General features: G+C 37.9%; 6 protein-coding genes and 1 long non-coding RNA gene across 22 annotated transcripts; 4 read left to right on the top strand and 3 right to left on the bottom strand.

Moving 5' to 3' along the window:
• The first annotated feature begins 270 nt into the window (after positions 1–270).
• Positions 271–9,511, top strand: LOC106055987 (thialysine N-epsilon-acetyltransferase-like). The gene is made up of 5 exons (XM_013212519.2): positions 271–515; positions 5,145–5,196; positions 6,057–6,119; positions 7,334–7,479; positions 8,606–9,511. The coding sequence occupies exons 1-5, from the start codon at positions 438–440 to the stop codon at positions 8,771–8,773; spliced, it is 507 nt and encodes a 168-aa protein (XP_013067973.1). The 5' UTR covers positions 271–437; the 3' UTR covers positions 8,774–9,511.
• Positions 9,512–14,760: 5,249 nt separating this feature from the next.
• Positions 14,761–28,205, top strand: LOC106076957 (homeobox protein DLX-1-like). Of its 3 annotated transcripts, none has more exons than XM_056011900.1 (6): positions 14,761–15,287; positions 17,783–18,521; positions 21,744–21,867; positions 23,974–24,064; positions 24,178–24,258; positions 26,953–28,205. In XM_056011900.1, coding segments are annotated over exons 1-6 (1,044 nt in total). In that variant the 5' UTR covers positions 14,761–15,280; the 3' UTR covers positions 26,955–28,205. The 3 variants fall into 3 exon arrangements, with proteins under 3 accessions (XP_055867875.1, XP_055867873.1, XP_055867874.1); XM_056011898.1 differs by lacking the exon at positions 26,953–28,205 and adding an exon at positions 24,442–24,655; XM_056011899.1 differs by lacking the exon at positions 26,953–28,205 and adding an exon at positions 24,442–24,655 and having other exon boundaries at positions 14,765–14,950.
• Positions 28,206–28,704: 499 nt separating this feature from the next.
• LOC106050656 (uncharacterized transporter slc-17.2-like) lies at positions 28,705–69,904 on the bottom strand. 10 transcript variants are annotated; one of them, XM_056011896.1, is made up of 11 exons: positions 69,886–69,904; positions 61,439–62,085; positions 58,593–58,832; positions 55,449–55,536; positions 54,559–54,654; positions 50,327–50,463; positions 44,132–44,281; positions 42,552–42,684; positions 39,732–39,882; positions 38,238–38,328; positions 28,705–30,500 (listed from the first exon to the last, which is right to left on the bottom strand). In XM_056011896.1, the coding sequence occupies exons 2-11, from the start codon at positions 62,012–62,014 to the stop codon at positions 30,039–30,041; spliced, it is 2,124 nt and encodes a 707-aa protein (XP_055867871.1). In that variant the 5' UTR covers positions 62,015–62,085; positions 69,886–69,904; the 3' UTR covers positions 28,705–30,038. The 10 variants fall into 10 exon arrangements, with proteins under 10 accessions (XP_055867871.1, XP_055867870.1, XP_055867869.1 ...); XM_056011895.1 differs by lacking the exon at positions 69,886–69,904 and adding an exon at positions 69,676–69,696; XM_056011894.1 differs by lacking the exon at positions 69,886–69,904 and adding an exon at positions 67,352–67,425.
• A 1,794-nt stretch (positions 69,905–71,698) lies between these two features.
• On the bottom strand, positions 71,699–93,979 carry LOC106050661 (uncharacterized). The gene is made up of 8 exons (XM_056011897.1): positions 93,755–93,979; positions 88,708–89,346; positions 86,792–86,886; positions 84,721–84,938; positions 81,966–82,061; positions 81,176–81,234; positions 77,802–78,031; positions 71,699–74,186 (listed from the first exon to the last, which is right to left on the bottom strand). Exons 2-8 carry the CDS (start codon positions 89,325–89,327, stop codon positions 74,047–74,049), a joined length of 1,458 nt encoding a protein of 485 aa, XP_055867872.1. The 5' UTR covers positions 89,328–89,346; positions 93,755–93,979; the 3' UTR covers positions 71,699–74,046.
• Positions 93,980–95,613: 1,634 nt separating this feature from the next.
• Positions 95,614–118,396, top strand: LOC106050655 (uncharacterized). Of its 4 annotated transcripts, none has more exons than XM_056011882.1 (10): positions 95,614–95,749; positions 96,654–96,711; positions 97,092–97,227; positions 100,016–101,639; positions 102,273–102,435; positions 103,901–104,067; positions 105,124–105,235; positions 112,122–112,230; positions 114,867–114,981; positions 118,122–118,396. In XM_056011882.1, exons 3-10 carry the CDS (start codon positions 97,114–97,116, stop codon positions 118,241–118,243), a joined length of 2,526 nt encoding a protein of 841 aa, XP_055867857.1. In that variant the 5' UTR covers positions 95,614–95,749; positions 96,654–96,711; positions 97,092–97,113; the 3' UTR covers positions 118,244–118,396. The 4 variants fall into 4 exon arrangements, with proteins under 4 accessions (XP_055867857.1, XP_055867856.1, XP_055867859.1 ...); XM_056011881.1 differs by having other exon boundaries at positions 95,622–95,804; XM_056011884.1 differs by having other exon boundaries at positions 95,624–95,804; positions 99,997–101,639.
• Positions 118,397–136,258: 17,862 nt separating this feature from the next.
• Positions 136,259–179,543, top strand: LOC106079322 (uncharacterized). Of its 2 annotated transcripts, none has more exons than XR_008775107.1 (8): positions 136,259–136,324; positions 136,736–136,817; positions 136,949–137,078; positions 137,187–137,291; positions 137,532–137,722; positions 138,428–138,535; positions 139,014–139,185; positions 178,355–179,543. It is a non-coding gene; the product is annotated as an uncharacterized LOC106079322 (long non-coding RNA). The 2 variants fall into 2 exon arrangements; XR_008775108.1 differs by having other exon boundaries at positions 177,722–179,543.
• A 63,339-nt stretch (positions 179,544–242,882) lies between these two features.
• Positions 242,883–243,296, bottom strand: LOC129923156 (uncharacterized). The gene has a single exon (XM_056013008.1). It carries the CDS (start codon positions 243,294–243,296, stop codon positions 242,883–242,885), a length of 414 nt encoding a protein of 137 aa, XP_055868983.1.
• Positions 243,297–243,793: the final 497 nt, after the last annotated feature.

The raw sequence follows: 243,793 nt of genomic DNA, 5'->3' as shown, positions 1-243,793 counted from the left end.
ACACTCTGAAGGGCTAATAATTAATAAGGCTTATCTTCGAATCCGAAAATTACTGAGGAGTGCAGTATTTCACTTTCTTGAGAACTAAGAACTAGCGACATCAATTTAGATTTTTTATTTTTTTTGGCGGTCCCCCTGGATAACACTAAAAATGTAACAGCTTCTCCCTGCTAGGATATCCTGCACTGACCTATGAATAAGACGTATTCACTAATAGACTCCCTTTACAAAAGAAAATTAGTTTTGTTCCAATTTCAAGGGAGGTCAATCTATTTTTCTTTTTTTTTTAATAACATAGTGATAGTGACATAGCTATCCTTCAAAAATCAAAACTATTACCATATTTTCAAACTGACCATAGGGTCTAGATCTACACCTAGACTAGGTCTGAACAGATCTAGATCAAGTAATCTTAGTTTGATTGCTTGAATTACACCATGGATAATTCTTTATCGGATATAACTATTAGAGCTGCAAAACCAGAAGATTGTCATGAAATCGTGAGACTAATTAAGGTTGTTGTTAAACTTTGAGTGTTATTAACATTAATCCCAATTAATAGTAATAATAGCAGTGAATAGCACTACTCTACTGTACTAACTTTAACTTAACTTTTACTACTAGTAACACTAGACTAGTCTACTAGATCTAGTATCTAGAGTAGTTTATATCATTTATGCTATTCAAACACATGACATGTGAATGTGAATATAGAAGTGAAGCTAGGTGCTGAAACAAATGATGATACATACTCTACATAATGATACATATTTAACATAAATGAACAGCAGCACCAGGGAGCAAGTTTTTAAATGAGAGAAAGTAGTGAATTAAATGCGTTTGACTTTGAAAGCACATTATTCGATAATGGTTTGACATAGAAAAGAAAATGAAGTATTACATCAAATCTTCTTTAGTTTTAGGAGAATAAGGATGACTACTTATATTTGTACCCCTAACCCAGTGTTTCTCAAACTGTGTGCCGCGGCACACTAGTGTGCCACCGAAGATTTGCAGGTGTGCCGCTGGAGTTTTCAGAACGCCACACGTGTAGCGTTACACAACGACCAGTAATAGAAGTGGAGCGCTCCATATTGACGGAAAGGGGTGTTAGCTCTTCAGGTTATGGAATTGTCAACTATACATATATTATTATTATAATGACTCAAATGTAGGCTGCCTTAGCAGACGCACAGCAGTTCTTGAATTGGTAACGATAATAATAAGCGATGTGTTTCGTGTAAATTGTGTAGGTGTATACTAATAGTAACAAATTATCAATAAGCATCATTCATTGTTATCCATGGAGAAATACGTGAGCAAGAATGAAACTGAGAAAGCTTTAAATGAAAAGCAAGGAACCAAACGAAGGTACAAAGAAGATTACATCGAATATGGTTTCATATCTTCTGGACCTGAAGATGCTCCATTGCCATTCTGTCTGATCTGCAATGCAACTCTGTCAAATGAGGCGCTTGTTCCAATCAAATTGAAGAGACACTTGGAAACAAAATATCCAGCTGTAAAAGCGCAACCGAAAGAATACTTCGAAAACATCAGGGCTCAACAAAATAAACAAGCTAAGAAACTTACGAACTACCTAAAGCTGCCAGAAAAGGGATTGATTGTAAGTTATAAGGTTGTTCAGTTATTAGCAAAATGCAAGAAAGCACACTATGAGGCTGAATCAGTCATTGCACCTGCTTTAGCAATAGTTGTTGAAACTATCCTTGGACCCGATGCCGCCGAAAAAGTTAAAAAAGTTCCTTTGTCAAATGGTACTATTTTGCGCAGAATTGAAGACTTATCATCAGATTTACAAGATCAAATCTGCGAACACTTCGACGCGAGTGACGATGAAGTGTCTCTGCTGCGGTCTCTTCAAGTTGATGAATCCACTAACGTTAGTGGCAAAGCCCAGCTGCTAGCTTTTATTCGGTTCATAAAGAATGAAAAATGTGTCAACGAATTCTTATTTTGCAAAGAAGACTTACCAACTACGACCAAAGGCGAAGATATTTTTAAGTGGTGAACGAAAACATTTTGCTATTCAAACTACAGTGGAAAAACTGTGTCAGCGTTTGCACCGATGGCTGTCCTTCCATGCAGGGAAATAGAAAGGGATTCGTCACTCTTTTGCGTCAAGAAAATCCAAATGTATTAGTTGTTCACTGCACGATCCACAGAGAAGCTCTTGCCTTCAAATCTTTGCCAAATTATTTGATGTCTGTTCTGGATCAAGTGATTGAAGTTGTAAACTTCCTCAAATCTCGACCGCTTGATTCCAACTTTTCTCACAACTTTGTGAAGCAATGGATTCAGACTACAAATGTCTCCTGTATTACACCAGCATTCGTTGGCTGTCCAGGGGAAAAGTGTTAAAGCGTGTCATCCAACTCAAGGCTGAGTTGATTTCATTTTTGGGGGCTGAAACAAAAGACTTTGGATTTTCCATTCATGACGAGATTTGGTGGGTTAAGGTGACATTTCTTTCTGATTTATTTGACAAATTAAATTCATTGAATTGAAGTCTTCAAGGACCATCGGAAACCATCATCATTGCATCCTCAAAACTGAAGTCATTTGGTGAAAAATTTATTGTCTTTGTGGCAAAGTAAGATCTCGAAAGGACTGCTTTCCTACTTACAATGAATGTGCTTCAAATAAAGAAATCACCCCCAAAATTCTGGACACTTTGACACACCTGCAGTCAGCATTGCAGCATTACTTTCCAACAGTTGGAAGTCATGAATAGGGATGGGTCAGCTCTCCATTTGGAAACAATGAAGCTACAAATCTTACAACTGAAGAAAAAGAGCAGCTCATTGATTTAAAAAAATGATGCAAATCTTAAGTCAAGTTTTGCCGAGAAAAGCCTGGATGTCTTTTGGATTTCTATCAACAATTATATCCTGCAATCAGTTTAAAAGCAATCAAAATAATTCTTCCATTTGCATCTTCATGGTTTTGTGAGTTTGGATTTTCAGCACTGACTGAAATCAAATCTAAGAAAAGAGACTTTTTACAATAGACGATGAAATGCGAGTTTGATTGTCAACTTTGGAGCCTCGATTAGATCGCATTTGCTCTCAAAAACAGGCAAACCCTTCACATTAAATATAATACTTAAAAACAGGTCAAATCATTGTTTTTTTTAAATTATAAAACAACTGTTGCTTTTCGTGGTGTGCCGCGAAATTTTTTTAGTTTGTTTACTGTGCCGGCAGACAAAAAAGTTGAGAAACACTGCCCTAACCTATATTTGTTATTATATTTAAGGTCAAAATTGTCATGTCATGTGTTTTCATTTAATTCAAACAAATTTTGTTACACCTTATTTGATTCCAAACACCAAAATTTATTTAAAACAATCTCTATATTTTGGCCTCAATAAACTCAGATATTAATTCTATATTATTATATCAATTAAATTTCAAGAATTAGCTCTTCACATGAAATCATTAAGATGTTTTCAAATTATGCATAAAATATACAAACACAAAAAATAAAAATATGAACACACTTATTCTACCAAAATTAGGTCACTGGGATGGTGACTTCTACACCGACTTTAAGACTTATTTTATGTTTGCATGATTAGATGTGTGTTGAATGTGTTTTTTTTTTGTTTATTCATTTAATAAATTTCTAATACAGATGATCTTTTGTAGTATAGTACAGGCTAGGATGGCCATTCTTGCCTAAATAGCTGAATCCTCTATATTCTCTCTCTATAAATCTAGATCTATCTAGTAGGTCTAGATCTAGGCATTTAACTTCATTCAATGTATCAAGCTCTGCATTCAGATGGCTGCCTGGTCGTTCGGTTTGCTTGCTGGATTGTCATTTGGATTTATCGATGGTCCCCGGTTTAAACCCTGCCTGCTCCCATCCACCATCATCCTGCGGGAGGTTTGGACTAGGAAGTTAACTATCTTCAACTCTGAAGGAACATCTGAAACATAAAAAACATTTTACAAAACAAGTTCACTCCAAACATTTGCCCATTTATTCTCTCTAAAAAAAAAACAACAACAAACAAATATAATATAAGACCATTAACATTGATGTCCAAAACTGGCTGTTTGAAATAAATTTTGGTAAGAAAATCGTAATTTTATACAAACACCCTATTAAATATTTTTTTTTGAAGGAATCAAACAACTTGGCTTATGAATTAAATAAATCAGCTCCAAAAACAGAATAAATATTGCTGGGCTCATTAGCATAGACTTAGCCAATCAAAAAAAAAATAGTCTTAACCCTAGAAAGAGGTAAAGTCATCCTGGTAACATAGGAAAAAACAACAACCTGACTTACAAATTTGAAATTCTTTTTTCTTACATAAAAAGACAGCTAAATGGAAGGAAATTGGGTCAGAATCATTGGAAAATGGACACTCACATTATACAGCATGCTAGTTTCATGTTAAATATCAAAATAAAGATGCAATGACCACAAAAACAGCGAGTTGTACAGATTCATGTAATGTTCGGAATAAATAAACTACTCTAGTAGTACAGTAGAAGTATTAGATCTAGATCTAGATATCTAAATTAGACAAGTTCTGGTTCTAGATTTAAATTTAAAACGCAAGATATGGACATGGAAACTAGACTACTTTCCAGATCTTAGATCTAGATTCTAGATCTAGAATTCTAATATAGATTCTAAAGACAGTTACACAGTAGTTAGTGTAGATCTAGTCTAGATAAGATGTGATTAAATGATAATCTAGTTAATGGAGGCCAGGTGGCTGACTGGTAAAGCACTTGGCTTTCAAACCAGGGATCCCAGGTTTGAATTCTGGTGAAGACTGGGATTTTTAATGTTGGGATCCTTGGGCGCCTCTGAGTCCACCCAGCTCTAAGTTGGGGAAAAGTAAAGGCGGTTGGTCATTGTGCTGGCCACATGACATCCTCATTAACTGTAGGCCACAAAAACAGATGACCTTAAGGTCTGAAAGGGCAACGGTGAAACTTATGAATGAGCGGTTCATAAAAAGCTGATCTTTCTTTCATGAGTCTGTGTTGAAATCATTTCCTTTGGTCAAGGGTCACAAGTTCCTTTTGCCTGACTCCTTCTGGAGAAGGTGTAAAATCTGTATCCTGGTTAAGTTTTTTTATATATTTTTTTTTCTGTAGGAGTTGGCAGTTTTTGAGAAGCTGGAAGATCAAGTCAAAATGACAGCAGAAGGTAAAGTACCTCATTTTTTATGTTCTCTAAAATTGACAGTTCCATACGTCACTTAACTCATTTTTATTCACACCAACCAACACCAAAAAAAAGAAAATTTTGATTTATATAATATAGATGAAGATATTTATGTTTAGCCCAAAGCCCCTGCAGGATGGCAAAATTTTCTCTGATGTAAATGTAGTTCGAAGCTGTTAGTGCTGAACCAAATTATAAATAAACAGATGTTACATATATTAATGCAGCACTAAGGTACCAAGGTTATTTAGAGAAGAAGGTGGAGAAAATAACCCAGTTCCATTGCCAACTAACATTCACTTTCGCCATCTAGCTCTCTAATTTAAAAAAATCTAAACGAGCATAGCTATTAGGTCCAGCATCACTACATAGGGTCTCATGATTACATGCCCCCACCCAGAGCCTGCCTACAATCCTATCCTTAATAATCCTTCAAATTAATTCTATAGTTAGGGTCAATACACATTGTAGCCTGGGGCTTCTTCCAAAAACATACAAACACCCTAATTTAAATTGCCTTTAGATATCTTTCTTTCTAACAATGCAACAAGATGACATTGATGCATAACATATAGATATACACTCGTTTGAATGCTCCTTTTATTAGTGAGCAGGATGAATGTTAGTTTGGTATTTGGTCACTGCTAGGTGATGGCATCTTAACATCATCTGTCATCTGTCCCATAGATAATAAGGTCTGAAATGGAGTTGTCTACCTTACTTTTTTTACAGCTTCTCTCCCCAAAAATGCTTGTTACTTGCTAGCATTTCTTATTCACTAATTGATACTTTTTGTTTTTTTGAGAATTGATTTCAATAATGTTATAAATTTTTTATTTCAGTTTTACAAAAAGATTGTTTTGGTGACAGACCTTTATGCTACTGCATAGTAGCTGAGCAGCAAGGTAAAATAAGATGGAGCTACATTCCTGGAAGTTTTCTAAGAAATTCAAAGTCCTGATTTTTTTTCAATTTATGTTCTAAGGTTGTCATATAAAATTTCATTTCATCATTTTGTAAATAAAAAATTTGTCAGGAACATAAAAACTAATTATTGTAATAATAATTTACACCCAGGGATGTTTCCATGATCATAATATAAATAAGAGTTCTTTATATAGGATAGAACAAAAAATAAAATTAGTATGATAAAGAGTAATGATATTCGTTTAGAAAGGTTAATCACCAACAATTAACAGTATTCCGAAAATATATACTTGACTACCTAAGCTACAGCAGAGGACTTTAGGCTTTACTCAGGTGTTACAACCAAAGACTTGTTTGTTTGTCATCATGCAGCCACACAACTGTCAGCTCATCAGCTACCTCTCATACGGGTACTTCACCTCTTGGGTCATACAAGGTTGCTTCATCTTCTCACAAAACACAGTTAACACAATCACTGGCTCTATAACAATAATATTGTAACGAATCGATATAGTCTAATTGTAACCAATTAAACAAAATCCTCTACAACATTCAGCATAAACCAAGATCTAACAAAAAAATACAAGTTCTGTTTCAAGACTTATCTAATATATATATTTATAGCTTTTATATAGCACTACTTTCATGCTTATAGCATGCTCAGAGCGCTTTGGTCCAATCTCATTTGTGACTGAATGACTACACAACACACATTTCGTGAACACATTCTTACGGACGAGTTACAAGCACATGTAAACATAAGAACGATAACCGATACAAAATATAATTTTCATAACAACTATATAACCACCAATCACTAAATAACTGCTATTCCTCATAGGATATTCTCCTAGCATTTAGCAGTAGAACATAAGTAATAGTCATATCTTCCCAAACTTCCTCTATTAAGGCAGGGGATAGGGCAGGGTTTGAACACAGGACCATCGGACAACAGTCTAGAGAGCACACAACACGACCAGGCGGCTATCCATGACTAAAAAGTCCTTACCTTATCCAGGTGATGTCTCACAGCACTCTTTTATTCAACGTATAACCACTTGTGTTGAGTCATTAATATTCATACCAAAATACAGGTCTACTGTCTGACTCATTTGGAGCTGTTGGCATATTAGACTTTTCTAAACTGATTAGAATGATGAAGTTAAAACTGTTTTTTATTCTCAACTTGCAGACTCACCAGAGCTCGTGGGCTATGCCTTGTACTTCTCGATTTACTCAACTTTTGAGGGCGCATCTTTGCATTTGGAAGACCTTTATGTTAATCCAGCTTACAGGGGGCGAGGGATCGGTACACAGTTGTGGAAGAGGGTTACTAAGGTAAGCCAAATGTAAACATCAAAACTTTTAAACACTGACTAACGTCCATGTGTACACTTGTAACTCAGAAGTCAAGTTCCAGACATTCCTTTAGAAAGGAAATTTATTAAGCCCTAGCCTAAACCTTATTTAGGATTGCAGGTGATGTCAGGTTTTGAACCTGGGGCCATTATAACAACAGTCTGGAGTGCATAACACATGATAATGCAGCCACCCAACTTTTTTATACAATTATATTTGTTTCAAAGATTAGGAAAGGTAAAGGTTCCTCTTTCAGACCTTGCATTCAATGGGGGTCGATGATTTAAAGTTCATCTGTTTCTGTGAAACTTAACGAGAGTGTCATGTGGCCAGCATAATGACCATCTTCCCTTACTTCCTCAACATCCATAGGTACCTATTAGAATTGGGTGGACTCTGGAGGGTCCCAACAATTTAATGTTAAAAATCCCAGTCTTCATTTGTATTCAAACACGGGAACCCTCGGTTCAAAAGCAGAGCACTTTACCACACAGCCGCCATTCCCCTTGTTTCAAAGATTTTACTGTGAAATTTTAAAACTTGCATAAGAATATAATAAAAACATAACTATGTGTTTGCAAAATATCTTAGTATATTCACCTATGTATTGTTTATGGTTTCAATTTTAATTTTTTTTTAATTTAGTGTGCTCTATGACCAAGTCTAAGACAACTTAGGTGTCTCTGGTGACTCACTTTATGAAATAACTTCCTCTCCACATGACAGTCTTTAAGTTTATATACTACTTTTGTTGAATAGGAGGCACAGTGGAAGAGCAATAAAGCGTTTGGCTTCCCAACTGGGTTTGAATCCTGGTGGAGACTGAGTCAACCCAGCTCTAATAGGTAACTGACATTAGTTGGGGAAAAGTTAAGGTAGCTGGTTGTTGTGCGTGCTGGCCACATGACACCCACTTTAACCGTGGGCCACAAAAACAGATGACCTTTACATCATCTGCCCTATAGATCACAAGGTCTAAAAGAGGAACTTTACTTCTGTTGAATGCATTGATCTTGTCTTTATAATTGAAATAATGTCTTTTTTGTGTAAAATTGTAAAGCATCGACTTTAATAGATTTCAACCTTTTTCCTGTATCACACACAGCACGGGTTGGACCTGGGTTGTAACAGGCTTCAGCTGACTGTGCTTGGCTGGAACACCAAGGCTAAAGATCTTTACACGCACTATGGCTTCAAGGACCTAACAGAGTCCGAAGGTTGGCATCTGATGCGGATGTCCAGGGCAACCATGGAAGACTTTGTAAAAGGCTGACACCACCAAGTATTGTTAGAATAACATAATTATATTTGAAAAATGTAAACCAATATTTTAACATGATTAATTTATTGATCATTCCATTCCAAAGTTGTTACACTTTCTTGATATCACCAATTGAGCTAGAAATTTTGTAAAGGTTTGCATGTGATTGAAGTGATATTGTATCAAAAGTGGAAACATGATTGTTGATTTTGTAAATGTAATTTAAGTTACAAATTAAAGTTATAAAGAAATATTAGGATGAAAATGTTGGTAAGCAATTTTTGTCTTACAAATGTCATTTTAAATGAGGAGATGATTACATCATACACATATCCATATCTCAATCTAGTCATGTATGTCATTAGTGACTTAAATTGGCTTTCTCTTATTCAGGCAACTTATTCCATGCTTAAAGGGCTTTAGAGTTAAATTAGTCAAATGTAGTCTCTGTGACATAAATGGTTAATTCGTGAAACTGTCTAATGTAGTTCATATGACTAAGTCCATTAACTGGGAGGTTCATTTATTCAATACCTGATCTGTAATCTCTGTTTTTATACTTCTGACCAAACTTGCACTCTTTACAGACTCTACACCTGTAATAGCTCTTTAGTTGCCTCCAGATAAATACATCTTATTTGTGCTTATAATGAGGAACTAGTGTTCTCTTGTTAAAGGAAAAAATCTGTCTGTGTTATCATGAAAAATGAAGCTGAAAAATGAAAAAATAAAAACTAAGTTATTTGAATACCCAAACTTGTTCATCTCTTTTGTTGACTTTTATATTTGCTGTAATGATTTATGGGAGTGCTGTGTGACTGGGATATAATACATGTGTTGTTGTAGTCTCACAGTGATGTGATGATGTGCTGGTACCACAGTGATGTAATGATGTGCTGGTACCACAGTGATTTAATGATGTGCTGGTACCACAGTGATGTAATGATGTTCTAGCACCACAGTGATGTAATGATGTGCTAGCACTACAGTGATGTAATGATGTGCTGGTACCACAGTGATGTAATGATGTGCTAGCACCACAGTGATGTGATGATGTACTAGTACCACAGTGATGTAATGATGTGCTGGTACCACAGTGATGTGATGATGTAGTACCACAGTGATGTAATGATGTGTTAGTACCACAGTGATGTAATGATGTGTTAGTACCACAGTGATGTGATGATGTAGTACCACAGTGATGTGATGATGTAGTACCACAGTGATGTAATGATGTGTTAGTACCACAGTGATGTAATGATGTGCTGGTACCACAGTGATGTAATGATGTGCTAGCACCACAGTGATGTGATGATGTACTAGTACCACAGTGATGTAATGATGTGCTGGTACCACAGTGATGTGATGATGTAGTACCACAGTGATGTAATGATGTGTTAGTACCACAGTGATGTAATGATGTGTTAGCACCACAGTGATGTGATGATGTAGTACCACAGTGTTGTAATAATGTGTTAGTACCACAGTGATGTAATGATGTGCTAGTACCACAGTGTTATAATGATCTACTAAACAATATACCCTCGTAAGACAAAAATAGAATATTCATGAGTCTAAAAAAACGTATTACATACATTTCATTCTCAAACTTTAAAAGCTAGTTTGTAACGTAATTTATCAAAACCTTTTCTAAAGTGGTGTTATGAGAGGTTTGATTCAAAGCCAGTTTGTAATGTAATTTATCAAAACCTTTTCTAAAGTGGTGTTATGAGAGGTTTGATTCAAAGCCAGTTTGTAATGTAATTTATCAAAATCTTTACACTAGTGGTGTTACGAGAGGTTTGAACCGAAGTAAGTGAGACTCATCAATGGGGGACAACCAAAGTCAAAGTTTATACACGTATGTATGCGTGTCTCTGTGTGATTTTTTTTTTTTTGACGAAAGCAGACATTTAAAAAAATGGAATGTAAAAAATTTAACGCTCCAGCGTTCCTTCAGATTCTCAAGATAATTACATCCTGGCCCAAACGTCATACAGGAGGACAGGGCTCAAACCCAGGACATTCGAGCACACCAACGAAAGTCCAGAGTGCTTACCATACGACCAAACAGCCAATAACATTAGCTAGATACTCAAATGAGCTTCTGTATGTTGAAGAATTAAGATGGCTTTTATTTTTTTTTAAATATATACATTTGGGGAAAGCGTTTGATGGTTAGGTACCAGCATTAGCCTAACACTCTTGCCTCTGGATTTCATCATGGGATTGGGAATAGAACTTACAAAAACTTATTATTATAATCCCACTTGGCTATGGAGTCGCTTAACTTTAACAATGCCATACTCTGCACGCGGTTCACTTTTAATGTAAGTAATAGGCAAGATCCTGCGCATGCGCGGTAAGCTCAGTGGTATTGTCATCGGGAGTAATAATAGTAGTATTTTTTCTATTAATAAAGGGAGATAATAAAATGAAATCGGAGTAGATATTAAGTAAAAGTCAACGCTGCACATCTAATTGAACGTAATAATTAGAAAATGTTGGTTTCTAGTAATCATGAGGGAGAATGTATTCTCAAATTATATTCAGAAAATAGGAAAGAACAAAACGTTTTTAGATATTTATGGAAGAGTATCTCGTTTCATCTTGTAACAGTTATTTCCATTGAAAGCCATGTTCAACGAAAGTGTAATAGCAAGGTCTAGATTCGAAAATGATATTACAATCACAAATAGATCTGACAGTGAGAGTGCACAAGAGTCTATTTGTGTGTAGCGCACAAGAGTCTATTTGTGTGTAGCGCACAAGAGTCTATTTGTGTGTTAGCGCACAAGAGTCTATTTGTGTGTTAGCGCACAAGAGTCTATTTGTGTGTAGCGCACAAGAGTCTATTTGTGTGTTAGCGCACAAGAGTCTATTTGTGTGTTGGCTATTATTAGTTCTGTTGGAAACTTACTGTTGTTTCTGGAAATGTAAACACATTGTTTATGGTGTATACAAAACAACATTGACACGCACTCTTGTTTGACCAGAAGTATTCCCAAAGCCTGGTTCCTAATGTGTTGCTAGAATGTTCTGCGCTGATTTGTGGCATAGACTCGATAACTTCTTTGGGATTCAAGCATACATCGTGGCAGCGCTTAGTAGCCCACTCTACTGTAGGACTCACTGTAACAGATCTTTTAAGATGGCGGAGGCCATTGATCAAACTCCAAACATATGCCAAAATATTGGAGGACAAAGGCTTAGTTTTCAAAAAAAAACATGCAAAATTAAAAAAATAAACGGCTTATCTAAGTGGAAGAACTCCCCATTTATCGATACTGTATGATTTATTTCCCTTTTTAGATATCAAACAAAACTAATTGATTGTCACTATTTAATTAACATTTTTTTTTATTGATTCTTGTTTTGCTGTGTGATGGCTGCCTGGTCTTGCGGTATGCGCGCTGGACGGTCGTTCGGACTTCTCGACCGTTCCGGGTTCATACCCTTCCTGCTACCATCCCCCGTAGTCCTGCGAGAGTTTGGACTAGAAAGTAAACTATCTTTAATTCTGAAGGAACATTCGAAACATGTAAAAGATTTTACAAAAAAGTTTTTTAGGAACAATGAATAATTGTGCAAAGTTTCAACTTGATCAGAGAATAGAAATTGCGAGAAATAACGTCTTCAAAATGTGTACAAGACAGACAGAGTGAGTTGATATAAAATGTGTACAAGACAGACAGCGTGAGTTGATATAAGATGTGTACAAGACAGACAGCGTGAGTTGATATAAGATGTGTACCAGACAGACAGCGTGAGTTGATATAAGATGTGTACAAGACAGACAGCGTGAGTTGATATAAGATGTGTACAAGACAGACAGCGTGAGTTGATATAAGATGTGTACAAGACAGACAGCGTGAGTTGATATAAGATGTGTACAAGACAGACAGCGTGAGTTGATATAAGATGTGTACAAGACAGACAGCATGAGTTGATATAAGATGTGTACAAGACAGACAGCGTGAGTTGATATAAGATGTGTACAAGACAGACAGCGTGAGTTGATATAAGATGTGTACAAGACAAACAGAGTGAGTTGATATAAAATGTGTACAAGACAGACAGCGTGAGTTGATATAAAATGTGTACAAGACAGACAGCGTGAGTTGATATAAGATGTGTACCAGACAGACAGCGTGAGTTGATATAAGATGTGTACAAGACAGACAGCGTGAGTTGATATAAGATGTGTACAAGACAGACAGCGTGAGTTGATATAAGATGTGTACAAGACAGACAGCGTGAGTTGATATAAGATGTGTACAAGACAGACAGCGTGAGTTGATATAAGATGTGTACAAGACAGACAGCATGAGTTGATATAAGATGTGTACAAGACAGACAGCGTGAGTTGATATAAGATGTGTACAAGACAGACAGCGTGAGTTGATGTAAGATGTGTACAAGACAGACAGCGTGAGTTGATATAAGATGTGTACAAAACAGACAGCGTGAGTTGATATAAGATGTGTACAAGACAGACAGCGTGAGTTGATATAAGATGTGTACAAAACAGACAGCGTGAGTTGGTATAAGATGTGTACAAGACAGACAGCGTGAGTTGATATAAGATGTGTACAAGACAGACAGCGTGAGTTGGTATAAAATGTGTACCAGACAGACAGCGTGAGTTGATATAAAATGTGTACCAGACAGACAGCGTGAGTTGGTATAAAATGTGTACCAGACAGACAGCGTGAGTTGATATAAAATGTGTACAAGACAGACAGTGTGAGTTGATATAAGATGTGTACAAGACAGACAGCGTGAGTTGATATAAGATGTGTACCAGACAGACAGCGTGAGTTGATATTAAATGTGTACCAGACAGACAGCGTGAGTTGATATAAAATGTGTACAAGACAGCGTGAGTTGATATAAAATATGTACCAGACAGACAGCGTGAGTTGATATAAAATATGTACCAGACAGACAGCGTGAGTTGATATAAAATGTGTACATGACAGCGAGAGTTGGTATAAAATATGTACAAGACAGCATGAGTTGATATAAAATATGTACAAGACAGACAGCGTGAGTTGATATAAAATGTGTACAAGACAGCGTGAGTTGATATAAGCTTTGTAAATAGGGACCTACGTTTATATTTGTTCATTTAACTCGCTCTCTACCATTGATAACACATTCCGCCAATGAAAATGATACTTACAATTAAAAAAAGGGAGGGAACGATTTCTATTTTGTTCGAATTATAGCTGCTAGATTCTATTTAAAGTAACGTACTTTTTTTTTTCATCCGACAAGGGCAGATAATGACTATAATTGCTACCACAATGAGTGTCTCGCTAACTACCCTTGGGTAACATTTAAATTTCAGAGGCTAATGTCTGACTGATGGGCGGCGCAGGGAGGGATAACTCATTACAATTAGCGCGACTGACACCACTGACTGTTCCTTTACCATGACGCACTGACCTACGTACAAATGTGGATCACTGCTTCCCAACTCCTGATGTCATGACCTCCTAAGCAAGATAACGCGTTTGTCACCACCGGTGAAAGGGGGAGAGAACTTAATCGCCTGGGAGCCACTGGTTTAAATGATAACGGTACATCCTATATCATCCGTTAATTGAACTTTATTACCTCCCATTAGTCAGTTAAAGGGAGATAATAATATTACTTGATGATAATTACCAATACACGCACTCTTTATTTAGTACAGTGTAATTGGGTGGGAGGGGGGGAGGACCAGGCACCAAATTATAGGCCTACAGGGTGGGGGGGGGGGGAGCGTACTGTCTCTGGCGAGAGATGGTAACGCAGGCAGATGAGTGCAAGCCTCTGGTAAATTAACAGCTAAAATCTAGATGGCGCTGAATGTTGTGACTGTTCTAAAAGGGAGGGGCTGGAGTGCAATGTTTTGGGAACGGGAGGGGGGTAGTGGAGCATTCGTTGGATTTAGTTTTACAGATAAAGAATTGAGTACTGTCTCTGTAAGCAATCGTTTGGCGGGAAGGGACACGATGTCCCAGAGTTTCACGGGCAAAATTAGGAGTCCTGAAAGTCACGCAATATGTTTGGGCGCCGATCCCTCCCCCCCCTCTTGGGGCGGTACCAGCGCTGGATGGAGGGTAAAGTGGTTGTCATTTTGTAAACTACAGTCGGTGGGACATGTGTCATGAAGATGTGGTGTCAGTTCACTGTTTGCAAGTGAGTACAATGAGTCGTTGTTGGTGCTTCAGAGAGTTTACTTTGATGAGCTGTATCTTGAGGAAATGGTGTTGTGATGTATAGTCTCGTGACTCCGAAGTTCATTTCTAGAGGCGTTATCGTGATGATTTTTAGTTTTAGAGGCGTTGATGTTCAGTTCTGAGGCGTTGATGTTCAGTTCTGAGGCGTTGGTGTTCAGTTATGAGGCGTTGATGTTCAGTTCTGAGGCGTTGATGTTCAGTTCTGAGGCGTTGGTGTTCAGTTCTGAGGCGTTGATGTTTAGTTCTGAGGCGTTGGTGTGACGGTGCTCTTGTCTAATGTTTTCATCGGATGCTTAGTAAGTTAATTTCTAGTTTGAATTTCGTTTTTTTTAAATATCTAAATATTATTAACTAATGCTAGTGTTTGTGAATGTCTGAATGTTTTGCTTACATACGTAGACTAAACAATGCTCTCGAGTCTGCAGATTAAAGATAAGTGCATTATGACATTATATTATTATTATTATTATTATAGCTTTTATATAGCGCTACTTTCATGCTTATAGCATGGTCAGAGCGCTTTTTGGTCCAATCTCATTTGTGGACCAGTGGGAGGAGGGGGTATCTAGGAGTTGATTTTTCGTGCTGCCTTTAGGCGCTCAGTAAACACAACTCTGCCCGAGTCGGGTGTCGAACTTTTCTAAGTAGCCAAGCCAAGCTCAGCTCAAGCGCACTTGGCCTCTCGACCACTCTTATAGTGAAGTTTTAATGTATAATATTTGCGACCTATTAGATTTTGTTTAAATTATCATTTCATTTGTGTAACTCCTATATAGGCTATCATTTCAGGTTGAATCTATGTATCTATTTATTTACGAATTAAGTAAACGGTATATTCAAGTTTTTTTTTATATAAAGAGGTATGTACACGTTTATTTCAAGTTCTAAACCAAGAATTTAATACCTACATCGGTTTACTTTCAATAACTATTTGGGGCTACAAACCAATGCTCGATCTACAGGAGCGGGTTTGCCAAGAGGACTATTGCTACTATATCGCGTATTTTGAGGACAAATCTAAGTGAACCGTGAATTTAGAATACCTAACATTTTTTATTAAATCTATTAAAATTTTCAAAAAAAAATTCTTCGAACTCGAAGTCAAGCTTTATTATTATTATTACTATTATTATTAGTAACATAAAAAAATCGTTTTTCTTTGGCTATTATTAGTTTGTTATCTTATATATTACAGACTTTACTTTAAAAAAAAGTACGCATTTCAAGAGTCAAGCATATAGCATTCAATCTGTATCATATAAGATAAGATAAGAAGCATGTTAAATTGTAACTTAAACTCTGCCAAGTCGTTGGTTTTCCTGGCTGATTCAGGCAACCCATTCCAATCTCTAAGTGCACCAGGGAAGAAGGAGCACTTGTACGAATTTGTCCTAGCATATGGAATAAGAAATGTGCCTTTATCTTTGTGTCTTTCTTAATAAAGAAGAGTGCACGATTCTTAATGATTCCCTTGCGGCATGAACTCCCTCTGTTTTATCTATTATTCTTTCTTATTAATTTGAATAATGTAGTAGAATAGGTGAATCAACTTGTTAGCAGACGACTTGCATTATATTGACTAGTTGTAACTTCTTTCTTACATACTAACATTGTGCGTTGTAAGATGGCCTGTGATTGGTGTAATAGATCACATCTATTTGTCATGTCGAGTGAAATTTATTTACCGGTACTCTACATTACAACATTGGTATTACTCTATTTAAAAATCTGGCATCATATCACATGTAAATTTAGTTGAAAAGCGTTCAATGCAAAAGTTAGGTTAAGAACAGCCGGGTACGCTATTCTGCCTCAACGTGGCACTCGGGTGGAAACGATTATTTGAGGAAGTGATTAGGCTAAGTGAATAGAAAAACAAACCTCCTGTGGGAGTGTCCAAGGAAATGAGAGAGCTTTCCCATTGCACGGTGCGGAGTTGAAAGAGAGCTTCCGCGTCCCTGTCGATAATCCATGCGCCGTTCCTCAAGGGACCGTTACAATGAGTTCCCCCCATTGTTAGCTTGGTACAACATAGGAAAATGGCGGAGGCTCCCGGTAAACTCGGTCCTTTGGCCATGTCTAGCCCATGCATCCAGAGGCCAATTATGTCGGAAATAGCAATGCTTTATATAGGCATTGACTTGGGTCTCTTCCAGACAGAACAGTGGTTCAGACAGGTTTTTTTTTTTACTGTTTGACGCTCAAACATGTTTTTATTCAAACTTAGAGCTCGAAGAGCCTTCGGCTCAGCTCTTAGACGATCTAACGGTTACGAACTGTACAGATAAAGTTTTAGAGGTCCAAATACTAGTTATACACAATAAATTTGTTCCTCTACTTCGCGGAAATTTCTTCGCGGATAGTCTTGGAACGACTTCGCCGCTCATCCTTAATCTTCGCAATTGAAGACAATGTTAATGTAAGTGATTCTAAAGGAGATAAATTAGATTGCATACAATGTCAAGGATACAATTTGGTGTCTACTTAATGTACATGCCCCTCTGTAACGAGGTATTTTTTTCTTTATTGCTCTCATAGCTGTGTTATTACACACAACAAAAATCTAACAAAGACACAAGCGTAAACATACAGACACCACAACACACACACACAGGCAACACAACACACTCTCACACACAGACAACACAACACACTCTCAAACACAGACAACGCACCACACTCCTACAGTCGGGCAACCCAGCAGGCGTAAGACAAAATTGAAATTTCTAAGAAATATAATTGTTTCGTTTTATTACCATTTAATGCTAAAACTTTTTTGTTTTCTTTTAAGATAAACTCTTCCTAGAGTCTGTGATGTCTGGGGCACGCCTTTCCTTTGCCTGGACTTCTGGACAATTGACATTGGCCCAACCAAAGAATTCTTTGAGCTATTCCTCGGATATCGTCTTCCCAGACTTGGATTACGAATCAACTTTTGTTAGGCATCGAGCCTCTAGCTATTATACTTTAAACAGTGTGTTACAGAGAGAAGTCCCAAGTATGTCCCACAAGTCAAGTCTACGCCATTTACACGCAACTAATGACACTCGAATGGTCGTTCCAAGCCCGAGACTGAATAGACACTTCGAAGAGCATCACCGGCAGTTATTTTTTCACAATTTCAAAGATTATTTTCCAGACTTCAGTGGATTGACGCCATCAGATCTCAATCTCGCGTTCCTCAGTGGTCTCTTGCAAAGGGTTTTCCCAAACCTGTCACCGCACCACGCCCTGATGATTATGCCGCATGCAAACCAACATGTTTTACCCGACTACGCGGGACACATTAGCTCGGGGTTCGAACTAAAACAATACAAAGAGAGACCTGGTTTCGAGGCCTCGACGGAGTGTGCCATACGCTCCGAATCCGAATTAAAAGATTCATGTAGATGTAGTGAAGATGAGCGTAGCATGTGTAAAGAAAGTGAGAGAGATCCGAAGCCATTTGAAATGACCACGTATCTGAGCCAAATCAAGGAAGACAATCTAAACTTTTACATCACACAGAGTGCAAAGAAACCTAGAAATAGGTAAACAAATCTGAATGTACATTTGTATGTGTAAGTGTGTATGTCTGCGTGTGATTATATGTTTTTTAAACAAGTTGATTTATGTGTCTATGTGAAGGTTGTTTATGTGTCTATGTGAGGGTTGTTTATGTGTATGTATTGTATATCTGTTAAAACTTTTTTTGGGATTAGTTTGTCATTTCAACTCTCGTGTTTTAAACATTATAATGTTATCACAGAGGCTTGATATGAGGCGCGGTGGCTAAAAGGTAAAGTGCTTGGCTTCCGAACCGGGGACCGGGGTTCGAATCCTGGTGAAGACTGGGATTTTTAATTTTGGGACCTTCGGGCGCCTCAAACGGAGTCCACCCAGCTCTAATGGGTACCTGACATAATGACCCTCGTAAACCGTAGGCCACAGAAACTGATGACCTATAGACCACAATGTCTGAAACGGGAACTTTACTTGCAAAGGCTTGATCCTAAATTTGTTTGTTAACAGCGCTCTATAAATTAAATTATTATTATGTTTATATGTATATATCTAATGGCATAAGGATAATACTTTCTGTAACTAGTTTTTAAAACTGTGCGATTTGTAGGGCAAATGGTGTAAAGGTTATCTGTTTCTGTGGTCCACTGTTAACAATGGTATCACGTGGCCAGCACAACGACCAACAGCCTTTACTTTTCCCCCAACTAATGTCAGGTACTCATTAGAGATGTGTGGACGCAGAGACGCCCTTTAAGATTACGAAATAAAAATAAATCCTAGTCTATTTCAACATATCTATTTAGTGTCTAGTCTGTATCACTTTCCTACGTAAACTGAACTTCCTTTTTGTCTGGCTATTGTTACTCCCCCCCCCCTTTTTCACCATTGCTTGTTTTTTTTTTTTTAGTAGTTTCAACTTAATGAATGCTTCAACCTTACACTTCTAAACGTTGAGCATATAATCTTATCTTAATACTGACGTTACTTCAAAAAGAAGATGATTACGTCCTAGGCGTCATGCATTCAGTCATGCATATTAACCAATGACCTAAACTCTGCCAAGTCACTGGTTTTCCTGGCTGGCTCAGGCAACCCATTCCATGCTCTAATAGCACTAGGGAAGAAGGAGTGTTTGAAATAAATTTGAAATAAAAATGTGAACATATGACAGACCCGAACCTTTCACGTTTGAGGGCATAGATATTTGAAGCAGAAATTCTACTTTCTTTTTTGATTTGATGGAGGTTATGGTGTATGTTAAACTAATGTAATTTTTGCTTGCTAATGAATTAACTTTGTAACATATTGTTGGCATGTAAGTCAAACAACAGGTGCCCACACAGTTAACCTTTGAGACAATTACTAGAAGCTGTTTTGAATGACAGACCCAAACCTTTCACATTTTAGGGCATAGATATTTGAAGCAAAAATTCTACTTTCTTTTTTGAATTGACGAAAGCTATAGTGTGCTGTACATTAAACTAATGCAATTTATGCTTGCTAATGAATTAACTTTGTAAGATATTGTTGGTGTGTACCGTCAAACAACAGGTGCCCACACAGTTAACCTTTTAGATAATTGCTAGAGGCTGTTTTGAATTTCCCTGTCATCACAACTGTTTTGAAGCCTTCAGATTCAGGTCACTTTTTACCATAACCAGGTTTAAAAATCGTTGTACAAGGCACACGCTTTAGGACTATGTGGCGTTAGGGTCCTGTAACTTTAGGACCATATAGCTTTAGGACTTTATAGCTGCCTGGTCGTGCGGTTTGTGCGCTGGACTGTCGTTCGGATTTATCGACGGTTGAGGGTTCAAACCCTGCCCGCTCCCATCCCCCGTCGTCCTGCGGGAGGTTTGGACTAGGAAGTAAACTATCTTCAACTCTGAAGGAACACTCCCGAAACATGTAAAACATTTTACAAACAAACAAACAAACTTTTTATGCCCATAATGTAGCTATAGGACTGCAATAGCTATGGTCCTATAGCTATGGTCCTAAAGGTGCATGCAGCTTTATGACCCTGGGGTTATATGACCATGTAGCATAGGACAATACAGCGTCAGCAAGTTGGGAAAGCTTAGAAATTGTTATGTTACTTTTTTTTTTTTGCAGAATCTAAACAGAAAAGAAAAAAAAAAAGAAGAAATATTGCATGTTTGTCAAAGGCCCTCAATTTTAATGAAAAAAATTCTATCTTATAAGCCTCAACATAAATTTACTATACAAATAAATTTATAAATTAAATAAAATTAAAATAGAAACCTTAATGACCATACCACAATGTAAAAGCAGTTGCGTAGCAAGGCTCCCTTCGCTTGGGCCCTGGTTCCATAATAATTACGGTGATCTACCCCTTCCTCTGCGAAAAAATGCAAATGCAAGGTTGAGTGTGACTAAATACAAATCAAAGATGGCTGCCTGGTCGTCTGCTGTGCTTTCTGGACTGTCCTGTTGGATGTTTGGGCTCGCCATCACCATTTGTCCCTTGAGTTTCGTCTTAGTGCTGCTAACAAAATCCCTCCATTTTGCCCTGACAGCAGCTGTTCTTAGCAGGATATCAAGAGAGAGGCTGGTCCATTCTTTGATGTTACCCAGCTTTTCTTTGGACGGCACTTTCTCGTGCTCCCTTCAATGTATCTTGAAGAATGACTTTTGATAGTGAGTCATGTCTTACAATATGACCAAACCAACTCAGCTTTCGTCTCTTCACAGCATTGAAGAGTTCTTCCGTTTTGTCAGACAGAGTTTTGACTTGTAAGAGTACAAATTCATTTGTCTTCTTTTCCTGTTTTGTTTGGCCTAGTATACAAAAGTCTTCAATTGTGAAGGAAGAAACAAGCTAGTTATCCTATAAGCATCAACAAGACATTCAATGACCAGTACTGTAATTTAGATTTTAATAGGCCTTAATCTATTTGAGATATGGGGCCCTTTAGAGGCCCAGATATATAACAGAGCTCAATATTTCTAGAAGGTCCTAACCTATAGTTTGTGTTATCAATAGGCAAATCGGCCTTGTCGATGACCTCCCCTACTAATCATGAACCCAATCGCAATGAGGACCTTCGTTGCTTCAGGACTGTGTAAAGTAGCATATCCCTTTGTTTGCAATAATTTATCTGAAGAAAGTAATTATTTAATTTGTTCATCTTCTCGAGTGAAGTAATCAGCTAGCTATGTTTATGTTTTTAATTATACATTTTAAAAATGAATCACACACTTTCATTTTTTTTTTATTAAATTAGAACAACATTTACCAGTGAACAACTTGAGGCCATGGAACGAGCATTTCGTAGAGTCCCGTATCCGGATGTGGTAACTAGGGAGGAACTAGCACAGAAACTGTCGCTCCACGAGTCCCGCGTTCAGGTAATTTAAAACATACAGGCTAACCAACAAAATAAATCTAAATAACATTGGCTACTTGAAAATATCACATACATGCCAGCTAGGTATGGATATTTTGAAAATTATTTGTTATTTATTTGTTCAGAATGTATTGTGACTTCCATCTTCCTTTGTTGAGTTTTAATTGTGTATTTTCAATTTTGGTTTACGCTGGCCTGTTTGACTAAATGAAAGAGCTTGTCAGATTGAGAAAGAAAGGGAGTGATATGAAAGTCAATATGGAAAATGTATCAAGACTTGATAATCAGCTTGTTATGGAAGTCAATATGGAAGATGTATTCAGACTTCAAAGTCTCTTATGGGAGTCAATATGGAAAATGTATCCAGACTTGATAATCTGCTTGTTATGGAAGTCAATATGGAAGATGTATTGAGACTTCAAGGTCTCTTATGGGAGTCAATATGGAAGATGCATCTTATAAAAAAATCTAATAACATACTCAGAAAGACACAAAGATAAAGGTACATTCCTTATTCCATATGCTAGGACACACTTGTACAAATGCTCCTTTTTCCTTAGTGCTATTAGAGCATGGACTGGATAGTCTGTTATGGGAGTCAGCATGGAAGATGTATTCAGACTTGATAGTCTGTTATGGGAGTCAACATGGAAGATGTATTCAGACTTGATAGTCTGTTATGGGAGTCAACATGGAAGATGTATTCAGACTTGATAGTCTGTTATGGGAGTCAACATGGAAGATGTATTCAGACTTGATAGTCTGTTATGGGAGTCAACAAGGAAGATGTATTCAGACTTTATAGTCTGTTATGGGAGTCAACATGGAAGATGTATTCAGACAAGATAGTCTGTTATGTGAGTCAACATGGAAGATGTATTCAGACAAGATAGTCTGTTATGGGAGTCAACATGGAAGATGTATTCAGACAAGATAGTCTGTTATGTGAGTCAACATGGAAGATGTATTCAGACAAGATAGTCTGTTATGGGAGTCAACATGGAAGATGTATTCAGACAAGATAGTCTGTTATGGGAGTCAACATGGAAGATGTATTCAGACAAGATAGTCTGTTATGTGAGTCAACATGGAAGATGTATTCAGACAAGATAGTCTGTTATGGGAGTCAACATGGAAGATGTATTCAGACAAGATAGTCTGTTATGGGAGTCAACATGGAAGATGTATTCAGACAAGATAGTCTGTTATGGGAGTCAACATGGAAGATGTATTCAGACAAGATAGTCTGTTATGTGAGTCAACATGGAAGATGTATTCAGACAAGATAGTCTGTTATGTGAGTCAACATGGAAGATGTATTCAGACAAGATAGTCTGTTATGGGAGTCAACATGGAAGATGTATTCAGACAAGATAGTCTGTTATGGGAGTCAACATGGAAGATGTATTCAGACAAGATAGTCTGTTATGGGAGTCAACATGGAAGATGTATTCAGACAAGATAGTCTGTTATGGGAGTCAACATGGAAGATGTATTCAGACAAGATAGTCTGTTATGGGAGTCAACATGGAAGATGTATTCAGACAAGATAGTCTGTTATGGGAGTCAACATGGAAGATGTATTCAGACAAGATAGTCTGTTATGTGAGTCAACATGGAAGATGTATTCAGACAAGATAGTCTGTTATGGGAGTCAACATGGAAGATGTATTCAGACAAGATAGTCTGTTATGGGAGTCAACATGGAAGATGTATTCAGACAAGATAGTCTGTTATGGGAGTCAACATGGAAGATGTATTCAGACAAGATAGTCTGTTATGGGAGTCAACATGAAAGATGTATTCAGACAAGATAGTCTGTTATGGGAGTCAACATGAAAGATGTATTCAGACAAGATAGCTATTTATAAGGGAGTCAGTAAACGTTTTAAAATTGTGAGCTTCGGAATCAAATCTCTGCCTAATTGTGCGGTAAGGTTGTCATGCGCCTAGTGCCGATTTGCGAATTTATATTTTTCATTTCTAATTAAACGTTCCAAACTTATTTTAAAAAAGGTAGCGGAACGAAGCATAATATTTTAATTCTTCTTGAATGCAAAAAACCAAAGTGGCCTAGTCGACTAATACTCCAATATTACTATGCCAGGTTTGGTTTCAAAACCGCCGAGCTAAATGGAGGAGAAATGCCAACAGTCAAAACTTGAGTGAAGTAACCAACAACAGTAAAATACCGCCAGGTAAGTTAACTCAAAAGATGATCTAGTTTTATCTATTTTTAGCTCTAAAGGGAGGTAATTTTAAAACAATAGAATGGTAGAATCTAATACAGTCTGTATCTATGTCTACACAGACATTTCTCCAACAGAGAAGCTGAGCAGTAAATCCTCTCTTCCTAGTCCAGTGCCTCACACGAAGGAGATAAAGTCTAAATGTAAGTTGTTGTTTTTTTAATTGAATTGTTCACTTGTGTATCAACCTGTTATCACATTAAGCACGTGCTTTGGGCATCTATGTGAAAATTGGTATCAAGCATTTATTGCATAATTTTCTGTTTTTCTTTTTAGTACGTAGCAAATTTCTTTTTGTCAAAATAAAAACTTCTATCGTTCGGCAGGCCAAGAAATCTTGCAAGACTTGAAATATATTCAGTCTTCTGCTCACAGACCCTGGGTTACTCCTCTTTTAAAACCATACAGTTGGCCTAAATTTGAGGGGTCAAGGTTCAACCCACAGACTACGTCATCAGTCGTCTGCTTGAGGAATCCTCCAACCAATGACGGTTGACTGAAACTTCTCAATACAAATGTTGTAAAACAACAAGAAAAGCAGCGCGCTCTTATGTCTACACAATTCTTTTATTTTTCATTATTTGAGTTATGTACAGTAGATTCTTCTATACAAAATGAGTACAAATGTAAAGTAATAACTCTAAATAACAAGTTTTTGATGAATAAACAACTTTTAAATAAAACTCTAAATGACGAGCTAAATTAAGGACAAAATGTAGCCTATAGATAGAACATTAAAAGACCTAATCTAATAGCAATAATGATAATCTTCATTGTCCGTAAGAAAATTTGTCCTATAATTTTTACATTACACCAAACAAAACATTATAACTATTTAAAAAAATGTACATTCACACCAGACTCACTCATAATTTACATGTGAAAAGATTGTTTCTATTTAATGATTTGATTGCCAGGGGAACAAAAGAGTTTTGGGCCACACTTACACCCTAAATCAGGGGTACTCAACCTGTGGGTCGCGACCCCCTTGGGGGTCGATTGACGATTTGCCTAAGACCATAAAAAATATGAATTATTTTTGTCTATTCTTCTATTGCAGTGTGTGTGGGTGGGTCGCGGCAGAGTGGGGGATTCTAAAAAGGGGTCACCGAGCTTAAAAGGTTGAGAACCGCTGGGGCCTAAATGAATGTTAACTTAAACAATATAACAAGCTTTATTAACTAAACCAATGTCAAAACTATTGATGAACTCAAAACGGCCATGGAAACAACGTGGACTGGTTGGGGCCTTTGGTGCTTCATTACAGAATTTGTTTATATTGCTAGAAGTACAGGATGTCTGATAAATGGCTGAGAGGTAGCAACATATCAAATGGGTTCGACTCGAGCAGAGTTGTGTTTACTAAGCGCCTAAAGGCAGCGAGAAAAACATTCTTCCAAAAGCTTCCTCCTCTCACTGGTCCATAAAAGATTTTGGACCAAAGGCACTGAGCATGCTACAAGCATGGAAGATGTAGTGTTAACTCTTTCTCTCCTGATTGACGATACCATCGTTGATTTGACCTCATTAAATTAAGTTAATTTTGGGGTTTACAAACTTTAATTTGTGCTTTGTAAAAAAGGGCATGCATCTATCTATACCAATTGTAACATTAAAGAAAAACGTTATTGACATTAAACCCTAACAGGCCAGTGAAATACAAATGAGAAAAATATAAAAAAAAAATCCTTCTGAACGCTGAAAATAATTACGGAGAGATAGAGTTAAAATATATATTGGATTTCATTGTTAAATATTTATGACCTAGAAATGATTATAAAGTGAGAAAGACCGTGTGATACAACGTTGGACATCGCATTTGTCAATGAGTGGACCCTTCGATGGCCCATGGAGCTGAATAAAGTTTGTTAATAAATTGTGAGATGATATGAGTTTTAATAATTAACAGTAATACAGAAAACACAACTAAATCTAGACACACTTTTAGCTTATTTCATTTTCGACTAATTATTAAAAAAAATAAACATATTGATTGACGATTTCTTCCACAACATTGACAGTACTTGAAACAATGGGAACATTGTGTGACGAGTTTGTTGTGACATATCCGCCAGCGTTCTCCATCACCAGTTCACTCTACACTGGTGTCAGAAGTTAGAGCACATTCTGTAGACAATGAGATCATCGTTTAGTATGTACTTAAACGATCATCGTTTAGTATGTACTTAAACGCATTCACACATGTAGTCATGCACACAAAAAAACAAACAAATAGTTAATCTAATTCTCATCAAGATACATAATTATGTTGCCAGTTGGGTCATTATACTGAATTGATTAAACCACGCACTTTACATAACGAAGCCACACACAGAACAATATCTGCGTTTAGAAGCAAACATTCTTATCTATCTCTTTAATATGGAATATCAGAAAGTAGTTAGGCCTACATATATCGACTTCGTCCTTACCGTAAGTATGCAAGATACTCCATAATAGGAAAGTAGTAATGATATAAAATGGATAATCAGTTGGATAAAACCATCAATGTTTTTGTCCTTCAAAAACTCTCTTAATATGAACTGTAATATCACACATATAATGACACAGACAAAATTATGTCCAGCGGGATGCATATTCATTTTTAAGGATTTCTCTTTTACAAGACTCGATCTTGTTTAGTTAATAGAATCGATCGAGCTTCTTGGATTTAATAACATAAGTTTACTTTTACTTTCGTTTTTTGAATTTCTAGGAATAAGCCCCCCCCCCTTTTTTTTTTCTCTCCCAACTGTTATTAAATTCATTGTTGTATGTGTCTCGAATCCAGGGTTTCTCAATTGTTTGCGCATTAACCCTTATCTTTTACATTACAGAAGGGAAGATAGATACACTCTACGGGAATCCATGCATTAATCTATTCGTGCATGTTAGCTAGAGACTCTGTTTAAGCCCTGGCTAATCCGCACACTAACTGCCAGTAAGCAGGACGAAGCACTTATAGATGTATATCTATGTTCAAGCGATTGGTCTCGGTTCAAGCAAATGGGATCGGATTTGTGACTTTTATCTTTCTGAGTATTTTATTAGTTTTTGTGTGTGTCTATTTTCGAAATACAGTTCAGTGTTTTATGTATTATTGTTATTTTACTTTTTAGTCTTCTGTCCTGAAGTGTCTCCAAATTTAGGGATTTTACTAAAAAAAATGTGTACTATATTCCACTATGAATATATTTTTTTTTATAAACCCCACTCTAAATAATGACTCCACTTATAAAAGAATACCCGAGCGTGTAAATGCTTACTATTAACTAATTACATATCTCATTAATTGTAGGTCTTATGATAGACGAAGGTGAAAAATTTATGCAAATATTCCTTACCATAGGAAAACTTAATAATAGGAAAGTAAAAATGGAAGGAACTAAAAATTATTTTTGTTGAACAGCCATTTTCCTTACCAATTCCATTAATATTTCCTGAATTCCCATCCAAGATCATGTCGTCTTTGGTTCAAAACACTTCTACATCAACGCAGATGGTAGGGTTCGGGCAAGTTTTATTATCCCTAATTAGTATTGATCTTATCGGCTACTTGTGACCTAACAGAGTTTATTCAGCTCTCCACCGTGGAAAAAAGGATTGTATTATTTGGTAAGATCTAAGGGAACAGTACCAGGGAAAAGAAGAAGAGGCAGACAGAGGGAGCGAAGGGAAGGATAACATAAAAAAAATGGACAGGACTGTGTCTCTGAATGCAATTTCATCCATCCAAGGCAAAAGAGGAATGGAGAAACACGATCAGCGGCACATGTGTGGTACCCCAACGGTTCAACAGACTAAGGGATAGGTGAAGTTGAAGTTTATCTTCCATATCACCAAAACCAATCGTAAAACATAATGATATTCTATGTGAAATTTCTACAAATCAAATAAGAACATTAAACTAGACTATTATTAAACCTTGGTTAGGCCAATAATAGAATATGCATCCTCTGTTTGGGACCCCTCTACTCAAGATAACATTAAGAAACTGGAACAGACACAAAATAGAGCAGTGAGATTCATAACAAACGAATATTCACATTTGACTAGAGTAACACCTTTAGTAAAATCACTAAATTTAGAAAGCCTTCAGGATAGAAAGAAAATTAAAAGTAAAGTAGCAATTATACATAAAACACTGAACCATAATCTTCAAATACGAAAACAAAATTTAATAAAATACTCAGAAAGACACAAAGATACAGAGATGATTTGACATGTCATGGATTTAGTCATGCATATTAACCAATGACTTAAATTCTGCCAAGTCACTGGTTTTCCTGGCTAGCTCAGGCAACCCATTCCATGCTCTAATAGCACTAGGGAAGAAGGAGTATTTGTACACATTTGTCCTAGCATATGGGATGGGGAATGTGCCTTTATCTTTGTGTCTTTCAGAGTATTTTATTAAATTTTGTTTTTGTATTTGAAGATTATGGTTCAGTGTTTTATGTATAATTGCTACTTTACTTTTAAGTCTTCTTTCTATCCTGAAGGCTTTCTAAATTTAGTGATTTTACTAAATGTGTTACTCTGGTCAAATGTGAGTATTCTGGTACAGAAATCAAGAGTCCAAAAATAAATGATGAAAAGCCACATTTATTAGTTTTTTGCTAGGCTCTTAAGACTTCTCTGGTTCATAGTGTATTTGATATTAATGATAGGAGAAGACAAAAAAAAACCCAGATCACGCCAATCATGCTGTAACATTGCAAGTTTTTAAACCTAAATAAAAAGTAACAAATTAAATGCTGCTGATCAACCTTAAGAAATTAAAAGAAACGCAGATTCCCCTGTTTCGGTATCAACTAAGATTGGCATCAATACAAAATTAATATTACATAGGTCAGTGACAATAGAATACAAATAAGAAACGTCACTCTTGGAGAGTATAACAAAAATAAATAAATAAAACGTATGGCTAAAACAAAGTTGATTTTTAGAGAAAATAATGGTCTCCACCATTCTACATAAAGTCTACATTTTATTGTAAAGTCTACATTCTACTGTAAAGTCTACATTCTACTGTAAATTCTACATTTTATTGTAAAGTCTACATTCTACTGTAAAGTCTACATTCTATTGTAACGTCTACATGCTATTGTAAAGTCTACATTCTATTGTAAAGTCTACATTCTACTGTAAAGTCTACATTCTATTGTAAAGTCTACATTCTATTGTAAAGTCTACATTTTATTGTAAAGTCTACATTCTACTGTAAAGTCTACATTCTACTGTAAAGTCTACATTAAACTGTAAAGTCTACATTCTACTGTAAAGTCTACATTCTACTGTAAAGTCTACATTAAACTGTAAAGTCTACATTCTATTGTAAAGTCTACATTCTACTGTAAAGTCTACATTCTACTGTAAAGTCTACATTTCTATTGTAAAGTCTACATTTCTATTGTAAAGTCTACATTTTATTGTAAAGTCTACATTCTACTGTAAAGTCTACATTCTACTGTAAAGTCTACATTTTATTGTAAAGTCTACATTCTACTGTAAAGTCTACATTTTTTTGTAAAGTCTACATTCTACTGTAAAGTCTACATTCTATTGTAAAGTCTACATTCTACTGTAAAGTCTACATTCTACTGTAAAGTCTACATTTTATTGTAAAGTCTACATTCTACTGTAAAGTATACATTCTACAGTAAAGTCACTGTAAAGTCTACATTCTACTGTAAAGTCTACATTTTACTGTTAAGTCTACATTTCTATTGTAAAGTCCACATTTTATTGAAAAGTCTACAATGTTTAGTAAAATGGAACGAATTAGTTATATCATATAATTTTGATTTCTTATGTCATATGCATTCTAGTCTAAAAAAAAACTCTAAAACCTCACTGATAAAATATTGGATTTGACAATCTGTTCTTCTTTCTCTGGTTTTCATCAAACTATGTTTCTGTGTTAGCGGTGATTGATTCCAGCTACACATTTCTTGTCATTTACCACGTGAGTGTCAGAAATATTATCTTGCAGAAATCCCAGATTGTCTGCTCCCAGGTCAAGGTCGTGTACGCTGGAATTACATGTCACGTCACTTTTCGGAGCGTGTTTAAAAGTTGACCCATTGAACACGTGTGTACTAGTCGTGTCCTGTTGAAGCTGATCCTTCATTTGCACGACAGAGGAGCTGATATGTAGGTCAGGCTTCGTGCTTGATTTCTCCTGGCCCAAACTCGGTGTCTCGTGACTGTTGCGGCGACTGTCTATGTGTTCACGAGGCTGTGACGGGTCTGGAAGAGCTTCAGCGTTGCTCTCTGCCCACGGCTGAACAGCGCCCTGGCCGAACACCGCAAACACAATAGCGGCAAAGACAGAGACGAGACCGATCAAAATCCAGACATTTCTCCATTCTTCCACTGTGCTCTACATGAGATGAAAACAAGAAAGCTTTTTTTGGTATCAAGTTCATTTCACGCATAGAAAGATAGGACAGTCAAGTATAGAAAGATAGGACATTCAAGCATAGTGAGATAGGACAGTCAACTATAGAAAGGTAGGGCAGTCAAGCATAAACAGGTCAATCAACAATAGAAAGATAGGACAGTCAAGCATTGAAAGATAGGACAGCCAAGCATAGTAAGATAGGACAGTCAAGTATAGAAAGATAGGACAGCAAGCATAGAAAGATAGGACAGTCAAGTATAGAAAGATAGGACAGTCAAGCATAGAAAGATAGGACAGTCAAGTATAGACAGATAGGACAGCCAAGCATAGAAAGATAGGACAGCCAAGCATAGAAAGATAGGACAGTCAAGCATAGAAAGATAGGACAGACAAGCATAGAAAGATAGGACAGTCAAGTAAAGAAAGACAGGACAGTCAACAATAGAAAGATAGGACAGTCAAGCATTGAAAGATAGGACAGTCAAGCATTGAAAGACAGGACAGTCAAACTTTGTTATCAGTGGCGTAACTAAGGGGGGGGGGAGGGGGGGGAGAAATTTAAAATCCCCCCGGGCCCCCACCTAGGGGGGGCCCCCAAATGGGTGTCCGAAATTTATTTGTAAATACATAAATTAATATTGTTATAAACCTGGTGGTGGCACAGATGGGGGTAGTATGTGTGTGTGTAGTCAGCCAACGCAAATCGCCCCATGCCAGCGCTAGACGAGCGGTCAACCGTGACGAGGTACGACTGTCAGGCGAGTCGTGTCAACAGGACGGTTCGAGAAGGATCGCAGCGTCACGAGAGTTGTAGTCAACTGACCACCTAGAAACGTCTAGCGGCGTTCTGTCCGGTTCGAGAAGGCCAGTAGGGACCCTATATAAGAGCGGAGGCGACGCAGTCAAGACGGTTGAGAAAAGGGGCTCAATACAGCAAGGTTCACGACGGAAGGTTCAGAAAGCGGGTTTACGACAGGAGTTCAGAACACGGTCGACTACAGCACAGTTCAACGGTGTGGTCCTGTACGGAGCATTACGACGGTTCAGTGCGGAGTACTATCAAGTACAGTTGAGACGGCTGGCGTCTTGATCTTGGTCTGTGATCGAGTCCGACACAACGAGCCTAGTGTGTGAAGTCAGTCCTGAACTGTTGAACCCAGTGCAAGCCCGGAACAAGACGGAGAGACCAGTGCAAGACTTGATACGGCGGAACGGTGTTATCGGAGAGATATTTGTTATCGCAGAGCTATTTGTACTGTTCTACGTGCTGCCAATTGTACAGTATTGGCTGTTATTTATGGACATTAAACCTTTACGTTATTTTGGAGCCCTGACTTGTCAAGTTCTTTAAGTTGGTGGTGTATGGTGCAGTTTGCAGAGAGCCTGGATAGTGAGATTCGTAACAACTGGTGTCAGAAGTGGGATCTGCAATGGCTACTACGAAAACGCTAGACCAACTCCTTGTGAAGGAACTGAGGCAAGAGCTCCGTAATCGAGATCTGAAGACGAGCGGAAACAAAGAAACCTTACAAGAACGCCTTCGGGAAGAACTGGTGAAGGAAAAAGAAGATCCGGACACATACCTTTTCGAAGTCGAACCGGACTTGCTGGGACAGATCGCCAGTAGCAAACAGGAGCAGATGGCAGCTGTTCGTGAGGAGATCGGTTCTATGCGAGAACAGATGAACTCGGGGCTAGAAAACACCAATTCCAAGATAGACACGATGGACTCGGGAATCAAAACGGAGTTATTGGCAATGAACCAACGCATACATGCTGTGGAGGAGAGAATCACCACCATAGAAGAACAGATGAACCAGAGGGTCTACGCTGTTGAGAAAAAGATCGAAGAAATAAAGACGCAAGTTTACAGGGATTTTACCACGATGCAGAAAGCAAATGTGATGTCGATCGTACCCGAAGCTTTCATGAAGGTAAAGCCTCCTGTGTTTGATGGATCCGTGTCCTGGTCCGTCTACAAGCTACAATTTGACGCCGCGGCCAAAGTCAACCAATGGAACAGCGATGAGGAGAAAGCAACAGCCCTTATATTGTCCCTAAGAGGAAAGGCCTCCAAACTGCTGCAGTCCATTCCAAACCCACAAGACTACGCTGCTCTCGTCAAGACGATGGAGCTCCGTTACGGTGACGAGTATCTGCCAGAATTGTATCGAGTCAAATTGAAGACCCGCCGACAGCAATCAAATGAAACCCTACGGGAGTTGGAGGCAGACATTGCACGCCTCGCCCATTTGGCTTACCCAACAGCCACGCAAGACCTCCTGGAAATAATCATTACTGATGCGTTTGCCGATGCACTTCGAGACCCCGAACTGAAGAAGGCCATCAGAGTTAGTGGCAAGCGCAAAGCCAGTGAAGCCCTTGTGTACGCTCTCTTATACCAAGCTGATAAAGACGAGTTCGAGAACATTTCCCAGGACCAGAGGCTGGAGGTTAAAGATAAAGGTCGCAGGGAACTGAGAAAAACGAACGAGGCCCTAGAGAAATGTAGAACTACCCAGATACCACAAGGTCAACGTGGAGTGAGAAAACGATGCTGGAACTGTGGAGGGTTTGGTCACCTACAACGAAACTGTGCAAAAAGGGCTTTTCGACAAGAAGTGAACCAACACAGATCTGAGAAAGTATACAGACCCTGCAGGAAGGCTGAAGAAACGGGGGTGATCATCGATTGTCGTCGTCTTGAGGTGCAAGCTCCCGAGCCGCGGTCAGACGAGAAAAGCCAAGATGCTCAGCGAAAAGATGAAAACGTAGCCCCCATTTTCCGAATGAAGGAAGCTCATAATTTAGCCCTCAAAAACATCAACAGCAGCAGTGACCAAATGAAGACAAGGAACGACGATAGGGTCAATGCCTCGAGGTTCCGTAAGAACGACTTGGTCTGGCTATACAACCCCCGGAGAAGAAACGGAAGGTCCTATAAGCATCAAAGTGATTGGGAAGGCCCTTACCATGTAGTTAAAAGGATCACAGATGACGTTTGCCGGATACAAGGAAGCCACAGCTCCCAGCGGAAGGTCGTCCACATCAATCGACTCCACCCGTACTATGGTGAAGCTGGATCTGCCCGGGACGGACAGATCTAAGGAGGGGGCAGTGTTATAAACCTGGTGGTGGCACAGATGGGGGTAGTATGTGTGTGTGTAGTCAGCCAACGCAAATCGCCCCATGCCAGCGCTAGACGAGCGGTCAACCGTGACGAGGTACGACTGTCAGGCGAGTCGTGTCAACAGGACGGTTCGAGAAGGATCGCAGCGTCACGAGAGTTGTAGTCAACTGACCACCTAGAAACGTCTAGCGGCGTTCTGTCCGGTTCGAGAAGGCCAGTAGGGACCCTATATAAGAGCGGAGGCGACGCAGTCAAGACGGTTGAGAAAAGGGGCTCAATACAGCAAGGTTCACGACGGAAGGTTCAGAAAGCGGGTTTACGACAGGAGTTCAGAACACGGTCGACTACAGCACAGTTCAACGGTGTGGTCCTGTACGGAGCATTACGACGGTTCAGTGCGGAGTACTATCAAGTACAGTTGAGACGGCTGGCGTCTTGATCTTGGTCTGTGATCGAGTCCGACACAACGAGCCTAGTGTGTGAAGTCAGTCCTGAACTGTTGAACCCAGTGCAAGCCCGGAACAAGACGGAGAGACCAGTGCAAGACTTGATACGGCGGAACGGTGTTATCGGAGAGATATTTGTTATCGCAGAGCTATTTGTACTGTTCTACGTGCTGCCAATTGTACAGTATTGGCTGTTATTTATGGACATTAAACCTTTACGTTATTTTGGAGCCCTGACTTGTCAAGTTCTTTAAGTTGGTGGTGTATGGTGCAGTTTGCAGAGAGCCTGGATAGTGAGATTCGTAACAATATATTTGATTGACAAATAGTGTTAACGGGTGTCTTTTTTTTCAATATTTATGGATTAAAAATTTATCACAAAGACTAAACCTAGATCTAGGTCTATCAGTACGTTGACTTTGTTGACATTTTAAAAATATTTTTTCCCACTTTTTTTTAAAGTTAGTTTTACATTTTAAACTTTGTTGCCACGAATAAAACTGCATGATATACAGCGAATTCCAGGTATCTTGTTACCTTTACTAATAATAGATCTAAATGGCGAGTATTTTATGGCTACACTAATTGACCTTGAAGCAAAATTTACAGAATCGAGTATAACAGATCCAAAAGTTATTCTTAATAATGCAAGAATAGTCCATTATTCGGGTTTGGCGTCTATAATTTCAGAATTAAACTTCACACTCGAGTTATTACCCCTCTATTCATCTTTCATCAATCCAATGGAAACTCTATTTTTATTTCCATCTAATCCTTTTGCTTTCGCACAAAACACAAACAACAAACAATAACGTAATATCATATAATATTAGCACATCCTTCCTTTTGAAGTTATTATCACACCCTTCCTTTTAAAGTTCTTAAGAGTGATATCTACCATTTGGGGGCCCTATGCAAAACTGATCGCGCGGGGCCTAGTCTGGGTAGGGATGAGCATAATGTCAATATTATTTTTTTTGAATTAGAAAATAGGCCTACTTTCGTCTTTGCAATACATTTTTATCAAATGAAAGCTCGAAATGCCACTTTTTATTTATTGGCACCCCAAAATGTCAATTTCGTCTATTCTTCAGGAGATTTGAATAAATTTTAAAAAAGTTCAGGACTTTATCGTATATTTTGCATTTTCATGAGATTTCCTGGAGGCCCTGGAAAATCAGGAGGTCACGAAAACCCTGTTATCTTATATACTTTATAATGGTTTAATTTAATAATGTACACTTAGAATTAGCGCGTGTCCCATGAAAGCGCGGGGCCCACTGCGACCGCATAGGCTGCAGTGGCCTAAGGCCGGCCCTGTCTACTAGGAACTTTAACAATTCGTCCACTTCTGGTTGTCTTGACTGGCACAACAAGTTCTCTAGACGTTGGTCTATAACTGTCTGTTTCGTTTGTTCCAACAGTTTGCAGTTCATTGTCTCCATCGGTATCATAGTACCCAGAGATGTCTTCATCGAAACTCTTATTCAAAAAGCGTTGATTTCTTCTGTATGTTATTCCGTTTGTCTTTATGATGTAAGATCTGGGTGCTGAATGTTTTTTATGACAACTGCTTTCTGCCATGTTTGACCTAGACGAACTCTCCGACAGAATAATCTTTAGGTAGTCTTGCTTTTGCATTGTATTTCACTTTGCTTTTCATCTGTCGTTCGTTGAGTTATGTCTCTGCATTTTCAGCTACCGATGGTTTCAAAAGTTTGGGATCAGTTCGAATGATTCCTTGAGTCTTCTACTCGTCACCAGTTGTGATGGTGAATACGGCAGTCCACTTATCGGAGTATTTCTATACTCGAGCATAACGAGATATGGATCTTTCCCACTTTTGTATGCTCTGAATCCTTTTGCTTGCGCACAAAACATAAACAACCAACAATGACGTAGTACCATATAATATTAGGACAGAATCTTCTTCATGCAGTGGGAAATTAAGAATTTTTTGCTTATCTTGAATTCTGGTCAAAGCTCTTGCTCCCAATTAATATAGTTCGGAAGAAACTACAAAAGTCTGGACTGCATATATGGAAAGCTGCTAAAGAAATTAGTACCCTTTCATGCTTTCTGCAAAATGATGAGAAACTGACAAAAACCCAATCCATCAAAAAAGCAAAAGAAGGTAGTGAATACTATGGATTCCCTGTAATCCCTGTGGGAAGCGTGGTCGAGAGGCTAAGTGCGCTTGAACTTGGCTTGTCTTGGCTACCTAGAAGGGGACTCGAGGTTCGACACCCGACTCGGGCAGAGTTGCGTTTACTGAGCGCCTAAAGGCAGAACGGAAAACCAACTTCTAGATTGGACCAAAGCGCTCTGAGCATGCTATAAGCATGAAAGTAACGCTATATAAAAGCTATAGAAGAAAGAAAAGACTTGATGGGAAGTTGAGTTCTAATGTAGGACTGTCAATAGAACTGCAATTCAAACGTGTTGCGGCAGAAGTGCTGGACAGATTTCATATGGAGATGAAGGGCAGATTCCAAAGGCTGGAAAGAAAATGGATACCTTTGGGTTTCTTCTTGAACCAAGACACCTGTTAGATGAAGACCCGCTTATGACAAACTGTGCTACTTTTCCTGTTTGTATGATGTCATTGATGCACGAGCACTTTTCATCAACAAACCAGTAATACAATCACCAATAGACATATTGAGGAAACAGGCTTCATATGGTAATTACGTGTGCTCAAACTTTGCAACCTCCTCCGAATACTGCTAACTCAGGCCACTTCCATTACGTCATGTGAGAGATCATTCTCAAAGCTCAAGTTCATCAAAAGCTATCTCAGGAGCACAATTACACAAGAAAGGCTTATCATGGCTTTAATGTCAGTGAAGTCACAAATACTAGAAAGTATCGATGTAGTTGATGTTATAGATGTCTTTGATGCACAGAATGCACGACGTGAAGCGATATCAATTGAGATTTGTCACTTGTGCATTATTTAACTAATAAACAAAGCTTTTATTCATTAAAAGAGTCTTGATTACTTTTTGTTAAGTTTACTGATATACTGAACCAATTTGATTTGGGGCTTATATATTTTTGCGTACATTATTCCATGTCATATGTCGAATGTCAAAATGCAAGGGGCCCCCAAAGAGGTCAATCCCCCCGGGCCCCCAAATCCCTAGTTACGCCCCTGTTTGTTATTAATCTTTATGCATTAAGGTTTGTAATTGTATAGATATCTGAGTTGTATTAACTAAACGCTTTGTGCTTATGAAGTTAATCATGAGACTTCTATGCGTTGTTTGATGCTGTACTGAAATAACTTGATATTGAATAAATGAAACCAAATATTAATTCCTTTAGAACATGCAGTCTTGTTTGCTAGTAAAAGTATATTCAGTTTTAATTCTCAAGTCAATCCAATGAATTATTTGGCTATGTAGGATGCCACGTGACGTGACGTCACATAGTTTATTGGATATTTAATTTACATTTATATAAACAAAACATCCATTTGATGTTTACTTTCGCAACATTAATATTTATACTATAAAACAGCACATACTCTTTATTTCTTTTCCATTACGTAATATTTACAAAGGGGATGAAATTTTATAGAATTATCTGAGTTATTTACCTTTGTTTTTCAACCGCAAGTCTAATATTAGTAGGCTTTAAAAAAGAATTCTGAGTGAAGAGCACAGTTGTTTCCAGAAAGTGTTGTTCGTCATAGAATTACTTTTTTAAAAAACTAAGGTGTCTTGAGACAAAGACCTTCCTTCAAGGAACAGTACCAGAAAAAAAGAAGAAGAGGCAAGGAAAGTGAAGACACAACATCTATCTACTGAGATATTACGTCACAAAGGTCTACTCGGATATTATGTCAAAAAGGTCTACTCAGATATAATGTCACAAAGGTCTACTCGGATATTATGTCACAAAGGTCTACTCAGATATTATGTCACAAAGGTCTACTCAGATATTATGCCACAAAGGTCTACTCGGATATTATGTCACAAAGGTCTACTCGGATATTATGTCACAAAGGTCTACTCGGATATTATGTCACAAAGGTCTACTCGGATATTATGTCACAAAGGTCGACTCGGATATTACGTCACAAAGGTCGACTCGGATATTACTTCACAAAGGTCTACTCGGATATTACGCACTTACGTTAGGAGCCATTCTGGACACAACCAGCGGTCCAGATATTGAAACTAACATCAACAAAGAAAAGTTAAAACTTGTAAGCTGTCCGGCGAATCTGAGAACGAAACAAAGCAACAAAAGATATTTGAAACAAAATATTTACAAAACAATTATGTCTACGAAAAACACAAACACAACATTAGTGAAGCATTAGTGAAACATTAGTGAAGCATTAGTGAAACCGTAGACATGGAAATATATCGACTGGCCAGCGATACAATTTTTATTCGTTCAGTTTAATAGGTTAAACAAAATCGACGCTGCAAAACACTATGGCCTTTGAGTATCTGTCAATGCTCGTTGCACACAAGGGAAATCTTTTCACGATCAGTTTAAAATATCTTGATACACTACAACACCCATATGTGTGGCTGAGAGGCCAAAACCGCTTGACTACAGCACAGCTACAGGCTACCTAACAAGGGGCTCGAAATCGAATCCCAACTCTAAGCAGACTCGAAATCGAATCCCAACTCTAAGCAGACTCGAAATCGAATCCCAACTCTAAGCAGACTCGAAATCGAATCCCAACTCTAAGCAGACTCGAAATCGAATCCCAACTCTAAGCAGACTCGAAATCGAATCCCAACTCTAAGCAGACTCGAAATCGAATCCCAACTCTAAGCAGACTCGAAATCGAATCCCAACTCTAAGCAGACTCGAAATCGAACCCCAACTCTAAGCACACTCGAAATCAAATCCCAACTCAAGAGTTGTTTACTGAAAAAAACCTAAAGGCAGCACAGAAAACCTTCTCCAAGTGGTCCGCAGAAAAAGATTGCACCATAGCGCCCTGAGCCTGCTGTATGCATGAAAGATACGATGTATAAAAACACTTTAAATACATAAATAAATACAATTCCAGGGCATCAATAAAAAGCTTATCAATTAATTTCCATGGAAATGGTTTATAAATATGGCTGATGTTCGACATTGCTTTTAATTGTTAGATCTTGCTGTTGGTCGAAATCTTATAGGAAAACGATATTCTCCCACGTTCGCGTGGCATGAATCAGACACTACAAAGAGACATTTTTTTGTAAGTCATTTTGAAACAAGATAATTACGTCCTACGCGAATCCATGTGTCAATCTTGTCATGCATGTTAATTTGGGACTTGAACTAGGTTGTTGGTTTTCCTGGCTGATTTAGGCAACCCGTATCCATGCTCTAATGGCATTTTGTGAAAAAGGAGGACTTGTAAGAATTCGTCCTAGCATATGGGATAATAGATTTGCATTTGTCTGAAAACTAACTTGCCATCGGCTTGGTGTACACGTTTTAAATGTTCTATTAGAATTGAACATTATTGCATCCTAGCCCAAACCTACCACAGGACGGCGTAGGTTCAAATCCTAAAGAGCGCATACGACAAGACCAAGCATCATGTTGCTTCAATGTAGTAATTTTATTTTTTGACAATAGGGTAAAACAATCAACACAGGTGAAAACGTCTACCTGGGCGCCATGTCAAGGGGGAGCATTGATATGGAACTGAAGCCCACAGCTAAAAATATCACCGACACCACGAGGACAGCAATGGCCAGGTACTTGTACTCAGCAGCGATGAATGCCAGGGATAAGTTCGTCACGCATGCGCAAGTCAAACCTGTAAGGACAATGTTAAACGTAAGTACCTGTCCATCTCTAGCCATACAGGCATAATTGTCTGATATATATATATATATATATATATATATATATATATATATATATATATATATATATATATATATATATATATATATATATATATATATATATATATATATCTTTATCTAGACTAAATAGTGGACTTTATTTTAACCATACATTAGTTCAATAATGTTGCGACTCTCGATCAGGTTCTCTGCAAACACTGTATAACACGACACAGCTCAGGAACATGACAACATTGGCTCCAAAATGACATGGCCCTTTAATAACTAATAAATCTTCAAGACTCTATAACAATTTTTTTTTCTTGTGTGTAAAAAAAAGTGACCTAATGACCTGGTCAGTTCTCGTGGGCATAGTTAGCAGCAATGTGTGCGATCATGCATGACATCTATACAACTTGGTGTTTCACTATAGCCAGAAATCCGTGTCTGTGTGTGTGTTGTTTGTTTGACATGTTTCGGATGTTCCTTCAGAGTTGAAGATAGTTTACTTCCTAGTCCAAACCTCCCGCAGGACGACGGGGGGTGGGAGCGGGCAGGGTTTGAGCCACCGACCGTCGATAAATCCGAACGACAGTCCAGCGCGCAAACCGCACGACCAGGCAGCCATCCTGTGTGTGTGTGCGATAATAATGAAAAAGATTCAAATCTTAATTTATGCTCAAATGATTCATGTTTTATTTAAAAGTAAAGTACCCAATTTAAGACCTTGCGATCTGTGGGGAAAATGATGTAAATGCCATCTGCTTCTTTGGCCAACGGTTAACGAGCAGGGTGTCATGTGGCCAGCACAACCACCGACCGCCTTTCCCCAACTAAAGTCGGGTACTCATTAGACTTGTGTGTGGTATCCTTAAATTCCCACCGAGATTCAAACTCGGGTCGTCTAGGTTCAGAAGCCAAGTGCTCTACCCTTCAGCCACCTCGCCTCCCCCACCATGTTTTATTTTTTTTTTTTTTTTTAAAGAGCATTTCGCGTTAATATCTCAACGCTCTTAGCTTATATAATTCAGGCGTTACTTCAAAAAAGAAGATGATTACGTCCTACGCGTCATACATCTAGTCATGCATGATAATTCTCTAACAAGTAAGCTAATAAGCCGCACAACAATGGTGCGCAATTTCAACTCGAAAAAAAAATTAATTAATTAATTTTTTACTTTTCGTTTTAATTTTCCGACTTGTGGTTTTGTCTCTAAAAGTGTGATCTAATAGTAGGATCGAAATAAAGACCATATTCTCAGATATACATATAGCCTACATATATCCTCATAAATATATACATATACCCACTACTAGTAGACAACTAATCAGGTGTAGGTGTATGCTATCATCATCGCTCCTTTGAGTTCCTCATGGAACTTGACAAAAACACGCCACTCTCCACGGTCTCTTGCTAGCTTTTTGATGGTGTCCCAGCTCTTCCCGGTCTTCTCTGCTTCTTCAAGTACACTGCGTCGCCATGTTCTTTTTGGTCTTCCTCTGCGTCTTGTTCCCTGGGGGTTCCACTCTAAGGCCTGTATAGCTCTGTTGTTGGTATCTTTTCTAAGGGTGTGACCAATCCATCTCCACTTCCTCTCTAAGATCTGCGCTTCTATATTTTTCTGTCCACTCATAATAACTTGCAATAAACGTCTTATATGAACGAAACTAATATAACTTCAATATAGAAAAGTCTCGCTTGAGATGGAATAAACCTAGATCTAGTAGTAATATAAATTGGTATTTTAAACAAAATCTAACTCACTACAAAAACACACGTCTTTACTGTCACTAGATCAGCGGTTCTCAACCTATTTTTCTCGGCGACCCCTTTTTTACAATCTTCCAATCTGCCGCGACCCCCCACCCTCCCCGCATACACACAAAGCATTAGAAGAGTAGACAAAAATAATCCATTTTTTTCAATGGTCTTTGGCGACCCCTGGCAAATCGTCAATCGACCTCCAAGGAGGTCGCGACCCACAGGTTGAGAACCCATGCTCTAGATCGTCTCTTCTCCCTACGTCTGTATTACGACTAATCGGCTCAAATTTCAACATTCACACTGCATAGCTACAAAACCAATCGCTAACGTTTTCTCACCGTCACCATGGAAACACACACACACACACTCCATAACATCCACATATAATACATATGCACATACACACATATCCACCTATATTTGAACACACGGAGGCATACACACAATTATCGACTCACATTTATCCACACATAAGTAAAGAAAGTAAAGTTCCCCTTTCAGACCTAGTGGTCTCTTGGGCAGATGATGTAAAGGTCATCTGTTTCTGTGGCCTACGGTTAACGAGGGTGTCGTGTGGCCAGCACAACGACCAACCGCCTTTACTTTTCCCTAACTAATGTCAGGTACCCATTAGAGCTGGGTGGACTCAGAGGCTCCCGAAGATCCCGAAATTAAAAATCCCAGTCTTCACCAGGATTCGAACCCCCGGTCCCCGGTTCGGAAGTCAAGCGCTTTACCGCTCAGCCACCGCGCCTCCTACATCCACACATACGAATTGAGAAATAATAGACACATATACGCACATACAGACAGGAAGCATCCACCAAGACATCCTCCTCTAGTCTATTTATCAATGAAATGTCCACACTTTACCGAGGACAATACATATTTTCCTGACTTTTGAGGTGGTCATCGAAGGCCTGGTCATCATCCAACTACTTGCGCCTGTCCACATAAACGTACCAACAAACTGGGCCACCAAAATGGCGGAGATCAATACACCAGACTGAAAGAGAAGGCAAACACACCAAATTCTACAGAGGAATTCAAAGTCACAAATTTTACAGAGAAATTTTAATGTCACCAATTTTACAGAGACATTTTAATGTCACACATTTTACAGAGAAAATCTAATTTCACAAAATTTACAGAGAAATTTTAATGTCACCAATTTTACAGAGAAATTTTAATGTCACCAATTTTACAGAGAAATTTTAATATCACAAATTTTACAGAGAAATTTTAATGTCACAAATTTTAACAGAGAAATTTTAATGTCACACATTTTACAGAGAAATTTTAATGTCACACATTTTACAGAGAAATTCTAATGTCACACATTTTACAGAGAAATTTTAATGTCACACATTTTACAGAGAAATTCTAATGTCACAAAATTTACACAGAAATTTTAATGTCACAAATTTTACAGAGAAATTTTAATGTCACACATTTTACAGAGAAATGTTAATGTCATTAAATTTACAGAGAAATTTTAATGTCAGCAATTTCACAGAAAAATTTTAATGTCACCAATTTTACAGAGAGATTTTAATGTCACCAATCTTACAGAGAAATGTTAATGTCACACATTTTACAGAGGATTTCAAATGTCACAAAATCTACACAGAAATTTTAATGCCACAAATTTTACAGAGAACTTAAATATCACAAATTTTACAGAGACATTATTTTAATGTCATCAATTTTACAGAGGAATTCTAATGTCACAATTTTTACAGATGAATTCTAATTTTTTTTTGTGACGTCAAGAATATTTCCCTTCTTCGAATTTGTTGCGACAAAAATAAGAAATTACTGCCTCGACTATTTCGGGTTGGACTAAACGGAGGTAAACTGACGATACCTTGCGTTGAATCTTTGGTGTACACTTAGTCACTGCAATTGAGAGTCTTCATAAACCAGCATAAGATAAATGTTTTTTGGTGTCAGCAGTGGTGCTGTTTTTTTTTGCTTGTTTTACATGTTTCTGAAGTTCCTTCAGAATTGAAGATGATTACATCCTAGTCCAAGCCTCCCGATGGGAGGGCTGGGGGGGGGAAGCAGCGGGCAGGGTTTGAAACCAGGACCAACAAGACGACAGTCCAGAGCACATACTACACGACCAGGCATTCCTTTTTGTGTGACATTGGTTCAATACTTGTACTTAAGAACCACTGCCTTACAGATATGTTTATATAACGGAGTATGTAACTGTCTACGTCAGGATCCTACAAATAGATAATATGGTTTGACTGCGCAGCATTTGGATTTTAATATCTTCCTTTGACTAATGTAGTAAAAATTAAGTAACAAGTTTTGGGGTCTTCTGTGCTTATGTTCCGTTATCCTTTTGTGCTTTTTTTTATGTATTTAAAACATTATGTTTTAAAATAAGTTCTATTGTTTAACCATTTGAGTGTATTTTAAAATACATGAAAAGCTAGCCCTACCTTGTCCGCGGTGAACTGTAGCCCCCGGGTCAGATAGAGAGGTAGAAAAGTGAACATGACTATACTGACCCAGGCGTGGCAAGAAGAGGTCAGCAAGTAACTTAACACAGGCAATGACGTCAGCATCTTTCTGTAAGGCGTTTTCACTTTCTGTGGAAAAAGACATAGAAATCAGGACGTTTTAACCGACATTGAACAAAACAATCTTTTTGGAACATTTTTAACAAATCTAAATATAGTCTTTAAATAAATAACGAGGGAAAAAAGAACAAAACATAACATTTTCATGTAAGATAAGAATTAGATAAGAACTTGATAGGAACTTTGTAAGAACTAGATAAGAACTTGATAAGAACTTGATAAGAACTTGATAAAAACTTGATAAGAACTTACTTGATAAGAACTTAATAAGAACTTGAAAAGAACTAGATAAGAACTTGATAAGAACTTGATAAGAACTTGATAAGAACTAGATAAGAACTTGATAAGAACTAGATAAGAACTTGATAAGAACTAGATAAGAACTTGATAAGAACTTGATAAGAAGTAGATAAGAACTTGATAAGAACTAGATAAGAAGTAGATAAGAACTTGATAAGAACTTGATAAGAACTAGATAAGAACTTGATAAGAACTAGATAAGAACTTGATAAGAACTTGATAAGAACTTGATAAGAACTAGATAAGAACTAGATAAGAACTTGATAAGAACTTGATAAGAACTTTGTAAGAACTAGATAAGAACTTGATAATAACTTGATAAGAACTAGATAAGAACTTGATAAGAAGTAGATAAGAACTTGATAAAAGAACTTGATAAGAACTAGATAAGAAGTAGATAAGAACTAGATAAGAACTTGATAAGAAGTAGATAAGAACTTGATAAGAACTAGATAAGAAGTAGATAAGAACTAGATAAGAACTTGATAAGAAGTAGATAAGAACTTGTTAAGAACTAGATAAGAACTTTGTAAGAACTAGATAAGAACTTGATAAGAAGTAGATAAGAACTTGATAAGAACTTGATAAGAACTTTGTAAGAACTAGATAAGAACTTGATAAGAAGTAGATAAGAACTTGATAAGAACTTGATAAGAACTAGATAAGAACTTGATAAGAACTAGATAAGAACTTGATAAGAACTTGATAAGAATTTGATAAGAACTAGATAAGAACTAGATAAGAACTTGATAAGAACTAGATAAGAACTTGATAAGAACTTGATAAGAACTAGATAAGAACTTGATAAGAACTAGATAAGAACTTGATAAGAACTAGATAAGAACTTGATAAGAACTTGATAAGAAGTAGATAAGAACTTGATAAGAACTTGATAAGAACTAGATAAGAAGTAGATAAGAACTTGATAAGAACTTGATAAGAACTAGATAAAAACTTGATAAGAACTAGATAAGAACTTGATAAGAACTTGATAAGAACTTGATAAGAACTAGATAAGAACTAGATAAGAACTTGATAAGAACTTGATAAGAACTTTGTAAGAACTAGATAAGAACTTGATAATAACTTGATAAGAACTAGATAAGAACTTGATAAGAAGTAGATAAGAACTTGATAAAAGAACTTGATAAGAACTAGATAAGAAGTAGATAAGAACTAGATAAGAACTTGATAAGAAGTAGATAAGAACTTGATAAGAACTAGATAAGAAGTAGTTAAGAACTAGATAAGAACTTGATAAGAAGTAGATAAGAACTTGTTAAGAACTAGATAAGAACTTTGTAAGAACTAGATAAGAACTTGATAAGAAGTAGATAAGAACTTGATAAGAACTTGATAAGAACTTTGTAAGAACTAGATAAGAACTTGATAAGAAGTAGATAAGAACTTGATAAGAACTTGATAAGAACTTGATAAGAACTTTGTAAGAACTAGATAAGAACTAGATAAGAACTTGATAAGAACTTGATAAGAACTTGATAAGAACTAGTTAAGAACTTTGTAAGAACTAGATAAGAACTTGATAAAAACTAGTTAAGAACTTCGTAAGAACTAGATAAGAACTTTGTAAGAACTAGATAAGAACTTTGTAAGAACAAGATAAGAAGTAGATTGACAACTAGACGTCTAAACGTTCTTCACCTCAATTATTGACGTCTAATTTTCTTGCGCTGTTCAAAGAAATTATTTGATTAAAAAACTTACACTCGCGTGTCAACATAATGGTTCTTTATTCAGCCATCTTGTCTCCATCCGTACACAGTATGTAAGGAGCATAACCCTTCATAAGATAACAAATCTAAAAGGGGGATAAAACACCACATTGATGCTCAACCAAATACGACCTGCGGGCCATTTTTATTTCCGACAATCGTGTCGCGGGCCATATTAATCGATAAGTCACAAAAAACTAAATGAAACTAACCTGAAACTATTTGATTAGGAACTTTTGAATCTAGTACTTACATTGTTTAATGGGATGTTTGAGGTTTATTTTTTTAACTCATCTAAAAATGGCTTTATTTCTATACTCAACATACGATTATCATTGTAGCTGGCATCACCATGAACTTATTTTCTTTTGTCTTTTTGGTAAATATTCCCATCGATCCTCCAATCTCTTGCCGTAGTTTAACAATTTTTTTTATTCTTATCTTATCTTATATAATACAGACGTTACTTCAAAAAAGAAGATGATTACGTCCTACGCGTCATGCATTTAGTCATGCATATTAACCAATGACTTAAATTCTGCCAAGTCACTGGTTTTCCTGGCTAGCTCAGGCAACCCATTCCATGCTCTAATAGCACTAGGGAAGAAGGAGTATTTGTACAAATTTGTCCTAGCATATGGAACGAGGAATGTGCCTTTATCTTTGTGTCTTTCTGAGTATTTTATTAAATTTTGTTTTTGTATTTGAAGATTATGGTTCAGTGTTTTATGTATGATTGCTACTTTACTTTTGAGCCTTCTGTCCTGAAGGCTTTCTAAATTTAGTGATTTTACTAAAGGTGTTACTCTAGTCAAATGTGAATATTCGTTTGTTATGAATCGCACTGCTCTATTTTGTGTCTGTTCTAGTTTCTTAATGTTTTCTTGAGTTGAGGGGTCCCAAACAGAGGATGCATATTCTATTATTGGCCTAACCAAGGTTAAATAACATTTTAGTTTTATGTTCTTATTTGATTTATAGAAATTTCTTTTAATAAATCCTAATGCTTTGTTTGATTTTTTTGTAGTTTCATCAATATGTGGATTCCATGACAGTTTTTCATTTATTATAACACCTAGGTATTTTGCGTTTTTAGTCTGTGTTACTGGTTTGCCATGAATAAGATAAGTGGAATTAATTTGTTTTAGTTTTTTTGTTACTCTTAACAACTGACATTTTTCTGGGTGGAAAGACATGCTCCAATTTGATTCCCATTTCTGTAATTCATCTAATTCTCTTTGTAAAATATCTGTGTCTTGTGTTGTTTTTATTGTTCTATATATTATGCAATCGTCTGCAAATAATCTGACTTTTGTTCCTGAAGTAATGCAATTTGGTAAATCATTTATGTAAATTAAAAATAGTAGTGGACCCAAGACCTTGAGGTACACCTGAGTTTACTGTTATCGGTGTTGATTTAGAGCCATTTATTATTACAGTTTGTTCTCTCCCTATCAGAAAGTCTTTAATCCACTGATGCAGTGGACCATTAATGCCGAAATATTTTAATTTTTTAAGCAAACTATGGTGGTGAACTTTGTCAAAAGCCTTAGAAAAATCTAGTAAGATAGCATCTATTTGTTCACTATTATCTAAACCTTTTGAGAAATCATCAATTAGTCCTATTAGTTGTGTTTCACATGATCTATATTTCCTAAAGCCATGTTGGTATGGTGTGAGGACATTATGTTTGTCTAAGTGGTTTATGATGTTGCTACATATTATGTGTTCTAGGATTTTACATGTGATGCTGGTAAGTGATACTGGTCTGTAGTTTCCTGGGTTAGATTTTTCTCCTTTTTTAAATAGGGGGGTGACATTAGCTTCTTTCCAGTCCTTTGGTACTCTGCCCTGGTTAAGAGAAGCCTGAAAGAGTATTTTGAACACTGGGGCTAGCTCATTACTTAGTTCTTTGAGTAATCTAGCTGGAATACCATTAGGTCCAGAAGCTTTATTTGGTTTGGTGTTGGCTAATAGTTTTTGAATTCCATTTTCTTGTACTACTATATCTTCTATGTTGTCTACTTGGTTCAAATTCAGTAATATGTCTTTGTCTCCTGGGGCTGAGAATGCTGATGCAAAGTATTTGTTTAGGATGTTTGCTTTAGTTTCATTATCATTATGTATTATGTTATGTTCATCTTTTAATGGCGCTACGCCTGTTGTTTCCATTTTCTTAGACTTAATGTATGACCATAGGTTTTTGTTGTTATCTTTAGATATTACATTGTTTATGTATTCACTCTGCAGCTGTCTGCTTACTTTTTGGGTTAAGTGTTTAATTTTTATATACTTTTTGTAAACTCTTTCTGCATTAGTTTCTTTAAATTTTCTATATAGGTTTTCCTTCTGCTTACAAAGCTTCTTTAGTCTATTATTAAACCAGCATTTATTTATTTTGCTTGATGTGTATTTAGTTGGTATATGATTTTCTATAATGCTTTTAAGATGGTTTTTAATGAAATTCCAGAGGTCATCGACTGGTTGGTTAATGTCTTTTTCTAATAAGAATGTTTGTTGAAAGTTTAATGCAGCTTGGTGTAGTTGTGTTAGGTTACATTTATTCCAGAGTAATATTTTTCTTTTGGGTTTTGTATTGGCAACTGCTTTTATCTGACTGTGTATTTTTATGATCTCATGGTCTGATAGACCAGGGATAATATCATAATCAACTACTAATCCAGGTCTGTTGGTTAAGAAGAGATCTAATGTGTTGTTTAATCTAGTTGGCTTTTTAATGATTTGATCTAAACTTAGGTTGTGTAAAGTTTCTATGAAAAGCTCATTTATGTCCTTAAGGTTTTGGTGTTTATCTATGGTTAGTGTTTTCCAATTTATATCAGGTAGGTTGAAATCACCCATAATCCAAAAAACTGCATTTTTATTTGTCTCTTTAAGTGTAGTAATCTGATTACATAGTTCCTGCATGTATTCTAAACTAGAATTTGGTGGTCTGTAAATGCTGCCTATTATTAGGGATGTTGAGGTGGTATTAATTTTACAAAATGTTGATTCTATATTTTTTGGGTTAGGTAAGGTAATTTCTTCTGCTATAAGAGTGTTTTTTATTGCTAAAAGAACTCCTCCATGATTATCAGCCCTATCTTTTCTAAAAATTTCATAATTACTATTGAAAATTTCTGCATTATAAATTTCAGGATGTAGCCAAGTTTCTGTGCCTGCAATTATGTCTGGTTTCTCACATTCTAATAAAATTTCTAAGTCTGCTGTTTTGTTCCTAATGCTTTGAAAATTTATTACTAAGGTTTTAAGGTATTTTGGTATTACTTCTTTCGTAGGTTTGTTTAGTGAGGCTGTTGTATTAATTTTAGTAGATTTAGGTTTAACAGGAGTGGATCTGGCTAGTGGTTGGTGAGTTTGGTTTGGGATGGTGTTTAGGATGTTGTATGGGTTAGAAGTGTCCGCATCAAAGGAATCAAACAGTCCTGATGTAAACTGAGGTAACCCACACGGTACACAGTGCCATGATGCATCTTTGTTGCCTAAGGCATAATACACAGGTGTATTCATATGGAGACATGATGCATGGTACCATTCATCGCAGGCTCAAACCAAGAAAGCCTTCATATTTGTTATATAATGCTGTTTATATGTTGTTATTTTTAAAGCAGCCAAATTTCTATCATAACAAAACAAACACGTTGGCTTGTTATCATGTTTCACAAAGTATAGATCCAATCACTTTTCCAGGTAGACTCTACCTCCAGAGTTACATTTCATAAACGCACAAATAATTGCCATGGCAACGATCCATCAGAGATAAAAATGCAAAAAAAAAAAAAAAACAAAAGTAGGTAAATATACATTTTCAACCTTTTTTTGGGGGTAGGGGTATTTTCTATACATTGTGCCGACGTTTCGGCGGGCAGGATTGAACCACGTCGCGGGCCGAATCTGGCCGCGAGCCGTATTTTGGGCATCACTGCAATATAGTATTACAAGCAGAATGAACTAACGTAGCATTCAATCAACCACTTTGTAATTGTTTTGTATGGCTTACCGTAGTCGATGATGTGGCCAGGTCAGCTCTGTGAGCGTAGATGTAGTTTTTTTCTTTGGTAGAGACATACGGATGTTGTTCTGGTTTCACAGAGAACAGGAAGTGCCAAACTGGCAACCAGATCAAGTTGACTGCAGCTACGTACAAAAAAAAAAGGTTATGTTTAATACGCTTCTTTAATATGCTTCATGCATGACATTCAAAACTGTGTTATGGTGTGGCTAGTCCAAGTCCAGTGGCGTGTCCCGTCGAAGTTCAGCGGTGTGTCATGTCACAATTCTCTAGTGTGTCCAAAAGTTCAGCGCTGCGTCCAGTCATAGTCCAGTGTTGCGTAGAGTCGTAGTCCACTGTCAATTCAGTGTTGGGCTCAGCCTTGGTCATTGGGGTGTCCGGAAACTGTCTAGTGGTGGGTAACGCTTTTTTATTATAGAAGTGGGGGAACAATAATGTTCATCAAATGGGAGAGCCAATAACTAGTTATAAATGAAATAGATGAAACAGACCACTGTATAGAAACACAGGAGGAAAAATGACTCTCCAGTATTAAGGGCAATGTCTTCGGTTTCGAAGATACAGGACGAGTGCAGTGTTTCACGTGACCCGTACATATTTTCCCGCATTCCGTGCAGACAAAATCGTTGTTTACCTGCAGTCTATATACGTTTTCTTTTCGTCTTCTGCACCTTAAGATTCCCTGACTGTTTGGTTATCAACGTTCTCAGTTAAGTCCCTGACTGTTTGATTCTTACATTCTCAGTTAAGTCCCTGACTGTTTGGTTATCTAAGTTCTCAGTTAAGTCTCTGACTGTTTAGATATCTAAGTTCTCAGTTAAGTCTCTGACTGTTTAGTTATCTAAGTTCTCAGTTAAGTCTCTGACTGTTTGGTTATCTAAGTTCTCAGTTAAGTCCCTGACTATTTGGTTATCTAAGTTCTCAGTTAAGTCCCTGACTATTTGGTTATCTAAGTTCTCAGTTAAGTCTCTGACTGTTTGGTTATCTAAGTTCTCAGTTAAGTCCCTGACTATTTGGTTATCTAAGTTCTCAGTTAAGTCCCTGACTATTTGGTTATCTAAGTTCTCAGTTAAGTCCCTGACTATTTGGTTATCTAAGTTCTCAGTTAAGTCTCTGACTGTTTAGTTATCTAAGTTCTCAGTTAAGTCTCTGACTGTTTGGTTATCTAAGTTCTCAGTTAAGTCTCTGACTGTTTGGTTATCTAAGTTCTCAGTTAAGTCTCTGACTGTTTGGTTATCTAAGTTCTCAGTTATGTCTCTGACTGTTTGGTTATCTAAGTTCTCAGTTAAGTCCCTGACTGTTTGGTTATCTAAGTTCTCAGTTAAGTCTCTGACTGTTTAGTTATCTAAGTTCTCAGTTAAGTCTCTGACTGTTTGGTTATCTAAGTTCTCAGTTAAGTCCCTAACTGTTTGGTTATCTAAGTTCTCAGTTAAGTCTCTGACTGTTTAGTTATCTAAGTTCTCAGTTAAGTCTCTGACTGTTTGGTTATCTAAGTTCTCAGTTAAGTCTCTGACTGTTTGGTTATCTAAGTTCTCAGTTAAGTCTCTGACTGTTTGGTTATCTAAGTTCTCAGTTAAGTCCCTGACTATTTGGTTATCTAAGTTCTCAGTTAAGTCCCTGACTATTTGGTTATCTAAGTTCTCAGTTAAGTCCCTGACTATTTGGTTATCTAAGTTCTCAGTTAAGTCTCTGACTGTTTAGTTATCTAAGTTCTCAGTTAAGTCTCTGACTGTTTGGTTATCTAAGTTCTCAGTTAAGTCTCTGACTGTTTGGTTATCTAAGTTCTCAGTTAAGTCTCTGACTGTTTGGTTATCTAAGTTCTCAGTTATGTCTCTGACTGTTTGGTTATCTAAGTTCTCAGTTAAGTCCCTGACTGTTTGGTTATCTAAGTTCTCAGTTAAGTCTCTGACTGTTTAGTTATCTAAGTTCTCAGTTAAGTCTCTGACTGTTTGGTTATCTAAGTTCTCAGTTAAGTCCCTAACTGTTTGGTTATCTAAGTTCTCAGTTAAGTCTCTGACTGTTTAGTTATCTAAGTTCTCAGTTAAGTCTCTGACTGTTTGGTTATCTAAGTTCTCAGTTAAGTCTCTGACTGTTTGGTTATCTAAGTTCTCAGTTAAGTCTCTGACTGTTTGGTTATCTAAGTTCTCAGTTAAGTCTCTGACTGTTTGGTTATCTAAGTTCTCAGTTATGTCTCTGACTGTTTGGTTATCTAAGTTCTCAGTTAAGTCCCTGACTGTTTGGTTATCTAAGTTCTCAGTTAAGTCTCTGACTGTTTAGTTATCTAAGTTCTCAGTTAAGTCTCTGACTGTTTGGTTATCTAAGTTCTCAGTTAAGTCCCTAACTGTTTGGTTATCTAAGTTCTCAGTTAAGTCTCTGACTGTTTAGTTATCTAAGTTCTCAGTTAAGTCTCTGACTGTTTGGTTATCTAAGTTCTCAGTTAAGTCTCTGACTGTTTGGTTATCTAAGTTCTCAGTTAAGTCCCTGACTATTTGATTATCTACATTCTCAGTTAAGGTCCCTGACTGTTTGATTCTCTAAAATCACTCTACATTCTCAGTTATTAAGTGGTCTCTGACTGTTTGATTCTCTACAATCACTCTACATTCTCAGTTATTAAGTGGTCCCTGACTGTTTGATTCTCTACAATCACTCTACATTCTCAGTTATTAAGTGGTCTCTGACTGTTTGATTCTCTACAATCACTCTACATTCTCAGTTATTAAGTGGTCCCTGACTGTTTGATTCTCTACAATCACTCTACATTCTCAGTTATTAAGTGGTCCCTGACTGTTTGATTCTCTACATTCTCAGTTATTAAGTGGTCCCTGACTGTTTGATTCTCTACATTCTCAGTTATTAAGTGGTCCCTGACTGTTTGATTCTCTACATTCTCAGTTATTAAGTGGTCCCTGACTGTTTGATTCTCTACATTCTCAGTTATTAAGTGGTCCCTGACTGTTTGATTCTCTACATTCTCAGTTATTAAGTGGTCCCTGACTGTTTGATTCTCTACATTCTCAGTTATTAAGTGGTCCCTGACTGTTTGATTCTCTACATTCTCAGTTATTAAGTGGTCTCTGACTGTTTGATTCTCTACATTCTCAGTTATTAAGTGGTCTCTGACTGTTTGATTCTCTACAATCACTCTACATTCTCAGTTATTAAGTGGTCCCTGACTGTTTGATTCTCTACAATCACTCTACATTCTCAGTTATTAAGTGGTCCCTGACTGTTTGATTCTCTACATTCTCAGTTATTAAGTGGTCCCTGACTGTTTGATTCTCTACATTCTCAGTTATTAAGTGGTCCCTGACTGTTTGATTCTCTACATTCTCAGTTATTAAGTGGTCCCTGACTGTTTGATTCTCTACATTCTCAGTTATTAAGTGGTCCCTGACTGTTTGATTCTTTACATTCTCAGTTATTAAGTGGTCCCTGACTGTTTGATTCTCTACAATCACTCTACATTCTCAGTTATTAAGTGGTCCCTGACTGTTTGATTCTCTACAATCACTCTACATTCTCAGTTATTAAGTGGTCCCTGACTGTTTGATTCTCTACAATCACTCTACATTCTCAGTTATTAAGTGGTCCCTGACTGTTTGATTCTCTACATTCTCAGTTATTAAGTGGTCCCTGACTGTTTGATTCTCTACATTCTCAGTTATTAAGTGGTCCCTGACTGTTTGATTCTCTACATTCTCAGTTATTAAGTGGTCCCTGACTGTTTGATTCTCTACATTCTCAGTTATTAAGTGGTCCCTGACTGTTTGATTCTCTACATTCTCAGTTATTAAGTGGTCCCTGACTGTTTGATTCTCTACATTCTCAGTTAAGGTCCCTGACTGTTTGATTCTCTACATTCTCAGTTAAGTCCCTGACTGTTTGATTCTCTACATTCTCAGTTAAGTCCCTGACTGTTTGATTCTCTACATTCTCAGTTAAGGTCCCTGACTTTCCGACCATCTTCGTTCTCATTTGAGGTTCTCTGACTATCTACAAACACAGGATCTTTGATCACCCTGCAATCTTCGTCCTTGGTTTCATTTGAACATAATTGTGTCACATGATCATATTTGTGTGTAATAATGTACGCAATAACTGCTGACGTCATATAAATATAAGCTTTCTATTTTGTTTATGTTGAATAACGCGACACTAGGTAGAATGTGATCGTGACATCGGAGATAAACTGTTACCAGTGTATGACTAGAACTGACCAGTGAAATAGAAAATAAATGGCCACCCGTTGTCCAGTGAGACTGTACAGAGAGCACCAAACACCGACGAGCCAACAATACCGCCTACGTTAAAACCTGGAGGAAACAAAAAACAACAACACAGATCACAAAACATAAGTAAAGTCTGTATTATATAATAAGATAAGAAGACATGTATCGAGTAATGCAGTAGAAATGTACACGAACTGTGTTTAAAAAGCATCACTACACAACACTGTCACTTCTTAGAGTAATACAATTGATGGAATCGACTCAATTATTTGTTTACAGTCAAGTTTATATATCTAGCCTAAGCTTTGCATAATTAAATAAAACAAAAAGTTAAAATATCTTCCTTCAAATGTATGTAATATAGGGGGAGAGAGATGGAGACAGAGAGAGAGAGAAAGACAGACAGAGAGAGAGAAAGAGAGACAGAGAGAGAGAGAAAGAGAGACAGAGAGAGACAGAGAGAGAGACAGAGAGAGAAAAAGAGAGAGAGAGACAGAGAGACACAGAGAAAGAGAGAGAGATAGAGGGAAAGAAAGAGAGAAAGAGAGAGACACAGAGAAAGAGAGAGAAAAAGGGAGAGAGACACAGAGAAAGAGAGAGAGACAGAGAGAAAGAGAGAGAGACAGAGAGAAAGAGAGAGAGACAGAGAGAAAGAGAGAGTTACATTAATAACAAGATAAAGAAAGAAGAAAACGCAGAGTGACAAGCAGAGAGATTAACAGAAAGAAACAGAAAGATTGAAAGGGAAAGAGGGTGACCGAGACAGACAGAGGCGGCTTACTAGGAGGGTTACATATATGACATAATCTATTTTTAAAGAAGTTTTAAGAAAGCGTTACAGTTCAAAACCCTTCCCCACCCAAGAAAGCTACTCATACCTGTGTAAGTGAAAGCCACCCAGGTCAGTTTCTCTGTTTCCGGTGACCACCAGTTCAAGGCTTCAGCCATAACAGTTGGAGTTACTCCCTTGTTGAACATAGAAGTTAGGGAATATAGTTATAAATACAACTTTTTTTTTTATCATACTAATGGTGTGGTACCAAGTTATACGAGGGCGTCCCTGTTTTCCTAGTATAGGCCTCCATGTCATTGCTACTCTAGGGACGATTTCTGTTGGAGGATATGCCCCTCAAACCACACGTGAGACTAGCCCCAACTTCATTAAGTAGCTGAGTGCCCATTTCCCCAAAGGACTTTGTGACCTGGTCTCTGTGACTTCTAAAGTCCGTCTTAGCCACCTCTGATCATGTGACTCGACCGGGTACAAGCACAGGCTCTACGGTTCATTTGTGGCACCTTTAGGACAAGCCCAACAAACGCTGCTGAAATCTTTACTAACGTGGCACCCTTACATCTTAGGAGGGAGAGGGCAGTACTTACGGCCTACGAGCGCTACAAAAGGGGCGACTCTAGGCTACCCACCTCAATCTTAGTGCGACAGTGGAGAGAGAGGAACCGCATTAAAATGCGATCGTTCCTACATATAGCGGCCAATTTGTCAAACTCAGCTGGACTCTCCACTGATAGAATCCCTATTAGGAGAATCAGTACGTGCCCTCCGTGGAGGAGATTGCCGGCCCCACAAATAAACCTGTCCCTGTTAGGGCAAGAGGGAGCCACCAAGAGGCGATTAACACCTGCCATTCTCCAAAATTTGGCATCCATAACCATAAAATCCTACCCATCAGATGCCATATTCTGTTATACCGATGGGTCGTAATGAGGGACCCCGACAGATCGGGGTATGGGGCCCTTATTGTCTACCCCGACCGGACTGAACCAGATAGGCTCTCTGGTCCATGCGGCTACGCTGCATGCTCCATGGATGCCGAACTTACAGGGATAGCTAGGGCGTTCGAGGCCATTAGGGTCCGAATGCTCCAACGCGAGACTAGCGCCACTACGGTGGTGTTGGTCACTGACTCTCGCTCCAGTCTCCTAGTTATGGGTGGCGGCGGGGGAGGGTCGCCCGTAATAGAAGAGGCAATCAGCGCCGCAGATAACATCCGCCGAGCTATTGGAGCTGTCGTTTTTATGCAGTGGGCGCCTTCACATTGCGGCGTGAGGGGCAATGAAACGGCAGACGCCCTCGCAAGGGAGGGTGCAATGGCAGCCACACCTCGAAGCACCAAGCACGTATTTACAAGCAACGGCACAAATCCGAGCACTCATTCATGAGAAGTGGTTAAAGTCCTGGGAGGAATCCGACAGAGCACGTGGTGTCTGGCAGCGCATGCGTCACCCAGATCGCGACGATCCAAGGTGGCGACTGAGGAGGTCAGAGCAGTCAATAGTTGCGCAGTGCAGGACGGAACACTGTCCTATTGGGGCATACTTTGCCCGGTTCCGCACTAACTTTGACTCCCGATGCCGTCACTGTGGAGAGAGCGTCGAAACAGTGTCGCATGTCTTGTAGGAGTGTCCCCAGCTCCGCGAGCTAAGGGGGGACTTGCCTGTGCAGTCACTCGACTTGTATGGTAGCTATGAGGCACTTCACCGGACGGCTAAGTTTCTTGCCAGAGCACTACGGGAGGACTAGTCCTTCCTGCTCTGATTTTTCAATAGGAGTTCATCTCAGATCATGTGACCTACTGCAGTCATATCTGTAATCTTCGGAATCGAAGGCCACGTCTTGGTAGTGCTTAATTAATTTTCACCGAAAAGAATGTCTTTTTAACTAGCTTATAGTAATATATATATATACATTATTCTACGGCAGTATATTATAAAATGACGAACATTGAATATGTAAGTAGGTCAGTACCCTAAACAAAGTCTATAATAATTTTGATAAATTAAGCAAGTGAGGTAGACACTGTTACAACTAAACACGCAAAACTCGTTTTCCGATTTGTGAGGGTGTAAAGGAAGCATTTCACCTTTTTTCCGAAGCTTATAGCAGCTCATTCCGTCTGTTTGATTCGAACTTGTACACGTTATTTTTCCCACTTCCAATTCTCGGATCAAGCTGAAACTTTTGCCTAATTATTCATTGTTGCTTACAAAACATAATTCATTGAAATAATTAACCAAACAATTAATTAAACAGTGGTAATTAGTTAATTTTGTTTGATATTGGAAAGGGGAAATAAATCTTACAATATTCTGATATGTGTTTGTGGATGTGCAGCTACTTCCCTTATGTAAGATTTTACAAAGCTTATATCAACTCGCTCTGTCTGTCTGTATGGTAAAAAGCTTGTATACGCTTATTTCGGAAATTTTGCACAATTATTTTTTTTTTTACCTGACAACACAAAAATCAATTTAAAAAAACAATTACTTAATTAACAATTGGTAATTTATCATTTTGTTTGGCATCTTGAAAAGGGGGAAAGAACTCGTACTTCACAGATGTGGGGGGTATTAGTTGAATTAGTTCCCTTGAGGACTCTTGAGCCCTGAAATAACTTTTTTTTTTGTTATGCATTTTTAAAAAAAACAACGATAATGTAAACATTCATAAAGAAACTCCTTCTCCCCCCCCCCCTCGGGTCCAGACAAGTGATAGGCATTGAGAAAGTTAAATGTTATATATCAATATAATGGTAAAGATGCTCCTATTGTACAGATGCATACATGAAGTCGATCTAATTGCATGAGTGCTCCAAACTGATGGATGGCTGCCTGGTCGTGCGGTTTGCGCGCTGGACTGTCGTTCGAATTTATCGACGGTCGAGGGTTCAAACCCTGCCCGCTCCCATCCCCCGTCGTCCTGCGGGAGGTTTGGACTAGGAAGTAAACTATCTTCAACTCTGAAGGAACATCCGAAACATGTAAAACATTTTACAAACATTTTTTACAAACTTATTGATACATTTACACTTTATATAAGCTTTGTTTTTTTTTAAAGTATTTTTTATGTTTTTCTTGATAGAGCATCTATTATATCCTACTTGTTTAAAATATTTTTTAAAGATTCCCCCCCCCCCTCCCCCCGATATTAAAGAAACAGTAATGGCATATTGTTACTCTTAATATTGCTCCCCTTTTATTTTTGAAGTGCTAAGTATATTGCTTACAAAAGTCAGTCCGGTCAGAATCCTAACGGCCAGGAAGAGGTAAGGGTCGGTGCGGGCGGCTATCGGGGACAGCGAACTCAAGACAACAACAGCCGACGTGGTCACGGTCAAGCTCCACTTTCCACCAATCAGATGCACGATGACATTGGACATGAGCGGCCCAAGAAACAAGACGAATTGAGTTCCGGTGAGGAGAAGACCTTGAACTTGAGGGCTCCAGTCAAACTCATGCAGGGGGGTCTAAAGAAGAAACATATAATTAATAGTGTGGAAAAGTCTGGAAGAGATCAATACTGCATGCGAGTATAATGGATTCATTCAATAGGGTTAGTAGAAAATGATACTGTTCAGAGGTCGTGTGGTATGCGTGCTGGACTGTCGTTCTTATCTTATCTTATATGATACAGACGTTACTTCAAAAAAGAAGATGATGACGTCCTACACGTCATGTATTCAGTCATGCATGTTAACCAATGACTTAAATTCTGTCAAGTCACTGGTTTTCCTGGCTAGCTCAGGCAACCCATTCCATGCTCTAATAGCGCTAGGTCACGGGTTCATCCCTTGCCCGCAGCCATCCCCCGTCGTCCTGCGGGAGGTTTGGGCTAGGGTGAAGATAATCTTTTAACTCTGAAGGAACATCCGGAACATATAAAAACATTTACTAAGAGTTTGAGAGTAAAACCCGCCTGCCTTTGACCCATAATACACTGCGGGAGGTTTAGACAGTAGTGCGCTAAGACTTTCTTTCTAAGAGCAGATTCTGAAGATGATAGTTTAAGAAGTTAACTTTTTTTTTATGGAACAATCTTTCAATTCATCTCTCCCTTTTATTTGCCTTTGTGTTTCTCTATCAAAGTCTTTGGCTACTTCTGATCTCATTTCTCACTGTCTGTCTTTCACTTTATCAGTCGCTTCTTTATTTCTCATCTCTCTTTTTTCACATTCTATCTTTCACTTTATCAGTCGCTTCTTTATTTCTAATCTCTCTTTTCTCACCTCTTCTGTCTTTCACTTTATCAGTCGCCTCTTTTTTTCTAATCTCTCTTTTCTCGCCTCTTCTACCATTCACTTTATCAGTCGCTTCTTTATTTCTAATCTCTCTTTTCTCGCCTCTTCTACCATTCACTTTATCAGTCGCTTCTTTATTTCTAATCTCTCTTTTCTCGCCTCTTCTACCATTCACTTTATCAGTCGCTTCTTTATTTCTAATCTCTCTTTTCTCGCCTCTTCTACCATTCACTTTATCAGTCGCTTCTTTATTTCTAATCTCTCTTTTCTCGCCTCTTCTACCATTCACTTTATCAGTCGCCTCTTTATTTCTAATCTCTCTTTTCTCGCCTCTTCTACCAGTCACTTTATCAGTCGCTTCTTTATTTCTAATCTCTCTTTTCTCACTTTCTACCAGTCACTTTATCAGTCTCTTCTTTATTTCTAATCTCTCTTTTCTCACTTTCTACCATTCACTTTATCAGTCGCTTCTTTATTTCTAATCTCTCTTTTCTCACTTTCTACCAGTCACTTTATCAGTCGCTTCTTTATTTCTAATCTCTCTTTTCTCACTTTCTACCAGTCACTTTATCAGTCGCTTCTTTATTTCTAATCTCTCTTTTCTCACTTTCTGTCTTTCACTTTATCAGTCGCTTCTTTTTTTCTAATCTCTCTTTTCTCATCTCTTCTGTCTTTCACTTTATCAGTCGCCTCTTTTTTTCTAATCTCTCTTTTCTCGCCTCTTCTGTCATTCACTTTATCAGTCGCTTCTTTATTTCTAATCTCTCTTTTCTCGCCTCTTCTGTCATTCACTTTATCAGTCGCTTCTTTATTTCTAATCTCTCTTTTTTCACCTCTTCTGTCTTTCACTTTATCAGTCGCTTCTTTATTTCTAATCTCTCTTTTCTCACTTTCTACCATTCACTTTATCAGTCGCTTCTTTATTTCTAATCTCTCTTTTCTCACTTTCTGTCTGTCACTTTATCAGTCGCTTCTTTATTTCTAATCTCTCTTTTCTCGTCTCTTCTTTCTCTCTCTTCTGTCTCATAAATCTAAATATTCGTCTTTCAATTCTCCATCATCTTTCTTTGCTCTCTCCTCTTATCACTCTCTTCTCTCTCTCTCTGTCAATCAAAATAAGAACAGAGCGATACAAAAACTCCTTCGTACCTCACTCGGTCAGACTATATCCACGCCACTCGTTGATCAGGGAACATGAAATGCACCAAGATACCTGTGTGTAGTCGCTGAATGAACTCTTTATGTTGTGTCTGTTGTATTTATGTGTATGTTTCTGTTGTGTAGTCTTTATATGAGAAAAGAGTCCTTGTTATCACAACAAATTTCCATAAGGATCAATAAAGCAGTCTTAGTCTTATGTTGCCAGAGGTTCATTCAGACATATCTCATAGTTTCCATCCATCAGTTTTTCTGGAGTTTTCATCCGACAAAATCTTGAGCTAAAACTGCCTCCCCCCCCCCTTCCTTTTTTCTTTCCACAACTCTTTATCATTTTAAGTCGTAACTATAATATTTACGACATGAGACTACAAGAAAACCCAATGTCGAGGCCACACGTAGACGCGACAATGGTTATGCCTTCGCTATATGTCGCAAGATATGTAGGTCACAGCTGGGGCTGCGTAGCCACTGGAATTGCTGCATTCCTCATTAATCTTCGGACTCGGAAGACAAACTTTATTGTTATAATATTTTTACTAATATCTTTATTACCTTAAACCTTAAAAGTCAAAGATATAAATTATACTTAGATCTATGTTTTTTATACAGTGGTTAAGTTCTCAATTACATAAGTATTTTGAAAAATCTATCTTTAATAATGTACAAAAACTTACTAGAACCGGACTGCTATAATTGGTGTGGTCCACCTCCAACAGCATCGATCCGTTAGTGGAAATGTTGATGGTTTGAGTGTTGGTCATGCAGACGACGGCCATGAATAAATTGTTCTTGGCCATCACGTTGACCACGATAGACGTATGCAACAACAAGGCGATGCAGCCGCGCCAAGAGAGTAATTTCTGACAGAATTGGACCAACCGGTTCCTGGAGTCTAAGGACTTGGGGAGCTCCCCAGCAATGTCGTCTTGACCACTGTCCATCTGTTTCCTTGTCTGGGGAGTGGTTGTGTCATTCTCTTGTGCATTGAGCGCTTTAAGAGTAGATACACCATTTATATTGACATCTTGTTTTAAGACAGTAACGTCATTCATCTGTACATCCTGTTTTGATGCAGGAACGTCATTCATCTGTACATCCTTTTTTGATGCAGGAACGTCATTCATCTGTACATCCTTTTTTGATGCAGGAACGTCATTCATCTGTACATCCTGTTTTGATGCAGGAACGTCATTCATCTGTACATCCTGTTTTGAGACAGTAACGTCATTCAACTTGACATCTTGTATCATTTTGACCAATAATAGAGAAATATTACTTCAATTGGTGTCTTACAGTGCAGCATTGTAGAGTTTATGTATTTCTGTTTGTAAATAATAAGAAACATTAAGTACGTTAAAAAAACAAAAGATAATTAGCTATCTAACTATTACTTAAGTCCAACATGAATGAATGTTTCTGAAGATTTTTTTATTTCTTACTAAGTTGGGTTTGCATTATTACTTTAAATTGCAGTGATTCTCACATTTTTACCAAATGTCGCTTCACATACGAAAAAAAGGACAACTCGTTTGTGTCCCCTTTTAGCCATCTTTTGGGTCTGGGGGATCGCTGAGAGCTCCCCAGAGGTTCAGAGTTGCTTTGTGTTTTTTAAATATGAAGGGAAAAAAAAAGAATAGAAACATTAAGACATAATTAATGCAGAATATTCCCGGTTTGTCCGTTAACATGAAGGACTAGATTTCACTAGATTGACCAACGCGTCTATAAAGTCTATAAAGTCTGTAGTTTGTAATAGTGGTCGAGAGGCTTGGCTTGGCTACCTAGAAGGGGGCTCGAGGTTTGACACCCGACTCGGGCAGAGTTGTGTTTACTGAGCGTCTAAAGGCAGCACGGAAAACCAACTCCTAGATACCCCCTCCCCCCACTGGTCCACAAATGAGATTGGACCAAAAGCGCTCTGAGCATGCTATAAGCATGAAAGTAGCGCTATATAAAAGCTATAATAATAATATAAAAGATAGTATTAAAAAAAAACAAACAACAGCAACACAGGACAAATTAAGTCAAATTTGTGTCAGCACTGGGCCACCAAGACGAGGAACATTTGAAGTGCAGATACAATAGCACGCGTGCGTCTAAGATTATAGCAAGATCCTCTTCGTGTATCTTATCTTATCTTACATAATACAGACGTTACTTCAAACAAGAAGATGATTACGTCCTACGCGTACTAAGTAAGACGTCCGGTCTCGGGGCCTCTCTTTTTTTGTCCCTCGAAAAATACATTGAACGCCTTCGACACCTCCATGTCAGAAGGTAATGTGGCACACCCCACAGTTTGAGAAACGCTGGCATACCCAAAAAAAAAAAGCGTAACACAAAATCAGGGCTGATGTTTTTCTAGGTCATGGTTATATTCTCGACTACCTGTCAATCATTAACGACCTTGACATGGCACTAGTGCAATGAAAATTTCAGGTCATTGCTAGCAGATGCTATGAAAATGTATATCGGTCCAGTCAAGGCCTTGAAACCTGCTACATGTGAGGCCTAGAAAGTACATGCAAGGCCTATAAGTTACATGCGAGGCTTTGAAAGTACACGCGAGGCCTAGAAAATACACACGAGGCCTAAAAAGTACACGCGAGGCCTAGGAAATATACATAAGGCCTACAAGTACACACGAGGCCTAGAAAATATACATAAGGCCTACAAGTACATACGAGGCCTAGAAAATATACATAAGGCGTACAAGTACACGCGAGACCTAGAAAATATACATAAGGCCTAAAAGTACACGCGAGGCCTAGAAAATATACATAAGGCCTAAAAAGTACACACGAGACCTAGAAAATATACATAAGGCCTACAAGTACACACGAGGCCTAGAAAATATACATAAGGCCTACAAGTACATACGAGGCCTAGAAAATATACATAAGGCGTACAAGTACACGCGAGACCTAGAAAATATACATAAGGCCTAAAAGTACACGCGAGGCCTAGAAAATATACATAAGGCCTAAAAAGTACACACGAGACCTAGAAAATATACATAAGACCTAAAAAGTACACACGAGACCTAGAAAATATACATAAGGCCTAAAAAGTACACACGAGACCTAGAAAATATACATAAGGCCTAAAAAGTACACACGAGACCTAGAAAATATACATAAGGCCTAAAAAGTACACATGAGACCTAGAAAATATACATAAGGCCTAAAAAGTACACACGAGACCTAGAAAATATACATAAGGCCTACAAGTACACACGAGGCCTAGAAAATATACATAAGGCCTACAAGTACATACGAGGCCTAGAAAATATACATAAGGCCTAAAAGTACACGCGAGGCCTAGAAAATATACATAAGGCCTAAAAAGTACACACGAGACCTAGAAAATATACATAAGGCCTACAAGTACACACGCGAGGCCTAGAAAATATACATAGGACTAAAAAGTACACACTAGGCCTAGAAAATATACATAAGGCCTAAAAAGTACACACTAGGCCTAGAAAATATACATAAGGCCTAAAAAGTACACACGAGACCTAGAAAATATACGTAAGGCCTAAAAGTACACACGCGGCCTAGAAAATATACATAAAGCCTAAAAAGTACACACGAGACCTAGAAAATATACATAAGGCCTACAAGTACACACGCGGCCTAGAAAATACACACGAGACCTAGAAAATATACATAAGGCCTAAAAAGTACACACGAGACCTAGAAAATATACATAAGGCCTACACACGAGGTCTAAAAAATACACACGAGACCTTAAAAGTACACACGAGGCCTAAAAAATATACATAAGGCCTAAAAGTACACACGCGGCCTAGAAAATACAGACGAGGCCTAAAAAGTACACGCGAGACCTAGAAAACACACACGGGGGCCTAAAAAGAAAAATCTAAAAATTTTTAGATGCATAATCTAGATCCATAAAGTCTAGGTAATTTAAATGTACAGTCTAAACTCATAAGATGAAACGTCTATTAAAAGTGCATCTATTTGCTCACTATTATATAGTACTTTTCTAATTGATTGTATAGAGCAGCGGTTCTCAACCTTTTATGCTCGGCGACCCCTTTTACTATCCCCTCACTCTGACGCGACCCCCCCCCCCCCCACACACACACACATAGAACAATAGAAAAATAGACTAAAACAATCCATATTTTCTTAAGCGACCCCTAGCAAATCGTCAATCGACCCCCAAATTGGTCGCGATCCACAGGTTGAGAACCCCTGGTATAAAGTGAGGACATTGTGTCCATCTGTTCTTTGTTGTTTCTTTGTGTTTTAGTATTTGATTTGTAATTCAAATGAGTGATTCTGGTCTGTAGTTTCCTTGGTCAGATTTTTCTCCTTTATTAAATAGGGGAAAGACATTAGCTTCTTTCCAGTCCCTAGGTACCCGGCCCTGATTTACTGATGCCTGAAAAAAGTATTTTGACCACTGGTGATATCTCGTGGCTTAGTTCTTTGAAAACCATAGATGGAACACCATCAGGTCCAGAAGCTTTATTTTGGTTTTGTGCTAGCTAATTGTTTTTGGAATCCTTTTTCTTGATCATTTATATCTCAAATGTTCTCTACTTGGTTTAAATTTATATGTCTCCTGGGGCTGAGAATGCTGATGCAAAATATTTTTAAAAATTTTTTTGGGTCTAATTACATTATCATTACGCGTTAAGTTATCTTCGCTTTTTAATGGTGATACTCCTGTTGTACTAATTTTCATAGATTTAATATATGACCATAATTTTGTGTTGTTGTTTTCTGATATTAATGTATTTATGGATTTACTCTGAAGCTGTCTGCTGACTTCTTTGTTTAGGACTTAAGGTGTTAGATTTTAAGATTCTTTATTGGATACATGCTGCCTATGTTTCTTTACATTTTTTACATAGGTTATATTTCTGTTTGAAAAAAATACTTTAATTTATTATAAAACCAGCATTTATTTATTTTCTTTGAGAAGCATCCATTTTGGTATTTGATTTTCTGTTATGTTTTTATGATGGTTTTTAGTGAAATTCTCGAGGTCATCAACTGGTTGGTTAATGTCTTTTTCTGATAAGAATGTTTGTTGGAAGTTTCATGCAGCTTGGTGTAGTTGTGTTAGCTTGCATTTGTTCCAGAGTAAGATTTTTGTTATGGCTTTTATATTGCCTACTGCTTTTGATAGTATTTTAACGATATCATGGTCAGATAGTCCAGGAACTAGAAACTATAAATATCTTTTTTTTTTTCTGCCCATGCGTACTGAATATCAGTTACGATGTAATTGTCTTTCTAATCTTAAAGAACATTCGAAACATGTAAATTATTTTACAAATATTTGTTTTACCAGAAATGAAAAAAGTAACTAGAATACATTGATAGTGATTTAAAGCTTTGTAGGTCATCAAGCTGAACCACGATTGGACCTTTGATTTTTAGATATAGAATTATCTTATCTTATCTTATATAATACAGACGTTACTTTAAAAAAAAGAAGATGATTACGTCCCACGCGTCATGCATTCAGTCATGCATATTAACCAATGACTTAAATTCTGCCAAGTCACTGTTTTTTCCTGGCTGGCTCAGGCAACCCATTCCATGCTATAATAGCACTAGGGAAGAAGGAGTATTTGTACAAATTTGTCCTAGCATATAGGACGAGGAATCTACGTTCTATGATCTAAAATGTCTTGAAAAATAAGAAATTCAGAGAGAGAGAGAGAGAGAGCAAGAAAGAAAGAGAGAGAGAGAGTCAACAGAAAACCTGAAGAAAAATATTCCTATTAGTATTCGAATTGTATTCGTATTGGAAAACCAAAAGTTTTTTTTAATCTTTTTCTTTCTTTCTTTCAACCCATCTCGACCATCTAGTGCTCTCTCTCTCTCTCTCTCTCTCTCACTCACTAAAAAAATACACCACGCTTATGTGTGTTTGTGCGTTTAAAAATCTTACCCTGAAAAATATCCTCGTTTTTATATTCGTCCGCCATTAGACAGAAAAAAAAACAACTTAAAAGTGAAACAATTGTAGAAAAAAAAACACAACAAAATAAAAAATGATACCATTACATTTCAACTAAATATTTCTCAATTCCCCTGATCTCAACTCTTGAAATGTCTTTTAGTTACGCTTATTACCTGGCCCGCCCAAATCTAGGTCATAAGTTCAAAAGTTCAAGTAACTGGGCCATAACAAATAGACCTGTTTATAATGCATTTGCATCAATGGGTATCTAGAGGCATATATTAAAATAATGTTAATCGTCGACTATTTTAAAGTTGTCAGTAAGACAATAGGCAACAAACACATTCTCTCATTTCGATAAAGAAGTCTTCCTAATGACAAACAAGACATGCTAATCAATAATATTAAAGACATCTTAATGGATTACAAACAAGACATCCTAATTGATACCAATAAAGACATCTTAATGGATTACAAACAAGACATCCTAATTGATAACCAATAGGAAATCCAAATGTGGTAGCCAACAGAATCCACTCCAACGAATATTTAAAGAAAATTTGAATAAAGCGTCCAAGATTTGAAAACAAAAGCAACATTCTTTTAACTGAATCATTTTAGGCAGCAGACGATATTACATTCTGGCCAAACGTGTGACGTCGCTGATGACTAACTGTATCAGGTAATAGCCTGACAATCAGAGGAGAAGGGGAGGGGGAATCAAGTCGTTCTGACCAGAGCTAATGCCAGGCTGTCATCTCATTGAAAAGCTCCCAAAGAAACAGACTATAATGTACAGAAAGCATAGCAAATCATATGGATCGTGGTGTTAAACTAGTCATTTCCCCGTCTCTTCCGGGATAGACTTAGTCACCAATGTACAATTTAGAATAATAGTTGACCTCGTCAATGTATTCGAAACTACTAATTAGCTTTAACATGTAAGTTAATTTTAAAAACAATTTCATACAGATTTTTTTTTTTTTTTGAAAACACCTTTCACGCTAGTCACAGATTTGCACATCGCAGATTTATCTGGAAATTCGTTTGCTATAATCGTACAGCACACTTTAGCACCAGTTGAACCTTCTCTAGTTTCTTGCGAAGTTCCAAACAGAGAATCTCTTATTCTAATACTAGTCAAGGGAAGCTACTCCCGTTGATTTTTTTTTTCATAGCCACTTAATGGCCCAATACCCCCCCCCCACACACACACACACACTTTTTCTTTTTCATTTACAAGAAAACTGTCGGAACTTTTTACAAAGCATAAATCAACTCTGTCTGATAAAGTGTTTGCACACGTTATTTCTCCTACACCCAATCTCGATAGCTTCCAATTAGTAGTAATTAAACTAACGATACATACATGAAGCTATTAGTGCTGATACAGATTACCCATAAGCATGACTTGTATCATGTAAAAAGTTAAGTTTCCCCTTTCAGGTCTTTCGATCTATTAGGACAGATGACGTTAAGGTCATCTGTCTTTGGACAACGGTTAACGAGCAGGGTGTCATGTGGCCAGCACAACGACCAATTGCCTTTACCTTCCCCAACTTAAGTCAGGTACCCATTATAGTTGGGTGGACGCAGGAGCGCCCTAAAATTCCCGAATTCAAAATCCTAGTATTCAGCGAAATTCGAAACTAGGACCCCTTGTTCAGTAGCCAACCTCATAACAGGTCAGCCCCCCACAAGCCCCCACACATGCAACATATAACAGCTACAATAGATGTTCGGGTCCTCAGCTGGACTTGACGATATTTCGTTATATTTACTTCACCTTCTTCTCTCCCTTAGTGCTGCTATTGTGTTACATGGCATGTTTATTCGCTCTTTTAAACTCAGCTGGAGCTATTTTGAATGTTGTTACAACACAAAGAACTTTGTTCTCATCTTCTTATCGGGGCCGGACTTAGGCATAGACAAACTAGGCAGCCGCCTAAGGCCTTTCGTCGGCGTGTACTGTATACAGATTGAGAGTAAAAGAAATGGCAAAACTTGGACCCAATATTAGTGTTTTAAATGCAGTAGACAAGGTTTTAAATAAATTTTGTTGTAATTTTATTTTTTCGCTGTTTAATTTTAATTTTTCTATTTCATTCGGGGGCTCCAAATTCACTTCGACTAGGGCCTCCAATTATCTTAGGCCGGCCCTGTCCATGTCACCTCCACCGCCATAATAGTAATAGTAATAGTCATGTTCGTATTCTTTGTCTAGCTAGCCCAATAATACAGTGCCCATTGTACTTAGCATGCCATTACGGGTATATGAATCAATGTCGGTAGTAGTGCCATTAGATCATGGAATGGGTTGCCTGAATTTTCTAGGAAAACCAACGACTTCGCAGAGTTTAAGTCACTGATTAATTTGCATGACTAGCTTGACACATGGATGGGCGTAGGACGTAATTATCTTCTCTTTTAAAGTAACGTCTGTAATTTATAAGATTAGCACAGAGCAGTGTTTCCCAAGCCCTAGTGTTCCGCGATGCCTGAGTAGATGTTCCACGAACCTGCTAGAATAATGAGGTAGTTCCGGATCTCTTCTCAGTCACGTGGGTGTGTTGTTTACATTAATGACCTCATTGATTTCATTGTAATTTAAACATGAAAATAGTCTAGATCTAGACATCTTTAAGTAATAAAAAGTATGTTACAATAACTCACTAATTTTTAATGATTATTTAGTAGCTCTACTAGATCTAGGCCAGCACTAAATCTAGATCTACATCTTATCATAGGAAGATATTGCCATTATTGCCATGTATAAGACCACAGTCACGTGACTTTTTATAAAGTAGGTCAGAGATTCGGAACTACCTCATTAACTAGAAGGCCACCACGTGACTTAATCTCTCTAAAACATAAGCAAAGTGTTCCACTAAATACTCAGAATGTGCGAAGTAGTTTGGGAATCACTGTAATATAGAGTATAGACTAATACGATACCTACTACCTTTTAGCATTGGCACACTCGTTACTGATTTAGAAGCACAGCGATCCTTTAAAGGTTTCAACAGAGTCTGTTCACACTTTTGAAATACATACTTGAAGAAAGAAAATGGCTAAGCGATTTCTATAAGACTATTTAAAAGTTTACTGAATATTGTTTGCTTTATCGATTTATTTATAAACCTCTTAGTGTGTATAAGGGAATAAAACTCACCAGAATCACAATATACGGATATAGGCTGATCCATTACGGGGAACATGCTAGCCTCGTAGGCCTATTACACTGTCAAGTCTGTTAAAGGTCGTTTACAAAAGAAAAGGCTTTGCGCCAATCAGAATGCACCGTGGGTCTACCATAAGAGCATATTATAATATCGATTATGAAAATTAATGTAATTCAAATTTTCCCATTCGACGGTGGCCCCACGTGGCCATTTGGCGCTGGCCCACATATGCATTTACCTAAATGCCCTTAGAGCCAGTTCGCCTTTGGTGATCACTGAATGAGTGGTATTTTGCGTATATAGTATTAACTCTTTCTCTCCTAACTGACGATACCAACGTTGATTACACTAGAATGTGATAAATAATTACGAAGAGAAAGAGTTAATAGTATAGATAAATAGAAATTCCAGATCTAGTTCTTATAAAATGCAGTGTGTTACGTGGTTTGATGCCGTGCCTTGTTTGGTTTTACTTGTTTTGGACATTTCAAGTTATTTGAAGTTAATTACATCCTAGCACAAAACTGCCGCAAGATGACATGAAATTGCAGCGGGCAGGGCTCGAACCCGGGACTTTCGAGACCTACGATCGACAGTCCAGAGCGCATACCAAATGACCACACGTGACATTACACCCCATACTTCAGTTATATTGCCCACACTCGCGCCTACGCCTTCCGTGGTCTAGAAAAAGGAAAGTATCCAATTTGCTTATTTGAAATGTTTTTGTATATTTTGATTTTGAATTGCAGTGGGCAGGGCTCGAACCCGGGACTTTCGAGACCTCCAAACGACAGTCCAGAGCGCATACCAAATGACCACACGTGACTTTACACCCCATACTTGAGTTATATTGCCCACACTCGCGCCTACGCCTTCCGTGGTCTAGAAAAAGGAAAGTATCCAATTTGCTTATTTGAAATGTTTTTGTATATTTTTGATCGTAACGGAAGAGCCTAAGTCATTGATTAACACGCATGACTGGATCGACCTAGGGACAAGCGTAGGACGTCATCATCTTCTTGTTGGGAAGTAACGTCTCTAGTTTATAAGATTAACACAGTGTGAAGTAATTAGAAAAAATAAAAAAATAAATAAAAAATATAATATTGTTTTGGAAAAAATACCCTATCAGGTTCAGAGGTGCCTCTAACAGGTTCAAGGGTGCCTCTACCAGATTCAAAGGTGCATCTGTCAGGTTCAGAGGTGCCTCTATCATGTTCAGATGTGCCTCATACATGTTCAGAGGTGCCTCATACATGTTCAGATGTGCCTCATACATGTTCAGAGGTGCCTCATACATGTTCAGAGGTGCCTCATACATGTTCAGATGTGCCTCATACATGTTCAGATGTGCCTCATACATGTTCAGATGTGCCTCATACATGTTCAGATGTGCCTCATACATGTTCAAAGGTGCCTCATACATGTTCAGATGTGCCTCATACATGTTCAGATGTGCCTCATACATGTTCAGATGTGCCTCATACATGTTCAGATGTGCCTCATACATGTTCAGATGTGCCTCATACATGTTCAGATGTGCCTCATACATGTTCAGATGTGCCTCATACATGTTCAGATGTGCCTCATACATGTTCAGAGGTGCCTCATACATGTTCAGATGTGCCTCATACATGTTCAGATGTGCCTCATATCATGTTCAGATGTGCCTCATACATGTTCAGATGTGCCTCATACATGTTCAGAGGTGCCTCATACATGTTTAGATGTGCCTCTATAATAACACATTGAAGAAACACAATGTTGATTACAATTTTGTTAAGAGTTTATTATCTTGAAACTCAATCCAACGAAACATAATATACGTACTCTAATTATGAATAAATTACAACAAACATATACACTTGTTTAATATCATTAAAGTAGTACTATAGCTTGACTGACAATAAATATTATCATTTAGCAAAACACAGTAAACAATGAGTAACTACTGATCAAAACAGAATGAGACAATACATGTTCCGGAAGCTAACAACAGGGACTGTTTGTAAAAATGTTTTACATGTTTAGGATGTTCCGTCAGAGTTGAAGATAGTTTACTTCCTAGTCCAAACCTCCCGCAGGCCGACGGGGGATGGGAGCGGGCAGGATTTGAACCTTCGACCATCGATAAATCCGTACGACAGTCCAGCACGCAAACCGCACGACCAGGCAGCCATCCTGGACTAGTGAGATTGACCCTTGTGGAACATCACCAGAGAAGTCCAAGCGAGTCCTTTTAAGCTTCATGGCTCAATTTTCTGAATTTGACAGAGTAACATCCCTTGTTTGTCATAATAATTAAAGATATCAAAAATGAAAGACATTTTTTTGTTGCTTGTTTGAATGTAATCAAGTTTCATATAAAAAGACACCGGAGCGCGTCAGTAAAAAATTAAAAACTTGAACTTTTATACACAATGAACGAAACGAACTAGAAGAAAAGTTTCTCTGACTACAATAACGACTCTATGTGGTAGAACAGCGGTTCTCAACCTTTTAAGCTCGGCGACCCCTTTTTACAATCCCCCACTCTGCCGCGACCCCCCCCGCACACACACACACACACAGCAATACAGGAATAGACAAAAACAATAAACTTTTTCGATGGTCTTTGGCGACCATTGGCAAATCGTCAATCGACCCCCAAGGGGGTCGCGACCCACAGGCTGAGAACCCCTGTGGTAGAATATATATTTATTGAAACACTTGAATATGATTTAATGAAACACAATTCACATGACCACCTCGACTGATGCCTTGAGTGCTTTCAACAGACATAGCAACGACCTTGACATCTCGGTTTATTCTTTCATAATCTCGATACCAGTATTTAGTTTTAGTTTTAAAAATGAATTCTGGGTATGGCACTTCCTCTTTGCCCGATGTAGCTCCGCCTTTTTGCTTTTTTTTTTTAAGTCTAAGACGTCATTGGTTGCTAAGACAACCACCACCACCCCCGCCGTTATTCTTCACTATAGTTTAAATATTTTGTAACAACATGAAGTAAGCAATACAGTTGATCTATTATGTACGTAACTAGGGGCGGGCAGCTTTAGTTGATCCAGGTGGAAGATACCACAACGCGTTTCTTTTCGTCTTTCTGATATTAGAACGAACAGAATTTTTCATCAAAACGTTTATCGCTAAAGCCTCTTTTAAGCGACTATAACAAGCCTGCTTCAAGAGGGTACTAACTATAACAAGCCTGCTTCAAGAAGGTAGTAACTATAACAAGCCTGCTTCAAGAGGGTACTAACTATAACAAGCCTGCTTCAAGAAGGTACTAACTATAACAAGCCTGCTTCAAGAAGGTATTAACTATAACAAGCCTGCTTCAAGAAGGTACTAACTATAACAAGCCTGCTTCAAGAAGGTACTTACTATAACAAGCCTGCTTCAAGAAGGTACTAACTATAACAAGCCTGCTTCAAGAAGGTACTAACTATAACAAGCCTGCTTCAAGAAGGTACTAACTATAACAAGCCTGCTTCAAGAAGGTACTAACTATAACAAGCCTGCTTCAAGAAGGTACTAACTATAACAAGCCTGCTTCAAGAAGGTACTAACTATAACAAGCCTGCTTCAAGAAGGTAGTAACACAAAGACTTAGCAAACCCAGCTATTTAACGCATCGGTCTTAAATATCTACAACGCTACAGTAACAGACTGTGACTACAGTTTATGTCAGTTCTTCCCGACCATTTTTTTAAACTCAACCTACGCCTTATTGAGTCTGATGCAGTGAACACTGTAGATACAGAGAAGTAGATTTCTACAGCTCAGAATGGAGGAATTTGATTGTCGCTGGAGCTCCCAGACGGACCTTGCCAGGAAAGCGCTATTCAAGAACTTATTCATTTCGGGAAGGGAGGGGGGAATGAAAAAGAGAAGTTGGAAAAAAGCTGCTCTTTTCTCGTTCCTCCCACTCCACAATATAAACACATACACACGTTTCTCGTGTTCCTCCACTACTCCACCCACTCTGTTAAATACATTCGATTGGCTAATGATTTATTATAAGCAAATGACGCCATCAATTTTTGTATCAACAATTTTCCAGAGTGACTCAAAAGACGTCACTTATTGTTAAAGCTTATAAAAACAATTCTGTGACCGAGAGGTGACTGAGGGATGGCGTGTCCAGATCAATCCCATTCGTATTCGGAACTGGACACGTCAGAGTAGCCTTTCTGCTCCCTCCTGGCCTGCTTGGCATCCTTGATGGTGAAAACATTGTAGAGGACGATAGCTGAGAGCAGGAGGACAAGACTGGCGATGTTGAATGCTGGAATATAGAAGATTTAGATCAGTGGTGTGCCTATATAAAAACATCGAATCCTACATCATGTCGGAAAAACAAGAGACTCAAGTTCATTTTAATACTCTCGTTTAATAACTAGCACACTATAACTATTGTTAAGCGCCTATCAAGACTTATAACTCACATGCGGGACTGAACAGCTGTTCGGCTGTTCCGAGGCTCTTTAGAGAACTGAATAACGCTTTAGTAAACCTTTAGAGCGTTTATTTACATGGGAAAATAATAATAAGTCTTCAACTCTAAGCGTCTCTAGTATCACTTCTTCTAGTGTCTCTGATCATGTCATGGTTCCTGTCTAATTCCATATCTACTCTTTTGGTTCCGAGATTAAAACCCAAAATACTATAAATATGTATCACAACGCTATTAATAGAATGGACCTCATTCACCAATCGTAAACAGAGTATAATTAGCCACGCGATTCTTAATCTCTTCCATACAAATTACGTAATCCATAAAGGCTGTCACGTGATACGTTTTTTAAAATTGTTTTATCAATATTATCACGTGGCTAAATGTTGTTTATTTACGATTTGGGGAATCAGGTCCATTTAAAGCGTAGTTTTTGTAGGTTGATTCGGAAAATACAAAAGCAATATTCATGAAATTTCAGTACTGTTAGTTTTTTAATCTGTTTTCATAGAACGCTAGCCATTGTCCAACCTTCCTAGGTTACACAGTAAAGTGAACGAGCTATTAATGCTACATTCCCCACCCAGCACCCCCCACCTTTTTTTTTTAAAATGCTTTTTAAAAGCGATTACGGTAGAATTCACCCAGATACACTCATTCTGCCTCTACAGCGTTCATTACACCAGAGTCAATAAGGCGTTGGTTAAATGAAAAAAAATGGACGGGAAAAACTGACACAAAATCTAGTCACAGTCTGTTACTGTAGCGTTGTAGATATTTAAGTATAGCACGTAGGCCGATGCGTAAAATGGCTTTGCTTGTTAAATCTTTCTATCCTCCCCCCCCCCCCTTTTCATTTTCCCGACTGGTACAGATAAGTGATAGGATTATAGCGTATTGAGAAAGCTAAAAGCATGAAATACTCAGAAAGACACAAAGATAAAGGCACATTCCTCGTCCCATATGCTAGGATAAATTTGTACAAATGCTCCTTCTTCCCTAGTGCTATTAGAGCATGGAATGGGTTGCCTGAGCCAGCCAGGAAAACCAGTGACTTGGCAGAATTTAAGTCATTGGTTAATATGCATGACTAGACGCATGACGCGTAGGACGTAATCATCTTCTTTTTTTTAAGTAACGTCTGTATTATATAAGATAAGATAAGATAATAGTGCTAAACAAAAATCACGTTCTAAAAATATTACTAATCGCACAGATTATTAATTTTGTAGATCTATTACAAATTTAATGACATCACTGATCCAAATTAACTGATCTCATTACACTTTGTATAAGCTTTTTTTTTTAAAGTATTTTACTTGTTCTATGACTTATTCCTCGTCCCATATGCTAGGACAAATTTGTACAAATACTCCTTCTTCCCTAGTGCTATTAGAGCATGGAATGGGTTGTCTGAGCTAGCCAGGAAAACCAGTGACTTAGCAGAATTTAAGTCATTGATTAACATGCATGATTAGATGCATGACGCGTAGGACGTAATCATCTTCTTTTTTTTTTTGAAGTAACGTCTGTATTGTATAAGATAGTTTCGTCAGAACTAAACATAATTACGTCATATTCCTGCTTGAAAACTTCCGGCTGGGGTGGGCCGCGTGTTGGGTTCAAACACGGGACAATTGAAACGCCTTGAGCTCATTACGGAGATAAACGGAGGAGTGAAGTATTTCGCGTGGCCACGCAGAAGCCAGGCCCGCATCTATATACAGAGACACATTTGGTCCCATGTCGATAAAAGCTGAGGCGACGAAAGCTTGTTTAACTGCTTTCAGGTACAATCGTCTTCGAATATAGCAAATTAGCAATGGCCACTGTGGCTAATTAACGTCAGGTGTCATTAACACTGAGCTTACCCGAACGGCGTAACGAATCCTGGCGCGTGACAATGCAAATCAATCTCTGGGCATTGTAACATGGAGAGTTTAGACTTTAGAGTCTATACATTTCTGGTATCAAACTAAACTAATAAATTAACTCTTTTTTTTTAATGACTATTAAAAAAAGAAAGAAATGAAAGCAATAGGATTTATTAGAATTTTTTTTTTACAAATTCAAAAACTAAAATGCTGTTGGACCTTGACCTTTACCTCCGCCTATCTCTTAGTCTGTTGAGGCACCATACAAGATCTTTTGACTGTCTTTTTCCATTCCTCTCTGTCATTTTGGAAGATTCTCTTTCAATGGCAGGCCCATCTTTTCTTTTATGTTGTCTTCCCATCGCTTTGTCTGTCTGTCTCTTCTTCTTTTTCCTGGTACTGTTCCCTGAAGGAAGGTTTTTGCGAGTCATGAAGACCTTGTAACATGGACATAGAGTTTCTTTTTCTTTTACAGTAGTTAGCACTGGGGTTCTCAACCTGTGGATCGCGACCACTTTGGGGGACGATTGACGATTTGCCAGGGGTCGCCTAAGACCTTCGGAAATATGGATTGTTTTTGTCTATTCTTCTATTGCTGTGTGTGTGAGGGTTGGGGGGGGGGGGAGGTTCGCGGCATAGTGATGGATTGTAAAAAGGGCTCGCCGAGCTTAAAAGGTTGAGAACCGCTGAGTTAGCTGTCATCGTGGGGTCCAATTGCTGTACTAATCCTGTCTCTAATCTCTTCGTTTGTGATGCGGTCTTTGTATGTGAGACCTAAGATCCTACTGTAGCATTTCAATTCCATTGCCAGTATCCTCCTTTCTAGTTCTGCAGTCAGCGTCAAAGTTTCACAAACATATAAGAATGTAACCTTTAGTGTCGAGGGCTACGCCTTTGTCTGTCCAGATTGTTTTGAGTTTTGCAAAGTGCTGCTGTGGACTGTGCCAATTTGGCCAGCGGTTCAGGTTTGGTTCCGTCATCTGAAACGATGGCTCCTAAGTATTTATTACTGCAGACCCTTGTCGGTTTTTCACCTCCAACACTGATGTCCCATTTAAATACCTGTTTTGGTTATTGGTCATAATTTGGGGGGGGGGGTAATGGATGGTCGAGTGGTTTGCTCGCCTGGCTCTGTGTTCCTGGCAGAGTTAATAAATCGAAGGGTACACGGTTCGTACCCTGGTCAGGCTGATAAATTCAATGCCCCACTTTTCTCTTTCTCCCTAATGCTGCCTTAACTCTTTCTCTCCTAACTGACGCTACCAACGTTGATTCCACCAGAATGTGGTAAATAATTACGGAGAGAAAGAGTTAATATATATGTAATGTATATTGCATCATTCCTTGTTTCATCATGTTCCTTTACGTTTATAGTTTGAAAGAAAAAAAAAGGAATGCTAATTTTATATTACTAATTTTTTTTTCCTATTGCCTGTTCTGTTGTTTGTTGTTTATCTTTGGTAGAGGTTAAAGGTTTTGTTTACTTGAATCTCTTAGGAAAGAAGAGCTCTTCTAGAATGCTATGCAGTTTGCAAAAAGATTTTTGTTTTATAGGCACTAGAAATTTACCAACCTGTGGAGTGCGTCCACTTGGGGCGCCAGCTGATGTCATCTGTCTCGTTATCAAAGTGGAACACTGACCAGAAGACCGCCACCAGGGGCGATGCTGTTGCGCTGACCAGGCTGGTCAACACGGTGCCCTCAGAGGCGGATATAAGAATCACTGTGAAAGCGTTGAGGCATATGAAGGAGACGGCGAGCACAATCAATTTGAAAGGGCAGTTGTTGCACCCAGGGGCGTAGCTGTGAAAAGAAAAACAACAACACATTATTGTAACACAAAGGCGCGTATCTGTTGGAACTAAATGCTCGGCCGTTGTTACAAGGCCGGATTTAGACTTGATAAGGCACAAAGCGTTTTGAGATTTGGGGCCACTTGTATGGTAATTTTTCGTATGATCCTTCTTCAAAATGATTGAAACTATCTCTGTAGCTATTTGTTGCCCGGAGTCTCTAACTTATGTCGCCTATACGTAAAGGTAAACCTAGCACTGCATGATGGTTAACACAACTCTCATTACGGGTTCAGAAGGACTACTGGGAAAACTAGACTTTTGTTACAATTCATAATGGACCAGTCCCCCGAAAGTTGATACATCCTCCCTCTCTCCATTTCTCTCATTGTCCTCTTCCTCATTGTCCTCATCCTCATTGTCCTCCCTTCTCTCATTGTTCTCGTTGTCCCTGTTCACTGCCTCACCATATCAAAATAACTCTGGTCAGCAAGCGCAATGAGGGTCCATTAAGGGTCAAGCTTGCGCCCTATTATGACGTTTGACAACCAAATGGAAGAATTTTACCCAGAGGCCAGGTAGCAGAGATGGCTCTTCACTGATCCCTGTGTTAACTCGAGGCAGTGATCTATCCAAGTTAGCAGCTTGTATGCCTCACGTCCTAAACGAGAAGGACAAGGGTCACAATAAATAATTTTAAAAACCTGCTTGGCTCTCTAAAAAATTTCCCCTTTCATACCTTGTGGTCTATAGGGAAGATGATGTTTCTGTGGCCTACGGTTAACAAGGGTGTCATGTGGTCAGCACAACGACCAACCGCCTTTACTTTTCCCTAACTAATCTCAGGTGCCAATTAGAGCTGGGTGGACTCAGAGGCGCCCGAAGATCCCGAAATTAAAAATCCCAGTCTTCACCAGGATTCGAACCCCGGTCCCCGATTCGGAAGCCAAGCGATTTACCGCTGAGCCACCGCGTCTCTTGGCTCTGTACTTTTACAAAAAAAAGGCACCCAAGTGTATATAGCACCTATGACTAGTAACACACTCATTTTTGTAACGACTTCTTATAATAAGTAACAGTGTCATTTTACTTCACAGTACTAACTTAAAAAAAAAAACTGAGGGCTCCTATTAGTCATGGGCCTGGCGCTATGAACTTCTTCAAGCCTTGGTTGCTAAGCCACTGCCAATAATCGTAAAAACAAACAAAAACTCTAAAACCGTATCTTATCATATCTACCCTCAACATCTTCATCATCAATCATCCTCTTATCATCATCTTAACCCTTGACTTTCGTCGTGACAGATCGCGAAACTAAATCCCTTCACTTTTCCCATACAGCAACTGTTCTTAGTATCTACCCGAGAGGCCGGTCCATTCTTTTACATTGTCCAAAGAGCTTTTTATTTTTTTTGAATGACCCTTTCTTCGTGCTCCCTGCATTGTACCTTAAAGGATGACCTTAGACAATGCGTCATGTGTTACACTATGACCAACCCAGCTCAGGTTTCGTCTCTCCACAGTATCGAGGAGTGCCTCCTTTTTTGACAGCCACAGTGTTGACTTGTCAAAGTACAAACTCATTTCTTTTCTTTCTTGGTACCCAGCATTTTGTTTTCTGTAGCATTTCAAAGGCATGAATTGTTTCAGTGTCAAACATTCACTTGCATATTGGAGTAAAGAGACGTCTTACCTTCTTACATAATGAAATTAACCCTTAGCTCCTTATTCTATTAATAAACAAGAACAGTAACAACAACAAGAATAACAACAACAAGAATAGTAATAAGCACAGTAACAACAGTAACAACAACTGCAGTAATAACAACAACAGTAACAACAACATTAAAAACAACAAAAACAACAGTAACAACAACAGTAACAACAACATTAAAAACAACAAAAACAACAGTAAAAATAACAGTAACTAAAACAACAACAGTAAAAACAGCAGTAACAACAACATTTAAAACAACAACAACAAAAATAACCGTAGCTACAACAATAACAGTAAAAACAACAACGACAACAGTACCAACAACAGCAATAACAACAATGGCAATAACAACAGTAACAAAAACAGTACCAACAACAATGGCAACAACAACAATGGCAACAACAATAGTAACAATAACAACAATGGCAATAACAACAGTAACAAAAACAGTACCAACAACAATGGCAACAACAACAATGGCAACAACAATAGTAACAACAACAACAACAGTAACAACAACAATGGCAACAACAACAATAACAACAACAATAGCAACAACAACAGTAACAACAACAACAACAACAACAACAACAACAACAGAAACAACAACAACAGTAACAACAACAATGGCAACAACAACAGTAACAACAACAATGGCAACAACAACAGAAACAACAACAATGGCAACAACAACAGTAACAACAACAATGGCAACAACAACAGAAACAACAACAACAACAGTAACAACAACAATGGCAACAACAACAGAAACAACAACAACAACAGTAACAACAACAAGGGCAACAACAACAGTAACAACAACAGTAACAACAACAGTAACAACAACAATGGCAACAACAACAGTAACAACAACAACAGAAACAACAACAACAACAACAACAATGGCAACAACAACAGTAACAACAACAACAATGGCAACAACAACAGTAACAACAACAGTAACAACAACAATGGCAACAACAACAGTAACAGCAACAGCAACAACAACAATGGCAACAACAACAGTAACAACAACAGTAACAACAACAATGGCAACAACAACAGTAACAACAACAGTAAAAACAACAACAGTAACAACAAAATGGCAACAACAGCAGTAACAACAACAACAGTAACAACAACAATGGCAACAACAACAAGGGCAACAACAAAAGTAACAACAACAATAGCAACAACTACAGTAACAACAACAATGGCAACAACAACAGTAACAACAACAGTAACAACAACAATGGCAACAACAACAGTAACAACAACAATTTCAACAACAACAGTAACAACAACAATGGCAACAACAGCAGTAACAACAACAACAACAGTGACAACAACAACATTAGCAATAACAACAGTAGCAACAACAACAGTAACTATGAAAACAACCACCACAACAACTGATCGTCTGTTAATTCCTCTCACTTAAAATTACACTTGTAACCAGATTTAAAGTTGTCCCACATTTCTGGCCAGTCGTTCACCTGAAACAAACAGAACATAAAATGAAACAATAAACTTGCTTAAGATCGAGTCCAAATCAGGAAAGTGTAATAATGCAAGAGAAATAACTCCATGAATTTGTTATACTATCACTAATTACATCCCTTGATCTTAGCACACCATGTTAGATATCAAAGTAATTTATCAGATTAGGATTGAGTTGTTCCCCTTGTACTAGAAGAAAAACGATGATGTATCTAATTTAAAATGAATCGAGCTCCCATTATCTTTCTAATTATCTTTCTAATTATCTTTCTAATTATCTTTCTAGATCTACATAGATCTAGTCTTTTCTACAAGCTCCTTCAGTCACAAAGTGACTATGGATGATCTCATAAAAATAAGATGAAAGCCTGGACATCAGTTGTGATCGGAACGATGTCGCCCATACACCGCAGCTGATGTGGAAAGGCAGGTGATACAGTTTGGGATCAGCGGTGTCGCAAGTTCTGCCAGGTTGCAGCAATGAGAGCTGCAATCAAACTGCTTAAGGATCACCGGCTCCTTAAGCCTTTCCCGTGTTTGACAATAGCCCGCAAGACTTAGGAGGTTTACATTCAATGTTTTCCTTCTCTTAGTTGTGTGTAAGCCTAAAGTAACATAAAATTTGTATATTATTTTTTTTTAATTCTTTTTTAGTGTCCACTAGCGTTTAACTAATTCCCATTTTTTTCTAGGTGTAGAAGTAGGTGATTGGTACAAGTGTACTTACGTAGCCATACCAGGGCAGGAAATTTGTCCCCGACAATAACACAGTAAACACACAGCTAGACAATAGCCCCGAGGTGGACAGAGAAAACGGATGGACCTGAGATGGACATTTCAAACTTTGTAAATATTTGACTTTCATTGTTGAACGAATGCAGTCTGAGTATTTGAACAATGAACACGCCATTTAATGTCTTAAGAATGACATTGTACAGTAAAACATTGAGAATGCTAAGTGTAAGCTGCTGTGGAAATTATACTTCACTCCGTCTGTCTGTCTGTCTGGGTTAAATCTATAAGATGTGCTATTAGAGCATGGAATGGGGTGCCTGAGCTAGCCAGGAAAACCAGCGACTTGGCAGAATTTACGTCATTGGTTAATATGCATGACTAAATGCATGACGCGTAGGACGTAATCATCTTCTCGTTTTTTGAAGTAACGTCTGTATTATATAAGATAAGAAGATAAGATGTTTTTTTTTCTCCCGCTTCCCATTCTCAGATCAAGTTGAAATTTCGCACAATTTTTCATTGTTGATGACAACCCGAGAGGAACTCCGAGACCAGCTTGCACCCTCAAATTTTCCGCGATGTGCATAAAGTATTTCCGTTTGATCCGATTTTTTTTTCTCTCCGCTGTGTCACCAGTGTGTGGGTCGGGAGCCCTGGTTCGCCTCTTTTTATAGCGTTCCAGGGTTATTAGCACGGCGCGCTCTCTCCTCAGGCTGAGAGGAGCCACGTTGGACATGATTTCTGCAGCGGAAGTTGGCCTCGTTCTATAGGTGCCGGTTGATGACAACAGATGAATCCATCAAACCAATTAGTTCATCAATTTGTCGTTATTGATTCATTTTATTTTATATGAAACATGTATTAAGCTAACGGGAGATAATTGATATATGGTTCCTTCTGTCTCCTTGAGTCACTGATTTTACTTACTTCCAGAGTCGGGGAGAATTTGGTGTCGGTGTGACTAAACAAACCGATTGGTACAAGTGCTCATTCTTCCCTAGTGCCATTAAAGAATGGAATGGGTTGCCTGATTCAGCCTGGAAAACCAGCAACGTAGCAGAGTTTACGTCATGGATTAACATGCATGACTAGATTGACACATGAAGTGCGTAGGACGTAATTATCTTCTTGTTTGAAGTAACGTCTGTAATCTATAACATTCATGCATGTAAATGCACCTGCATTAAGGCTATTTGTTAAGGAAGCTTTCTTTGTCTTTCTCTTGACCAATACCGCATCATTCCTTCTGCTCTCAGCGTGGTGCTTACCAGCACGCACAGTCTGTCTCCTTGCTGTCCGATCTTATGCTATCTCCACCCCCCCCCCCACATACTTTCGTTGATCCCTGTGGCTCTCTTGTCTGGGAAACATCTCTGTGGGTTAGTCTTGTGCGAGCCTTGGGTCTTACTCCCTCCGCAAGCTCAGCATTGAGCATAAAATTAGGTATTATTCCATCTGGCATCGGGTGACATGCCCGAGCCAAAAGAGTATAGATACTGTGCATATTTGCCTTGTAGATACTGTGCATATTGGGTTTGTAGATGCTGTGCATATTGGCCTTGTAGATACTGTGCATATTGGCCTTGTAGATACTGTGCATATTGGCCTTGTAGATACTGTGCATATTGGCCTTGTAGATACTGTGCATATTGGCCTTGTAGATACTGTGCATATTGGCCTTGTAGATACTGTGCATATTGGCATTGTAGATACTGTGCATATTGGCCTTGTAGATACTGTGCATATTGGCCTTGTAGATACTGTGCATATTGGGTTTGTAGATACTGTGCATATTGGGTTTGTAGATGCTGTGCATATTGGGTTTGTAGATGTTGTGCATATTGGGTTTGTAGATGTTGTGCATATTGGCCTCTTTCAAAACGTTCTGTTTGGAGACACAATCCCTCCAGGAGGTTCACACTCATTTATCTATGTTCTTGATACATGTATGTCGACCAGCTCTCACTGCCGTAAAGAATGCTCACTATAAAGGCATTGTAGACTAGCACTTTGGTAACCGTGGCCAATGTGAAATTTTCTGAGACACGCGTGGAGAGTATTGCCATTGCTGCAGAAGCCTTCCCAATTCTTTTTGTCAACTCAAAGTCTAAATTTAGGTTACGGGGCTGCGTGAACCCTAACTGGTGTGAACTATGGTGTGATTTCCGATACTTATCTTGGGTATTTCTGTAATGTCTCGTGCCAGAAGTTCAGTCTTGGTGAGGCTTACTATAAGACAGGACTCTGGACATCTCCTCCCCCCCCCCCCACTCAAAGCGGGAACGGTACTCTTGTCATCATATAAGACAGCAGACGCGTAAAAGTCGCAAGACCAGGAGAATAACTTACTGTTTCCCAATGGTGTAAAGTTAAGATTGATTCAAAATAATTGATGCAATGTCTCTTTATATTAGATATAGAGGATAAGTTCGCTTAGTGCGTTATCGCTAGGCGGTGTTGCCGTTTCCAGGGTCACTGGTTCGAGCCTCGGTCGGCGCAGTCCCTTATTTTCGTAGCATTTAATTCACTCCAATCCAGGATTGGCCTCTTTAGTCACACAAGAAGTTTGCAAAGGGAAAAGATCGTCTCTAGAGACGTAAAATGCCAGACATTTAATTCACTACTTTCTGTCTTAAAAACTTGGTCCCTGGTGGCTGCTATTCATGTATGTTTAATATATGTATATATCACTCTTTATATTAGCCGTGTTTTTGTTTCTTTTTAAAAATTATTCTTATTTTATTTACCACATTTTTCTTCAACTCCGACTCGGCTGCCGCACAATAGATTGCCATCGGCAGATAACTGGAGCTGTAGATGGCCGGCCACAGAATCCTCTCTACCAGGTACTGGGAGGCAAACAATTGGTCACTATTTCCTCCCAGTGACCACAGTTTCGGCTCGATTCCGATTAGCACGGCAACGATGGCCACGACACAGCAGACGATCCTTCTCGCGCTGCATTCTGGGAAAGCAAAAAGTAGAATAATTTATGTCACATTGTCTTATCTTATCTTATATAATACAGACGTTACTTCAAAAAAGAAGATGATTACGTCCTACGCGTCATGCATTTAGTCATGCATATTAACCAATGACTTAAATTCTGCCAAGTCACTGGTTTTCCTGGCTAGATCAGGCAACCCATTCCATTGCTCTAATAGCACTAGGGAAGAAGGAGTATTTGTACAAATTTGTCCTAGCATATGGGATGAGGAATGTGCCTTTATCTTTGTGTCTTTCAGAGTATTTTATTAAATTTTGTTTTTGTATTTGAAGATTATGGTTCAGTGTTTTATGTAGAATTGCTACTTTACTTTTGAGTCTTTTGTCCTGAAGGCTTTCTAAATTTAGTGATTTTACTAAAGATGTTACTCTAGTCAAATGTGAATATTCGTTTGTTATGAATCTCACTGCTCTATTTTGTGTCTGTTCCAGTTTCTTAATGTTTTCTTGAGTTGAGGGGTTATGTAATTAGGTCAAGCGGTTGTTTGTGTTTGCGTTTGTTGTTGGCTTCCTCCAGTCTTACAACGGGCTATGGTTTACCCGAGACCAATCGTCCGTTGCCACGACGTACAGGCACGTCACGGGTCAGTGCTCAGGACTGCTATGACGTTTGGTCTCCGTTCATTTCGTCTTGAGAGAGGGCATGGAAACAAAAAATGGAGGGGGGGGGTGGGAGGCGGAACAGAGGAGCGAAAATTGTATACAGGCAAAAGCCAAAAGGCAGGCCACCCAAAGGCAGACCCAGAATGCGATGGATTGATGATGTGGAGGCAGATCTACAACAGCTTGGGGTTAGGGCGTGGAGACGAAAGGCCCAGGAGAGATCTGAATGGAGGAATGCGATGAAGCAGTCCAGAGCTCTCCATGAGCTGTATCGCCACTGGGATAGATTAGGATAGATTGGGGGGTGGGGGGGGGGACAAAACGTATAGGTCAAGCTATAGACTATTATAGCCCGATGGAACGTATTTACCTGTCGGTCACAACAAGTTGATTGATCTGTCTCTCTAAAAAATGACCACTTGACCACTAAAGGAATAAAATGTCTAGTAGGTCCTCAAGAGAAGTGCCATTCATAAAAGAATATCAATCAGACTAAACTAATTTTGGCTGCCTGGTCGTGCGGTTTGCGCGCTGGACTATCGTTCGGATTTATCGATGGTCGAGGGTTCAAATCCTGTCCGCTCCCATCCCCCGTCGTCCTGCGGGAAGTTTGGACTAGGAAGTAAACTATCTTCAACTCTGAAGGAACATCCGAAACATGTAAAACATTTTACAAAACATCTATCCTTCTAAAGACCCTTCGGTTATGAAACTTAGGTGTTTTCACTATGCACTGGTAGTAAATCACATTAAACACTGCCGAGTTTCACGAAAATATGTAAATTTATGTCCATTCAAAATGCATTCAATTTTAACACTTAATTACACTTAATAACACTTAATTTTAACTATTTTCAGAACTCTGGAAGATCGAGAACAAATCGGACCTCAAAATTGTTGTCAGCCATTTCTGTTTTCACCAAAGTTTTTTTTTTTTTTATGGGTGGTTGCCAGGTCGCGTGGTAAGCACTTCGGTCTATCATTTCGATCGTCCCAAGTTCGAACCCTACTCGCTATGATCCCTTGACGTCCAGTAGGGCGTCTGGTCTAGGACGTTACAATCTGAAAGAACGTCCGAAACTAATAAGAACTAAAAAAAAAAATCTTTTCAATTTAAGAACTTGTTTTCCCCACCCACAGTGCTCTGCAGTTTAAGATGTCGCGTGATTCACACATATACGTTCAAGTTAAATCACTCAGTTATCTCACCTTTCTTCAGAATCAGAATTGCGGCCCCTAGAGAGAACAGAATAAAAGAACTGGACAAGGCCGGCTGTAACGTTGTGGGGGTCCTGGCTGGATGGCTGTGGGAAGAATTTTTTAAAAATATTTAATAAACGTACAAATTGCTACCATTTCTGTATCAAATTCTAGCTATATAAATCTACCAACATTATTTTTTTTTTCGTTGCCACTATTGCTGCTTGATAAATATCTCTGTTGAATAACTAGATTGATTGAAAGAACTAGTTCTTAATAGATTAAAAACAATTTGTGATATCAGTATAAACATGAATCTGGCTCGCATACTAGGAATTTTTTCAATGGTCAAGTCATCATTGGAATAGAATTGTACTGACTGTTGTATTATTGATGCATTAAAATGATTTTTTATAAGATTAAACTATAAGGTTTGACTTCGAAAAAAAAAAAAAAAAAAAAAAAAAAATTAGTTGTTTTTATTATGCAATGTATCTTTTGGAAAGTGAATTTAAAAAAATAAAGAAATGAGGCCTAAGGCCCAAGGATTCCTATGATGACAAAGCTTAAATTGATTAGTGCAAATTCTGAGGTTTCGTTAAAAAAATAAATGTCAAGGTTATAAATACGTTTAGAAAAAAACACTCCTCGATTGTCTGAATAGCTTTAGATCTATAGCATCTGAAAAGCTGAGTCAGAACATACGAAATTAATTTCTGTAATGCGGTAAATCCCAGAAAATAACATGAATTGAAAGCTCCGTTATCAAATAAACTGATGCCTTTGATTCAGAGATCTATTATATGACTCCTGCCTTGACTGCTGCAAAACTGTGCTGGTCATTACAAGCTTACATGACGCCAAAAGTTGACAAGTTGCAGTGAGTTCAGAACAGCGATGCACGTATAGATCTAGTTCTAGGCAAAACAAGACGTGCACGCGGTTCTGCTCTCATGCGTAGAAACGATAGACTCCATGTAAGTGCACACATTTAATGTCGTAATTGTATCGAAAACTGACGAGTCTTGGTACCTTAGTCTAATGATCCCTCCATTTTATCACTTAGAGCAGCGGTTCTCAACCTTTTAAGCTCGGCGACCCCTTTTTAGAATCCCCTTCGTGGCCGCGACCCCCCCCCCTCTCCCCACACACACAGCAAAAGAAGAATAGACAAAAACAATCCATATTTTCGATGGTCTTAGGCGACCCCTGGCAAATCGTCAATCGACCCCCAAGGGGGTCGCGACTCACAGGTTGAGAACCCCTGACTTAGAGAGTGGATGCTTCAATTTGTACTGTATTGTCAAAACTTTGCGAGCTTTTTAAGTTCACTGATCAAAGAGTTGGATATCGATCCCCATTGAGTCCAGACAAGACGATAGAAAAAATAAAGTTTCCCCCTTTCAGACCTGTGATCCATGGGGCAGATGATGTAGGCCTACAGATCATCTGTTTCTGTGGCAGACTGTTAACAAAGGTGTAGTGTGGCAAGATCAACGACCAAACCGCCTTTACGTTTCCCCCAACTAATTTTAGGTACCCATTAGAGCTAAGTAGACTCAGGGGCGCCTTAAGGATCCCGAAATTCAAATTCCCAGTCTTCACCAAGATTTGAACCCTTCGCCCCTGGTTCGAAAGCAAAACGCTTTACCACTCAGCCACCGCGCCTCCAACATAAATCCATTCTTAACTACATTCAAGAAGAGCATTATGACCTACTGGTTCAAAATTTATTTAAGATTTGTCTGCCATTTTAACTCTTGTGTACTATCTGTTTTAACAGCGCTATGTATGTTCTTTATTAATATTAGCGGAGAATACTGAGTTAACAGCTTAGTATTAACTTTCTAATTCCGTTGTTTTAAATGTGGTTTGGGTAATCTGAATAAGTTATTATATTAAAAATATTAAATTATAAAGACTACCTGGCATAAAGAGTTATGTTGATCTTGATTGCCAGGGAGGCACCTAAGGCTGAATACAACGGAAGTGACGCATTTGGTCTCAAGGTGATGTTTTTGTTCCAGATATGCTTCAGGAAGAGGGAGACAGCCACTAGAGGAAGTGGTACCACAGTGACCAATGAAAGTGCGGCCACCATAGCGTCCCCGCCCGCTTTTCTCATTGATAACAGGTACATTGGACAGAGGATTAGAAAGGCCATGTTGGAGATGATTGTCAACATACATAATACTACAACGGTAATATTAGAAGGTTTCTCCCGGCTCCTGAAATTATAGCATATCGTCCGTTCCAGTGCCCGCTCCAAGATGTTGGGCTGGTAGCGTTTGCTGTCCTCAATGTCCGTCTCCGACGCCGTATTGAGGTCCACCTCGCTGGTCACGTCCGGCAAGACGGCGCCAAAGGTGTTGACGGAAATGGGTTTATTTTCAATGTCGTAGGCCACGCCCACGGAGATGCTGGGAATTCTGGGCCGGTCCGAGTAGCTGTAATTCAGTCTGACAATCTTTTTGAATCTGCGGGATTTTCCGATTCCTTCAGGGGACCTTCGTTCCTTGCTGTCAAACGAGCCATATCCAGTCATCGCTCTAGAGCCTGGACAACTGAAATATATGGAAATTCATTGAAATACGGATTTAAAAAAAAACAAAAAGTGATTCCAGGGGAGGGGGGGGAGTTTTAAAGTTTGGAGTTAACACTTAAAACGCGTATGGTAGTTTAGCCTCTAAACATCAGAATTGTAATTCCATTTTGTTTGCACTCACTGAAAAACAGCTCAGCACTTTAAGGGTTAAAAAAGACAAAGCAACCATTTCTTAATGTTGAAGTTTTCATATATATATGTTATGAATAAGAGAGGTACATATGATTATCTAAAATAAGCTAAAACTACGGCCCTCGGGCTATATCTGGCGTGTGACACGGTGCCTTCCGGACCATCGAAACCTTTGTTTAACGAATTCAACGATCATGCGAAATTTACTTGGATCCATGGTCGAAAAAGTTGGACATCAACTTAGTTGGTCGAAAGTTGGACATCAACTTTGTTGGTCGAAAGTTGGACATCAACTTAGTTGGTCGAAAGTTGGACATCAACTTAGTTGGTCGAAAGTTGGACATCAACTTAGTTGGTCGAAAGTTGGACATCAACTTTGTTGGTCGAAAGTTGGACATCAACTTAGTTGGTCGAAAGTTGGACATCAACTTAGTTGGTCGAAAGTTGGACATCAACTTAGTTGGTCGAAAGTTGGACATCAACTTTGTTGGTCGAAAGTTGGACATCAACTTAGTTGGTCGAAAGTTGGACATCAACTTAGTTGGTCGAAAGTTGGACATCAACTTAGTTGGTCGAAAGTTGGACATCAACTTAGTTGGTCGAAAGTTGGACATCAACTTAGTTGGTCGAAAGTTGGACATCAACTTAGTTGGTCGAAAGTTGGACATCAACTTAGTTGGTCGAAAGTTGAACATCAACTTAGTTGGTCGAAAAAGTTGGACATCAACTTTGTTGGTCGAAAGTTGGACATCAACTTTGTTAGTCGAAAGTTGGACATCAACTTTGTTGGTCGAAAGTTGGACATCAACTTTGTTGGTCGAAAGTTGGACATCAACTTAGTTGGTCGAAAGTTGGACATCAACTTAGTTGGTCGAAAGTTGGACATCAACTTAGTTGGTCGAAAGTTGGACATCAACTTAGTTGGTCGAAAGTTGGACATCAACTTAGTTGGTCGAAAGTTGGACATCAACTTAGTTGGTCAAAAGTTGGACATCAACTTAGTTGGTCGAAAGTTGGACATCAACTTAGTTGGTCGAAAGTTGGACATCAACTTAGTTGGTCGAAAGTTGGACATCAACTTTGTTGGTCGAAAGTTGGACATCAACTTAGTTGGTCGAAAGTTGGACATCAACTTTGTTGGTCGAAAGTTGGACATCAACTTTGTTGGTCGAAAGTTGGACATCAACTTTGTTGGTCGAAAGTTGGACATCAACTTTGTTGGTCGAAAGTTGGACATCAACTTTGTTGGTCGAAAGTTGGACATCAACTTTGTTGGTCGAAAGTTGGACATCAACTTTGTTGGTCGAAAGTTGGACCAAGTTAGGGCGTTAGTCACATTCGTTTGCTCTTTTCCATACTAGATCGAGATCTGTCATTATCTTATCTTATCTTATCTTATCTTACCTTATATAATACAGACGGTACTTCAAAAAAAAAGATGATTACGTCCTACGCGTCATGCATTCAGTCATGCATATTAACCAATGACTTAAATTCTGCCAAGTCACTGGTTTTCCTGGCTAGCTCAGGCAACCCATTCCATGCTCTAATAGCGCTAGGGAAGAAGGAGTATTTGTACAAATTTGTCCTAGCATATGGGACGAGAAATGTGCCTTTATCTTTGTGTCTTTCAGAGTATTTTATTAAATTTTGTTTTTGTATTTGAAGATTATAGTTCAGTGTTTTATGTATAATTGCTACTTTACTTTGAAGTCTTCTATCCTGAAGGCTTTCTAAATTTAAGGATTTTACTAAAGGTGTTACTCTAGTCCAGGGGTTCTCAACCTGTGGGTCGCGACCCACTTGGGGGTCGATTGACGATTTGTCAGGGGTCGCCTAAGACCATCGAAAATGTGAATTGTTACTGTCTAATCTTCTATTGCTGTATGTGTGTGGGGGGGAAGGAGGGTCGCGGCAGAGTTGGGGGGGGGGTGTTAAAAGGGGTCGGTAAGCATAAAAGGTTGAGAACCACTGCTCTAGTCAAATGTGAATATTCGTTTGTTATGAATCTCACTGCTCTAGTTTGTGTCTGTTCCAGTTTCGTAATATTTTCTTGAGTTGGGGGGGTCCCAAACGGAGGGTGCATATTCTATTATTGGCCTAACCAAAGTTAAATAACATTCTAGTTTTATGTTCTTATTTGATTTATAGAAATTTCTGTCATTAGAAGCTTGTAACTAGTTAAGTAAAAAAAACAACTCTTTAAGGGGGGATAACCGATTCAACAGTTTTGCAAGACATCGGATAGCATAAGTTCACATGTTTTCAGCACACATTCACGTGAAATAGCAAAGCACAAGCACACACACACACATAGGCATAAGCACATAAACATTCAAGCAAACACACACACACACATGTAAAAAACACCTGTGTCCCATGACTACACATCAGGCGACATCTGGCCTGGACAGTGTCTTTAATCGTCTCCTGGATCGTATTTTTCGTTTAGCCCTTGGTCGCCAAAACATTAAACGCAGTAAAGCGAAATGAGCTTAGCTTGCAAGAGGTAATGCCGTCACCAGAGCTGAAGAGGGAGGTGGGTGGGGAAAGGGGGCCGACACATAGGAGTTACCAAGGGGAGTTAACCGATGCCAAGTGACAGGGAAGTAACCAAACTAATGGACCTCATTCACCAATCGTAAACAAACAACATTTAGCCACGTGATTCTATGTATCTTCTATACAAATTATGTCATCCACAGTGGCTGTCACGTGATACGTATTTTTCATTGTTTTATCAATATTATGACGTGGCTAAATGTGTTTACTTACGATTGGTGATTGAGGTCCAATCGGCGAAGGAGAAAGATATTTAGTGGAATATCATAGTCACTAGCTGAATATGCATATAGACCTAAACCAAATAATATACTTTAAATATAAATCAAAATCATGTACTTATATAACCGTCTATTTTGGGCAACACAGTCTCAGGTGCTTCTTTTTTCCCTTTGCAACTTCTTGTGTGACTAAAGAGGCCGATCTTTGATACACAGCTGCGGTCACAGGTCGGGCATCAGTAATCACCAGGCGGCGTTGCATTTTCACCCTTCTTTCTGCTACAGTTGTGTAAGGCATCTGCAATCCAGGATTCTTACTTTAAGTCACTTTTTCCCAGTTGCTAGTGTCGATATTGACATAGAATGCAAAAAGGTCGACTTCCACAAGACATTCTGTATGGCGATCTAACAGAAGGCAAGAGAGCCGCTGGTCGCCCACTTTCAGGATATACTGATGTATGCAAAACGCGGACATAAAGCTCTTCAAAATCGACATTAGTATTTAATTCTAGATCTGAACCCATTTTTCTATTTTGCTTTCACCAGAACTGAAGATTACAACGTCCTTGACCTCGCCTACAGTTGGAGGGAAGGGAATCGTTCTGGGCATGGATTTGAACTCAGAAGCATCGTGATGACAGCAGCGCATACCACTATTTTACTCTTGCTTGCCATAAAGCAATGGTGTTAATGACTACACACCGCAGAGTTTATATTAACTCACTCTGTCTGGTAAAAAGTTGACACACATATTTTTTCTCCCTCGAACAATCTCGGATCAAGTTGAAATTTTGCTTAATTATTTATTTTACCTGACAACACAAGAATAATAATTAAAAAAAAACAATAATTAGCTCATTAACTATTGGTAATTAGATATTTTGCTAGGTATCTCGATCAAGGGAAAGAAATTGTACTTAATTGAAGTGGTGGTATAAGCTGAATTAGTCCCCTTTATGAGTCGTCGTCTGAGGCCTAGTCAACACAAACGTTAAACAAGACAATAGATAACTATACATTCTTCCATGCTCATAAGCTCGTCACGAGCAGAGTGGCTACCGTGTTGGCTGGAGATGCCTGACATGGCTTTAGCCTACGATTCGAATTGAGGTTTCTCACTTTAAAAAAAAAATACATTTAAAAATCGATCATCCAGATACCCCGTTCTTCTTTACCCTCCCCGCCCCCACTTCTAACTGGTCCAGACAAGTGATAGGATCACAGAGTAGGCCTACTGAGAAAGCTAAAAGCATGAAATCGCGCTAAACAAAAACAATTGGTAAAAAATATTTCTTATCATACAGATTTGTTATTGTTAGTCTAGATCTATTAAAAATTTAATTACATGACCGAACCAAACTAATTAATGCAACTACACTTAATATAAGCTTTGTTTTTTAAAAAAGCTTTTTTTGTATTTTTTAAATACAAAAACAAACAAACAAACTATACCGGTGTAATTGATTCCAGAACTCAGTTTTTGAAAACGAGGATAGGCCCCCTTGAAAACGTCAATTATATGTAAATCTCGAATTTCACTTTATTAACTCCATCAGACGACAAAAGTCAAGAACCACAACTCATTGAATCACTCAAGTGGGGTAAGAGTTGCGTCCGCTTGTTTCTTGGTCTCCACCGTGTTGTTGAATACACGTGACGATAGACAACCCGATCTAGACACACCAGCACTCAGATGTTGGGAGGACCTACCCTCACACACACACTGATCCCCACACAACATACTGCCCCCCCCCTTTCCCCACACGACATGATATGTGAGTGAAGGGCAGTAGTGCTCATCCCAAAATACCAGATGGCACACAGGCGAGTGGGGAGAGGCGGGGGGAGTTGACGTCAACGTTGAAAAGGGGGAAGGTAGGGTGGTGGGGACTTGTTTTTAATCAACTATTCAACACTTGGCGTAAATGTTGATACACAGTTGCTGACTTGTAGCTCCGAACCGCTTGATAGTCAAAGAGCTGAGCCGAAGGCTCTTCGAGATCTAGGTTTGAAAAAAAAAAACCTGTTTGAACAGAACCGTTCTGCCTGGAAGAGATCCGAGTCAATGTAAAGCATTGCTATTTCCGATATATCTGGCACTCCGGGCGCATGGGCTGGAATGCATGGCCGAAGGCCGAGTACACCGGGGACCTCCGCCATTTTCCTATGTTGTACCAAGCTAACCGTGCAAGACTCGCCATTAGTGTAACGGTCCCTTGAAACAAAACAATTAATAATTAACTAATTATTAGTAATTCAATTGACTAATTAATTATTTTTCAAATTGATTCATGTCTTGACTATGTCATTGAATAACTGTGCAAAGTTTCAACTTGAATAGAGAATGGGTGTGGGAGAAATAACGTGTACAAACTTTTTACCAGACAGACAGATAGACAGACAGACCAACAGATCAACAGACTGTCAGTTTTGTAAAACTACACGTCTTTCTGTCTCTTGTCTCCTCCTTGACAATTGACCACCTCAGCGTAACTACTGTAACAATAACAATATAGATGCAAATGCGAACAACATTCACACACGAAACACATACACTCTCACGAACCAGCGCTTTATGAATTAAACTTCTATAAACTTATCGATGATGGCAGATGATCTTGTAACACTCTGACCGACAGTGGGATAAAGGAGTTTTTAAATATTTCTGTTTTAGTTCTGATGGAAAGGAGACGACCACTTCGTTCAGATCTTATGTAACAGTGGTTTAATGGGTGCAGGTTGTCTTTAAGAATCGTGAGTGTTTTGGAAAGGCATCTTTCATGGAAAAGCTCCTCAAGAGATGGTAGCTGTGTTCGAGTGATATACGATGCTTTTTTCAATTAGTCTATTTAGTCTGAGTCTTTGTGCAAGTGAAGTATTACCATATACCAGCAGGTGATGGTAAAGTTAATTAGACTGCGTATGGTTGCTGTATAAAAAAGTTTAATTATTGTTTTGTCGATGTTAAATTTTCCTAGCTTTCTAAGATAGAAGAGTCGTTGGAGAATTTTGGTGTAAAGGTTTTGACAGTGTTCACCCCATTACAGTTTGTTGTTGATGGTTGTACCTGGTATTTATATTCTTGCACTTGTTCTACGGTTTGGTTGTTTATCTGAGTTTCTGTAAGATGGCCTTTATGTTTCCTAAAATCTATTATCAACCTTTCTTTGAATAAACCAACGTCTAATTTTGTATTATTATCAATTAATATTATTTCATTAGTAACTTATCCTAATTTCAACTAATCGGGAATTTCACTTTGTTATTGTACCAAACGGACATTCAGATTTCCTTTCATTGAACGCCTTGACGTCACCAGACAAAATAAAACAAAACAAAAACACTTTCTATATGTGCCATCAAAAGTAGATATAGGGGCCTACAAACATATAAAGAAATTTAATTTCAGGAAACCTCAATGTAAAAACAAAATCAATGCTCTGAGATGTAATATTAAAACAGATACAGATCTTAATCTAGCTGGTTTTATTTCGATATGTTGGTAATGAAAGATAATTTAGATAGGTGCTGAGTCTATATCTAGGTCTAGAATCTAAATCTACACGTCTGGACTAGATCTAAAAATAGATCTAGATATATAGAGATTTTTATCTTATCTTATATAATACAGACATTACTTCAAAAAGAAGATGATTACGTCCTACGCGTCATGCATGTTAACCAATTACTTACAATCTGCCAAGTCACTGGTTTTCCTGGCTGGCTTAGGCGACCCATTCCATGATCTAATTAATACTATAGCACTTGGGAAGAAGGAGCATTTGTACAATCTATTTGTCTATCTAAATTCTAGATATACTCTAATAATATAATCTAGATATAAAGTGTTGAGTATAATATAGCCTGATTATAGTGATTATAGATTAGATCAGTGTTTCTCAAACTTTTTCATGAACGAAACATTTCACACAATCGGTGTATTTCGCGAAACACTTTGCTTAAATTTTTCAGAGCTTTAGTCACGTGATGGCCTACTAGTTTTATTATTGTGTGTATTTGCGTGTGGTGTGCGCTTCTTACTTTGATCACGATGGTCCAGGGTTTGAGCACTGCCCGCTTATCTCCCCTACCAACCGGCAAAAGGTTTAACACTGATCACAATCTGACCTTGTTTGGATTGAATACAAGAAGACATGGGGTACATGCTATGCTCGACAAATGTCTCGAAAGTCCAGGGTTCGATCCTTTGCCGGCCGCCATCCCCCCCCCCCCCCCAACGTTCTGTGTGAGATTTAGATGTAATCATCTCCGATTCTGAAGGAACAATTGAATAATGTTAAAGCACTTGTCTTTCCAAAAATCTTTGTCGATGTCATTTTGTGTTTCACAGTTTCAAGAGTATTCTCATGGCTTCAAAAGATTTGATAAATAGCATCACGGCCAGGCTGGTAAGTACTTAATGTTGGTCATGTTAAAATGAATAAAATAATAAACATTTCCCTAAAGATATTATTCCGAACAAGATTTATTCATTTACTCATTAAATCTGACACAATAATACACACCATAACATGATTACAATATTAAGCCCATTGAAAAGGGGAATAATCCTAACATGGTCTATCTATCTTATATACCGTGTCAGTAAATCTAATTAATGACAACGTTGCCACATATACACGATTTTAGCATTGCCAGGTAAACGAACACATTTTACAGAACATTGCCAGTTAAGAAAACACCTTTTTACTAAAAGGTGTTTAGTCTATAAACATATTTTACTGAACGTTGCAGGTAGATTAACACATTTTTTACTGCTCATTGCCAGGTAAATACCCAATGACTACAGAATGTCAAAACATTTTTTCCCGTTTCGACTCCAGAGTCTGTTTAGAAGCAGACGACAACCGTGTACTGTCTTGGAGATGAATTTTGATGAGTTGCCGCAGCATCATATGTTGGAGGTGACCTTTGTCCACTGTCTTTGTCCACTGTATGTGTCTTTACTACAGCTAACAATAATAATAATAATAAACGGTAGAATTTAATTATCCTAATCGTCTGCTCATCGATAAAATAGAAAATGGCGCTACCAATATTGACATCGCCGTACCACTGTCTCATAATTTAAGAAAATCTGAGTTGGAAAAACAAAGAAAATATGGGAACCTAGGCTTGGAGATTAAACGTTTATGGAAGTTATCTAAAACAACAATATACCCCATTGTTATATCAACCGAGGGGATAATAACAACTGACCTCATTGATACCTTCAAGGCCCTTAACATTCCTAGAAATATTCTCGTTGCCTGTGTTGTGGGCTAATATCATCTGACTTCACTTCTTACTAATTATTACTGTACATTAGCACCAGAACATTACAAAATAGAAATATACTTAATAACTAGTTTCACTTGTATACAGTGGCACTTCATTTATCACTGGGAAATCCGTCAAATCTTCCTAAGACGTCGCTATCTCTTACTATTCAAAACACAGCCTACTTCTAGATGAACGCCATGTTGGTCTCTTGTTCGCCTAAGTCTACTACGTCATTAGTCTGTCTTACTACGTCACTACTTTTACCGTCGCTAAGAAGAGTACACAATATATTTGTCTAACAAAACTAACTTACTCTCTAAACTAGTGCATAACACCTGTCAGAGGGTGGGCACTGCTGCAGACCTGCCACATCACTAGAAAATTCCTCCGTGGAAGCTGTTAAAGGGACTACGATGAATTTTGTTTCTCTTTAAAGAAACTCGACCCTGGCAGCGCCATAGAATGACTACTCGTTCGTTTCTGACATAATCATGATAACAATAATAATATCAACCGATGGGATAGTGACAACGGACCTCGCAAACACATTAAAAGTCCCTTAGATTCTAGTTACCTTTCAGAGGGCAGCACTGCTGCAGACCTGCCACATCACCAGAAAATTCCTCAGTGGACTCTGTTAAGGGGACTACAATGTATTTTGTTTCCCCAGGCAGCGCCAGAGAATGAGAATTAGCTCATTTCTACCTCAACTCAAATCTCCGTTTCCATTCACCCCCCCCCTCCCCTTTCTTGTTGCGTACACAAGAAAAAAAAAATAGGGAGGGGCTTAGGTTGTCCCCTCCAACTTTTAGACCTACCCTGACTGCCACATTCTTTCAACACAGTCGGAAATTTACGGTCTCGTAAGCTGTCAACACATTGTTGTTGCCGGCTGTTGACTTTTGACACTATACTGCTGGTAGACAACTAAACCGTTGTAAGCGTAATATATATTAACTAATAAAACTTTAAATAACTTGATTAAATTCCTTGTGAACAAAACTAAATTTAACTTTATTTATAATATAGACAAAATAAGTTAATATAAGATCAAATAAATGTAGTAGACCTTTAAGAAAAATATTTTTAACAAAAGCTAACTCACTACAATAACACAACCTTTCAGTCTCACGTTCTGGAGTCGTCTCCCCTAAGACCAAGTGACGACAATGCCACTTTTGTTGCATCAATCACAACCAATCGCTAACCTCTTACCACCGTCACAATAGAAACACACACACACTCCATAACACACACATCATCTATTTTTTACAAAGCTTATATCAACTCACTCTGTCTGTCTGTCTGTCTGGTAAAAAGTTTGAACATGTTTTTTTTCTCCCATTTCAAATTTCGGGTTAAGTTAAAACTTTGCGCAATTATTCTTCAAATCTGACAACGAATGACACTGTTAATAACAAAAATAACCAATTAATTAAATAATTATTATTGGCGACTAATTACTTTGTTCGATATTGAAATTAGGGAAATAAATGCTACTTAATGATGGCTGCCTGGTCGTGCGGTTTGCGCGCTGGACTGTCGTTTTGATTTTCGAATGGTCCCGGGTTCAAACCCTGCCCTCTCCCATCCCCCGTCGTCCTGCGGGAGGTTTGGACTAGGAAGTAAACTATCTTCAACTCTGAAGGAACATCCGAAACTTTTAAAACATTTTACAAACATTTTACAAACAGTCCCTGTTGTTAGCTTCCGGAACATGTATTGTCTCACTGCGCGCTGGACTGTCGCTTTGATTTATCGATGGTCCCAGGTTCAAACCCTGCCCGCTCCCATCCCCCGTCGTTCTGCGGGAGGTTTGGACTAGCAATAAACTATCTTCAACTCTGAAGGAACATCCGAAACATGTCAAACATTTTACAAACATTTTACAAACATTTTACAAACATTTTACAAACATTTTACAAACATTTTACAAACATTTTACAAACATTTTAATGAGATATCCGGATGTAACCTTCAAGAACGAGCTGTAGATTCTTTTATATATTTTTAAAATATGTTTGGGTATAGCCGCAAGGCAGCAGTGCTTTGAATTCAGAGTATTCCTTTCCTATGTGGACAGCCAGCCAAGGCTAACGAGCCCTTCCTGGCCAAAGCTTACTGGGTCAATCGTTTGCATTAGCCCCATCTCCTGTCAGTGGTAACAATGCTGCCAGGCCCAATGTTGGAGAAACAAAAGCCATAAATTGTACTCGTTGTCAGAAACTATTTTAGACGCTTTTCCGTTGGAAGCATTTTTATAGGTAGTAGAGTTCTTATACCCATTACCTCTTGTGGAATAAATAGTTATTTCCACACAATCATAACAAAATTAAATATTGGTTTTATTTACAAATTTTTTAAAGACTATATGGAGGAGGGTAAATGGTTTTCTTCATTGTCTGAAACAGGCCTTGTTCCCTCTAATAGGTCCAAAGAGCCCAGGAGAATTATGAGACTTTAGCTACGTTTGATGACCAATTGACCAGAGTGACGTCTACTTCCAGGGTCAAGGTGGATTCTGATGACCGCTGGATGTCCTCTCCACCCGCTCTGTCTCCCCTGGAGAGATTCTACCACACGTACATCTCCCACTATGACAAACGGGAGGAGGCGCCCCTGAGCAAAAGGGTGAAAGGGCGCGCCAAGAAGAAGGCCAGGAGAAAGCTGAGCACCGACAACACCATCTCCTCGCTTGACAGCTTAATCTGCGATGACACCCAGCTGCGAAAGGCTGATTCCAATCAAAGTGACGCACTGCCCAAGGAAGAATCGAAAGAAGCCACAGTGGACAAGACGGACACCACCTTGCGAGAGCTGACCATGGAGAACAAGTCCCTCCTGGGGAAAGATTGGGAGAGCTCGGAACAGACCAGCAGGTCAGAGCCTGTGCACTCGTACGTTCGTCACGAGGAGATGAATGCTGAACGCGTAGACTTGTTTGATCCGGTGGACCCGGCCAGCTCTGGTCAAAACAAAACGGACAAGCAGAGCATTGCGTTTCTGGACAACGCTACGAATCTCGACTTTACTTTACTCGAGAACTGTATGAGAGATCATTCAGAACTGCAATTCAAGGATTCTCAATTCACTGTACACGTGGGGCCAGAGTGCATCCGCATCAGCGATCAGAACGAACATTTGAATGTCAACGGGAAACCGTCGCAAGTAATTATCCTTGGAGACTTCAAGGTTCCCTCCCATGGAACAGCTTTTGTTGAAGACCTCAAGGTTCCCTCCTTTGGAACATCCTTTGGCGGTAAGCGCAGGGCGAGTGAGCCTTTGCCTTCCTGCAGCTCTCAGGTACCAGGCGCCGAGTCTGAGTTCAAACGTAGCCCGATGCGCATCAAGGGAGATCATGTCTACATAAACATCGGGGGAGAGAACACTCAGATAAAACGCTACAACGACTACGGCACTGTGAAGATCTCAGGGCGCAAGTCCAAGAAGATAGCCGAGGCCGCGGAGAAGGCGAAGAAGAAGAAGAAGAAGAAAGCATTGAAGACAAGCGCCGCCGCTGAAAAAAGAGAGAAGCGGAAGAAGAAAAAGCGCATGAAGTTCACTGACCACGAAAAGGAGATCAGTAACAGTAATCTCGGGGAGGCCGAACTCTCGCCGGCATCAAGCGGCCAGGATCTTGACCAGGAGAATGAGTTTACGGCCCGCAATCCGGGACAGGCTTATGATCACTCTTCACCATCTATCGAGATGTCCGAATCGCTGGACACGCTGACCACCGCACAGATCTACTCTGCACTCAAGGACCATGCTGACCAGGACAGTCTCGCTCTGCCCGAGCAGCAGAACGAGGCTTGCTGTTACGTCATAGACTCAGAGCCACCTAGCGGCGTATTCTTGCCAGACAACCTTGAGATTCTCAACGGTTCTGGCAGACGTCTGGAGAACATCCTGACTAACAACGACTCGGGCATTCAAGCCGAGCATTTGGATCAAGATGGCCGACCACGTATCGCGGAAGTGACGACATCACGGTCAAGTGAAGCAGAAGTCAATAGTCCTACTGGGTTAACTCCCATGAGACCTAAGCGCACAGGTAGATCTTAACAGTTCTAACAATTAGTACGCTCAAATAAGGCCTTTAAATGTAAAAATTAAAAAAAAAATTAGATTTAGATTAATGCAAAATACCATAACTTTTTTTACATACAAAATATTGTATTTTTAAAAATATAATTAGATATTACATAATTTATAGAGGTAACGTAGACAGTCGTAAAAAGGATGGAATGAAATTTGTACTGACGTGATTGATATACCCTTCCCGGGTCATAGGGTCATAAAAGTGACCAATCTTGACCATTATGGACAATTCAGTGAGCACTGTCGTCTAGGTCGGCCTATTTCGAAACCTGCCCACCGCCACCCCCCTACCGCCCTCGGGAGGCTTGGGCTATATAAGGGATAATCTTCGATTTTAAGGGACCATTGCAAACATGTCATTCAGAGCATGATGGGGCCATCAGTACAAACGTTCTCGAGTCAGAGCTTCAACAGACCTGCATATAACGACTTTGTAGGTCTAGGATACTTTTTGAATAGACTTTTTAGTAGAAAGGGGGAAAAAACAACAGTGCAATTAAATTGTCATACGTATTTGCAGACCGTAGTGTCCCTCGTGTAAATCCACAATCCTCATTGGCACCTCTGTCCATTTCTATGATTTAAGAAACGGCATCAGACGTATGCTTCCCCGTGGCTGCAGACACCTCAGCTGGGCTGTCGAAAGAGGATGAGATCATTGACGAAACAGGTCTGGTGAACATCTACGCTTTGAAGAATGACCTCAACAGAAAGAATCATCATTTAAAAAAGAGCATCACGCGATTCAGGTAGGTCTCGAGAGTTTAGACTCAAATTGAGTTTGTGAAATGTTTGACATGTTTCGGATGTTCCTTCAGAGTTGAAGATAGTTTACTTCCTAGTCGAAACCTCCCGCAGGACGAAGGGGAATGGGAGCGGGCAGGGTTTGAAACCCTAGACCATCGATAAATCCGAACGAAGGACAGTCCAGTTCGCAAACCGCACGACCAGGCAGCTGGAGGTGAGGGAGGAGCTTAAGTCCAACACCAGTGGTCAGGCAATAGAACAGTAAGATGTGCAGTTGAAAAAACGAATCCGTTTATTTCTACTTGGATTTGGACTATGTAGTTTAGTATTGACTAAGTGGACCCTAATCTATTTTTAGGCTCTGGGGTCACATACGATTCTGACACATTAGTCACTGCAGAATTAGAGAAGAGAATCCTAGACATTTGTCACTGCCAAACTAGAGAGGAGGATCCTAGACATTTGTCACTGCCAAACTAGAGAGGAGGATCCTAGACATTTGTCACTGCCAAACTAGAGAGGAGGATCCTAGACATTCGTCACTGCCAAACTAGAGCGGAGGATCCTAGACATTTGTCACTGCCAAACTAGAGAGGAGGATCCTAGACATTTGTCACTGCCAAACTAGAGAGGAGGATCCTAGACATTTGTCACTGCCAAACTAGAGAGGAGGATCCTAGTCATTTGTCACTGCCAAACTAGAGAGGAGGATCCTAGTTATGGAATTGATATGCTGTAGATGTATCCTAAGAATCACCTACAAAGGCCGCATCACAAAACAAAAAAAAAAAAAGATTACAAACAGGATCAGAAAGGCAATATAATAATAATAGAATATGCATCCTCCGTTTGGGACCACTCAACTCAAGAAAACATTAAGAAACTGGAACAGACACAAAATAGAGCAGTGAGATTCATCACAAATAAATATTCACATTTGACTAGAGTAACACCTTTAGTAAAATCACTAAATTTAGAAAGCCTTCAGGACAGAAGACTCAAAAGTAAAGTAGCAATCATACATAAAACACTGAACCATAATCTTCAAATACAAAAACAAAATCTAATAAAACACTCAGAAAGACACAAAGATAAAGGCACATTCCTCGTCCCATATGCTAGGACAAATTTGTACAAATACTCCTTCTTCCCTAGTGCTATTAGAGCATGGAATGGGTTGCCTGAGCTAGCCAGGAAAACCAGTGACTTGGCAGAATTTAAGTCATTGGTTAATATGCATGACTAAATGCATGACGCGTAGGACGTAATCATCTTCTTTTTGAAGTAACGTCTGTATTATATAAGATAAGATAAGATAATAGGGCCCCCCACGATTTCGTGCTAACCACTGTTAAAAAACGCAAACTGAAACTTTGAGGCCATATCGCAAGTCCATATCACAAGGCCATATCACAAGGCCATATTTTTTTATTTTTTTCCCCCAAACATATTTGTATTGTTTCTCAGAGAGAAGACTGAAAAGCTGGCACGTCTGCACAGCTACATGGAACAGCTGAAGCTGGAGACTGCTGAAATGAGGCGTCTTCTGTGTGGCGTGGACAGGCAGACTGAGGCTTTGCGATGTGAGGCTGCTGAGATGAGATGCACTGTAACAGCCATTTGCGATCTCTCAGGTACTGCCATGGTCATTTTTAATGTATCGAATACTGGAACAGCCATATTTAATCTCTCAGGTACTGCCATGGTCATTTTTAATGTATCGGATACTGGAACAGCCATATTTAATCTCTTAGGTACTGCCATGGTCATTTTAAATGTATCGGATACTGACACAGCCATATTTAACATCTACGGTACTGACACAGACATTGTTAATGTATTGGGTAGGCCTATTGTGAAAAGACCTTGCTTTTAATGATTTAACTGTATGGAATTTAGCTCTGGTGATATGAAGGGAGAGTAACCCTTGAAGGATTACGGGCACGACATGGCCTAAATTGTGCCGATGTGCCAAAACTCAAAACTCATCCCTGTACCTACTATTTTAAATTTTCGTTATTTTATTATTTCTTTTTGGCTTCTAGATTACAGCCTTTATTTCCGTATTTATTCATTTATGATCTTTTGTTTTTGTTAATAAATAAACTACTTATTATTATTTATTTAACTGCGACTTTGTTTAAGTCACTTGTGTATGTCTCAGTAAGTAGTAGGCCTATATCTAGAGTTATAGTCAGAAGCCTAGGCAATATAAATTGGAACCACTAAATACCACTCGACGAACATGTCAGTATAGCGGAAGTCACTGGTCTTATGACCAAATCATAGTACTAGGTTATACTGGCTTAGGAGCCAGATGCCCACGATTCGGTACAAGAGTTTTAAATTGTCAGGTGTGTTAGGCTGAAGGTTATCTGCGATTTAATGACTGATCTTTTAATTAAAATTCACGTTTTTCTATAGGTCCAAGTTGTGCTTCTGCTAACCTTAGGGTTACATTGTATAAATTTATCTTTTATCGGGTCCATCATAAGGAAAGCGGGTTTTAACGGTTAGGAGAGAGAAATACAAAAATACAAGTCAAGAGTTTTAGCGTGAACGTTTATTAAAATGTATTATAAGCATTTGAACATAAGTGTAAGGGCAACAACTTTGGCCTTACTACCATAAAAATTTAGTCCTAGTTATCTACCTTTGTTGATTCTACGTATCGCCTTTTCTTTTTCCAGTTGCTACTATCGGCAAAGAGACTGAAGCGAGAAGACTTGAACCAGCCTGCTACAGACGTTATTTGAACATTAGAACTGCTGCAGACGCCTCGTCAGCTTTAACTGCTGTCAGGTCAGTTCACAGGGGCGTCGTTTCATGTATGAGGCGCCCACCACCTCCCTCGCATTCTTTGAAAAATAACATTCTGTCGTCATCGATAAGTACATAGAAGTCTATTTATAAAGCGCTGGTTATGTGTGTGTATGTGTTTTTCGTGTGGGAATGTCGTTCGTATGTGCATCTATATTGTGCATCTATATTGTGCATCTATATTGTTATTGTATAGTAGTTGTGCTGAGGTTGTCAATTGTAGTCAAACCGAATTTCCTTTTGATTGGATCAATAAAGGTTATCTTATCTTATCTTATCTTAATAGCCCTTTCCCTAAACTGCACCCTCCATCTCCGGCAAATTTTATGCTGGATTCGTCTTTAGGCAGCATAAACTATACCTTAGGACCCCACCCCAACTTGCCTGGGGCCCCCAAAAATGGTTGCAAGTCTATTTGAATTATTCTGAACAGAGCGCTCAGGAAAAATAGCGTTATGGTTTACTAGTGGCCCCATATCTCAAATAGTTTAGGGCCTTATCTAAATCTAAATCCTGTCCTGGGCAAATCATCAACTTTACTAGGATTGTTGGATGTAAAATTCATAACTCTATGTCACCACCTCAAAGTTGGTGCCATAGAGTAGAAACCCTAATTCTGTATTGTGTATGTTAATTCCATATTGTGAATCTTATTCACAACCCATGTTGCACTAAGGTGAACACTTTTGACCTTAGGTGAACCAGAGAGTTAAAGGCAGTCAGTCCACATAGAGATCTTGGAGCAAGCACTTGTATTGAGTCACTTAAGATATAAGCAGTAGAGTTAGATGTTTAAAGTAGTTGGTTATAGAATAAGTACTAAGTTGTGATATTCGTATATTACTGTTGGATTAATATTGACCATTCCTAGGTCGAATTGTATGGTGTATTCACTATGTGGTGTTATATTGAACTTATTGTGTCTGCTACACCCAGCGTCATTTTATTATTCTGTGATTTGTAACAAGAACCCAATGTCACCACCACGCCTACATTGATAACCACAGCCACATTCATAACATATAAAATAACGCAGTGACATTTATGGTGTCAGAAGCGGCCGAAAACGACATTTATGACAGCATTGTTCAAAGTCACTTTAACATGATATGCTGAGACAACCTGCGTGGACGAAACTAGACAACCCTGATCTTACAACCTGTGTGGATGAAACTAGACAACCTGATCTTACAGCCTGTGTGGGTGAAACTAGACAACCGTGATACTACAACCGGTGTGGGTGAAAATCTAGTACTACAAGTCATTCAAGTCATCGTTTGAAGACAGCTGATATATGGTCAGTCGAAGTAGCTGACATATTCAAGAATCATCTACATCGAGTGCTCGTCATAATTCTAATGACACACTCCTATTGTCGCTGTCTAACAGCACATTTAATAAGAGAGCGCTCTTACTCTTAGACCTCTCTTGTCGTCACTACCTAAGGTCATTTTTAGTTATGTATATTTGTTTCAGCAACTGTACTATTCTACTGTGGATTTAACAAGTGGATTACTTATGAACTGTGGATTTAACAAGTGGATTACTTATGAACTGTAACATTGTACTGTGGATTTAACAAGTGGATTACTTATGAACTGTACCATTGTACTGTGGATTTAACAAGTGGATTACTTATGAACTGTACCATTGTGCTGTGGATTTAACAAGTGGATTACTTATGAACTGTACTGTGGACATAATTTATGTGGAGCATCACCGGAACTTTATGTACAAGTCAAGCATCAAGTGAATATTACCCTTTAGTATTATCAGTATTGATTAGTTCTCTTGAAATACACCACAATTTTTTTTCATTGTTTACATTTGTATTTATATATACATTTGACTTTAGGGACTAAATTTAATTATCTATTGAGTCTGAGCATTTATATTTTTTTTCAAGTAAGCATCCAGGTATTGGTAGGGACTCTTTAGATAAAGTAAATACTTGATCGTATAGCTGTATTAGTTAAGTTTGTATTTCGTCAAGTATCTATCATATTGTTAAACTCTTGTATTGATATTGTCTTGTTTACATTTGTTGAATTTCTTTTGCGTCATTGTTATTACTCATTGTAATTCTTTTGTCTACTATTTCTACTATCTTGTAATGTCTCTTTAAAGCAGACTGTTTAGTATCTATAGTGTATTTATGTTTGTCTAATTACTTATTAATATATATATTTATTTACTTCTTATTTCAACCTATTTTTTATTATTATCAACACTACACTACACACTTGATACACTATGGGATATATTTTGATTTGAGATTGTGACAAGATTGATTGTAAATAATATATACTTTGAGCACATTCAACTATTTGATACTATTGATACATTGATCACTATTTATCAGACTAATAAGGCTCACACAATTGTGAATTATTTGTTGCAATAAACTTTTACATTGCAAGGGGAGATACTAGAAATACATAATCATATAATTGATCAGTAAAGTATTACATTACGCACTAGACAAAGTACCAAGAATAACTTAAGATACCTCATAACCTCAATTGTTTCGCACAAAATATATATCTACTATTACCTGTAATTGCTATTTGAGCAGTAATAATTATTTATTGTACAATATTTCATTTACAAATATCTAGTACACATATCTATTAATTAACTATATTACTAATTTGAATCTTTGAAAATGGCTGAGTATGAAAAACTAATAGAGATAGTGGATAAACTAAAGTTAAAAGAAGATGATAGAGCTGCATTCATTAAAATTGAAATAGATAGAATTAGAGTAGAAAAAGACAAGCAACGGGAAGAGAGGCTACATGAAAGAAGACTGAGAGAGAAAGAACAAGAAAACTTAGAGAAAGAAAAAGAACGCCAGCATGAAATAAAATTAAAAGAACATGAAGAAAAAATGGCAAAACTAGCAAAAGAAAATAAAGACAATTCAGCAAGTCAAACTTCATCTCATCATCAGTATCATAGCAAATTTAGGAACTTTGACCCAAAAGAAGACACATTGGAAAATTTCATTATTCAATTTGAATACATCTGTCAAACAGCAAATATGAATAGTGCACAAATGGCTCAACAACTTCTAGCTAACCTAAGAGGTGAACCACTAAACATCATCGACACACTAACTATGGAGCAAAGAAAAGACTACAACACAGTGAAACAAAGACTAATTGAACATTTTGGCAAAACGGAGGAGCACTATCGAAAACTTTTTAGGGAAATAAAACTAGCCAAGAATGCAGATTTAAAAAGAACAATACATGACATGCGCCAGAACATGACAAAGTGGCTACAACTCGCAAACTGTAACTTAGATGACCCCAAACAGATCTTAGATTTCTTTCTCATTGAGAATGTGTTAATTAATGTTACAGATGCAGCATTCTCATTCCTGAAGGAGAGAAAAATAAAAAATGAAGCTGAATTGATATCAAACTTAACAACATACAAAGACTCACACCCAAACATCACCATTGACAAAAGGGAATTGTACAATGTAGCTGCAATAGTGACAGAAAACCATCCAAGAACTACAAATAAATTTAAATATGCCAAGAGCATACAATGTTTTTTCTGTGGCATATTGGGTCACACCAAAGCAGAGTGCAGAAAGAGAATGTCATCAGAAAAACAGCAATATGTAAATAGAAACCATAAATATGGAAGAGATAACAGAACTTTCCAGAGCTTCAGTCCTAACTACAATAGATCCTATCAACAACAATATAACAGAAGAACATGGCAAAGCTACAGTCCAACTAACAGTAGATCACATCAAACAAACAGAAGATGGCAAAACAACAGAATGTCTAGAAGAGATCAATTTCAAGATAGACAACATACTTACCACAATAACAATCATACCAGACAAAACATAGCAGCTGTAGCAACTGAAAGACCAATAGAATATGAAACGGTACCATAGAAAAAGAATGTTTAGCCATAGTGTGGTGTACACTGCGACTAAAAAGACATCTGTTAGGCAGATTTTTCCTAATATTTACAGATCATAAACCATTAACCACTCTAAATGTTAAAGCAAATACTAATAGTAGAATTACAAGATGGACCATGATCCTAGCTGATTTCCATTTTGAAATAAAACAAATAAAAGGGAAAGATAATGTTATTGCTGATTTTATGTCCAGATATATTCAAGATAATCAGAATGACTTAGATAATGATCTATGTCATGTTAGTCAAAACTTGTATTGCTAAATGTCAAAGATTTAAGATTCACACCTTAAAATAAAAAATTATTTTTACAACCATGAGCATTATTTTGTAAACACTGAGCATTATTTTGAAAACATTGTACTCTATATTTGTAAACATTGAACTAGAACTAAGACTTCATTTTTAAAAAAAAAACTCTATTTGTAAACAAACTTTGGAATTTGATTACTTCATTGTAACCTACATTTTTTTCACATTCTTTTGTCAACAAGAATAACATTTTTGTACTCAACAATGTAAACAAACATTGAATTTTTTCCAAACTTATTCAGTACCTAGCTTAATTTTTTTCCATACAATGTAAACATTATTTTTTCTCATTGTATTGAGAACAACTTGGACAAATTTTTTTTCTACAGCTATTGTAAACAAGATTGCAATTTTTTTACTATGTCATTTATCACAATTATATAACTTAGTCACATTTTTCAATACTATTGATAAAAAGGAGATTGATTCATAATGTAACTTATTTATTCAATGTCAATTAGTGTAATGAAATATTGACATACACTTGTATTTTTTTTAAAACATTTTTGTCAAACTATTCTTATGGACTATATTTTTTGTAACAATCATTGATGTAAACAAGAAGATTGTTGTACAAACTTTTTGATATTTCAAGTACTGAAAGAGACACTTGATATTATTCTTTTAAATTGGACTTACACATTTTTTCACAACAGATTAAAATGAATACAACTAAACTAGTAGGATGTTATGCTTGTATATATATGCTTGAACAAATTAATGTAAACTCAAAGATTGTATCACAACTGACACATTTTCTCAGTTGAATCTTTTTTGACCAAAGAGTTTTTTTGAACTTTGTACACAATAATTATTTGATAAACAATGTAACATTAAACTTTTGCCATTACTAGCTACAAATTATTTGAACTGTCATATGGAGAAATACTTAATTGAAACATAAGGTGCATGCAACAAGCACTATGAAAGATATTTATTTTGATTTGATGTTCATACTTTTGATCCAATATTTTGATACTTGAATTATACATATTTACTTGTGTAATATTAATGCACAACAATTTGTTATGGAGATATCAAACCTCATATTGAAGTAAACAGATACATTGAATTGGTAACAATGATCATTAAACAATTTGATGTTGAATTTTGACACATATTTTGAATTTTTCTATACTTATCACTTACATATTGAGACTTACTTGTAACATTTTCTACATGATTTGTACATATTGTACTATTGGTGTTAAAAAAAAAAAAAAACCAGACTTCTAACATTTCTATAGTGTCAAAGATTTTTTATAAATAGATATTGTGAATAAAAACTTGTATTAATTTTTCACATTGTGACATAGGAGATTGTCATTGAAATTTTCGTCACACTTTGCACATATTATTATGAAAAAGACTTGTAAATATTGAACACATTTGAATATTAATGTATATATTAGAACTACATGTAAAGAATTATTTGGGATGTTAAGTATTTGACTCAGAGAATTATTTGAATTGCCTTACAAGAATATGATGAATTAGAGAATTTTGCCCTTGTATGAATTTTTTTTTTGATTCAGCAAATATTTTGTGTAACACTGTCATATTATATATTTTATTTGAAGTTTGTAGTTCTAATTGAACTCTGCAATTGTACTTTTCATAGACCCCAAGAATTCCAATTGATCCTACTTATGATAATTATGTTGTCAAGCTGAAAAAAATTTCTTCAAAATTTTTTTCAAAAGGGGGGTGATAGGTAATGTCACCACCTCAAAGTTGGTGCCATAGAGTAGAAACCCTAATTCTGTATTGTGTATGTTAATTCCATATTGTGAATCTTATTCACAACCCATGTTGCACTAAGGTGAACACTTTTGACCTTAGGTGAACCAGAGAGTTAAAGGCAGTCAGTCCACATAGAGATCTTGGAGCAAGCACTTGTATTGAGTCACTTAAGATATAAGCAGTAGAGTTAGATGTTTAAAGTAGTTGGTTATAGAATAAGTACTAAGTTGTGATATTCGTATATTACTGTTGGATTAATATTGACCATTCCTAGGTCGAATTGTATGGTGTATTCACTATGTGGTGTTATATTGAACTTATTGTGTCTGCTACACCCAGCGTCATTTTATTATTCTGTGATTTGTAACAAGAACCCAATGTCACCACCACGCCTACATTGATAACCACAGCCACATTCATAACATATAAAATAACACGGTGACACTCTATAAATTAATTCTATTAATATCCTAGGTCTATAAATTCTATATAAATGTTATAATCCTATAAATATCTTTAGGTCCATTGCTGTAATGATTTTTATAAATCTCATTACTCTATAAATGGCATGACCTATAGTTATTGCATAATTGATTTCGTTCGTTACTCAAACTTTACTTGTCTAGTATTCAGTCTACGACTACCTGGTCGTGTGATACGCGCACTGAACTGTGGTTCGGTGGTCTCGGTGGTCCTGGGCTCATACCCTGCCCACTGCCGACCCCCGTCGTCCTGTGGGATTTTTAGACTAGGAAGTAGATTATTCTTAACTCCGAAGGAACATTCGAAACGTGTAAAACATTTTACAAACGTTTTGAGTTGACGAATCTATACTGGTTGACCATGTCTCGCTGACCATCCACAGAAGCAGGATCAAAGCTTTGAATGACCTTGAAGTGCTCATCTACAGGAAGCAGCTTGTCCTTCATCACGTGCTGCCCACGCTCACGCAGGAAAAGACTGCACCCCCAAAGGTCAGGCAATAGCATAATTTGAGTAGTAGAAATCATTGAGTGGTTCAGAGAATCATACTTACAATTTCTATTAAATATAAATATAGCAATCGTTACCAAAACAATAACAACAACAACAATAACAACAATCATCTTTCATTAGCTCAACACTTGCCAACTTATAGTCTTAATTGTCCCACAAGGCACGATAAAACATTGGACATGTGTTATAGCAACATACAAATGGCCTACACATCTCGATCGTCATTTCCCCTCGGAGAGTCGGACCACACAATGATCCATCTTACACCCACGTACAAACCGGTTGTAAAAACAACAAAACCCGAAGTACAGTCCATCTAGTCACGGTCTGATGACGCTGTTTTACAGCCACAAAGTTGTCTGAAGCAAACAGATTGGGACATGTTTGTAAACAACTGCCTAGACAGATGAACTTAACATAACTGTTAATTCGTACATCCAGTTCTGTGAAAACATAATTGTACCAAAAAAGAAAATTAAAACATTCAGTAATTATAGACCCTGGTTGACCAACATTAAAAATTAACATTCTGTCATCATCGAGAAGTACATAGAAGTCTATTTATAAAGCGCTGGTTAGGAGTGTGTATGTGTTTCCTTCGTGTGTGAATGTTGTTCGTATGTGCATCTATATCGTGCATCTATATTGTTATTGTACAGTAGTTACGCTGAGGTTGTCAATTGTAGTCAAACTGAATTTCCATTTGATTGGATCAATAAAGTTATCTTATCTTATCTTATAACAAAAACGTAATGAACTAAACAGGTCTACAATGGCTGCCTGGTCGTGTGATATGGGCTCAGGACTGTAATCCTTATGGTTTTGTGTTCGAACCCTTCAATCTTTAGCCACAGCCACAAAACAGCAAAAAGAAACTACATCCTAAAAATAGACTCACAGCCAATAAATAAACAAGAAAATCCAACATATTTTGGTGTAAAATTAGACTCATTATGACAAATTGAAAAGAAAAAGCGTCAATTATAAACACCTAGCAGGAACATCCTGAGGAGCTGAAAAGAAAACCTTAAGACAGTTATACACTTATATATCAGATCTATAATGGATAACTGTCTCTCCATTCAAGTAGCTGCCAACAAAACTAAACAATCATCATTAGACACAATCCAAAACCAAGCCTTGCGTCTAATTAGTGGAGGTATGAGAACTACTCCCACAGCAGCCTGTGAAATAGACTCCAATATTGAACCTCTAAAGTTAAGGCGCAACAGACTCCTAATCTACTCTGCAAGCACTTAACAGCAGCACCTCAAACAGCCCAAGAGAGTTGACAACACTCATTGTGATAATCCATCAGATGATATCAAAATTAAATATCAACATCACACTACGGTGGATCCCTGGACACATTGGCATCATGGGAAATGAAAATGCAGATAAACTATCAAAGGCAGGATCATCTATGGAACAACCAGATAGACCTGTTAACTACCTCACCCTAAGGTCAATGTTAGTCAACAACCACAAAGAGACGTCGCTCAACCAATGGGCATCAGGAAACACAGGCAGAGCCATGTACAAAGAAACGACTAAGCTTAACAAACCGGACAGTATTAACTTCCTCCCCCGCAAAGAGCAATCTACAATCTTCCAACTAAGAACAGGACACACACCTCTGTTAAATTACCATCTAAATTCTAAACAAAATAAATTCCACACAACTCCCTCTTTGTAGACACTGCGCCCACCCCTTTGAAACCGTAAACCATATCCTTTTTGAATGCCCCTCCCTAATCCACCCTAGGCAGACCCTACTTCCACTACAGCCCAACATAACCAACACCCTGTACAGCAGTGCTGAACAACTGAAGAAAACAGCACACTTTTTTTTCCCTTGGCACAGTCTGCAAAAGAGCTGACAGCTCAGCAGCAAAAATCTGGCTAGAAGAAGAAGACGTGTTCGAACCCTGCCCGCTGTTGTCCCCTGTTTTCCTTTGGGGGAGGGGGGGGTTGGACTAGGGTGTGATAATATTCAAATCTGAGAGAACATCCAGGGCATGTAAAAGAAACAAAACAAGAATGAATTATTAAGGGGAAAAAATATTTATTTAATAAAATAATGAAAATATGAACATCATTACAGTAAAAAAACAATAGACTATTAATAAAATCTATCCATTTCTCCATAGCTTTGTTAAGTTCTGACCTGTACCGAGACCAACACGGACTTGTGTCGTGGCAATCTGTTTGTCAGTGGGGACCAATAGGTTGTTGCCAGGTCACAGGTCTGATACACTGATGGTGGAGAGAGGAGATTTTAATCGTTGCCATATCTATCAATATCCCCCCTTTTCTGTATAAAATAAATTTTATTAAATGCCACAAGCTGATACATTAATTTTTTTATTGATTCGCTTCTTTTCGTAGACAATGAATTATTGTTCCAAATTTCAACTTAATCCGAGAATGGTAAAAGGGGGGGGGGAGACAACCCAAGCACAGACAGAGTTAAATCTTTCTCTCCTAACTGACGATACCAGCGTTGATTCCACCAGAATGTGGTAAATAATTACGGAGAGAAAGAGTTAATGAGTTAATATAAAGCTTTGTGACGACATATTTGATGTACTTGTGGTTGTTTTGGTTGTTGCAGAGAGTTAACAGACCCGCTCATAAAGGGACGAAGTCGAAGAGGAATGACGAGGTGTGTGAGACTCCAGGTGCTGGACATATTGTCATCGAGGTGGTCTCCCCTGTGCAGGAGCTACGTAAGTGGACAACTCACTTTGGCATAACCATGCAGTCACTGGACCACTCATGTCATTATTGAAAAACAAGACAGTGGTCCATTCATTAGGGTATTATGAGTCCGTCAGTGGTCCTCGCATCTAAGTATTACAAATAGAGGCCCGCGCCTTTGGGTATGCAAGCCAGCCAGTGGTCCGCTCCTTTGGGTATGCAAGCCAGCAAGTGGTCCGCTCCTTTGGGTATGCAAGCCAGCCAGTGGTCCGCTCCTTTGGGTACGCCAGCCTTCCAGTGATCCGCTCCTTTGGGTATACAAGCCAGCCAGTGGTCTGCTCCTTTGGGTATGCAAGCCAGTGGTCCGGTTAATTGGGTTTACACGTCAGCTAATGGTCCCCTCCTCTGGGTATACAAGTCAACCAGTGGTCCATTCATTTACATAGGCTCCTAGTAAACTCAAATTCAATGTTCAAATTCACTAAAAATTTTTATAATTCCTCCTGTTAAAAACCTTTCATGGGCTCAACGTATATTTTCAGAATGTATCTAACAATAGTCTTAGAAAATGTCAAGCTAGGCTATGTTTATCTTTGGGGAAAAAAACACAGAATTGACCGCACAGTAAATTCCCGAACTTGACTCAAATGTTTCTATGTATTTAGTAAGGATATGAATAAAAGTAAATGAATATTTCGCGCACAGTTTTAAGTCTCAGTTTACATGCCCATGTCAAAATCATTACCTGAAGAACTTGATTGTCATAAGTCCGCATGAAAGACTCCTTGCACTAGAGAAGCGTTAGAAGAAATAAGTAGAGCAAGAAATTATCAACCATCGTCATCATCATCATCATCATCATCGTTATCATCATCATCATCATCATCATCATAATCATCACCATCATAATCATCACCATCATCATCATCACCATCATCATCACCATCATCATCATCATCATCATCACTATCATCATCACCACCACCACCATCACCACCACCACCACTACCACCACCACCACCATCACCATCATCATCATCATCATCATCATCTAACACTTTTATGCTGTTTCTTTTGTTTCACTTCTTACCTTTCAATTTAGAAACTTAAAAAAATAATGTGAAGATCTCGTTCACACCTTGGGGATGGTCATCTATCTCTGTGGTGTTATGTGGTCATCAGTAACCAACCGCCTTTATTGTCGCCAAGTATTGTCAGGTCCCGGTTAGACCTGGGTGGCCTCAGGATCCCAAAAATTAAAAAAAAAAAAAATCATACGGATTCGAACCCGGGACCCCTTGGTTTGGAAGCCAATCACTTTACACTCAGCCACCGCGCCTCCATTTATTTAAACTTAACCTTGAGAATACACATTTTTTACTGCTACAACTTCGATTAATCGTAATCTTGAAACTTTGGATTTAGTGGATTGTTACTTAATGTTACAATGGAACTGGATGGCGAATAAGCCTTGGCGTTAACAAATGTTTCTTTCGATGATCCAATGCCCAAAGTATGCCGGGAAAATTCCCCTTTCTCTTTACGATATAACATTATTTAAGTTATTAAGTAGAAATTATGAACAGATTGAGCACACACTAATAATAATAATAAGGCTCGTCTTCTAGTTCGAAGATTAATGAGGAATGCAATATTATCCGTGGCTACGCAGCCCCAGCTGTGACCTACATATTTTGCCACATCCACGGCAAGCATAACCATTGTCCGCCAGTTGACGATTAAGATTTTCTTTTCGTCGTCTGCGTCTGTCCTCGGCAGCGGACACACTATTTACATGCAATGTAACTTAATGTTTAAACATTTCTAGTATACATTCACAAGAGCAGTCAACATGAAGCTTGAATCTTATTGAATTGTCCCACTTATTGACTTCCTTTTTGAAAGTAGATTGTTATACATGGCGAATAAACAAGAAATTGTCTGCTGGCGTGGATTCTGTGTGTTGTCTGTTACATACTATTTCAAGTATTCTAAACGCGAGTCCGAACATATCCAAGGGACACAACAATGAAATATACTTCATAAAACTAGGGAAGACTTCAACTGATGTTTATTTACAGATGGGGATGATTGTCTTGTCTCTCTATCCATCGTTTTAATTAGAAGCCTGTTCTGTTGTGAGTGTGTATGTATTTCGTATGTGAATGTTGTTCGTATTTGCATCTATGTTGTTATTGTTACTATAGTTATGCTGAGGTGGTCCATTGTAGTCAAACTGAATTCCCATTTGATTGGACCAATAAAAATTATCTTATCTTATCTTATCTTATTCACTATACATCTTGCTACTAGCCCTAGCCATATTCGTCTCCTATCATGTACCCGTATTCTGCAACGTCATTCATCTTGTCTGTCTACGTCACTGCTTTAGACCGTCGCTAAAAACAATGCGCAATATATTTATTTGCAAAACTAACATAATCTCTAAACTAAACTAGGTCATTACAATATGCTCCCTACGTCTGATAATTAATGGTTAATATTACTATTTTATTTGTATTTATTCATCTTTAATTATAATAATACATGTATTGTGTTTTAAGAACATTTGTGCTGAAGAGAGAGGAGCCCCCCCACTTTGTGAGTACTGTGACTCTCGTCTCACCGTGGAACTTATCCTCATTGATTGCCCCAGATACCAGGATGTCAGGGAGAGCACACACCTTAAAAACACTATTCGACAATGTCGACCCTGGGAAGGTACTGGGCTTTGTCCGGGAGGTGGGGTTGTCTACGAAAATCTGATTTTTGAATTGTGAACATATAATATTTACATAAGATTTTTACCAAATTATTAAATTTTTACTACCTTTACTATTTTAACTGTGAATAGACCTTGTTTTTAATGATTTAACTGTCTAGAATTTAGCCCTTGTTATGTAAATGGAGAGTAATCCTTAAAGGATTACGGGCACGACATGGCCTAAATTGTGCCGATGTGCCTAAACTCAAACTCACAGGCGTAGATGAAAAAAAAAACGTTTATTCCACCCACCCCCGCAGACAACGGCTTTGTTTGCATTGTATGTGGCAAAATATGTAGGTCGTAACTGGGTTTCCATGGTCAAGTAAAATACTGCTTTCCCTCTTGAGCCTCGGAATCGAAGACATTGACTTAATGTGTGTGTGTGTGTGTGTCTCTTTTCAGACACTCCTAGTCTGTCAGAAGATGTCAGCCACACAGAGTCTCCACTGACATCTTCTACACCGATGTCTGGTTCTAACGACGGCACTGTGTCCACTCCCATGTTGCCGGACACGGAGGTCTAATCATTTGGTCATCTAAACTGGACACAGAATGAAACATAGAAGAGTTCACACACCAAAAAAATGAGGAACTTATTTGAGTGCTACATCATTCGCTGTACTTTTGAAATGAATCATTTTTAATATTAAAGAAAACTGAAACAGTTTTAATGACATCAAAAATCTAGTTCTAGTTTCATTTCAAAGCTTGTAAAAGTTACATAATAAAATTCTTGACTTCAGAGTTTAAAAAATTTGAGTAATTAAAATACCAAAAATGAGAGAAATTTTCCAGCATTTAGAAAAAAAAAAAGCTTAAATGAAATTATATCTACAAATTAATAAAATAAAGGAACTTTTCTTATCTCTGAAGCTAGGACAAAGTCGTACAAGGGACCCTCCTCCCTAGTGTATTAGTGACTGGGATGTCCGAATCAGCCAGGAATACCATTGACTACAATTAACACATGGATACGTGTAGATCGTATTCATCCTCTGTTTTGAAGGGACGTCTGTAATTTAAAAGAAGAATAGAAACATTTTAAAACAATGTGTAGGATTAATGTCACACATTTCAAAGATGGGACTTCTACAAAAACACATCGCGAAATTAATGGAATAAAAACCCAAACCCAAATTCATTTAAATACAAATCAAGTAAAAACATAGACAACCACCACCCTCACTTCCCTCCAAATTTGAAATGTGAACACTCTCTGACAAATATAAAACATTGAAACACTAAATAAAGTATATTGTGTAACAGGGGCGGACTGGGTGTCAAAATCGGCCCGGGCATTTCTATAAAATTCGGCCCACAAATTCTCAATCATGTGATGGGCATCCATTTCAAGGTGTATCGGTCCTTTAAAAATCATTGTTGAGTTTGATAATGTATCGATATGCATGCATATCTCTATATCTTAATAAGCAATATAGCGTCTTTTAAAATCAGCAATTATGTAGGCCCTAAAAAGATGAAGCCTACTAGTAGCACTGTCTACATTCTATATTTTATTTTCGGAAAATGTGTTCGATTAAAAGAGTATTACACTGTAATGTCTGTGAAAGATTTTTTTAACACGCCGCTCAGAGGGCCTTTTATAAAAATAATAATAATAATATAATAAGAATATTATAAAACCTTTAACAACTTGATATGTGCCATAGTGACTTCGATCAGGCCATTTCGGTGGCCCTACCGGCCCATTTGGGTACCGGCCCACCGGGCATTTGCCCAAATGCCCATATAGCCAGTCCGCCCCTGTTGTGTAATTATAAATGGACCTTTACCCCTCTCCTCCCATATCCCAGCCTTCACACCCTTACAAGTCTCTCTCTCTCTCTCTCTTTCATCTCACCACTTCACATAACGAGAGAAACAGAGAGTCGAGAAATCGACAGAGAGAGAGAGAGAGAGAGAGAGAGAAAGATAGGCAGAAAGAGGAAGAGAGTACGAGCCTGTGCTAAACAGACACTCCGACATACACTGTATGTTAATGTACCTTTTTTTTTTTTATTGTTGATGGAACCAATTCAAGACTTAACAAAAATGATCAGTGTCTGCTTCCAGTCCAGGATTACCAGACACCCTTTCAAATGAGGACAGAAAGGACCGAAAGGAGGACCAGGCCTTACAATGGAGGACAAGAAAAAAACCCACATAAACTTTAAAAAAAACTAGGATTACAATGTAATTGATCAAACAGCCCAGTAAATAACAAATAACAATGGCAATGTTTTCGATTCCCTAGATTAAGAATGAGTGCAGTGATTTGCATGTCTACGCAATCCCAGTTTCGACCCACATATTTTAACAACTTCTGATGCAGAGAAAGCCGTTGTCCGCCGTGGGTCTAAGTTCTCTCTAAGTAAATTATTGACAGTAAAACTAGAATACTAAGTATCTTATTTCCCAGTCGATTGATTGTACTTTGTGAGAGGAATATTTTACTGTCAGCTGTGTGCCGGAACTATATCTGACCAGAGAAAGTCTCTTTTCAATAGAAAATTTCACAGATATGAACTTTTTAGAGTAACATGTTTGGTGAAAATTGAATATTCGAATATCGCTTCTTCTTCGTTCTCATTGTTATGTTGGAGTGTTCAGATGACTAGACCAATACATGAGATGAACTGCGCAGTGGTTTCCAAATCAGGGAGCTCTCCATATAGTTTTCTTTCTATTGGGGTGATTTGGGGCCAATGTCTTATACGGGCCTCTTGGTAGAGAGAGCAGTTTTGGAGGACGTGGTCGGCATTCTCTGGTGATACTCCACATGGGCAGATTTCACTGGTTCCAATTTTGAGCTTCCGGTACATGTATTAAGGAAGTTATCAAAATTAAACACAATTCGGCGTTCAGTCCTGCAAATTATTTCTTTCTATAATATATATTATGACATTGTTGACAAGTGTGTTTATCAAACCATCTGAAATTGTCTAGTAGTGGTTGTGCGTCGCACTTGGAACACTAAGGCCAGCAAAAGCGAACAAAAACTCCCTTTCACTAGTGATGGGCAAAAGTTAACTAAAAAGTTAGAAACTTTTAGTTTAAATAAAAAATACTAGAAAAAAAAAAAGTTAAGTTAAAATCGTAGTTTAATTAATTTTTTTTTTATTTACTAACTAAAAAGTTTAATTGAAATTTGTAAAACTTTTCAACATGTGGTCAGGGTTAAAACGCACTCCCTGTTTTCTGGTCATGTGATATCAATAACTTTGATTATCTAAAAAAAAAGGATGCAGTTAACAACTATTTAGACAGTCTGTATTTGAAGAGGGTAAAGTAAGATCCTTCTAGAAGTCATGGGAGTAATGCACTTGAAAGTAACAGTATTATAAAATGTTATTTGCCAAAAGCTTCTATGCAGAATTATGGTTGTTCCGAATTTTTCTGTGAGTTAGGTCAATATTTAGTGTCATTCATTTGCGGCAAACAATATTTTTTTAACTGCAGGAACATCAAGTACACCCTTTTATAGTCTTAAGACTTATTATTGAGATTTTTAAAGTCTAAATCAAGAGCTAGGCCTATTATATAGATCTAAAAGCATTAGGGTAACCAAGTCTAGAAAAAAAAATCTTAATCCACATCCTCTCTGGCCATAAAGTAAATAGACTGTGTCCAACTGATTTTAACAACCTGGTCAGCTAGACATACACATGACCACATGTAGGCCTAGTGTACTGTACGTGTGTAGTCAACAATACTGCAAGACTACCCTGCATTAAGCGTTATACAATAATGTTTGCTTAATGTGGAGAGGTCAGACAAGGAAATAACACAATGGCGTGGCTAGTCAAGCCTGTTAATCGTAGATATATCTTTACACTAATATAGTTATACACCCTCCCTGCCCAGAAAGTAAATAGACGGTGTGTCCGACTGATTTTAACAACCTGGCCAGATAGACGCACACGTGTAGGTCTATATAGTGTACTGAGTGTGCAGTCTATAATGACAAGATCACCCAGTTTTTTTCCCCTTGCGCGTTTAACGGTTATGCAATAGTGTTAGTTGTATTTTTAGTGGTCAGACAAGAAAATAGCACATCGGCATGGTTAGTCAAGCATGTATAGAGATTGCACTATGTCTGTAGAGACATACTCAGGGAATGCCATACTCCGCCCGTGTACAGGTAGAGGTGAGCTTAACATCTTTAATTCATTAATTAATTATTATAGCTTTTATATAATCTTCAAATACAAAAACAAAATTTAATAAAATACTCTGAAAGACACAAAGATAAAGGCACATTCCTCGTCCCGAATTTAGGAAATTTAGGCACCGGATATTTAGGCACCGCGTATTTACGGATATTTAGGCACCGGATATTTAGGCACCCGGAAATTTAGGCACCCGGATATTTAGGCACCCGGAAATTTAGGCACCCGGATAATTAGGCACCCGGAAATTTAGGCACCGGATAATTAGGCACTTTTTGACAAGGCGGAAAATTAGGCACCGGATAATTAGGCACTCTTTAATTAGCGACCTTAATTTTGAAAGTAGTTTTAAATTGTTAACGTATTTGTTATCCTTAGGCTATGGGCTATCGGTGACGTTATAAAAAAATAGCAACTATAACGATTCTAGCTAAAGAAAAGTAGAAACAAAATGGGAAAAAATGACAATCATGAGAATGTGTGGAAACAAAAGACTCCTGAGTATATAATATAGACATCACAGGATTCAGGGGAGGGTTGGTAGAGATGATACTCCGCTCATTGCTTCCGTCCATCACCAACCACTAAGGTTGACTGGTGAGTCTTTTTAAATTGATGATTATGCAAATTGTGTAAATATTTAGTTACTAATGTAAATACTTAGGATTAAAAAGTATTATAAAATATTTTTATTATGTCGGGGAGTTTTGGTGATAAATATAATCGCAATCGCCCTCTGCTTGTGGAAAAGGGAGGGGTCGTACTCTTAAAATGGGATGGGCGGGGCGAGGGGGGGGGGGCACACACTCTCACTTAAATGAGTGGATTTCTCGCAGGTAGATGTAAACTTAGTCGTAAAAGTTACGTAGTGAATCTGAAGGCTACACACTGGACTAAAGGGTATGGAAACACAAAGGTGTTCAAATGGAAGTCTGGGGATTATATTTTAGAGGCCTTCCAAAAACTTTGGTAGACACATTTCTGTTAAAACCATCATAATAATAAGAACAGTAATAAAAATAATAATATATATAAGGGAAATGAAGATAGTTAAATTTCATTGGCAGTTTTGAAAGTTAGGGAAACGAGTGTTTTTTTTTTAATATGTGTGTGTGTGTGTGTTTAATAATGAGTGTATGAAACCTTTTTTGTCGTTGTTTTTTTTTTTCATTCTGAAGAAAAAAATAATTGTATAAGGTAGGCCTACTGAACACAAAAGGAATGGAGGAATCATACCTTCTTGACAATTGTAGTAAATATATTTGGTTTATGATAGAGAAGGCGGGGTTAAATTGGAACATCAACAATCTTCTATAAGCAGAATAAGTATTAATAAGAGACCAATATTCAAAAAAAAAAAAAAGATATTTAAATTTTTAACTCATCTGTCTTCTCCATAAACTTTTTTTTATAAATTTTCAAAACAGTTTATTTTATCGTAATTTCTAGCCGTTTTACGATTTCCATTGCTATTTATATAAACATTATATTACATAAATCTACATATTAATTCAATAAAAGTTAATGACCACATTTGAAGGACGTAACACACCTATACACTCACACAATAGATCTTCCTAAAGGGGTTACCCATTAACAATATAAAAGAAGGAGTGTTGATAATAGATATTAATGGTATTATAAAATATGTATACTACTTTAGTTTATCAACATATTTAATTCCTATAAGTAACGCGCGCAAATCCACCCTGCTCATCTCAATTCCCACTATAAGAAGACAATTTTCTCCAGACTTCCATTTTAGCAGTTATGTTCAATGCTGTACCCTGCCCTGTACTCCAGTTTGTAGCCTTGAGACTCATTGCGTCATTTTCACGACCTAGTTCAACATCTACCCGCCACAAATCCTCTCCTTTAGTGGGAGTGCGTAAAGGGGGAAGGGCTAAGGTCAGGAAGCAATGAGAAGAGAATCAACTCTACCTCCCCTTCCCTGAATACTGTGAGGTGTATATTTTATAATGACTATTAATCCGGAGTCATTTTTTCCACACATTCTCACGATTGTCATTTTTTTCCTCGTTTTGTCAGTTTTTCTTTTATATCATGAAAATTCAGTTAGAATCGTTATAAATGCTATTTTTTTGATAACGTCACCAATAGCCCATAGCCTAAGGATAACATATACGTTAACATTTTAAAACTACTTTCAAAATTAAGGTCGCTAATTAAAGAGTGCCTAATTATCCGGTGCCTAATTTTCCGCCTTGTCAAAAAGTGCCTAATTATCCGGTGCCTAAATTTCCGGGTGCCTAATTATCCGGGTGCCTAAATTTCCGGGTGCCTAAATATCCGGGTGCCTAAATTTCCGGGTGCCTAAATATCCGGTGCCTAAATATCCGGTGCCTAATTATCCGGTGCCTAAATTTCCAGATACCCCTCGTCCCATATGCTAGGACAAATTTGTACAAATACTCCTTCTTCCCTAGTGCTATTAGAGCATGGAATGGGTTGCCTGAGCTAGCCAGGAAAACCAGTGACTTGGCAGAATTTAAGTCATTGGTTAATATGCATGACTAAATGCATGACGCGTAGGACGTAATCATCTTCTTTTTTGAAGTAACGTCTGTATTATATAAGATAAGATAAGATATAGCGCTACTTTCAGGCTTATTGCATTCTCAGAGCGCTTTTGGTCCAATCTCATTTGTGGACCAGTGTGGTGGGGGGGGGGTGAGGGGGGTATCTAGGAGTTGGTTTTCCGTGCTGCCTTTAGGCGCTCAGTAAACACAACTCTGCCCGAGTCGGGTGTCGAACCTCGAGCCCCCTTCTAGGTAGCCTCTCGATCACGCTATAAATTAGTTATACACATCAAATGTTTTAAAAACTCCAACGATTTCGTTTCTATATCTTTGGTTACTAGATCTAAATTTGAAATTCTAAATTTATGTTATTTAATGAGATTTTAAACTTTTCCTTTATATAATAAGTTAATATAATTTTTTTTTAAAAGTACCATTATTTTCTAAAGGTTTAACATTCAAAGCAAAAATACAAGCACACATATTTATTTAGACATTTTATTTTATTGTGCATTAACTTTTAGGTAAGAAACATAATCCTTAATACTGATTTTATTATCAGATGGTTTTAATATGTGCCTACCAAAGTTTTTGGAAGACCTATAAAATATAATCCCCAGACTTCCATTTTGACAATCTTTGTACTATGCTGATCTGGTTTCCATACCCTTGACCCCAGTGTGTAGCCTTAAGATTCGCTACGTAACTTTTACGACCAAGTTTACATCTACCTGCGTGTGCCCCCCCCCCCCCCATCCCCTTTTAAAAGTACGACCCCCCCCCCCCTTTCCCTATTCCACAAACAGAGGGCGATTGCGATTATATTTATCGCCGACACTCCCCGACATAATAAAAAATATTTCATAATATTATTTAATCTTATCTTATGTGATTCAGACGTTACTTCAAAAAAGAGAACCTCCCCTCCCCTGAATTCTATGATTCTATATTATATAATGACTCTTAATCAGGAGTCATTTTTTCCACACATTTTCATGATTGTCATTTTGTGTTGTTGTTGTTTTTTTGTCCCATTTTTTGTCAGCTTTTATTTAGCTAGAATCGAATTATTTTATTATTATTTTCAAAATTAAGGTCACTAATTAAAGAGTGCCTAATTATCCAATGCCTAAATTTCCGGGTGCCTAAATTTAGATGTGTTAGGCCTATTTGTTCGCTAGACAACTCAAGTCATTTACGCACAAGGAAAAACACATGGCAGTCTTTTCGTATTTTATAGCAACTAGTCGACATATCGACTACACACTAGAGTAACACCTTTAGTAAAATCACTAAATTTAGAAAGCCATCAGGACAGACAACTCAAAAGTAAAGTAGCAATTATACATAAAACACTGAACCATAATCTTCAAATACAAAAACAAAATTTAATAAAATACTCAGAAAGACACAAAGATAAAGGCACATTCCTCGTCCCATATGCTAGGACAAATTTGTACAAATACTCCTTCTTCCCTAGTGCTATTAGAGCATGGAACAGGTTGCCTGAGCTAGCCAGGAAAACCAGTGACTTGGCAGAATTTAAGTCATTGGTTAAGACTAAGACTGTTTTATTGATCCTTACGGAAATTTGTTGTGATTAATATGCATGACTAAATGCATGACGCGTAGGACGTAATCATCTTCTTTTTTGAAGTAACGTCTGTATTATATAAGATAAAAACATAAGACACACTAGACTAGCCCTAGCAAAAGCTATCTGATCTTCAATACACACTGGTCTGCTGTCCAACTTTTAGTGTTCTACTCAAGTTCAAGCTTTTTAACTTTTGGGCAGATAGGGAGGGGTGGATGAAAGTGTTATTTTTTTTTTCTAGGGTTGGTTACCCGAATGCTAAGTAACTGTCTGTAAGTGTAGTCCGTGTAGATCAAGAAATCTAGATCCCGCTCGCGCTTCGGTACTTTCCATCAGAGGTTTAATTATTTTTGTTGAAACTATTAAGAAACGGACCACTACATTCTCCTGTTAATAACTAATTATAGTGTGGCGCTAATGACTAAATTGAAACCACTAAATATTCACTTGAAACGCTTCAGAGTTCCACTATAAATAAACTGAAATTAAGCTCGGCGCGTGATGTAAACACAACCACCGCGTGACTCAGTCTGTGCACCATTTGTTGTGGCGCCTTTATTGACCTCCACCTATCCCTTGGTCTGTTAGCCCGTTGGGGCACCACTCACGATCGGTCAACCTTCCTCCTCCATCCCTCTCTGTCCTTTGTTTTGAATATACTCGCTTTCAAAGACAGGCAAGTCCATTCTTTAATTTGTTGTTCTCTAGTCGCTTTCTTATCCCACTGTCGGTCAGAGTGTTACAAGATCAGCTGTCGTCATCGAGAAGGACATAGAAGTCAAATTCATAAAGCGCTGGTTGTGAATGTGTATGTGTTTCGTGTGTGAATGTTGTTCGAATTTTAAATCAATATTGTTTTTGTACAGTAGTTTCGCTGAGCTTGTCAATTGTAGTCAAACTGAATTTCCATTAGATTATCTTATCTTATCTTTCTCTGTCTGCCTCTTCTCTTTTTACTGATACTTTTTTCTGAAGGAAGGACTTAGCAAGTGTCACGAGTCGAGTCTGTGACCTATTTCGACCAGTTTCTAGAAGCGAGTTCAAACCAGTGCAAGTGTCCAGCGTAAACAAGTTAATTTTAGGTATCCAATCAAAGAAAGGGGTTAAGGGAAAAAAAATAGCACACGTCAGCTTCTAGAAGGTCAAAGTTACTAAAATAATTATCTGAGTAGGTTCCATGATTCTGGAATGTACGATTAAGAAAGGTATAAATTAAGGGAAAATCAGTTAGACGGGGTCCTCGCTCAGTCCTCGATTAGTAATGGTTATAAGCTTTGTAATATTAGCGGGTCCATTAGTTAAAGTTTTATTAGTTGAAGTTATACTAAGTGAAGTTTTATGTATCTATAAGTTTTATTTATGAAGTATAATGGTAAGTATTTGTTGAATTGAGAAGTCATTTTATGTGAAAGTTGGAGAAGTATCATTAAAGAAGTTTTAAGAAAATACAGAGGGACGTTTCTTTCTTCATTTCATTAAATTGTCAAGTTTGATAATAATAATCCCCGACAAGTGTGATCGTCACACAAGCACAGAGAACTTAGTGGTATTATCATAATAATTTTTTTTTTAAAGTGGTCAGAGGGCCTTCATTAACATATTATAATGTCTTGAATTACTTTCCTTATTTCCGACCCAGTAGTCTTGCCAATGTTGGCATTATTTTGACGAGAAACTCGTGCGCTAATGGACACACGCGATGGCTGTGTTGAAGCACGGAGATACTTTTGGGCTGTATGACACGTTGCGGGGTTGACTGCAGACACTTGGTACTAGATTGACACGTGATATGACGTAATTATCTTCCTTCTTGAAGTAACGCTTGTAATATATAAGAGAAGAAGTTAAGGTTTCGCAGCAAGATCCACTTAATTTAGAATCTTATTATGACAAGCGAGGAAGACTGTTTTATGTGTTATGGATCTAGATTTAGTCTAGAATCTAGACGTGGGAGGGGGGGAATATTATTGATCTAATTGTTATAGCAATGTTACAAATTTAGTTTTCGGTTTGTCATCACCGGGAAATATAAATCTATGGTAACCAAAAAGAATATGATTTTTTTTTTCAATTTATTGTAGTAGCGGTATCTTAATATTATTGGGTTGGAAAGATTCCATGTCTCTTGCAAAGCAACACCAAGTGCGCAACGAGATCTCCAACCATTAATAACCTTGACCCCGTGCTAGTACACGTAGGGTAAAGAATAAGGTCATCAGACGTCTGCGCATCCGTGCAGACAACTCTTGTTACCTGCCAAGTCTGAGTGTCAAGTTTTAGTGTCGTCGCTAGGGGTGGGGGAGTTAGAATATCCAATCAGGAACAAGATAACAAAATTAAAATAAATGTCTTTAAAACCTAGATTAATTTATTTTTTTAAATTTATGGCTGTGTACCAATCAATAATTGGATGTAAATAGCCTATTAGGTAATGTACCAATCAACAATCAATGATTGTAGGTAATTAGTAGTGTATCAATCAGTCAGTGATTGTAGGTAATAAACTAGATTATTTGTTTTATGTTTGATAACAAAAAAGCCAAGATTTCATTTGGGAAAGGGGGCGATATGGTATGACCATTGTTTTTTTTTTACGGTACGTACCGGAACGGCGTACCGGCACCTTTTTCAATGTGGGCAAAAAATTATTACTTTTCTTGTAGGCCTATTTTAACGTTATTATTAATTTATTAATAGCTAAAAATAAGGTTATCCATCACTGAGTACCGGCACCAATTTTATGTTGTTTTTTTTTTTTTTTTTACAAAAAGCTCTGGTTAAGTGCTTAAATTAAATTATTGACACGAGTCGCCGTGGGCGTAGTCAGGATTTTATTTCGGAAGAGGGGAGGGGTTTAGGGGGATTGTTTCCCTCCCCCGTTTACGATGGGGGGCTATTTACGAGGATGGCTGCCTGGTCGTGCCGTATGCGCGCTGGACTGTCGTTCGCACTTCTCGATGGTCCCTGGTTCAAACCCTGCCCGCTCCCGTCGTCCTGCTGGAGGTGTGGACTAGGAAGTAAACTATCTTCAACTCTGAAGGAACATCCGAAACATGTCAAACATTTGACAAACAAACATTTTACAATAATTGAGTGTCAAAGACATGTTATTCTGCAATACTCTGCGTGTGTAAGTGTAATCTAGCCATCGAATATGTCGGCACACCTGGGAAGCGTGGTCGAGAGGCTAAGTACGCTTGAACTTATCTTGGCTTGGCTACCTATGAAGGGGGCTCGAGGTTCGACACCCCACTCGAGCAGATTTTTGTTTACTGAGCGCCTACAAGCTTGAAAGTAGCGCTATATAAAAGCTAAATTTGTTATTATCTCTTCACACAACTTCCATTCTACACTGACAACATAAATTCAACACTTCTTAGCCAGATCTAGCGGCTTCATCATAGCGAATCGCTCAGCAAAGACACATCTGTTGCTCGGTTGTGCCGCGTAGTGCGCAGAGAATAAAACAATACAAATTAAACCCTAGCTGGCAAAGTCCTGATTATGTCTTTGCTAAATGTTTTGGGTCTCTATTTATATAATAATGATAATAATAATAATAATTTTAGTTAACAAATAGAAAATGTAGGCTCAATGCGCTGTGATAACATTACAAACATAAACACGAGGGATAAATTGACAAACTAATCTAAAAAAGTTTTAAACAGATAGATCTTAATGTTCTTCTTGAATGTAATGTAGCATGTTAATATATGTCTGTCTGAGATCAATGGGGAGTGAGTTTCAAACCTTTTGGCCATGCACGGTACAGAAAAAGCCCGCAGACCGTAGCTTTTGAGGGTATGGGTTAACCCTAATCCTAACATGTGTTGCCTCTAGGTAAATCCGGCCCTGGTATGATACTATGTTTAATTTGATGTAGCCCCCCCCCCCCCCCCCCCCCAGCCTAAGACAAAGGTACCGGTAGTCGCGAAATTGTATTTTAAATCCCAATTATTTCAATAAAACTGAGTTTGTAACTCTGATCAAACTTCAATTTTGTATTGTTTAGATTTCTCTCTTTTGGTTGACGAGTTTGCCGCCCATTGATTAAAAATTTGTGTGTATGTGTAATGAGGGGTCACAGTCTTAGCAAGGTGTGTACAACTGGGCTAGTGCTGGATGTAACATAGAATCTACACATTTTCACGTGTCTCGGGAAAAAGTGACCAATCACGACGTCTTTTAGATTTAGACACGTTTTGGCACAGAAGCTTATCGTGTCACTGGCGCCACTCATGGTCAAGTGAACAGTGTTCACTGTGTTTGCTAGCATTCAAATGGGACCCTCCTATAGACCTATTATCTAGATGTAATCTTTTAATCTATCATAATCTATCTCTTGTCATCTCATGAATTTTCTCGTGACATCTTCGGTTGAAGGTAGGCCTAATTCTGTCAAAGATTAAATAACTTTTATTAGTTTTATAACATGATAGAATTGATAGATCTAGAGTCTAGATCTATCACCTAGAGATCTATTAATCTAGATCTAGATTAGATCTATAATACTAATCTAGATCTAGATCTCTACATCTAGGTCGATAGGCCTTTTCGATAATGATAAAGTAATTTGCTAAACGGTAACCGGCTCATCATGATTCATGGCCTCATCTGTATCTAGAATCTAGAATCTAATTCTAGATCTCAGCTGATCTAGAATCTATATAGATCTAGTATTTTTTTATAGTCAATATAGATCTAGCTAGTGAATAATAGTTATTCTAGTATCTAGACTCTAGGTCCTAGGTCTAGTTATCTAGATTCTAGGTCTAGTTTAGTAGTTATCTTGAATCTTTTTAATATCTAGACTCTAGTGGTCTTTTTTTTCTAGATCTGTATCAATATGCCCATATATTTATTACTATATTCTATAGAATCCTAGTATATTATTAGCCTATTCCTATGCTAAAGATCTAATGAATCTAATCTGTATATCAAGTATATGGTAAATATGGACACTATGGATCTTAGTAAACACTGTAAACAGTAACTACTGTTAAAACTGTTGTTTTTTGTTACCTGTAGGCTATCTTAGTCTTACGTTGAAATCAAAAACCGAGGTCCAAGCATACTTAAAGCACCATCTGTTGCAGACACCCACCACAAATTTTTTTTCCAAGAAATCTTAATTTCCAAAAAATGAGCCTACTTTATTAAATATATAACGTGCTGTAGAGGTTGTTTCAATAAGTTTGTAAAATAGAAACTCACTTGAAAATCATGTAAACCAGTAATTCTGAACAATTAGCAACGTCTGTGAATTCATCAAACTGGATACTAAATATTGGAAGTGAAGATATCATTGCCTGAATTACCTGATCAATAATATCAGCAGAACTATTCTCAATGGGAAAAGTGTCATTAGATAAGAAAATTGCACTAAATTTTGTCACAAATTCTGCTCCATTCATAACTCGAACAATGTCATTGACCGCTGGCAATTTTAACTCCTTGGCAATGGTGTGAGATTTCTTAGATCTGTCAATTCAGAGAGCAACCGAATTGGAAACGGCTGCTGTTTTGATTATGAGTTTAGATTTTTTTAGCTCTGTGAGCTTTGAAGTTAAATTACTGGATATCCTAATCGCAAATTCTTTTGAGGCACGACATGGCCTAAATTGTGCCGATGTGCCTCAAATCAACAAATCAAATCAAATCAAATTCTTTTGACGAATTATTCTATTAATGATTCTGAGTGATACCCCTTTATTGTATTCATTAGATTGTAATTGTATACCATCCATAGTACAAATGTGTTTACTACAACACCTAAGAAATGACCAAAAAAAAAATTCAATGTAAAAGTAACGAAAAACTGTTTCCAATGGTCTTAGGCTACCCCATGGCAAATGGTCATTAGACCCCCAAAGGGGTCGCCACCCACAGGTTGAGAACCCCTTCTGTAAAACCTAACTGTTTGCGAAAAGAAAAATGCTGCCTTAATAACATAACTAGTTACTTAGTTTAGATTTTAGGTTTTAAGTTGTTCATTTGTGTTGAAATATGCATTGACGACTTGGTCTGCATAGCCATGTGAAATACTGCAGGCCTACTCATCCATAATCTTTGTATTAAAGATGGTGTCACTCATCCATAATCTTTGTATTAAAGATGGTGTCACTCATCCATAGCCTTTGTATTAAAGATGGTGTCACTCATCCATAATCTTTGTATTAAAGATGGTGTCACTCATCCATAGCTTTTGTATTAAAGATGGTGTCACTCATCCATAATCTTTGTATTAAAGATGGTGTCACTCATCCATAGCCTTTGTATTAAAGATGGTGTCACTCATCCATAGCCTTTGTATTAAAGATGGTGTCACACACCCATAGCCTTTGTATTAAAGATGGTGTCACACACCCATAACATTTGTATTAAAGATGGTGTCACACACCCATAACATTTGTATTAAAGATGGTGTCACACATCCATAACATTTGTATTAAAGATGGTGTCACACATCCATAACCTACATATTAAAGATGGTGTCACTCATCCATAACATTTGTATTATAGATGGTGTCGCACATCCATAACCTACATATTAAAGATGGTGTCACTCATCCATAACCTACATATTAAAGATGGTATCACTCATCCATAACCTACATATTAAAGATCCGGGAAGTGGGGTTATCTACGAAGATCTGATTTATGAATTTGTGAACATGTACTATTTACATTAGATTTTTACCAAATAATTAAATTTTTACTACCTTTACTATTTTAACTGTGAATAGACCTTGATTTTAATGATATGACTGTTTAGAATCTGGCCCTTGTTGTTTAGAGAGAGAGTAGTCCTTAAGGGACTGCAGGCACGACATGGCCTAAATTGTGCCGATATGCCTAAAATCAAAATCCAAATCCTACATATTAAAGATGGTGCCTACACATCCATAACCTACATATAATATTAAAGATGGTGTCACACATCCATAACCTACATATTAAAGATGGTGTCACACATCCATAACCTACATATTAAAGATGGTGTCACACATCCATAACCTACATATTAAAGATGGTGTCACTTATCCACAACCTACATTTAAGATGGTGTCACACATCCATAACCTACATATTAAAGATGGTATCACTCATCCATAACCTACATATTAAAGATGGTGTCACTCATCCACAACCTACATTTAAGATGGTGTCACACATCCATAACCTACATATTAAAGATGGTGTCACACATCCATAACCTACATATTAAAGATGGTCTCACTCATCCATAACCTACATATTAAAGATGGTGTCACACATCCATAACCTACATATTAAAGATGGTCTCACTCATCCATAACATTTGTATTAAAGATGGTGCTTGGCATGCTAGAAATATTACTTTGATCTAGTGCTTAAAAAAATTTTAACAACCAATTATATTTTAAACAGGAGTGTTGTAATAAATAGTTTTTAACCTTGCAGATTTTGTTTTCAGATCAAAACACAGATCTCTTCTTTGTAATATAAAAAGGGAACATCATACAGATTGCTAGAGATTACCTTTCAGAAACAGACAAGAAATAAAAACACTATAAAATATTGGTGTATCAAGGATGCCAGCATTCCATAAGGCAAGTAGTCATTCACAAATCTAGAATTTTAACTATTTTTAATTTGTCATTGTGTCATAGTTTTTTTAATAAGCAAGGGCAAGCAATGAAACTACCGATCTAGCAAAGCAAGTATCTTTATAAGTTTCGTTCTTTTTTTGTGTGTTGCTTTATCTTTTGTGTTATTGCATGCAAATTGAGCATGTTTTTAATTAATATTATTTTAAAGAATAATTGTTAGATAATTAATCATTTTGCTCCATATAGTTTTTATAGATTTGGTTTAAAAAAAAAAGGTTTTAATAGTTAAGTTGAAATTGTATCTTCAAACAGACTAGTAAACAACTCTGATGATTTTATAGACAGATGTTTTTTGTATTCATTATCATAATTAAATTTTGGAATATTTTCAGATCAATGTTTTAACAGATGATTAGAATTATCACTTGTGAGGAACTGGCCAGAAGTTAAAAGTGCTATGCCACAAAGTGTTATTTAAGGCAAGTAATCTATTCAATATGATTTAAGCATTTTACATTTCATTTCATTGTTTCTTTTGGTTTATGCTAATTAAGAACAGGAAAGCTGTGGAACTACTGATCAAGCAAGGCATGTATTTTTTTTTTAATGTTTCAGTTTTATTCTTTGTTTTTTTTTTTTTGCATGCAATTTGAGAATCTATTTTCAATGTTTATATAACATTTAAAGAATAATGTCCTGATTTTATTGAACATTTTGTAATTAAAAATATATGCATAACCATGGTTGAACTTCTTTATGCTATACGCTTGATGTGCGAGATAGATTTAGGAGTATAATAATATAAAGTTTAACAGCATCTCGAAATAATGAAATAAAACTTTTTTTTTGTTAGCAGCCAAAGCTTCAACACAAGTTTCATATCACATTTAACATGTTCAGAACTAAGATTGTGTACAGCCTGTGAGTGAAGTGAAGGAGGACAGTCAACAGATCATGTGTGGAGCCCCAACAGTCCAACAAAGAAACAGGTGAGGGTGTTGTGATGGAAAGTAGTCAAGATTAGATGATCAGGTTTTTTTTTTCAAAGACAAGTATTACTTCAAATGCTATGATTTTTATAGACTTAAGTTTCTTTTGATGCTTGTTTAAAAAGAATAGGCAGGCAATTGGTATATATATATAGATATAGAGCAGCACAGTAAGTAAGCTTTCAATTGTATTGTTTTTTTTTTACTTTGTATTGTTACTGCCTACTAATTAGACCTGTTTTTAATATTAACATAACAGTTTGTATACTTTTCTGTTATCTTAGTTTTTGGAAACTAGTTTTTAATGTATGCATATTAGAAAAGCCTCATTATGATTGATGTATTATTCATTGAGATAGATAATCTCAGGTTTAGCCTTACTAACTTTGTAATAAAATCAGTATCTTCACAATATAGTCTTTCTCTGCAGCCGTAGCAATATATTCACATTCTCATATTTTATAACATTTTCAGTTCCAAATGCAATTTACAGCCGGGTGATCTAGTAATGGAGCATGAATACAGATTATGAGAACTAGGACTAAGAGACATCAGAGAAATAAAAAGCACATATAATCAGAATTGTAGCAAGCTTGTACCAAATGTTTCTTAAGGCAAGTGGTCCTTTCCAATGTTACATTTAACTACTTTAAATTTACTTCGTTTCTTTTCATGTATGTTAAATAAGAACCAGTTTCTTACTACAGATCTATCAAAGCAAGTATATTATTTCTATGTATTTGTATATTTTAATTGCATTTTTTTTTTGTTGCTTTTTTATTGCATGCTAATTGAAAATGTTTTAAATATTTTCCTAACAATTTAAGAATACATGGTTTTCTGTTATCTCTAAGCCTTATGGTAATTAATTTCAAATGTATACATACAAATAAAACTTATTTTCTTCACTTTAACATTTAGAGAGCTAGATCTAATTGGGGATTATCTCATTATGAAGTTTAGTCAAAATCTCACTTCACTAAGACTTGTATTTGTGTTTATCAGCCTGTACACATTTTATTACAACTTTCAGGTTAAGATGCTGAGTAGAGCTTAGTGCTCCTCAGATGTAGGTAATGAAAAGAACTACAAGTTATAGGGAACAGGAAAAAGCAGTGTAGCAAGCTTATCCAGAAGTTTTTTTAGTCGAGCCTATTTCATTCTTGTGGTTCTCTAGCCATCAAAAATTCTGGACCTGTATCAACATACTTTTCCATTCGAGCTTATAAGGCAAGTAGTTCATTTTAATGTTCAGATTTACTTTTTTTTAATATAATGTCATTGTTTTATTTTTTAATGTATACTGAAGTGATAGGCAAATTATGAATATTGTAATGCTTATTTTCAAATGTTTCATTTGAATTGTATTTTTTGTGTTAGTGTTTGCATAGGTGAATGCATTATCAATGTTAACAATTTTTTTTGTTTTTTTAGCATTTGTGCTTTTTACTAAGCTTTTTCCATCATGGATTTCCTTGGGCTCAATATTAGATAACATTTTGAATATTCTTTGTCCTCTTGGTCTTTAGTAATTGCTTTGAAATTATTTACATAAAAACACTCATTTCTGTCATTTAGCATTTAGAGTTAGGTACATATAGTCATGATTATTGTAACAAGTTAAATACAATTATATTTTCACATTTTTCAGATTAAGACGGTGAATAGATCTTATTCAAGAAATGGAGTGCCATACAGATTATGGAAACCATCTACAAGTAAGTAATATGAAGAGCAGGACTAGGAGACTTGAAACAAGTCAACATATGTGGTAGTACAACCCTGCTTTTTTTTTCTGATCTACTATCTTGTGTATTATATGTAATTATTTTCAATATATATATTTTTTAAATACTTTTTTTCCCCCCTCTTTTTCCGTGGTCAAGACAAAGTTTATTCTCAATAGAACATCCTACTTGAAGCACAAATATTTCAAAACTATTAAACTACAGATATTGCCTTACAAGTGTATAGTGATTACTTTTAAGCAATTTATTTAGATGCAATTTATTTACTTAAATGCTCAGCTATTTGATATCTGGTTGAATTTAGATGATAACAATTGCCTCTTAATCTGTAATTATAACATTATTTATTTAGCTTGCATTGTTGTTGTTTTTTTTAAATAGTTCAACAAGATGTTGAGTATTGATTCAACTTTTAGCCTGGGAGATAAAAAGCTAAAGCCAAAGCTGTAAATAGACAGGCCAGGTAATTGAAACTGTTGTAATACTTATAGGCTTAACTATTGTTTCCATAGAAACAATGTTATTTTAAATACCATGAGATATTGTATTTAAGAGATATTCTAGCTCGTATATGTTGTTTCCATATATCATCAGCTTAACAAGCGGACATTCTCTGCTGCCGGCAGTACCAATTTGTCATCCAAGCAACAAATATTCCTTGGTAATCTATCAGATAACAGTTTTCTCGTTGGCATTTTTATGAATGAAAGCTTTCAAGGCCTAAGTAAGACTTACTTTTTTTTTCTTTAACTGCTAATTCTAAAATAATTTATCATTGCATGTTAAAAAATAATAGAGAACTTTTTATACATATTTCTCTACCATCTTTCAGTGTTTTGGTCAAGTTTCAGATTTGTTTAGCATAATCCTGTACTACATATTAACAAATGTTTGGTCTGTCTGGTTCATCTCTTAACACTATGAAGATGGCTACACAGTGAGTACAAAGTTTTATTTTCATTCACAAAACAAATTTTACTATAGAAAAAAAAAAAAGCTATAGGTATTTAGTTTGTTAAACAACCTTCTTGGTATAGTGATCAAGTTTATTTGATGCATTACTAAGCCTTGGACAATGCATCATCATAACTAATGTAATGTTAAAAGGCATTTATTAGTTTAAAATTTAGGTCAATCAAATAAGATAATGTGATCTAAACTGTTTTCTGGGTACCAGCTATCAGCAGTGCACCCCTATTGATATACGAGTCTTCATTGCCAAGTCACTCTGCCAAACACCTTTCTTGCAATGGTAGTGACCCACTTTACTGTACTTCAATGACTTCAGGAGTCTGGATATGTCAGCCCAAGGTCAAGGAGATCAAGTTTGTGTCCAAGGTTACTTAGGTAATTCTCTAAGGACAATAGGTGAGTTGAATTCTAGTGTACCAGTTAAATATTTTATAGCAAAATGAAAAAAAAATTGTTAATTTTTAGAGCATATAAAAAATCTATTATAAAAACACAATGTCTATTTCAGACCATGTGATCATGGGTCAGATAGTGTTAAGCTCAACTTTTTCTATGGTCAATGGTTAACCATGGGTTGTTTGGCCAGCTAATTTTCAGACATTGCTCTAGTTTTAGGTTTATAAGATACATTTTCTTCTAAAGGGAATCAATTAGGATCAAAATGTTAACTTTTATAAAGTGGTGTACTTAATCACTCAAGAGCTGCTTCACATTTACTGTAAGAATGTTTGAATAGTGCATACATGTTCATAATAACTTACCCTCTTATTTGTAAGATTGACATTTTATTATATATATATATTTGCTTTTAGAAAGTATACTGTATTATATAAAAATAGCATGCATTGTCCTATAATTCTATACCAAAATGTAACGTTTTCTGATTACAAACAAAAATGTTATTGAAGTTTAATCATAACAGGGTGGAATTGAAACATTAACAATTCTGTCAGAATGTGGAAAATAATTACTGAGAAAAAGAGTTTATACACATGGGCAAGGGTTATTACTGTTTCCTTTTTTTTTTTTTTTTAAATATATTATTGACATTTTTCTTTCAATTTGTAAATTTGCTTCAACTTTTCAATTTTTTTTTTAAAGACAGACACTACATGTTGCTGATCTGTGGGTTAGTGGCTCAATCATTGTGCATTGATTCTCCACTGTTGCCTTGATTGCCACAAGTTTATCTACGACCTACAGGTCAAGGTAATAAATATTTTTCCTATCTATAACCCAAGAGCTTCTGCTTTGGAATACATTGTTTTTACACTATGCACCTAATTCTGTTGTATGTTTTAGGGCCTAGCAATAGTTTCTTAAACTGTCAGACAATCAGAGCTAGTTTAGAATGAAAGCACAAAACAAAAGTCAGATCTGTATAGTGTTTTTTTTTTTCTTCTGAAAATGTTTTTAAAGAAAAGTCCAGATATAGCAGCTTACAAGGCCAACTTGGGAAATTAGGTATTTTTAAAACTTGTGCTTTTACTAGAGATATTTGAAGTATTTTTAAACTAGCTCTATTTTTAAAGTTTTTTATTTATTTGTTTGCATTAGATTTACATTTTTTTATTGATTATTTAAAAAAAAATGTAGTTGCACTATTTTATCAATACTGCATTATATGGTAATGCATTTAGATGTGGTATATATCTGTTAAACAGTGTGTTTTTCTCAACTCTCTTAGGGAGGTCAATTAGACATGAGGTCAAGAAAAAAGGATGAACATTTCAAGGCTGCAGTAAGAACATTAAACATCTTTCTCACTGTGAAAAGATTCTACCGATCTACAAATGGTCAACATGTTTTATCTAAAGTTCATCTGCCATTTCTTCAAATGGAGCCATAGTCAGAATAAGGTAAGAAATATTGTTACTCTTCACAGCATTTATTTCTTTGTAAAGCGATGATCCTGCATTTGTTGTATGTTGTATGTGCATGTTACTTTAAATATCCTGCATTAGTTGTATGTGCATTGTTGCTGTATTTGTTTTGTATATAATGATGTCAGTAATTACTTCACAAACACATGACAACTTCATACACAACTTGTAAGTTCACCTGTCTAGTTAAAGAAATTTGTATTGTATTTGTTTTAATAGTGTCTAGTTATGAAAGTAAACTGAATTTTCATTTGTTAAACTTAGTGATATACCATTTTAATTTCAGTTAAAATATGTGGATGTTCCTATTAATTTTTGCAGAAAAACTGAATTGCTCTGAAATAATTCCAACTGTATAAATGTAAATATATTTCAACAAATAATGGAATTGGATTCTTTGTCATTTGGATTAATTCAAAAGTAATGTATTCTAAATATGGAATTCAAACACAAAAATGAAAAGTTGTGCATCACCATCAGCTTTCACTTTGCCACTTGAAGATTGGGAGGATTCAAGTTACTATTGTAGCTCAACATTATTTTGTTGTACAATTGCTATTTACAAATGCAACTATGTGTTAATGTGCATGGTCTTTACACCCCAGTACTTAATTGGACAAAAGGAAAAGGATCTACAATTCAGTGATATGATGTACTATTGCATAAACAAGGCCAACTAAATAAACTGTTTCAATTCTTCAGTGTGTGATAGTGTGACAAAAAAACATTCATGGTTTCTTATGATTATGTGCAATATAATGACATATTAAGTTGACTTGAATACTCTTTAACTGTTTCATTTCTAAGGTGTGGAAAAATGTGCATTATATTTTCATGTTGGAAGTTAATGTGAAAAAAAAATCTACTATTCCATGTGATACGATATACAATTGCATGCCAAAAATCCTAACCCTAACACATTCAATGAACAATCAGTATGAACGTTTCCACCAAAGGAAATGTTGCCGCTCATGATGCATCTATTTATTTCAACTGATGTACATTCGCAAAACAAATGTAAAAAAAAAAAAAGATTTAATCCATTACATGTATATAATTGTGCAGGAACATTTGGGATTGTCATTTGTATCACACTCACCTCTCATTCATTGAGACTCGGAACTAAATGTGGTGATCAAAATGTATTTGCAATTCCCAGTGAAATCATTCTTTGAGTGCTTAAAAAAGAAATTCATACGGATGTATAACTGTGTTAGACGTCTTCATGTATATTCGGATTGAACGTTTGTAACAATAATTAAGTCACACTCAAGGAACATATGAACGTGTCCTTCAAAGGAAATATCGCCGCTCGTGATGCAACGCACACTAATCAACATTTGCACTTGCAGACCAACTAAATAGTTGCGGAGAAAACACATTTAATTGATGACATTACTATGTTTAGCTTAGGACTTTTCAAAAGCGAAGACTGGACTCTTTAGCCATCTTCGTGTTTATAGGAATGATTAATGGAGGACTTTTAAAAGCGAAGACTGGACTCCTTAGCCATCTTCGTGTTCATAGGAATGAATAACGGAGGAATTTTATAAGCGAAGACTGGACTCCTTAGCCATCTTCGTGTTCATAGGAATGATTAATGGAGGAATTTTAAAAGCGAAGTCTGGGCTCTTTAGCCATCTTCATGTTTAAAGGATGTAGTTGAGGATTTTTTTTCAAAGAAGATCGGTCTCCATGACCATCTTCGTACTTATAGGAAAGGGTATTGTATTCATTTTTGAAAAATTGAGGATTTTTAGCTGAGGACTAGATGTAGTAATATTGTCATCAATTGAATTGTTGATCCAAGATGAAATTGTTGGTTATGTCTGTGCATTTGTAGACAACCCAACAGTGCACATCCTTTTTCTTGTTTTGCATTTTTTTCACGTGCTACAATGCCTTGGACAAAGCATCATCATAACTTGGAATGTTAAAAGGCATTCAAAAAAACAACAAAGAAGAATGAGTTTGTAAAATAACCGGTTATTTCGGCTCAGTTGAATAATAGTTGGGACATAATTAGTTGAGTGCAAGCTTTGACGCTGATTCAACTCACTCGACATTAGTTGAGTGCGAAGTTTGTGAGGCTGATTCAGCCCTCAAACCGGATGCTTGTAGACCACCTTCAATAGCTTGAACACGACGTCATCAAAAATATTGTTACAGTCAGTTCATCAAAATGAAGCTGTAGGTCAACAAGCTCAAAACAGGAGTCAGTGAAAAAAGCAAGCCTGAAACTTTTTATTGGGCTCCAACTATTCAACTGATGCACGTTTGCAAAACAAGAGTTAAAAAAAAAAGGATGAAAATATAAGCCATCAGATATATGATGATTGTGCAGGAACAGTTGGGATTGTCGTTTGTATCACGCTCATCTCTACCCTATCCATTGAGACACTGTGAAGTGATGTAACCAGTGAGGTTTTGTAACAACTTTATTGAATTGTAATGAGGATATCTACAAACATTTGTGTACAAATGTGTGCTAATTAGCAGGTCTTTGACCTCTGCACTTAATGTGGTGATCAAAATGTATTTGCAATTCCCAGTGAAATCATTCTTTGTCTTTGAGTGCTTAAAAAAGAAATTCATACGGATGTATAACTGTGTTAGACGTCTTCATTTATATTCCAATTGAACGTTTGTAACAATAAATATAACAACAAATGTGTGATAATTAGCAGGTCTTTGACCTCTGCACTTAATGTGGTGATCAAAATGTGTTTGCAATTCCCAGTGAAATCATTCTTTGAGTGCCTAAAAAGAAATTCATACGGATGTATAACTGTGTTAGACGTCTTCATTTATATTCCGATTGAACGTTTGTAAAAATCAATAATTAAGTCACACTCAAGGAACATATGAACGTGTCCATCAAAGGAAATATCGCCGATCGTGATGCAGCGCACACTAATCAACATTTGCACTTGCAGACCAACTAAATAGTTGCGGAGAAAACACATTTAATTGATGACATTACTATGTTTAGCTTAGGACTTTTCAAAAGCGAAGACTGGACTCTTTAGCCATCTTCGTGTTTATAGGAAGGATTAATGGAGGACTTTTAAAAGCGAAGACTGGACTCCTTAGCCATCTTCGTGTTCATAGGAATGATTAATGGAGGACTTTTAAAAGCGAAGACTGGACTCCTTAGCCATCTTCGTGTTCATAGGAATGATTAACGGAGGAATTTTATAAGCGAAGACTGGACTCCTTAGCCATCTTCGTGTTCATAGGAATGATTAATGGAGGAATTTTAAAAGCGAAGTCTGGACTCCTTAGCCATCTTCGTGTTCATAGGAATGATTAATGGAGGAATTTTAAAAGCGAAGTCTGGGCTCTTTAGCTATCTTCATGTTTAAAGGATGTAGTTGAGGATTTTTTTTCAAAGAAGATCGGTCTCCATGACCATCTTCGTACTTATAGGAAAGGATATTGTATTCATTTTTGAAAAATTGAGGATTTTTAGCTGAGGACTAGATGTAGTAATATTGTCATCAATTGAATTGTTGATCCAAGACGAAATTGTTGGTTATGTCTGTGCATTTGTAGACAACCCAACAGTGCACATCCTTTTTCTTGTTTTGCATTTTTTTCACGTGCTACAATGCCTTGGACAAAGCATCATCATAACTTGGAATGTTAAAAGGCATTCAAAAAAACAACAAAGAAGAATGAGTTTGTAAAATAACCGGTTATTTCGGCTCAGTTGAATAATAGTTGGGACATAATTAGTTGAGTGCAAGCTTTGACGCTGATTCAACTCACTCGACATTAGTTGAGTGCGAAGTTTGTGAGGCTGATTCAGCCCTCAAACCGGATGCTTGTAGACCACCTTCAATAGCTTGAACACGACGTCATCAAAAATATTGTTACAGTCAGTTCATCAAAATGAAGCTGTAGGTCAACAAGCTCAAAACAGGAGTCAGTGAAAAAAGCAAGCCTGAAACTTTTTATTGGGCTCCAACTATTCAACTGATGCACGTTTGCAAAACAAGAGTTAAAAAAAAAAGGATGAAAATATAAGCCATCAGATATATGATGATTGTGCAGGAACAGTTGGGATTGTCGTTTGTATCACGCTCATCTCTACCCTATCCATTGAGACACTGTGAAGTGATGTAACCAGTGAGGTTTTGTAACAACTTTATTGAATTGTAATGAGGATATCTACAAACATTTGTGTACAAATGTGTGCTAATTAGCAGGTCTTTGACCTCTGCACTTAATGTGGTGATCAAAATGTATTTGCAATTCCCAGTGAAATCATTCTTTGTCTTTGAGTGCTTAAAAAAGAAATTCATACGGATGTATAACTGTGTTAGACGTCTTCATTTATATTCCAATTGAACGTTTGTAACAATAAATATAACAACAAATGTGTGATAATTAGCAGGTCTTTGACCTCTGCACTTAATGTGGTGATCAAAATGTGTTTGCAATTCCCAGTGAAATCATTCTTTGAGTGCCTAAAAAGAAATTCATACGGATGTATAACTGTGTTAGACGTCTTCATTTATATTCCGATTGAACGTTTGTAAAAATCAATAATTAAGTCACACTCAAGGAACATATGAACGTGTCCATCAAAGGAAATATCGCCGATCGTGATGCAGCGCACACTAATCAACATTTGCACTTGCAGACCAACTAAATAGTTGCGGAGAAAACACATTTAATTGATGACATTACTATGTTTAGCTTAGGACTTTTCAAAAGCGAAGACTGGACTCTTTAGCCATCTTCGTGTTTATAGGAATGATTAATGGAGGACTTTTAAAAGCGAAGACTGGACTCCTTAGCCATCTTCGTGTTCATAGGAATGAATAACGGAGGAATTTTATAAGCGAAGACTGGACTCCTTAGCCATCTTCGTGTTCATAGGAATGATTAATGGAGGAATTTTAAAAGCGAAGTCTGGACTCCTTAGCCATCTTCGTGTTTATAGGAATGATTAATGGAGGACTTTTAAAAGCGAAGACTGGACTCCTTAGCCATCTTCGTGTTCATAGGAATGATTAATGGAGGAATTTTAAAAGCGAAGTCTGGACTCCTTAGCCATCTTCGTGTTCATAGGAATGATTAATGGAGGAATTTTAAAAGTGATGACTGGGCTCTTTAGCCATCTTCATGTTTAAAGGATGTAGTTGAGGATTTTTTTTCAAAGAAGATTGGTCTCCATGACCATCTTCGTACTTATAGGAAAGGATATTGTATTCATTTTTGAAAAATTGAGGATTTTTAGCTGAGGATTAGATGTAGTAATATTGTCATCAATTGAATTGTTGATCCAAGACGAAATTGTTGGTTATGTCTGTGCATTTGTAGACAACCCAACAGTGCACATCCTTTTTCTTGTTTTGCATTTTTTTCACGTGCTACAATGCCTTGGACAAAGCATCATCATAACTTGGAATGTTAAAAGGCATTCAAAAAAACAACAAAGAAGAATGAGTTTGTAAAATAACCGGTTATTTCGGCTCAGTTGAATAATAGTTGGGACATAATTAGTTGAGTGCAAGCTTTGACGCTGATTCAACTCACTCGACATTAGTTGAGTGCGAAGTTTGTGAGGCTGATTCAGCCCTCAAACCGGATGCTTGTAGACCACCTTCAATAGCTTGAACACGACGTCATCAAAAATATTGTTACAGTCAGTTCATCAAAATGAAGCTGTAGGTCAACAAGCTCAAAACAGGAGTCAGTGAAAAAAGCAAGCCTGAGACTTTTTATTGGGCTCCAACTATTCAACTGATGCACGTTTGCAAAACAAGAGTTAAAAAAAAAAAGGATGAAAATATAAGCCATCAGATATATGATGATTGTGCAGGAACAGTTGGGATTGTCGTTTGTATCACGCTCATCTCTACCCTATCCATTGAGACACTGTGAAGTGATGTAACCAGTGAGGTTTTGTAACAACTTTATTGAATTGTAATGAGGATATCTACAAACATTTGTGTACAAATGTGTGCTAATTAGCAGGTCTTTGACCTCTGCACTTAATGTGGTGATCAAAATGTATTTGCAATTCCCAGTGAAATCATTCTTTGAGTGCTTAAAAAAGAAATTCATACGGATGTATAACTGTGTTAGACGTCTTCATTTATATTCCAATTGAACGTTTGTAACAATAAATATAACAACAAATGTGTGATAATTAGCAGGTCTTTGACCTCTGCACTTAATGTGGTGATCAAAATGTGTTTGCAATTCCCAGTGAAATCATTCTTTGAGTGCCTAAAAAGAAATTCATACGGATGTATAACTGTGTTAGACGTCTTCATTTATATTCCGATTGAACGTTTGTAAAAATCAATAATTAAGTCACACTCAAGGAACATATGAACGTGTCCATCAAAGGAAATATCGCCGATTGTGATGCAGCGCACACTAATCAACATTTGCACTTGCAGACCAACTAAATAGTTGCGGAGAAAACACATTTAATTGATGACATTACTATGTTTAGCTTAGGACTTTTCAAAAGCGAAGACTGGACTCTTTAGCCATCTTCGTGTTTATAGGAATGATTAATGGAGGACTTTTAAAAGCGAAGACTGGACTCCTTAGCCATCTTCGTGTTCATAGGAATGAATAACGGAGGAATTTTATAAGCGAAGACTGGACTCCTTAGCCATCTTCGTGTTCATAGGAATGATTAATGGAGGAATTTTAAAAGCGAAGTCTGGACTCCTTAGCCATCTTCGTGTTTATAGGAATGATTAATGGAGGACTTTTAAAAGCGAAGACTGGACTCCTTAGCCATCTTCGTGTTCATAGGAATGATTAATGGAGGAATTTTAAAAGCGAAGTCTGGACTCCTTAGCCATCTTCGTGTTCATAGGAATGATTAATGGAGGGATTTTAAAAGTGAAGACTGGGCTCTTTAGCCATCTTCATGTTTAAAGGATGTAGTTGAGGATTTTTTTTCAAAGAAGATCGGTCTCCATGACCATCTTCGTACTTATAGGAAAGGATATTGTATTCATTTTTGAAAAATTGAGGATTTTTAGCTGAGGATTAGATGTAGTAATATTGTCATCAATTGAATTGTTGATCCAAGACGAAATTGTTGGTTATGTCTGTGCATTTGTAGACAACCCAACAGTGCACATCCTTTTTCTTGTTTTGCATTTTTTTCACGTGCTACAATGCCTTGGACAAAGCATCATCATAACTTGGAATGTTAAAAGGCATTCAAAAAAACAACAAAGAAGAATGAGTTTGTAAAATAACCGGTTATTTCGGCTCAGTTGAATAATAGTTGGGACATAATTAGTTGAGTGCAAGCTTTGACGCTGATTCAACTCACTCGACATTAGTTGAGTGCGAAGTTTGTGAGGCTGATTCAGCCCTCAAACCGGATGCTTGTAGACCACCTTCAATAGCTTGAACACGACGTCATCAAAAATATTGTTACAGTCAGTTCATCAAAATGAAGCTGTAGGTCAACAAGCTCAAAACAGGAGTCAGTGAAAAAAGCAAGCCTGAGACTTTTTATTGGGCTCCAACTATTCAACTGATGCACGTTTGCAAAACAAGAGTTAAAAAAAAAAGGATGAAAATATAAGCCATCAGATATATGATGATTGTGCAGGAACAGTTGGGATTGTCGTTTGTATCACGCTCATCTCTACCCTATCCATTGAGACACTGTGAAGTGATGTAACCAGTGAGGTTTTGTAACAACTTTATTGAATTGTAATGAGGATATCTACAAACATTTGTGTACAAATGTGTGCTAATTAGCAGGTCTTTGACCTCTGCACTTAATGTGGTGATCAAAATGTATTTGCAATTCCCAGTGAAATCATTCTTTGTCTTTGAGTGCTTAAAAAAGAAATTCATACGGATGTATAACTGTGTTAGACGTCTTCATTTATATTCCAATTGAACGTTTGTAACAATAAATATAACAACAAATGTGTGATAATTAGCAGGTCTTTGACCTCTGCACTTAATGTGGTGATCAAAATGTGTTTGCAATTCCCAGTGAAATCATTCTTTGAGTGCCTAAAAAGAAATTCATACGGATGTATAACTGTGTTAGACGTCTTCATTTATATTCCGATTGAACGTTTGTAAAAATCAATAATTAAGTCACACTCAAGGAACATATGAACGTGTCCATCAAAGGAAATATCGCCGATCGTGATGCAGCGCACACTAATCAACATTTGCACTTGCAGACCAACTAAATAGTTGCGGAGAAAACACATTTAATTGATGACATTACTATGTTTAGCTTAGGACTTTTCAAAAGCGAAGACTGGACTCTTTAGCCATCTTCGTGTTTATAGGAATGATTAATGGAGGACTTTTAAAAGCGAAGACTGGACTCCTTAGCCATCTTCGTGTTCATAGGAATGATTAACGGAGGAATTTTATAAGCGAAGACTGGACTCCTTAGCCATCTTCGTGTTCATAGGAATGATTAATGGAGGAATTTTAAAAGCGAAGTCTGGACTCCTTAGCCATCTTCGTGTTCATAGGAATGATTAATGGAGGAATTTTAAAAGTGAAGACTGGGCTCTTTAGCCATCTTCATGTTTAAAGGATGTAGTTGAGGATTTTTTTTCAAAGAAGATCGGTCTCCATGACCATCTTCGTACTTATAGGAAAGGATATTGTATTCATTTTTGAAAAATTGAGGATTTTTAGCTGAGGACTAGATGTAGTAATATTGTCATCAATTGAATTGTTGATCCAAGACGAAATTGTTGGTTATGTCTGTGCATTTGTAGACAACCCAACAGTGCACATCCTTTTTCTTGTTTTGCATTTTTTTCACGTGCTACAATGCCTTGGACAAAGCATCATCATAACTTGGAATGTTAAAAGGCATTCAAAAAAACAACAAAGAAGAATGAGTTTGTAAAATAACCGGTTATTTCGGCTCAGTTGAATAATAGTTGGGACATAATTAGTTGAGTGCAAGCTTTGACGCTGATTCAACTCACTCGACATTAGTTGAGTGCGAAGTTTGTGAGGCTGATTCAGCCCTCAAACCGGATGCTTGTAGACCACCTTCAATAGCTTGAACACGACGTCATCAAAAATATTGTTACAGTCAGTTCATCAAAATGAAGCTGTAGGTCAACAAGCTCAAAACAGGAGTCAGTGAAAAAAGCAAGCCTGAAACTTTTTATTGGGCTCCAACTATTCAACTGATGCACGTTTGCAAAACAAGAGTTAAAAAAAAAAGGATGAAAATATAAGCCATCAGATATATGATGATTGTGCAGGAACAGTTGGGATTGTCGTTTGTATCACGCTCATCTCTACCCTATCCATTGAGACACTGTGAAGTGATGTAACCAGTGAGGTTTTGTAACAACTTTATTGAATTGTAATGAGGATATCTACAAACATTTGTGTACAAATGTGTGCTAATTAGCAGGTCTTTGACCTCTGCACTTAATGTGGTGATCAAAATGTATTTGCAATTCCCAGTGAAATCATTCTTTGAGTGCTTAAAAAAGAAATTCATACGGATGTATAACTGTGTTAGACGTCTTCATTTATATTCCAATTGAACGTTTGTAACAATAAATATAACAACAAATGTGTGATAATTAGCAGGTCTTTGACCTCTGCACTTAATGTGGTGATCAAAATGTGTTTGCAATTCCCAGTGAAATCATTCTTTGAGTGCCTAAAAAGAAATTCATACGGATGTATAACTGTGTTAGACGTCTTCATTTATATTCCGATTGAACGTTTGTAAAAATCAATAATTAAGTCACACTCAAGGAACATATGAACGTGTCCATCAAAGGAAATATCGCCGATCGTGATGCAGCGCACACTAATCAACATTTGCACTTGCAGACCAACTAAATAGTTGCGGAGAAAACACATTTAATTGATGACATTACTATGTTTAGCTTAGGACTTTTCAAAAGCGAAGACTGGACTCTTTAGCCATCTTCGTGTTTATAGGAATGATTAATGGAGGACTTTTAAAAGCGAAGACTGGACTCCTTAGCCATCTTCGTGTTCATAGGAATGATTAACGGAGGAATTTTATAAGCGAAGACTGGACTCCTTAGCCATCTTCGTGTTCATAGGAATGATTAATGGAGGAATTTTAAAAGCGAAGTCTGGACTCCTTAGCCATCTTCGTGTTCATAGGAATGATTAATGGAGGAATTTTAAAAGTGAAGACTGGGCTCTTTAGCCATCTTCATGTTTAAAGGATGTAGTTGAGGATTTTTTTTCAAAGAAGATCGGTCTCCATGACCATCTTCGTACTTATAGGAAAGGATATTGTATTCATTTTTGAAAAATTGAGGATTTTTAGCTGAGGACTAGATGTAGTAATATTGTCATCAATTGAATTGTTGATCCAAGACGAAATTGTTGGTTATGTCTGTGCATTTGTAGACAACCCAACAGTGCACATCCTTTTTCTTGTTTTGCATTTTTTTCACGTGCTACAATGCCTTGGACAAAGCATCATCATAACTTGGAATGTTAAAAGGCATTCAAAAAAACAACAAAGAAGAATGAGTTTGTAAAATAACCGGTTATTTCGGCTCAGTTGAATAATAGTTGGGACATAATTAGTTGAGTGCAAGCTTTGACGCTGATTCAACTCACTCGACATTAGTTGAGTGCGAAGTTTGTGAGGCTGATTCAGCCCTCAAACCGGATGCTTGTAGACCACCTTCAATAGCTTGAACACGACGTCATCAAAAATATTGTTACAGTCAGTTCATCAAAATGAAGCTGTAGGTCAACAAGCTCAAAACAGGAGTCAGTGAAAAAAGCAAGCCTGAAACTTTTTATTGGGCTCCAACTATTCAACTGATGCACGTTTGCAAAACAAGAGTTAAAAAAAAAAGGATGAAAATATAAGCCATCAGATATATGATGATTGTGCAGGAACAGTTGGGATTGTCGTTTGTATCACGCTCATCTCTACCCTATCCATTGAGACACTGTGAAGTGATGTAACCAGTGAGGTTTTGTAACAACTTTATTGAATTGTAATGAGGATATCTACAAACATTTGTGTACAAATGTGTGCTAATTAGCAGGTCTTTGACCTCTGCACTTAATGTGGTGATCAAAATGTATTTGCAATTCCCAGTGAAATCATTCTTTGAGTGCTTAAAAAAGAAATTCATACGGATGTATAACTGTGTTAGACGTCTTCATTTATATTCCAATTGAACGTTTGTAACAATAAATATAACAACAAATGTGTGATAATTAGCAGGTCTTTGACCTCTGCACTTAATGTGGTGATCAAAATGTGTTTGCAATTCCCAGTGAAATCATTCTTTGAGTGCCTAAAAAGAAATTCATACGGATGTATAACTGTGTTAGACGTCTTCATTTATATTCCGATTGAACGTTTGTAAAAATCAATAATTAAGTCACACTCAAGGAACATATGAACGTGTCCATCAAAGGAAATATCGCCGATCGTGATGCAGCGCACACTAATCAACATTTGCACTTGCAGACCAACTAAATAGTTGCGGAGAAAACACATTTAATTGATGACATTACTATGTTTAGCTTAGGACTTTTCAAAAGCGAAGACTGGACTCTTTAGCCATCTTCGTGTTTATAGGAATGATTAATGGAGGACTTTTAAAAGCGAAGACTGGACTCCTTAGCCATCTTCGTGTTCATAGGAATGATTAACGGAGGAATTTTAAAAGCGAAGTCTGGACTCCTTAGCCATCTTCGTGTTCATAGGAATGATTAATGGAGGAATTTTAAAAGCGAAGTCTGGACTCCTTAGCCATCTTCGTGTTCATAGGAATGATTAATGGAGGAATTTTAAAAGTGAAGACTGGGCTCTTTAGCCATCTTCATGTTTAAAGGATGTAGTTGAGGATTTTTTTTCAAAGAAGATCGGTCTCCATGACCATCTTCGTACTTATAGGAAAGGATATTGTATTCATTTTTGAAAAATTGAGGATTTTTAGCTGTGGACTAGATGTAGTAATATTGTCATCAATTGAATTGTTGATCCAAGACGAAATTGTTGGTTATGTCTGTGCATTTGTAGACAACCCAACAGTGCACATCCTTTTTCTTGTTTTGCATTTTTTTCACGTGCTACAATGCCTTGGACAAAGCATCATCATAACTTGGAATGTTAAAAGGCATTCAAAAAAACAACAAAGAAGAATGAGTTTGTAAAATAACCGGTTATTTCGGCTCAGTTGAATAATAGTTGGGACATAATTAGTTGAGTGCAAGCTTTGACGCTGATTCAACTCACTCGACATTAGTTGAGTGCGAAGTTTGTGAGGCTGATTCAGCCCTCAAACCGGATGCTTGTAGACCACCTTCAATAGCTTGAACACGACGTCATCAAAAATATTGTTACAGTCAGTTCATCAAAATGAAGCTGTAGGTCAACAAGCTCAAAACAGGAGTCAGTGAAAAAAGCAAGCCTGAAACTTTTTATTGGGCTCCAACTATTCAACTGATGCACGTTTGCAAAACAAGAGTTAAAAAAAAAAGGATGAAAATATAAGCCATCAGATATATGATGATTGTGCAGGAACAGTTGGGATTGTCGTTTGTATCACGCTCATCTCTACCCTATCCATTGAGACACTGTGAAGTGATGTAACCAGTGAGGTTTTGTAACAACTTTATTGAATTGTAATGAGGATATCTACAAACATTTGTGTACAAATGTGTGCTAATTAGCAGGTCTTTGACCTCTGCACTTAATGTGGTGATCAAAATGTATTTGCAATTCCCAGTGAAATCATTCTTTGAGTGCTTAAAAAAGAAATTCATACGGATGTATAACTGTGTTAGACGTCTTCATTTATATTCCAATTGAACGTTTGTAACAATAAATATAACAACAAATGTGTGATAATTAGCAGGTCTTTGACCTCTGCACTTAATGTGGTGATCAAAATGTGTTTGCAATTCCCAGTGAAATCATTCTTTGAGTGCCTAAAAAGAAATTCATACGGATGTATAACTGTGTTAGACGTCTTCATTTATATTCCGATTGAACGTTTGTAAAAATCAATAATTAAGTCACACTCAAGGAACATATGAACGTGTCCATCAAAGGAAATATCGCCGATCGTGATGCAGCGCACACTAATCAACATTTGCACTTGCAGACCAACTAAATAGTTGCGGAGAAAACACATTTAATTGATGACATTACTATGTTTAGCTTAGGACTTTTCAAAAGCGAAGACTGGACTCTTTAGCCATCTTCGTGTTTATAGGAATGATTAATGGAGGACTTTTAAAAGCGAAGACTGGACTCCTTAGCCATCTTCGTGTTCATAGGAATGATTAACGGAGGAATTTTATAAGCGAAGACTGGACTCCTTAGCCATCTTCGTGTTCATAGGAATGATTAATGGAGGAATTTTAAAAGCGAAGTCTGGACTCCTTAGCCATCTTCGTGTTCATAGGAATGATTAATGGAGGAATTTTAAAAGTGAAGACTGGGCTCTTTAGCCATCTTCATGTTTAAAGGATGTAGTTGAGGATTTTTTTTCAAAGAAGATCGGTCTCCATGACCATCTTCGTACTTATAGGAAAGGATATTGTATTCATTTTTGAAAAATTGAGGATTTTTAGCTGAGGACTAGATGTAGTAATATTGTCATCAATTGAATTGTTGATCCAAGACGAAATTGTTGGTTATGTCTGTGCATTTGTAGACAACCCAACAGTGCACATCCTTTTTCTTGTTTTGCATTTTTTTCACGTGCTACAATGCCTTGGACAAAGCATCATCATAACTTGGAATGTTAAAAGGCATTCAAAAAAACAACAAAGAAGAATGAGTTTGTAAAATAACCGGTTATTTCGGCTCAGTTGAATAATAGTTGGGACATAATTAGTTGAGTGCAAGCTTTGACGCTGATTCAACTCACTCGACATTAGTTGAGTGCGAAGTTTGTGAGGCTGATTCAGCCCTCAAACCGGATGCTTGTAGACCACCTTCAATAGCTTGAACACGACGTCATCAAAAATATTGTTACAGTCAGTTCATCAAAATGAAGCTGTAGGTCAACAAGCTCAAAACAGGAGTCAGTGAAAAAAGCAAGCCTGAAACTTTTTATTGGGCTCCAACTATTCAACTGATGCACGTTTGCAAAACAAGAGTTAAAAAAAAAAGGATGAAAATATAAGCCATCAGATATATGATGATTGTGCAGGAACAGTTGGGATTGTCGTTTGTATCACGCTCATCTCTACCCTATCCATTGAGACACTGTGAAGTGATGTAACCAGTGAGGTTTTGTAACAACTTTATTGAATTGTAATGAGGATATCTACAAACATTTGTGTACAAATGTGTGCTAATTAGCAGGTCTTTGACCTCTGCACTTAATGTGGTGATCAAAATGTATTTGCAATTCCCAGTGAAATCATTCTTTGAGTGCTTAAAAAAGAAATTCATACGGATGTATAACTGTGTTAGACGTCTTCATTTATATTCCAATTGAACGTTTGTAACAATAAATATAACAACAAATGTGTGATAATTAGCAGGTCTTTGACCTCTGCACTTAATGTGGTGATCAAAATGTGTTTGCAATTCCCAGTGAAATCATTCTTTGAGTGCCTAAAAAGAAATTCATACGGATGTATAACTGTGTTAGACGTCTTCATTTATATTCCGATTGAACGTTTGTAAAAATCAATAATTAAGTCACACTCAAGGAACATATGAACGTGTCCATCAAAGGAAATATCGCCGATCGTGATGCAGCGCACACTAATCAACATTTGCACTTGCAGACCAACTAAATAGTTGCGGAGAAAACACATTTAATTGATGACATTACTATGTTTAGCTTAGGACTTTTCAAAAGCGAAGACTGGACTCTTTAGCCATCTTCGTGTTTATAGGAATGATTAATGGAGGACTTTTAAAAGCGAAGACTGGACTCCTTAGCCATCTTCGTGTTCATAGGAATGATTAACGGAGGAATTTTATAAGCGAAGACTGGACTCCTTAGCCATCTTCGTGTTCATAGGAATGATTAATGGAGGAATTTTAAAAGCGAAGTCTGGACTCCTTAGCCATCTTCGTGTTCATAGGAATGATTAATGGAGGAATTTTAAAAGTGAAGACTGGGCTCTTTAGCCATCTTCATGTTTAAAGGATGTAGTTGAGGATTTTTTTTCAAAGAAGATCGGTCTCCATGACCATCTTCGTACTTATAGGAAAGGATATTGTATTCATTTTTGAAAAATTGAGGATTTTTAGCTGAGGACTAGATGTAGTAATATTGTCATCAATTGAATTGTTGATCCAAGACGAAATTGTTGGTTATGTCTGTGCATTTGTAGACAACCCAACAGTGCACATCCTTTTTCTTGTTTTGCATTTTTTTCACGTGCTACAATGCCTTGGACAAAGCATCATCATAACTTGGAATGTTAAAAGGCATTCAAAAAAACAACAAAGAAGAATGAGTTTGTAAAATAACCGGTTATTTCGGCTCAGTTGAATAATAGTTGGGACATAATTAGTTGAGTGCAAGCTTTGACGCTGATTCAACTCACTCGACATTAGTTGAGTGCGAAGTTTGTGAGGCTGATTCAGCCCTCAAACCGGATGCTTGTAGACCACCTTCAATAGCTTGAACACGACGTCATCAAAAATATTGTTACAGTCAGTTCATCAAAATGAAGCTGTAGGTCAACAAGCTCAAAACAGGAGTCAGTGAAAAAAGCAAGCCTGAAACTTTTTATTGGGCTCCAACTATTCAACTGATGCACGTTTGCAAAACAAGAGTTAAAAAAAAAAGGATGAAAATATAAGCCATCAGATATATGATGATTGTGCAGGAACAGTTGGGATTGTCGTTTGTATCACGCTCATCTCTACCCTATCCATTGAGACACTGTGAAGTGATGTAACCAGTGAGGTTTTGTAACAACTTTATTGAATTGTAATGAGGATATCTACAAACATTTGTGTACAAATGTGTGCTAATTAGCAGGTCTTTGACCTCTGCACTTAATGTGGTGATCAAAATGTATTTGCAATTCCCAGTGAAATCATTCTTTGAGTGCTTAAAAAAGAAATTCATACGGATGTATAACTGTGTTAGACGTCTTCATTTATATTCCAATTGAACGTTTGTAACAATAAATATAACAACAAATGTGTGATAATTAGCAGGTCTTTGACCTCTGCACTTAATGTGGTGATCAAAATGTGTTTGCAATTCCCAGTGAAATCATTCTTTGAGTGCCTAAAAAGAAATTCATACGGATGTATAACTGTGTTAGACGTCTTCATTTATATTCCGATTGAACGTTTGTAAAAATCAATAATTAAGTCACACTCAAGGAACATATGAACGTGTCCATCAAAGGAAATATCGCCGATCGTGATGCAGCGCACACTAATCAACATTTGCACTTGCGGACCAACTAAATAGTTGCGGAGAAAACACATTTAATTGATGACATTACTATGTTTAGCTTAGGACTTTTCAAAAGCGAAGACTGGACTCTTTAGCCATCTTCGTGTTTATAGGAATGATTAATGGAGGACTTTTAAAAGCGAAGACTGGACTCCTTAGCCATCTTCGTGTTCATAGGAATGATTAATGGAGGAATTTTAAAAGCGAAGTCTGGACTCCTTAGCCATCTTCGTGTTCATAGGAATGATTAATGGAGGAATTTTAAAAGCGAAGTCTGGACTCCTTAGCCATCTTCGTGTTCATAGGAATGATTAATGGAGGAATTTTAAAAGTGAAGACTGGGCTCTTTAGCCATCTTCATGTTTAAAGGATGTAGTTGAGGATTTTTTTTCAAAGAAGATCGGTCTCCATGACCATCTTCGTACTTATAGGAAAGGATATTGTATTCATTTTTGAAAAATTGAGGATTTTTAGCTGTGGACTAGATGTAGTAATATTGTCATCAATTGAATTGTTGATCCAAGACGAAATTGTTGGTTATGTCTGTGCATTTGTAGACAACCCAACAGTGCACATCCTTTTTCTTGTTTTGCATTTTTTTCACGTGCTACAATGCCTTGGACAAAGCATCATCATAACTTGGAATGTTAAAAGGCATTCAAAAAAACAACAAAGAAGAATGAGTTTGTAAAATAACCGGTTATTTCGGCTCAGTTGAATAATAGTTGGGACATAATTAGTTGAGTGCAAGCTTTGACGCTGATTCAACTCACTCGACATTAGTTGAGTGCGAAGTTTGTGAGGCTGATTCAGCCCTCAAACCGGATGCTTGTAGACCACCTTCAATAGCTTGAACACGACGTCATCAAAAATATTGTTACAGTCAGTTCATCAAAATGAAGCTGTAGGTCAACAAGCTCAAAACAGGAGTCAGTGAAAAAAGCAAGCCTGAAACTTTTTATTGGGCTCCAACTATTCAACTGATGCACGTTTGCAAAACAAGAGTTAAAAAAAAAAGGATGAAAATATAAGCCATCAGATATATGATGATTGTGCAGGAACAGTTGGGATTGTCGTTTGTATCACGCTCATCTCTACCCTATCCATTGAGACACTGTGAAGTGATGTAACCAGTGAGGTTTTGTAACAACTTTATTGAATTGTAATGAGGATATCTACAAACATTTGTGTACAAATGTGTGCTAATTAGCAGGTCTTTGACCTCTGCACTTAATGTGGTGATCAAAATGTATTTGCAATTCCCAGTGAAATCATTCTTTGAGTGCTTAAAAAAGAAATTCATACGGATGTATAACTGTGTTAGACGTCTTCATTTATATTCCAATTGAACGTTTGTAACAATAAATATAACAACAAATGTGTGATAATTAGCAGGTCTTTGACCTCTGCACTTAATGTGGTGATCAAAATGTGTTTGCAATTCCCAGTGAAATCATTCTTTGAGTGCCTAAAAAGAAATTCATACGGATGTATAACTGTGTTAGACGTCTTCATTTATATTCCGATTGAACGTTTGTAAAAATCAATAATTAAGTCACACTCAAGGAACATATGAACGTGTCCATCAAAGGAAATATCGCCGATCGTGATGCAGCGCACACTAATCAACATTTGCACTTGCAGACCAACTAAATAGTTGCGGAGAAAACACATTTAATTGATGACATTACTATGTATAGCTTAGGACTTTTCAAAAGCGAAGACTGGACTCTTTAGCCATCTTCGTGTTTATAGGAATGATTAATGGAGGACTTTTAAAAGCGAAGACTGGACTCCTTAGCCATCTTCGTGTTCATAGGAATGATTAACGGAGGAATTTTATAAGCGAAGACTGGACTCCTTAGCCATCTTCGTGTTCATAGGAATGATTAATGGAGGAATTTTAAAAGCGAAGTCTGGACTCCTTAGCCATCTTCGTGTTCATAGGAATGATTAATGGAGGAATTTTAAAAGTGAAGACTGGGCTCTTTAGCCATCTTCATGTTTAAAGGATGTAGTTGAGGATTTTTTTTCAAAGAAGATCGGTCTCCATGACCATCTTCGTACTTATAGGAAAGGATATTGTATTCATTTTTGAAAAATTGAGGATTTTTAGCTGAGGACTAGATGTAGTAATATTGTCATCAATTGAATTGTTGATCCAAGACGAAATTGTTGGTTATGTCTGTGCATTTGTAGACAACCCAACAGTGCACATCCTTTTTCTTGTTTTGCATTTTTTTCACGTGCTACAATGCCTTGGACAAAGCATCATCATAACTTGGAATGTTAAAAGGCATTCAAAAAAACAACAAAGAAGAATGAGTTTGTAAAATAACCGGTTATTTCGGCTCAGTTGAATAATAGTTGGGACATAATTAGTTGAGTGCAAGCTTTGACGCTGATTCAACTCACTCGACATTAGTTGAGTGCGAAGTTTGTGAGGCTGATTCAGCCCTCAAACCGGATGCTTGTAGACCACTTCAATAGCTTGAACACGACGTCATCAAAAATATTGTTACAGTCAGTTCATCAAAATGAAGCTGTAGGTCAACAAGCTCAAAACAGGAGTCAGTGAAAAAAGCAAGCCTGAAACTTTTTATTGGGCTCCAACTATTCAACTGATGCACGTTTGCAAAACAAGAGTTAAAAAAAAAAGGATGAAAATATAAGCCATCAGATATATGATGATTGTGCAGGAACAGTTGGGATTGTCGTTTGTATCACGCTCATCTCTACCCTATCCATTGAGACACTGTGAAGTGATGTAACCAGTGAGGTTTTGTAACAACTTTATTGAATTGTAATGAGGATATCTACAAACATTTGTGTACAAATGTGTGCTAATTAGCAGGTCTTTGACCTCTGCACTTAATGTGGTGATCAAAATGTATTTGCAATTCCCAGTGAAATCATTCTTTGAGTGCTTAAAAAAGAAATTCATACGGATGTATAACTGTGTTAGACGTCTTCATTTATATTCCAATTGAACGTTTGTAACAATAAATATAACAACAAATGTGTGATAATTAGCAGGTCTTTGACCTCTGCACTTAATGTGGTGATCAAAATGTGTTTGCAATTCCCAGTGAAATCATTCTTTGAGTGCCTAAAAAGAAATTCATACGGATGTATAACTGTGTTAGACGTCTTCATTTATATTCCGATTGAACGTTTGTAAAAATCAATAATTAAGTCACACTCAAGGAACATATGAACGTGTCCATCAAAGGAAATATCGCCGATCGTGATGCAGCGCACACTAATCAACATTTGCACTTGCAGACCAACTAAATAGTTGCGGAGAAAACACATTTAATTGATGACATTACTATGTTTAGCTTAGGACTTTTCAAAAGCGAAGACTGGACTCTTTAGCCATCTTCGTGTTTATAGGAATGATTAATGGAGGACTTTTAAAAGCGAAGACTGGACTCCTTAGCCATCTTCGTGTTCATAGGAATGATTAATGGAGGAATTTTAAAAGCGAAGTCTGGACTCCTTAGCCATCTTCGTGTTCATAGGAATGATTAATGGAGGAATTTTAAAAGCGAAGTCTGGACTCCTTAGCCATCTTCGTGTTCATAGGAATGATTAATGGAGGAATTTTAAAAGTGAAGACTGGGCTCTTTAGCCATCTTCATGTTTAAAGGATGTAGTTGAGGATTTTTTTTCAAAGAAGATCGGTCTCCATGACCATCTTCGTACTTATAGGAAAGGATATTGTATTCATTTTTGAAAAATTGAGGATTTTTAGCTGAGGATTAGATGTAGTAATATTGTCATCAATTGAATTGTTGATCCAAGACGAAATTGTTGGTTATGTCTGTGCATTTGTAGACAACCCAACAGTGCACATCCTTTTTCTTGTTTTGCATTTTTTTCACGTGCTACAATGCCTTGGACAAAGCATCATCATAACTTGGAATGTTAAAAGGCATTCAAAAAAACAACAAAGAAGAATGAGTTTGTAAAATAACCGGTTATTTCGGCTCAGTTGAATAATAGTTGGGACATAATTAGTTGAGTGCAAGCTTTGACGCTGATTCAACTCACTCGACATTAGTTGAGTGCGAAGTTTGTGAGGCTGATTCAGCCCTCAAACCGGATGCTTGTAGACCACCTTCAATAGCTTGAACACGACGTCATCAAAAATATTGTTACAGTCAGTTCATCAAAATGAAGCTGTAGGTCAACAAGCTCAAAACAGGAGTCAGTGAAAAAAGCAAGCCTGAGACTTTTTATTGGGCTCCAACTATTCAACTGATGCACGTTTGCAAAACAAGAGTTAAAAAAAAAAGGATGAAAATATAAGCCATCAGATATATGATGATTGTGCAGGAACAGTTGGGATTGTCGTTTGTATCACGCTCATCTCTACCCTATCCATTGAGACACTGTGAAGTGATGTAACCAGTGAGGTTTTGTAACAACTTTATTGAATTGTAATGAGGATATCTACAAACATTTGTGTACAAATGTGTGCTAATTAGCAGGTCTTTGACCTCTGCACTTAATGTGGTGATCAAAATGTATTTGCAATTCCCAGTGAAATCATTCTTTGTCTTTGAGTGCTTAAAAAAGAAATTCATACGGATGTATAACTGTGTTAGACGTCTTCATTTATATTCCAATTGAACGTTTGTAACAATAAATATAACAACAAATGTGTGATAATTAGCAGGTCTTTGACCTCTGCACTTAATGTGGTGATCAAAATGTGTTTGCAATTCCCAGTGAAATCATTCTTTGAGTGCCTAAAAAGAAATTCATACGGATGTATAACTGTGTTAGACGTCTTCATTTATATTCCGATTGAACGTTTGTAAAAATCAATAATTAAGTCACACTCAAGGAACATATGAACGTGTCCATCAAAGGAAATATCGCCGATCGTGATGCAGCGCACACTAATCAACATTTGCACTTGCAGACCAACTAAATAGTTGCGGAGAAAACACATTTAATTGATGACATTACTATGTATAGCTTAGGACTTTTCAAAAGCGAAGACTGGACTCTTTAGCCATCTTCGTGTTTATAGGAATGATTAATGGAGGACTTTTAAAAGCGAAGACTGGACTCCTTAGCCATCTTCGTGTTCATAGGAATGATTAACGGAGGAATTTTATAAGCGAAGACTGGACTCCTTAGCCATCTTCGTGTTCATAGGAATGATTAATGGAGGAATTTTAAAAGCGAAGTCTGGACTCCTTAGCCATCTTCGTGTTCATAGGAATGATTAATGGAGGAATTTTAAAAGTGAAGACTGGGCTCTTTAGCCATCTTCATGTTTAAAGGATGTAGTTGAGGATTTTTTTTCAAAGAAGATCGGTCTCCATGACCATCTTCGTACTTATAGGAAAGGATATTGTATTCATTTTTGAAAAATTGAGGATTTTTAGCTGAGGACTAGATGTAGTAATATTGTCATCAATTGAATTGTTGATCCAAGACGAAATTGTTGGTTATGTCTGTGCATTTGTAGACAACCCAACAGTGCACATCCTTTTTCTTGTTTTGCATTTTTTTCACGTGCTACAATGCCTTGGACAAAGCATCATCATAACTTGGAATGTTAAAAGGCATTCAAAAAAACAACAAAGAAGAATGAGTTTGTAAAATAACCGGTTATTTCGGCTCAGTTGAATAATAGTTGGGACATAATTAGTTGAGTGCAAGCTTTGACGCTGATTCAACTCACTCGACATTAGTTGAGTGCGAAGTTTGTGAGGCTGATTCAGCCCTCAAACCGGATGCTTGTAGACCACTTCAATAGCTTGAACACGACGTCATCAAAAATATTGTTACAGTCAGTTCATCAAAATGAAGCTGTAGGTCAACAAGCTCAAAACAGGAGTCAGTGAAAAAAGCAAGCCTGAAACTTTTTATTGGGCTCCAACTATTCAACTGATGCACGTTTGCAAAACAAGAGTTAAAAAAAAAAGGATGAAAATATAAGCCATCAGATATATGATGATTGTGCAGGAACAGTTGGGATTGTCGTTTGTATCACGCTCATCTCTACCCTATCCATTGAGACACTGTGAAGTGATGTAACCAGTGAGGTTTTGTAACAACTTTATTGAATTGTAATGAGGATATCTACAAACATTTGTGTACAAATGTGTGCTAATTAGCAGGTCTTTGACCTCTGCACTTAATGTGGTGATCAAAATGTATTTGCAATTCCCAGTGAAATCATTCTTTGAGTGCTTAAAAAAGAAATTCATACGGATGTATAACTGTGTTAGACGTCTTCATTTATATTCCAATTGAACGTTTGTAACAATAAATATAACAACAAATGTGTGATAATTAGCAGGTCTTTGACCTCTGCACTTAATGTGGTGATCAAAATGTGTTTGCAATTCCCAGTGAAATCATTCTTTGAGTGCCTAAAAAGAAATTCATACGGATGTATAACTGTGTTAGACGTCTTCATTTATATTCCGATTGAACGTTTGTAAAAATCAATAATTAAGTCACACTCAAGGAACATATGAACGTGTCCATCAAAGGAAATATCGCCGATCGTGATGCAGCGCACACTAATCAACATTTGCACTTGCAGACCAACTAAATAGTTGCGGAGAAAACACATTTAATTGATGACATTACTATGTTTAGCTTAGGACTTTTCAAAAGCGAAGACTGGACTCTTTAGCCATCTTCGTGTTTATAGGAATGATTAATGGAGGACTTTTAAAAGCGAAGACTGGACTCCTTAGCCATCTTCGTGTTCATAGGAATGATTAATGGAGGAATTTTAAAAGCGAAGTCTGGACTCCTTAGCCATCTTCGTGTTCATAGGAATGATTAATGGAGGAATTTTAAAAGCGAAGTCTGGACTCCTTAGCCATCTTCGTGTTCATAGGAATGATTAATGGAGGAATTTTAAAAGTGAAGACTGGGCTCTTTAGCCATCTTCATGTTTAAAGGATGTAGTTGAGGATTTTTTTTCAAAGAAGATCGGTCTCCATGACCATCTTCGTACTTATAGGAAAGGATATTGTATTCATTTTTGAAAAATTGAGGATTTTTAGCTGTGGACTAGATGTAGTAATATTGTCATCAATTGAATTGTTGATCCAAGACGAAATTGTTGGTTATGTCTGTGCATTTGTAGACAACCCAACAGTGCACATCCTTTTTCTTGTTTTGCATTTTTTTCACGTGCTACAATGCCTTGGACAAAGCATCATCATAACTTGGAATGTTAAAAGGCATTCAAAAAAACAACAAAGAAGAATGAGTTTGTAAAATAACCGGTTATTTCGGCTCAGTTGAATAATAGTTGGGACATAATTAGTTGAGTGCAAGCTTTGACGCTGATTCAACTCACTCGACATTAGTTGAGTGCGAAGTTTGTGAGGCTGATTCAGCCCTCAAACCGGATGCTTGTAGACCACCTTCAATAGCTTGAACACGACGTCATCAAAAATATTGTTACAGTCAGTTCATCAAAATGAAGCTGTAGGTCAACAAGCTCAAAACAGGAGTCAGTGAAAAAAGCAAGCCTGAGACTTTTTATTGGGCTCCAACTATTCAACTGATGCACGTTTGCAAAACAAGAGTTAAAAAAAAAAGGATGAAAATATAAGCCATCAGATATATGATGATTGTGCAGGAACAGTTGGGATTGTCGTTTGTATCACGCTCATCTCTACCCTATCCATTGAGACACTGTGAAGTGATGTAACCAGTGAGGTTTTGTAACAACTTTATTGAATTGTAATGAGGATATCTACAAACATTTGTGTACAAATGTGTGCTAATTAGCAGGTCTTTGACCTCTGCACTTAATGTGGTGATCAAAATGTATTTGCAATTCCCAGTGAAATCATTCTTTGTCTTTGAGTGCTTAAAAAAGAAATTCATACGGATGTATAACTGTGTTAGACGTCTTCATTTATATTCCAATTGAACGTTTGTAACAATAAATATAACAACAAATGTGTGATAATTAGCAGGTCTTTGACCTCTGCACTTAATGTGGTGATCAAAATGTGTTTGCAATTCCCAGTGAAATCATTCTTTGAGTGCCTAAAAAGAAATTCATACGGATGTATAACTGTGTTAGACGTCTTCATTTATATTCCGATTGAACGTTTGTAAAAATCAATAATTAAGTCACACTCAAGGAACATATGAACGTGTCCATCAAAGGAAATATCGCCGATCGTGATGCAGCGCACACTAATCAACATTTGCACTTGCAGACCAACTAAATAGTTGCGGAGAAAACACATTTAATTGATGACATTACTATGTTTAGCTTAGGACTTTTCAAAAGCGAAGACTGGACTCTTTAGCCATCTTCGTGTTTATAGGAATGATTAATGGAGGACTTTTAAAAGCGAAGACTGGACTCCTTAGCCATCTTCGTGTTCATAGGAATGATTAACGGAGGAATTTTATAAGCGAAGACTGGACTCCTTAGCCATCTTCGTGTTCATAGGAATGATTAATGGAGGAATTTTAAAAGCGAAGTCTGGACTCCTTAGCCATCTTCGTGTTCATAGGAATGATTAATGGAGGAATTTTAAAAGTGAAGACTGGGCTCTTTAGCCATCTTCATGTTTAAAGGATGTAGTTGAGGATTTTTTTTCAAAGAAGATCGGTCTCCATGACCATCTTCGTACTTATAGGAAAGGATATTGTATTCATTTTTGAAAAATTGAGGATTTTTAGCTGAGGACTAGATGTAGTAATATTGTCATCAATTGAATTGTTGATCCAAGACGAAATTGTTGGTTATGTCTGTGCATTTGTAGACAACCCAACAGTGCACATCCTTTTTCTTGTTTTGCATTTTTTTCACGTGCTACAATGCCTTGGACAAAGCATCATCATAACTTGGAATGTTAAAAGGCATTCAAAAAAACAACAAAGAAGAATGAGTTTGTAAAATAACCGGTTATTTCGGCTCAGTTGAATAATAGTTGGGACATAATTAGTTGAGTGCAAGCTTTGACGCTGATTCAACTCACTCGACATTAGTTGAGTGCGAAGTTTGTGAGGCTGATTCAGCCCTCAAACCGGATGCTTGTAGACCACTTCAATAGCTTGAACACGACGTCATCAAAAATATTGTTACAGTCAGTTCATCAAAATGAAGCTGTAGGTCAACAAGCTCAAAACAGGAGTCAGTGAAAAAAGCAAGCCTGAAACTTTTTATTGGGCTCCAACTATTCAACTGATGCACGTTTGCAAAACAAGAGTTAAAAAAAAAAGGATGAAAATATAAGCCATCAGATATATGATGATTGTGCAGGAACAGTTGGGATTGTCGTTTGTATCACGCTCATCTCTACCCTATCCATTGAGACACTGTGAAGTGATGTAACCAGTGAGGTTTTGTAACAACTTTATTGAATTGTAATGAGGATATCTACAAACATTTGTGTACAAATGTGTGCTAATTAGCAGGTCTTTGACCTCTGCACTTAATGTGGTGATCAAAATGTATTTGCAATTCCCAGTGAAATCATTCTTTGTCTTTGAGTGCTTAAAAAAGAAATTCATACGGATGTATAACTGTGTTAGACGTCTTCATTTATATTCCAATTGAACGTTTGTAACAATAAATATAACAACAAATGTGTGATAATTAGCAGGTCTTTGACCTCTGCACTTAATGTGGTGATCAAAATGTGTTTGCAATTCCCAGTGAAATCATTCTTTGAGTGCCTAAAAAGAAATTCATACGGATGTATAACTGTGTTAGACGTCTTCATTTATATTCCGATTGAACGTTTGTAAAAATCAATAATTAAGTCACACTCAAGGAACATATGAACGTGTCCATCAAAGGAAATATCGCCGATCGTGATGCAGCGCACACTAATCAACATTTGCACTTGCAGACCAACTAAATAGTTGCGGAGAAAACACATTTAATTGATGACATTACTATGTTTAGCTTAGGACTTTTCAAAAGCGAAGACTGGACTCTTTAGCCATCTTCGTGTTTATAGGAATGATTAATGGAGGACTTTTAAAAGCGAAGACTGGACTCCTTAGCCATCTTCGTGTTCATAGGAATGATTAATGGAGGAATTTTAAAAGCGAAGTCTGGACTCCTTAGCCATCTTCGTGTTCATAGGAATGATTAATGGAGGAATTTTAAAAGTGAAGACTGGGCTCTTTAGCCATCTTCATGTTTAAAGGATGTAGTTGAGGATTTTTTTTCAAAGAAGATCGGTCTCCATGACCATCTTCGTACTTATAGGAAAGGATATTGTATTCATTTTTGAAAAATTGAGGATTTTTAGCTGAGGATTAGATGTAGTAATATTGTCATCAATTGAATTGTTGATCCAAGACGAAATTGTTGGTTATGTCTGTGCATTTGTAGACAACCCAACAGTGCACATCCTTTTTCTTGTTTTGCATTTTTTTCACGTGCTACAATGCCTTGGACAAAGCATCATCATAACTTGGAATGTTAAAAGGCATTCAAAAAAACAACAAAGAAGAATGAGTTTGTAAAATAACCGGTTATTTCGGCTCAGTTGAATAATAGTTGGGACATAATTAGTTGAGTGCAAGCTTTGACGCTGATTCAACTCACTCGACATTAGTTGAGTGCGAAGTTTGTGAGGCTGATTCAGCCCTCAAACCGGATGCTTGTAGACCACCTTCAATAGCTTGAACACGACGTCATCAAAAATATTGTTACAGTCAGCTCATCAAAATGAAGCTGTAGGTCAACAAGCTCAAAACAGGAGTCAGTGAAAAAAGCAAGCCTGAGACTTTTTATTGGGCTCCAACTATTCAACTGATGCACGTTTGCAAAACAAGAGTTAAAAAAAAAAGGATGAAAATATAAGCCATCAGATATATGATGATTGTGCAGGAACAGTTGGGATTGTCGTTTGTATCACGCTCATCTCTACCCTATCCATTGAGACACTGTGAAGTGATGTAACCAGTGAGGTTTTGTAACAACTTTATTGAATTGTAATGAGGATATCTACAAACATTTGTGTACAAATGTGTGCTAATTAGCAGGTCTTTGACCTCTGCACTTAATGTGGTGATCAAAATGTATTTGCAATTCCCAGTGAAATCATTCTTTGAGTGCTTAAAAAAGAAATTCATACGGATGTATAACTGTGTTAGACGTCTTCATTTATATTCCAATTGAACGTTTGTAACAATAAATATAACAACAAATGTGTGATAATTAGCAGGTCTTTGACCTCTGCACTTAATGTGGTGATCAAAATGTGTTTGCAATTCCCAGTGAAATCATTCTTTGAGTGCCTAAAAAGAAATTCATACGGATGTATAACTGTGTTAGACGTCTTCATTTATATTCCGATTGAACGTTTGTAAAAATCAATAATTAAGTCACACTCAAGGAACATATGAACGTGTCCATCAAAGGAAATATCGCCGATCGTGATGCAGCGCACACTAATCAACATTTGCACTTGCAGACCAACTAAATAGTTGCGGAGAAAACACATTTAATTGATGACATTACTATGTTTAGCTTAGGACTTTTCAAAAGCGAAGACTGGACTCTTTAGCCATCTTCGTGTTTATAGGAATGATTAATGGAGGACTTTTAAAAGCGAAGACTGGACTCCTTAGCCATCTTCGTGTTCATAGGAATGATTAACGGAGGAATTTTATAAGCGAAGACTGGACTCCTTAGCCATCTTCGTGTTCATAGGAATGATTAATGGAGGAATTTTAAAAGCGAAGTCTGGACTCCTTAGCCATCTTCGTGTTCATAGGAATGATTAATGGAGGAATTTTAAAAGTGAAGACTGGGCTCTTTAGCCATCTTCATGTTTAAAGGATGTAGTTGAGGATTTTTTTTCAAAGAAGATCGGTCTCCATGACCATCTTCGTACTTATAGGAAAGGATATTGTATTCATTTTTGAAAAATTGAGGATTTTTAGCTGAGGACTAGATGTAGTAATATTGTCATCAATTGAATTGTTGATCCAAGACGAAATTGTTGGTTATGTCTGTGCATTTGTAGACAACCCAACAGTGCACATCCTTTTTCTTGTTTTGCATTTTTTTCACGTGCTACAATGCCTTGGACAAAGCATCATCATAACTTGGAATGTTAAAAGGCATTCAAAAAAACAACAAAGAAGAATGAGTTTGTAAAATAACCGGTTATTTCGGCTCAGTTGAATAATAGTTAGGACATAATTAGTTGAGTGCAAGCTTTGACGCTGATTCAACTCACTCAACATTAGTTGAGTGCGAAGTTTGTGAGGCTGATTCAGCCCTCAAACCGGATGCTTGTAGACCACCTTCAATAGCTTGAACACGACGTCATCAAAAATATTGTTACAGTCAGTTCATCAAAATGAAGCTGTAGGTCAACAAGCTCAAAACAGGAGTCAGTGAAAAAAGCAAGCCTGAAACTTTTTATTGGGCTCCAACTATTCAACTGATGCACGTTTGCAAAACAAGAGTTTAAAAAAAAAGGATGAAAATATAAGCCATCAGATATATGATGATTGTGCAGGAACAGTTGGGATTGTCGTTTGTATCACGCTCATCTCTACCCTATCCATTGAGACACTGTGAAGTGATGTAACCAGTGAGGTTTTGTAACAACTTTATTGAATTGTAATGAGGATATCTACAAACATTTGTGTACAAATGTGTGCTAATTAGCAGGTCTTTGACCTCTGCACTTAATGTGGTGATCAAAATGTATTTGCAATTCCCAGTGAAATCATTCTTTGAGTGCTTAAAAAAGAAATTCATACGGATGTATAACTGTGTTAGACGTCTTCATTTATATTCCAATTGAACGTTTGTAACAATAAATATAACAACAAATGTGTGATAATTAGCAGGTCTTTGACCTCTGCACTTAATGTGGTGATCAAAATGTGTTTGCAATTCCCAGTGAAATCATTCTTTGAGTGCCTAAAAAGAAATTCATACGGATGTATAACTGTGTTAGACGTCTTCATTTATATTCCGATTGAACGTTTGTAAAAATCAATAATTAAGTCACACTCAAGGAACATATGAACGTGTCCATCAAAGGAAATATCGCCGATCGTGATGCAGCGCACACTAATCAACATTTGCACTTGCAGACCAACTAAATAGTTGCGGAGAAAACACATTTAATTGATGACATTACTATGTTTAGCTTAGGACTTTTCAAAAGCGAAGACTGGACTCTTTAGCCATCTTCGTGTTTATAGGAATGATTAATGGAGGACTTTTAAAAGCGAAGACTGGACTCCTTAGCCATCTTCGTGTTCATAGGAATGATTAATGGAGGAATTTTAAAAGCGAAGTCTGGACTCCTTAGCCATCTTCGTGTTCATAGGAATGATTAATGGAGGAATTTTAAAAGTGAAGACTGGGCTCTTTAGCCATCTTCATGTTTAAAGGATGTAGTTGAGGATTTTTTTTCAAAGAAGATCGGTCTCCATGACCATCTTCGTACTTATAGGAAAGGATATTGTATTCATTTTTGAAAAATTGAGGATTTTTAGCTGAGGATTAGATGTAGTAATATTGTCATCAATTGAATTGTTGATCCAAGACGAAATTGTTGGTTATGTCTGTGCATTTGTAGACAACCCAACAGTGCACATCCTTTTTCTTGTTTTGCATTTTTTTCACGTGCTACAATGCCTTGGACAAAGCATCATCATAACTTGGAATGTTAAAAGGCATTCAAAAAAACAACAAAGAAGAATGAGTTTGTAAAATAACCGGTTATTTCGGCTCAGTTGAATAATAGTTGGGACATAATTAGTTGAGTGCAAGCTTTGACGCTGATTCAACTCACTCGACATTAGTTGAGTGCGAAGTTTGTGAGGCTGATTCAGCCCTCAAACCGGATGCTTGTAGACCACCTTCAATAGCTTGAACACGACGTCATCAAAAATATTGTTACAGTCAGTTCATCAAAATGAAGCTGTAGGTCAACAAGCTCAAAACAGGAGTCAGTGAAAAAAGCAAGCCTGAGACTTTTTATTGGGCTCCAACTATTCAACTGATGCACGTTTGCAAAACAAGAGTTAAAAAAAAAAGGATGAAAATATAAGCCATCAGATATATGATGATTGTGCAGGAACAGTTGGGATTGTCGTTTGTATCACGCTCATCTCTACCCTATCCATTGAGACACTGTGAAGTGATGTAACCAGTGAGGTTTTGTAACAACTTTATTGAATTGTAATGAGGATATCTACAAACATTTGTGTACAAATGTGTGCTAATTAGCAGGTCTTTGACCTCTGCACTTAATGTGGTGATCAAAATGTATTTGCAATTCCCAGTGAAATCATTCTTTGAGTGCTTAAAAAAGAAATTCATACGGATGTATAACTGTGTTAGACGTCTTCATTTATATTCCAATTGAACGTTTGTAACAATAAATATAACAACAAATGTGTGATAATTAGCAGGTCTTTGACCTCTGCACTTAATGTGGTGATCAAAATGTGTTTGCAATTCCCAGTGAAATCATTCTTTGAGTGCCTAAAAAGAAATTCATACGGATGTATAACTGTGTTAGACGTCTTCATTTATATTCCGATTGAACGTTTGTAAAAATCAATAATTAAGTCACACTCAAGGAACATATGAACGTGTCCATCAAAGGAAATATCGCCGATCGTGATGCAGCGCACACTAATCAACATTTGCACTTGCAGACCAACTAAATAGTTGCGGAGAAAACACATTTAATTGATGACATTACTATGTTTAGCTTAGGACTTTTCAAAAGCGAAGACTGGACTCTTTAGCCATCTTCGTGTTTATAGGAATGATTAATGGAGGACTTTTAAAAGCGAAGACTGGACTCCTTAGCCATCTTCGTGTTCATAGGAATGATTAACGGAGGAATTTTATAAGCGAAGACTGGACTCCTTAGCCATCTTCGTGTTCATAGGAATGATTAATGGAGGAATTTTAAAAGCGAAGTCTGGACTCCTTAGCCATCTTCGTGTTCATAGGAATGATTAATGGAGGAATTTTAAAAGTGAAGACTGGGCTCTTTAGCCATCTTCATGTTTAAAGGATGTAGTTGAGGATTTTTTTTCAAAGAAGATCGGTCTCCATGACCATCTTCGTACTTATAGGAAAGGATATTGTATTCATTTTTGAAAAATTGAGGATTTTTAGCTGAGGACTAGATGTAGTAATATTGTCATCAATTGAATTGTTGATCCAAGACGAAATTGTTGGTTATGTCTGTGCATTTGTAGACAACCCAACAGTGCACATCCTTTTTCTTGTTTTGCATTTTTTTCACGTGCTACAATGCCTTGGACAAAGCATCATCATAACTTGGAATGTTAAAAGGCATTCAAAAAAACAACAAAGAAGAATGAGTTTGTAAAATAACCGGTTATTTCGGCTCAGTTGAATAATAGTTGGGACATAATTAGTTGAGTGCAAGCTTTGACGCTGATTCAACTCACTCGACATTAGTTGAGTGCGAAGTTTGTGAGGCTGATTCAGCCCTCAAACCGGATGCTTGTAGACCACCTTCAATAGCTTGAACACGACGTCATCAAAAATATTGTTACAGTCAGTTCATCAAAATGAAGCTGTAGGTCAACAAGCTCAAAACAGGAGTCAGTGAAAAAAGCAAGCCTGAAACTTTTTATTGGGCTCCAACTATTCAACTGATGCACGTTTGCAAAACAAGAGTTAAAAAAAAAAGGATGAAAATATAAGCCATCAGATATATGATGATTGTGCAGGAACAGTTGGGATTGTCGTTTGTATCACGCTCATCTCTACCCTATCCATTGAGACACTGTGAAGTGATGTAACCAGTGAGGTTTTGTAACAACTTTATTGAATTGTAATGAGGATATCTACAAACATTTGTGTACAAATGTGTGCTAATTAGCAGGTCTTTGACCTCTGCACTTAATGTGGTGATCAAAATGTATTTGCAATTCCCAGTGAAATCATTCTTTGAGTGCTTAAAAAAGAAATTCATACGGATGTATAACTGTGTTAGACGTCTTCATTTATATTCCAATTGAACGTTTGTAACAATAAATATAACAACAAATGTGTGATAATTAGCAGGTCTTTGACCTCTGCACTTAATGTGGTGATCAAAATGTGTTTGCAATTCCCAGTGAAATCATTCTTTGAGTGCCTAAAAAGAAATTCATACGGATGTATAACTGTGTTAGACGTCTTCATTTATATTCCGATTGAACGTTTGTAAAAATCAATAATTAAGTCACACTCAAGGAACATATGAACGTGTCCATCAAAGGAAATATCGCCGATCGTGATGCAGCGCACACTAATCAACATTTGCACTTGCAGACCAACTAAATAGTTGCGGAGAAAACACATTTAATTGATGACATTACTATGTTTAGCTTAGGACTTTTCAAAAGCGAAGACTGGACTCTTTAGCCATCTTCGTGTTTATAGGAATGATTAATGGAGGACTTTTAAAAGCGAAGACTGGACTCCTTAGCCATCTTCGTGTTCATAGGAATGATTAATGGAGGAATTTTAAAAGCGAAGTCTGGACTCCTTAGCCATCTTCGTGTTCATAGGAATGATTAATGGAGGAATTTTAAAAGTGAAGACTGGGCTCTTTAGCCATCTTCATGTTTAAAGGATGTAGTTGAGGATTTTTTTTCAAAGAAGATCGGTCTCCATGACCATCTTCGTACTTATAGGAAAGGATATTGTATTCATTTTTGAAAAATTGAGGATTTTTAGCTGAGGATTAGATGTAGTAATATTGTCATCAATTGAATTGTTGATCCAAGACGAAATTGTTGGTTATGTCTGTGCATTTGTAGACAACCCAACAGTGCACATCCTTTTTCTTGTTTTGCATTTTTTTCACGTGCTACAATGCCTTGGACAAAGCATCATCATAACTTGGAATGTTAAAAGGCATTCAAAAAAACAACAAAGAAGAATGAGTTTGTAAAATAACCGGTTATTTCGGCTCAGTTGAATAATAGTTGGGACATAATTAGTTGAGTGCAAGCTTTGACGCTGATTCAACTCACTCGACATTAGTTGAGTGCGAAGTTTGTGAGGCTGATTCAGCCCTCAAACCGGATGCTTGTAGACCACCTTCAATAGCTTGAACACGACGTCATCAAAAATATTGTTACAGTCAGTTCATCAAAATGAAGCTGTAGGTCAACAAGCTCAAAACAGGAGTCAGTGAAAAAAGCAAGCCTGAGACTTTTTATTGGGCTCCAACTATTCAACTGATGCACGTTTGCAAAACAAGAGTTAAAAAAAAAAGGATGAAAATATAAGCCATCAGATATATGATGATTGTGCAGGAACAGTTGGGATTGTCGTTTGTATCACGCTCATCTCTACCCTATCCATTGAGACACTGTGAAGTGATGTAACCAGTGAGGTTTTGTAACAACTTTATTGAATTGTAATGAGGATATCTACAAACATTTGTGTACAAATGTGTGCTAATTAGCAGGTCTTTGACCTCTGCACTTAATGTGGTGATCAAAATGTATTTGCAATTCCCAGTGAAATCATTCTTTGAGTGCTTAAAAAAGAAATTCATACGGATGTATAACTGTGTTAGACGTCTTCATTTATATTCCAATTGAACGTTTGTAACAATAAATATAACAACAAATGTGTGATAATTAGCAGGTCTTTGACCTCTGCACTTAATGTGGTGATCAAAATGTGTTTGCAATTCCCAGTGAAATCATTCTTTGAGTGCCTAAAAAGAAATTCATACGGATGTATAACTGTGTTAGACGTCTTCATTTATATTCCGATTGAACGTTTGTAAAAATCAATAATTAAGTCACACTCAAGGAACATATGAACGTGTCCATCAAAGGAAATATCGCCGATCGTGATGCAGCGCACACTAATCAACATTTGCACTTGCAGACCAACTAAATAGTTGCGGAGAAAACACATTTAATTGATGACATTACTATGTTTAGCTTAGGACTTTTCAAAAGCGAAGACTGGACTCTTTAGCCATCTTCGTGTTTATAGGAATGATTAATGGAGGACTTTTAAAAGCGAAGACTGGACTCCTTAGCCATCTTCGTGTTCATAGGAATGATTAATGGAGGAATTTTAAAAGCGAAGACTGGACTCCTTAGCCATCTTCGTGTTCATAGGAATGATTAATGGAGGAATTTTAAAAGCGAAGTCTGGACTCCTTAGCCATCTTCGTGTTCATAGGAATGATTAATGGAGGAATTTTAAAAGTGAAGACTGGGCTCTTTAGCCATCTTCATGTTTAAAGGATGTAGTTGAGGATTTTTTTTCAAAGAAGATCGGTCTCCATGACCATCTTCGTACTTATAGGAAAGGATATTGTATTCATTTTTGAAAAATTGAGGATTTTTAGCTGAGGACTAGATGTAGTAATATTGTCATCAATTGAATTGTTGATCCAAGACGAAATTGTTGGTTATGTCTGTGCATTTGTAGACAACCCAACAGTGCACATCCTTTTTCTTGTTTTGCATTTTTTTCACGTGCTACAATGCCTTGGACAAAGCATCATCATAACTTGGAATGTTAAAAGGCATTCAAAAAAACAACAAAGAAGAATGAGTTTGTAAAATAACCGGTTATTTCGGCTCAGTTGAATAATAGTTGGGACATAATTAGTTGAGTGCAAGCTTTGACGCTGATTCAACTCACTCGACATTAGTTGAGTGCGAAGTTTGTGAGGCTGATTCAGCCCTCAAACCGGATGCTTGTAGACCACCTTCAATAGCTTGAACACGACGTCATCAAAAATATTGTTACAGTCAGTTCATCAAAATGAAGCTGTAGGTCAACAAGCTCAAAACAGGAGTCAGTGAAAAAAGCAAGCCTGAGACTTTTTATTGGGCTCCAACTATTCAACTGATGCACGTTTGCAAAACAAGAGTTAAAAAAAAAAGGATGAAAATATAAGCCATCAGATATATGATGATTGTGCAGGAACAGTTGGGATTGTCGTTTGTATCACGCTCATCTCTACCCTATCCATTGAGACACTGTGAAGTGATGTAACCAGTGAGGTTTTGTAACAACTTTATTGAATTGTAATGAGGATATCTACAAACATTTGTGTACAAATGTGTGCTAATTAGCAGGTCTTTGACCTCTGCACTTAATGTGGTGATCAAAATGTATTTGCAATTCCCAGTGAAATCATTCTTTGAGTGCTTAAAAAAGAAATTCATACGGATGTATAACTGTGTTAGACGTCTTCATTTATATTCCAATTGAACGTTTGTAACAATAAATATAACAACAAATGTGTGATAATTAGCAGGTCTTTGACCTCTGCACTTAATGTGGTGATCAAAATGTGTTTGCAATTCCCAGTGAAATCATTCTTTGAGTGCCTAAAAAGAAATTCATACGGATGTATAACTGTGTTAGACGTCTTCATTTATATTCCGATTGAACGTTTGTAAAAATCAATAATTAAGTCACACTCAAGGAACATATGAACGTGTCCATCAAAGGAAATATCGCCGATCGTGATGCAGCGCACACTAATCAACATTTGCACTTGCAGACCAACTAAATAGTTGCGGAGAAAACACATTTAATTGATGACATTACTATGTTTAGCTTAGGACTTTTCAAAAGCGAAGACTGGACTCTTTAGCCATCTTCGTGTTTATAGGAATGATTAATGGAGGACTTTTAAAAGCGAAGACTGGACTCCTTAGCCATCTTCGTGTTCATAGGAATGATTAACGGAGGAATTTTATAAGCGAAGACTGGACTCCTTAGCCATCTTCGTGTTCATAGGAATGATTAATGGAGGAATTTTAAAAGCGAAGTCTGGACTCCTTAGCCATCTTCGTGTTCATAGGAATGATTAATGGAGGAATTTTAAAAGTGAAGACTGGGCTCTTTAGCCATCTTCATGTTTAAAGGATGTAGTTGAGGATTTTTTTTCAAAGAAGATCGGTCTCCATGACCATCTTCGTACTTATAGGAAAGGATATTGTATTCATTTTTGAAAAATTGAGGATTTTTAGCTGAGGACTAGATGTAGTAATATTGTCATCAATTGAATTGTTGATCCAAGACGAAATTGTTGGTTATGTCTGTGCATTTGTAGACAACCCAACAGTGCACATCCTTTTTCTTGTTTTGCATTTTTTTCACGTGCTACAATGCCTTGGACAAAGCATCATCATAACTTGGAATGTTAAAAGGCATTCAAAAAAACAACAAAGAAGAATGAGTTTGTAAAATAACCGGTTATTTCGGCTCAGTTGAATAATAGTTGGGACATAATTAGTTGAGTGCAAGCTTTGACGCTGATTCAACTCACTCGACATTAGTTGAGTGCGAAGTTTGTGAGGCTGATTCAGCCCTCAAACCGGATGCTTGTAGACCACCTTCAATAGCTTGAACACGACGTCATCAAAAATATTGTTACAGTCAGTTCATCAAAATGAAGCTGTAGGTCAACAAGCTCAAAACAGGAGTCAGTGAAAAAAGCAAGCCTGAAACTTTTTATTGGGCTCCAACTATTCAACTGATGCACGTTTGCAAAACAAGAGTTAAAAAAAAAAGGATGAAAATATAAGCCATCAGATATATGATGATTGTGCAGGAACAGTTGGGATTGTCGTTTGTATCACGCTCATCTCTACCCTATCCATTGAGACACTGTGAAGTGATGTAACCAGTGAGGTTTTGTAACAACTTTATTGAATTGTAATGAGGATATCTACAAACATTTGTGTACAAATGTGTGCTAATTAGCAGGTCTTTGACCTCTGCACTTAATGTGGTGATCAAAATGTATTTGCAATTCCCAGTGAAATCATTCTTTGAGTGCTTAAAAAAGAAATTCATACGGATGTATAACTGTGTTAGACGTCTTTATTTATATTCCAATTGAACGTTTGTAACAATAATTAAGTCACACTCAAGGAACATATGAACGTGTCCATCAAAGGAAATATCGCCGCTCGTGATTACAATTATGACATCTTTTTTTATATTTAATCTCTTTTTTTTTTCAGATTTCTAGACTTATGAAAATATTTTTGAATTATGTCATGTACCAGATAAAAAAAATAATATTCTTTTGGTCTTTGTTTCAGAATGTTCTGTAGAAAAAAATTATTATTGTGCATGTTTTTTTGTTTTTTTTTTACATTTTTTTTTGTTTGTTTTTTTTTTTTTACATTTTTTGTTTTTTGTTTTTGTTTTTCTGTGTGCATGCTATTAACCTTACTAATGCCGTTGACAGTGACCATGAGAAATAGTAAATGCAATGTTTGCTTTGTCCGAAAGGGAGAGGCAAGGATGGAATGTTAGGTTAGAGTGTGAGCTTTGAAAGAAATTTGAAGCACGTGTGACTTGCCGTTAGGTTAGAGTGTGAGCTTTGAAAGAAATTTGAAGCACGTGTGACTGGCCGTTAGGTTAGAGTGTGAGCTTTGAAAGAAATTTGAAGCACGTGTGACTGGCCGTTAGGTTTGGTTGTGACCTCTAAGTCAATTTAGAAGCAAATGTGACTCGCCGAATGTCATTTCTACCGTTCTGATCCGTTGTGCGGTGAAATTTCGCTATAGATCGACGCGGACGGCCTTGTTTTTTTACTAACTACTAACCCGGGGTGTAGGGTAGCGAGATAGGTGAATGACAGCCATATTCTTTCAACTTAAGAATAGTCCCTCACCTATATGTCTCAACTACCCGTACCTAGATCATGTATGGCTCCTCGAATGCCACATCCTGGGCAACAGTCTTGGCTGACTGGCTAAATACATGAGTGATTAATTGATGAGCTTACTCAATTTTACAGGGCAGTCCATGTTTTGCAAGAATAAAAACAGGAAATGACAAGATATTATGTAAGATGTATGTCAAAATCAAATTTAAAATATTTAATTTCACATTTTAGCAGGTTTTTTTTTTTTTTTTTTTTTTAATATGAATTACGACATTGCAAATTTTGTATTATATTATATTATATAAGATGTATGTCAAAATCAAATTTAAAATATTTTACTTCACATTTTTTTAAATTTTTTTTTTGTTTTGTTTTTTTTACTATGAATTTCGACATTTCAAATTTTGTATTATCTTTGATAATAATTCTGAATATTTCTAGGATTTTAATTTTCAGAGTGGAAATCAAAGCAAGAGAATCCCAGGCAGTGCACCATTCCTTCATTAGGAAGAACTGTTTCCACAAGCATTAATTTTAGATTATTTTCAAAAATATTTGTAGGACCTATTTTTCTTGTTAGTACACTAGGCATTAGTAAGTTTTATAGGCCAAGCTTGAGTGCTGTATCAAGCATGGTCATGCAATCTTTAAGGCAAACTGTCACTTTGAGACATTATATTTAACAGGAAGCGTGGTCGAGAGGCCAAGTGCGCTTGAACTTGGCTTGGCTTCGCTTCGCTACCTAGAAGGGGGCTCGAGGTTCGACACCCGACTCGGGCAGAGTTGTGTTTACTGAGCGCCTAAAGGCAGCACGGAAAACAAACTCCTAGATACCCCCCCACCCGTCCACAAATGAGATTGGACCAAAAGCGCTCTGAGCATGCTATAAGCATGAAAGTAGCGCTATATAAAAGCTATAATAAAAAAATTAAAAAAAAACAGCACTAAATAAATAAAATTATTTCTCGTAATTCCTATTTGTGCTCTAGATTCGCTGTATGTTTTCTGATCAGAAGATGGTTATTCCAGGTTGAACCTATTAGAAATTATTAAAAAAACATTTCTTTCTTTATTTTTTTTAACCCTCAGATTATTTTTCACTGGCAATGAGGAATTGTGATTGGAAAGCTCTTTACTTCATGTCTATTGGACAAGAATTTTAGAAATCTGTGCATGTGTTATCCATTGTTTAAAATGTTTTATAATAAAATTTCATTTTAAAAATGTTTTTATATATATACTGTATTAAATTGTTAAATGTATGATTACTGTTTCCTAAACTAATTGTGATTGGAAAGCTCTTTACTTCATGTCTATCGGACAAGAATTTTAGAAATCTGTGCATGTGCTATCCATTGTTTAAAATGTTTTGTAATAAAATTTCATTTTAAAAATGTTTTTATATATATACTGTATTATATTGTTAAATGTATGATTACTGTTTCCTAAACTAGGTCTAGTAAATTATAGTAGAGATACAAAAGATGCTTTGTTCAGATAAATAATTTGTCTAGATAGTGTTTATATATATATTTTTATTCATTATCCCAAAGAGCCATTTCTTAAACAGGGCACTTTTTTTTGGGACTTGTCTATTGTTGACATTTACATTTTTTTAAAGCATGAGATGATGCCAAAGTGTGTGTTGGGTTTATTTTGCAAGTTTTTGAGAATCAAAATTTTAATTTTACATGTATACACTAATTTAAAGGAACTTTTTGAACGAAAGTGCCTAAGAAAAATTGAAAAAATCATGGAAGACAGCGGCCACCCGCTCCATCAGAACTACGTCAGGTCGTCGCGAAGTGGGCGACTGCTGTCAATCAAAACAAGAACGGAACGGTACAAAAACTCATTAGTACCTCACTCCTTCAGACTCTATCACCGCCACTCATTGATCAGGGAACATGAAAAGCACCAAGATACCTGTGTGTAGTCGCTGAATGAACTCTATGTTGTCTGTTGTATTTATGTGTATTTTTCTGTTGTGTTGTCTTTATATGAGAAAAGAGTCCTTGTAATCACAAGAAGTTTCCGTAAAGATCAATAAAGCAGTCTTAGTCCTAGTATTAGTATTAGTCTTAATTTTAATTTATATTGAAATGAAAAGCATTTAAACATTGATTACCAAAATATTATTGTACAATATGAAATCTAGATGAAATTTGTTATCAGTTGTTAAATAGCTTACATTCATCATTTTCTCATTATGTAGATACAACACTTAAAATGGTTGTACAAACCACTAAAGTATGTAAAATTTTGTTTAAATTATGTGCAAAAGTTCTTAAAATAAAAATATCATTCAACTACTTTTTTTTTTTTATTTATTTAATGTGATTTTGGTTTGAAAGATGTCAAGTGAAACTGGCAGGAACAAAACTAAAGGTTTCTATGAGCAGAACAGAAATGATTTATTTACATATTCAAAAACCACAAAAAATGTATACCTGATTAGATAGCAGATATTATAAATCAAGATAATATAATAATAATAATAATCTTTATTATCCGTAAGGAAATTTGTCTTACAATTTGTGCATTACACCAAACAAAAAACATTATAACTATAAGAAACCAAAGTGTACATTCACACCAGACTCACTCATAATTTACATGTGACAAAGTTTATACCAGATTGTTCTTATTTAATGATCTGATTGCCAGGGGAACAAAAGAGTGTTTGTGTCTGTTTGTCTTTGCTATATACCCAACCCCTATTAATTAGACTCATCAGTTCTTTACGTGGCATCTTATTGATTGCAGTCTGTTAGAATGTTTCATGCTGGCCATAAAACAATAGTGTTAGAATTCATTATACAGTTTAACTCTAAACTTATAAAAATTGAATTTACTAACCCACTAAAAGTGGATAGATGGCAAGGGTTCTCAACAAAAATTATATTAAACAGAACTTCAGTCAACATGTCCTTCAATTACATGTTACAGGTTGACTTGCTCTCTATTCAAATTACACACTCTGGTCATCTAATCAAAACAACGAAAGTCAAATGGAATTACACTCAATGTTACATTCAATAGACTTTCAAACAGTATGAAAATACTGACATAACTGAATTTGTATGCTGTCATTCAATAGACTTTCAAACAGTATGAAGATACTGACATAACTACATTTGTATGCTGTCATTCAATAGACTTTCAAACAGTATGAAGATACTGACATAACTACATTTGTAAGCTGTCATTCAATAGACTTTCAAACAGTATGAAAATACTGACATAACTACATTTGTATGCTGTCATTCAATAGACTTTCAAACAGTATGAAGATACACTGACATAACAACATTTGTATGCTGTCATTCAATAGACTTTCAAACAGTATGAAGATACACTGACATAACTACATTTGTATGCTGTCATTCAATAGACTTTCAAACAGTATGAAGGTACTGACATAACTACATTTGTATGCTGTCATTCAATAGACTTTCAAACAGTATGAAGGTACTGACATAACTACATTTGTAAGCTGTCATTCAATAGACTTTCAAACAGTATGAAGATACTGACATAACTACATTTGTATGCTGTCATTCAATAGACTTTCAAACAGTATGAAGATACAGACATAACTACATTTGTAAGCTGTCATTCAATAGACTTTCAAACAGTATGAAGATACTGACATAACTACATTTGTATGCTGCCATTCAATAGATTTTCAAACAGTAGGAAGATACAGTGACATCACTACATTTGTATGCTGTCATTCAATAGACTTTCAAACAATAGGAAGATACTGACATAACTTTTGTATGCTGTCATTCAATAGACTTTCAAACAGTAGGAAGATACTGACATAACATTTGTATGCTGTCATTCAATAGACTTTCAAACAGTAGGAAGATACAGACATAACTACATTTGTATGCTGTCATTCAATAGACTTTCAAACAGTATGAAGATACACTGACATAACTATATTTGTATGCTGTCATTCAATAGACTTTCAAACAGTATGAAAATACTGACATAACTACATTTGTATGCTGTCATTCAATAGACTTTCAAACAGTATGAAGATACTGACATAACTACATTTGTATGCTGTCATTCAATAGACTTTCAAACAGTATGAAAATACTGACATAACTACATTTGTATGCTGTCATTCAATAGACTTTCAAACAGTATGAAGATACACTGACATAACTATATTTGTATGCTGTCATTCAATAGACTTTCAAACAGTATGAAGATACAGACATAACTACATTTGTATGCTGTCATTCAATAGACTTTCAAACAGTATGAAGATACACTGACATAACTATATTTGTATGCTGTCATTCAATAGACTTTCAAACAGTATGAAGATACTGACATAACTATATTTGTATGCTGTCATTCAATAGACTTTCAAACAGTATGAAGATACAGACATAACTACATTTGTATGCTGTCATTCAATAGACTTTCAAACAGTATGAAGATACAGACATAACTACATTTGTATGCTGTCATTCAATAGACTTTCAAACAGTATGAAGATACTGACATAACTACATTTGTATGCTGTCATTCAATAGACTTTCAAACAGTATGAAGATACTGACATAACTATATTTGTATGCTGTCATTCAATAGACTTTCAAACAGTATGAAGATACACTGACATAACTACATTTGTATGCTGCCATTCAATAGACTTTCAAACAGTATGAAAATACTGACATAACTACATTTGTATGCTGTCATTCAATAGACTTTCAAACAGTAGGAAGATACTGACATAACTATATTTGTATGCTGTCATTCAATAGACTTTCAAACAGTATGAAGATACTGACATAACTACATTTGTATGCTGTCATTCAATAGACTTTCAAACAGTATGAAAATACTGACATAACTAAATTTGTATGCAGTCATTCAATAGACTTTCAAACAGTATGAAGATACACTGACATAACATTTGTATGCTGTCATCCAATAGACTTTCAAACAGTAGGAAGATACTGACATAACTACATTTGTATGCTGTCATTCAATAGACTTTCAAACAGTATGAAAATACTGACATAACTACATTTGTATGCTGTCATTCAATAGACTTTCAAACAGTATGAAAATACTGACATAACTACATTTGTATGCTGTCATTCAATAGACTTTCAAACAGTATGAAAATACTGACATAACTACATTTGTATACTGTCATTCAATAGACTTTCAAACAGTATGAAGATACTGACATAACTACATTTGTATGCTGTCATTCAATAGACTTTCAAAAAGTATGAAGATACTGACATAACTAAATTTGTATGCAGTCATTCAATAGACTTTCTAACAGTATGAAGATACACTGACATAACTACATTTGTATGCTGTCATTCAATAGACTTTCAAACAGTATGAAAATACTGACATAACTATATTTGTATGCTGTCATTCAATAGACTTTCAAACAGTATGAAGATACTGACATAACTACATTTGTATGCTGTCATTCAATAGACTTTCAAACAGTATGAAAATACTGACATAACTATATTTGTATGCTGTCATTCAATAGACTTTCAAACAGTATGAAGATACTGACATAACTACATTTGTATGCTGTCATTCAATAGACTTTCAAAAAGTAGGAAGATACTGACATAACTACATTTGTATGCTGTCATTCAATAGACTTTCAAACAGTATGAAGATACTGACATAACTACATTTGTATGCTGTCATTCAATAGACTTTCAAAAAGTATGAAGATACTGACATAACTAAATTTGTATGCAGTCATTCAATAGACTTTCTAACAGTATGAAGATACACTGACATAACTACATTTGTATGCTGTCATTCAATAGACTTTCAAACAGTATGAAAATACTGACATAACTATATTTGTATGCTGTCATTCAATAGACTTTCAAACAGTATGAAGATACTGACATAACTACATTTGTATGCTGTCATTCAATAGACTTTCAAACAGTATGAAAATACTGACATAACTATATTTGTATGCTGTCATTCAATAGACTTTCAAACAGTATGAAGATACTGACATAACTACATTTGTATGCTGTCATTCAATAGACTTTCAAACAGTATGAAGATACACTGACATAACTACATTTGTATGCTGTCATTCAATAGACTTTCAAACAGTATGAAGATACTGACATAACTATATTTGTATGCTGTCATTCAATAGACTTTCAAACAGTATGAAGATACACTGACATAACTACATTTGTATGCTGTCATTCAATAGACTTTCAAACAGTATGAAGATACTGACATAACTATATTTGTATGCTGTCATTCAATAGACTTTCAAACAGTATGAAAATACTGACATAACTACATTTGTATGCTGTCATTCAATAGACTTTCAAACAGTATGAAGATACACTGACATAACATTTGTATGCTACCATTCAATATAATTTCAAACAGTATGAAGATACACTGACATAACTACATTTGTATGCTGTCATTCAATAGACTTTCAAACAGTATGAAGATACACTGACATAACTACATTTGTATGCTGTCATTCAATAGACTTTCAAACAGTATGAAAATACTGACATAACTACATTTGTATGCTGTCATTCAATAGACTTTCAAACAGTATGAAGATACACTGACATAACATTTGTATGCTACCATTCAATATAATTTCAAAAAGTATGAAGATACACTGACATAACAACATTTGTAGCTGTCGTTCACTAACGGGATAAAACTTTCAAAGACTGCAAATAGTAATTTAAACTTGTGCATCCTGGCTTACCAAAGCTCTAAAACAGCTCTAGCTTTCACAAGTTACATGAGGGTTATTTTTACTATAACTATGGTATCTGCGAAATCGTCAGTGAAACTGGAAATGTGTATTTTCTAGTTGTCTTTGTGATGGTTATGCTTCTCTGTTTGTGGCAAAATATGTAGGTCATTGCGGGGGATGCCTAGCCACGGGAAGCACTGCATTTCTCATTAATCTTCGGACCAGAAGACAACCTGCATTGTGAATGTTCGAATAGTTCGAGTCGAATCTTGAAACTCTGTGAAAGCTCCCGTTCATAGGGCCTGTCTTAACTATTGCTCAGCCTGGGAGGGACCAAAGCAGATTAAATTTGTGACATCTTTATTACCAATGAGGCGCGGTGGCTGAGACGTAAAGCGCAGGGTCCCGGTTTCGAATCCTGGTGGACGCTGTGATTTTTACTTTCGGGATCTTTAGGGCGCCTCTGAGTCCACCCCAACTCTAATGGGTACCTGACATTAGTTGGGGGAAAAAGTTAAGGCGGTTGGTCGTTGTGCTGGCTACATGACACCCTCGATAACCGAAGGTCACATAATCAGATGACTTTTACATCATCTGCCCTATAGACCACACGGTCTGAAAGGGGAACTTTACTTTTTTAATTTTTTTTTTACTACCAGTGGTTCGTATCCCCAAGACGTTGTGTTAGAACCTTAAAGGAATGGGTTTCCTGTTCAGGCAGGACTTAGTGTATGTCTCTAATTAACATACATTATTGACACACGAATATGCGTATGACATTATTATCTTGTGCTAAGAAGAAACGTCTGTAACTTATAAGATAAGATAATAAGCGTAACGTGACTATTTTATAGCATTAAAATATTTCACACATCAGCACCATCTACTATCAAGATATATTTTACAGGTATTTGCTATATCATAATGTTTTTTTTTTTGTCAATTTGATCTGCTCTGCTGTAAAAGGCCAATAACTGCATAGCTCTGTGTATTAAAAATTAACAAAGAGTTATCTTTCTTTCTTAATTCAAAGAGTTATACAACCGAATAACTTGATTTAAAGGCGAGAACTTTTTAGCAAGCAGTTCAAAACGTGGCGGTAGATGTTTCAAAAATTGATAACCGGAAGTGAAACGTTGACAGCAGACACGCGTGTTCTTGCTGTCCATTTTATACACATGTGTTCTGAGAGTGGCTGCGACTACACACAACTGTGCTGACTACAGATACTAACTTTATTGTACACATATGTACTAAGAGTGGCTGCGACTATACACAACTGTGCTGACTAGAGATACAAACTTTATTTTATACATATGTACTGAGAGTGGCTGCGACTATACACAACTGTGCTGACTACAGATACAAACTTTATTTTACACATATGTACTGAGAGTGGCTGCGACTATACACAACTGTGCTGACTACAGATACAAACTTTATTTTACACATATGTACTGAGGGTGGCTGCGATTATACACAACTGTGCTGACTACAGATACAAACTTTATTTTACACATATGTACTGAGGGTGGCTGCGATTATACACAACTGTGCTGACTACAGATACAAACTTTATTTTACACATATGTACTGAGAGTGGCTGCGACTATACACAACTGTGCTGACTATAGATACAAACTTTATTGTACACAAATGTACTGAGAGTGGCTGCGACTATACACAACTGTGCTGACTAGAGATACAAACTTTATTTTACACATATGTACTGAGAGTGGCTGCGACTATACACAACTGTACTGACTACAGATACTAACTTTATTTTACACATATGTACTGAGAGTGGCTGCGACTTTACACAACTGTGCTGACTAGAGATACAAACTTTATTTTACACATATGTACTGAGAGTGGCTGCGACTATACACAACTGTGCTGACTACAGATACAAACTTTATTTTACACATATGTACTGAGGGTGGCTGCGATTATACACAACTGTGCTGGCTACAGATACAAACTTTATTTTACACATATGTACTGAGAGTGGCTGTGACTATACACAACTGTGCTGACTACAGATACAAACTTTATTTTACACATATGTACTGAGGGTGGCTGCGACTATACACAACTGTGCTGGCAACAGATACAAACTTTATTTTACAGAGCGACTAACGAGGGTGTCATGTGGCCAGCACAACGATCAACCACCTTTTAGCTTTTCCCCAACAAACTGGGTGAATCAGAGACGCCCAGAGATCCCGCAATTCTTTTCTCTCCTTTTTCCAACTGACCATCTCTCTCTCTCTTTCACACACATTCACACAATTGAAATAAAAAAGGGACATTATCACACAAAAACATGCGCACACACTCATGCATTGTGGAAGAAATAAAGACCATATTTGGAAAAAGAGACCAAAAAAAAATATAATTAAAGAGATGTATAACGCGTTAACTAAAACAGATTATCATAATTTGCATAGCAATCAATTAACCCTTCTAATTTATACTAGCTTTAACTTGCAGTACAAAGTAAAAATTAAACAGTACAAGCGTGCCAGAAAGTTGGAATCACGCATTGTGATCCTTCGATTTTAACTACTAGTAAAACCCAGCAAAAACACACAAAAAAAAAAAAGGGTGAAGTAATCTTTACATTAATTAATGTTAATACATCTTGACGTTATTGCCTATCATTATGAAGGCCCTGCAACGAAATGATAGACTTCGTTAACACTCTACTTCAGGGGTCCTCAACCTGTGGATCGCGACCCCCTTAGGGGTCGATTGACCATTTGCCAGGGGTCGCCTAAGACCATCGATAATATGGATTGTTATTGTCTACTCTACTTTTGCTGTATGTGTGTGTATGGGGGGGGGGGGTCGCGGCAGAGTGGGGGATTGTAAAAAGGGGGTCGCCGAACTTAAAAGGTTGAGAACCGCTGCTCTACTTGATACACTGTCGCCGAGTGGCAGCCACATTGATGTCACTTTTAGCGAGTTGTGGTGTATAGTCTTTGGCGAATGACCAGTCTAGTTGTGATACAGTGTTAGTCCTGGTGTGTTATCTAGATGCTACCTACACATGCACTAGATTCAGATGCTACCTACACATGTGCTAAGCCAACTTGTTGTGCTCATTAGCTAAAGGAAGCAACCAGTAGCAAACAACTAAGTAAAAAAAAATGATGACGAATTGAATCCCAGTTCAAGTATTTTTACCTTGGTTTGGCTACACACGTTTTATTACAGGTAGGTCGATTACTAATTACTAATATTTTTACATTGAGTAGACTCACTTAGACTTAGATCCTCCGGCGCCCTTTCGGCGCATTGGGCGCCAAGCTGTCTCCATAGGATCTGTCACTGGCAACGCCAGCAGCATCTCCAGCTTGTGCCCACTGCTCTGAGGTTCTCCATAAAAGTTTGGCGCCATATGATACGAGGTCCCTGATTGCGCTTTCCTCGTAGTGGAGGACATGTCGGTCACTTTAAGTGGTAACCATTTACTAACCAGTTACTAACTAAAAAGTTTAATTAAAATTTGTAAAACTTTTCAACATGTGGTCAGGGTTGAAACACACTCCCTGTTTTCTGGTCATGTGATATCAATAACTTTGATTATAAAAAAAAATGATGCAGTTAACTATTTAGACAGTCTGCATTTGAAGAGGGTAAAGTAAGATCCTGGTAGAAGTTATGGGAGTAAATATTTGCACTTGAAAGTAGCAGTATTGTAAAATGTTAAACAAGTTTTACCAAAAGCTTCTATGCAGTAATATGAATGAGATTGTTCCGAATTTTTTTGTGAGCCACGTGGAGGTGTTTAATTTTTGTTTATAGTGGGAATCTGATTAGTGTGTTAGGTCAATATTTAGTGGTCTTTATCAATTCATTTGCGACAAACAATATTTTTTTAACTGCAGGAACATCAAGTACACCCTTTTATAGTCTTAAGACTTATTATTGAGATCTATTAAGTCTAAATCAACAGCTAGGCCTATATAGATCTAAAAGCATTAGGGTAACCAACTCTAGAAAAAAAAAAATCTTAATCCACACCCTCTCTGACCATAAAGTAAACAGACTGTGTCCAACTGATTTTAACAACCTGGTCAGCTAGACATACACATGACCACATGTAGGCCTAATGTACTGTACGTGTGTAGTCAACAATACTGTAAGACTACCCTGCTTTAAGCGTTATGCAATAGTGTTTGCTTAATGTGGAAAGGTCAGACAAGAAAATAACATACTGGCGTGGCTAGTCAAGCATGTTAATCATAGATATATCTGTACACTAAAATAGTTATACACTCTCCCTGCCCAGAAAACAAATAGTGTGAGATTCGGGGTTAAACTTAGAGATCGTTTATGATTTCACTTCTGATGGACACGGACATTCCGGACTCGCGGACTAGAGACGCGGCCGCACCACTGGATTCCCCCGTCGTATTCGTATACTGTACCAGGCTGACCGTGCGGGACACGCCATTCATGCAACGTCCCCTTGTGGACGTTGACAGATCGCTGCGGGAGCTTTTTTCCCATCCCCGCACAGTGCAATGGCGATGCTCTCGCACCCCCTTAGGCACTTCCGCGAGAGCCTTGTTTCATTTCGCTACCTTATGGCCTAGTCGTCCCCTCTCACGACAGTTTCCATCCGGACGCCACTCTGAGGCAGGGCAGCAAGCCCGGGGTTTGTCAAACCAGATGATTTAAAGGATGGAATTCGGTTGCTGGAAATATGCATTGCAGTAAACACCCAATTGAAAGTCGCACATTTTAGGCTAATATCTGCTGGGCTGAGGACCTGGACTCCAAAGCATGTCATTTGTACTCAGATTTCTAAGTATATTTTGCATATATTGTAACGCATCTCAGGGAGGTAACTCAACAGTCTCTTCTTGCTTGTCTCAAGCTCGGTCCGTCGCTAAAGGTGAAGAGTGCGCTTGTGCGCAGCAATCGCGTCGGAGAAGGAGCAGAGTTACTACCATAGTCACAAAGGCAGAAAGATTAAAGGCACATTTCTTATTCCATGTGATCTAAAGTAGTTGGCCTCTTATAGTCGTAGAACGACCATTGTTCTTCTCGTAGAACATTCTTTTTCATGTCTGTCACATACTCGTTTGAGACTCACTGTGACATGAAGTGATTTCATAGTCACCTAATTATCTCGTGCCTTTAGCACGGACAAATCTAGCGGTCTGTAACTCACCATGAGGTGAAAAACCTCAGTTAACCTTGAGCTTTAGTAGGCGAAGGAGGTACTTGTAATTTTTCTACTGTATATGTATTTATGTAGCTTTATTTCATTCTGAACACGGAGATGTACTTGTATCAGGGGCGTAACTAGGAATTTTCCATCGTCTTGGGGTCCAGGGGGCTTGACCTCTTTTGGGGCCCCTTCATTTAGCGTAATATTTAATTTTTAATGTAAAAAAACACTTATTTTGGGACCCCTCTCAAGTGGGGGCCCGGGGGGATTTTCAAATTCTCCCCCCTCCTCCCCCCACCCTAGCTACGCCACTGACTTGTATTGAATAATATTGATGTGTGTCTATGTCGCTAGATTAGCCAAGATATAGTTGATTATTAAACTCATCGTCTGCTGATGCCTGCCTTTATTTTGGTGTATTTAGTGAAGTTGTGTAGTTATGTAAGTTATTCGCGATAGTAGCAGTAAACCAGTACAAGAGGAGCAACCACGGCTATTAATACGACACAAGGCTACACACTCAAGATGACCTGCAGCAAGCAGGTTACAATGTCACTGTAGATCCTTATTCTTGAAAGCCTTCCTGTACACATTTATCGCATGTTAAGGTGGCATTCGCTTTGGTGGTAGAGGAGCAAGCCCTGTTTCGGTTAGCACACTTTTCTTTACAGACCTAAGGCCAAAGCTTTTTCGCTGTCCTCAGCTTTCTTGGTCACCATGTTCTGTCCACATAATGCAGTCTAGGTCTATGTCTTCCCAGTGGTCAACATCAATGTCCACTTCTTTCAGCTACCGTTTGATTGCATCCACATATCGGAGGTAGGGATGGCCATTTTTTCTTGAGGCCTGTTTCGAGCTGTCCATTCAGTGGACCAAGCCAGCGTAGGCGGTGTTGTCTAAGGACTGAAAAGATCTATTATTTCAAATGCTAGGACGAATGCTCCATCTTTACAAGTGCAATACGAGCGTCGAATGGGTTTCTTGAATCAGACAGGAGAACTAATTACTTGGAAAATTTATTCTCTAATTACCATGCACGATAAGATTAACACGTCGATACACGTAGGACGTAGGGCCTATCTTTTTTTATTAACGGACTTCTAGAAGTTAAGAAAAGATTGACGGACGTCTCGCTAAAATAATAAATTTTTACACAACATTTTTTTTTATTCCACTAAGTCCAATATAAGATTTACACCAAAATAATCTTCAGGAAAAAATGAGGAAGAATAATGACAATATAAAAGAGAAGAATAAAAGTAACGAACGCGACGAGATCAAAAGAACGAGAAACTTCCCAGCAGACGAACAGGAAGTGCTCTTGAGCATCGAATAACCCGAGCAGTAGGGTTAACTTGAGAGTATGGTGCGCTGTAAGTATCACATTTTATATTTTAGAACCATTATTTCAACTGCTACGAGTGTCAGTACTTATACAAATAAATAATTCGCATACTTCAACATACAAGCATTCATACACATAGCTTAACACATATTGTCATGAGCTGAGTCATCTTCTTATAACTATTCTTTTTTCTTATACATTACAGAATTTCTTTCAAAAGACAAGAAAATTATATTCTTTACATATCTAAGTATCACTCTAGTCATGCATGTTAATTAGGTACTTAAACTATGCTAATCATTGGTTTTCCTGACTAATTCACGCAACCTAATTAGTTTGGATCAGATCTCCCATTTAGTAAGATAAGATAAGATATATAAACGATCTAAGCTTAGGTGAAAATCTACATGGCAACTTAGTTGAAAAACATGAACCGATATGTAGTAGCCCTATCTTTTTTTCTTCTATTGTATTGACTAAAAATATGTAAACAGAACTAAAGCTATTTAAAATACTATTTGAAAAAAAAACATCTTAACATACTTTTCAAAATATTTTGTATCATATGAGAATGATAACTTATTTCAAATTTCTCTTGATATTCTTGAAAAATTTCTTGAATTCTAATTCAGATTAAAAAAAAAAGAAAATATTTTAAAAACTACTTTAAAAAATAAAACAACAACAAAGACTATATTTAGCATAGGCCTACTTGTATCAATAAGCTTAAATTTTTTGGATCAGTTTTAAATTTTTTGGATCAGTCATGTCATTAAATTTGTAATAGATCTAGACTAATGACACACAAAAAAAAAATGTATAAGAATTTTAAAAAATGGGAACGATCTGAATTCGAACTAGCGGCTCAAACCTTCTCAGCCAAATATCCGGCAATACGGTGGAGTTTGAGTGATCAGATCTAGGTCTGAAAGATACCATAAGAAATTTTAACTCACCACCGCGCCAAATGGAATTCATATTAAATCATTTTAAAAAATGAAAAAGAAGATTGCAGACTGTATTGAAATAGACAAAATACGAAATGTCAAGGACGCCATTTTAAAAGATCACAGTTACCAACTAAAAGCAAAGTTTCCCTTTCAGACCTTATGATTTATAGGGCAGATGATGTAAAGGTCATCTGTTTCTGTGGCCTACGGTTAACGGGTATCACGTGGACAGCACAACGACCAACCGCCTTTACTTTCCCCCAACTAATGTCAGGTACCCATTAGAGCTGGGTAGACTCAGAGGCGCCCAGAGATCCCGAAATTAAAAATCCCAGTCTTCACCAGGATTCGAAGCCCAGACTTCGGTTCGAAAGCCAGGCGCTTTACCGCTCAGCCACAGCGCCTCCTACTATACACTAGCTACACCAGAAACAATTATCTATAGATTCGCTTACCTTAATTAAAGCGAAGAACATCTCCCACCTGGCATTTTTTTTTTCGCTTTAAACTAATCAATGTCAAGGCTAAATTGAACATGACAGTTGCCAACCCTAGACTAGATCCACATTTACTACACTAAAATTGTTTGGTGCTACGAATAGAAAAGTGTATACAAACTATTTCTGCATAACTGAAAAGTGCACACTAATTATATGTCCTTTAACAAGCAATAGAAAAAAAAAGAATACTTTTAAAAAACAAAGCTTATTTAAGGGATTTAACTGCCATTTATCTGAAAATTACAAGTTTTAGCTCCGTTTCTGTTTATATTAACCAAAATTAATTAATTAGTACTAACTGATTAACTAATTGTTTTTTTTTTCATTGATTCGTGTATTATCGACAATGAATAATTATGCTAAATTTTATCTTGATCTGAAAATGGGAAGTTGTAGAAACAAAAAAATATCAAAACGTAATCAAGGGATTAAATCCATACATACATCCACATCTCTCATTAAGTAGCACATATTCCCACTTATTTCCACATCAAACAAAATGATTAATCACCAGCAATTAATTCCTTAATTGGTTAATTTGTTTTGATTGGTTCATGTCCTGTCAGGTTCAATGAATAATTATACAAAGTTTTAACTTGATCCGAGAATGGGAAATGGATTTTAAAAAAAACATGTTTAAACTATTTACAAGCAGACAGACTGAGTTTATTTGCCTTTTATAAAAAAGCGTAGCTTTGTATACCGGATATACCCAATAAAAAATAGTTTAGCTATTTCTGTTTTTTCCCGACATATATAAACATCTGTAATAATTTCACTATTATACATTGACACAACATTATCTATTGTTATAATTGATTTGTGGAACTGTACATGCATTATCATTATTACTATTACTACTATTACTATTATTGATATTGCTTATTGGGTTTTAAAAGTTGTGATTTCAAGATTCACCATACTTAACAGGCCGCGACATCGATCCGTGGAGCACAATGGTCTCGTGACGTCATCCCTCGCGATGTAAAAATCTGTGTGAAGGGAAAGAATCCTCAGCGTTTCGGTTTCTATAGTAAAGAATACTGGAGTCGCCTCCCCTGATTGACACTATATTGTTGGACTTGAGTAACAGAATTTCTTTAGACTCTTTTCATATGGGGCTAGTCCGCCGATCGCGCGGGGGGGGAAGACGCCCAGACAATTGCTTGATTATTCCTGGACCTCTTACCCGCTAATTGCTAGCGTGCCTTTGCTTAGAGCTCCCAGGATTACTGGCTAAGAAAAATCAAATACATTGTTTAATGTATGGAAAAACTGTGTGTAGATGTGGAAATGTGGGGAGGCTCACGTGATGAATGAATGGTGCTTTAAGTGAGTAAGATTTGTGTAACATGTCGAGTGAGCAAAATATCCATATATATGGTAGACTGGTGCAAATAATTTATTTTGGACCTAATACAGATAACAATTTTTATGCGCCCGATTGAAAAAAATACCGTTGGTTTGACTCAGCACTGATTGTGTGTTCCACAAGATGAACCATAGTCGTTCCTCGACTTAAGGAGGCCAATTTTGTGTGTGTGTGTGTGTGTGTGTGTGTGTGTTCATTTGAGACCTCAGACAATTAGTCCCGTCTCAAATAGTCTGGGTCAATGGTCATCTTTTTACCCAACTGAAAAGTGTTAGTAAGTGTCGTAGCGCTTATTGGAGGCTTTCATAATATGGGGGGCAAATCTAAAAATAGCAAGCCTTTCTGGTGTATCCGTTGGTGTACAGACTACAGAAATGTTAAGAAAAGTATTTAATATACCATATAAGAATTCGCGTGCCTTTCCCAGCACTGTAGAATCAAATTTCTAGGATCTTTCTCTTGTTTTAGTTGGCAGCTGTTATCATTCAGTATGTCGGCCTTGACCTTGTTAGTCGATTTATTTGAAACTCTCTCCCTCGTTTTTTATTTCTCGTCTTCAGTTTCCATTACATTGTCACCACATTTCGTCACATTGCTTTCTTTCTTTTTTTTTTTTACTAACTCAGACTTACTGTTCTTTTATTGAATGGCTCCTTGGCGGTTGGACAATAAAGCTCTGGCTTCCGAACAGAAGGGTGAAGACTGGGATTTTGATTTTTGGGATTTCTAGTCCCATGGTTACATGACATTAGTTGGGGAAAAGTAAAGGCTATTTGGCTATTGTGCTGGTAACATGACATTAGCTGGGGAAAAGTAAAGGCTATTTGGCTATTGTGCTGGTAACATGACATTAGCTGGGGAAAAGTAAAGGCTATTGGCTATTGTGCTGGCAACATGACATCCTCGTACACACTTAAAATAACACGAGTCTTAATTAACATATTCATTTGTTAGTCTTCTATTGTCTCCTTCACTCCGGCATCTTGTTGTGAATCCATGTACAATGAAGGTCAACTGGTCATTTCGTACACAGGCACACATACTCCACTACTAGCCACTCAAAACACACGCGATTACTACCACAGTATTGGCCTTGCCTTCCGGATTGTGGAAGCCCCTGAATTAACCTAATCTAATGGTTACCTGACAACAATTGTGGAAGCCCATGAATCAACTTAATCTAATGGTTACCTGACAATAATTGTGGAAAAACCTGAATCAACCTAATCTAACGGTTACCTGACAATAATTGTGGAAGCCCATGAATCAACTTAATCTAATGGTTACCTGACAATAATTGTGGAAGCCCCTGAATCAACCTAATCTAATGGTTACCTGACAATAATTGTGGAAGCCCCTGAATCAACCTAATCTAATGGTTACCTGACAATAATTGTGGAAAAACCTGAATCAACCTAATCTAACGGTTACCTGACAATAATTGTGGAAGCCCATGAATCAACTTAATCTAATGGTTACCTGACAATAATTGTGGAAGCCCCTGAATCAACCTAATCTAATGGTTACCTGACAATAATTGTGGAAGCCCCTGAATCAACCTAATCTAATGGTTACCTGACAATAATTGTGGAAGCCCCTGAATCAACCTAATCTAATGGTTACCTAACAATAATTGTGGAAGCCCCTGAATCAACTTAATCTAAAGGTTACCTGACATTAATTGGCGAACGTAAAGACGGTTGGTCGTTGTGCTGGCCACAAGACACCCTCGTTAACCTTAGGCCACAGAAACAGATGACTTCAACATTATCTGCTCTATAGATAGCAAGGTCTATAAGGGGACTTTTTTTTAATTATCACTTTCAAATATTCCAAACTTATTCCCCAGTTTGGACACTCCGCTGATGGTGATGACTGTCAATGACAGAGACGCTTATCTCATTCTGCAAGACAAACAATGAATGCTCCCTTTCTTCATCGTAACCTTGGAAACACACACAGACTCCATAACAACGGAGCAGAAATATCACAGCGTTTTGTGTATTGTGTAGACTTAACGCGAGGTCAGCACATAAAGGTAAGTACTTCTTAACAATCAAAGTCAAGAAACACTAATGATTTGATATTCAGTATTACTGTTGTCACATATGTTGTCTGGGATATCGCGCTTATATGCAAATTCGGTAACCATTTCATTTCTGCCGGTAGACTTAGAATCATATCCCTAACTCTTCTCGTCTCTGTCTAAAAAAAAAACACAGAAAAAACCCAAACAACTTCTTGCTTTAACTTGTTGGACAATCTCCTCTTATTTTGTTATTCAATCAATAGGCCAAACAAGGGAAGTCAATCAATAAAAAGGTCCAATCGCGCCCGTTGGTCTCCCTTGGACAATAGCTGCGCTGTGTCCTGCAGGCCGCATTCTAAAAGGTCTTTTCTTCGGGGGAAGAATGCAGAGCTCCCGAAGTTTATTGCACCCCAATGGCAGTTACATCCGAGTCCCCTGCTTCCTCTGACTCTTTTTTCCGGCACCCGAATTGTTTTCTGTTCACACTGTTGAAGTCCCTGACATTTCTTTGAATCAATAGGGCTCCCCCCTTAACCCCCCCCGCCTGCACTCCAGACCACTGTTTTCTGGTTGTTCTTATGTTGACATTATTGTGTTTACGCATTGTGTACGTCCTTAGCGTAGATTAAGAATTGATTTTTATTCTATTATGTAAGCTGCAGTTATTTGAGACTCCAAGTAAATTCTTCATTCTTTTATACACTATTGGAGACCTAATTGAATTCGTATTCTATAACAGCCAATATTGCTTCTAGAGATGTCATTGAATTTTATAGAATCGATCACCATTCAACGACATACGGGCCAGATATGGCCCAAGACGTGGTGAAATCTGGCCTCTCTGATCGTCTGCCCAGTAGGCTACTTAAGGAAGTCGTAGAGTTTGTACTCAACTGAACTCTCGACTGCGATGATGCAGCCCGAGCCAATTGTGTCGGAAAATTCTTTGGCCCTCAGAATGAAAAAAGGCAGCCCACACCTGTTCTATAACATATTTTAAAACTACTACTAGAGACCTATTTAAATATCTTATCCAACGATATCCAATATACATTTTGAATAAATATAGGCCTAGTGAGATCCTAGCATATAAAATATAGACGTACGATGTATGTCCCTAGGTAAATCTAGTCATGCATGTTAACCAATGACTTAAACTCTGCCAAGTCATTGGTTTTCCTGGCTGACTTAGGCAACCCGTTCCATGCTCTAATAGCACTAGGGAAGAAATTTGTCCTAGCATATGGAACAAGGAATGTGCCTTTATCTTTGAGTCTAATTACTTTATTAGTTTTTTTTTAAATGTATTTCCTCGCCCCATATGCTAGTGCTAGGACAAATTTGTACAAATACTCTTTCTTCCCTAGCGTTATTAAAGCATGGAATGGGTTGCCTTAGCTAGCCAGGAAAACCAGTGACTTGGCAGAATTTAGGTCATTGGTAAATATGCATGACTAAATGCATGACGCGTAGGACGTAATCATCTTCTTTTTTGAAGTAACGTCTGTATCATATAAGATAAGAAGATATTTGAAGATTATGGTTCTGTGTTTAATTGCTACTTTAAAGTCTTCTGCCCTGAAGGGTTTCTAAATTTAGTGATTTTACTAAAGGTGTTACTCTAGTCAAATGTGAATATTCGTTTGTTATAAATCTCACTGAATGAATGAAAAAGAGTGTGTGTAAGAGAGAGAGAGAGACAGAAAGAGAAATGAAAGAGAGAGAGAAAAAGAGAGAGAAAAAGAAAGAGAGAGAGAAAAAGAAAGAGAGAGAGAGAGAAAAAGAGAGAGAAAAAGAAAGAGAGAGAAAAAGAAAGAGAGAGAGAGAAAAAGAGAGAGAAATTGAGAGAAAGAGAACAAGAGAAAGAGGGACAGAAATAGAGAGAGAGAGAGAAAGAGAGACAAAGAGACAAAGAGAGAGAGAAAGAGAGACAGAAAGAGAAATGAAAAAGAGAGAGAGAAAGAGAGAGAGAGAAAGAAGGAGAGAATAGAGAGAGAGAAAGAGAACAAGAGAAAGTGGGAGAGAAAGAGAGAGAGCGAAAGAGAGACACAGAGAGAGAGAAAGAAAGAGACACAGAGAGAAAGAGAAGAGAGAGAGGGGGATATAAAGAAGACAAAGAGAGTTTCATCGACTCAAAAAAACAACAACAAAGCGATCTATTGACTCCATAGTGATCTGTTCACTCTACAATGCCGTCTATTGACTCTAGCTACAATGTGTTTATGCTAGCACGAAATGAAACCTACAATCGTTCAAGAAACATGGCCTCCAGTACGATGAACACAGATATGAAACACGGAGGGACATAAAGGGTTGAAATCTGAAACTTTTCAAAAAAAGATCCCATTGTGTTTGTCTGTTGTGTCAAATGCTCGGCCAGGGCCCAGAATATGGACATGATTGCTGGAAAATGGGCGCCTTTCATCCACAGTTTGGCTAGCAATGAATGGCCTCGGTCACGTGGTTACTGTGTATTGGGTGTTGAAACGCCATTCTATTGAGTGAGCTGTAACAGCAGACTTTGGGTTATCTATCTTTACTTGCCAGGAAGCTGTTATTTTTTTATGCCATTATCGTTTACTTAAACTGACTATACTTCCGTTATGTCTGGTGTAGCTACTACTGACTACGAAGAATATGCTTACATTGAAAAATTTTAAGTAAAAAAATTGGTTGTTAAATTATTCATAATTTTTTTTTGGGCTTTATTCATAGACATAAAAAGACTGGCCACTCAGACAATTTGTATTCGCTCCTTTTAATTAATAATTGGTATCGTTGTGTCTTCGATTCCGTATTGCATTTGAACACCCAAACCCAGTTTTGACCTGCATATTTTGACACACTTAACGCTGACAAAGCTGTTGTCCGCTAGAGATTTAAAAATCTTGCGATCTTCGGTTTCAAGAATGTCAATGCCACTGACTTATATTATACCTAGGCTGGACATGGAAATCTCTCAAACTACACTAAATATCGTGAAAAACTTCAAGAAAGCTGACATAAGGCGTTGTTTTGTATAGTAGTCATAAGAAGTCAAGTTGTTTTTTTCAACCCTAACCTATGTAACATATAATTTAATGTTTTGATCTAAATCTAGTAATTGAACAGCGAAAAATAAGAGCAATCTCGTGTCATAATTATTATTTTTGCAATTTTTAGATACATACAAAGATCTAGGTCAGTGATGCCCAACCTTATTCGACCTGGGGGCCATTTTCATCTCCAACACACGTGTCGCGGGCCACATGACCGAAAAGGTTCAAAAACGAAATGAAATTGACCTGAAAGTATTTGATTATGTACTTACAATAATTAATGAGACATTGGAAGTTTATCTTTTTTTTTTTTTACGCGTCGGATAGTGGTTTCATTTCTCTATTTAAAATGTGAGTAACATTGTAGCTACCTTTTTTTGTGTGTAAATATTCTCATCAATCCTTCAATCTCTAGGCGTAGTTTAATTTTTTTTTATTCGCTTCTCAAATAAAAAAAAAATGCCTAGATATTTGTTTTCTAAGGCCTTTATATACGTTTTTTTTTTAAACAACCACACTTTCTTTACAAATTAAATATGTTGGCTAATTAATATACTAATTATCATGTTCCACAAAAAAGTAAAGACCCATTCACTTCTCCTGGAAGATTCTACATTCAGGTCCCATTAAAGAAACGCACATGTGTTAAAGATTAATAGTGAGGGCCCTAAAGAAGGAAAAGATGCATTTTCAACCCCATTTTTTTTAAGAAAAGAGGAGGTCTATACTTTGTTCTGACGTTTCGGCGGGCCGGATAGAACCACGTCGCGGGCCGAATGTGGCCCGCGGGCCGTAATTTGGGCATCACTGATCTAGGTAATTAATGTTATTTAAATGTACATAAGATGATTACACATACACACACATAAACACATACACTAATACACATACACATAAACACATACACTTAAACACATGCACTTAAACACATACACATAAACATAAGCACATACACATAAACACGTCACATACACATAAACATATACACGCAGACAAACACATACAAACACATACATATAGACACATACACATATATACACATGCACATACAGGCGCATACACGCCGACACATACACACAGACACATGCACACAAACACACACTGGCAGACGCATACACACAGACAAATATACATGCAGACACATACACACGGACACCTACACAGACACATATGCTGTCACGCCCCTGAAAACTGTACCGTGTTTGCATACGTAACAATAGGTTCCAACAAAGGCCCCCCAACAAAGGTGTCCATTCAGCCAAGGACAATACTTATCTATTGTTGTCGGACTAGTGTTTTGGAGTCTATAATGTCCCGTCCATTTGATCAATACGTTACCCCCTCCCCCTCTCCCCCCCCCCCCCCAAGTACAATGGGAGGACGCAAAGTATGAAAGAAGGGAGGAATTTCCTTTGCGTCACGTAAAACTTGGCGGGCATGGTGCGTGCTCTATCTGGCAGGCTAGTAGCGACAACTTTTGGACCTTTGAAAACTTGTTTGTAAAATGTTTTGCATGTTTCGGATGTCCCTTCAGAGTTGAAGATAGTTTACCTCCTAGTCCAAACCTCCCGCAGGACGACGGGGGATGGGAGCGGGCAGGATTTGAACCCTCGACCATCGATAAATCCAAATGACAGTCCAGCGCGCAAACCGTAAGACCAGACAGCCTTCCTTGTGCGGACATAGTTAGCCCAATGCACTAACCACTGTCGGGATTCGAACTCGAGCCCCCTTGATGGGCAGCCAAGCGGGCTATTGCTACTCAGCCACACATTCCATCTCTCAGACTATCGTGGTCTCTCTAAGTAGACTATAATTTAATGGCACGTCATCATTTGATTCCATCCTTGGTTTGAAACGTCACTATTTGTTCGATTAGTCTTACAAAAGTCACTATTGTTCGATTAGTCTTACAAAAGTCACTATTTGTTCGATTAGTCTTACAAAAGTCACTATTGTTCGATTAGTCTTACAAACGTCACTATTGTTCGATTAGTCTTACAAACGTCACTATTGTTCGATTAGTCTTACAAAAGTCACTATTGTTCGATTAGTCTTACAAAAGTCACTATTGTTCGATTAGTCTTACAAAAGTCACTATTTGTTCGATTAGTCTTACAAAAGTCACTATTTGTTCGATTAGTCTTACAAAAGTCACTATTGTTCGATTAGTCTTACAAAAGTCACTATTTGTTCGATTAGTCTTACAAAAGTCACTATTTGTTCGATTAGTCTTACAAAAGTCACTATTTGTTCGATTAGTCTTACAAAAGTCACTATTTGTTCGATTAGTCTTACAAAAGTCACTATTGTTCGATTAGTCTTACAAACGTCAATATTGTTCGATTAGTCTTACAAACGTCACTATTGTTCGATTAGTCTTACAAAAGTCACTATTGTTCGATTAGTCTTACAAAAGTCACTATTGTTCGATTAGTCTTACAAACGCCACTATTGTTGGATAAGTCTTACGACCGACTGTGGCTTACTGCGTCTGGGGAGATAATGGTCTCCGATTTCAAAATATCGTGTGACTAAAGAGAACAATCCTGGTGATAAGATGGTTAGAATTTATACTCTGTTCTTCTAAACCATGTCTGATCACCAGTGGCGTAGCTAGGGTGGGGGGGGGAGGAGGGGAGAATTTGAAATCCCCCCTCCCTGCCGCCCCCATTAATAGTTTGTATGGGGTAGCAATTACTTGAGGGCTTTTGTGTTATTTTTATAAGTTCGAAAACAATGGAGACGCCCATGACAAAATAAACAATATATATCTTGGAACGAATCAACGGGCGTAGCCGGTGGGTAAGGCTAGCACTTACATGTGCATCTGAATTTAATTTCAGAAACATTGCTTGCAAACTATTACATCAAAATTTTTTTTTTCTGGGGAACCAGTGCTAGATACGTACAAAGAAAATATTTGAGGATCACTGATTGCAATACTTAGCCTGGAGATACGCGTAGAACAGTGTCTCCAAAACTGTGTTCCGCGGAACTACTGGTAAATCCACTAATAGGCCTTCACGTGTATGCAGGAAAGAAAAAAAGATTCTTGGTAACAAGACAAATTATCTTATCTTATCTTATATAATACAGACGTTACTTCAAAAAAGAAGATGATTACGTCCTACGCGTCATGCATTTAGTCATGCATATTCACCAATGACTTAAATTCTGCCAAGTCACTGGTTTTCCTGGCTAGCTCAGGCAACCTATTCCATGCTCTAATAGCACTAGGGAAGAAGGAGCATTTGTACAAATTTGTCCTAGCATATGGGACAAGGAATGTGCCTTTATCTTTGTGTCTTTCAGAGTATTTTATTAAATTTTGTTTTTGTATTTAAAGATTATGGTTCTGTGTTTTATGTATAATTGCTACTTTACCTTTGAGTCTTCTCTCCTGAAGGCTTTCTAAATTTAGTGATTTTACTAAAGGTGTTACTCTAGTCAAATGTGAATATTCGTTTGTTATGAATCTCACTGCTCTATTTTGTGTCTGTTCCAGTTTCTTAATGTTTTCTTGAGTTGAGTGGTCCCAAACAGAGGTTGCATATTCTATTATTGGCCTAACCAAGGTTAGATTGTATAACCTTACTAGAAACTTTGAACTGATCTAGACTCTGACTCTGATTTTAAAACAAAAGATACAAGATCAAACATTCAATGTTTTCTGGTCAAATGTTTCTGAAGAGTACCACACTATTTTAAAACAAGCTACTTGGTATACAACCTATTTGTGCGAAGCAAGATTTGTTTGTGTTGCTACAAAGTCAGATTCTAGAAACTGGCCTGACGTCACACCGGATATTAGAATTCAGCTTACCAGCATCGTGCCTGATATTTAAAAAAATATGATTTTCAACGACACCATAACATCAATATCATTAATATATTTTCTTTTCAAGTTTTATACTTAGAAAAAGTGATTAAATTAGAATATGTTTTAATTATTTTTTATTTAATAATAATAGAAAAATTCACCCTAAAATATAATCAAAGTGTTCCGCTAAATACTCCGAATGTCCGGAATGTTCCGTTCTGGAAATAGTTTGGGAAACACTACCTAGAAGAAACATGTTCTCTTAGAAGAAGCACACAATTGAACTCCCCTGATGATGATTTGGTCAGTTTCTCCTGACGAGGTTGGCATTTGTTCCGCGCTGGTCATTCAGTTTTTGTCCAATCTGCCACTGTGGCCTTTGTATGCCTTTGTCCACGGCTCCGTTTAGACTGGAGCCTCCAGGGGACGTAACCCTATTTTGCATTTGCATAAACAAGGGCCACAAACCGCTTTTTTTTTTGTTGTGTGTCCCTTTTATTATCCACATTCACATTTTGAAAAAAAAAAAAAATCAATCATAGCTCTGTTATAGAAGACTCTTCGCAACAAATGTTATGATATTTAAAGAACTAATTTTTATTTTTGTAATACTTTTAGCAAAATAATATCAAGTCTTGCCGAATCAAAAGGCAAAAATTAAATATAAACATTGATTACGTATTGTAGTGACCCAGACGACTTAAGATGTTATTCTTAGGAAATAAATATATTGCTATTTGTATACACTACTGTCCAGATTTAGCGCTATAGTCAGACAGATGAATGACGTTGCAGAATGTGGGTACATGATAGGAGAAGAATATGGCTAGGGCTTGTAGAAAGATGGATAGTGAATAGACTGCTGATTAAAACAACGGATGGATAGACTAGACGAGCCTCCCCATCTGTAAATAAACATCAGTGGAAGTCTTCACAAGTCTTATTAAGTACTGTGATGGCCTTGTTCAGGCTGTCTTGAGGTCAACTATAGATGACTGCTGAATTTCAATCAATTACTCTGCAAGCGTTTGAGTTTTATTGTTCGGGTGTAGTCAATGTAGTTGATCAACAATACAGAATAAACAAACCATCTATTTAACGAGTAAAGAGATGTGGTCAACACTGATGAACAATTCATAAATATTTATTCCAAGAAAAGGCCACAGTATAAGTCTCTGTCAAATAAAGCACGTCTTTACCCTAGACTCTAGAGAATTCTATCGCTAACTGATTTTCCAGTCTCTAACCCAAAATATCCCAAGCGTCACTAGTCCCGTTCAATATACGTCTTCTATGGTGCGTCGCTAAATAACTAATATTAACAAGTAAGTGCCTAACAGTATATTGTTCATTGTTGTGTCTCTTGAATGTATTCGGACTCGCGTTTAGAAGAAGTTAAATACTATTGAACAGACAACACAAAATCTAAGCCGGGACAATATACTCAAAGGTTTGTTGTTCCGCATTCAAGCGTACTACAATGAGATATATAACAAGTGTACAATGAGATATATATATAACAAGTGTACAATGAGATATATAACAAGTGTACAATGAGATATATATATAACAAGTGTACAATGAGATATATATAACAAGTGTACAATGAGATATATAACAAGTGTACAATGAGATATATATATAACAAGTGTACAATGAGATATATATAACAAGTGTACAATGAGATATATAACAAGTGTACAATGAGATATATATATAACAAGTGTACAATGAGATATATAACAAGTGTACAATGAGATATATATATAACAAGTGTACAATGAGATATATATAACAAGTGTACAATGAGATATATAACAAGTGTACAATGAGATATATATATAACAAGTGTACAATGAGATATATATAACAAGTGTACAATGAGATATATAACAAGTGTACAATGAGATATATATATAACAAGTGTACAATGAGATATATATAACAAGTGTACAATGAGATATATATAACAAGTGTACAATGAGATATATAACAAGTGTACAATGAGATATATATAACAAGTGTACAATGAGATATATAACAAGTGTACAATGAGATATATATATAACAAGTGTACAATGAGATATATAACAAGTGTACAATGAGATATATATATAACAAGTGTACAATGAGATATATAACAAGTGTACAATGAGATATATATATAACAAGTGTACAATGAGATATATATAACAAGTGTACAATGAGATATATAACAAGTGTACAATGAGATATATATATAACAAGTGTACAATGAGATATATATAACAAGTGTACAATGAGATATATAACAAGTGTACAATGAGATATATATATAACAATTGTACAATGAGATATATATAACAAGTGTACAATGAGATATATATAACAAGTGTACAATGAGATATATAACAAGTGTACAATGAGATATATATAACAAGTGTACAATGAGATATATAACAAGTGTACAATGAGATATATATATAACAAGTGTACAATGAGATATATATAACAAGTGTACAATGAGATATATATAACAAGTGTACAATGAGATATATAACAAGTGTACAATGAGATATATATATAACAAGTGTACAATGAGATATATATAACAAGTGTACAATGAGATATATAACAAGTGTACAATGAGATATATATATAACAAGTGTACAATGAGATATATATAACAAGTGTACAATGAGATATATAACAAGTGTACAATGAGATATATATATAACAAGTGTACAATGAGATATATATAACAAGTGTACAATGAGATATATATAACAAGTGTACAATGAGATATATAACAAGTGTACAATGAGATATATATAACAAGTGTACAATGAGATATATAACAAGTGTACAATGAGATATATATATAACAAGTGTACAATGAGATATATATAACAAGTGTACAATGAGATATATATAACAAGTGTACAATGAGATATATATAACAAGTGTACAATGAGATATATATAACAAGTGTACAATGAGATATATATAACAAGTGTACAATGAGATATATATAACAAGTGTACAATGAGATATATATAACAAGTGTACAATGAGATATATATAACAAGTGTACAATGAGATATATAACAAGTGTATATCTTGCAACAACTGAAGTGTGCGTATGATTACAGTTGAACGATAAAAAAATTATTGGCTTTCTGTTTATTATTTTGATAATTCTTGTAAACAGTAGATCTATTTCGGAACTTGTATTCATAGTACATGTATTATAAAATTATAAATAACATTGTCGTATCTCTTGTAACAAATACTAGTATAACAATTTTTCTAAGGTAACAGAATTGTAAGACATCATTTGTTTTATTATTGTCACAGGACGATTTTCTTACAATTATTTGTGTATTATATTTTATATACCTTTTTCAACTTCCGATTCAGTCACTTCAAAGAATCACTAGGTCGTTACGCTCTACGCACAAATATTTATTCAAGAAGATAATATCTCTCCCAGTCAAGAGACATGAATACTGAATTATGGATAATTATCTATATCTATATATTGCCAATGTATCTTCACAAAAGAAACATTATCACTGTCAAGATATTATATTTATTATTTATAAACTCATCAACTACAAGAACAAATGGCCATCGTAGGCAGGAGAGGAGTACGTTGTATACTCTGAAAACACTGATGGCGTTATACAAGTATCTTCACAAAATATCTCAATGTTGCAAATAGTTTTATAACTATTATCTTATCTTATCTTATAGATGAAAGACGTTACTTTGAAAAAGAAGATAATTACGCCCCATGCATTTCTTGCGTCAATCTAGTCATGCATGTTAATCAATGACTTCAACTCTGCTAAGTCGTTGGTTTTCCTAATGGCACAAAGGGAAGAAGGAGCACTTGTACGAATTAAGTGTCATGATTAGTCTTTTCTTTAGCCTGATAATCAATTTCACAACTAGTATTATAAATACTGACAAAATTAGTCTAATATTGATATTTCAATCTCTCCATTTGCATTACTAAATAGTGCTATAATAGTGTGTTTTTTTTTGGTTTATTCAGATTATGGTGGGAAGCGTGGTCGAGAGGCCAAGTGCGCTTGGCTTGGCTACCTAGAAGGGGGCTCGAGGTTCGACACCCGACTCGGGCAGAGTTGTGTTTACTGAGCGCCTAAAGGCAGCACGGAAAACCAACTCCTAGATACCCCCTCCCGCCACTGATCCACAAATGAGATTGGACCAAAAGCGCTCTGAGCATGCTATAAGCATGAAAGTAGCGCTATATAAAAACTATAATAATAATAATAAATACTTTCACTTACAATAACAGACAAGACAAACAGGTTAACGCATCCAGACCATCTAATACTGTTGAGCAGTCAAGGTTATTGAGAAATTGTATATAGTTCATGATCATTGACACTGTTCATTGTAATATGTTCAGAAATTGTGCTGACTATTGACTTTTAGTGTAGACACAATCGACGTCCTTGATATTGGGATTTTTGTGACAGGAACTGTCTTTAGTTTCTATGGAAGCTCGAAGTTTCCAAGAAACATTAATGTTTTTTGACAAATGTTATAATCTTTCTAATAGCTTGTGCTTTACTTTCACATCAAAATATCTTTAAAATTTCGTTTCTTATATGTTTACACATGTTGGATTTTTTATTGGTCTACAATTAGTGTAATATTATTATGTTCACTATCTGGTCGTGCGGTATGCGCGCTGGACTGTCGTTCGGTCGTTTCGATGGTCACGGGTTCATATCCTGCCCGCCGCTGTCCTCCGTCGTCCTGCGGGAGGTTTGAACTAGGAAGTAAATTATCTTCAACTCTGAAGGAACATCCGAAACAAGGACAACCAGTGACTCGGCGGAGTTTAGGTCATTGGTTAATATGCATGACTAGATGCATGGCGCGTAGGACGTAATCATCTTCTTTTTTGAAGTAACGTCTGTATCATATAAGATAAGATAAGATAAGAAACAAGGAGAACATTAACAATAATTTGTATTAAATCGTTTCATCATTATCGCTACGTTCTTTTCCTTCTATAATGACGTCATCAAAATATGTCGCAATAGTTGAAGAGATTAACAAGGCACTTGTAGTTCCCAACAGACTACAGGCTACTTGTGATACCCAAAAAAATGAAAGGGTACTTGCGATACCCAAATAGTTCAAAATGACTACTCCTGAGACTTACAGCAGCCTTACGTCGCACTTGTAATGCCTCCACGGTTCAACAGGGTGTAGGGTACTTGTGATGCCCTCAATATCTCAACATATTGTAGGGCACATATGTCTCAACAGTTCAACATACTGTAGGGCACTTGTGATACTTCAACCGTTCAACAGACTGTAGGGCACTTGTTATACCTCTACAGTCAGAAAACAGCAAATAACTTATAGTCATATGTAAATTTGTAAAAACTATATTAAGTCCATAATTATTTATTTATCCTAATATCCTTGATCAAACAATGACATAGTACATGCTCTGGATTCACAAATTCGATAATTGTAAAATACAAACAAGGTTCTCTATTTTGAGATGTATTTATTGAAGATTCCAATCGCTAAAAGAGTTATTGTCTATAAATCACTCATAACAAACAATAACACTTTTTTATGCCCAAATAGTTTCTTTCAGCTTCACAGGCACGCACCTACACAAAATCATTAGCTGGTGAGTAAAACGGGCATAGGGCGCCTTTAATTGATTTCAACGTCTCTACCAGCGCACGGTGAATTCTTGCAACTGCCCCATTGTATAACCACCCCCGCTCCCCCTGTATTGTTGTCGCCCCTGTCCCGCAGTGTCGTGCTTTTCAATAGGAGGTTATCCCCTCCCCCCCCCCTCGCTGTAACCACCCATTTTTCATTCATTGTAGCGTCCCTCAAAGGGAGGCCAGCCCATTGTGTCACGGCTGTACTCACCTAGAAATTCAATTCACAAATCGAAGTTTAATTGTCCTGTGATCAAATTACCTCGCCCTGTAAATCACCGTCTGGGTTGGGAAACAGCAGAGGAGAGGGTGAATGAGGTAGTGAGAGAGAGAAAGAGAGAGAGAGCGAAAGACTGTGGCGAAGCTATCCGGGTCACTATCATCCCACTTAACTTCTTTTATACAGTATTATTAGGATGTCATGTCATTAGGATGTCATGTCATCAGGATGTCATGTTATTAGGATGTCATGTCATTAGGATGTTATTAGGATGTCGTGTCATTAGGATGTCCTGTCATTAGGGTGTCATGACATTAGGATGTCATGTCATTAGGATGTCATGTCATTAGGGTGTCGACTTACACATATAAGTCATGGTCGAATTTCAATCATCCTCAACACAAAACTCATGACTTAAGTCAACTTCCTTACAAAAGTCATGTAGTCAACTGTTTGTTGTTAAATGTTTTACATGTTTCGGATGTTCCGTGAGAGTTAAAAATAGATGACTTCCTTGTCCAAAATCTCCCGCAGGACGACGGGATATGGTAGTGCATTCCATCGCGCATACCACGAGACTGTTAACAGTCCGCGCAAAACTTATGACCTAATCTTACATCAATTTGCAGACAAACATTCAAGACTTAAGTCAATTACACACACAAACTCGTGATTTAAGGCAACTTTCACTCAAGAACTAATGACCTAATTATAATTTAAACTTCTACATAGAATCATGAATTAACGTTTGATAGAGCCCAGTAAGGAATTCACGTCGTTGGCGCCATTATCCCAATTGATCGCTGGAAGGGATTTTATCAGCGGACAGAAATGGACCGGGAGCTCCCCCCCCCTTTTAGTCCTGTCTGAGGGCTCCAAACAATAAAGACCATAAACCGAGATGGGGGATCGAACTGTGTATACGGCGCCTCGCTCCCCAAAATGGGCCCGCTCGTTATAAGCGGCCTGGGGCAGCGCTAACCATAGGGAATTTGCCTCATATTCCTCGACTGTAACCGCCACTGTGTAAGGGCCGTCACAGCAGCTGCGGGTCACTGATGTCTGCCCTTTGTGGGAACGGTGTGTCTGACTTTTTGGACTAGGTCAACGGGCTATTAGTACCATCCCACCCGGAGTGAGATTAAAAAAAAACAACTCACCCAAAGAAGCCCGGAAGAGTGTTCGCTTCCCGTTCCTAGTCTGCTAGATGGACTTCCTAGGCGTTTCCACGGAGGCACCACCGTGAGCTGACGGGGTCTGAATCCTCCGACCATGAAATAACAGAAGCTTTGATCAACATTTGGAAAGTGTATATATATATATACATGATGTGCACCCAGGTGTAACCAATGTGATGGGCGCTCAATTCTGACCAAACGTTTTGGTCGGTCGTTGACTTATAGCACCAAACTGCTGGTAGACAACTAAACGGGTGTAGGCGTATTTACTTGTAAAACATGAAATAGCTTGAATAGCTCTTATGCGAAATATAATATAAAACTTTTATTGCAATACAGACAAAATCAACTTGAGATGAAATGCAAGGAATATATTAGACTTTAGTAATAATGTAATATGATATTTAGAACAAAATTTAATTCGCAACAAAAAAAACCCACTAGTTTTCACTCTGGCGTTCTGGAAACTAAAAGTTTAATGAAGATTCACTTATCGATGAAAATATTTATGTCTAAAAACATGCTATATTTGAGATTCTTCTTATCTTATATAATACAGACGTTACTTCAAAAAAGAAGATGATTACGTCCTACGCGTCATGCATTTAGTCATGCATATTAACCAATGACTTAAATTCTGCCAAGTCACTGGTTTTCCTGGCTAGCTCAGGCAACCCATTCCATGCTCTAATAGCACAATGGTGCAGTATCTATGTGTCTAGTCTTATTTTCCTACTAAAGAAATATTTAATATTGATATTTAAGTTTTAAAAAGAGTGTATATGTTTGAGTTTGTGTAGGGTCAACAAGAGTACACGAGATTTTTACCAGTCGTAAAAATGCGAAAAAAAAAAAAAAAAAAAGTAGATAGACAGTTTGCGTGGAAAAACATTCTCAAAATCGGCCCCCGAAGTGGTCCACCCAGGCAGGAAAAAAGGCAGGTTTCAATTTGTTCAGAAAGAACATCAGAATGAAATTTTATCTCTGACAAATGACAGAGAAGAATTTTAAAAATATAAACTAAAATTTAATCAACGAATACAAAATTCTTTCGTCCTCTTTCTTTCCTGTCCCTTCGTCTGTGTTGTCCTCCTTTCCTGTCCTCTTTTTTGTCATCCCTTCTCATCCTCCATCATTTCTGTCCTCACCTCTGTCCTCTCGTCTTCTCCTCCTCTATTCTTTCAGTCCTCCCTTCTGTCCTCTCTTTTGTTCTCCCTCGTCGTCCTCCATTCTTTCTGTCCTCTCGTCTTCCCTCCTCTTCCTCTATATCACCATAAGTCTTCCCTCCGTTTTATCCCCCCGTCTCTCTTGCGCCTCACCCACCTCCTACACTTACGAAACCCCGCCCCGGCAATAAAACAATTTTAACACCCAATGGCGACACGAATATCACGTGGGACACCAGTTTAAGGTGTGTGTGTGTACGTGTGTGTGAGAGTGTGTACGAACGAGTCACAGGGGGTGAGTAGCGCGCGTGGTCTTCAAAAGAGGGAGGGGGTGTCAGCGAAAACATGAAAGGAACTCATACCATGAGGCACGGCTTGGGGAAAGGAGGGGTCTGCAAGGAGACAGTAGTCAATTGGAACAAGACGACGGAATGTTCCAGTATCGCTCTTGCCCACCCTCTCTTTCTCCCTCTCCCTCTCTCCCTCTCTCTCCCTCCCCCTCTTTCTCCCGCTTCAAGCGTGAGCAACTAACGGGACGAGCGTATTCCTTGTAGATTTCTGTTTGAAATTGACGGGGATTTAGTTGTGATTTTGTTGTTGCGCACGTGCGTTTGTTGGATTATGTGACTGACGACAGACACAAAAGTTCGTCCAACAGTCGGGGCGCTGGATGTCCACCCTGCCCGTAGCGAACGAGGTTGACAAACTCTAAGCCTCAAGTTGCGCCTGAGTTAATCAAGTAAGTTCAGTTTTTAGTTTGTTTTGTTTTTGCAATAAGAAATGAAATCTTATCTTATCTTATGAAATACAGACGTTACTTCAAAAAAGAAGATGATTACGTCCTACGCGTCATGCATCTTGTCTTGTCAATGACTTAAATTCTGCCAAGTCACTGGTTTCCCTGGCTGGCTCAGGCAGCCCGTTCCATGCTCTAATAGCGCTAAGGAAGAAGGAGCATTTGTATACATTTGTCTTAGCATATTAAACAAGTATGTGCCTTTATCTTTGTGTCTTTCTGAGTATTTTATTTTATTTTATCAGAAATTAGACTTTTAAAATTGTTTGACTTGTTTCCTTAAAAAAAACGAGTGAGGTGAGCGAGGTGAATGAGGTGAGTGAGGTGAATGAGGTGAGTGATGTGAGGTGAATGAGGTTAGTGAGGTGAGTGAGTTGAATGAGGTTAGTGAGTTGAATGAGGTTAGTGAGTTGAATGAGGTGAGTGAGGTGAATGAGGTGAGTGAGGTGAATGAGGTGAGTGAGGTGAATGAGGGGCATGCGGTGAATGCGGTGACAAGCAATTTCCTATATAGCCACCGCCAGAACCGCACAGGGGGGAGGTGGAAGAGAAGAAGTAACCATGGCAACTCTCTGAACAGGACTAGGGACTAACCAAGAATATGTTCAGTTTTTTAAAAAATAACAATAAAAACAATTTGTTTGGGGAACAAAACTTTAGTCTCAGCTATAACATTAGTTTGGGAGGCGCGGTGGCTGAGCGGTAAAGCGCTTGGCTTCCGAACCGGGGACCGGGGTTCGAATCCTGGTGAAGACTGGGATTTTTAATGTCGGGATCTTCGGGCGCCTCTGAGTCCACCCAGCTCTAATGGGTACCTGACATTAGTTGGGGAAAAGTAAAGGCGGTTGTGTCGTTGTGCTGGCCACATGACACCCTTGTTAACCGTACGCCACAGAAACAGATGACCTTTACATCATCTGCCCTATAGACCACAAGGTCTGAAAGGGGAACTTTACTTTATAACATTAGTTTAAGGCCTTGCATAGTTTAGCTCTGGCACTGTTTTATAGGGCGTTTATAGTGGTAATCTAAATTAGGATGACCCCATATCACCCTCGTAAACAACTGACTACGTAAACAGGGGGGCCCTCTATGACGTGTCTTATAAATGTAACCTATAAAGGAAATCTCAAGTGTCTTGAGTGTCTGTCTTAGTTAATTAGTCATAACTGGTCAAAACATTAAAATAGGTATCGACCAACAAGTCTTTGGTAGTGTGATCAAATGCTTCACAAGTCTATAACAACACACGACGAAACTACTCAGACACTTGACAGGTGATGGCGTTACCATCAAGCAGCTCACGTGACCAGCTGGACTAACAATAGTCACTTGTCTCTAACAAGAAGTTTTATGACCGCGTTTACACCCCATAAATTGGATTTAAAGATTTACTGAGGCTCTAGATACGTTTAGCTGAGATTCATATGCCCAGATGCTACTAAGCCTTAACTGTACTTCGGTTGTGAAAGCGTACAATTATTAGGTCTTAGATATGTCTTTAACGTAAGTATTATTACACAATGGCGGAATGGTTGTGTGGTGTGTGTTTGGGACTGTCGTTCAGTGGTCTCGAATCCCGGGTTCAAACCTTGCCAGCTGCCTTCCCCTGTCGTCGTGCTTGAGGTTAGGGCTAGGTGCCGCTAGGATCTTCAAATGTCAAGGAAGACCGGAAACAGGTGAGCCATTTTGCGAACATTTGACTAACAGCTAACAGTTAAGGTCCCAACTAAATCTTTCGGTTTCTTATTCGTGTCGGACGTTACATCAGAGATAAAGATTATCACGTCCTGGCCCAGACGTCCCACAAGACGTCAGGCGATGGCATCACCGAGGATTCGATCTTGGGACTCCATAATAAGGACAGCGAACAACACACGACCAGGAACTCAAGTAGTCCTAAATACCAATTAGTTTCCTCGTCTTGAGGTCCCAGATAGTGGTCTTTCTGTTGTACACTTCATGCAATCCCCAGATAGATTGAGTTCATGTATTTTGTTTTAAAATATCACGTGACTTATCTGTCGAATCAAACGTCGAGTTTGAAATTAGATGTCTGAACAATGTAAATCTCACATCTTAGAGCGTCCATCAGTCCACTGGGCCTGCAGATCATCTACTCTCATATTCCTGGTGACGGTTAGCAGTTAACCACAAAATGCCTATGTACCATTCGTACCCAACGTCATTATTGTATAACTTACGGACGTTACTTCAAAAGAGAAGATTATTACGTCCTACGCTTGTCATGTATCAATCTAATCATACATTTTCCAGGTTGATTTAGGCAGCCCATTCCATACTTTAATCAGTTATGACATTAGTAGGTGTATAGTTTCGACCGTATGGAATATTGTTTAGTAGGTGTATAGTTTCGACTGTATGGAATGTTATATTACGATCCTTATCTTTGTGTCTTTCTGGATTACTTTATTTAGGTTTTCTATGTGTAAATTATGGTTCAGTGTTTTATGCATTATTGCTAATTTACTTTTTATTCTTCTGTCCTAAGTGAGTGTTTTTACTCATGGTGTTACTGTAATCAAATTTGAATACACGTTTGTTATAAGAACAAAGAACTAATATTTAGGTCTATGTAAATGAAACTTGGACAAACAATCCTTATGGGAAGATTGGATCCTCTAAAAAAAAAGGCAATAGTGAAGCTAGCAAATTTGAAATGACTACTGACCCATGTGTTATCACACCAAATCATTCAGGAATCAAAATACGTATGTGTCATGTGTGTGTGTGTTTTGTAAGCTCTATTTCCCGGGCATGCTACCCTGCCTCATAGTGGCGCCCGGGTGAAAACGATCGTAGGAGGAAACGATTAGGCTAAAGGGTAGCAAAACAAGACTCCCGTGGGGGTGCCTAAGGGGGTGCGAGAGCATCCTCATTGCACTGTGCGGAGTTGTAAAAAAAAAGCTCCCACAACCTTGTCACAATCCAGGCGCTGTTCCTCAAGGGGCCGTTACATAAATGGCGTGTCCCGCACAGTTTAGCCTGGTATAGAAAAGGAAAATGGCGGGGGTCTTAGTGTACGCGGTCTCTTGCCGCGAGTCTGACCCACCCGTCAGACAGAACAGTGTACACTGTTCTTATTCAGGCCGGTGAGAGGGAGCTCTTGTTCACTTTTGCTGGCCTAGAGTTCCAAGAGCCGAGGGCTCAACTATACCTGACAGTTTCAAGAAGAAGAAGTAAGCTCTATTCACCAGAAAACATTAGTGGACGCAATCACACCAACAATATCTATTCTTCCTAAATTAAAAAGTAAAACTACCCATTTTCAAACCTTGCGATCTAGGGACAGATGATAAGAAGTTGAACAGTTTCTGTGGTCCAGATTTACTTCCCTTATCCATTTTTATTTAATTTCCCATCTCTAGAATCTGCTATGCACGTTGAAAGTTTCTGGGTTTTTCTTGAAAGATTTGCCTTGTTGACTTATACTCTTACTGTACTGTCAGTGATCTAATGGGGTCTTCTTGGTCTTGGGGGTAGCGCCTGAAACAACAGTTAATTATGTAAAAGAATCCTCTTAGAGCAGCAGTTCTCAACCATTTAAGCTCGGCGACCCCTTTTTACAATCCCCCACTCTGCCGCGACCCCCTCCCCCCCCCCCACACACACATACAGCAATAGAAGAGTATAGACAATACCAATCCATATTTTCGATGGTCCTAGGCGACCCCTGGAAAATGGTCAATCGACCCCCAAGGGGGTCGCGACCCACAGGTTGGGAACCCCTGTCTTACAGAGACAGACGCAGAGATTTAATAAAAGCTTTTTCTAATACAGAACAGTGAAACGAATATAAAGTTATCTTTAAGAAGTGGTAGTGAATAGAAAAGGTCAAAGTACTCTCTTTATGATGAGGTAGTGAATAAAAAAAGTCAAACAAGTGTTAGTGAATAGAAATAGTAGAAGATTAGCCTCATGGAAGTATTTCGGGAAGGTTGACTGGCTTATAGCACTAATGAATTGCTGTTTCAGCTGTCTGGAGCCCCACTCCAAGTCCGTTCTACGATTTCGCATTTTTTAACTCCGGCCCATCGTCAGCTACAAAAGACTCCCCTTTTTGGACGCCCTTGTCGCTATTGTGGCGCCCTGTCAAACATTTTCTAAAGCATTTTACTGGGAAGTCTTGTAGATTCAACCCTCCTCCCCCTTTTTATGTTGCCCCTCCCCTTCTCTTACTCATTCCCCCTTTCCTTCACCTCCCCCCCCCATTTCTCTCCATTCTATAGATAACTCCCCACTTCCCTCACAATCCCCAGTAAGACTGGGGCGAAAGGGTGAACAGAGCGAAAGAAAGTTTCTAAAAATCAAAAGAAATATTGTAAAAAAAAAAAGAGCATTTATGGAGTCGACAGTCTAAGGCAATTCTCAGCGTGGAGTCTCTTTTGGTCAAAGCTCATTGACTGTATCTCTGGATGCAACATCAAGACTTTGTAATTTTGTCCGGAGTTATGGAACTTGGGGTGTGGTATAGTTCACAGTTCCTTGTAGCTTGTTTACTTTCTCGGATAGTATTCTAGTAAACGTGTGATGTGGTGACCTACTTCTCGTTGCGTCATCTAGTGAATAGGTGAAAGATTAATATCGTTCCGCCTCTTGGAACTATTTTTCTACCATTGTAAATTATAAGATTAGATAAGGATAGGATGTTTAATACGGCATGATTTGAATTTGAGTACATTTAGATAGTATTTGTCACTTGTGTAGGAAATTAACAATTATCCGTAAAAAGAATTGCATTTTTAGAAGACCTTGATATTCGCGGAGCATTCATTGACAGCACACGATTGGGTCGCGGTGAGTTGCTTGAGATAGTGGCTGTTGACTTAGAGCCTACACAATATAGTGAGTACTAGCTTATGGAGGATCTAAGATCGTGAGTACTGACTAACAGAAGACCTAAGATCGTGAGTGATTACTAACAGAAGACCTAAGATCGTGAGTACTGACTAACAGAAGACCTAAGATCGTGAGTACTGACTAACAGAAGACTTAAGATCGTGAGTAATGACTAATAGAAGACCTAAGATCGTGAGTACTGACTAGCAGAAGACCTAAGATCGTGAGTACTGACTAACAGAAGACCTAAGATCGTGAGTACTGACTAACAGAAGACCTAAGATCGTGAGTACTGACTAACAGAAGATCTCAGATCGTGAGTACTGACTAACAGAAAACCTAAGATCCTAAGTAGTGACTAACAAAAGACCTAAGATCGTGAGTACTGACTAACAGAAGACCTAAGATCGTGAGTACTGACTAACAGAAGATCTCAGATCGTGAGTACTGACTAAAAGAAAACCTAAGATCGAGAGTACTGAATAACAGAAGACCTAAGATCCTAAGTAGTGACTAACAGAAGACCTAAGACCGTGAGTACTGACTAACAGAAGACCTAAGATCGTGAGTACTGACTGACAGAAGACCTAATATCGTGAGTACTGACTAACAGAAGACCTAAGATCGTGAATACTGACTAACAGAAGACCTAAGATCGTGAGTACTGACTAACAGAAGACCTAAGATCGTGAGTACTGACTAACAGAAGACCTAAGATCGTGAGTACTGTCTAACAGAAGACCTAAGATCGTGAGTACTGACTAACAGAAGACCTAAGATCGTGAGTACTGACTAATAGAAGACCTAAGATCGTGAGTACTGACTAACAGAAGACCTAAGAACGTGAGTACTGACTAACAGAAGACCTAAGATCGTGGGTACTGACTAACAGAAGACCTAAGATCGTGAGTACTGACTAACAGAAGACCTAAGATCGTGGGTACTGACTAACAGAAGACCTAAGATCGTGGGTACTGACTAACAGAAGACCTAAGATCGTGAGTACTGACTAACAGAAGACCTAAGAACGTGAGTACTGACTAACAAAAGACCTAAGATCGTGAGCTTATTTTTATTTTAGAGAAATTAATTCACGTGGTGGCCTACTAGTTAATTATTCCAGTAGTTTGTGGAACACCTATTCAAGCCTCGCGGAAGACTATGGTTCCGCGAAATACAGTTTGGAAACCACTGAGCTAGATTATTGCTTAAATAAGGCTGCGTTGTGGCCGAGTGGTTTAACGTCTAGACGTGGTTCAAATCCTGAAGGGGAACGACCACGAGGCCCTTCAATTCAAATGGGCACGGACCTCAGTTCGGGAAAGTACAAACAGTTGGTCATTGTGCTGACCGCACGGTACTCTCGTTAACTGTTGTATATAGAAACAGAGGACCTTGACATTGACTGACCCATGGATCGCAAGGTATAAGGTAGATCTTTCCCGTCATTCACACTGACCCCTATAAGTCATTCGTCATCAGCTCATTGGCCAGATGCTTCTAAAAAGACATGCATCCTTATCTTATCTTATCTTATCTTATATAATACAGACGTTACTTCAAAAAAGATGATTTTGTCATACGAGTCATGCATTTAGTCATGCATGTTAACCAATGACTTAAATTCTGCCAAGTCACTGGTTTTCCTGGCTGGCTCAGGCAACCCATTCCATGCTCTAATAGCACTAGGGAAGAAGGAGCATTTGTACAAATTCGTCCTAGCATATGGGATGAGGAAATGTGCCTTTATCTTTGTGTCTTTCTGAGTATTTTATTAGATTTTGTTTTTGTATTTTAAGATAATGGTTCAGTGTTTAATGTAAAATTGCTACTTTACTTTTGAGTCTTCTATCCTGAAGGCTTTATAAATTTAATGATTTTACTAAAGGTGTTACTCTAGTCAAATGTGAATATTCGTTAGTTAAGAATCTCACTGCTCTAATTTGTGTCTGTTCCAGTTTCTTAATATTTTCTTGAGTTGAGGGGTCCCAAACAGAGGATGCATATTCTATTATTGGCCTAATCAAGGTTAAATAACATTTTAGTTTTATGTTCTCATTTGATTACGGCATCATAAGTTCTTGATCTGGCCCTAAATCTAATTCAATTCATTTCAACTATACTGGAAACTTTTACAATAAACTGAACACCGCCAGGGACGCTTAACTGAACTAACGTCAACTAAATGGAATAGAAATGAGCTATAATTTTAACGGTATCAAATCTACCATTTCACCGCTAGTTAGAAACAGATAGAATTAAGCTCTAATTTTAATGGTATCAAATCTTCCATAACACCGCTAGTTAGACATAGATAGAAGCTCTAATTTTAACGGTATCAAATCTAGTTAAATGCCCATTTATTTTAAAATACATTTTAAGTCTTAGAGTGAAAGTCTAAATGCTTCCGCCAGATGGAATTTACTTTATGCTTTAAACAGAAGAGCTTAGAAAATGTAACTCCAGTGTTCATCAGCATCATCGTCATCATCATCATCATCATCATCATCATCATTCCTTTCAGTTCCTCGTGGAACATGGGGCCTCGACAAAAGCACTCCACTCTCCACGGTCTCTTGCTAGCTTTTTTTAATGGTTTCCCAGCTCTTCCCTGTCTTCTCTGCTTCTTCAAGTACACTGCGTCGCCATGTTCTTTTTGGTCTTCCTCTGCGTCTTGTTCCCTGGGGGTTCCACTCTAAGGCCTGCCTAGCTCTGTTGCTGGTATCTTTTCTAAGGGTGTGACCAATCCATCTCCACTTCCTCTCTAAGATCTGCACTTCTATATTTTTTCTGTCCACTCATCTCCCACAGTTTGGTGTTTTCTACTTTGTCGTACCAGTGTATTTTTAGGATATTTCTCAGGCATCTGTTGATGAAGGTCTGTACTTTTTTTTTGTTGTGGCTTCAGTTGTTCTCCATGTTTCAGAACCATACAGTAGGGCCGCCTTGACATTTGAGTTAAAGATTCTTAGTTTAGTCTTGTTTCAGATGTGAGGAGATTTCCAGGTTGGTTTTAGCTGTGTAAATGCCTGACCCGCTAGATTTATACGGCGTTTAATGTCTCATCTGTTCCACCTGATATACTGACTACACTCCCAAGGTATATAAAATTTTCTACTTGGTCTATTGTCTGAGAATCCAGTACTATGTCTCCAATTTGTTTATTGTTTACTTTAAGTATTTTAGTTTTTTGGTGGTTTATTTTGAGGCCTTCTGTTTTACCCACTTCACTTAAAGCTGTGACCTTTTCTTGCATATCCTGTAGTCTGTGTGATAATAGGGCTATGTCATTAGCGAATTCCAGATCTTCCAGCTTTTGTGTGAGAGTCCATTGGATTCCTTTCCCTGCGTTAGAGTAGGCTTCTTTTGTGACCCAATCCAGTACTAGAAGGAACAGGAGTGGTGAAAGAAGACATCCCTGTTTGACTACTGTTGTGACTGGAAATTCCTCTGACAGCTTGCCACAGTGGGTTACTTGGCATGTGAAATCATCATCACTCCAGTGTTAAAACTGCACAAAAAGTTACCTTAAAAAAACATTGTTTATCACCACTTCCATTAGTTGAACACCGCATGCACCAAAAAGCTGGCTATTTATAGTTGTTTCCGCCATGTTTGATAAGCTCCACTATTAGTCGTATTAATTTCGTTAACTATGTATTGAAAAATACCATCTCTTCTTATTTTTTATCTCAGGTTCACTAGACTTAATCGAATCAGGAATTATTTGCACTTCATCTCGAATACGTAACTAAAAGCATCGATTATTTCATAAAAATTCAGAAAATATAATCAAGATCGATTCTGATTTGCATCATTCATAAAAGCATTAATCGATTCTGGAATGAGAGAGGCAGGATGGGAACGACGTGTGCTACTTGTCACATTTCAACTTGTGATTGTCACATAGTGTGTGTCTGTGTGTTAGTGCGTGTGTGTGTGTGTGTGTCACAATGATAGCAGGACAATAAACGTCCATTTTTGTCATACACGCGATTACTTCTCTTGGAAGTTGAGGATTCGACGTTTCATCTTGGCACTAGTTCGTCCAAGAACATCCAAATCTGCATGTTTGAAACTTTGATTACTTTTCCCCTTTCTAAACATGTTTAAATTCTCAAAGAGATCTGGTGGCCGAGTAGTATAGATTTCAGAGCCCGAGGGGTTACGAGTTTAAATCCAGTTAAAGACTGCCTGTATCGCAATAACCTTGTGAATGTCTAAGACACTGTCACGTGGGGAAGACGACCGTAGGGTGATCAGAAGCTCATTTGAAGATATAACTAGTCCTGGAACAGAGAACAGGTGCATGCGGGCGTCTTTCCCTTTAAGAAGACAGCCAAATCCTCCAGATTACTGCCAGATAACGGATATCCTAAATAACGGATTAGTTTCAGCGCTTAGCCTAAGTATATGTATATATATATAGTTCGTCCATCTTGGTTCGATGATGACCACTTTGTCTTCCAGGGGGCTGAGGGCTTTGCACTGGGGTTTTATGCCTCCTCATGTGGCTGGTGAGGCCTATGTGAGCCCGGAATGTTCGGCCGCACACTGGGCAGGTTCTTCCAGCTGGAGCTAGTGTCGTTTGCCTTGCTTTTCTTCTCTGGCGTTTTTCTTCTGCCAGCGTTGTTCTTTTTTCCTCAGCAACCTGTGCGCCAGTTTTCACAGCGCGACGCCATGATTCTCTGTCATGTGCCTCTGTCTAAGTATATGTAAAGTTTTCCTTTCAGACCTTGTGGTCTATAGGGCAGATGATGTAAAGGTCAACTGTTTCTGTGGCCTACGGTTAACGAGGGTGTCACGTGGCCAGCACAAAAAACCAACCGCTTTTACTTTTTCCCAATTAATGTCAGGTACCCATTAGAGTTGGGTGAACTCGGAGGCGCCCGAAGATCCCGAAATAAAAAATCCCAGCCTTCAACAGGATTCGAACCCCTGAACCCGGTTCGGAAGCCAAGCTTTTTACCACTCTGCCACCGCGCCTCCAGCTTAAGTGTAAGTAGGCTTAGAAAAGGCCAGGTCCGGTTGTCACCCACCTCTTCATTTGATTTCAAGATTAAATTTTTTTTTTCTTTTTACAAACTTCCACAGTCGCTTATTGCCTCTAAGCTTAGTGTTCCGCTAAATACTCCAGAAAGTGAGAAGTGTCCCGTTCAGGAAAAAGTTTGAGAACCACTGATCTAATTAATCTCGTGTTAAGCTAATCTATCCATGGCAAGGTTTATTGAAACAACCATGAACAATTAAATAAACAACACTCCATTCAATAGAACACATAGAAACATTAACACTAATAGAACAGTAGTAGTGTCTACGTGTTGTGGACGGTTGATGACATGTAGTCAGGGGCACAGCTAGTTATTTCCATCATTTGGGTGCCCGGGGGGCTTGACCTTTTTAAGGGCCCATGCATTTTGACATTCAACATCACGACATGAGATAATACGTACTATTTCATATTTAATGTAAAAAAAAAATTCGAACACTCATTTGCGGGCCTCCCTTAAGTGGTGGAATCGTCAAATCCTCCCTCCCTCCATCCCCCACCCTAGCTACGCCACTGCTTGTAGCACCAAACTGCTGGTAGACAGCGAAACCGCTGTAGGCGTATTATATAATTAACTATAAAAACTTGAAATACCTTCTTTATGAACGAAACTAATTAAAACTTTTATTACACTATAAACAAATTTAACTTGAGATGTACACATTTGTTACCCCTCGATATTATACCCTTAATGTTTAAGATGAACTCAACTCCAAACTGCTTCAACGGCAAGAACGTAATTCAATTTAACTCTTCAGCTCAAAAGAAATCCATTCAGCCAATTAGATTACTGCCAATGTTTCGAGGAAATTTTTCAAACACTTGCAAATTTGCAGGGAAATAAATTTCTAAAATTTTTCAATCTTACGCATCATGGGCGAAGCCAAACGGCAACTTAAAGTTATTAGACCCGCCGCGGTAATTCAAATAAAGATATATGTATCTTGTGTGTGTGTGTGTGTTGTATGTGTGTGTGTGTGTTGTATGTGTGTGTGTGTTTCTTCTTTTATCCTGCGTAGCTGTAAAATCTCTATTATCAACCGGTAAGACTATATTCCCGGGTATATAATACCACGTAAGGCCGTTGTTCAGGATTTAAAGACTTCGTGGCGTGTTGTATACAATTCCCGTCAAAGGGGGAGAAAAAAAATAGCAACATTCTATGCAGCTTAAGTCAGTGGCGTAGCTAAGAATTCGCCATCATTTTGAGGTCCGGGAAGGAGGGGGCTTGACCTCTTTCGGGGGCCCCTGCATTGTGCGTAATATTTAATATTAGATGTAAAAAAAAACACTCATTTTGAGGCCTTCCTCAAATGGGGGCCCGGGGGATTTTCAAATTCTCCCCCTCCCTACCCCCCACCCTAGCTACGTCTCTGGCTTAAGACTTAGTTTCACCGTATTCCATCCATAAAGTTTTATTCAACAATCTTTCCGCATTGAAAATAAAAGACCCCTCCATTATTCTTGTATTGACTATTCCTTGTAACATTTCATTTAGATCTTTTTCCCTCCTGTTTCTGTTCTGCTGACTTTTGCTACAGGAAAACGGCTCCGTTAAGTCGCGCGGCATTTCTGTTGCGCATGCGTGTTCGGCTCGCACACCGGCCATTGGCGCCGCGCGTGTAGAGTTTCCGTCCATTGAAGACACACAAGAGTTGGCTCAGGAACAATAACTTCATGAAAGAAGCCAGCTCAGGAACAATAGCTCTGTGAAAGAGGCATTCCTTACTCCAGAGATAATTCCGCACGGTTTATAGAAATGAGAAAACAGAGGGAAAAAAAAAGGGGGGGGGGGCCCAAGACCCAAGCTCTTTTGTTATAATCTGAATGGCATTTTGAGAAGGCCCATTGTTGTAGTAAATGATTTGGGTATGTGTGTGTGTGTGTCTTATATGGGTATATGTGTTCAGCCCTATGCTACATTTGGACCCCCCCCCCACTTATATATATACATACATTCTCTAAAAAGAATATGAATTGTACAGCAGAAGGGGCGGGCTAGGATGACTTTGAGGCCGAAGCCTGTAATGCCAGCCGCCGAAGGTCTGATATATCGAGTTCCCGGACTCCATTATACTTGTGCGTTTCATAGCTTCACGCGCTCCCTATTCTAAGGCCAGACAGGGCTGTATTTCTATAGCGCCCCTCTTATTCAGTGGTCGCCCTCCACCTTGAGGGACCGTCTCCCTATTAAACGTACATATAACATTTGTCACTGATACTTTTCGTATTAACGCACACAAAAAAAAAGTTGTTCGTGGGGGTGGGGAAAGGGGGGGGGGAATAGAAGCGAGGATAATCACGTGGGGGTTGAGGGGGGTAGGGGCGCTCATATTTCAGTTTCGCACATGTATTGTAGTGAGGGCGGGGAGTTGGACGGGAGGTCTGTTTCAAAAGAATATGTTCTGCATACAAGCGTCTTTCAAAGCTGAACAAAGTCTTCAGGCCAGCGGAGTGAATTAAAGATTTTTAGTTCAGGTTTTGTTCAAGTTATGTTTTTTTTCTATGCATCCATTGTTGTGGCGATATTTTGTTGCGTTCTATATACACATGTGGATGTGATCTCTTCAAAGTTTCAGCTCAGGACTACTGGTTACTCAGTTAGTGTTGTGATTAGAGACTAGCTGGATAACTGGATAACTGGATAGCTGGATAACTGGATAGCTGGATAACTGGATAGCTGGATACTGGGTTTCTTCTTCCAGGCGGTTCACTTGAAGAACATCTGGAAATATCAGTATTGGATTTAAAACTCTCGAACAGATGTGCCTGCTATGAAATGTGAGCATAAAAATTCTGTATAAATAAAATAGCTGTTACAGCTATGGATATAACTAACGCTATATAACAGCTGTGAATATAACAAACTCTAACAGTAATTTAAACTACAATGTTGTAACTATAATTGGATATGACGGATTCACTGCGATACAGCTAATAAACAGCAGTGTCAAAATAATTGAATTCTATACATTGTTCTGACCAGGGCTGGACATACATTGATCCATTAGTTCATGGACAGATCTACTTTCTTTTTAACCTCGCGTAGTTATACATTTTTTTAAAATAAAGTGATCTACCTTTGGATACATGTTGGATACAGCTTTGGATTAACCTCAAAATGAAAGTGATTCCTTAAGTTGTGTTTGGATATATTCCTGTGGATTATAGCTGATTCTCAGGTTTGTACAGTATTGACGTTTCTTACAATTTTAGCATGCAACGTCCTGGTACGACTAAGTGCGTCGGTGAAGAAGGTGTTGACACTTGAATCGTAAGAATACATCCTGCGATGGAGTTAGGTTTTTAATTGCTACTGAAGATGAGATTGTTTTTATCGTGGGGATTATTTTAATCTAGTTACTGAAGGTTCAGTTTTGCCCCACTTTTACTGCACTTATCTTTGGCCCACTCTTACTGCACTTATCTTTGGCCCACTCTTACTGCACTTATCTTTGCCACACACTCTTACTGCACTTATCTTTGCCCCACTCTTACTGCACTTATCTTTGGCCCACTCTTAATGCACTTATCTTTGCTCCACTCTTACTGCACTTATCTTTGCCCCACTCTTACTGCACTTATCTTTGCCCCACTCTTACTGCACTTATCTTTGCTCCACTCTTACTGCACTTATCTTTACCCCACACTCTTACTGCACTTATCTTTGCCCCACACTCTTACTGCACTTATCTTTGCCCCACACTCTTACTGCACTTATGTTTGCCCCACACTCTTACTGCACTTATCTTTGCCCCACACTCTTACTGCACTTATCTTTGCCCCACTCTTACTGCACTTATCTTTGCCCCAATTTTACTGCACTTATCTTTGCCCCACTCTTACTGCACTTATCTTTGCCCCCACTTTTACTGCACTTTTCTTTGCCCCACTCTCACTGCACTTATCTTTTCCCAAATCTTACTGCACTTATCTTTGCCCCCACTCTTACTGCACTTATCTTTGCCCACACTCTTACTGCACTTATCTTTGCCCCAATCTTACTGCACTTATCTTTGCCCCCACTCTTACTGCACTTATCTTTGCCCCCCACTCTTACTGCACTTATCTTTGCCCCACCTCCCCCTATCTTTGCCTTTCTCACGCCAGACCTTTACATTGCCTTTAGTATTGCCTCACTTTCACGGGGTCAAGCATTGTCTTAAGCCTCTTAAGGGGGGGGGGTGTAATGTAACTGGACGTATATCTTTGCCCCTCTCAAGCCTCAACTTGACCTATTATTGCCCCACTAGAGATTTCATTGCCCCATCGCCACTAAACTTTGCATTGAATCTACTAAACGTGGTTTAATAAATGGCTTTGATAACTCAGACAATCAAAAGTTGGTTTCATATATGTAAACAAGTTTGCCAGATTTTTTTTACGCTGTAAGGTTTAAATTATATAAGACGCTGTTTAACCTTTTTATTGACAGTAAGAGTTACGATTTTAGCTACTTAAGTTGGCCTTTGGCTGAACAGATTCTCTTTATATATATATATATATATATATATATATATATATATATATATATATATATATATATATATATATATATATAAACTGCATAAACAAAGTCCTTATTTAAAAAAAAAGTAATATGTTTGTATTTTTTTCTTTCCTGCCCAGCAGATGTGTGCAAACCATAAACTACAAAGTTTGGTTGAAGCGCAGAACAATGTGGCATGGAGTTGGGAAAAAGGAGAAGGGGGGGGGGGTGCAATTGAAAAGATGTGTCTGCATGTCTGACTAAAGTCTTGAATAAGTCTGTGTTCAGGGTCTAGACAAACCACAGACAAAACAGAGTCTGGAGAAACTTATTGGGTTTCAGACGCAGACAAAAAGGTTCGTCAATGTAACAATAAGGAAAGAGGAGAAAAAAAAAGAGAGGGGGGAGAGAATGTTTGTGGTCTGTTGTAAAATGAGGACAAAATGGTTGCTAAGGAGGGGGTGTGTGTAATGTATCTGGACGTATTTTTGCCTTTATCCCTGGAGAGCTCTATTCAACGCCGCTCTAAATGTATATCTTCCATCTCCCTTTGTAGCCAGGCTTTCCTACTCTCCATGCTGGAGTCTTTTGCATTATATAGATGTTAGTGGTTGTCACAAACCACCTATATATAGGGGTTGTCCTGGGTGGTTGCGAAGGTCGTTGTCTAGGGGGGGTTGGATCACTGGCGAGCAACTCCAAGTCCCAGTTCAGTCTTTTGACGACAGGAACCTCTTAACCTCTAACCTTTATTAAACTATATAACCTATTTACAAGGAGTATATATGTGGACCAATTTAAACAAAAAGAGTTAAGTACATCGTACAACATGGACAATCATAACATGGACATTCACAACACGGACAATCACAACATGGACAATCACAATATAGACAATCACAACATGGACAATCACAACATGGACAATCACAACAAGGACAATCACAACAAGGACAATCACAACATGGACAATCATAACAAGGACAGTCACAACAAGGACAATCACAACATGGACAATCACAACAAGGACAATCACAACAAGGACAATCACAACATGGACAATCTATCCCCGATAGGTACAACGTTCCTACTCTAACTCTTCGGGCGCCTCTGAGTCCATCCAGCTCTAATGGGTACCTGACATTAGTTGGCAAAAAGTAAAGGCGGTTGGTCGTTGTGTTGGCCACATGACACCCTCGTTAACCGTAGGCCACAGAAACAGATGACCTTTACATCATCTGCCCTATAGACCACAAAATCTAAAAGGGGAACTTTACTTTACCAAGATGCAGAATTTTGCCCACAAAGCATAGTTTTATCAATTGTCAAATTGGGATTTGAACCTCAAATTATAATTGGTAGATAAACATGTCACTCAGCCACATGTACGGTCAATCTTTCTCTTCCTCCCCCACCCCCCACTCGAACTAGAATACTGAAGACAAGATTTCCATTCTGTCTAGTCTAATTAAATCATTCTTGTGATATGCTCCAAATGTTATTGATCTCTTGGATTTCTCTGTTTTTTGATATTGTGTTGTTGCAGCGTCCCAATTGGTTGACCCCGGAGCCTCTTTCCTTGGTTATGTTATGTAGGGGAAACCCCTGAACACAGTGACGGCTGAGAGACCATACGTTTGTGTCTAAAACAGAGCTTACACACTAACACACATCGTCCGCTTGAACTAGGACTTCCTGTAACCCGTTATCTTCGAGATGTTCACCAAAAAAAACAACATAAAACCAAACTATAAGTTTACAAAAAATACTTTACTCAAGTTGCACCATATAACAGAAATGAGATGTTACTATTATTATTAGCATTGATATATCCCCGCGACACTCATTACAATGACAAACTATTCAACTCTTAAGTAAAGCATCATTAATTAAACATTATCATTTCTAATCAACGATAAGATTTTATTTTCAGTGACCCCCTTTTTTTTTATTTACATTGCGACACCAGTCGAATATAAAGAGAGAGAGAGCGAGAGAGAGACGATATACCCTAATTATAACGCTGATCATAATGTGTACATACATGCACAGCAATCAATGCACTGAAAAATAATAAAAACAAAGAAATATGGGAACCTAGGCTTGGAGATCAAGCGGTTATGAACGCTGTCCAGAATAACAATATATCCCCTTGTTATATCAACTGAGGGGATAATAACAACTGACCTCATTGATACCCTCAAGGCCCTTTACATTCCTAGGACCATTTTCGTTGCCTGTCAGAGGGCGGTACCTCTGCAGACCTGCCACATCACCAGAAAATTCCTCAGTGGAAGCTGTTAAAGCAGCGGTTCTCAACCCTTCAGCGACCCCCACCCACCAACACTTACACAGCAATAGAAGAATTGACAAAAACAATCAATTTATCGACGGTCTTAGGCGACCCCTGGCAAATCGTCAATCGACCCCGAAGGGGGTCGCGACCCACAGGTTGAGAACCCCTGTGTTAAAGGGGATTACGATGAATTTGGCTTCCCCTTAACGAAAGTCGACCCTGGCAGCGCCAGAGAATAAATATTATTTCCTTTTCACATTATAAAAATAATAATATACTTGTAATATTCTTGATGAAAAGTGTCTTACAGCTGTGCCTTGAAAACAACAGAACATTACAACGAGAGCAAGCGAAATATACATTCATAGCAGTTACACTGAGACCCTAAATGTTTACACCAGAAAGTTGGATTGGATTCCATTATTGAAATGTGAAAGGAACAACTGATTTGTCAAAGGGCAGTATACTGCTGCAGACTTGCCTAATTTCTCAGTGGACACAGTTACTAAGCTGTAATGTCAGACACGAAACGAATAGATCCAGTCACTTCTCATCTCACACTCTGTACCTCAACCATAGGTCTACTGATAGTTTCACTTATTGAATGTGTTACATATGTACTGATTGACCAAGTAAACAACAACTTTGACAAATAATGACAAGTAATGAGGATCCTCCTAGGAATGCTTATGCTTTAAATGTAGGCCTATTTTTAAAGTTAGCTGACATTATCCCATTGAGGACCCATTGATTAATAGAATAACAGGGCGTATTGCTAATTTAGATAGCTTCTATAGTCGCTTAATCTCAACCTAATTTTCCAAACTTTCTTTGTTTTTTTCATTGTTAGTCTTTTCTCATATTGTGGGTCAGTGGTACGTCTGCTTCTGAGATCTGCATCTTGTTATTTTCTCTGCGATGTTAATAACAGAAATCTGTTAAAATCGTGACTTTAAAAGAGTTTCCTTGTGTTTAAAATCCTCTTAGAGTTCTTCAGAATATTTGATAATGAGCCTAATAACGTATTTTAGTCATGCTATTCAAACTTGGCTGAGTGATAAAGCTCCTGGCTTCCGAACCGTGGGGTCCCGGTTTCGAATCCTGGTGAAGACTGGGATTTTTTAATTTCGGGACCTTGAGGGTGCCTAAATGAGTCCACCCAGATCCAATGATCACAGTAAGTAAAAGTGGTTGGTAGTTGTGCTGGTCACCTTGACGTCATCTGACCTAAAGATCGTAAGGTCTGAGAGGGAACGTTTTTTTTACGGGGGGGGGGGGTGGAGTGGGGGGGAGGTATTACATTCTAAATAGCTGACACCCCCCCCCCCCCCCAGATAGGTCCCCCAAATACAAAAATAGACATTCTCGTATTAGACCAATATCTCAATATCTGTGTCTTATTGAAACATTCTCCGATACAAATACAAATACTATATAGCTGGGGGCGGCGTAGCCACGGAAAATCTGCATTCCTCATTAGCATTGCAGCCCCCAGCTAGGACCTACAAATTTTGCCACAGTCAGGGCTAACAAAGCCATTGTTCGCCGGTGGTCGATGAAAATTTCTTTTTGCCATCTGCGTCTGTCATCGGATTTTCTTTTGGTCTCAAATGTGTATCCCGCGGCCTTTGCGAGTGACCTCCAGCTGTCTCGTTCTGAAGCCGCATGCAACCAGGTACTCTCTATGTCAGCTAAGGCAATTTGGCACCCAAGCTGGCCTTTAAATCGTTTCCGTGGCGTATCTCTCATATTCCGATAGGAAAACAATATCTGAAAAATATCTTCAGCATTTGAATATCTGACATAGTTTGGATTCAAACAAAAATAACCGACATATGACAATGCACATACCATAATGGCTGAGATAGAATGGTTAACAGAATGGTGTATACTTTCAGATACACATTTCCTACAAGGTCTGTCATCCACCCCAATCCAGCTCGAATGGTTGACGCAGCCAACACGAACGCCAAGACTTAAACCAAAAAATGGCATATCCCAATGCTTTGACATTGGCTGGTGGCTTCAATACTGACACAAAGGGAAAGATATAATACACTGCAAGTAGCCTTCCCCCCCCCCTTTTTTTTTTTAACTTGGCTATTGTCCGATTGTTACCCCAGTGTGGCCTCGTCACTTGTCATTATCTATTCCCGGGTCTCATCAATACACCTGACGGCGCCCCATTCAACTCTGGCATTGAATTCACACCGCGACTACCTGATTCTATTGGGGGAGCGCCCCATTGTTACGCACTGTTTTCAAAACGTGAGATAAGAACAGTGAAGGGGGGTGGGGGGCGAGAGAGAGAGAGCTGAAAGCTAGGGCTGGTGGTTGGGGAGATGGCTGGCTAGGGGGGGGGGCAAGGAGATATGAACACATTTATCTATTTTTTTTTAATTTAACAATTACCACTGAAGGTTGCTGAGGGTTAATGCTATCTTTTGAATTTAATGTTTTTTAATGAGTGGATGTTTCTGTGGGACAAGGCCATCGTAGAACCGGCATTGTTCTTCTCCCGAGGCTCAGAGGAAAGAGAGAAGGTGGGAAAAAAAAAAAACAGCGTGTCGGCGGTGCGTTCATGATCACCAATACAGTTAGGCTTTTATTTCTAACGCTTTGAATGGGATGTTTATTAACTAGGGACTATCACTGTATGCCTAGGGTGGGTGCCGTTATAATTCTCATTCGTACAATCATTTAATAGAGAGTCAGGGAGAGAGAGAGAGAGATGGAGAGATGGAGAGAAGAGAGAGAGAAAAGAGAGAAAAAAAAGAGAACAGAGAGAGAGAGATGGAGAGAAGAGAGAGAGAAAAAAGAGAGAAAAATCAGAAAACAGAGAGAGAGAGATGGAGAGCAGAGAGAAAGAGAAGAGAGAAAAGAGAGAGAGAGAAGAGAGAGAAGGGAGCAGAGTAATATAGAGAGGCAATGGACAAGAAAAAGGTAGAGACAGAGAGTACACTGTGTCAGAGAGGTAGAAAGATAAGAGGTATGATGTCTAAAAGTTGCGAGACAGGAAAAGGGACAGAGAATGACAGTGAGAGACACAGAAAGAGAGACAGAAAGAGACAATGAGTTCGAGAGAGAGAAAGAGAGAGAGAGAGATGGAGTAAAAGAGAGAAACAGAGAGTGAAATAAAGAGAGCCATGGAGACAGAGACACAGTGAGAGATAGGGAGACAAAGAGAGAGGGAGTTAGGAAGCGAGACAAAGCGAGAAACAAAGAGAGAGAGAGAGACAGAGAAGACAGAGACACACTGTCGAAGAGAGAGAGGGAGAGAGAGAGAGAGAGAGAGAGAAATACAGATAGTCAGAGAGAGAAAGAGGTAGAGAAAGAGAGAGTGGTGTGAGTTGTTAAGAATCGACACTTTCACACTGTTTCACATTGAAATAGTTTGAGACTCCCTGCAAGACTCGGCGTGAGAGACGTTACCATGGAAACTGATTCTATAACAATTGAATTGTTTTAATATAATAAAAGGGAGAGGGGGGGAGGGGAAGGCCGTGGTGAAGATACTGAACAAAAGAAAGGAGCCGATGAATGAACGAGAACATTTTTAATTTGATTAATTAGATCAGAGAGAAGAGAATATAAATGGATACCTTCTCGGACTTCCTTTTTCAGTTGCAAAACCTTTTTTTTTTAAAAAAAAAAGCATTTCTTATCTTATAAAATACAGACGTTACTTCAAAAAAAAAAAAAGAAAATGATTATAGTAATGCATGTTAACCAATGACTTTAATTCTGCCAAGTCACTGGTTTTTCTGGCTTAGGCAACCCATTCCACTCGTTGCGGCCCGGGGGGGGGGGGGGGATTTTCAAATTCTCCTTCCCCCCCCCCCCCCACCCTAGCTACGCCACTGCCCCGAGGAGGACACTAAACATGGAGCCCGATCCGTCGTCATCGCCTAGCAGCGACCAGGTACCAGTGTGACCTTTACTTTCACTACTCAGCTTTCAAGTCAGTATTGTTACCTGGTCTCGGTACTGGCACCAAGGCTCACGTGATTACGCGCACCTCCCAGAGCATCCCAGAGCGATAATCGTCCTCAGAAACAATTCTAGTTTCAGGGTCAATACAAACTGGAGCCCAAAGGCAAACTAAAACCATAATTTAAATTACATCTCTCTCTCTCTCTCTCTCTCTCTCATTCTCTCTCTAACAATACAAGACATTTACACACACACATACATAAAGCTTCAGAGCTTCGAACTCTCTTTATGAAAACGTTGACAGCTGCCTTTTTTTTGGATCACCTTGGTGACCGGCTCTGAGATTTTGTTACCACACCAAAGTATCTTTGAAACTTTTATTTTTACTGTTACTTATCGGCACGTTGGCTCTATTATTAATCTGTTTTATTCATATAATACTTTCACTTAAATTCACTTCTCAAGATTAAGCCAAAACCAGTGACTCATTTGGGCGCATCCATTGCCTTTCGAGACAAAAGGAGCCATATATATATATATATACTTTCACTTACACTAACAGACAAGACAAACAGGTTAACGCATCCAGGTCGAGACCATATAATACTGTTGAGCAGTCAAGGTTAGTGAGAAGTTGTATATAATAAGGCTTGTCTTCGAGTCCGAAGATTCGTGAGGAATGCAGTATTTCCTGTGGCTGCAGAAATTTTATATAGTTCATGATCATTTACACCAGTGATGCCCAAAGTACGGCCCGCGGGCCAGATCCGGCCCGCCGAAATGTTAGCACAAAGTGTAGAAAATCCCGCTTTTTTTCCAAAAATCAGAAGGTGTAAAAATGTATCTTTACTTACGTTAGGCGCTTAGAGTCCTCGATTTTTCTCCTGATTGATTGGTACCATGACATTTAACATTTTTGCGTTTATGAAATAGGTATCTGAGTGTAGAATGTACATTTTCTACCAGGAAAAGTGAACGGTTCTTTACTTTTTTGTGGAACATGAATATAAACCAACATATTTTTTTTTTGTATAAAGAAAGTGTGGCTATTTTAAAAAACAAAAACATATAGACGACATTATGAAAAAAATATAATGGCATTCTTGGTTTGAGCCGCGAATAAAAGATTGTTAAACTACGCCTAGAGATTGGAGGATTGATGGGAATATTTACCCAAAACGAGACAAGAAAACGATCCAGTTGTAAAGCTAGCTACAATATTGCTGATATAGTAAGTAGAGAAATGAAGCCATCTTCTGACGCGGGAAAAAAAAAGATACATTTTCAAATACCCCAATAATTTATAAAGCACAGGATCTACGGGTTTCAGGTCAATATCGTTTTGTAGGCCTACGTTTATTGTTCATGTGGCCCGCGACACGAGCGTCGGAAATAAAAAATGGCCCGCAGGTCGAATTAGGTTGGGCATCACTGATTTACACTAATCGTTATAATATACCCGCTGGAGTTTATCAATTATAAAGTCATAGTCGCAGTTATAAATCTTGGGTCTTGGAGCCAAAGTGAGGCTTCCACGTTCAATACAAGGAGGGAAGGGAGAGTAACAGGGGTTGAAAAAGAGGAGGGAGGGAGAAAGAGGAAGGAGAGAGAGAGAAAGGGGAGAGGCAGAGGGGGGAGAGAAAGAGTAGAGGAAGAAAGAAAAAAAGGGCAAGGTGAAGGAGAGAAAAGAGGAGGAAGAGAGAGAAAGAGGGAGAAAAATGTGAAGAGAGAAGGAGAGAATGGAATGGGAGAGATAGAGGGAGACATAGATTTAAGAAAAGAGATGGAAAGAAAGAATAAAATGAAAAACAGAAAGGATGGGAGAGAGATGGAGAGACAGAGAGGTAGATAGAAAGAGGAGGAGAGATGGAGAGACAGAGAGGTAGATAGAAAGAGGGGGAGAGATGTCGAGAGAGAGAGAGAGAGGGGTAGATAGAAATAGGGGGAGAGATGGAGAGACAGAGAGGTAGATAGAAAGAGGGGGAGAGACAGAGAGAGAGAGGTAGATAGAAAGAGGGAGAGAGATGGAGAGACAGAGAGAGAGAGGTAGATAGAAAGAGGGGGAGAGATGTCGAGAGAGAGAGAGAGAAGGGTAGATAGAAAGAGGGTGAGAGATGGAGAGAGAGAGAGAAGTAGATAGAAAGAGGGAGAGAGATGGAGAGAGAATTGGGGAGAGCGAGACGGGAGAAAGAGAGAAGAGAGAGAAAGGAAGAGAAAGGGGGAGAAAGAGAAAGTAGGGAGAAAGAGAAACGTAGAGATAGAGAGAAAGTAAGGAGAGAGAGATACTGAATAATTTTTTTAGGGAGAGAGACGAAGAGGCAATGAAAGAGCGAGATGTCAAAAGATTTAGTGTTACTAACTGACCATCGACTGGACATTGCAAATAAAAAAAAAGGAACGTCACGTGCTTCTGTAAGAACCGTGTGGTATGTATTGAGTTGTGCTACTGATGTAGCGAAATGTGTTAGCTACATTTTCATGATATCAAAGTAGGTGTATAGCTGTATGCATGATGTATAACTTGAAAAAACCCTGCTATTAGGAAAAAAATGTTTTAATCAACATAATAGGGCCAGATTTAGACTTGATAAGGCCCTAAGCTACTTGAGATATGGGCCCCCCTTATAAACACCCCCACCCCAACTGGTTTCTCCCTTTCTATAATCAACATCAGTCAATTAATTCTTTTTTTTTTCCCTCTCTCTCTTCAACAGTATTGAAACATCACTGGAAACTTCTCTCTCTCTCTCTCTCTCTCTCTGTGTTTTGGGGGAACTCCTAGAGATTGTGTTACCTATAGGTAAATCGAGCAATGAGATATCGTCTTGGCCTAGAGATACTGCGCTAATCACATGCTATTGATGCTTATCACCTGACACCATTCGTTCATAGCTAGCCGTCCGCCACAAACAGATCGGCGCCTTCGACCGGTCACGGAGGTCACGCTTCGACACGGAGGTCACGCCTTCGACACGGAGGTCACGCCTTCGACACGGAGGTCACGCCTTCGACACGGAGGTTACGAGCAGATGCGCCTCATAACATTATGTCATGAGACCAGTGATGCCTAAACTACGACCGGCGGGACTGATGGGGGACCATGAAAGAACAGTTTGGGCACACTGCCGTTGACGGCTAAGTTTTAGATGGAAAATGTACTTATTAATTAAACGCTGACATATTTATACAGTCAAACAAGTAAAATATAAAAAAAGCTTTATTTTTAGAAAGAAAAAAAAACGATAGCTTAAATGAACCGCACAATCACTGTCATATATGAATACTGCAATATGTATCTCTCCTTCTTATATAAAACAAAATTAAATAATTAACACTAATAAGTTAATTAATTGTTTAACTTTTTGATTCATTTTTGTGTTGTCTTCGACAATAAGTAATTTTACGATGTTTCGGCTTGGTCCGAGAATGGGACAGACAGACAGACAGACAGACGGACTGAGTTAATAAAAGGGGTCAAAGCATAATACTGCGTCAGCTGAATTTATTGCGCTATTGGAATCAATCCTTACGCCCCTTTGATGCGCTCATACAAATGTTGGAGGCCCAGACTTTGAGAACTCTAGCTAGAGTCGATGTGTACTTAAAATTACACACGGTGCATATATCAATATCCAAGAGCACACATGTATATAGTAGAGGACAATGCTCCACTTCTCGGGTTTCCTTAATACCCCAGCCGCTCACAATACCATAGGATAGGGATAAGGATTGTTTGGTGTGTGTGTGTGGGGGGGGGGGGAAGGAGTTAGCTCAACAGCCGCTCACAATAAGTTGCTGGAGTGGGGGGGGGGTATGGCAGGAGGCCTCTATTGTTAAGGGCAAGCAGAGTTCTATAGGGCCTTGTGGCCCGAGCTTTGATTAAACTTCTATAGTGCATTGTCCTGGCTGTGTTTTATGGTTACTGGGCCATTGTGTGGCCGCGCGACACGTCCAACGCTTACACACATCTCTCACACACACATTTAGAGATTCTTATTGAATCATATATTTTTTTTCAGACACAAACGCACACACACACAAAACAACACGTGATATTGAATGTACACACACACACATACAGTTCATGGTGTGATTGTCCAAGGTTATGTTGTGTGGAGTGGGGGAACTGTGTGGAGTGTGGTGGAACTGCTGTGTGGAGTTGAGGAACTGCTGTGTGGAGTTGGGGAACTGCTGTGTGGAGTTGGGGTGCTGCTGTGTGGAGTTGGGGAACTGCTGTGTGGAGTTGGGGAACTGCTGTGTGGAGTTGGGGAACTGCTGTGTGGAGTTTGGAAACCGCTGTGTGGAGTTTGGAAACCGCTGTGTGGAGTTGGGGGAACTGCGTGAAGTTTTGGGAACTGTTGTGTGGAGTGTGGAGAAGTGTTGCATGGAGGAGAATCGATGTGTGGATTCGGGGAACTCCTGTGGGGAGTGGGTGACATCGTTCCGACCAGAGCTAGAGCCCAGTCATTCATCTCTTTTCTTTGAGCTGATCCATAGTCGCTTCGCACTAAAGGGAGGCCATGATAATGCCACGGTAGACCCATCATTTTAGTGGACAACCTTTTAACTTTACTCTTTGACCTTTATATTTACACGCTAATAAGTATTTCTTTAAACTCCAGTTGTGCCTACATTTACGCATAAGACTTATATAAATTCAATAATCTTTTGGCAGTTATGGATTAAATTAAAGATGGCGTCTGTTACTTCGGTCATGAGCTCAAAAGGTCAGTAATGGGTTAAATTTAAAATTAGGAATTTCTGTCGTCTGCTGCCTTTTAATTGCAAAATAAAACGTATTGTCTTCTCTTGTTTGTTCTGATTACCCATGATTCTAAGCGCCACGTACAAAGATCAATTTTCAAACGCAAAAATACGAAACATTATCCCAATGGTTTATGCGGCCCAATGATGACCATCTGACCACTGTTTAAGAAAACGCAAGCTTAAGACTGACCGCTCGCAAAGTCTTTGCTGTAGGGGAACCGCAAAATCACTGCCATACATCTCAATACTGCAGCAATAAGCTCCTTTTTATATATAAAACAAATCAAATTAATTACCACTTATTGATGAAATAATTAGTTTATTTTTTATTGATTCATGTATTGTCGTGTTGTCGACAATAAATTATGAATCAAAATTTAAATTTGGTCCATGGATGGGAAATGGGAAAAAAAAACATTAAAAGGGCAATAACACCACATATATATCATCTCTCATTAACTAGCATTTATTTCCTTTTTTCGATACCAAACAAAATAATTAATTACTTTCCATTCTTTAATGTTGTTTTCTTGCTATACATTTTGCTAGGTACAACTAAAATTGTGTAAAGTTTCATAGGTGTAGGGAAAACAACGTTGTACCAGACAGACAGACAGACAGAGTTGATATAAGCTTTGTAATTCAGACGTGCTGATCAGTTCACATCGGGCAATGCTTTCTATGGGATTCTCTGTATGAGGAACACCTTTGTGGTGGAATAAGTCCGCCGATCGGTCCGTTGGCACTTCCCGATGGGGACGATGGCCTGCGACTCCTAAGGGGTAAAGTCTTAGATCCACAACGTGGTAAATATTTTGCTGGTATTATATAGGCACATAGACAGGCACAAGAAAAACGCAAAGCTTAATGATTTTGTGGAAGAACAAATATTTAATAAAGAATAATTAAGAAGAAATACAATCGATGAGTAGGGGAGGGGATGTACAAGGTGATTTATAACGAATTATAAGCCAATACCATCTCTGGGATGTTGCTCATAGAACTCGAGTATGGTTTGCTTATTCGGCTGTCTCTCACTTATCTGTATTCAAGGTTCTCCTTCGGGATGGGGTAAGTTGAAGCTCCGTTCTGGTGGCAGCCAGCTGCTGGTGCCCTGCGGGTAGGCAGGCACTAGTGAGGATGCCACGCGGTGGGCTTACTCCCGTGGTAGGTGCAGACCGGTTCTGGGACTTCAGCCTGGAATGCCGTCAGTTCTGGTCGAGGGTGATGAGTGACTCACCCTCAACGGGAATGTGTGGAGAGCTGCTGGGGTCTGCTTTCAGGCAACCAAAACACGCCAGCCCTGATGTAGGAGGCTATAAAGATGAGACGTGATAGGAGCCTGAATTATTAAACCATACAGGCTGGTTGGCGAGGGGCGCATCCTTGATAGGAGCGTCTCCCTCAGACTAAGATACATGTTAACAACATTTTACTAGGTCTAATAATAATTGCTTTACAAGTAATACAATAATAATATAACGAATACACATGTAAATGTACAAAGCAGGGGCATAAATGAGGAGGGAAACAGGGGGACCATATTACAGGGTTGTAGCCCCTGTGACCTTATTGGCCCACAGGTAAACAAGTCATCGGTCGCTCGTGACCAGAGGACCGTGACAAGAAGAAGGGAAAGGGGGTGGGGGTAGAAAAGGGCACATAACTATGCAGGCTGACAAGCCGAAAATAACGGGGTATACCCGCGAGACTGATTCTCGGGCCTAAGGATGCACGCAACAGCACAGTACGTGCATAGCAAAAACAAGCCTAATTATATGTATATAAATGTGTGCACATATACAGGCACATATGCACAGGAAATAATCTAGACGTGAGTAGGTCCAGATGAATATGGATATGAATGAATAACAAGTATTTAAATAGACAGTAGGATTAACTAAATTGTAAGGTGGATGTCCACCGTTGGGAGTACAGTCAACATTGACGAGATATGAGAAACACATATTCACAGAGATTTACAAATGTAATATTTGGAAGCAAACAAGTGTTAACTTGGTAATGATACATAAACATAAATGTTACAGGCGAAGACACACTAAATAATAATGATAAAGTTTTTCCAACTCACCCGCTTTGCCTCACACACAAGTTCCTAAATGAATCGTTGACTTGAGAGTCTTCTGACTTCTCAGTGATTCTGATCTAGAATGGCATTAACCTGAAACTTTCGTCTCCGGCTTTTATAGGTTCCCGAGCGGTACGTTAGAGTAGTGACGATCCAATGGCCATCGAGTCTTTCGAATTTAAAATTGTTAAATTGGACCAATCTTTTCATTTGGGGCTCACTCACCTGACTTCTTTATCCCGCGACCCGGGGGGGGGGGTATGGAGACGAAGGAGGATGAAAGCGGAACCATGCAACAATTATCAGGCTGGACCATCGCTCGATGGCACAGCGGACGGGAGCGATTGGAATAGCCCTGGGCGTTAAGAGTGTCGACTCAAAGTGATGTACGTGGACACCAAATTTTAATGCCCCTGGACTTTACGACTGCGTGTGTTTGTTCTGGCGTTTGGGGCGTAACTTTAAATATTAAGGTTCCTGGACTTAATGGCTGCGTACGTTTGTTTCGGCGTTTAGGGCGTAACTTGGGAGGAGTGTTTATGGCCTATAATTTGGTGGGTGGATCTAACTTTGGTGTAATAGAATGTTTGTGTTCTACACTGGTCAGTTTAGTGTCGAGAGGAGGCTACACAATGCTAACTAGTGGTTAAGAGGGGGGGGTAGTTCCGCACTGGTCAGTTCTATATTGAGAGGAAGTATTTCGTCACAACCTTAGAGTCTAAAACTTTGAAGAGTGTTAATAGGGGTCGACCTTACGCCCTATTCTGACCCTTGAACAAAGGTTAGGTATCTTCCCTGTGCTATATTAATGCACCATGCAGGCTTAAGGAACGTGGTCAGTGTGCCCTGGTGCCACTCCCCAAAGACATGTGTGCTCTGGTGCTACTCCCCACAAAGACATGTGTGCTCTGGTGCCACTCCCCAAAGACATGTGTGCTCTGGTGCCACTCCCCACAAAGACATATGTGCTCTGGTGCCACTCCCCACAAAGACATGTGAGCTCTGGTGCCACTCCCCACAAAGACATGTGTCACTCGTGGTCAGTGTGCTCTGGTGCCACTCCCCAAAGTCATGTGTGCTCAGGTGCCACTCCCCAAAGAAATGTGTGCCCTGGTGCCACTCCCCAAAGACATGTGTGCTCTGGTGCCACTCCCCAAAGTCATGTGTGCTCTGGTGCCACTCCCCAAAGACATGTGTGCTCTGGTGCCACTCCCCAAAGACATGTGTGCTCTGGTGCCACTCCCCAAAGTCATGTGTGCTCTGGTGCCACTCACCAAAGTCATGTGTGCTCTCTTGCCACTCCCCAAAGACACGTGTGCTCTGGTGCCACTCCCCAAAGACATGTGTGCTCTGGTGCCACTCCCCACAAAGACATGTGTTACTCGTGGTCAGTGTGCTCTGGTGCCACTCCCCAAAGTAATGTCTGCTCTGGTGCCACTCCCCACAAAGACATGTGTCACTCGTGGTCAGTGTGCTCTGGTGCCACTCCCCACAAAGACATGTGTGCTCTGGTGCCACTCCCCAAAGACATGTGTGCTCTGGTGCCACTCCCCACAAAGACATATGTGCTCTGGTGCCACTCCCCATAGACATGTGTCACTCCCCAAAGACATGTGTGCTCTGGTGCCACTCCCCAAAGTCATGTGCCACTCCCCAAAGACATGTGTGCTCTGGTGCCACTCCCCAAAGACATGTGTGCTCTGGTGCCACTCCCCAAAGTCATGTGCCACTCCCCAAAGACATGTGTGCTCTGGTGCCACTCCCCAAATTCATGTGTGCTCTGGTGCCACTCCCCAAAGTCATGTGTGCTCTGGTGCCACTCCCCAAAGACATGTGTGCTCTGGTGCCACTCCCCAAAGTCGTGTGTGCTCTGGTGCCACTCCCCAAAGTCATGTGTGCTCTGGTGCCACTCCCCAAAGACATGTGTGCTCTGGTGCCACTCCCCAAAGTCATCTGTGCTCTGGTGCCTATCCCCAAAGTCAAGTGTGCTCTGGTGCCACTCCCCAAAGTCATGTGTGCTCTGGTGCCACTCCCCAAAGACATGTGTGCTCTGGTGCCACTCCCCAAAGTCATGTGTGCTCTTGTGCCACTCCCCAAAGACATGTGTGCTCTGGTGCCACTCCCCAAAGTAATGTGCCACTCCCCAAAGACATGTGTGCTCTGGTGCAACTCCCCAAAGACATGTGTCACTCCCCAAAGACATGTGTGCTCTGGTGCCACTCCCCAAAGTCATGTGCCACTCCCCAAAGACATGTGTGCTCTGGTGCCACTCCCCAAAGACATGTGTGCTCTGGTGCCACTCCCCAAAGTCATGTGCCACTCCCCAAAGACATGTGTGCTCTGGTGCCACTCCCCAAAGACATGTGTGCTCTGGTGCCACTCCCCACAAAGACATATGTGCTCTGGTGCCACTCCCCACAAAGACATGTGAGCTCTGGTGCGCTCCCCACAAAGACATGTGTCACTCGTGGTCAGTGTGCTCTGGTGCCACTCCCCAAAGTCATGTGTGCTCAGGTGCCACTCCCCAAAGAAATGTGTGCCCTGGTGCCACTCCCCAAAGACATGTGTGCTCTGGTGCCACTCCCCAAAGTCATGTGTGCTCTGGTGCCACTCCCCAAAGACATGTGTGCTCTGGTGCCACTCCCCAAAGACATGTGTGCTCTGGTGCCACTCCCAAAAGTCATGTGTGCTCTAGTGCCACTCCCCAAAGTCATGTGTGCTCTCTTGCCACTCCCCAAAGACACGTGTGCTCTGGTGCCACTCCCCAAAGACATGTGTGCTCTGGTGCCACTCCCCACAAAGACATGTGTTACTCGTGGTCAGTGTGCTCTGGTGCCACTCCCCAAAGTAATGTCTGCTCTGGTGCCACTCCCCACAAAGACATGTGTCACTCGTGGTCAGTGTGCTCTGGTGCCACTCCCCACAAAGACATGTGTGCTCTGGTGCCACTCCCCAAAGACATGTGTGCTCTGGTGCCACTCCCCACAAAGACATATGTGCTCTGGTGCCACTCCCCATAGACATGTGTAACTCCCCAAAGACATGTGTGCTCTGGTGCCACTCCCCAAAGTCATGTGCCACTCCCCAAAGACATGTGTGCTCTGGTGCCACTCCCCAAAGACATGTGTGCTCTGGTGCCACTCCCCAAAGTCATGTGCCACTCCCCAAAGACATGTGTGCTCTGGTGCCACTCCCCAAAGTCATGTGTGCTCTGGTGCCACTCCCCAAAGTCATGTGTGCTCTGGTGCCACTCCCCAAAGACATGTGTGCTCTGGTGCCACTCCCCAAAGTCGTGTGTGCTCTGGTGCCACTCCCCAAAGTCATGTGTGCTCTGGTGCCACTCCCCAAAGACATGTGTGCTCTGGTGCCACTCCCCAAAGTCATCTGTGCTCTGGTGCCACTCCCCAAAGTCAAGTGTGCTCTGGTGCCACTCCCCAAAGTCATGTGTGCTCTGATGCCACTCCCCAAAGACATGTGTGCTCTGGTGCCACTCCCCAAAGTCATGTGTGCTCTTGTGCCACTCCCCAAAGACATGTGTGCTCTGGTGCCACTCCCCAAAGTAATGTGCCACTCCCCAAAGTCATGTGTGCTCTTGTGCCACTCCCCAAAGACATGTGTGCTCTGGTGCCACTCCCCAAAGTAATGTGCCACTCCCCAAAGACATGTGTGCTCTGGTGCAACTCCCCAAAGACATGTGTCACTCCCCAAAGACATGTGTGCTCTGGTGCCACTCCCCAAAGTCATGTGCCACTCCCCAAAGACATGTGTGCTCTGGTGCCACTCCCCAAAGACATGTGTGCTCTGGTGCCACTCCCCAAAGTCATGTGTGCTCTTGTGCCACTTCCCAAAGACATGTGTGCTCTGGTGCCACTCCCCAAAGTAATGTGCCACTCCCCAAAGACATGTGTGCTCTGGTGCCACTCCCCAAAGACATGTGTCACTCCCCAAAGACATGTACGCTCTGGTGCCACTCCCCAAAGTCATGTGCCACTCCCCAAAGACATGTGTGCTCTAGTGCCACTCCCCAAAGACATGTGTGCTCTGGTGCCACTCCCCAAAGTCATGTGCCACTCCCCAAAGACATGTGTGCTCTGGTGCCACTCCCCAAAGTCATGTGTGCTCTGGTGCCACTCCCCAAAGTCATGTGTGCTCTGGTGCCACTCCCCAAAGTCATGTGTGCTCTGGTGCCACTCCCCAAAGTCATGTGTGCTCTGGTGCCACTCCCCAAAGTCATGTGTGCTCTGGTGCCACTCCCCAAAGACACGTGTGCTCTGGTGCCACTCCCCAAAGTCATCTGTGCTCTGGTGCCACTCCCCAAAGTCAAGTGTGCTCTGGTGCCACTCCCCAAAGACATGTGTGCTCTGGTGCCACTCCCCAAAGACATGTGTGCTCTGGTGCCACTCCCCAAAGTCATGTGTGCTCTGGTGCCACTCCCCAAAGACATGTGTGCTCTGGTGCCACTCCCCAAAGTCATGTGCCACTCCCCAAAGACATGTGTGCTCTGGTGCCACTCCCCAAAGTCATGTGTGCTCTGGTGCCACTCCCCAAAGACATGTGTGCTCTGGTGCCACTCCCCACAAAGACATATGTGCTCTGGTGCCACTCCCCAAAGACATGTGCCACTCCCCAAAGACATGTGTGCTCTGGTGCCACTCCCCAAAGTCATGTGTGCTCTGGTGCCACTCCCCAAAGTCATGTGTGCTCTGGTGCCACTCCCCAAAGTCATGTGTGCTCTGGTGCCACTCCCCAAAGTCATGTGTGCTCTGGTGCCACTCCCCAAAGACACGTGTGCTCTGGTGCCACTCCCCAAAGTCATCTGTGCTCTGGTGCCACTCCCCAAAGTCAAGTGTGCTCTGGTGCCACTTCCCAAAGACATGTGTGCTCTGGTGCCACTCCCCAAAGACATGTGTGCTCTGGTGCCACTCCCCAAAGTCATGTGTGCTCTGGTGCCACTCCCCAAAGACATGTGTG

This window comes from Biomphalaria glabrata, chromosome 15 (genome assembly GCF_947242115.1).
Source record: "Biomphalaria glabrata chromosome 15, xgBioGlab47.1, whole genome shotgun sequence".
NCBI classification, from domain to species: Eukaryota; Metazoa; Mollusca; class Gastropoda; family Planorbidae; genus Biomphalaria; species Biomphalaria glabrata.
This window is presented reverse-complemented; position numbering and strand designations above follow the sequence as displayed.

Bases quoted from the DNA above. Each gene is read 5' to 3' on its own strand.
- LOC106055987 (XM_013212519.2), top strand. From the start codon at position 438: ATGGATAATTCTTTATCGGATATAACTATTAGAGCTGCAAAACCAGAA. The intron at 516-5,144 runs GTTGTTGTTAAA...TTTTTTCTGTAG, and splicing joins AAATCGTGAGACTAATTAAG to GAGTTGGCAGTTTTTGAGAA. The intron at 6,120-7,333 runs GTAAAATAAGAT...CTCAACTTGCAG, and splicing joins CATAGTAGCTGAGCAGCAAG to ACTCACCAGAGCTCGTGGGC.
- LOC106076957 (XM_056011898.1), top strand. The intron at 21,868-23,973 runs GTAATTTAAAAC...TTACTATGCCAG, and splicing joins TCCACGAGTCCCGCGTTCAG to GTTTGGTTTCAAAACCGCCG. The intron at 24,065-24,177 runs GTAAGTTAACTC...ATGTCTACACAG, and splicing joins CAACAGTAAAATACCGCCAG to ACATTTCTCCAACAGAGAAG.
- LOC106050656 (XM_056011896.1), bottom strand. From the start codon at position 62,014: ATGATACAAGATGTCAAGTTGAATGACGTTACTGTCTCAAAACAGGAT. The intron at 55,537-58,592 runs GTAAGCAATATA...ATGTTCAACAAG, and splicing joins TTCTGACCGGACTGACTTTT to GGAGTAACTCCAACTGTTAT. The intron at 30,501-38,237 runs GTAAGTGCGTAA...CATCTCATGTAG, and splicing joins TGTCCAGAATGGCTCCTAAC to AGCACAGTGGAAGAATGGAG.
- LOC106050661 (XM_056011897.1), bottom strand. From the start codon at position 89,327: ATGACTGGATATGGCTCGTTTGACAGCAAGGAACGAAGGTCCCCTGAA. The intron at 84,939-86,791 runs GTGAGATAACTG...TTGCTTTCCCAG, and splicing joins AATTCTGATTCTGAAGAAAG to AATGCAGCGCGAGAAGGATC. The intron at 74,187-77,801 runs GTTGGTAAATTT...TCTATATTCCAG, and splicing joins CAAGTGGACGCACTCCACAG to CATTCAACATCGCCAGTCTT.
- LOC106050655 (XM_056011882.1), top strand. From the start codon at position 97,114: ATGTCAAAACATTTTTTCCCGTTTCGACTCCAGAGTCTGTTTAGAAGC. The intron at 102,436-103,900 runs GTAGGTCTCGAG...ATTGTTTCTCAG, and splicing joins AAGAGCATCACGCGATTCAG to AGAGAAGACTGAAAAGCTGG. The intron at 112,231-114,866 runs GTCAGGCAATAG...TGGTTGTTGCAG, and splicing joins AAAAGACTGCACCCCCAAAG to AGAGTTAACAGACCCGCTCA.
- LOC129923156 (XM_056013008.1), bottom strand. From the start codon at position 243,296: ATGACTTTGGGGAGTGGCACCAGAGCACACATGTCTTTGGGGAGTGGC.